This window comes from Engystomops pustulosus, chromosome 7, assembly GCF_040894005.1.
Source record: "Engystomops pustulosus chromosome 7, aEngPut4.maternal, whole genome shotgun sequence".
NCBI lineage: Eukaryota > Metazoa > Chordata > Amphibia > Anura > Leptodactylidae > Engystomops > Engystomops pustulosus.
Genome location: NC_092417.1, coordinates 154,872,142 through 155,119,486, shown reverse-complemented (window position 1 = coordinate 155,119,486; position 247,345 = coordinate 154,872,142). Strand labels below are relative to the sequence as shown.

General features: G+C 43.9%; 7 protein-coding genes and 1 long non-coding RNA gene across 21 annotated transcripts; 3 read left to right on the top strand and 5 right to left on the bottom strand.

Annotated features, from left to right (window-relative positions):
• The first annotated feature begins 33,105 nt into the window (after positions 1 to 33,105).
• LOC140069008 (LRRN4 C-terminal-like protein) lies at positions 33,106 to 35,116 on the top strand. The gene is made up of 2 exons (XM_072114354.1): positions 33,106 to 33,357; positions 34,075 to 35,116. The coding sequence occupies exon 2, from the start codon at positions 34,080 to 34,082 to the stop codon at positions 35,001 to 35,003; it is 924 nt and encodes a 307-aa protein (XP_071970455.1). The 5' UTR covers positions 33,106 to 33,357; positions 34,075 to 34,079; the 3' UTR covers positions 35,004 to 35,116.
• Positions 35,117 to 43,034: 7,918 nt separating this feature from the next.
• Positions 43,035 to 113,728, bottom strand: TRPT1 (tRNA phosphotransferase 1). 5 transcript variants are annotated; one of them, XM_072118430.1, is made up of 9 exons: positions 113,700 to 113,728; positions 108,607 to 108,666; positions 107,127 to 107,208; positions 105,705 to 105,874; positions 105,384 to 105,552; positions 104,427 to 104,483; positions 104,083 to 104,193; positions 55,943 to 56,066; positions 43,035 to 43,156 (listed from the first exon to the last, which is right to left on the bottom strand). In XM_072118430.1, exons 2-8 carry the CDS (start codon positions 108,652 to 108,654, stop codon positions 55,951 to 55,953), a joined length of 753 nt encoding a protein of 250 aa, XP_071974531.1. In that variant the 5' UTR covers positions 108,655 to 108,666; positions 113,700 to 113,728; the 3' UTR covers positions 43,035 to 43,156; positions 55,943 to 55,950. The 5 variants fall into 5 exon arrangements, with proteins under 5 accessions (XP_071974531.1, XP_071974529.1, XP_071974530.1 ...); XM_072118428.1 differs by lacking the exon at positions 113,700 to 113,728 and adding an exon at positions 112,580 to 112,704; XM_072118429.1 differs by lacking the exon at positions 113,700 to 113,728 and adding an exon at positions 112,580 to 112,684 and having other exon boundaries at positions 108,607 to 108,687.
• A 12,224-nt stretch (positions 113,729 to 125,952) lies between these two features.
• On the bottom strand, positions 125,953 to 153,457 carry VEGFB (vascular endothelial growth factor B). Of its 5 annotated transcripts, XM_072118423.1 has the most exons (10): positions 153,190 to 153,224; positions 152,933 to 153,009; positions 152,641 to 152,783; positions 144,083 to 144,122; positions 140,351 to 140,547; positions 138,535 to 138,611; positions 134,513 to 134,548; positions 132,206 to 132,289; positions 127,763 to 127,885; positions 125,953 to 126,183 (listed from the first exon to the last, which is right to left on the bottom strand). In XM_072118423.1, the coding sequence occupies exons 3-10, from the start codon at positions 152,704 to 152,706 to the stop codon at positions 126,162 to 126,164; spliced, it is 645 nt and encodes a 214-aa protein (XP_071974524.1). In that variant the 5' UTR covers positions 152,707 to 152,783; positions 152,933 to 153,009; positions 153,190 to 153,224; the 3' UTR covers positions 125,953 to 126,161. The 5 variants fall into 5 exon arrangements, with proteins under 5 accessions (XP_071974524.1, XP_071974526.1, XP_071974527.1 ...); XM_072118425.1 differs by lacking the exons at positions 152,933 to 153,009; positions 153,190 to 153,224 and adding an exon at positions 153,297 to 153,457; XM_072118426.1 differs by lacking the exon at positions 152,933 to 153,009.
• Positions 153,458 to 173,736: 20,279 nt separating this feature from the next.
• Positions 173,737 to 192,938, bottom strand: DNAJC4 (DnaJ heat shock protein family (Hsp40) member C4). The gene is made up of 7 exons (XM_072118421.1): positions 192,790 to 192,938; positions 185,565 to 185,662; positions 181,115 to 181,208; positions 177,938 to 178,167; positions 177,483 to 177,641; positions 176,494 to 176,580; positions 173,737 to 173,940 (listed from the first exon to the last, which is right to left on the bottom strand). Exons 2-7 carry the CDS (start codon positions 185,645 to 185,647, stop codon positions 173,838 to 173,840), a joined length of 756 nt encoding a protein of 251 aa, XP_071974522.1. The 5' UTR covers positions 185,648 to 185,662; positions 192,790 to 192,938; the 3' UTR covers positions 173,737 to 173,837.
• On the top strand, positions 192,785 to 201,844 carry NUDT22 (nudix hydrolase 22). Of its 4 annotated transcripts, none has more exons than XM_072118418.1 (6): positions 192,785 to 192,924; positions 198,501 to 199,063; positions 200,056 to 200,163; positions 200,492 to 200,589; positions 200,672 to 200,765; positions 201,568 to 201,844. In XM_072118418.1, the coding sequence occupies exons 2-6, from the start codon at positions 198,506 to 198,508 to the stop codon at positions 201,667 to 201,669; spliced, it is 960 nt and encodes a 319-aa protein (XP_071974519.1). In that variant the 5' UTR covers positions 192,785 to 192,924; positions 198,501 to 198,505; the 3' UTR covers positions 201,670 to 201,844. The 4 variants fall into 4 exon arrangements, with proteins under 4 accessions (XP_071974519.1, XP_071974521.1, XP_071974520.1 ...); XM_072118420.1 differs by lacking the exon at positions 192,785 to 192,924 and adding an exon at positions 193,020 to 193,041; XM_072118419.1 differs by lacking the exon at positions 192,785 to 192,924 and adding an exon at positions 193,081 to 193,159.
• Positions 201,845 to 207,468: 5,624 nt separating this feature from the next.
• Positions 207,469 to 211,507, bottom strand: LOC140071111 (uncharacterized). Its single transcript, XR_011849044.1, has 3 exons — positions 211,421 to 211,507; positions 210,906 to 210,961; positions 207,469 to 207,604 (listed from the first exon to the last, which is right to left on the bottom strand). It is a non-coding gene; the product is annotated as an uncharacterized lncRNA (long non-coding RNA).
• Positions 211,508 to 211,766: 259 nt separating this feature from the next.
• FKBP2 (FKBP prolyl isomerase 2) lies at positions 211,767 to 232,221 on the top strand. Of its 3 annotated transcripts, none has more exons than XM_072118414.1 (6): positions 211,767 to 211,915; positions 214,803 to 215,022; positions 219,905 to 220,017; positions 231,144 to 231,190; positions 231,289 to 231,324; positions 232,063 to 232,221. In XM_072118414.1, exons 2-6 carry the CDS (start codon positions 214,855 to 214,857, stop codon positions 232,122 to 232,124), a joined length of 426 nt encoding a protein of 141 aa, XP_071974515.1. In that variant the 5' UTR covers positions 211,767 to 211,915; positions 214,803 to 214,854; the 3' UTR covers positions 232,125 to 232,221. The 3 variants fall into 3 exon arrangements, with proteins under 3 accessions (XP_071974515.1, XP_071974514.1, XP_071974516.1); XM_072118415.1 differs by lacking the exon at positions 211,767 to 211,915 and adding an exon at positions 214,328 to 214,443; XM_072118413.1 differs by lacking the exons at positions 211,767 to 211,915; positions 219,905 to 220,017; positions 231,144 to 231,190; positions 231,289 to 231,324; positions 232,063 to 232,221 and adding an exon at positions 211,938 to 213,976 and having other exon boundaries at positions 214,803 to 214,965.
• A 7,173-nt stretch (positions 232,222 to 239,394) lies between these two features.
• Positions 239,395 to 246,863, bottom strand: PPP1R14B (protein phosphatase 1 regulatory inhibitor subunit 14B). Its single transcript, XM_072118412.1, has 4 exons — positions 246,321 to 246,863; positions 241,593 to 241,676; positions 241,481 to 241,513; positions 239,395 to 239,682 (listed from the first exon to the last, which is right to left on the bottom strand). Exons 1-4 carry the CDS (start codon positions 246,522 to 246,524, stop codon positions 239,614 to 239,616), a joined length of 390 nt encoding a protein of 129 aa, XP_071974513.1. The 5' UTR covers positions 246,525 to 246,863; the 3' UTR covers positions 239,395 to 239,613.
• Positions 246,864 to 247,345: the final 482 nt, after the last annotated feature.

Genomic DNA, 247,345 nt, shown 5'->3' with positions numbered 1-247,345 from the left:
CCCAAAATTTGACCCATTTCTGTGATTTTTTTTCCCTTGCCACTTATGCATGGCTACACACTTTTGCAGCTGTAAGTGGCCTGAGCTCCACCAATACTTAATAGCTATCATGTTGGGGTATCTTCTAATACAGAAATTCTGATTGTCACCAGAATTAAAAGGTCTTAGATGGTGCTGATTAGTGATTCCATTGAGGTCCTCACATGCCTTAGGGTAAAGCCACACCTATCTTAGCTACCATGTGTGGAAGTTTCAGCTATGTGCCGACCATGTGGCCTTATTCTATGGGATTTGAAGACTTCTGTGTATTACCAACTAAAAGGTATGACTTATAGTCAAAATTTACAAGATTTGGCAGGATAAGGACACATTGGTTGACAATTTTTTGTTTGGTAAATGAAGCACTTAAATCAAGGATTGTAAACCAAGCACACTGACATACTGGTGTGCGCCCCCTCTGGCAAGATCTCAGGCCCGGCGTCAGCACCCAGCTGACCCAGGGAAAGTGCCCAGGTTCGCAGCTGATTGCAGGAGGTGGGCGGGGAGGTAGTGGGACGGGCCCGGGGGCAATGTCTAATTCACCATCCACTATCTTTAACTCCCCTGACTGCTGCTGAAGGAACTTAGCAGCCCCGCCCCGCCCACCTAGCCCTGAGCTACTCGGCCCATCGTGCGCTACCCGGCCCGTCCTGCGCTACCCGGCCCGCCTGCTTTACATGCGGCCCAGCCTGCCCGCCTTCCGCCCGAGCACCTCGCATCCAGTCCCGTCTGCCGCCTCATGCTAGACCCGGCCTGCGCCCACCGACCCGACTGCCCTCTCCTACGTGGTCCACTTCACCTGCCACCAAGTCCCGACCGAGTGACATCCAGCTGGGGTGAGTAGAATGGATACATATGTAAATGCATGTATATTTGTGTGTATGTATGCTGTATACCAGTGTGTATGCTGTATATACTTGATGTGTGTGTATATATGCTGTATATCTGTGCGTATGTGTTGTATATACTGGATGTGTGTGTATATATGCTGTATAACTGTGCGAATGTGCTGTATATACTGGATGTGTGTGTATATATGCTGTATATCTGTGCGTATGTGTTGTATATACTGGATGTGTGTGTATATATGCTGTATATCTGTGCATATATGTTGTATATACTGGATGTGTGTGTATATATGCTGTACAGCTGTGCGTATGTGTTTTGGTATTTTAAATTTCTGGTTTTTTTATGTCGCTACATAAGTTCACTGTTAAGGGGCCCACTGAAACCTGGAGCCGGCCCTGCAAGATCTGCTCTTCTTTTAGCGTCTTAAGCCCTATTTTTTTTTTACAAAAAAAGGCTCTTACAATTATGCAAATTAGTCCATTGGAGTTAGTATATCCTGGAGCCCCTCAGACTCATTTGCATAATTTTTAAAGCCCTTTTTTCTTAATAACAAGGGCATAACAAACTAAAAGAGCAGCAGATCCTGTAAGGGGGGACACACACCAGTCTGTCTGTCTGTCTGTCTGTCTGTTTGGTTTCCAATCCTTGATCCATGATAGATGTGGGTGGGGGGAACGTCTCATGCACAACAGCCTGTGAATCTGCAGCACGTAGGGGCTCTGGTAACACGCCCATCGCATTTCTGGTTCATAATTTTAATAGTGGATTTTAGAAGGAAGGAGGAGGAGGCCATGGATAACAAATATAAGAAAATTACCAAAGTCACAGTACATGGGACTATAAGTAAGTGTCTTATGGATTTTGTCTGGTGGTAGATTTATGGACCTGGCATTATAAAAAAAAAAAAGCATTTTTTCTTTATTATTTTTGTGAACCACAACTGTTAAACTGTTTTGGGAGAAAAACATAATTATCAGTCTAGGCCAGCGGTGGCGAACCTATGGCACGCGCCCCATCCTCCCAACCACTGCCAGCTGCGGGCAACCACTGTCCACACCTGGTCATGGCTGTTAGCAGTATCGGAGCTAACAGCCATGACAGAGCAGGGTGCTGACACTTCCTTCGATCACAACAGCGCACAGGACGGTAAGCGTCCCAGCGCTGGCAGCGTAATAATTCAGTGCTTCCACGGGGCATAGTAGATCAGCAGGAGGCTGATTTCCTGCCTGCTCCCGCCCCTCCCCTCCCCTAAGCAACCGGCCCGAAACTCACTGCGCCGCTACCACAAGCCTCCGACGCCCGAACCCCAGCCCGCTATCGCACCCCTAGCCCCCCCCCTGCCCAAACTCCGCCCACTGCATAACCCCATTGCCTCGAACTCCAGATGCTGCATTACCCCCCCCCTCCAGCCCTAACTCTGGCTGCCCACCCTCTGCCCATCTACCCTACTGACCCCCCCCCCCCCCCCGGAACAACAAACACCTGAACTTCTGCCCACCAGCATGGCCGCCACCTTGGACAACCAAAGAGTAAGTAACATATGTATTTCTATGTATGTATTTATGTATATACATATTATATTATATATTTATATGTGCATTTATATATTTATACCTGTGTGAGGGCTTATTTTTTGCGTAACATATTTTACTTCTCATTTATTATTCCATGTCATGTACTGGGAAGCTGTAGATTTGAATACTTTCGCTGTGCGCTCCAAATCATTTGTCTCCTTTATTCTTTGGTTAGGTAAAATCGCAGTGATACCAGACTTGTAGGTTTTATTGTGTTTTAATACTTTTTCAATAATTAAAACAGTGTACGAAAAAGAAAATAGTTTCGCCATCTTGTGAGGCTAATAACTTTAGTGCACGGAGCTGGGGAGGTGTGAGTTTTTGCTTAATGAGCCGTTGTTTTCATTGCTACCATTTTGAGGACTGCGTGACCTTTTGATAACTTTTTATTACTCTTTTATGTGATATAAAATGGTGTAAAAGTGGCGTTTCAGTGTGTATAGGAATGCTGTAACCCGAGCTCAGACAGTCCTGTGTAAATTGATTCTAAACTAAACCGTCAGTTTTCTGGTTAAATTGCCGTACTGGCACTTTGCCATAAGTAATTAGGTTTTGGGTTGCAGTTTGGGCACTCGGTCTCTAAAAGGTTCGCCATCACTGGTCTAGGCTATATGTATTTTTACTTTTTCCCACTTAAAACTATGACATACTCCTGCTGTGTCTTGAATGTTAGAGCTCCTCTGGCAATTTCATGTTTAAAATTGAATATTATTTTATGACAATTATGTCATTTTTTTTACATTTTTTTTAGTGGGAACCAAGTTTTATTGTACTTACAAACGATTGCTGATGATTTATCACTTTTTTCCCCATTTTTACAGGAGCTCTCAAAGGCAGACTTTTCTTGGTATAATGTCATAGTCATATGTAATAGAGGATGCAGTCGGCAGCAATTTCCTTCCTGGGCAACACGACTGCTAGTGACACATGTTGGCGGCTTACTGTGGTGCAATCGGGGAGAATACTAAAGAGTTACATAGAAATATTACCTGACAGGGAACCTGTCAGCAGATATTGACCTAATAAACAACTATTGGTATTTTATGAAGCAGCTTAACACCTTTCAGACCACACCTTTCATGGTGGCATCACCCTGAAAATCCATTTTGAAGTGAGATGTTAAGTTGAGCTCTCTCCACCTCATAATTCCCTCACTATTAAGATTAAGATCACTTGACAGGCTTCAGGAGACCCAGGAGACATTAGACTGCACTGTCTAAAAGAAGATGGGGTGGGGGGGTGGGGGGGTGCTTGCTGTTTGAATGATCTGGGGGATGAGGGGGCGGGGCTAAATGCTTATAGTTGAGGAAATCTAGTAGTCAGGATGGAGGAGGGGGATGGGTTCTCTGAGCCATTTAGTTATGGTCTAGCTTATCCCATAAAATAAGTTATGGTGGGTATAGGCTGTATATAATAATAATAATTCCTTTATTTATATATATTATATATAGGGGATGTTGTATGTAATCAATTCAGGGGATCAGGGGTAACGGAATGCATCTATGCATGTAAAACTCCCCTCCATCAGTTTCTGCTGACAGGTTCCCTTTAAGACAGTGATCCCCAGCCAACGTCTTATGAGCAACATGGACCATGAGCCCCAGGGCTGCCATCAGGTATTTCATGGCTCCGCATTCCTGTCCCAAAAATCTTCAATTAAGCTTTTAAGATCCAAACTGGGTTTAAGAATGTTAAGCCAATGAGCATTAATTATAAAAATGTGGCATGATCTGAAATAACAATAGGTTCATAGACCATTTTAAGAATATCTCCCAAAAATCCCAGACTGGCTAATCCAAAACCTGTCCTTGGCTGGGTATTATGTGATCTACTCAGAGGCCGTAAAATCAGGGGCAGATTAAGACTGCCATGGTCCCGGGCCTGTATGAATATTATTGCCCCTAAAAGTCCAGAAGCCACTTCCTACATCAGGTACTAGGATAATGATTCTTGGGGAATGGAGGATGTGTCCCTACAGCTTTCAACCAGTAGTTTCAGGACCTTTGGAGGACCTTGAAACTCAGTGTACATGTGTATTGAGAGCAGGAACAGATGTAAGACTATTTCATAGGTCAAGGTCCTTCTCAGTGGTTTGGCTGTTTCTGGGCCCCCTAGAAGACTTGGGCCCTGTGCTGCTGCCCGAATCGCCTTTATTATAATCCACAACTGCACAAAACATCCGGATGGACTGTGCAGTCTGGCGCCGTTCTGGGGCCGGTCTAACCACACCCCAAACTGTCCTTATATAATCAATTGTACTCATGTCATACAATTGCTGAGGTCACTAATGATTAACACATAGGGGGTCATTTACTAAGGGCCCGATTCGCGTTTTCCCGACGTGTTACCCGAATATTTCTGTTATGCGCCGATTTTCCCTGTATTTCCCTGGATTTTGGGGCACGCGATCGGATTGTGGCGCATAGGCGCTGGCATGCACGCGACGGAAATCGGGGGCGTGGCCGAATGAAAACCCGATGGATTCGGAAAAACCGCCGCATTTAAAAAAAAAAAAAAGTGTCGCGGGGCTCGTGCTTACCTTCACTAGGAATAGACCGGTGTACTTCAGTGCATTCCGGGGAACTTCAGCGCAGCAGCACCACCTGGTGGACGTCGGAGGAACTGCCTTAATGAATCCCGGCCGGACCCGAATCCACTGCAGAGAATGCGCCGCTGGATCGCGAATGGACCGGGTAAGTAAATCTGCCCCATAGATGCTACACAGCACTAATGTGTCCGCATGTTACTGGCCGCTACACAGTTTGTGCAACGTGCATCCTATGTAGCAGAGAAGAGCACCGGCATGAACAGACACTACAAACCGCACTGCGCAGGCGCAGCCACACAGGAGCCCGCGTTGAAGATAGCATGTAGGTGGAGGGAGAGGCAGCGACAGCTAGTGATTTTATTGTTTTATACCTGGGCACTGCTAAATTTCTTAAATAATATTAATAATTGGGGCGCACTTTGTAAAATATTGAGTATTGAGGAGTTTGTACTCTTTGTGAGGGGCTTACTATTTCTAATTAAAACTACAATAGATTATTATTGGGTGGGCGCTTATTTCTCAAATACTTATTAGAGGGAGCACAACTGTTATTGGGGGCTACTATCTATTATGTTGAATCTCTTTATTTATTGTCAAGAGACAAAAGTGTACAACAAATAGTAAACAATATAAACAATACAAAACAAGAACATAGGAACAGAAAGATACAAATTATGATACTATATATGATAGTATACAAAATTGCAGCATACCGGGAATTTAACATAATTCCTAGATAAGTTGTACAATGAACAGTATGTTAAGGTAAGACAAAACAAAACAAATGGCAAGGTATCAGTATGCAGAACAGAGCCTAGAAAAATATATGCAGGGTAGTCCACCTACTATCTATTATTATTAGGATGACACTTTTTCATGACGCACAAAACAATTTCCCAACGGGATTAATAAAGTTTTATTCTATTCATTAAAGGGAGCCCATTACCAGAACAGTGTTTTAAGGTTCTCCCATGTCCCTGGAGTTAATACCAAGCATATCCAAAAATAGTTTTTAGCTGATTTCTGCCTTTTTTTCTTTTAAACAATAACTTATATTATACTTTATCTGGCTTCCTGCCTGCTCGTGTCTGTGGTCCCTGATGTGTGGTCATCCTTGCCTCCTCCAGTGGCACTTGCATTGCCTTTAGAAATGGTAATGCAAGTGCATGGGGCTGGACCTTATGAACGCATGCACCCTGTGCTTTTTATTGTTTCACCCCTCACTGTGAAGAATTAGTACTAGAGATGAGCGAACATACTCGTCCGAGCTTGATCCTCGTTCGAGCATTAGCGTACTCGAAACTGCTCGTTGCTCGGACGAATACTTCGTCCGCTCGAGAAAATGGCAGCTCCCGCCGTTTTGCTTTTTGGCGGCCAGAAACAGAGCCAATCACAAGCCAGGAGACTCTGCACTCCACCCAGCATGACGTGGTACCCTTACACGTCGATAGCAGTGGTTGGCTGGCCAGATCAGGTGACCCTGGGATAGACTAGCCGCTGCCCGCGCTGCTCGGATCATTCTGTGTCTGGATGCCGCTAGGGAGAGAGCTGCTGCTGGTCAGGGACAGCGTTAGGGTGCTAGTAGATTACTGTTAGGCAGGAGTGATTCAACAAGAACCCAACAGCCCTTCTTAGGGCTACAATAACGTTATACTTTTTTTTTTTTGTTTGCTTGTGGCTGGGCTTGCTGGCACTAGTAGTGCAGCTAGTACCATATTGTGAGGAATTTGCAGGGGGACTTGCTACCGTTGTGTTTAGCTCTTAGTGACACACATATCCACCTCAAACACCAAAGTGGGAAAATTTATTAGGGGTTTGATTTCAATTAGGCACAGTCTGCCAGTTTCTTTTTATTTTACGTTTATTTTTTCATAACTCAGCGTCATCTCATCAGTGTGCTTTCATACTTGGCTAGAAAATAGCCAAAGGAGAATCCAAACGGCTTACTTACGCCTACAATAGCGTTATATATATTTTATTTCTGGTTGATCTGCTGGTGGCTGTCCTTGCTGCAGTGCATATACTAGCCAATTGTGAGCAATTTGTAGTGAGACTTGCGACCGCTGTGTTTAGCGCTTAGTGACGCACATATCCATCACAAAGACCGAAGTGGGATAATTTATTAGGGGTTGGATTTCAATTAGGCACAGTCTGGCAGTTTCTTTTTATTTTACGTTTATTTTTTCATAACTCAGCGTCATCTCATCTGGCATAGTAGTGTGCTTTCATACTTGGCTAGAAAATAGCCATAGGAGAATCCAAACGGCTTACTTAGGCCTACAATAGCGTTATATATTTTATTTCTGGTTGATCTGCTGGTGGCTGTACTTGCTGCAGTGCATCTACTACCATATTGTGAGGAATTTGCAGTGAGACTTGGGACCGTTGTGTTTAGCGCTTAGTGACGCACATATCCATCGCAAAGACCGAAGTGGGACAATTTATTAGGGGTTTGATTTCAATTAGGCACAGTCTGCCATTTACTTTTTATTTTACGTTTATCTTTTGATAACTCAGCGTCATCTCATCTGGCATAGCAGTGTGCTTTCATACTTGGCTAGAAAATAGCCATAGGAGAATCCAAACGGCTTACTTAGGCCTACAATAGCGTTATATATTTTATTTCTGGTTGATCTGCTGGTGGCTGGCCTTGCTGTAGTGCATCTACTACCATATTGTGAGGAATTTGCAGTGAGACTTGCGACCGTTGTGTTTAGCGCTTAGTGACGCACATATCCATCACAAAGACCGAAGTGGGACAATTTATTAGGGGTTTGATTGAAATTAGGCACAGTCTGCCATTTACTTTTTATTTTACGTTTATTTTTTCCTAACTCAGCGTCATCTCATCTGGCATAGCAGTGTGCTTTCATACTTGGCTAGAAAATAGCCATAGCAATAGGATAGCATCGTTTGGTTTTAAAAACTAAAAAACACAAAAAAAAACAAAAAAAAACACAAAAAAAAGTAAAAAAAAATTTTAAGTTATAACTTTCATTTTCAAAATGTTTAACCCGAGGGCTAGGGGTAGAGGACAAGGGCGGGGACGTGGGCGTCCAACTACTGCAGGGGTCAGAGGCCATGGTCCTGGGCGGGGTGAGACACCACCTGCTGATGAGGGAGCAGGGGAACGCCGCAGAGCTACACTCCCTAGGTTCATGTCTGAAGTTACTGGGACTCGTGGTAGAGCACTGTTGAGGCCAGAACAGTGCGAACAGGTGATGTCGTGGATTGCCGACAATGCTTCGAGCAATTTGTCCACCAGTCAGTCTTCCACGCAGTCCACCCATGTCACCGAAATCGGCACTCCTCCAGCTCCTGCACCTCAGCCTCCTCCCCCCCAGTCTGCCCCCTCCCAGGAAAATTTGGCATTTGAACCAGCATACTCTGAGGAACTGTTTTCTGGACCCTTTCCACAGTCACAAACCACTTGTCCGGTTGCTGCTGAGCAATTTTCCGATGCCCAGGTTTTCCACCAGTCGCAGTCTGTGGGTGATGATGACCTTCTTGACGTAGTGGAAGTGTGTAAAGAGGTGTCCGACGATGAGGAGACACGGTTGTCAGACAGTGGTGAAGTTGTTGTCAGGGCAGGAAGTCCGAGGGGGGAGCAGACTGAGGGATCGGAGGATGATGAGGTGACAGACCCAAGCTGGGTTGAGAGGCCGGGTGAACACAGTGCTTCTGAGACGGAGGAGAGTCCTCGACCAGAACAGGTTGGAAGAGGCAGTGGTGGGGCCAGACGGAGAGGCAGGGCCAGAGCTGGTGCATCAGCGCCAAATGTGTCACGTAGTGAAGCTCCCGTGACGAGGTCTCCCGCGGCGAGGGCTAGATTTTCAGAAGTCTGGAGGTTCTTTAAGGAAACACCGGATGACCGACGGACTGTGGTGTGCAACCTTTGCCAAACCAGGATCAGCAGGGGTTCCACCACTACTAGCTTAACTACCACCAGTATGCGCAGGCATATGAATGCTAAACACCCCACTCAGTGGCACCAAGCCCGTTCACCTCCGGCCGTGCACACCACTGCTCCTTCCCCTGTGTCAGCTGATAGTCAGCCCCCTGCCCAGGACCCTGGCACAAAAACCCCATCGTCGCCTCCACGATCCTCCACAGCATCCACCAGCGTTCAGCTCTCCATACCCCAGACGCTGGAGCGGAAAAGAAAATATAGTGCAACCCACCCGCACGCCCAAGCCCTTAATGTCCACATCTCCAGATTGCTTAGCCTGGAGATGCTGCCCTATAGGCTAGTAGAGACCGAGGCCTTTCGCAACCTCATGGCGGCGGCCGCCCCTCGGTATTCGGTCCCCAGCCGCCACTACTTTTCCCGATGTGCCGTCCCAGCCCTGCACCAGCACGTGTCAGACAACATCATCCGTGCCCTGACCAACGCCGTTTCTGACAAGGTCCACCTGACCACGGACACGTGGACGAGTGCTGCCGGGCAGGGCCACTATATATCGCTGACGGCACATTGGGTTAACTTGGTGGAGGCTGGGACCGAGTCTGACCCTGGGGCTGGTCATATACTGCCGACGCCGAGGATTGCGGGGCCTACCTCGGTCCAGGTCTCAAAGGCCTACTATGCCTCCTCCTCCTCCCACCCCTCCTCCACCTCCTCCTCCTCCGAACTACCATCCGTGGGCATGGCGCCATCAGTCGCTAGCTCTAGGCACAGCAGCAGTGCCGTCGCTAAGCGACAGCAGGCGGTGCTCAAACTGCTGAGCCTAGGCGATAAAAGGCACACCGCCCAAGAACTATTACAGGGCATCACGGCGCAGACTGATCTGTGGCTGGCACCGCTGAACCTGAAGCCAGGCATGGTTGTGTGTGACAACGGCCGTAACCTGGTGGCGGCTCTGCAACTCGGCAGACTGACACATGTGCCATGCCTGGCCCATGTGTTAAATCTGATAGTTCAGCGTTTCCTCAAGACATACCCCAATCTGTCAGATTTGCTCACGAAGGTGCGCCGCATCTGTGCGCATTTCAGGAAGTCCAGCACAGATGCTGCCACTCTCAGGGCAGCGCAGCGCCGCCTCCAACTGCCCGCTCACCGACTGTTGTGCGACGTGCCCACGAGGTGGAATTCAACATTAACCATGTTATCCAGAGTTTACCAGCAGCGCAGAGCGATTGTAGACTGCCAGATGTCAACTTCCACCAGAACTGGTAGTCAGGTCAGTCAGCTTCCTCAAGTCTACAATGAGGAGTGGACGTGGATGTCTGATATCTGTCAGGTGCTGAGTAACTTTGAGGAGTCAACACAGATGGTCAGTGGCGATGCCGCCATCATCAGCCTCACCATCCCGCTGCTTGGCCTGTTGAAAAACTCTCTGATCAGCATGAAGTCAGAAGCTTTGCGCTCGTCACAAGAGACGGGGGAAGAAGATTCCCTTGTTGATAGCCAAAGCACCCTCAGGTCTGTTTCTCAGCGCATATCGGAGGAGGTGGAGGAGGATGAGGAGGAGAATGTTGGCGAGACACAAGAGGGGAGCATTGCTCAGACCTTCACTGTTCAGCGTGTATGGCCAGAAGAAGAGGAGTTGGAGGAGTTGGAGGAGGAGGAAATGGACAGTCAGGCCAGTGAGGGGAGTGAATTCTTGCGCGTTGGGACTCTGGCGCATATGGCAGATTTCATGCTAGGCTGCCTATCCCGTGACCCTCGCGTTCAAAGAATTTATTCCAGCACCGATTACTGGGTATTCACTCTCCTGGACCCACGGTACAAGCAAAATCTTTCCACTCTCATCCCTGGAGAGGAAAGGAGTGTGAGAATGCATGAATACCAGCAGGCCCTGGTGCACAAGCTGAAACAGTATTTCCCTTCTGACAGCGCTAGCGGCAGAGTGCGTAGTTCTGCGGGACAAGTAGCGAGGGAGAGTAGGCGAGCAGGCAGCTTGTCCAGCACTGGCAAGGGTACGCTTTACAAGGCTTTTGCCAGCTTTATGTCACCCCAGCAAGACACTGTCACCTGTCCCCGGTCTCGGCAGAGTAGGGCTGATCTTTACAGAAAGATGGTGAGGGAGTACGTAGCTGACCATACCATCGTCCTAAATGATCACACAGCTCCCTACAACTACTGGGTTTCAAAGCTGGACATGTGGCACGAACTGGCGCTGTACGCCTTGGAGGTTCTTGCCTGCCCTGCCGCTAGCGTCTTGTCCGAGCGGGTTTTCAGTGCAGCTGGTGGCATCATCACCGATAAGCGTACACGCCTGTCGACTGACAGCGCTGACAGGCTGACGCTTATTAAGATGAATAAAGCCTGGATTTCTCATCATTTCCAATCTCCACCAGGTGAAGGAAGCTCAACCTGAATAATTTATGCACTCCTCCTCCTCCTCATTTTCCTCCTTCTCCTCCTCTTTGTACACTAAAGCAGAGGAAACTGGCTATTTTTTGACAGGGCCCACTGCCTCTAGCTATAGTACTTTATGCATTTAATTTTTCTGGAGGGCCACCTACCCGGTCCTCTGTTTTAAACAATTTTTGGGAGTGCCACATACAGGCACTCAATCTATTCCATTTTTCTGGAGGGCCACCTACCTGCTCCTCTGGTTTGAAAACTTTTTTGGACTGCCACATACAGGCACTATCCAAATTAAATTGTCTCCATAGCAGCCTCCACACGTTGTCTCCATTGCTACCTCCAAAAGTCGTCCATATAGCTGCCTCCATACATCGTCCCCTTATCAAACGAGGTGTGTCAGGCACAAATTTGGGTTGTTTTCATGGATTCCACATCAAAGTTGTTAACTTTGTCGCCACCCTGCTGTGTTATCCACAAAATATACTGGCAAACTTTTACCATTTAGGGATATTATTTCAGCACTTCTTGCGCATCTGTTTACATTTCCCTCATCCGCCATATCCCAAACTTATAAGAACGCTACTACACTTAACTTGGTGCAGGCTGGGACCGAGTCTGACCCTGGGGCTGGTCATATACTGCCGACGCCGAGGATTGCGGGGCCTACCTCGGTCCAGGTCTCAAAGGCCTACTATACCTCCTCCTCCTCCCACCCCTCCTCCACCTCCTCCTCCTCCGAATTACCATCCGTGGCCATGGCACCATCAGTCGGTAGCTCTAGGCACAGCAGCAGTGCCGTCGCTAAGCGACAGCAGGCGGTGCTCAAACTGCTGAGCCTAGGCGATAAAAGGCACACCGCCCAAGAGCTATTACAGGGCATTCCACATCAAACTTGTTAACTTTGTCGCCACCCTGCTGTGTAATCCCCAAAATATACTGGCAAACTTTTATCATTTACCGATATTATTTCAGCGCTTCTTGCGCATCTGTTTACATTCCCCTCACCCGCCATATCCCAAACTTATAAGAACGCTACTACACTTGATCTTATACAAAAGGTTCTTAGAAGTGCTGTTTGGGGAGTAGCCTAGAGACAGGGGCTTGGATTGGCGAAAGCTCGCCTGGCAGCGGAGCGCCAGCTCCATGCCAAGATCCAACTAACATAGTTTTAACTGCAGCACCTTTAATCTACTACTAGTTCACTGCCTCCATACATGGTCCCCTTATCAAACGAGCTGTGTCAGGCAGAATTTTGGGTTGTTTTCATGGCTTCCACATCAAACTTGTTAACTTTGTCGCCACCCTGCTGTGTAATCCACAAAATATACTGGCAAACTTTTATCATGTACCGATATTATTTGAGCGCTTCTTGCTCACCTCCTTTGGTTCCTCTCTGCCACCCATTGGTTTGAAGCCTGAGTCCATTTAGGGTATGTCGCCATGACACTCTCTAGCCTGCTGCCGCTGCCTCTGCATGCCGTCCCCTATAGTGTCAGGGTCAATTATTGGATGTTTTAGATGCTATCTAGCTTCATTCTGTCACTCTGTCATGGCCATGCTGTTGCCCATAATTTTGGCATAATGGTGCGATTAAGCAGCCTCAGAGGCATCCATGCATGCTGCCCCTGCTGTTTCCTGTCCATTTCCGTGGTGTTTCCATCCTTTTCTGAGGTTTCCAGGTGTTTGGCCAAGCTTCCCTGTGCAGAGCCTTGGTCCCCTTGAAAAATGCTCGAGTCTCCCATTGACTTCAATGGGGCTCGTTATTCGAGACGAGCACTCGAGCATCGGGAAAAGTTTGTCTCGAATAACGAGTACCCGAGCATTTTAGTGCTCGCTCATCTCTAATTAGTACACATGTCGGTTACTGAAGTATGGACAGAGCTCATTGGCTGATCCCTCTCTATGCAAGCCAGGTGTTTGCTGCATATTGCAGCAACCACCCACCTCTAACACCTGCGATCAGTGCTATCACCGATCGTGGGTGTCATATCTTTTGGTTTGGATCACCGCTCCCGTATATGTGCTGTATATTTCTGATAATCTGTTTGCCAGTGGCACAGTGTTTCCCTAGAACGGATATAAATAAAACAAACAAAACAAATAAAATCATAAACTTGTAAGGTATCGCTGTGTCCCAAAATCTCCAATCTATCAAAATATAATAGCGGCTATTCCTGGGGTTGGACTCCATAATGGGAAATAGGGTCTACATGTCCGAAACGCCACCTTCTTGCCATTTTGCAATAGCGAGTCCGGCTGCCTGCGCGTCATGTGACGAGCAGCTCCTGCAGACTACAGTGCATGTTCACCTGGATATGAATAATAACCTTCTGGCTGACAGGGTAGCACTACAGCCTTGCAGCGCTTTGGTCCTGGGTTCAAGTCCCAGGGCCAACATCTGCAAAGAGTTTGTATGTTCTCTCCGTGTTTGCGTGGGTTTCCTTCCTTTCCTTACAATAATAAAACTAATTGTAATTTATTCATTGTGTCAGTGTCTTCCTTACTGTGTGGTGTCCTTCATTATAGACCCCCGGGTCCCTCTGGTGATAAATGACTGCAGTATATTACTTGTATTAGGATCAGGCATGTCACTTCTCCTAGACTTTCTGTAAATCTCCTCATCACATTGATCACCCATACTGTGACTGTGACTCCTGATACATCGACATCATGTATAACACCTTCAGCTCAGTCTCTGTAACTTTTTCAGCGAGTGCCCTGGCTGCTAATTTTTTTTACGTTGATAATATTTTCAACATGTACCTTCATAGTTGGAGATTTTTGATCAACTACAGATTCAATACACTTCGTATTATTTTTACAACTTTCTTCAAACAGCGGGGAGAAAATTTCATTTTTTAATTTACTCCAAAAAAACCCCATAAAAATAATAATAGTACAAATGTTGGAAACTATGATATTCAAAACTCTAAATAAATTGGAGGCATCTAAAAAAACTTTTTAGATAGGGGCTGGTGTGTACAATGCCTATGTCTTAATACATACCTACCTGAAAACTGAAAGTCTGAAGATAAGCTTCTCACAGACATTATAAATACAGGCGGTCCTCTACTTAAGGACACCCGACATACAGACAACCCATAGTTACAGACAGACCCCTCTGACCTCTGGTGAAGCTCTCTGGATGTTACTATAGTCCCAGGCTGTAATAATCAGCTGTAAGGTGTCTGTAATGAACATTAATTGATAATCCTTGGTCCCATTACAGCAAAAAATGTTTAAGCTCCAATTGTCACTGGGGCCAAAAAATTTTTGTCTGGATCTACAATTATTAAATATACAGTTTCGACTTACATACAAATTCAACTTAAGAACAAACCTTCTGACCCTATCTTGTACGTAACCCGGGGACTGCCTGTAAAGGGGTAGTCCGGTCACAGGATAGGGGATAGCTTGCTGATCAGTGGGGGCATAGTGGTCCGTTGCAATGTTGGATTTACATTGCAGCAACTGTGGGGGCTAGAAAGAAAATTCTATGTGCCCCTAAATATGTGAATCAGCCTCTACACAATGGTACGTTAATCACCACATGTGTGGGGGTGATTTTTTTATACAGGCAACTAAAAATAATTGGGCTATAACCTGGAAAAGCATAGAGCCATCGGGGCTTAGGCCTCTTGTTGAATCGGCAGTGAATTTTCATGGAATTCCCTGCACCGCTCCACTTCCCCACAGCCAAGCCCCCTTCACGTGATACGTTAGCATTTGTTATTATTTCAGGGCTTCAACACTACTTTTGTGGCGTAAAAGTCCTGATAAATATCCCCCAAAATGTCGCTGGTGCAAACAGGTCGCAGCGGGTAGTGGTCATAGGGGTCATTCAGATATGTTTTGCAGTAATTTCCTTCCTGTACAATGCCCTTGATGGTGGCACGTAGTCCGGCTGATGATGCAAACCACAATATTATTGCATAAAAGGATAAATTTACGATCTGCTGATAGAAATGCTGCCATATTGCCTCATTATTGTCTGGTGATCCGGCCGTAATGATGTAATGTGCTCAAATTTTATTATGAATAAAATTTAAAGGGATTTTTTCAGCTGACAGGATATGTCATACATAGATGTGGGTCCCATGAACATTTACTCACCTGTTTTGGGAAGTCCCAAAAACTGAAAGGAAAGGTTTGCAGTTTTCTGAAGGTGTTGGTGCCCCCACTCCACTCCAATTCCTGTCCCACATCCCAACACAACAAGAAACTACTAAGCATTCTGACTCTTTTTGGACCCGTGGTGCTACTTTAAGCCTTTAAAAAATATTTTCAGGCAATTTCGATAAAACTGTAAAACATTGTAGTGGATTTATTCCTATTCTCAACAGGAGGCTGCACAGTCCACTTCATGGGGAGTAAAGTGGGACTGTGTTCATGGGGCCCTACTGTTTTGCAATCAAAGGGGAGACCCACAGTAGTCACAGTACCCACAACTCTCTCCCCCAGCCATCAAAAGTGATCAGTGCTGTGTACAGTAAGGGGTCTAGTGGCAGTCACCCCTCCTCTTCTCCATCACGCCAGACGTATGCCGGCCTGGTTACTGCCCAGCGATATCCGTTCAAGTAAATTCCGCCTTAATATGTGTATTCACTTTGTACATTCACATTGAACAGAGCCTGGAAATGTAGAGTCAAAGAGCTTGTATATGTTCTCTTTCTGTTTTATCGCCAGCGTAACAAGATGAGCACGGCACCGGCTTATACATTCCATGCATCCATCCTTAATCATAGCTCTTATCTTTAATGGAGACCAGGTGGCAGCTGAATCATGTAGGTCGCTGTCAGTTTCTCATTTACATGGCAGAGTATTGGCATGTTTTTATCTTAGCTGCTAACTGGACCTACAGCTAGGCATGTACAGTATATTGCTTAATGGTGAATTTTTTATTTCCCAGAGACCGCAATTAGATGAACAGAAAAAGGGCTCATTTACTAAGGGTCCACGGATGCACTTTTGTCGGACTTTCCGTCATTTTCATGTTTTGCACGGCTGTGATAAGTATTTACTAGGGGATTGTGTCACATGCGATCAGATTGTGGCGCAGCTGCGCTGGCTTTCATGCGACAGAAATCGGGGGCATGCTGATGGACGATCCGACGGATTTGAACTGAGCGCGGGATTTAACATTCAAATTGTGTCGCAAGACAACGCACTTACATGCAACAGGAAGAAAAAAAGTGAACTCTGTCAGACCTGAGCAGGGAAGTGACACATGCAGGATATCGGGCACACAATTTTAGTGAATCGCGGTACAGTGCATGATCGTTGGACAATGCACTTTCTGTTAACTCCTCCGGACAGGTAAGTAAATGGGGCACATATACTTACCTCTCCGAGGAGTTCACCCAGAGAGCATTTTTCAGAAAATAATTCACTGTACAGCGATTTGCTAAGATTGTGCGCCCAATATCGCGGATGTGTCGCTTCCCGCTCAGGTCCGCTGGAGTTCACCATCTTCCTGGTGCATGTAAGTTCTTGATCTTGCGACACAATATGAAAGTTAAATCCTGAACTCAGTCCGAATCAGTCGATCGTCCGACGGCACGCCCCCCCCATCTCTGTCGCATGAAAGCCAGCGCAACTGCGCCACAATCCGATCGCGTGCGACAAAATCCCCAGGTATTAACTGGGACTTAGCAAACAATCTTGATTAGTGAAGCGCTATCTCCGAGCGTTGATAGTGGCTCTAGCGTTTCTATCAGAAATGATCCTTTCCATGGCACAATATAAAACTCGCTAGACGTGTTTCAGAGCCTTTTCTCGGCTCTTTCCTCAGTAACGGCATGCCGCTAAAAAGCTAACGCTTGCGGAGATAGCGCTAGATACTAATCAAGATTGTTTGCTAAGTATTGATCAAAGACTTTTCCACTCACCTGGTTGGTGACTGACAGATCCAAGACTTTTCCACTCACCTGGTTGGTGACTGACAGATCTGTAAGGCTGTGACTATGATCGGACAGAGTGCAAGAGCGTTACACATGCGCAAGAGATTTTGGAGGACGCTGAAGTTCACTTCATCGCCATCAAGCCTTCAGTTGCGGTGGTCGACTCAAGGCAGAATTTTTAAACTGTGCAGCTAAACCGTGAGATGTGGATTCTCTACATAGAGTTAAAAGACGACATTCATGCAGTCAACTATATGCTATATAGGACACCATTTATCCGTATGCGTCCCTAGTCTGCTCATATTTTTAAACATCTTACATTCTGCCTTTGTGTTCATCAAAGTGGACTTTTTAATAATCTGCCTCTGTCTCCATTCAAGCAGTCATTTAAGTGGACTTTCTATTTTATTATACTCTACCTCGTTTCTAAGTGTACACATAGGGGGATATTTATCAGGACCTCTGCACACCGCCAGTGGCGCAGAGGCCCTGAAATAATCGCAAATGCTAGCTTATTGCTAGCTTTTACGATTATTTTCCCCAATCCGCCACCTTTACGCCAGTGGGGCGTGAAGGGGCGTGAAGGGGGGGGGGGTGCGGCCGGCCGAGCGAAGGGCGCGGCCGGCCGGGAGTGGGCAGGCGCGGGGCGTTACTGTCTGGCGTAGAATAAATGGCGGAAGCTTCTTGATGTATCGGGCTCCGAATTTGCAGCGGCGGGGCTATCATACTGTTGATAGCGGTATAAGCACTATCAAGGTTTGCTATTCCATGTCCGGATTTTTTACAACATCAACCACGCTTCTCCAATATCATTACAGGATTATTTTGTTCCACAGTCACAAAACTGTTCTTATCTATTTTTATTCTTGATCATTTTTTAAAAACAAACAAACACATTTTATAGGGCAGGTGTGCACTTGGGCCCTTCAGTGCCACCTTGGTCTTTTTTTCTCAAGCCCAGCCTGTGATCAAATATCATATCAAATTATCATTACTTTTAGAATTATTAGTGTACTTCAACTTGTATTCTATAAGTATTTGTTCTATAAATATTTGTTGTTCAATAATAAATTCATTGTATTTGATTATTCATTTTATTTGTACAGTGTGAATTTCTGCTTGGTGCGATTTTCTCTTGTTTGCCATTTTTCTCTAAATACAGGCGGTCCCCTACTTAAGGACACCCGACTTACAGACAACCCATAGTTACAGACGGACCTCTCTGACCTCTGGTGAAGCTCTCTGGATGCTTTACTATAGTCCCAGACTGCAATGATCAGCTGTAAGGTGTCTGTAATGAAGCTTTATTGATAATCCTTGGTCCCAGTACAGCAAAAAAAAATGTTAAACTCCAATTGTCACTGGGGCCAAATTTTTTTTTGTCTGGACCTACAATGATAAAATATACAGTTTCGACTTACATACAAATTCAACTTAAGAACAAACCTCCGGACCCTATCTTGTACGTAACCCAGGGACTGCCTGTACAGATAGGCACCTGTATAAACACCACTAGCACATCCACTGTTTCATCAGCACAACACTGATACCAGGACCGTGCAGTGATATATGTTTTTTTTTTCTTTTAAAAACTATTACATTTGTAGCTGATGTTTTCTTTTGATGTCCCGTGTTTTCTTGCTCGTTTTTGTGATGTCTGAGTTGACTGTGGCCAGAATATGTTTTATGTTTGTGATCTTTTGTAGGTGATTGTGTGTTCATTCGGAAGAATAGATTGCAAATAAGATCTTTTCAAGGCATATACCATGTATGGTCTATTAATAATCTGGTCAGAGGTAAAGGTTGTAATAAAATTATCTGATATTTTCTTCTCTGCACTCTGCGATGAAGAATTCCTTACAAAAAGGGCTTTCACCTAACGTTAGTTACATATCCACATGCCAGTTGATGTATGATAATTGGAGGCCTAACTGCTGGAATCCCAAAGATTCCAAAATTCTCTGTATGAATGGAGTGATTATACACATGTATGAGTCCCCCACTCCTTACATATTATCCTCATAGAAGTGTATGGATCAATGATACTGCATGGGCCTGGGTACTCTATTTACATGGAGGCTTTGGAAACCTTCGGTCTAGTAATCTCATGGGGATTATAGAGTTAAAGGTTTTGTACATAATAAAAAAAACTTTTTTTTTTTCATTTTAGACATACAGTGACACATTTTCACTAAATGTTCCGTGAGGTATTGCAGCTCTGTCTTATTCCCTTTATTAGAGCTGCAGGGTCAGACAATCCATAACCTCCTTGTACAGTTTTCCCTAATACACTTATCCTTTTGCTCTAATACCTTCATCATTTCTATATATGATCATGACACTCACATTTTTACATAATTTCTTTCAATTTAACTATTCCTGGTGTGTTATTTTTTTTGTCAATGAGTGCTGATCACAGTTCCTGAAATATTTCCTTCTGTTTGTATGTTTTATGCGTGACAACAGGAGGAACTCACAATTTTAGAGCAATAACCACAAATTGAGAAATTTTCCATATATTGTAAGAAATCCAAACCATTAATAAACGTTTCAAGATCTAAATAGAGGAAAGAGCTTTCTTACTCAGAACCTGTGTACAAATTAGGGAACGTTGGAGGTGTCACACCATTTTCATTGCGCAGGGATACGTTTTTCCCTAGGTCTCATGTTATGTATATATTACTGTACATTTCTACTGGTAACAACCCCCCTCTAGCCACTAAACTTGACTCTTTTCAGGCAAATATGACTCTTCTCTGCTCATTTTCACATGCCTTAGCAGGAGATTTTTATTTTATATAGTTAAACGACAAGATTTCCTACCCTACCTGAGGCGGCTGCTAGTTCAATGGGCTAAAACCTGGTGACAGGTTCCCTTTAAATGAACTTCTAGAATTCTTCTCTCAATTGAACTTTTCCAGGATTGTGTAAGCACAGGTCATGAACATGGTTGTATAATATAACTGCACATGTTGACAGGCTCCAGATGCTCAATGTATTTACATAGCTATATCTACATACCAGCGAATAGACCTCCTGGACTTATCTTCAGTTCTTCCGCTAAGTTGATCTGGTTCATAAAGTGTTTTATTTGCTTGAAGGAAATCTACCATTTGTTTTCATGCATTATGAAACAAACATACCTTGAGAATGTTGTAGTTACAATGACGCAGAAACTTATCTTGCTTAATCCCTGAACTGAGTGGTTTTGGTGAAAAAACAATTATAAAATTATGATAATGAGGCCCTGTCTCATTAGCCCCCCAAGCAGCTCCCCATCTTATTTTGTCCGATAACTCCTGATATAGTACACAACATTTTATTCATGGACAAACCTTCATGAGCTTTCACAGCTCTCATTCTCAAGGATGGCCTGCTGGAACAGATCTTGAACATAGGGCATATGAGCCTCATTTATTTAAGATGAAGCATTCTGCAGGTTATATGATTGTAGTACAGACTGAGATGTCAAGCTACTTCCCTGATGGAAGCATCATAGGAGAGAAACTACACAAAAGTTCCAAACAATCCAATTAGGGAAAGCAAATTGAAAATCAAAGTCAAACCTGATAAACCAGGGACACTTACACATAGATCCAGGCACCGTGACTGTGCTAATCTTGTATTTATAGCCTTCTTCCTTCTAAAATCAACTTTCATAATTATGGTAATGATCCTGAAAGGCTACTAGGGTGCTTCCCAGAGCCCCTTAATGCTGCAGATACATAAACGCCCTCAGCATTTACCCTCTCTCTCAGATGTATGAGGATTTCATGGGTGAAGGCCCGTCTCAGTATAAAATTGTCTGATGGTTTGGGTGGCCATGGGCCCCCTAGAAGGCTTGGGCCCAGAGCTACCGCCTATATTAAAATCCACTACAGTGGATAACATATATAACAAGATTACCACAGTAATGGTGCCTGGATCTGTGGGTGTCCCTGGTTTATCTTACTGAATTTTGATGGCAGATTTCCTTTGACTCATTTTAGGTTCAATACAATAATAAGAAAAAATCGTCCATTGCCTTTGTGTTTTTTTTATTTTTTTTGCAAAAGTGGTAACACATATTCTGATCTATTTAAATGTTCTATGTAAATATCAACTGAAGCCAAGTTGGGTCGATAATATATCAAAATAACTTTCATCTCCCTCTGACATACCCTTAGGGTGCACTTGGTGCCGACACATCATCGCTAGCACCAGACTGCACTACCGCCATTCATCAGATGAACCCACTGACTCAGAGTTATGTTGACACACCCCACCGAAATCCATGACTGAAATAACAGGAACTTGTATGCCTCACACAATCGTTTCTCCGAACTGTCACTGATATTTCTATTTCCACAAAAATCTTAATTAATTCATAAATTGCCATATATTTTACACTACCAGACTTATAAATATGGTAATACTAATTTATAGAATTCTATGCAACACATATAAAAAATATAGCACTTGATAAATATACAAAAGTATAACTAAACAATCACTAATAATCTTTGCAGAAATCAGTAGTCCAGTCTGTGTATATGTTGTAACTCACAACATACACAAATATATACACATAAACAAAACCAACACCACATAAAAATGATTAAAACAATTTAAAAAGGGTAAAACGTGCCCAAGAAGCAATCAAAAGACTACTAGGGCAACTAATAATGCTCAAATAATCCCCATACACAGACTTGCTCCATATACACTGTCACATAACAGATAATATAAGCATATAACTATAAGATATAAAATATAGTTGATAGGATGGGCATGTAGTTAGATACCAAAATAAAAATATCCAGTTCCCAAATATTAATCTATAGATATCAGATAATGCAGGTAATAAAGATCAACAGAAAATACTAAATATAAAACAATGGATTCATCATTACATCATTGGGCATTTAAAGTCATTTGGCCAGGGTGATGTCATCTAAGGTCCTGTTACATCTTCAAGGTCTACCCCATGTGTGTATCTGATCACATGAAACACAGCAGCCTCCATGGACTTCTACTGCTCCTCATCCTCCATGGAGGCTGCTGTGATTTCATGTGATCAGATACATACATAGGGTAGATGTTACAGATGTAACAGGACTTCTTACATGAAGTAACCCTTGTGACATGACACAAAGTGATGAATACTTAGAAGATTTGGCTATAGAAAAAGGAGGAAAGGGAAAGCGCTCATTAGGGTTACACTGTGTTATTTTTGTGGGTATTTGTAATAAGCGTATATATGCTCACCTGGGGTACTAATGCTTAGCGCATAACTGCTCTGAAGAAATATCAGTGGAGGGTTCCGCTGGCCCGGGCCTGCTCCTCTCCTCAGATCCCTCTATGGGGGTCTGATCGGTTGCAGGTTGCTTGTAGGGAAGGAACGGAGATTCCAGAGTGCTCCTTGTGTCCCGGCCCCTCTAATTGGTCTGTAATAACCACATTTGAATGTATGGTCTAACTCAATTTTATTTGGTATATAATAAAATAGTGTATAAAACAGAGGTATAAAAATCTTATAGCTACGCGTTTCGAGGTCTTTTTGCCTTGACCTTTTTCTCAAGCTAATTCCAAAGATAGTATAGTGTAGCTATAAGAGTTTTAGTAGTGCTCTACTATCTTTGGAATTAGCTTGAGAAAAAGGTCAAGGCAAAAAGACCTCGAAACGCGTAGCTATAAGATTTTTATTATTTTATACCTCTGTTTTATACACTATTTTATTATATACCAAATAAAATAGAGTTAGACCATACATTCAAGTGTGGTTATTACTGACCGATTAGAGGGGCCGGGACATGAGGAGCACTCTGGAATCACCATTCCTTCCCTACAAGCAACCTGAATACTTAGAAGAGGTATGGGACATGGGGAGGGCTGACAAGCAGGACAAACCTTCTCTGATGAAAGGGGATATAACATAAATTTGATTTAATGGGAAACTATTTTTAGCTAAAAGAATGATGTCAGTTAGTTAATGGGACTCTGTGGGAACCTGTCACTGGCTGTATATGTAAAAATGTGGTGACAGGTTCCCTTTAAAGGGAGTACACCAACTAACTAATTAGCATAAAAATTAAACCGGGAATACCTTGGGCATAAAGGACACAAATGATATAGGTTTAATGGAAATAACAGTGAATTTTTCTATAACATTAGGGGGAGGTGGTAGCCTCTTCTTAAGTGTTCCTCCTTATTTAGCCTATGTGGGCCAACGCAGTCACCCAAATTTATGGATGCGACTATGTTCACTTTGATCTGTGTGACAAATAGTTGCTGAATATAAGGGATTATACATGAAATAGCGCCATTATTAGGGATAAAGAATTACTAGGCCCCAGACCTAAGGTACAGACATATTGTAATGGTGTCTGCAGGACCAAGGGCTCCGAGTTTGGGGGGGCCATGTATGAGCAATAATCGGAGGCATTCATGTGACACATCTTGATCTGATTTGGAGATTTGATCACTTGCTCATCTATTCATTGTGTGCTATGCATAGTTGTGTGTCTAGGTCAGTCCTTTCCTGTACGGGTCTCATCTATTAGACTTTCTGACTACTTTTCCTCTTTTTTTTCCTATTTATAACACGGATCTTTCTTCCTGCTCTGGTAATCCCATCTCTGCTCAGACAACAGATTCTTTCTCTTTTCCTTTAACCATCACTTTCCCCCATTCCCTTGTGTTTTCCCACCCACGGATTACATGGTCTCCTTTATGCACCCCCTGCAAATGGGAATATGTAATATTCTGAACTTGTAACCACATTTCCTGCCCCTGGGCCCCCGTATACATGTGCTCAGAGCTCCCTGAACTCAACAGCAGCTGAAACACAGGGGGAATTTTCCATTTCCCTCTCCACCCTATTGCACTATTTATTAATAAATTAAACGAGCATTTGGAGAGAAAGATTTGTTTTTAAATTAATGTAAGAATTTATGGGATTATACAGAAACTGTAATAGTCACTGAGACTTGTATCTCATTTATCTATCTCTCATATCTATCTATCTATCTATCTATCTATCTATCTATCTATCTCATATCTATCTATCTATCTATCTATCTATCTATCTATCTCATATCTATCTATCTATCTATCTCATATCTATCTATCTATCACATATATATCTATCTATCTCATATCTAAGAGAAAAAGAGAGTTCACAGCGGCACTGCTGAATAGATATGGCTGGGTGCACGCACAAACGGGTCGGCTAGGTCCCACAGTATCTATCTATCTATCCAGGGGCGGACTGGGAATTTAAAGTGGCCCTGGAAAAAACTGTAAAAGTGGCCCCATTCTGTGGGCGGGGTCAAAACAAGTAGGCGTGGCCTTGCGATGTGGGTGGAGTTACTAAACTCCATACAAACTGTTAATAGATGGTCTAAATCAACATGTACACTACAGAAAAAGAGACTCATACTTCCTCCTTGTAAAGGAATAACACTTTTATTTTAAAAGCACACAACTTAACCCCTTCGCGCTCCGTGACGGATATATCCGCCATGGAGCTGTGAAGGTTGTATGAAGAAGGCTCACGGGCTGAGCCTTCTTCATACAGAGATGGGCTTTGCTGCATATCGCAGCAAAGACCCATCGCTATCACCCGCGGTCGGTGCTTGCACCGATCACGGGTGTTAACCTTTTCTTTGCCGCCGCAAGTTCAAATCACCCCCCTTTCCCTAGAACTGATATAAAATATAATAAATAGTAAAAATCACAGACACATTAGGTATCGCCGCGTCCCAAAATGCCGATCTATCAAAATATAAAAACGGTTATTGACGGTGGTGACTTCCGGAACGGCAAATGGCGCCCAAATGTCCAAAACGCGACTTTTACACCTTTTTAGATGACATAAAAAATTTAATAAAAAATGATCAAAATGTCGCACAGTCCTCAAAATGGTAGCAATGAGGACGTCGGCTCATTTCGCAAAAAATTACACCTCACACAGCTCCATGCGCCAAAGTATGAAAAAGTTATTCGCGTCAGAAGATGGCAAAATTTTTTTTTCTTTTTTGTACACATTCGTTTAATTTTTGAAAATGTATTAAAACGCAATAAAACCTGTATAAATTTGGTATCATCGCGATCGTACCAAACCAAAGAATAAAGTAGAGGTGTTATTTGGAGCGCAGAGTGAAAGTCGTAAAAACTGAGCCCACAAGAACATGACGCACATGCAGTTTTTTTCAATTTTTCCACATTTGGAATTTTTTTACGGCTTCCCACTACATGGAATGGAATAATAAATAACATCATGGGAAAGTAAAATTTGTTACGCACAAAATAAGCCCTCACACAGGTCTGTACACGGAAAAATGAAAAAGTTATGGATTTTTGAAGATGGAGAGCGAGAAATTAGCGAAAATACCCTGCGTCCTTAAGGGGTATATAACTCCTATAATACTGCCCCCTATGTACAAGAATATAACTACTATAATACTGCCCCCTATGCACAAGAATATAAAAATATAACTCCTATAATCCTGCCCCTTATGCACAAAAATATAACTTCTATAATACTGCCCCCTATGTAGAAGAATATAACTACTACAACACTGCCCCCTATGTACAGGAATATAACTACTATAATACTGCCCCCTCTGTCCGAGAATATAACTACTATAATACTGCCCCCTCTGTACGAGAATATAACTACTATAATACTGCCCCCTATGCACAAGAATATAAAAATATAACTCCTATAATCCTGCTCCTTATGCACAAAAATATAACTTCTATAATACTGCCCCCTATGTACAAGAATATAACTACTACAACACTGCACCCTATGTACAAGACTATAACTACTATAATACTGCCCCCTATGTACAAGAATATAACTACTATAATACTGTCCCCTATGTACAAGAATATAACTACTATAATACTGCCCCCTATGTACAAGAATATAACTACTATAATACTGCCCCCTATGTACAAGACTATAACTACTATAATACTGCCCCCTATGTACAAGAATATAACTACTATAATACTGTCCCCTATGTAGAAGAATAGAACTACTACAACACTGCCCCCTATGTACAGGAATATAGCTACTATTACTAGTAGCCAGCACCCCCCCCCAGTACAATACAACCTGCCAGCCCACAGCCCCAGTATACAGCCCATAGCCCCAGTATACAGCCTGCCAGCCCATAGCCCCAGTATACAGCCCCTGCCCCAGTATACAGTCAGCCAGCCCATATCCCCAGTATACAGCCCCTGCCCCAGTATACAGCCAGCCAGCCCATATCCCCAGTATACAGCCTGCCAGCCCATAGCCCCAGTATACAGCCTGCCAGCCCATAGCCCCAGTATATAGCCTGACAGCCCATAGCCCCAGTATACAGCCTGCCAGCCCATAGCCACAGTATACATCCTGCCAGCCCATAGCCCCAGTATACAGCCTGCCAGCCCATAGCCCCAGTATACAGCCTGCCAGCCCATAGCCCCAGTATACAGCCTGCCAGCCCATAGCCACAGTATACAGCCTGCCAGCCCATAGCCCCAGTATACAGCCTGCCATCCCATAGCCCCAGTATACAGCCTGCCAGTCCATAGCCCCAGTATACAGCCTGCCAGCCCATAGCCCCAGTATACAGCCTGCCAGCCCATAGCCCCAGTATACAGCCAGCCCATAGCCCCAGTATACAGCCTGCCAGCCCATAGCCACAGTATACAGCCTGCCAGCCCATAGCCCCAGTATACAGCCTGCCATCCCATAGCCCCAGTATACAGCCTGCCAGCCCATAGCCCCAGTATACAGCCCCTGCTCCAGTATACAGCCTGCCATCCCATAGCCCCAGTATACAGCCCCTGCTCCAGTATACAGCCTGCCAGCCCATAGCCCCAGTATACAGCCCCTGACCCAGTATACAGCCAGCCCATAGTCCCAGTATACAGCCTGCCAGCACAAAGCTCCAGTATACAGCCTGCCAGCCCATAGCCCCAGTATACTGCCTGCCAGCCCATAGCCCCAGTATACAGGCCCTGCCCAAGTATACAGCCTGCCAGCCCATAGCCCCAGTATACAGCCCCTGCCCCAGTATACAGCCTGCCAGCCCATAGCCCCAGTATATAGCCTGCCAGCCCATAGCCCCAGTATATAGCCCCTGCCCAAGTATACAGCCTGCCAGCCCATAGCCCCAGTATACCGCCCCTGCCCCAGTATACAGCCTGCCAGCACAGTACACAAAAATAAAAACACATGAACTCACCTCTCCGACGCACTGACGCTGCTCCCCTGATTGATCCCAGTCCAGCTGCGGTGACAGCTCCGTACGGGCCGGCGTCGCACAGACCATGACGTCAGCCGCTTGCCGACGTCATGGTCTGTGCGACGCCGGCGCGTACGTTGTTGTCACCGCGGCCGGACTGGGAACAAGCAGGGGAGCAGCGTCAGTGCGTCGGAGAGGTGAGTTCATGTGTTTTTTTTTTTACCACCGGCCCCACCAGTCCCAGACCGGTCCCGGACCAGCCCAAAACTCCCGGTGGGTCTTATGGCCAGCCCGCCCCTGTATCTATCTATCTATCTATCTCATATATATCTCTCATGCCGCTAAAAGTCCAGGCAACAGAACCTCCTTAATATATATGAAGAAAAAGCAGCACTTCACACAAAAAATGGAAAAATGTGGTTCAATCCGTAAATAGTGGCGATGTTTCTGCTCAAAACACATTCGGGCACTTATTATTATTTTTGGCTCTAAGTGGTTTTTTTCCCATACCTGATCTTAGCGGGTTTTTTACACTGTGGTGTTATATTGCGCTGCACAGCGTTTTTGTATTTGTCACAGCCTAGGAAGAACATATTAGTGTCAGAAATGTTAATCCTCATTCATGAAGTGGTTTAGAAGTTAGTAGACTTGCTTTTTGTTGGACTAATTTTTTGTCACAAATTGTGCCAAAAAAGTGCCCCTTTTAACCTACCTAAAAAAAATGAGTGTTGGAAAAGGAGCTAAATTGTGGTGCCGACATAATAAATATGGCACATGGCATTAAAAAAGAAAAACTTGGCTGCCAAAAACTGTCAAACTGGTTAGTAATAAATCCTCCCTATTGGGCCTTTCTCACAGCATATACTGTACACACATACATACAGTACCATATACACTGATGCATAATATACGCACACATACAGCAAATATACAGATACATACGATACCATATACAGACATACAGCATATAAACACACATCCAGCATATACACATCCAATACCCCTGATGCCTGGGCCCCCTGACACTGTGGGGCACATAACAGCTGCTATGGCTTCTACCCCTGTAGTTACGCCCCTGGCTGTAATACAATTGGCTGTATCAGGAACCTACCTGCTAACTGCAAAAGGCATACGTCCATATGAATGCTGCTCAGTTTATCAGTTCTGCTTCTGTTTTAAGTCCAATCAAGGTTCTGTATGTATTTAGGGATCAGGTCCAGTATTTTGGGGCTTTTACCTGGGATCTTTATGTAAATTGTTTATTTAGAAGGTCTGGTTGGGACTGGGGTCTGTATACTAGGGTTAACATATATTTTGGAATCTGGTGAATTCATTTGTGTTACCAAGTTTACAGCCAAATGTTTGCTGCTTTGTCATCTGGATTTCATGCATCTCTTATACAGTCATGGCCAAAAGTTTTGAGAATGATACAAATGTTAATTTTTACAAAGTCTACTGCATCAGGTTTTATAATGGCAATTTGCATATACTCCAGAATGTTATAAAGAGTGATCAGCTTAACAGCAATTAATTGCAAAGTCAATATTTGCCTAGAAAATGAACTTTTCCCCCAAAACACATTTCAACTTCATTGCAGGCCTGCCTTAAAAGGAGCAGCTAACATGGTTTCAGTGATTACTCCAGTAACACAGGTGTGGGTGCTCATGAGGACAGGGCTGGAGATCAATCTGTCATGATTAAGTAAGAATCACACCACTGGACACTTTAAAAGGAGGCTGGTGCTTGGCATCATTGTTTCTCTTCTGTTAACCATGGTTATCTCTAAAGAAACATGTACAGTCCTCATTGCACTGCACAAAACTGGCCTAACAGGGAAGAGTATCGCAGCTAGAAAGATTGCACCTCAGTCAACAATCTATTGCATCATCAAGGAATTCAAGGAGAGAGGTCCCATTGTTACCAAAAAGGCTCCAGGGCGCCCAAGAAGGACCAGCAAGCACCAGGACCGTCTCTTAAAAGTGTTTCAGCTTGGGGATCGGGCTACCAGCAATGCAGAGCTTGCTCAGGAATGGCAGCAGGCAGGTGTGAGTGCATCTGCACGCACTGTGAGACTGCGGAGACTCTTGGAGCAAGGCCTGGTGTCAAGGAGGGCAGCAAAGAAGCCACTTCTCTCCAGAAAAAACATCAGGGACAGACTGATATTCTGCAAAAGGTACAGGGAGTGGACTGCTGAGGACTGGGGTAAAGACATTGGGTACATTTTACCCAATTAAACTATCTTTCTATTGTGGTCTTTGAATTTACTTTGGGATCTAGTCTAATTTATGCAGATACAAGGGACCAAATATGTCTCAGCGGCAAACTGTGCAGGAACCAGGAGATGTTGTAAGGGTGATCTGGGCTGGGTAGAAACGATTAGGGACATTATCAGGAAAGATGTTACCTGTGAGCAGCTGGATTTATACCATATTTTCTTGACTATAAGAATTTTTAAAGGACACCTGTCATCAGGTCTGTGTCACTTGTCCTGTCACTACTACCTGTTGGAGCAGCTCACAAGGATCCCATCCCAGCCTTTATCTAGTCAATTCATACATTAATCATTGCAAAATCATCTCTTCTTTAGTATGTAAATGAGGCTGGTCACATGGTAGAGGCAGTGATGTCACCCCTGTAACCCCTCCCCTCTCCTCCCCCTGTTCATGTTTGTGTGTAATGTATAGTAAAGCATTGCTAGTGTGTGCTGCATCTGCTGACATGCTGCATCCTCCTAATACACAGAGACACAGACATCAGCTACACAAGCACCTGACATGTTCTGCTAGAGCTGTTGTATCTCTCCTATACACACACAGGCTGAAGGGGCGCCAGTACCAGGAAGCACATCATTATACAGCTTCACATCATTATACAGGCTGTCAGTCATGCACTGGGGGTGTGGCCTCCAACACCAGGAAGCACATAATTAATGGACAGCTTGAATATGCTAATGACTCATTGGACATTTCACAGGTCATTTGCATACAGCTTTAGGACCTCATTGCTTAGGTTTACAGACATGTAGAGGGACAATGAAGGGATAGAGGCAATGCTCTCTAATGGCAGTTTATGAAAATATATTTAGTTTAGGGGGGTTATTTTGCATGACGGGTTCTCTTTAAGCAAATAAACATTTAGCTTAAAAGTGCCTGTGTCTTATAGTCCACTATCAAGAAGATTTAGAGGTCACACGCCCCCTGACCGATTCTTTAGCAATCAAGAGGATAATTTCACCTGATCTCTGTACACCTTTCTATTTCCTTTCAAAACGTTTTCTGTGAGACAATGCAGATGTGGAACAATTCAAAGGGGCTCATTTACTAAGGGTCCGGCGGACCTCAGAGCAGCAGCGACACCTGCTGGATATCGGGTGCACGAGCTTAGTGAATCCCGGCAGACCCGAATCCTCGTCGGACAACACGCCACGGGATCGCGACTAGACCGGGTAAGCAAATGAGCCCCAATATGTATCACATTCATCTTTCTGTTAGGAAGAGGATTGTATGAGAAATTTTGGCCTCACCATGTTGTAGAGGAAACATCTACCTTAGGGCTCAGGATATGATGGAAAACATTTCATGACTCGTCACATTGCTGTTATAATACAGTAATGTATAAGAGAAAACCTAAAGAACTCATTGCCCTCATTGGAAATACATGGATAATGTGTAACTACAGATCATGGCAAAACTAATCCCAATGTTTTATTTCTTCTTTATATATTTTTGATGTATTTAGAATATTTAGACACACAATCTAGTGGTCATAAACAATTACTAGCGAAAAAGTGTTAGAAAACCATGAAGCAAGTAGTGGATTGGACTCTGTACTGCATAATTTTTAGGGAAATTTTTTTGTACAGATAATCACAGCGAAATCCTAGTGGCACAATGTTACCTCTGCAGCTGCACCTCTTCCATCCATGAAATTCTCTCTGTATATTAGATTACAGGGAAGAATTAGGGTCATTTTATAGGTCACAATTATTTGTAAATTAATTTTCAGAGATATAAAGCGGGTGGTTGCACCGATACGTTTTTGGAGAACTCAAATACTGTTCCTAAATGAGTTCCCTTTGCCTTCTATCTACCCCCATGACAGAACTCATATGCAACTCATTTGTGTGCATATACAGCCGATATGTATGCAAAGTAGTCCAATACAATGAATTTATTCCATTGCTTTTTATTAAAAAAATTCCTGCTAATAATGAACACAATATGGATTTAAAGGGACACCATCACCAGATTTTACCCCATTAAACTACCAGCCCCCTCATGTCGGATACAAAATGTCCTTTCTAGAATTTCCACTTTTATGTGAAATCTCACCCGTTTACCTAGGAAAAAAATCACCATGTCCAGTCATGGGAAAATTAGCGGAGTAAACTGACTTTATGCCTGAGATGAGTCAAGTTAAGAGGCTATAGGTGGAGTAAAACTTCAGACTCCTCTATCTTCGGTGCTAAAAACATGCTGATGTCATATTAAAGATAAGAATCTCATCTTTCAGATTGCATCAGGCTTGTGGTTCTACTGAACCAGATATACAGGTAGTTGTTGGAAATACTGCCTGGAGATGAAGATCCAGTTAACCTCCATTTCTTTAACTGCCTTTATCTCTAGTTCCCATCTTTATTATGACACTAAAAGCATGAATCTTGATGCTATAGAACTCAAGACAGGGGCGTCTGAAGTTACACTTCCCCTGCAGCCTCTAAAAGTTACTCAGTCCAGGTAAACATAACTCTTCTCAGTTCATTTTCACATTAATTTGGAGGAGATTTTATATAGGGATGAGATTTCACATAGGTAAGGGAATTCTAGAAATTTCATACCCTTCCCAAGGGGGGTAGTAGTTTAATTGGGTAAAATTTAAGTAGTGATTAAGGTGGGGGACATGCTTAATTTATATAAATATATGAATGGTCCATACAAAAAATATGGTGGAAAGTTGTTCCAGGTTAAATGAAATCAAAAGACAAGGGAGCACTGTCTCTGTCTGGAGAAAACAAGGTTTAATCACCAGAGGCGACAGGACTTTTTTACTGCCAATCTGTGGAATAGCCTGCCTCAGGCGCTGGTCACAGCAGGGACAGCAGAGAGCTTCAAGAAGGCCTTTTTACATCCAAATAACATTGATAGTTATGTTATATAGAATTGTTTCCCTTAAACAAATTAAAAAATATTAATAATTGTCTCCCCTACATCCCTTCCTCATTCAATCCCTTCCTTGGTTGAGCTTGATGGACATTTGTCTTTTTTCAACTGTATAAACTATGTAGTGATTTTTTTTTAAAATACACGCCACTCTCTTGCACGCAGCAACAGATTTTTAAATCCTTCCTGTGTGAACATGCCCTTCGCCCAGTACGCAATGTTCAGCTCTTGGATAGGTCTACACACTGGTCATAATGCAAACACTTCACATTTCAGAACGTTATGATTTATCACATAAAGTGGCCTTTTAGGGAAAAATTCCTAGCAACACGCCCTCTATAAACACAGCCCGTGGAGCACATCTGCTACTAGGAACCATGGATTCCCACACTATGTAAAACATCTGGAAAGAATATTTTTAGTAATCCAGCTTCTAACAGTCTCTGCACTACCCATTCACTTGGGTGTCTGTCTCTCCTCCCTTCATTCCTCCCACATACTCAGTCGGTGATTCAGGGGTAGGTTAGGTGACATCACAGTCTCATGTTTTATAAAGAGTCAGAACCCGTATCCTGGAGCTGCAGATCTAAAATTCTTAGGCAACGAGAAAAACGTGGTCTATCTCAAGTCTTATTCTACTATAGCGAGGAATAGAGGAACGTTCGAGGAACTTTAGAGAAGATTGACACATAAAAAAAGCCACAAAGGATATTAGGAAATACTGCAATATATTATCTAAAGATAGCAAGGTAAGATAAACCTCATAAAACACGTTGTAGGGATTGAGTATTATTTAACCCTTGAGATTTGTGCAGGTAGCAGTTCTGATCCACATAGTAATGAATTTTCTGCTAGGATCGAGATAGTCTTAAACAAGGAACAACTTGTTATCCTGTAGGACGTCTAAATTTTAGAAATGTGAAAAACTTTATGTAACCAGCTAGCAATGAAAGCATAGTAAGACTCAACATTCAGCACATGACTATTCAACTATAGTCATTGCAGCTTCATGGGTTTCATAGACTGGGGTTGTCCTACTCAAGTGATGGTTGGTCTCTTGTGTGGAGCACTGTGGTGGGTCTTTAAGGTCTAGGTCTGCCATGCAGGTTCTCCTCGAGGGAAGACGTGATATAATACACTATACGTCATGTTGTGGTCAATGCATAAGATATATTAGTAGTACAAATGAAAAATATCCACAGCATACATGATACTTGGTGACCTCACAGATCATAAGAACATGGGTCAATAGAATAAATGGAGCAGTGGTCAACTCCATAAATAGATGATTTATGAACCTATATTCCTGTTTTATACTATGATGGTTATTCCTTCTAATATAAATATATTTTATAGATTATTTTTCATGTGTAATCTTAAAAAAATCTTCTAATCCACTTTTTTTTCTTATCAATTTTCTTTCCTTCTTCACTTTTCACTCCTGCTTTGATTTCACATCTGTGCAGCCGTCATGTATCAACACACATCTCTACTTTTCCTTCTCTTCCAACTTTGTGTAACGACTACAGGTCTACCTCTTGAAAATAACACATCTTCCCAAGTGGACGGCAATGATACTTTGCCGTGGACTTTGTCCACCACTTCATTACCCTCGGAGATGAACAACGAAGCTTCTGTCCGTCAAGACTACGACTTAAGTCGAAGTCAGAAAACAACACGTGACCGCATTCTGTATATAACAGAACATGTTGACTATGACAATGATTCCTATGAAGGTGAAGATGATGATTATGAGGTCCTCACGGTGCCCCCACATTTTTCTGGTGACGCTTGCCCATATGATCGCTGCAAACACCTCCAGCCGCCTTGTGAGGAGATACAGAAAATGGCAGGGGGGAAGTGTCTTTGTCCTGGCATAAGTGGAAGCTCAGTTCTACCCGATTCACCTCGGTTGAGGCAGGTCGTTCCTCAGAAAGCTGGAATTGAGTTGAGCTGGTGTGCTCCTCTTTCAACAGTGCAGACATATAAAGTCATATATGGTCCACCTGAAGGACCACTGGAGATGGGACCCTTACTCAATCAGTCATACCGCTTCTTCTACATAACAAATCTCCTCCCAGGAACCGCTTATAGGGTGTGTGTAGTAGCCATGAATGACGCAGGAGAAAGCCAAGTAGAGCTAGAAGATGGAGATGAAGAGCTGAATCAAGAAGATCGTGTGGGACCATGTGGCATATTTCACACCTCCCAGGGATCTTCTCTTTATGTGGCAATAGGAGTCGGTTTGGTTCTTTTGGCTTGCATTTTGGGGGGTTCTGCCCTTATTTACTGGTTTTGGTGTAAAAAGAAGGTTAGACGTATTAAAAGGTCAAGACAGGGTGATATTGGGGTAACTAACATGTCATTCAAGGCAGAAAGCATAGAAAACCTTTAAATCTTTTATTGTATGTAGATTGAGGAGGTTGTGTATTGTGCTCTATATTTTCTGTACATATTAATTTATTTATTTATGGTATTTATACAGAATAAAAGTATTTTTTTATAGAAGTCTACAACATGTCTGATCCTGTCATAGTAAACCTTTTTTTTCATTAGTTTAATGTATTTTAATGTATTTTTTATTGCTATCATCTAGGCCACATTTTCAAGTATCAAAGAAATTATGAGTATTGAGTGTATGTAAAAATAATATCAGAATCAGATTACACAGATTTGAATTGTTGTCTGTCACCGTGGAGACACATATTGACATTTTTTAAATTTCATGTCATATGGATTGCAATTAATAAAGACAGTTTTCTAGGCTGGGCTGAACCAATCACATATACATTTTGGCAGGGCCGGAGCGAGCATTGGGCATACCTGGGCAAGAGCCGGGGGCCCCACATAAGGCTGTTCATAAAAAACATGTACATATAAAATGGCCGCAATGTTTATTATTGGGTAACCAAAGATTTACAATAATAAAATAATTAATTTGATAAAAAATGTAATTTTAATAAAACAGAATATTTAAAACCATCAACTAATCAGTATAATTATATAACATAGGCTACATGCACACTGCCGTTGCCCGCCGTACCGTAGCACGGTACTGCTGCTCACCCCCGCCCCTCTCATTAGGGATATATGGCGCACGGCGCCGTATGCCGTGAAAGAAAAGGACATGTCCTATCTTTTCACGGTGTATGGAGCGGTACGATGCCACACATGTGCTGCATGGTACCGCTCCCGTAGGGCACCGTGCGACCATTGCCGTATACGTCGCCCATATATACGTCCCACATACGGCCATCTGAATGTAGCCGTAGTTTCCACAGCAAGAGCTGGGCGACAAAAACCCCCACTAACAAACAATTGGTTTGTTGGGCGGGGCGCTGCTTCAGGAGTCTTCCTAAAAACTGCCACCATGACCCAGTTGACAGAACCTTTTATCTAAAAACAGAACACCTACCAATCAGCTGACTGCCAACAATATTTTACCCAGTTACAGGTATATCATTGATCCAGATGCTCTACCAATAACAGCTGATCAAACCTTTCAGCGAATTAGCTGCCATCGAGAAAGCTTCCTCTGTGTGTTCCAAGTATCCTGACCTCCTGTTGTGACCTCGGACCTGACCCTGACCTTTCTCCTTGGCTGCCTGCCCTGATCTTCTGTACTAGTTTCTGCATCATTGCCGCTTGTCCTCACTACGTGCCTGTCCCGGACTTCAAGTTTGCCTGGTGTTCCTGTACCTCGACCTTGGTCGCCACCACGGGCAAGTGGCACCTGTGGAACGACCTGGTGGCACCACACCACAGCAAGCCCATCCTGCTTTGCGGGAGGCACTGGTGAAGACCGGGTGCCTCTTAGATTCCGGTCCCAGGTGTCGGCTTGTGTCATCATCCGCGGTGGTCCAGAGGGTTCACTGACCCCGAGCCCTGACACCTGCTAAACACAGAATAGGCTCTAGACTCTATTTACAGTTCATCGCCTTCTATTTCCAAAACATTCTGCAGAATCCTGAGCTCAGAGCAAGAGCTGAGAACTTTGCAGAATGTTGCAGAAACTACAGACAAGTGTCCCCCGTGTAATTCTGCACAGTATCACCAGTGTGTCTGAGGGGGATACTGTGCAGAATTACAGGGGTGCAGCAGGGGGATCAGCACTGGGGGATCCCCTCCAGGAGAAGCCACTGCTGAGGAGATCACTGGGTGCTGGGTGTCACATACCTGGGTGCTGCTGTGAGTGTTATCTTCATGCTGGGCTGTGGGAGAAGCAGAGAGGAGCTTGTAGCAGGATCACATGTAACTGCCCCAATCTAACATTGGGGCAAATTTACTTACCCGGCCCATTCGCGATCCAGCGGCGCTTTCTCTGCTCTGGATTCGGGTCCGGCCGGGATTTATGAAGGTAGTTCCTCCGCCGTCCACCAGGTGGCGCTGCTGCGCTGAAAAGCATCTCAACGCGCCGGAATGCACCACCTCGGACCAGGTGAAGGTAAGCGCTCCCCAAGCGACACTTTTTCGGTTTTTAAATGCGGCGTTTTTTCCGAATACGTCGGGTTTTCGTTCGGCCACGCCCCCCGATTTCTGTCGCGCGCATGCCGGCGCCGATGCGCCACAATCCAATCGCGTGCGCCACAATCCCGGGGCAATTCAGGTACAATCGGCGCAAATCGGAAATATTCGGGTAACACGTCGGGAAAACGCGAATCGGGCCCTTAGTAAATGACCCCCATTGTGCCTAAACTGTGCCAAAATGGTGATAATTCTGGCAAAACAGTGCGCCAGAATTTAGGCGCAACTACTACACTTAGAAGCACAAAAGTGATAAATGTGGCCCATTGTTTTCGTGATCTGTGGATAGGGCCTAACTTGCGTTCACGGGAAAAATGTTCATATTGCAATCTTACATAAAACTATCATTTAGAATTTATTTTGTAACCAGAAAAACAGGGGTCATTTCAGGGTCATTATTATTAACATCTTATCCTAAGGATATGTCATCAATATGAGATTACTGAGGGTCCCAAATTAGAACCTCCACTAATCAGCTGTTCACAGTAATGAGACCCGATTTGGCCATTACACTGCGAACAGAGCTCTATCTCCATTCATTGTCCTACTTTCAGCACCAGGAGTTGTCACAAACATCTAGGGAGTCAAGTTTTCAAACTTCACTCATCTGATAAATTTGGGGTAGATTCTATATGGATAAGCTATGTATATAACTATTGTATATAACTTGGAAAACCCCCTGCAATTATGCAAATTTGCTATCCAACATAGCACTATTTTGGCTTTCCCAGTGCACCAATCACAGCCAAGTGGTGTAAGTGGTTGTCCGGAGCTCAGAAAACATGGCTGCTTTCTTCCAAAAACAGCCCCACACTTGACCATGGGTAGTGTGTGGTATTGCAACTAAGCTCCATTCAGCTGACAAAACCAGCAAAAACTATGGTTGGGGGTGGCGCTGTTTCTGGAAGAAAGCAGCATTGTTTGCAACTATTGGAGAACCGGTTTAATGCAGAAGATATTGATCTTCTAACACTGATATTATCGATGGTCTTCATTATCCCTGATTGTGAAATGATCGATCACGTGGAGGATGTTACGTATAAAGCAGATTCTAGTTAATGTACGTTTTATCCTGTGTATTTGACCTCTTTTACATGACTATATTTAGGATCCACGTGACGCAGGTCTTGTATATGGCGGTAATGAATTACTGCGTGGCACAAACCTCATATGGCGACATGCAGAGATTCTGCGTATCCATGTTCCATAAGCTTCCTAACATAGGACATAACTCTCCATTGAGAGTTCGGCTAATAGTAGGTCAGGAAGGGATTTGTTACTTAAATGATTGGGTCACCCCCTTTAAGTTTTATGGATCCTTTCTTTATCTCAGTAGTATTAATTTATTGTAAGATCTATACTAGGCTTTTGGCGTTACCATCCCTAGTGACTTCCTGATACAACCCAATTACAACTAAGAACACCCACATTCTGGAGGGGTGTGCACAATACAATCCACCACATTTCAGGTAGGGGACAACTCAAAATTGCAGGATTCTATGTAAATATGCACCAGCATGAAATTCTCTAGAGAGAACTTAGTTCTGAGACATGTGCTCCATCTAGTGGTAAATAAGTTGGTTAACAGTAGACAAAATACGGTTTATATTAAAAAAACAAAGGTTGAATAAAAAATATGGAAATAATGAAAAATTTGTGATTATGAAACAAAGAAACACCAAAGAAATATTTTTGGGGAAATTTGGTGAGCAGCAGTGTCGTCATGTCATTATACGGCACCTATTCCCGTCAGTCCTGCAGTAGAGATAAGAAAGGGAGGACAAAGGAACACCTGTTGAGGTGAGTACAGGCGGTTAGCCCAGTTAAAGGAAATCTACCACCAGGATGAAGGACTGTAAACCAAGCACACTGACATACTGGTGTGTGCCCCCTCTGGCAGGATCCACTTTTCTTGAAGCTTTTATGCCCTTGTTTTTAACAATAAAAGACTTTAAAAATAAGGGTATAAGAAGTCAAAAGGAAAGCAGACAGACCTCTCTGCCCATTGTAACCTCTGGTGAAGCTCTCTTGATGCTTTGTTTTAGTCCCAGACTGCACTGATCAGCTGTAAGGTGTCTGTAATGAAGCTTTATTGATGATTCTTTTTCCCATGACAGCACAAATTTTTGAAAATCCAATTATCAGTACAAATACATTTTTTTTCTGGAATTAAAATTATAATATATACATGTTCTGACTTACATACAAATTCAACTTAAGTACAAACCCAAGGAACCTATTTTCTGTATAACCCAGGGACTGCTTGTATGTTTTTTTAATGACCATTGTTCAGGGGTACAGAATGGGGGAGGAGCATATCTAAATTATTTGGGTAGAATCATATCAAAATAATCTGGCTGAGCACTATATCAAAATAATGTGGACGATTTTCTGCTGAGCCCCATGGCATGAGTAACTTCTACTACTCATTAGTAATATTTATTTGTTTTACCCTTTTTTATTTTGTGTTTGTTTCTGCATTGTGTTTTACATTCTCTGTAATTATTTTGTATCTTTTTATCTGGCAACTGCTTTTTATTTCTGCATCCATGTATGAAATCTTTAAAACTTAATAAATCTCTACTTGTATTCATAAAGGGATAATGCGTATTGTACTAATGTCAGGGATTCTGTAACGAATTGGTTTATCTGTAATTCTGGGTTATCAAATTGCTTAGGAATTGGTTAGACCCCTAGTGCCTTCTTAGTAAGTAAAGTATAAGATGGGTGCTAGGAGAGTAGAATCAAATAAGCCTTCTTGGATGAATGATCAATTGTGTTTTCAGGGGTAAATATTTTTTCAGGAGAACAGTGTTGTACAGGGTACACTATACTGTTACTGTGGTGTTTTTAGGGGTGCGGTGTGGAGATGTGTTGAAAAGAGCTGAAGACATCTGGTGGAAAATCATTGATATTCCCCCACCGGCCGCAAGTGCTGCAGACAGTTGGTGACATCACCCGGCTGTCTGCTAATCTCCTCCTCTTGCGCAGACGCACTTCTCGGGCCAGCTGCGCAAGGAAGATAGCTCACATGCATGCACGAGATTAGTAGGCAGCCGGGTGACGTCAATGGCTGTCTGTAGTGACAACTTCCTGCTACACAGAGATGGCACCAACCATTTCTGGCTTTTTGTGCTCTTTTTACATGAAGCTAAACAGCTGTAGGGTTTGTATATTTCTCCTAATGATCAACTATTGAAGGCTGCTCTTTAAAGGAAACCTACCACTTGATTTCATGCATTATGAAGCAAACATACCTTGAGAATGCTGTAGCTACACTGATGCAGTATCATATCTTGGTTAATCCTTGAGCTGAGTGGTTTTGCTGAAAAAACAATTATAATATTCAGGACCTTGGGAAAGCTGGATCAGGGTGGCTGCCTAGATAAACACATTAGACACTGAGCTTGTAATTACAAATGGAGGTTAGTCAAGCATGACTAATCAACCCGAGCTGGATCACTCATACCCAGCAGCTGGGGGATGGTGCAGCAATTGATTATTCTGTCTGGCAGGGAGAACAGTGATTGCATCATCCTCTCCTGTAGAGAAAAACTCACGTGCTAGAACAAATGCTGAACCAATCGCTGAAGGAGCCAGAGAAGGGACAGAGCTTCATTATCATAATGTTATATCTGTTTTATCAGCAAAACCACTCAGCACAGATATAATCCTGCATCAGTGTAGCTACAGCATTCTCAAGGTATGTATGCTTCATAATGCATGAAATCAAATGGTAGGTTTCCTTTAACAGTAATTATATACACTCACCGGCCACTTTATTAGGTACACCATGCTAGTAACGGGTTGGACCCCCTTTTGCCTTCAGAACTGCCTCAATTCTTCGTGGCATAGATTCAACAAGGTGCTGGAAGCATTCCTCAGAGATTTTGGTCCATATTGACATGATGGCATCACAAGGTTGCCGCAGATTTGTCGGCTGCACATCCATGATGCGAATCTCCCACATCCCAAAGATGCTCTATTGGATTGAGATCTGGTGACTGTGGAGGCCATTTGAGTCCAGTGAACTCATTGTCATGTTCAAGAAACCAGTGTGAGATGATTCCAGCTTTATGACATGGCGCATTATCCTGCTGAAAGTAGCCATCAGATGTTGGGTACATTGTGGTCATAAAGGGATGGACATGGTCAGCAACAATACTCAGGTAGGCTGTGTTATTGCAACGATGCTCAATTGGTACCAAGGGGCCCAAAGAGTGCCAAGAAAATATTCCCCACACCATGACACCACCACCACCAGCCTGAACCGTTGATACAAGGCAGGATGGATCCATGCTTTCATGTTGTTGACGCCAAATTCTGACCCTACCATCCGAATGTCGCAGCAGAAATCGAGACTCATCAGACCAGGCAACGTTTTTCCAATCTTCTACTGTCCAATTTCGATGAGCTCGTGCAAATTGTAGCCTCAGTTTCCTGTTCTTAGCTGAAAGGAGTGGCACCCGGTGTGGTCTTCTGCTGCTGTAGCCCATCTGCCTCAAAGTTCGATGTACTGTGCGTTCAGAGATGCTCTTCTGCCTACCTTGGTTGTAACGGGTGGCGATTTGAGTCACTGTTGCCTTTCTATCAGCTTGAACCAGTCTGCCCATTCTCCTCTGACCTCTGGCATTAACAAGGCATTTCCGCCCACAGAACTGCCGCTCACTGGATGTTTTTTCTTTTTCGGACCATTCTCTGTAAACCCTAGAGATGGTTGTGCGTGAAAATCCCAGTAGATCATCAGTTTCTTAAATACTCAGACCAGCCCTTCTGGCACCAACAACCATGCCACGTTCAAAGGCATCAGATCACCTTTCTTCCCCATACTGATGCTCGGTTTGAACTGCAGGAGATTGTCTTGACCATGTCTACATGCCTAAATGCACTGAGTTACCGCCATGTGATTGGCTGATTAGAAATTAAGTGTTAACGAGCAGTTGGACAGGTGTACCTAATAAAGTGGCCAGTGAGTGTATATACATTGTTGATGTCATCATCCAAATCTTAACATATTGCTCACTAGCCCTGTACAGGAATAGAATACAGCAACATTTTCCAAAGCGGTCATGTATTTGCTTTTATTACTCAGATAAACTTGGATTATGTATCTAATATGGCAGGTTTATGTTTTTCTTATATGTTTTCTTGTATTTAGTTCAGGCATAATCAAAATTATATAACATTTCGGGAGAAATATACATCCCAACAGCCCAGTGTTAGAGGTCAATATGGCAAATATCTCCACGGCCACCATGTATTTGCCTTTGGTGCTGAGATAAGCCGGGATCATGGCTATCCACACACTGCAGAACACCAGCATGCTGAAGGTGATGTACTTGGCCTCATTGAAACTGTCCGGTAATTTCCGGGCTAAGAAAGCTATAATAAAGCTAACAGCAGCCAGAATCCCCATATAACCCAGGACAGAGTAGAACCAAATATCTGACCCTTCATTACACTGAACTATGATCTTCTCCTTATAAGTGTGTGTGTCCAGCTCCTGGAAGGGAGGAGAGATGGTCACCCAACTCGTACAGATGACAACCTGGACAGAGGAGCAGATGAGGAGCACACAATTAGGGAGTTTTACTCCGGTCCATGGTCTCCACACACTTCCAGGCTTTGTGGCTTTAAACGCGATGCAAACAATTGTGGTCTTGGCCAACAATGAAGAGATGGATATAGAGAGTAATATTCCTGTACAGATCTGACGAAACATACAGGTCCTTTCCACAGGACGACCAAGAAACAAGAAGGCACAGAGGAAGCTCAGCAGGATGGACACCAGGAGAACAAAGCTCAGGTTCTTGTTATTTGCCCTCACAATCGGGGTGTCACGTTTTGAAACAAAAACAATAAGAATCAAAATAGTCAGAATACAAAAGAAAGCTGAAAAACAAAAGAAAACTATGGAAATGATGTCCTTACTGAAAGATAAATATTCCATCTCCTTCAAGACACAAAATGTTCTGTTCTCATTGGACCACGCAACTTCTGGACATTTGAGGCAATTTTTACTATCTGCAAAACAAAGTGTATAGAGAGCCGCACATTACATGTGGTTGCCTGTATTGTATCTTGTAATTGTGATTGACTACTTCTAGGAATACAATTACCCTATATACTCGAGTATAAGCCTAGTTTTTCAGCACAAAAAAATGTGCTGAAACCCAAACTCGGCTTATACTTGAATAAAGAAATATATAGGTTTTACCAGGTTTTTGTAGTAAAATTAGGGGCCTCGGCTTATACTTGGGTTGGCTTATACTCGAGTATATACAGGTATGTTGTATTTAAAAATTGAATTAGAAATAAATGACTAAAGTCAAGTTTCTCCGGGGGCCTCCATCAGAGCAAGAAAATAAGGTTATAAAAATATTCCAATGAGCCAGAAGCGCTCAGGGTCTGCTCAGCCGAGCGCCTCCTGGGTCCTCCGCTATAAAGTGAGTCAATCGATGTGCTTTATTTTTGAATTGGAATATTTTTATAACCTTATTTTCAGGCTCTGACAGAGGCCCAGGAGGAAGGTAAAAAAGGCTCAGTCTTCCCCAGCAGGTAACGCGGATGTCTACTACCAAGAAAATGGTGGTAGATGTCCTTTAACTCCTTCACGCTCCGGACCGTACGTGACGGCGCAGAGGTACAGGGCGGTGTATGAAGAGGGCTCAAAGGCTGAGCCCTCTTCATACACAGAGGGGAGGGTTGTTGCACATTGCAGCAACCCCCCACCGATAATAATCGCGGTTATTAACTCTTCCGATACCGCCGGAAAAGCTGCCGGCAGCATTTAAAAGACATGGGCACGTGGGCATTGGATCTTGGATCTGATCGTTGCTCTTCGTAAGACCCGAGGCTGCCTGGTTTCTGCAGTTTTGTTACAATGAGACAATGAGCCAGTGGCTCATTGGAATGAATACTGTTCAAAAATGCCACATGCTGCAATAAAGTAGTATTGCTGTATATGGTAGGAACAATCAGACCATCTAGGTTTAATGTATCCTTGAGGTTCTAAAAATAGTAAAAAAAAAAAGTTTCCAAAAACTTTTAAAAGTAATTTAAAAAAGTTAAAACCCTAAAAGTTCAAATCACCCCCTTTCCCTAGAACTGATATAAAACGTAATAAACAGTAAAAGTAACAGACACAATGGGAGTCATTTACTAAGGGCCCGATTCGCGTTTTCCCGACGTGTTACCCGTACAGGGCCGCATCTGCCATGAGGCAAGATGAAAATCCTGCGTCAGGCGGCAGATGGCAGCTTCCTGTAGGGGGCGGCATTGCAGAGCCCAGTAACCTCAGGGACCCACAGCCTGCACTTCTGGAGCCAGTGCTGCCGCCTCACAAGAAGAAGTCCTTGCTGGAGAGTAGGGGAGCGTCACCACAGAGGTGACAATGCTAAGAAGTTCAATCTCCTCCCTGCCAAACCCAGAGCAGGAGAAGCTGATACAGTATGTGGGAGTGGGAGTTCCGTGCAGGACAGTGAGAGATCATCCGTTCCTGCCTCACTACATTGTTTGCCTCCTCCCCCGAAGTCCTTACCCTCTTGCTGAACAAGCTGATGACTGTCCCTGGAGACATTATACTAGGTGCTGGAAGGTATGTGAGGACTAGAGGATTAAACTGTCCATAACATGCAGATCCCCAGCATACATATATATCTCCCCCTCCCTGGTCTACTGGCAGACATGTTTTTTCACGGTTTTAAACAGACTGTCTGCCCTAATTCTATATGCACTACACACATGTGCAACATCCCCCACCGGGGCCTAGCCCTTGACGTGAGGCCTGGTGACAGCCGGGGCCCGCGGTACCGGAGTGGCTGGCGGTTGCGGCCTAAGCACGCTATTGTCACGGTGCTTGGTACGGGGGAACCGGAGGGCTGTCCTACAGCCTGGCAGGTCTCCAGCAGGGTGGTGTTGGCAAGAAATGATGAGGGAGAGGCTGCTATAGCGGATCTCCCTGGGGCAAACCCTTAATGTCCCGAGTGTGAGTCTCTGGGTGATGGACAGGGTGCCGGTGATGAAGGCAGCCGTATTAGCAGGGACCAGACAGAGACAGAAGTTGAAGAAAACAACTTACAGTTCTTTATTTGAACCGCAGGAACCGCAGCAAACGTGCCTTTAACAAGTTGGTGGAGTACTGGAGAGGTATTTGGAGGGAGCCACAGGAGGTAGTTCACCAGCCTGGATGTGGAGGGCAGGCTGGGAGGCAGCTGTGTCCTTAGAGGAGGCTTCAGCTCGGTCCTGGATCTCTTCAGGTATCACCCTTGAAGGTAGGATGATACCCCTTTCCTCACTAAACTAACTCTAGTCTTATTCTCCACTTCAGGCAGGGGCTAGGCTCTTCCTGCACTGCTCCGGTGTGCTAGAGTCTCTGAGCTGCTGCTCAGCTAACTACTCTCTGCCTGTGTCCTGCAGACCCAGAGGGCCTGACTAGGACCGGCCTCTTCTCCCTTCTGGGAGAGACTGCTCTCCTAACTCTCTAGAACATTCCTGGCCAGGAGGTTTTGTTACCTCCCTTTGGTCAGGTGGTGGCTGCTCCTCCAATTACCTCTCAGTTCACAGAGACAGGATGTAACACAGATCATTGGATACTGGACTTTTACATCATATACAGATTTAACTTCTGCCTTGCCAGGCAGGATTAACCACTGCAATTTCCCCTTTGTGATGTGGTGACATGTTATGGGGCTTATTCGCAAACCCTACCTCGCCATTGCATCGGCGAGGGTGTTGCATACCCCGGGGGCAATTGAAAGAGCCGCCCTCGGCTCGACTACAGTTGTTTTGGGGGCACAGAGGGGGCTAAAGGCACTTCTAGGAAGTGCAGGCTATGGGAGGTGTAGGGACAAACCGCCCATGGTCCTGGTGACAGGCACCTGGGTTGGTGTCGGACTAAGACAAAGAATATGTAAGAGCTGTATGACAGTTGGTCGCTGACGCCATTAAACCGAACTGTACAGTAGGAAAGGTGTGGTGTCATGTCCTGTAATCCACTCCTTGCACCAAGGCCTGTATATTTGTTATATCAACGCTTCTTCCCTGGCGGCAATTATATATAAGGTGTCTATCTGCATTGCGTTAGCATATGCGACACAAGTACCTCCTGACTGGCATCCTTACCCATGTATGGGTGGCATCCAGGTGCTAGCTCTGTAACACCCCCGGTCCCCTAAAGACCCGCAGTTTACGGACTACCCCCATGTGCAAACCTCAGTTTGAGGGATCAGGTAGCGGTCAGTGTTTTACACAAAAAGACGGTCCGACACAGCCACACTACAACCTGAAAAGCCTATGAAAGGGTTAATGCAGACTACTGGCATATATGACAGTGTGCAAACAGGTGGTAAATTCACATTGGCTTAGGAGCCCAATGGGTACACATCTTAAAACGTTACAAACGTTACAGAGGTGGATAGGCTACTCAGGGTAGCGCGATAGTAAATGTCTCTTTTCCTGCAAAGAAAAGGCATAAAAAGTGCAAGCATAACGTCCATACCTAGAAGGAAGGCATTAAGTGCAATATAGTAGTCAATAGCAATAGCAACTTTTCCCTGGAGTATCTGGCAAAAGTCTCTCAGAAGGTCTCTAGTAACAAAGTCCATCTTCTGGGTACAGCCCTTGAGGTGGGGAAAAGTGCACAGTGATGCAAAGGGTCTCCTCTATGTTTAGAGGGACAGGGTCCTTTTGAAGAAATCTCTGCTGTGGCAGAGGAAGGGTGCTATCATAGCACAGGACAATAATCAGTTCAAGGTATGTCTCTTGACTGAGATAAATAAGGGTAAGAGTCTCAGGAAAGTCTCTGGCTCTTGTGGAATAGGACAGAAATATACAATATGTACAGTACCTGAAGTGGGCTACAGCCCTTCAGGGGTTACTCAGTATCTTCTTCGGTGGTAAGTACTTCGGTGTCAGAAAAGCGTACCTGTCTCCTCCTTCTGTGTGACACCAGCTGATACTCCTGCAGGAGGTACGCAGGAGCTTTACCTTTTGTCTCCCTTTGAGACCTCCGAAGTTCCGGCCTGGAGAAGATAACAATCTCCTCATCGTCGTCCTCTGATTCAGGCACTGGAGTCGGAGTCTCAGCTGGCTCTGATGCTTCAGGGGTTGCAGACAGTGGAGCCGGATCATCCTCCACAGGCAGCAGTATTGGAGACTGCGGTGGGGATGATGGTCTCTGCGAGGTACCTCTTACTGGAGTGGAAACAAAACAGAATTGAGGCACAGTCACAAGTTCCAAGAAACTGGGGGTAGGTGAACACAATGAGGTCTGTAAGTTGGGGGTCGAGGTGAGAGGTGTGGGCATAGGGGCAAAAGGACGAAGACATCTCTTCAGCCGGTTCCTATGTACCCGGAGTAGTGGACGGTCTCCTCTTGAAATCTCGTAGACTTCAGGGGAGAGACTGTCCCTAACTAGGTATGGCTCACGCTCCCAACGCCCATCTAGCTTACTGGTGGGATGGTTGTTGCGCAGCCACACTCGATCTCCTGGGGCAAAAGGCTCAGCACAGGCATTACGATCGAAGTCCCTTTTTTGTTTCTCTCGGGCCTCTTCCAACCGCAGATCCACAACTTCTCTGGCATCCGCCAGGCGCCTCTGGTGTTCGTGAACCCAGTCAGTCTGGGGGAGTAAAGACTGGGAATCAGGGGACTCCATGTCCCAGGTCATATCAGCAGGGAGATGGCCGTGTCTCCCGAACATCAGATAATACGGGGTGTATCCTGTGGAGCAATGAGTGGTATTGTTGTACAGGTACACTAATTCGGGCAACAGTTTTGGCCAGTCAGCCCTTTTTGCAGGGGTCAGAGTCCTCAGCATATTGATTAGAGTCTGGTTCATCTTTTCACAAAGCCCGTTGCCTTGGGGATGATAAGCTGTGGTCCTCAGCTTCTTGCAGCCATATAGAGTGCACAGCTCCTGGAAGACTTGGGACTCAAATGCTGTTCCTTGGTCTGTAAGGATCTGGTCCGGACAGCCATAGGGGAGGATGAAGCTCTTCCACAGGGCCGCTGCGGTAGTCCTTGCAGACAGATCTCTGACAGGTACTGCAACCACAAATTTGGTATAGTGGTCGATGATAGTAAGAGCATAACTGTGACCGGATCTGCTGGGCTCCAACTTCACGTGGTCCAATGCCAGGATCTCCAAGGGCCGTTGGCTCACAATGGGACGTAGAGGGGCCCTTTGATTGTGTCGCTCTCCTCGAGCGATGGCGCAGGCTGGGCATTCTCGACACCAGGCTTCAATGTCGGACTTCATGTTGACCCAGAAGAATCGCCTTCGGAGGGTGGCTTCAGTCTTCTGAGCGCCAAAGTGTCCGGACTGGTCATGGTACATTTCCAGTACTATCTTGGCGTCCCTCCTGGGAATCACAATCTGGTACAGCCGGTCATAAGTGATAGGGTCCAGAGTTCTTCTCTTTAGCAGACCCTGGTGAATGCTCAGAGTCTTTCTCTGGCGCCACAATTGAGACAGTTCTCCATCAGCTCTTCTGCGCCGGATTCTTTCAGGCACTCGCCCACTAGAGAGATAGTCCAGTACTTCTCCTATGGCACGGCTATCAGCCTGAAGACTCATCCAGAGGTCCTTTTCCGCAGGGGGCTCTGACTCTTCTTGAGGAGTAGCTGGCGCTGCCTCTGTCGGTAGGGAGTAAACTCTCTGGGCATCTTGACGCACAAACCGGGCATAGAATGCTGGCATCTCGACATCTTCCCACTGAGCATCCGTGGAGGGTCCCTCCCACTGGTCAGGGAGACGGGACAGAGCGTCGGCGTTGTCATTGGTCTTACCAGCCCGGTACTTGATGGTAAAGCTGAAATTGGCAAGTCTGGAGGCCCACCGTTGTTCCAGTGCTCCAAGACGTGCGGTGTTCAGATGCGCCAAAGGATTATTGTCTGTGAAGACAGTGAAAGATGATGCAGCTAGGTAGTCCTTGAACTTTTCGGTCACAGCCCAGACTAACGCCAGAAACTCCAACTTGAAGGAACTGTAGTTCTGGTCGTTTTGCTCCGGTTCTCGGAGGGAACGGCTGGCGTAGGCTATGACCCTTTCAGTTCCGTTTTGGAGCTGGGATAATACCGCCCCTAGACCTTGCTTGCTGGCATCAGTGTATAGGGTGAAAGGCAGACTGTAGTCTGGATATCCCAACACCGGAGGTTCAGTCAGCCGTTGCTTGAGCATCTGGAAGGCAGCTTCTCGTTCGGCCGTCCACTCAATGGATACCCGGGAACGTTGGCTCTCTTTTGGCAGGCCCATTAGAAGCTCTTGCAGGGGAGCCGCCAGCTGGGCAAACTTCGGGATGAAACGCCTGTAATAACTGGCAAATCCCAGGAAGCTTTTGATGTCCCGTACGGTGGATGGGGTAGGCCAGTCGTAGACAGCTGCAATCTTCTCTGGATCTGGCTCAATTCCATGAGCGCTCACCACATGTCCCAGGTACTTGACGCTAGGTTGTAGCAGGTGGCACTTGGATGGCTTGACCTTCAACCTATGTTGGGTCAGGATTTGGAAGACTTCAGCCAGATGGTGGAGGTGGTCTTCATAAGTCTTGGAGTAGATGATGATGTCGTCCAAATATAGCAGGACGGTCTCGAAGTTGCGATGACCCAAACATCTCTCCATCAGCCGTTGAAATGTGCCTGGGGCGTTGCATAGCCCAAACGGCATGTTGTTGAACTCGAACAAGCCCATTGGGGTGGTGAAAGCCGTCTTCTCTCTGTCTTCTGGTGCCATGGCCACTTGCCAGTAGCCACTGGTCAGGTCCAGGGTAGAGAAGTAGGCAGCTGACCCTAGGGCTGCGAGGGATTCCTCGATTCGAGGCAGAGGATAGGCGTCCTTGTGGGTGATATTGTTGATCTTCCTATAGTCAACACAGAATCGAAGGGTTCCATCCTTCTTCTTCACAAGGACCAGCGGGGCAGCCCATGGGCTGTGACTCTCCCGGATAACGTTGGCTGTCTTCATCTCTTGTACCAGCTTCTTCACCTCTTGGTAGCGGGCTGGAGGTATGGGCCGGTATCGTTCCTTGATAGGAGGATGAGAGCCAGTAGGGATGGTGTGTTGGATCAGAGTAGTCTGCCCAAAATCCAGTGGGTGTTTGCTGAAGGCCTGGTGGTGCTTCATAACGACATCCAGCACACCTTGTACTTGGTCTGCAGGAGTAAAATCGTCGTCTCCAATATTGAGCTCAAGCCACCAGGATTGCTCGGCAGGCTCACCTTCAGCACTTTGCTTCAGTTCCAACTGTTGGGAGGCAGACAGAGAGGTTTCCACCAAGTCTTCAGGATGGACGCTGAAGAGAGTGGCTACGGCTTGGTACTTTCTCAGATCCACTGGGGAGTCTCCCACATTTAGTAGTCGAATGGGTACTTGTCCTCGGGATACCGTGACTAGGCTCCTGGCGGCTAGAATGGGCAGGTCTTCATCAGCTGGTAGAGGTTCTACTATCGCCTGGTAGTCTTGACCTTGGACGCCCATGCAGGCTCGACACCATACTAATGTCTCAGTCCCAGGTTGAAGGCGGACAGGTTGAGGATCCTTGATCCGGGCTCTACAGATTTCTCCATTAGGGCCAGCAAACTTCTGTTGCGCCGCTAGAACCTGCATAGTCTCCTGAATTACCTTCCGGGAACCGTTGGGCACTGTTGGCAGGGAGTCGTGGAGAGCCTTCAGCACTTCAGGGTAGCAGTTGCGGAGGACATTGGTACCCAGTACCAGGGAGAAGTTACCGTTTTCGGGCACACGTGTCACCACTACGCCCTGTCTGGTTAACTCAGTGTCTCCAATGGTTAGTGTGGGCTCCCAGTAGCCGCGGATGGGAACGGGTTTTCCGTTCGTAGCAATAATGTTCAAGTAAGCCTTGGGAGGCTGGACTAAGGATGCTTTTCCCCGGCATTTCTCGAAGGCAGCACTCCGGAGGGTGGTCACTTGAGAGCCGGTATCAATTAAGGCCGGTAGGGTAACTCCGTTGATGGTTACATGAACCATGGGGCGAGTCCCCACGAACCTGGGCATCCAGTTGGCATCTCGGGGACTTACAAGTTCTTCCCTTGGAGGTCGTCCCTTAGCTCCAAGGGTTTGTCGTTTAACTGACGACAATCATTCTCTTCATGCCCATACTTATGGCAGTAGCTGCACCGCTGGCGGGGTTTCTTCTGACTCCAGGTGCTTAACGACTTCGCTTCCTTTGGGCGCTGTTTAGTCGGAGATTCACAAGGAGTAGCTGACCGTACCGGGTTCTCTGGAGGCTTCCTCCTCATAGCGGAGACAGTTACTTCCAACTGGGTCAACCGATCGAGGATTTGATGCAGGGTGTCCGCCAGATTAGGGACCGGGCCGGATATGCCAGTAGCTTCCAGAGCCGCCGGAGTAGGTGATGCTGACTGCGTGGGATGGCAAGCGAGAGCAGATTCTTCCCTTTCCACGGATTCAGGCTCTTGCTGCGGTCCAATAGGTGGTCGGTCTCCTAATATGTCAATGGCAATTTCCTTAAACTCAAGGAAAGAGGCCTGGGCATGTTGAGAAGAGATGATCTTTAGTTGACACCTTTGATTTCTATCAACAAGTCCATTGATAAATTGTTCCCTTAAGGTTTGGTCAGAGGTTTCAGCGTCTTTGGGCTCAAGGCAGGTGATGGCCTTCCATGTCTCCTGTAGGGAGAGGGCAAAGTCTCGGAGGGACTCTTGGGGCTTCTGTCTTTTCCCGAAGAATTTCTGCTTCAACTCGGAGACAGTACACTTGTCAAAGGTGTTACGTAGCCTATCAAGAATCTGGACCACATTCTGACACTGTTCTCGGGGCCAGGACTTGACTTCCCGGAGAGCGGGTCCTTTCAACTGCCCGATGAGGATGCCCACTTTCTGTTCCTCTGTGAATGGGAGCAAGGCGAAGGTGGCTAACAACTTGTCCCTGAATTCAGGGAGAGTATGTGATTCTCCCTCGTAGTAGGGTAACCAGGGGGCCCCCAGATAGTAGGGCATAGTCAGAGGCATCATGGTGGGAGTCCCAGGGACACTAGCTGTAGCAGGGCTGAAGGGACTCTCTGGAGGACTTAACATGCTCCGGTACCCTGAGGAGGGACCAGGGGACGGGACTTGCGCCAGTCCCGTATCTTCGTCCTGGGCGGACATGACTGGCCTAGCTGAGGGAAGCCTGTAGGGTTATACAATGTCCGTTGCTAGGGGCGATGGCTAGAATGGGACGTGGGCACTTTAAGACACAGTCACTATTCCTTGGGAGGTGAGCCAATAACCTAGCGTCGGAAACAATCTCTACCCCCCTTTAACTTCCCCAGCGGTACTCACTCAGGATCAGCCGCGGTGACAGGACAGCTCCGGTACACAAAGGTCTCCGTTCCCGATGTCCGGCAGGCAGCAGGGCTCAGTGATGCTCCGCGGTGTTCTCCGGTCGCAGGACACGTGCGCCGGAACTCCGGATGAGGCGCACACTGCTGGCAGGCTTCAGGCGCGGCCTGCGCCGAAATCCAAGATGGCCGATTAACCCTCTTCGTTGCCGGCCGCACACGCTCCAGCTCCTCCTCCACGGTGCTTCGCGCCACTCGCGCAGGGGGCGGAGCCTACTGACGCCTCTGGGGTTCCCGCCAGTGAAGATTTGGCGGGCTTGAAATACTTGCTGCGCCACACGCCTCTGAGGTAAAATGCTTCAGGCGCAGCAGCGCCGGATGTAGCAGAGCTGACACAGTTCTTGCAGGGATTAACCTCTTAAGTGCTGGAGCGGCGCTCGACAGCACGTGGCAGCAGTATAACACAGTTCAGTCCAGAAACACACAAGTACTTGGGCCTAAACCCGGATGGCAGCACGGTTAGGCAGCACAGTCTTTTTAATAAAGGAAAGTCTTTAATGCCGTAATAAGGCACAGAAGTATCAATCCTGTTCGTGACGCCACTTGCAACATCCCCCACCGGGGCCTAGCCCTTGACGTGAGGCCTGGTGACAGCCGGGGCCCGCGGTACCGGAGTGGCTGGCGGTTGCGGCCTAAGCACGCTATTGTCACGGTGCTTGGTACGGGGGAACCGGAGGGCTGTCCTACAGCCTGGCAGGTCTCCAGCAGGGTGGTGTTGGCAAGAAATGATGAGGGAGAGGCTGCTATAGCGGATCTCCCTGGGGCAAACCCTTAATGTCCCGAGTGTGAGTCTCTGGGTGATGGACAGGGTGCCGGTGATGAAGGCAGCCGTATTAGCAGGGACCAGACGGAGACAGAAGTTGAAGAAAACAACTTACAGTTCTTTATTTGAACCGCAGGAACCGCAGCAAACGTGCCTTTAACAAGTTGGTGGAGTACTGGAGAGGTATTTGGAGGGAGCCACAGGAGGTAGTTCACCAGCCTGGATGTGGAGGGCAGGCTGGGAGGCAGCTGTGTCCTTAGAGGAGGCTTCAGCTCGGTCCTGGATCTCTTCAGGTATCACCCTTGAAGGTAGGATGATACCCCTTTCCTCACTAAACTAACTCTAGTCTTATTCTCCACTTCAGGCAGGGGCTAGGCTCTTCCTGCACTGCTCCGGTGTGCTAGAGTCTCTGAGCTGCTGCTCAGCTAACTACTCTCTGCCTGTGTCCTGCAGACCCAGAGGGCCTGACTAGGACCGGCCTCTTCTCCCTTCTGGGAGAGACTGCTCTCCTAACTCTCTAGAACATTCCTGGCCAGGAGGTTTTGTTACCTCCCTTTGGTCAGGTGGTGGCTGCTCCTCCAATCACATCTCAGCTTACAGAGCACAGGATGTAACACATATCATTGGACAACAGCATCTTGCATCATACAAAATACTTAACCTCTGCCTTGCCAGGCAGGATTCACCACTGCAATACCCCTATGTCCTATCAGGACCATGTAGTGTAATGGTATTACATGCAGGTGGGACGTATTCGCAAACCCTCCCTCGCCATTGCATCGGCGAGGGTGTTGCACATGTACATGCTGAGATGTAGCAGTGGTGAAAGTGTTATGTAGCTGCATTAATTCCATATGCACTATACACATTCACATGCTGAGATGTAGCAGTGCTGAAAGTGTTGTGTAGCTGCATTAAAAGAAATAAATAAAACCCTGGGGCACATTTACTAAGGGCTTTGTGCCAGTTTCCTGTCAGACTTTGAGCTTTCTTTTAGGTGGAAACTTCTTGCACAGGTGCTTAAGAAGTGTCTGTGCCACATTTCTGTTGCACGCAACTCTTTAGTGTCACGGCTGCACTATTCTTCATGCAAAAAACACTTCGTCATTGAAAGGGGCGTTCCAGTGCTCATTCGGACCGTCACATTTATCATGCAAAGTCAGACAGAATTGTGTCGCATGCCTCATATTATAGGTGCACCAAAAAAAGTGGTGCACTCTGTCAGAGCTGTGCAGGGAGCACCAGATTCATGAAGAACGTGCACCAGAAATAGACAGGTAACTGCACATAGTACACCCTGCACTGTTCTAAGTAAATGTGCCTCAGTGTATCAGTGGTCAATATAAACTTCTACACTATAGGGACATAAATGATTGACTGTTTATGTACTTTTTATTTTTCTTGTATATATGGAAGAGCAGTGGTGTTTCTTTGAGCCAGAGATGCAGATATTCAGGGTTATAGTTATGGTTGGCATTGAGATCTTCATATGCAGTTCTCAGTAACAACTATCACTTAAACAGTTAAAAATTTTGCTTCTATAGAACACGTTTCCATAACTTTTTCATGGGCTCCACACAGCTATGGTTTCCATTGGCCAATTATGAGCAGATGCCCGGGCTGTCTATTGTTTTGTCATCTGCACTCATCACTTTTATGTGCCCCAAGACCTGCGCACGTTCATGTGAAGGTCGCCGAAAGGTGTAAAAGGATGATCTTTGCCTTATTTTATCACATATTCACACCTGCCATCCAGAACTTGTCCAAACAGTTGCACAGAACATGTAACATTCACATTAATGAGTAATTTTTTTATTTTACATTGTCCTTACCCTATTTCTACCTATGTTATGGTGGTCTAACTCAAGTTCCTATGAACTATAGGAGGTTCAGTAATCATACTGCTAATATAAAGCACACATATTACACCCATCTAAAAGTTACATTAGTTGTCTCATTAGTTATTCTTAGGGATATATAGTTATTTATTTTGGTTAGGATTTCTTATGATTGGTGTAGATGTTAGCGAGGGGGGGGGGGGCAGCATTTTAATTTTCGCCTCAGGCAGCACAATTGCTAGAATCGGCCCTGTACCCGTATATATCCAATTTGCGCCGATTTTCCCTGTATTTCCCCAGGATTTTGGCGCACACGATCGGATTTTGCCGCATCGGCGCATGGTAGCAATGAAACGTTGGCTCATTTCTCAAAATCTAACACAGCTCTTTTTAGTCCACATTCGTTTAATTTTTGAAAATGTATTAAAACATAATAAAACCTATATAAATTTGCTATCATGGTGATCGTACCGAACCAAAGAAAAAAGCAGAGGTGTTATTTGGAGCGCAGAGTAAAAGTCGTAAAACCCCAGAAGAGCGTGACGCAAATGCATTTTTTTTCCAATTTTTCTGCATTTGAAATTTTTTTCCAGCTTTCCAGTACTTGGCATAAATAACATCATGGAGAAGTAAAATTTGTTACACACAAAAGATGCCCTCACACTGCTCTGCACACGGAAAAATTTATGGATTTTTGAAGGTGGAGAGCAAGAAATGAGCGAAAAAAACATTTTTTCCTGAGAGGACCTTGTTTTGTCGGGATTTTGACTGTTGTTTTATATAATTCTAGCTATTATCAGTGTGTACATTACACACAATACACACTAACTTGTTATACAAAATGTACCTGAGATATTAGAGATTTCTCCTTCTGAACATGGGGCACAGTGATAACAGCACAGGTGGATGCTGGGAGTTGTCACTTTCCTCTGCCCGGGTAAACAGCTTTCTGAGCATTGGGACTTGGGAACCTGCAGAGAGAAGACAAAGTTGTCATTGTCATATTTCACTCCTTCCTGGATGTAGTTGATTACAAATAATTAATGTATTTATCTGTTAATCTGCTCATCTACTCATATACAAATAGTTGTAAACATTCCCTAATTTTACATAATTTTTATTATGTAAACTCCTTATGTAAATCGAAAACTCCTTTTATTTAACTTAGGTTCTCAATGTTCGAAGGAAATATGGAGAATTTCTATTACCTTACATACAGAGATCGCATTAACGCCTCACCAAGCGTCATAGACGCATGATGAGGCGCCATTACTCCCCAGAATAATTGCCAAGCGTAAAAGTACACTTGGCAATTATCCCTGGCTGTAGTGTGTGAGCTGAGCGGTCCGGAGAGCACAGCACTGGGCAGCACGCGGGCCGGCACTGCTCAGCACACACTACAGCGTTGGTAGCCTGTAGAATGGAGCTGCTCCGGCTAGCCGTGATGTCACTGGAGGGGCGGAGCCTCCGGGAAAGGGGCGTGGCTTACTACGCAGTCTGCTCACAGGAAGAAGAGCTGTAATGGCTGCCTGCAAGTAGAACGTACTGTGTGCATACATGTGTAAGGAGGGGAGGGGGCCTGACAGGAGTGGATGTGATAAGGTCACGAAAAGACCTGTATGTTACATGGGAATGCATGTCTTGCAGGTGCTGAGTTGGCATGAGGTGTATTTTACATAGGACTGCATGTCTGACAGGTGCTGAGGTGGCATTAGGTGTATATTACGTAGGACTGCGTGTCTGGCGGGTGCTGAGGTGGCAGGTGTGTGTTTCGTGGGACTGCATGTCTGGTGCTGAGGTGGCATGAGGTATATGTTACGTGGGACTGCGTGTCTGGCGGGTGCTGAGGTGGCAGGTGTATGTTACGTGGGACTGCATGTCTGGTGCTGAGGTGGCATGAGGTATGTTACGTGGGAGTGCGTGTCTGGCGGGTGCTGAGGTGGCATGAGGTATATGTTATGTGGGACTGCGTGGCTGGCGGGTGCTGAGGTGGCATGAGGTATATGTTATGTGGGACTGCGTGGCTGGCGGGTGCTGAGGTGGCATGAGGTTTATGTTACGTAGGACTGCGTGGCTGGCGGGTGCTGAGGTGGCATGAGGTATATGTTATGTGGGACTGCGTGGCTGGCGGGTGCTGAGGTGGCAGGTGTGTGTTACGTGGGACTGCATGTCTGGTGCTGAGGTGGGATGAGGTATATGTTATGTGGGACTGCGTGTCTGGCGAGTGCTGAGGTGGCAGGAGGTGCATGTGAAACAGGACTGCATAAACAGTAAAAACACGTAAAAAATGACAGACGCAAATTCAATTAATAAAAAAACCTTAAAAAAAAACCAAAAAAAACGCCGCAGTGTGGTGGTGGGAGGTCTCGGCGGCCGCAGTGTGGTGGTGGGAGGTCTCGGCGGGCCGCAGTCTGGTGGTGGGAGGTTTCAGTGACTTTGGTTGGGGGGTTGGTGGCGTCAGCTCCAGTCTGGGCAATGCATGATGTAACATCACTATAACTGCCTCAATTTGCTATTTAAACACAGAAGATACTGACACATGATTTTCTTATATAATTAGCGTCTATCAACATTATACAGCTATGCGTTATATACTCATAGTTTCATACTCCTTCCCGGCTAAAAATACTCCTCAAAAATAGTAAGAGGAGTATTATTACCCTTCTATAAATATGTTAGTGCGACCTCTGCTTACATATATAGTATTTATCCTAAATAGTATAATAGTAAATCCTGTATGTATGGCATGTCCTATCTTTTCCCAGGTACGGAGCAGTACTGTGCCGCGCGTTACTCCTATTGCCATCTACCTTATGGCCGTACATATGTCTCCTATGGTCGTGTGAATGCAGCCTTAGTGTTTACCCTAGACTGTGGACTGACTGTTTTCAGTGTCTATACTTCACTACACTAGAGTGTTTAACGGCAGGGATTACATTAGTCTTAATAATGGCTGATGGTAATGGTTAGAGAAGATTGTAGACCGACTAAGGGCAGTGATTACACTAAACTGGAATGACTGGTGGCAGTGATTATACTAGACTATGAACTGACTGGTGGCAGTGATTATACTAGACTATGAACTGACTGATGGCAGTGATTATACTTGACTATGAACTGACTGGTGGCAGTGATTATACTTGACTATGAACTGACTGGTGGTAGTGATTATACTAGACTATGAACTGACTGGGGGCAGTGATTATACTAGACTATGAACTGACTGGGGGCAGTGATTATACTAGACTATGAACTGACTGATGGCAGTGATTATACTTGACTATGAACTGACTGGTGGCAGTGATTATACTTGACTATGAACTGACTGGTGGTAGTGATTATACTAGACTATGAACTGACTGGGGGCAGTGATTATACTAGACTATGAACTGACTGGTGGCAGTGATTATACTAGACTATGAACTGACTGATGGCAGTGATTATACTAGACTGTGGAATGACTGGTGGCATTGATTATACAAGACTATGAACTGACTAATGGTAGTGATTATACTAGACTGTGGACTGACTGGTGGCAGTGATTATACTAGACTGTGGACTGCCTTGGGGCAGTGATTATACTAGACTATGAACTGACTGATGGCAGTGATTATAATAGACTATGAACTGACTGATGGCAGTGATTATACTAGACTATGGACTGGCTGGTGGCAGTGATTATATTAGACTATGAACTGACTGATGGTAGTGATTATACTAGACTATGAAGTGACTGGTGGCAGTGATTATACTAGACTATGGACTGACTGGTGACAGTGATTATACTATACTGTGGACTGACTAGTTGCAGTGATTGTACTAGACTGTGGACTGACTAGTGGCAATCAGTATACTACAGTGTAAACTGCCTGGTGGTAGTGATTATACTAAACTATGAACTGACTGGTGTCAGTGATTATACTAGACTGTGGAATGACTGGTGGCAGTGATTATGCTAGACTGTGGACTGACTGGTGGCAGTGATTATACTAGACTATCAACTGCCTGGTGGCAGTGATTATACTAGACCAGTGATGGCGAACCTTTTAGAGCCTGAGTGCCCAAACTTCAAGTAAAAGCCACTTATTTATTGCAAAGTGCCAGGGCAGCAATTTAAGCAGTAATTTATTTCTCCTTGTTCTTTGACAACTTTTAATTGTTCAGCCTCCTAAAGACACCAATGCATTTAAAAGGAGGAGGGCAAATTCGTCTATCATTGTATGAAGATTCTATAGGAAGATTCTTTGAGTCCTGTCTGGTGAACTTCATGCTGGGGTGATGGCCTGGGTGCCCACACAGAGGGCTCCGAGTGCCGCCTCTGGCACCAGTGCCATAGGTTCGCCACCACTGTACTAGACTGTGGACTGACTGGTGGTAGTGATTATACTAGACTATGAACTGACTGGTGGCGGGGATTATACTAGACTGTGGACTGACTGGTGGTAGTGATTATACTAGACTATGAACTGACTGGTGGCAGGGATTATACTAGACTATGAACTGCCTGGTGGTAGTGATTATACTAGACTATGAACGGACTGGTGGTAGTGATTATACTAGACTATGAACTGCCTGGTGGTAGTGATTATACTAGACTATGAACTGACTGGTGGTAGTGATTATACTAGACTATGAACTGCCTGGTGGTAGTGATTATACTAGACTATGAACTGACTGGTGGTAGTGATTATACTAGACTATGAACTGCCTGGTGGTAGTGATTATATTAGACTATGAACTGACTGGGGGCAGTGATTATACTAGACCAGTGATGGGCAACCTTTTGAGCTTGGTGTGTCAAAATTCGCCAAAAAACCGAGCATAACTCGGGTGGTGTGTCACCTTGACAAAAAACATATTTTTGTGATATTTATAGTTTAAATAACAAATATGTATACTATTTAACTTCTAGGGTACTTTAACCGCTGTCCGCATTTCCTTCATGCCCTCTTGGCATGGAGAAGGTGTGCGGAGCAAAATAATCGCAATGTCTGGCAAGTGGCTGATTGGAGGATTCCTGTGTTTGTCATGTTGAGTATTTTTTTGCACTTTATTAGCAGAGGTGAGTGATTCAAGATGTCGCCTCTTACAAGCAGAACTCCTGTTACTTAAATGTCTGCTGGAAAGAAGGTTTGGGGCAGTGGGCTAGAGCTCCGCTGTACAGGTCCCACATCTAGATAACTAGTGGTAGACACAACTAAATACATAGCAGAAACATGTTGGTGATATTTTATGTTATAATATTGGGGGTCATTTACTAAGGGCCCGATTTGCGTTTTCCCGACGTGTTACCCGAATATTTCTGATTTGCGCCGATTTCCCCTGAATTGACCCGGGATTTTGGCACATGCGATCGTATTGTGGCGCATCGGCGCTGGCATGCACGCGATGGAAATCGGGGGGCGTGGCCGAACGAAAACCCGACGGATTCGGAAAAACCGCTGCATTTAAAAAAAAAAATCTATCGCGGAGCTTGCACTTACCTTCACTCAGCCCGGCTCGGTGAACTCCAGTGCATTCCGATGCTTTTCAGTGCAGCAGCGCCACCTGGTGGACGGCGGAGGAACTACCTTAATAAATCCCGGCTGGACCCGAATCCAGCGCAGAGAACGCGCCGCTGGATCGCGAATGGACCGGGTAAGTAAATCTGCCCCACTGTCTTATTTTCGGGGAAACAGGGTAACATAAAAAATGTAACAAAAAGTGATTAAAATGTTGCACAGTCCTTAAAATGGTAGCAATAAAAATGTTGGCTCATTTCATTAAGATATTAAGGTCTTGGTCCTGTGACTGATTGGACTGGACCATGACAGGCAAACAAAACAAACCAGCAGGGGAGGAATGTGAGTGGAGGTGGCATCTTCATCTCAGCTAGATTAACTGTCTGCAGTCTAGAACAAAGTCAACAGGAGACAGATGGGTGCGGTGGAAACCAATTAAGATAATTGAAGCGAAATAGGACAGTGTTTAGACTAGAGCAGGACAGAATGCAAACTTAGTACAAAATCATAGTCAGCGGCCCATCTTTTGCTGTACTTTATGGGCAGAGGATAGAGCTAAATACGTCATTGGGACGTACGACTTGGGAAGGTTCTAGTGATGATACATTTTCAGGGAGAGGCTGGAGGTCTCCTTGCTAGGGACCCATGTCTCCTCCTCAGCCATTCCAATGAACAACAAGGAATGCCCAGGAGGTTCCTACATTCCACCCTAGACATTAGTCATTTCATACTTGAGAAAGGGGTACTCTTCCCCAAAACGCATAGTGACTTAAAGACCTGTTATCCAATAAAAATTTAGCTTTCACTTCTTAGTGTACCATTCAATTAGACCACAAGCACAAGCATTATTTCAATGAACAAAACACTGGAGGGAGTTCTGTAATTGATGGGAATCCCAAATTTTCAAACTTTAAAGGGCACCTACCACCACGATTCTACCTATAAAGGTAGATCGGGTGGTAGGTGGATGTAAGGGAAGTGAGGATAGCTCTTTTTAGAGCTAATCCTCATGTCCCCGCTAACTTATAATAAACTTTATTCCCTTAATATGTAAATTTACTTATGCGGCTACTGGGGCGTGGAGTAGCCGGCTACGAGGCTACACGGCACGGCTACTCCACGCTCCAGTAGCCACGTTACTCCTCCTACCCTGTTGTGTGCGGCGCGCAGCTCCTCGTAGCTGCTCGCCCTCGTCCGACATGCTGGCGTTCTGCGCATGCCGGGTAAGTAAATCTGCCCCATTATGTTACATATTTTGTCTCTGATGAGAATCATTCTATGACCTCATGCGCACCAACATGTGGGAGACCGATATCCCCCATATCCATCCCCATTGAGGCTTACAGCACCAAGTCACGGTCCGGGCGAGCATACGTTCCTCTGCATTAAGCCTTAGAAAAAATGTATAAAGCTTGAGAATCATCTAAGAACTCACTTCTTTTCTGTTATTTTTCCATATTATGTCTTGTGTTCTGAATAAGGATTGCAGCCCATTCTGAGAGCTCAGGCTGTAACTCCCAACCTGCAGCAGGGTCAACCCTTTATCTTTAGATAAAATAGCGTCATGAACGATGTAACTGGATTCTTTGTCTCCTTTGTCAGTAAAACATTTATGCTTTGATCCAGATTCATCTGTACATATCAATGCTGGCAAATATTTGTGCACCTGCTATAAAAAGATGAAGATATCAAATACCAGTAAATTTCATAGAATTGAATGCTTCAGCTTTTCCTGATATCCTCATAGTGCCTCATGATTTAAACATCATTTTGTGTGAACTGTTTAGAAATGACTTTGTACTTGCTATTGTTTACCTTGTTTTTTCTGTAGCTTCTCTACTTGAAGGCCATGTTGTGACGAAGTAGAGAGCTAACACAAGGACAATTAGTAAAACCATTTATTTCCCCCTAGGCTAGTATTTTTCCAATACTGAAGTTCATTTGGGAAAATGTCTTAAAAGGGGAGGTTCTTGTATATTCAGCTAGCCTATAGCATTGCAGTATTTTATCACCTTTTCATGTCCCTATGCAGATCATTTTAACTGCAGATCATGCAGTTAATTTGGAAATCCCCTTACAACTGCGAAGGGTCATTGGAGCCCTAGATTAAAACCCCTAATGGGGGTTATTTACATTTTTAGGTTTTTGGGGGTTTTTTACTATTTTTTAGACCTTCAAGGGTACTTTAACCCTTTGATGCCTGATTGCTTCTACCATATACTGCAATACTGTAGTGGAGGAGAGGCAGTGTATGTCAGCTTTGCTAGTGATCTCTAGAAGACGCTTAGCGATCAGGCTGAATGACTGGCCTTGGAGTCTAGTATAGAGTCCCGACTGTCATAGTAACCGATTGCCGCATCACAATGACCTCAGAGGGGGTGGTGATCGAATCCATTATGGCGGCACACACGGCAGCTTTGCCAGATATATTTACATAGTTAACATCTGCAATCGGTGCCAGCACCGACCACAGGTGTTACCAGTGGGTGTTTACTGAAATATGCAGCAAACACCTATCAGGTACAGAGAGAACTCAGCCTTTGAGTGAGATTTGGGTTGCAGTTTCGGGCACATGGTCTGTAATCACTATACTGTTTGTACTTTTCTCCATACACTCACCTTGTGTGAAGGTAGATACATCAGATGGTGTGTAGATTGATGTCCATGAGAAATGTACATATCACGTAAGGCAGCAGCCATGGCCCGGACAGCCAGATACATTTGGGATGTGTATCCAGGATATGGAAGAAGAAGAAGAGTATCTATCCGTGCAGCTCTATTACAGTTATAGAAAGATACTTGATACAGTTTTCCAAGATATTCATCTTTTATCCTTTTCCCTGATGGACACTGAAATATGGTAATCCAGAAATCTTCCAGGATCATGTCTTTAGGATTACTTAAGGGATGAACATTACGGATGTAACTTTCCAATTTTGGAGTTTTTCCTGCTTTCAGCTCAATCAATAAACTAAGATTGAAAAGCTGTGGTTGTTCTAGAATATGTGCAATGTGAGTAGAGACAACGGGATTCACGATGAGGGTCCTGTCATGCATCACACGACTAAACTGATGAAACATAAAATTCATCGCTAAAGTAAATGTTCCACAGGTTACAATGATCTGTGCAGAGGATTTCCTTATCGCCTCAATTTTTTTTTTAGTAGCAATCTCACTGGGCAGAACTTCACACTTCAATACAAAAGCCACACAGATACCATGAATGGAAAGAAGGTTTGTCAGCAATCTTGTTTCTCTTTCTCCAGCGTCATCATCAGAGGATATGATTCCAATCCAGGTCCATCCAAAGTAACCCAAAAATTGAGAAATGACTGAATAAGTTACGTAATCATCAGGAACCGTCCGGAAAAAAGATGGGAACAGATTTCTGTTGCTTAGGAATGTGTCTGTAGCTCCGTAACTAATCTGCGTTATTAAAGGAAGATAACACATTTTGAGAACACATTCATTTAGTAATTTTAAATAATTAATTAATATATTGTTAATTATTATTTTCCTTGAAATAAAGGAATATAATATAATTTTTTTTTCAATTTTCTAGAGATGTATTATATAAAATGACAGCACTAGCAGAATAGTGAGTGCAGCTCTGGATTTTACTATTGATCAGTCATGAATATACACAGTGGGAGGAATATATTAAGACTGGCGTTTTGAACAGCGCCCATATGCACCAAGAGCCTTCGGCATCTTAGTATATTCTGGTGCAAACTCCGCTAGTTTGTACCTGTAGACCAGGTCTCAACCAGACCAACAGAGTTTTTCGTTATATTTGCTATAGTAAATCTGTCGGGCCGAGCGCTCCCAGCCTCCACCTGCTCCAATCCTCGCCCTTTCTCTTCACACTTAGTGGCACTCATGTTGGCCCTGAAGTCTGAGCTATTGTGCATGTACAGAGCTCCAAAGGAGCCAGCATTGTGGCAGCAGTCGCAGGAAGCTGGGCAGGTAGTGATGGATCACAGAGGCTACTGGGGCGTGGAGTAGCCTTTGGTCCCATTGCCAGAGAGGTAACTTCACACCCCTAAGCCTCTCTAGAAAATTTTCTAGATAAAGTGAAGTTTAGCTTAGAAAGTATCATAGGATTACGCAGTGGCGTAACTTGAAGCTGATGGGCCCCAGTGCAAAGTCTGTGCCAGGCCCCCGACTATAATGTATGTTTTATAGTACTAGTCTTCTCATATGGGAAAGTGACACCTTATGGGCCCCTCAGCCTCTCGGGCCCGGCTGCGAACACACCCTCAAGTTAGGCCCCTGGGATTACGTAAAAAAAGATTAGGGTTTAGAAAGTGTGGGAGATTTGGCCCAGTAGAGACCGTGGTCGCTGAGATTTGTGATGCAGTTCAAGACAAGGACACCAAAGTGCAGTGCAAAATAGGTCTCGCCTACATTTATTCAGGCATCAAAACATAAACAAAATCCTGCCCTTCTGGGCCCTAGAGAGTTCTCCTAACTCACCATTAACATATAAAGTCACCTGCAAGGTCATCACTTGCTCCAGGCCTGGAAGTCAGGGCTGTGGTGTGCTATCCAGACCTCCTTTCAGAGCCAACTACCTCAGCTCTGCTCAGCAGCTTTATGCAGCCTGATTCGGCTGCTCCCACCACCTGTGTCCAAGGTGCTGAGCAACACAAAACCTGACCTAGCCTAACAGGGAGGTGGAATGGACTGCCCTATTACCAACCTGCGAATCCATCCCAGACAAATCCGTCCCAGGACAGTTTTGAACTACTGCTCCAACAAATAACTTGTTCCATTGTTCGGCAATGGAATTCTCACTGCCTGGTTTAGGCTGGAAAGATGAGGAGCTGCTACAGCAGTGCTCCAAGACAGGCTCTGGTAGGGCTCACAGCTGCAGGCTGGATCTGCAGGCCGTGTGTCTGTACTGCAGGTCTCAGACACATCTACTTCTCACTGGATCTATTCCCCAATGACTCTAGAACATTCCAGACACATTGCTTTTATGCACTTCCCTTGGGAGGTGACAAGTTCCTTCATCCGACCCTAACCTTTGTTACAATTGTCATTAACAAACATATTCATTACAGGCAGAAACAGAACAGCTGCAATACCAATTATAGACATTAGATGGCACACAGAGGTGATCAGGCTCCATGGGACACATAAGATCTAATATGAGCAATATTTTGTGATGAACGCTGCTTTGGGAAGACCATTACATAAGGAATCTATCATCAGATCTACCTTAATAATATCTTATGGTAGGTTTCCTTTAATACAAATATAACCATATGACTAACCTGTGTGTATGGATAGATCCCCAGGAGTTGTACTATAGGTAAAGTGGTGGATGATAAATGATCTCCAATAAAACCCATAACCTTCTTCTGAGCACAGGAATAGTTAGGTACAAGGTGTCCGGGCCCAGATAATACCTGTAATATGCTCCTTATGGCTTTCCTAGGATCTGAACACGAGTCATATATGTGATATCCCAGTGTCATGTTTCGTAGAATAGAAGGATTTTTATTGATTTCATCAACAGCGTAAAAGAAAGTCAGTAGATTCTTGTAATAATAAAAATGTGGACTGTAAAAGAGGGAGAGACATTTATTGTAATCTCACGTATCTAATATCTAATAGTACAATACACTGCAGGCCATATCCAGTCTTGATTTTATTACCAGAAATAGAGATTTTCAATGTGTGGCGGTGTACACCAGTGCAGGGTTAGACAACGCTAGTCTTTCGCTTCTCCAGATTTATTACTATGATGGTAATTCTGGAGTGTATTGTCCAGTTCTAATTTAGACCTTGAGCACTGCTCACCCCCGCCCCTCTCCATAGAGGAACATGGCGCATGGCACCGTATGCCAAGAAAAGATAGGCCGTGTCCTATCTTTTCACGGGGTACGGAATGGTATGGTGCTGCACTTGTGCGGTACCGTACAACTCCCGTAGGGCGCAGTGTGCCCATTGCCGTCTATGGGGGATGTATATACGCTGTATATACGTTGGTTTTATGTAGGTCCCCGTTACGGGGGACGTATATACGGCATAGGACATGTCCTATCTTTTCCCGTGATACGGCGCCGTGCGTTGTATCTTCCTATGGAGAGGGGTGGGGGTGAGCAGCGCTCATTCCCTGCTCCTCTCCGCATCGTGTGAATGTAGCCTAAATCTGTACTTTTTTATAGATGAGGCACTGAATTGCTTATTTAGGGGTTATATACTGTTCTGTAATCTATTCTGACTACATTAGGACTGTGTCAGGTTGCTGAAAAAAAAGCCAAAAATTGCAGAATGTACACTTTTTTTTCTTGTAATAATGTCTGTACTTTTTGTTAAAAATGTTAAATTCAAATAAAATCGTAAATAGTTGAAACCAGAAGTTTTACTTACACTATATTAAAAGGCACATTTGCATTTTTTTCTTACTATCTGACATGAAATCAGAATAAATCTTTCCTGTTTTAGGTAATTTAGGATTACCAAAATTATTTACATTTGACAGAATAATGAGAGCGGAAGAGAGTCAAAAATTTACATACTGTAAGATTTTTAGCAAATGTATGTATCCCTATCTGTGTGTAACAATATGCATGGGGATCCCATCAGGGGATGAATAAAGTTGTATTGTATTGTAAAAGATCTTGTGAAGATTTTGGCTGAAGCAGGTAAGAATGTGTGAAACAAATACAGTACTGACATGGCTGAAAGGTCACTCTACCAGGAAGAAGCCATCAGCCAAACATAAAACTGGCATTCAGTGTATGGTTTATAGTAATAGTCTTCTCATATGGGAAAGTGACACCATAAGGGCCCCCTAAACCTCTTGGGCCCCGGTGCAATCGCACCCTCTGCGCCCCCTCAAGTTACACCCCTGGTGGCATTACTGATCACGGGTGTTACTTGAGGGAAGGGGGTCCGGTGACTTGCAACGTTTAGTATGAACACGAACATTGCGGTTTGGGTCCGTTCATCACTAGTTAGGTGGATGGGCCCTAATTCATAATAACAAATGTGAGAAGCTTGTGGAAGATTGTCCAAAACATTTGACCCAAGTCATAAAAGGGCAATAATACCAAATACTAATGTAAATTTTTTACTTTGCAGAAAGTAACAAAAATGTCTTAAAATTCTCTCTCTCCTTTTTGTGGCATTTGGCAAATCTAAATAATTTTGGTCATTATAATTGACCTAAAATAAGAAAGGTTTATCATGATTTTATGTCAGGACATAGTGAAAAAACATGCATATCTGTCTTTTTATATAATGTATGTAAACAGCAGGCACCCTTCTCAACGGGGGTAAATGTTTATGACGAGGCGGGTTTTGGGGGATGGTTGGGGCACCAATTATGCCCCATTCAATCATTCAGCATCTTATATCACAGCCTGCTGGAACAGAATAATATTTCCAATACAGTAAAATACTATTGTAAAAAAAAAAAAATTAACTAAATTAATTTATATATATTATATATATATATATATATATATATATAAATATGAAATATTTGAATTACCCCTTTATCTATAATTCATACATTAATAAAGTAAAATCATTAACATGGTGTCTGCATCCAAAATTCCAGATCTTTCAAAATATAAAAATGATTATCTCATATAGTAGACCTCTTGTTACATCTGTGTCAGGGTCTTCCGCAGTTCGTAATGTCAGGCTGTGAAGATGCTGAATTCCATCTGGTTCATTTTAGTTGGCAGTCTGACTAGTGCTCTTGTGGTTGGCTGCTGATTGAAACTACTTTCGGCTCTCTGCAAACTTTGCTCTGGACCAGCAAGGGTTAACATGCTCCTACTTTCAGAGTTCTGTCCTTTGTCCCACCTGGAGCATACATCATACTCTGGTAAAAACCCTATGGGGGTCATTTACTAAGGGCCCGATTCGCGTTTTCCCGACGTGTTACTCGAATATTTCCGATTTGCGCCGATTGTACCTGAATCGACCCGGGATTGTGGCGCACGCGATCGGATTGTGGCGCATCGGCGCCGGCATGCGCGCGACGGAAATCGGGGGGCGTGGCCAAACGAAAACCCAACGTATTCGGAAAAACCGCCGCATTTAAAAACCGAAAACGTGTCGCTTGGGGAGCGCTTACCTTAACCTGGTCCGAGGTGGTGCATTCCGGCGCGATGAGATGACTTTCAGTGCAGCAGCGCCACCTGGTGGACGGCGGAAGAACTACCTTCTTAAATCCCGGCCGGACCCGAATCCGGAGCAGAGAACGCGCCGCTGGATCGCGAATGGGCGATGTCACGAACCCGACTCACCGGAGTTCACACACTGGGATAACTACTCTATGGAGTCCCAGAATTTAGCCCTTAAGCTCAGCCCACTCCCACAAAATGGCGTCCTTAAGCTAAATTTACTCCACAGAATCTCAGCCCCAGCCAATCCGCACTGCCACCACCCACGAGTTACTTATGCAAAGAAGGCCGTAGGCACCTCAACCACACAGACAATGCACCCTGATGATAACTCAGCACATGCACTCACTACTTACACTATATTACAATTATAAACTCACACAGAACATGCAATCGCTTACTACATGGACTATGCTAATAATGACCTCTGGTAACGTGATTCCCTTTAGAGACTCAGATTCTTTAAGGCTACAAGCAGAGGCTTATTAAAAAGTTTTAATTTACATAAAAATGCAGTACACTCAAAGAATTAAATTGTCAGATAAAATGAAAAAAGGATTAAAACAATACACATACAATACTTACAAACAGTTATGGAAGTAGAAACAAAAAATTCTTGCTAGTGGAATAGGAAGAAATTCTTTGGCCCGAGGACAGGGCATAAGCATCGATCCAGCCTTCTATTGTCATAGAGTCACTCAGTCTGAACACTACTATGTGGCTGCTTCATTAATTTAAGCCCAGGTGATTTTTTGACCCCCACCCCTGGCTGTGATGTCACTGTGAGGGGGATTTTTCTATCCCCCTCCCATCAGTGAGATACTTTTTGGGTCTGGGTTTTTATCAGAACCCCATAACTTTTGATTGGGAGATGGCACAATTGTGCTATGGCTTCCAACCAAACGGGCATGTTATTCCCATTAACCCCATACCAAACTCGGGGTGTCTTAGCCTAATATCAGGGGTGTTCTGCTATTGACTGCCTTCCATTGCAGCTAATGTTCTGATTTTCGGACCAGGAGTGTGTCTAGACCCCATAACTGTCCTGTGTAACTTGGGACCTATAATTATGAATTATGTCCCAGTTATGGGCAGCTATGATATTCCCCTTTGTCTGAATTTGGAGGGAAAAACATGCAGTCTCTGGCTTCTTTTCATCCCCCACTAACTAGACTACTCTGGCCGAGAGGTGTTAATTTTACCACTTAGAAGACCATGCTTCTCTGATCAAGCATAGACTCCCTGGGGTTTTATAACCACCCTGGCTCCCCTTCCTGGCTGATCTTAAACAAATGGAGCCTAATGATTTATAACAGGCAGAATGAAACAACACAAAGAAAGAATAAAAAAAAAATATATATATCCAACAAACAAACAAACTGTGGAGGAGTAATATTATTATCACACCTCCCTCCAGAGATATGGCATGGGATTTTGATATTCTAATCAATATCCCAAGCCATTGTCCGCCGGCTCTCCCTGCCGTGACAACCCGTCCGCATTCCCATGTTCACTGCCCTTCTTGTGTTGAATGGTAAAGTCATATTGCTGTAGGCCTAGACTCCATCTCAGCAGCTTTCCGTTATCCCCAGATACCCGGTGAAGCCAACTGAGAGGGTTGTGGTCCGTTACCACGGTGAACTTTCGGCCATATAAGTAGGGCTGTAGTTTCTGTAGGGCCCACACAATGGCAAGGCATTCTTTTTCTATGGTGGCATAGGCCACCTCCCTGGGTAAGAGTTTCCTGCTTAGGTATAGGATGGGGTGCTCATCTCCCTCTGGGTTGACCTGGCTGAGTACCGCACCCAAGCCATAGGCGCTGGCGTCAGTCTGGACTACGAACTTGCGGCTGAAATCTGGACTCTGAAAGACTGGAGAGCTAGTCAGAGCCAATTTCAGAGCCGCCATGGACCGCTCACAATCGGCAGTCCAGCTGACTACCTGTGGTAGTTTCTTCTTTGTGATGTCTGTGAGGGGCTTGGCCAGGGTACTGTAGTTAGGGACGAACTTACGGTAGTACCCAGCTGTTCCTAGAAATGACATCACCTGTTTCTTCGTTTTGGGGGTAGGCCAATTTGCAATGGCCTCTACTTTCCCTGGCTCGGGCTTAAGTGTCCCCCCACCTACCAGGTGTCCTAGGTATTGCACCTCAGACATGCCTATCTGACACTTCCCAGGCTTGATGGTGAGACCGGCTTCCCGGAGGCGCTTGAGCACCTGTGACAGGTGTGTCAAGTGCTCCTCTCAAGTCTGGCTAAACACTGCAATATCATCCAGGTATGCCACAGCAAACCCTTCAGACTTACTTAGCAGTTTGTTCACCAAGCGCTGGAATGTGGCAGGGGCATTCTTCATGCCAAAGGGCATGACTTTAAACTCATATAGTCCAAAGGGGGTGATGAAGGCGGACTTTTCCTGCGCCTCCACTGTCATGGGAATCTGCCAATACCCCCTACTTAAATCCATGATGGTGATATACTGGGCGCTGGCGAGTTGATCCAAAAGCTCATCTATGCGGGGCATTGGGTAAGCGTCAAAAACCGTGATGCTGTTCAGCTTCCTGTAGTCCACACAGAAGCGTGTGGTCTTGTCCTTTTTGGGGACAAGCACCACAGGTGATGCCCACGCACTTTGAGACTCTTGGATCACCCCCAGTCCCAGCATTTCCTCCACCTCCCTCTTAATGTCAGCCCTTACTTCTGTAGAAACCCGATATGCACCCTGTCTGACTGGTGGGTGTCCCCCCGTGTCTACGTGATGAGAGGCTAGTGGGGTTTTTCCTGGTTTACCGGTGAAAATGTCAAGGTATGGGTTGAGTGTCTTTCTCAGCTGGGATTTCTGAGATCCAGACAGCTGGGCGCTGACTATTGCATCCTCAATGGACCCTCCCTCCTGTGCGGATGCCACTAAGTCAGGCAAGGCCTCCCTTTCTCCCTCCTCTGGTATACTGCAAACTGGCAGGACGCTCGTATCCCTATCATGATGAGCCTTGATCATGTTCACATGAAAAACCTTGTGCTTCTTGCGAACATGGTCGATCGTGACTACATAGTTCACGTCATTTAGGCGTTGATGAATGGGATACGGGCCTTCCCACGCAGCTTGGAGTTTGTTTTGGGTAGTGGGGATCAGGACCCACACCTTCTGGCCCACCTCATACACTCTCTCCCTGGCGTTCCTGTCATACCACCATTTCTGGTCAGCCTGGGCTTGAGTCAGGTTCTCCTGCACCATCCCTGTCAATGCCTGCAGTCTGTCCCTAAACTTCAGAACATAGTCAACTACAGAGACCTCTGGTGACCCTAATTCTCCCTCCCATGACTCCTTCATGAGATCTAGTGGGCCCCGTACCTTCCTGCCATAGAGAAGCTCAAATGGAGAGAATCCAGTCGATGCCTGTGGTACCTCTCTGTAAGCGAATAGCAGGTGTGGTAGATAACGATCCCAGTCCTTCCCATGGGTATCCGCAAACGTCCGGAGCATCTGTTTGAGGGTCCCATTAAACCGCTCGCAGAGTCCATTGGTCTGCGGGTGATAAGGACTGGCTACCACGTGCTGCACCTGTATTTTCTTACAGAGGCACTGCATAAGGTGAGACATAAACTGGGTCCCCTGATCTGTGAGCATCTCTCTGGGGAACCCTACACGAGAGAATATAGTGAGGAGCGCATCTGCCACCTTGTCAGCCCGGAAGGATGACAATGCCACGGCCTCTGGGTAACGTGTGGCATAATCCACAACCGTCAGGATGAAGCGTTTACCTGAGCTGCTGGTGACATTCACAGGGCCTACAATGTCAACAGCAATTCTCTGGAAAGGCTCCTCAATTATGGGTAAAGGGATGAGGGGTGCTCGCTGTACCTGGCCGGCCTTCCCCACCCTTTGACATACTATACAGGAACGGCAATATTCCGCCACATCATTCCCCATATTGGGCCAAAAGAAATTCAGCTTCAGTCGACTTTTGGTTTTACTTATCCCCAGATGGCCTGCTAGTGGTATCTCGTGGGCAACTCTCAAAAGCTGCTCCCGGAAAGGGCGAGGTACCACCAGTTGCCTATCAAGGGATACATCCTGCTGGGGGTCAGTGTGAAGGCTCTGTCTATATAGCCTACCCTGGTCCCATGTAATACATTCCTTGTCCCCCTCCTCAGGGATCTGACCAGCCCTCTCACGTAGCTTGTGTAGACTCTCATCTGAGTGCAGGGCGTCCAGAAACTGGCGACGCTCTGACTCTGTACTGGTTAATAGTTTAACCCTTTGACTGGTCTCAGCCACTGGTGACAGGCTGTCAGTCTGCTCCTGTTCCTCTGTAACCCGGACAGCAGGAGGTTCAGGACTCAGGCAACGGTGAGCTTCCTGAAGACTCCGACTGCGAGTTACAGCGGACACGGACACACCACACTCCAGTTTTTGGCGCAGAGCTGTGGGTGTTAACATACTACCACTCTTAGCCACATTATTAACACAGTTAAACTCTACATCATTACTATGTTCACATTCATGGTCTATGGCATTAGAAGCTAGGTTAGAAACAGGTAAATGGTTACTACACATTTCAACAATATCACATGATGCATCATCGTCACAGTCTAGAGTAGGCATAGTCCCAACAACATCAGATGTTAACTCACGTGGGGCACCAGGGATGCCTGTGTCCTCATCGGCATCCTGGATTACATATCTAGAGACCAGACGCCCCAGGTCGGTCCCCAGCAACACATTGGTGGGAATTTTATCTGTTACACCCACGTCTGTCATCCCTCTCCCCGCCCCCCAATCCAGGTACACCCGGGCCATGGGCAATGCAGGGGTGAGGCCTCCAACTCCAGCAACTGTAAGAGTCCGTCCTGGGATGAGATCCTCTGGCTTGACAAGTGAGGGGTGCACAAGGGTCATCTCTGCACCAGTGTCCCTCAACCCCATTGTGACATTGTCACCCACAGTAACCTCCTGTAGGTTGTCACCAACCACCCGCTTACTCCCACCCACAAACAAAACAGATGGTGAAGACAATGTTGGTTTGGTCAAAGGGGTGGTCTTCCTCTTCTCTGGGCATGTAATGCTGATGTGCCCCGATCTGTTGCAAACAAAACACCTGCGTTGGTCTCCTGCTGGCTTAAATGATGAAGAAGGGGATGCCCCAGAAGCTTTGTGGGCAACTGTAGAAGAGTTAACAGGGGGCTTACCCCCCTTCCATCCTGCAGCTGCAGGTTTCCGTGCCTCGGGCACTCTGCTGGCAGCAAACACATCTGCCAGCTGGGCAGCCTTTTCCAAGGATTTTGGCTCCCGTTCTCGTATGAACTGTCGCACCTCCGCCGTACAGGTGTGAATAAATTGGTCCATGGCGATCAGGTCATCCATCTCCTCTAGAGTGGTCACACCCCATCCTCTGGACCATTGTTTCACCAGGTTTAGCAGTTTCCTGGCAAACTCGGCATAGCTATCCGTATCTGTCCGCCTGACAGTACGGAAACGCTCCCTGTATACCTCTGGAGTGAGGTTAAAACGCTGTATCAGAGCCCTTTTGATAGCCTCATAATTGTGCTCCACAGAGGCAGGTAAGGCTACAAACGCCTCCAGTGCTTTGCCTTTAAGTCCAGGGGTAAGGTATCGGGCCCATTCAGCAGGCGGCAGTTGAAATTGCCTGCAGACCCTCTCAAATCCTTGCAAAAAGACATCCAGGTCCCCATCATTCTCCAGGACAGGAAAACGATCCAGGCGGGGCCTAAAAGCAACACTGTCCATGGACTCCCTCTGTGCTGATGGTGAAGCTCTTTGCTGTTGTTGGAGCTGTATCTGGGCCATCTGCAGCTCATGCTCCCGCTCTGCTTTGCGCTGCTGGGCTGCTTCTCGGGCTGCCTGTCTCTCCAGTTGTTGCATATACAGCTGCATCCTAAGGCTAGGATCACAGTCACCGATCTGCTGGAGAATTAGAGAAAAAGAAGTGTCCATACCGCTGGCGCCGCCATGCCCAGCCGGTTGCTGCAAGACATCTCCTATCGGTTCCTCTGAGGCTGGAGGTCCCTGGTCCGGTTCCGCAGAAGGATGGGACTGCAAATCAAACTCCACCAGCGTTTGAATTATCTCCGCCTTGTTCTGGCCCGTTGTTATTAGCCCTCTCTCCGCACAGAGAGTCAGCAGATCAGCCTTGGATCTGTTTCTGTATACCTCTGCCATCTAAGCAGTGGTCTCAAGTTAGCTAACAAAAGATAGAAAAGAAAAGAGGGGGAGGGGAACTGTTTTGCACGTATGTATATTGACTGACAAGTTTTGAGTGCACTGAGTCTCTTGCTTGTGGACTGTAGTATTAGGAATACTTCAGCCCTTAAGTGAAAGGGTTAATTGCTTAAACCAAACACTTAAAGCCTTAACAGTGTAATAAAAAATTATACACTATCCCACTGCTATGCCACCAATCTGTCACGAACCCGACTCACCGGAGTTCACACACTGGGATAACTACTCTATGGAGTCCCAGAATTTAGCCCTTAAGCTCCGCCCACTCCCACAAAATGGCGTCCTTACGCTAAATTTACTCCACAGAATCTCAGCCCCAGCCAATCCGCACTGCCACCACCCACGAGTTACTTATGCAAAGAAGGCCGTAGGCACCTCAACCACACAGACAATGCACCCTGATGATAACTCAGCACATGCACTCACTACTTACACGATATTACAATTATAAACTCACACAGAACATGCAATCGCTTACTACATGGACTATGCTAATAATGACCTCTGGTAACGTGATTCCCTTTAGAGACTCAGATTCTTTAAGGCTACAAGCAGAGGCTTATTAAAAAGTTTTAATTTACATAAAAATGCAGTACACTCAAAGAATTAAATTGTCAGATAAAATGAAAAAAGGATTAAAACAATACACATACAATACTTACAAACAGTTATGGAAGTAGAAACAAAAAATTCTTGCTAGTGGAATAGGAAGAAATTCTTTGGCCCGAGGACAGGGCATAAGCATCGATCCAGCCTTCTATTGTCATAGAGTCACTCAGTCTGAACACTACTATGTGGCTGCTTCATTAATTTAAGCCCAGGTGATTTTTTGACCCCCACCCCTGGCTGTGATGTCACTGTGAGGGGGATTTTTCTATCCCCCTCCCATCAGTGAGATACTTTTTGGGTCTGGGTTTTTATCAGAACCCCATAACTTTTGATTGGGAGATGGCACAATTGTGCTATGGCTTCCAACCAAACGGGCATGTTATTCCCATTAACCCCATACCAAACTCGGGGTGTCTTAGCCTAATATCAGGGGTGTTCTGCTATTGACTGCCTTCCATTGCAGCTAATGTTCTGATTTTCGGACCAGGAGTGTGTCTAGACCCCATAACTGTCCTGTGTAACTTGGGACCTATAATTATGAATTATGTCCCAGTTATGGGCAGCTATGATATTCCCCTTTGTCTGAATTTGGAGGGAAAAACATGCAGTCTCTGGCTTCTTTTCATCCCCCACTAACTAGACTACTCTGGCCGAGAGGTGTTAATTTTACCACTTAGAAGACCATGCTTCTCTGATCAAGCATAGACTCCCTGGGGTTTTATAACCACCCTGGCTCCCCTTCCTGGCTGATCTTAAACAAATGGAGCCTAATGATTTATAACAGGCAGAATGAAACAACACAAAGAAAGAATAAAAAAAAAATATATATATCCAACAAACAAACAAACTGTGGAGGAGTAATATTATTATCACAGGCGAGGTAAGTAAATCTGCCCCTATGTGTGCTATTCTCCATTGCTGGTTAAAGGTTTCTTGCTAGCTCAACTGCTTTCTGGTTCTGTGATTTTGTGCCCGATTACCTACCTCTGTTGTGACGCAGATTGTTGACCTCCCCTTTGTGTCAGTTGTTTGTCTGTCTTGGTACATGTCTACACTTTGGCACAGGGAGGGACCATCTTTGTGGTTGTCCCATGTTGCCTTGTATAAGCCAAGGCAAGCAGGCAGAGCATGTTGGGGGGGGGGGGGGGCTGGAGTTTTAGGGTTCACTGTCCCGTCTACAGCGTCCAGTGTACCAATTACAACCTTTAACCACCTCGTAATTTTATAACCCATACAAATTGTCAGCTAGTCCCCAAAAAATTATTAAACACAAATCTACTCATTAAACTATGAAAAGTTACGTAAGTTACGAAAAGTTAAGTAAGTAACTAAGTAAGTGTCAGATAATGGTGATTTTTTTTTGCAAAGTTTTTATAATTTTTTTTTTTAAATGAAGACATAACTAAACTATATAAACTTGGCATCTCATTTTTGAGTGTACTAACCAAAAGAACAAAATGAATGTATCATTTGGACCACACAGCTGGAGTAGGGCACTACGCCAATTTTTTTGCCAAATCCCCAATTATGAATTTTTTTAAGCTTTTTGTTTTTCCTGCAGATAACAATCTCTCTTGAAAAACAAAAAAAAGACATGGCTTTTGAAATTAGGAAGTGAATAATGGAAAAGGATCTCGTCCTTTACGGGTTAACTGCCCAGCAGCAAGGTAATTTGCCACTTCCTGACCAGGACCATGGCTTAAACTTTTTAATTTTTGGGCTATAAACAAGATTTTTGCAGCATATTAGGGGGAAGAAACATGGTATTCTTAATTTAAAACATTTTTACTTTTGAAAATACTAAATGTTAAATAAACATTTACGGTAGGTTTTTTAAATGTAAGCAATTTTCTTTTGTTATAAAGTGTTACCCTAAAAAAGACAGTAGAATAGTGTTTGGCAAATATTGGAGGGGAGAACACAAGCTTAAGATATAATTTTGAATGTATTTATTTTTAATTTATTCCGATAGCTTTTTTTTTCATTTTATGAATAGGTCAGAACCTAACTTTGGAAACTTTATTATTTCATTATTTATTAAAACTTTTCTACTACAACTGGGGTTGGTGTGCAGACAATTACAGATGAAAACTGCACTTCTGCTGTGACATTTGTTACCATTTAGTCTGGTCTGGTTCTAGACAGACTCAGCAGCAGCCTCTTAGTGCGGATATCCTGGTTATCATATATTTTATCACACGATCACTAGGGTCCAGGGGCGTAACTACATTGGTATCAGGCATTGCAGCTTCTAATGGGCCCACAATGCCAGGGGGGGTCTCAGTATCTGATCTGACACTCTAATGAATGGAGGATATGCACTGTTATATACATATTATACTGCACATTGTACAGTATGTATCAGATCATATCTTCCACATTACACAACATGAATTGGCAGCCCGAATAAGAAATGTCGGTGGAGAGGGAGAGGATGGCAGAACGCCAGAAATAGGGATCTCTCATCTCTAATTCCCGCTGTATACGTCCCCTACGTGGTCAAAAGCTATTGGACAGATCTATGTAAGTGTATAAGCTTATATATCAGTGCATAAATGTGTGCGCATAAGTGTGTGAGTATGCAAATATGTATTTCTGAGAGGGTAGGGGGGGGGACCAATACCACTTCTGTCTTCTCTTCAGCAGGGAACTCAACATTTAGCTGCCACATAAAGCCTGCACCCTAAAAATGCAATGGACCATTGCATATAGCATAGGGGTCACAGTTATTAAATTGCTAAGAAACAAAGAATAGATTGTTACATGGGGCTCTAAAAAATTTTAAATTCAAAGCTCTTGAGAACAAGTTTTTAAGCTACATTCAGGCTGAACATATTGGCCTTCTGAATGAAGACAATCATTTTGGGACCTCCTCTTTTGCAGGCAAATGGAGACTTATAGGCCATTGTTGCTTAGTTACAAATTCTATGAATGGAATATGCTAATAATCCTTTATGGATATAAAAAGTCAACATTTTAGAAAGCTGCTTTAATAGAGATACTGACAGTGGTGTTACTTGAAGCTTATGGGTCCCAGTGCAAAGTCTGTGGCAGGCCCCCTGACTATAATGTATGGATTTTAGAACTAGTCTTCTCATATGGGAAAGTGACACCTAACGGGCCCCCTTAGCCTCTTGGGCTCGGTTGCGACCGCACCCTCTGTACCCCCTCAAGTTACGCCCCTGGATATTGGTCCCCATTTCACTGCGTCCATGACCTCTCTCTAAGGTAGTTCCATCATCTAAGCTGATGAAGTACAAAAGACCCGTATAAAAACGAATTACAATAAACACATTGGAGCTTATTTACGAACGGTCTGCGGATCGCATTTCCGTTGGACTGTTCATGGTATCCGGGATTTGCGCCGCTGGAACAGATATTTAGCAGGGATTGTGTCACACGCAATTGGATTTTTGGCACAGCTGCGCCGGGCTTTCAGGTGACAGAAATTGGGGACGTGCCGTCGGATGATCTGACTAATTTGGACTGAGCGCGGGATTTAAGATTAAAATTGTGTCGCAAGCCATACACTTACATGCACCGGGAAGAAAAAGGTGAACTCTGTCGGACCTGAGAGGGGAAGCGACACATGCGCACAATATTAGTGAATCGCAGCACAGTGTATTGTCGTCAGACAATGCACTTTCGCAAACTCCTCCGGACGTGTAAGTACATGTACCCCATTGTTGTGTTAATACTAAATAATAGATAGATTTTTTTCCAAAAAAAATCAGCAATGCTTTTTTTTCTTTCAAATAATATATTCATATTAGTATGTTCTCACTGGATAAGATGCATAAAATCGATTTGGTGTTTCACGAAAATACTTATCTAAATAAATATGAGATATTGGTCAGGACTGGTATTGATATTGGTTGAAGTTTTCGGGAGTATTTCACCCATTGCTAAATCTGAGGAAGCTAATGAGTCACATAAATAGTAGTACTATAACATGTAACACCTCCCTCCAGCGCCCCGGTACCTGCTATCTTATGTTTGGACACATACTAATAACATGTTGAGGAGGTTGGAGGTAACATGAGATCCTTAGCCATAAATTCTTTGGTAATGACAAAGCTATGGACAGTGACGACCCCTCCGATTATAATGTCTCCGTCTTGTACATATTCATAATCTTCAAACATCTTCTGAGCCTCGAGGCTACAGACAGGAGCCGGAGTCTGACTTGTGACTATACAAGGTTTCACACACAGGAATAACACATAGAGCAGAGTTTTAAGTGGAAAAGATTCTGCTGCTGCTGAGGATGATGTGATGAAATATAAAGAAATACATCCTATAATAAGGAATAATCCCGGGGTCTCAGCATCCAGTAACATAGGGAAGGGCTGTGACTTCTGCAATATCTTGATGTGATAATGCAGTCACATTTTATAGAGAACGCTGCTCGCTGTAATACACTGAGTCCTTAATTTACACACAGGTCTCATGTGTGTATGTCAGGAAATGGATTCTTCACTTTACAAAAATAAGCCATGGATTGTAAAAATACAGAAAACAAACTGTTCATTAGCAATGGCATGGACACATAGTAAGAATTTAATGTGGGAACTTTGAGGACCCCAATAATTGGGACACCCTTAAGGCATATTTGAGAGGCTGTATTCCAGTCTTCAATTAAACAGGTCAAGAAAATTACTACCCAGCAGGAATCTGACCTTGCCGCTTGCACGCAGGTAGGCGAGGGGGGGTGGACTAGATCACTAGATGTGGCCAAGACTTTCAACTCCATTGAATGGCCCTTTTTGCTGTCAGTGCTGTGCTGACCAAATTTGAACTTGGCCCAGCCTTTATTAAACGGCCTTTCCTTACAATATATGTAGTTCCCTGTGCCGCTATAGCTCTGAATGGCCAAAATCTTGTTATTTCCTCCAGCGAGGTACCCCTTTATCACCCCTCCTATTTGATTTAGCTATTGAGCCACTGACTGTGTCTTAGATCTGATTCAATATACAGGCGGCTCTGAGCCTCACAGACAGAGGTTCATCTTGCATTATATGCAGACAATCTCCTCTTGTTTATGTCCGAGCCAGAATCTTCACTTTCCAGAGCAATTGAACTCATAGATGTCTTTGGTTCCTACTCCGGTTTATCGAGCAACAAGTTCCATCTTATGTATCTAACTGATTCCACTCCTGATCTCGGCCGAGCGTTGTTACAAGCTTTAGATATCTGGAAGTGGTCCTGACTACATCTACGTTGCTTTATCTGCCAACGTTGATCCTCTACTGACTCTCTTCTAGGAGAAGTTCAAATTATGGTTTTCTCTTCCTTTGTCCGTTCCAGGTACCAGGAATCAACCTGGTCAAAAAGGTTGTCCAGCCGAAGTGACTCTATGTCCTACAACATGTCTTTGTACCAATACCACATACCCCAAGGATCTTGCAGGGATGACGATGCCCAACATTTTTTACTACTACCTCTCAGGTCAGCTAAAATATTTGGGGCAATGTTGTCTCCTACGCCCTTTAATTGCCTGGAATCTCACCTGGACTTACAGTCTCCTTGGCTGGTACTACAGGGAAACTTCTCTTTAAGGGGCAAATTATTGCCCATACATATGACGGCCTGTAGGGTGTGGTGTGTGGTGAGGATGGTGGCTCCAGCTGGGGGGACTGTAGCTTAAACTCCACTGTGGGAAAACTCATCCTTACTAGAGATGAGCGAGTATACTCGTCCGAGTATACTGCTCGGTCGAGTATTAGTATACTCGGACCGGCTCGTTACTCGGACGAGTATCTCGCCGGCTCGAGATCGAGCAGTAAATTAATAAAATAAATTGAATAAAAGTATTTTTATTGTAAAAAAAAAATATTACACATGTTTGCAGATGTTTTACTTGTAAGAACACATTGAAATAACACTATTCTTCACTTTCCAGGTGTTCGCGCGTGTCTCCCGCTAAGTTAGGAGATGTGCAAAGTGAAGAATAGTGTTATTTAAATGTGTTCTGCCCTTAAATGTTCGTGTTTTCACTGTTTTTAATGTTTTAATTCTATTCTTCACATTGCAGGTGTGCGCGTGTATCTCCGAACCTATCGGGAGACACGCGCGCACACCTGCAATGTGAAGAATAGAATTAAAACATTAAAAACAGTGAACACAGGAGCATTTAAGTGCAGAACACATTGAAAGAACACTATTCTTCACATTCCAGATGTTCGTGCACATCTCCTAACTTAGCGGGAGACACGCGCGAACACCTGCAAAGTGAAGAATAGTGTTATTTCAATGTGTTCTTACAAGTAAAACATCTGCAAACATCTGGAATTTTTTTTTTGCACTGTTCTTTTACTGTTCAGTTTTATTAAAAAAATGCTCGGGTCTCCCATTGACTTCAATGGGGCTCGTTATTCGAGACGAGCACTCGAGCATCTGGAAAAGTTCGTCTCGAATAACGAGCACCCGAGCATTTTAGTGCTCGCTCATCTCTAATCCTTACCCCATCTAGCTAAGCTGCAGGATACCCAAATCTGGAGGAATATGGGGGTGCACACTCTAAAAGACTTGTATGTAGATAATGACCTTCTGTCTTTTGAACAGCTCAGGGAATGGAATGATATCCCCCCATAATAGGTTCTATGGCTACCTACAAATACAACATGCCCTCACCTCACAGTTTCCTGAACCTCTTCTTCCCATTTCTGAGTATCCGCTCATTGGCATTCTCAGATCTCAGAGCCCGGCGGGGGTAGGCATCTATGATATATTCTCATCAAATTCGAGTTAAGGCTGAAGCAACTCTGCTCCCAGGCAAGAATTTATACCCACCTTGGATGAGGACATGGTGGCGGATCTTGTTTGCTCACATCTACAGCTGTAAATAATAAAATAATACAGCTTCATGTCATACATCAAAGCTACCTTACACCACTGCAATTATTTAAGATGCATTGTGCCCCCGCTGCCTTTTGGCACATGATATGGGAATGTCCCATGATACAGTCATATTGGTCAGAGGTAGTTGACTCAATGCTTCAGCTAACAGTCCCTCTAGAACCAGAGATGTGCCTTTTTGCATTATTGGATGAGGAAGCATGGTCCACCCTTTTTCTAGCCAGAAAGGCCATAGTCCTTAGATGGATGGACACTAGCCCCCATCACTAACTATGTGGAAGGGCTTAGTTAATAATGTAATTCCATATGAAAGAGTAGTGTATAAGAACAGGAAATGCCTGGAAAAGTTCCAAAAGATATAAGATTTGGGATTGGTGGTGCACATCGGATTTAACTGCCTATGCCTCAAATGACTTATCTGATAGCATCCATGTCCTATCTTAATCTGCTAAACCTTGAATACTGGGCTCCTGAGACCACCAGATAGGTGTGGCGTTGAGGAATGGGCTCCCTTGTTAGGTACTACAATGGATCTTTTGTTTTATTTTCATTTCCAAATTTTGTTTTGTTTTACATTTTATGTAACTCGTAACTATTGTACATCATCTAAAACACTTACCCGTGTGCATGAACACCCCTGAATGTATTGGTCTACCACATTGTCACTGGTACGCTTCCAAATGTTTACTCCTTTATTGCTATTCCGTTTGACGATGCTGATGCAATAAAACGAGTTTAAAAAAAGAATTTTATGTGGAAATGCCTGGACCTTTCCATTAAACCATTAAATTCACTCATGAGAGTCGGAGATGGAATTTTCGCTTTAGGCCTCATTGCCATTCAGGGGCCTATGATCTGATTGCATAATTCGCAGCCCGATCACGGCTCCCATAGACTTCTATGTCTCCTAGTTAAGATGCGGTGGGCACCCAGTCGCGACCTTCCCATGGAGAGAGGAGGGGTGATGAGCACTCAGTGCTTGCCCGGGAATCGGTCCCAGCGAGCACAAGACTGTTTGAATGCAGCCTTAGGCTTTTGGGATATAGGGAGCCAAAAAAATTTCAAAAATAAAAAAAAAATGTAAAAAACCTAAAAGTTCTAATCACCCCCTTCAATAGAACTTATATAAAACGTAATAAACAGTAAAAATCACAGACACAATAGGTATCACTGCATGTCAAAATGCAAATCTATCAAAATATTAAAACAGTTATTGCCGGCGGTCAATCACATAATGGAAAATAGTGGCCAAATGTCTGAAATGCGACTTTTACACCATTTTACATACCCTGTTTCCCCTAAAATAAGACATCCCCTGAAAATAAGACCTAATACAAATTTGTGCAGGCTTAGAAATATAAGCCCCCCTTCCCTGAAAATAAGACCTAGCGGCAGTCATTACGGCAACTCCCCCCGCGCCATACATTAGTATTAGGAAATCTTTTAGATGCTGCAGAAGGTTGTGACATGGGGAAGAATTCATGGAATTAAATCACTGGCTGTTGTGCTGCAAATGTGATACCCGCAGCTACCAGGGATAAGAAGGGTCATTTATGGAAAGTGCTTTTACTAAACATGAGAGATTGGGGCCAATGATTCTAATGGAAATGGAGCCAAAAAAATACAACATGAAATTCAGAGTTTGGAAAGTTATAAGGATGTTAGAGAAGTTGATTTTTTGTTCCAAGATAAATGTAAATTCTTGTTCATGGAAAAATAAAACATTCCCTGAAAATAAGACCTAGTGCTTCATTAGGAGCAAAAATTTATATAAGACACTGGGGGTCATTTACTAATGGCCCGATTTGCGTTTTCCCGATGTGTTACCCGAATATTTCCGATTTGCGCCGATTTTCCCTGTATTGCCCCGGTATTTTGGCGCACGCGATCGGATTCGGAAAAACCGCTGCATTTAAAAAAACTGAAGTGTCGCGGAGCTTGCACTTGCCTTCATCCAGGATAGGCCGGTGTATTTGAGTGCGTTCCGATGCTCTCCAGCGCAGCAGCGCCACCTGGTGGACGTCGGAGGAACTACCTTGATGAATCCCGGCTGGACCCGAATCCACCGCAGAGAACGCGCTGCTGGATCGCGAATGGACCGGGTAAGTAAATCTGCCCCACTGTCTTATTTTCGGGGAAACAGGGTAACCTAAAAAATGTAACAAAAAGTGATTAAAATGTTGCACAGTCCTTAAAATGGTAGCAATAAAAATGTTGGCTCATTTCATTAAGATATTAATGACAGGCAAACAAAACAAACCAGCAGGGGAGGAATGTGAGTGGAGGTGGCATCTTCATCTCAGCTAGATTAACTGTCTGCAGCCTAGAACAAAGTCAACAGGAGACAGATGGGTGCGGTGGAAACCAATTAAGATAATTGAAGCGAAATAGGACAATGTTTAGACTAGAGCAGGACAGAATGCAAACTTAGTACAAAATCATAGTCAGCGGCACATCTTTTGCTGTACTTTATGGGCAGAGTATAGAGCTAAATACGTCATTGGGACGTACGACTTGGGAAGGTTCTGGTGATGATACATTTTCAGGGAGAGGCTGGAGGTCTCCTTGCTAGGGACCCATGTCTCCTCCTCAGCCATTCCAATGAACAACAAGGAATGCCCAGGAGGTTCCTACCTTCCACCCTAGACATTAGTCATTTCATACTTGAGAAAGGGGTACTCTTCCCCAAAACGTGTAGGGACTTAAAGACCTGTTATCCAATAAAAATTTAGCTTTCACTTCTTAGTGTACCATTCAATTAGACCACAAGCACAAGCATTATTTCAATGAACAAAACACTGGAGGGAGTTCTGTAATTGATGGGAATCCCAAATTTTGAAACTTTAAAGGGCACCTACCACCACGATTCTACCTATAAAGGTAGATTGGGTGGTAGGTGGATGTAAGGGAAGTGAGGAGAGCTCTTTTTAGAGCTAATCCTCATGTCCCCGCTAACTTTTAATAAACTTTATTCCCTTAATATGTAAATTTACTTATGCGGCTACTGGGGCGTGGAGTAGCCGGCTACGAGGCTACACGGCACGGCTACTCCACGCTCCAGTAGCCACGTTACTCCTCCTACCCTGTTGTGTGCGGCGCGCAGCTCCTCGTAGCTGCTCGCCCTCGTCCGACATGCTGGCGTTCTGCCCATGCGCAGAACGCAGGTCCGCGGCTGAGCAGCCACAGCTCCGAGACCATGTGTGGTCTGACCAGTGATTTGTATAAGGGCAAAACTATGTTCTCATCATGAGAATCTATCCCTCTCTTGATGCATCCCATAATTTTATTTGCTTTAGCATCAGCTACCTGGCTCTGGTCACTAAAATTAAGTTTACCATTCACCAATACCCCCAATTTTTTTTTTAGCTTCTATCCAAATAATTGACTGTTTACGACATAATTATACTTTTTGTTTCCATGGCCCAAGTGCATAACTTTACATTTATCTACATTAAACCTCATCAGCCATTTCTCCACCCATTCCTCAAGCTTCCACAAATCTAAACTATCGACCTCAGCATTAATTACTTAGTATCATTTACAAGTATTGAAACTTTACTGTGTTAACCCACTACAAGGTCATTAATAAAATATTAAAAAGAAGTGGCCCCAATACTGACCCCTCTGGCACTCCACTGGTAACGTCAACCCAATCTGTGAATGTGCCATTAATGACAATCCTCTGCTTTTTATCATTAAGCCAATTATTTACCCAAATATACAGATTTTCCCCTGGTCCCAGCAGTCTCATTTTATGTCCCAACCTTTTATGCGGCACTGTGTAAAATGCCGTGGAAAAATCCAGATATACAACATCCACAGCATCCCCCAGGTCCAGTCTGGAACTTACCTCCTCATAGAAGCCAATCAGATAGCATCTATAACATACAAATATTTTTCCCACAACAGAAGTTAGACTCACAGGTCTGTAGTTTCCAGGCTCGTTTTTGGATCCTTTTATGTTCAAATATTAAAAATAACGGTCTGTCTATCATGGTACATAGTTCATGAAGAAACCGGGGGTGTATGCCATCTGGGACGGTGATTTGTCTATCTTAGTGGTTGTGAGGCAGAACCGTACGTCTTCCTGGGTAAAACTGCTGACATTCGAAAGATGATTTACATTATTCCTCATCATGTCTTCCACCTTTGAGTTGAGGGGGAGGAGCTTCATTAGTTGTTTCTATCAGTGGGCTGTCACATGCCTTTAATTAAAACATCCTTCTAAATCATGACAAACACACAAAAATCTAAAAACACCAAATAGAGCTGCAATTACTACAAAGATAAAGTCATCCACAAAAAGTGTACAATTGTAAAAATTCTTATTAAACCATGATTTGCTAATTAATACCCAGCGTTGATAACTTTGAGCCACAATTCTGTTAGATGAATACAGCAGGTTCTGTCCCCACTGGGATTTTCCAGTCGATATAAGAAGCTAATAATGGGTTTGGTGAAATTCTCACCTACACGGTATCAGGAGACATCATCTTCCCTACTGGGTAATTAAACAGCTAGAAACAGAGGCATCAAGGGACATAGAAATGAGGAACATTTGGAATAAACTGTGTAGTCACAAGAGAAAAGATCAAAATGGAGACAAATTTATCATTATGCACAAAGAACTGAGAGAAATGAATATCAGAAAAAATATCTTTCTATCCTTCTTATAGCAAATCCTCTCTACATCATGTAATGTTATGGAGTGTATAAATAAATATAGTATATTGGGAAAGATGTTTTAAGTGCTAGCATTCCTTGATGTTGGCTCCACTCCTTGACCCGCCCCAGATATTTTGTGCACAGCAGATATTTGCTTAGACATTAAATAGATAATGGGACAATACCTTACTAAAATCAGGCCTGCCCTATCTATATTTTGTTAAGGAGAAGGGGGGCCCCATGCAGAAATCTGCTATGGGGCCAAGTCATACCTAGTTACGCCGCTTGCAGTATTCCCTGTCATGCCTTCAGTAAACCAACAAAACCTATATTATGGAGCCTAGTGTGATCTTCCATATCCACAAGTTTGTTTTTCAACCCCAAAATTTCCTTTGCGAAATCACACGTGACTTTCTCTACCTTTAACAGTTTTTTCTCTTACTTAGTTTTCCTTAATTTTATCCTTTAACTTATTACGATCTTGGCTAATGATTGAGATTTCAATGTACATGGAATCCTATTTCACAGTAACTTTTTTAATATTGGAATTAAAGTTTTTAACGTCCTCTAAAATCTCACACAATATACTGCCCTCTTCCCCATTTACATCTTATATATCTGATGATTCTTCCAAAACTGAAAAACTATTGTATTTTTATTATCATTTTCAAAGAAATATAACAAAAAAAGTTAACATGCACATACACTCACCGGCCACTTTATTAGGTACACCATGCTAGTAACGGGTTGGACCCCCTTTTGCCTTCAGAACTGCCTCAATTCTTCGTGGCATAGATTCAACAAGGTGCTTGAAGCATTCCTCAGAGATTTTGGTCCATATTGACATGATGGCATCACACAGTTGCCGCAGATTTGTCGGCTGCACATCCATGATGGGAATCTCCCGTTCCACCACATCCCAAAGATGCTCTATTGGATTGAGATCTGGTGACTGTGGAGGCCATTTGAGTACAGTGAACTCATTGTCATGTTCAAGAAACCAGTCTGAGATGATTCCAGCTTTATGACATGGCGCATTATCCTGCTGAAAGTAGCCATCAGATGTTGGATACATTGTGGTCATAAAGGGATGGACATGGTCAGCAACAATACTCAGGTAGGCTGTGGCGTTGCAACGATGCTCAATTGGTACCAAGGGGCCCAAAGAGTGCCAAGAAAATATTCCCCACACCATGACACCACCACCACCAGCCTGAACCGTTGATACAAGGCAGGATGGATCCATGCTTTCATGTTGTTGACGCCAAATTCTGACCCTACCATCCGAATGTCGCAGCAGAAATCGAGACTCATCAGATCAGGCAACGTTTTCCCAATCTTCTACTGTCCAATTTCGATGAGCTTGTGCAAATTGTAGCTTCAGTTTCCTGTTCTTAGCTGAAAGGAGTGGCACCCGGTGTGGTCTTCTGCTGCTGTAGCCCATCTGCCTCAAAGTTCGACGTACTGTGCGTTCAGAGATGCTCTTCTGCCTACCTTGGTTGTAACGGGTGGCGATTTGAGTCACTGTTGCCTTTCCATCAGCTCGAACCAGTCTGCCCATTCTCCTCTGACCTCTGGCATCAACAAGGCATTTCCGCCCACAGAACTGCCGCTCACTGGATGTTTTTTCTTTTTCGGACCATTCTCTGTAAACCCTAGAGATGGTTGTGCGTGAAAATCCCAGTAGATCAGCAGTTTCTGAAATACTCAGACCAGCCCTTCTGGCACCAACAACCATGCCACGTTCAAAGGCACTCAAATCACCTTTCTTCCCCATACTGATGCTCGGTTTGAACTGCAGGAGATTGTCTTGACCATGTCTACATGCCTAAATGCACTGAGTTGCTGCCATGTGATTGGCTGATTAGAAATTAAGTGTTAACGAGCAGTTGGACAGGTGTACCTAATAAAGTGGCCGGTGAGTGTATTTCACATTGAAGTTTTTCAATAATAATACAATCGAAAGACAAGTTTTGTCCCAAAAGATATTAACAGCTTTAATTTACATTTGCATAACGGGGTGCAAAGCCTGACAGTGCAATGTTTTCCTGGCAGTTAACCAATTACCAGAGGGGTTGGGGGGGGCAACAAAAGTCAGTCATACAAACTCACCATGAAAACAATTAACACTCGGGTAGAAACAAAAGGGGTGACCTCATCACTCTCCTCCTCCTGCCCGCTCTTTTATCCATTAGCGATCCCAACGTTCCCAAGTTTTGTCGAACAATGGGATACGATTATTCAAGGAGGCAGTCAGATATTCCATACTGCGAGTTTCCCTTACCCTAGAGAGTAGGTCCATTCGGGAGGGAGGGGCTTGCCTTTTCCAGAATTGCGCTATCAGGCACCTTGCAGCTGTGAGTATGTGTAGGCTCAATTTGGTAGCCGTCTTGGCCATGGGCTGAGGAGAGACGTTCAGCAAGTAATACAGTGGGGAGAGTGGAATGTCCACCGCTACGACCTCCCAGAGGAGAGACTTTACCTCCTGCCAAAAAGGCTGCACCAATGGACACATCCAGAAGATGTGTTGAAGAGTTCCCCCAGTTAAGCCACATCGCCAGCAGGTATCCGGCGTGTCTGGAAATTATTTGTGTGATAAGGATGGGGTATGATACCACTGCAACATCAGCTTGTACTGATTCTCCTTATGTGTAGCACACAAGGAGGTTTTAGCTGCTCTATTCCAAATCAGTTGCCATGCGTCTTGAGATATTGGTCCCCCCACTATGCTCTCCCACTTGGCCATGTATGGGTGTGCGATAGAGTCATCTGAGCTTGGGTGTAATAGCATCATATAGATATCTGATATAAGACCAGAGGTGTGGGTAGCGGTTTTGCAAATGTGCTCAAACGTGGTGGGTGCCGAAACCATCTCAGTACTGCTCAGGGACTGTAAGAAGTGCCTAATTCGAATATAGTGGAAATTGGCCGCATGTGGGAGATGGAATTTATCCTGTAAGGCAGGAAAAGGCAAAATCTTCCTATCTCGGTAGTCTACAATGTCTGCGAATCTAAACAATCCCTTCTCATGCCAGGGTTTAATTTCCTGCCCAACCCCGGCCTGTTGCATAAGGGGGGTGTGTAAGAAAGATTGCATAGGAGAACACTGAGATACCAGTGGGAACCTGGTCACACAGGCTCTCCACAATTTAATTGTGAATGAAATAGGTCCTAATTGGGGGTCAGGCAATGTAGGCGCCTCTTTAGGCCAGAGGTAAGAGTTTGGCTCCTTTTCACCCTACCATAATTTCTCTATCTCCATCCATTTAGAGAATGCCAGCAAGGTGGACCATGCTGGAATGCGTCGCAAATGTGTTGCCCAGTAGTATCTGGTAATATCCGGCACCGATAGTCCACCCTTGGACTTATGAGAGATTAGAACAGACTTGGAGATTCTGTGTCTCTTTTTTGCCCAGATAAAATGTAGAATTGATGCTTGTAGAGACCGCAGGGCACCCAACGGGACTGGCACTGGTAGGGTTTCAAAAAGATAAAGCAGCTTAGGTAAGATAGTCATTTTAACCGCTGCTATCCTGCCAAAAAGAGAGAGGGGGAGACTATTCCAGTTATCAAGCAGAGTCCTTATTTCCCGGAAGCTACCAGGGAAGTTCTGCCCATAGAGTATATTGTAAGAGGGGGTCAAGAGTATCCCCAGATACTTAATAGCATCAGTTTTCCAATTATATCTGAATGTGGCCTTCAGTTGATCTACCAGTGGTTGGGTGAGATTAAGGGGCAAGGCCTCTGTCTTTGAGGTGTTCACTTTATAACCAGAAAGACGGCCGTACTGCTGTAACCGTGCCTGTAGGTTGGGTAGAGAGATTAGGGGTTGAGTTAAAGTGAGCATGATGTCATCTGCAAATAGAGACAATTTGAATTCCTTATCTCTAACCATAATACCATGAATATTAGTGTCTTGTCGGATGATGGAGGCCAAGGGTTCAATGCAAAGTATAAACAGGAGAGGAGAAAGTGGGCAGCCCTGACGTGTACCATTCCTTATGTGCAGAGGTGGGGAGGACGCTTGCGGAAGAATCAATTCCTCTATCTCTTCCGATGTTAATTCTGAGCTAAGTGTCTCAATAGCCTCCGAGGGAATTCCAGGAAGTGAGCAAGAGTTCAAAAAAATCTACTAGCAACATTTGTCTAAGACCCTCATCCAGGGGCAGGGTGTTTGGCAAAGAATACAATTTAGCATAAAATTCTTGGAAACGAGAGGCGATCGCCCTCGGGTCATGCAAAAGGTTCCCCCCGGAATCGCGTATAATATGGGGGATTTGGTGATCTCTCTTCTCCCTCAGTTGTTTCGCCAGGAGAGAATGGTGCTTATTCGCTTGCTCATAATATCGTTGCCTAGTAAACACCAGCAGTTCCTCTACCTCTTGGGTCTGAACCTCTCGCAACTGCTCCCTAACCTCAATTAGCTGTTGGAGTCTCCTCCAAGTCGGTTTAGCTAACAAGGCTGCTTCTAGCTTACCAATCTCTTTTCTCAGCTCCTTCTCCAAATGGATCCTATTCCTTTTCAATCTGGTTCCCTGCTCAATGCAATGACCTCGGAAGACCGCTTTATGAGCTTCCCACATCACAGGAATGGAGGGAATTGAATCCTCATTAAACTGAAAATACTCCCGTAATGCCCCATTTAACTCCTCCTTGATCAAGGGCTTTTTAAGAAGGGATTCATTCAGGCGCCAGTGACATACCCTCGTTGTAGAGGGGCCCTCTCTAAGCTGCAGAAAGACTGGCGCATGGTCCGACCACGATATGTTCCCCACCTCTGCAGTGTGCATCAATCGCAAGAATTGTATATCTCCAAACCAGTAATCTATACGGGTATGGGTGCCATGTGGGGCAGAGTAAAAGGTAAATGAGCGGTCACACGGGTTACCCACTCTCCATAAGTCATACAGAGCAAACCTCCTAATGACTCTACGGAAAGCCGCTGAGATGGTGTTCTGCGATCTAGTGGTGGGGTTGGGGCCAATTGCCAGGCGGTCCATATTTTCTGAAAAAATGACATTGAAGTCCCCTCCTATCAGTAGGGGTGCTGGTGGAAGTTTAGCTAATTTATTCAGGACTTTAGTAATGAAGCGGACCTGGGATGTATTGGGAGCATATATATTGCATAAAAGTACGGGCGAGCCGAACATTTTACCCTGAACAATGATAAAGCGGCCCATGGGGTCCGACGTCACAGTTTCAGGCACTATGGGGCACGAGGTTGAGAACAGAATTGTCACTCCCGCTTTCTTGTTCTCCGTGGACGCCATATAAGAAACCGGATAAAGATGCTTAGCAAAATTAAAATTCCCCGCAGCATCATAATGCGTCTCCTGCAAGCGTGAGTCGTTGCTTGCGAGCTGAATTGAGCCCTTTTACATTTAGCGTCAAGAGCTGGACCATGATGATCTGATTAGCGGATACTCCTGGGCAAAACCTGCAGCGTGCTCCTGTGTGATATGCGCCTGAACCTAGGGGGGGAGGGGATGAGAGGGGCTATATGTAGCTTCTACAGTAAGGCTCCGGTATGGGAGTGGGGAAGAGTGTTGGTGTATGCAGGCCTAAAATGTCAGAAACACTAGGAAAGAAGGATAAGGAATATGACGAGGGGGGGACAAAACTTGCACACCACAAGACAAACAATCAATACGAATAAAGAACAACTAAGAAAGTAACAAGAAAACAAGAATAAATTCCCAAATCTGTAACCAGGGATAGGAGAGACCTCCTGACCCTAGTGCAGGTCTACTCAGCCGGTCTGCCCCTAAAGTAGGGGAGTATAGTCGGCTGATCTGGATTCACCACCTCCTATATAAACCCTAAGCTAGGGTCAGAGAGCAGGATCCAGAGAAGACCCACCTAGTGGGGAAAACGTGGCAATGGAACCTTTGAAAGGAAAAAAAAAAATCTGCAAGTACAGTACTATACGAGATTAAATACTTTGTCACTAACTATCCAGAGATTAACCCTGGTGCCTTTATGCATATTACTGTCTAAAATTACTAAGGAGGGGAAGGGTACCCCGAATATAAGCAAACATAAGCAAACATAAGACCCCCTTCAAACACTTGAGAGCAAAAACTGTAAAGGATATATATCCAGCAGACGTTCTCCTCTAATCATAAGAGTCCTGGGATGGAGCTCTGGTTCGTGGTCTTCGCCTCTTTTGTTGCGGCTGGCTCTTATACTGCGGTTGGTGTATCTGAGGGGGGAGACCTCCCCAATCGTCCAGTCGTGGAGTCGGGATGTTCCAAATGTCACAGAATTCCTGCAGCTCCCCAATCACAGAGAGCGTTGCCGTTATTCCATCTTTGGTGGTTGACAGGGCAAAAGGAAAGTTCCAGCGGTAGGAAATGTCGTTCTCACGTAAAATATCCAGCAACGGTCGTAAAATCCACCTCTTCTGAAGGGTGATCCCAGAGAGATCCTGATAAAGCTGTATGGCATCTCCGTTGAAATCAAAATTCTTATTTTTCCTCGACGCAAACATGAGGCGTTCCTTTAATTCAAAGTCATGCACACAACAGATGACGTCCCGTGGGTTTCCTCCCAGTGCTTTAGGCCTCAATGCTCTATGAGCTCTATCAAGCTTCACCTGTGTTTCCGGCTCCCCTAATAGCGCTGAAAAAAGTGCTTGTAGTGTGGCACGAACATCCTCTTTACCCTCCACCTCCGATAGACCCCTCACCCGAATATTGTTACGTCTTCCTCTGTTGTCAAGGTCTTCCAGGTGCCTGGCCATATCTTGTAGTGTAACAGATTGAGAATGTAAAGTATGTTGCGTATGTGAAATCTGACGCCTTGAGTCTGCCTGCGCAGTTTCCAGATCATCAATTTTCTGCGTCATACACTGAATATCACGCCGTACCTCCGAAATTTCAGATTTGAAAGCCTCTTTGACTTCAGCGATTAAAGATTTAAAGTCCTCTTTAGTAGGCAGATTCTGGAGATGAGCGTGCCAGTACGGTTCTGATGTCGATGGTCTCTTATCTGTCATAGTGTCCATACTATATGGCTCAGGCAATGATGCCCACTCTGGGGAAGGTGCAGCATAACGGGTGAGGGTGGGAGTAGCACCCAGCTCCTCTTCTTGCACTTCCGATCTGGGGATAAACAGGGTTCCCGGAATAAATTCCCTTGGCTGTGACCGTTGGGGGGATTGCAGAGGAAGGCCCCTAGGATGTCGCCCTTGTCCTCCATTATCTCCCTGCCCAGCTTCCATAGGGCCAAGTTCATTCTCCTGGGACTGTACCTGGGGCAAGGTAATGATGTTTGACTGGAGGCGACACTTTATTTTGGCGCTGCTGCGCCACTTTAGTTTGGCGCTGCTGCGCCACAAGGGAGCCACGCTGTCCTTCAGACTGGGGGCTAAGATGGCGGCTCGGCGCGGTCTGTGACGCGCCGACCGAGTCCTTGCAGCCTGCATGTGGAGGCGGCGCGGTGGTGGTCGCCGTGGATCCCCGCTTACCCGCTGCTGGAGTGGGGGCCATGACGGAGGCTTCAGCAAGCCGCGACGATGTGCTTTTCAGGCCGTCAGGCCTCCCGGCTGCACGTGGACCCGCGCTGACCGCAACTGTGGAGCGGAGGAAGAAGCGGGTAAGCGGCGTTTCGCCTGCCCGACCTGCGTCCTGGGGTCCCGAGGACTTCGTTCCCCTTCTGGGGGTCTTTTTGGCTTTGGGGGCCAGGGTAGATCCCCTCCTTTTTAGCAGAGGATTTAGTTTTAATCCTGGGAGATTTCCAAAATGTATCAATCTTAGAAGAAGTATCTCCTTTTGGGGAAATTTATCACCAGAAGGCGTGTTAGTGGAGCCCCCCCCCCCCCCATTATCTATGGGGCTCAATTTTGAGGCCCATTTTCCCTCTTAAAGCAACGTGAAATGAAATAGAATTGACAAAACCTCCATAAAAACCCACCACTTCTGCAACGTCCGTGCCTGAACGTCGCTCTATCCGCAGTTGGCGGAATATATGGTGTTTAGTTGTGTGTGAACTGTGGCTTAAATCTTATGTTTGGATTAACTGAGCCACACCCTGCTCCTTGCATTTCTGTCCTGCCCAGCAAGGGTTACTAGCCTGATGGACAGTTCCGCAGTGTTCTGGGGGCGTGTCCGGGATCGGCTTTATATTCCTGCCCATTCCCACCTTACCTTGCTGGTTATTTTGAGTCTGACCTGTGTATATCTTGCTTGATCTTGACCTGACCTGTGTACACTCACTGGCCACTTTATTAGGTACACCTGTCCAACTGCTCGTTAACACTTAATTTCTAATCAGCCAATCACATGGCGGCAACTCAGTGCATTTAGGCATGTAGACATGGTCAAGACAATCTCCTGCAGTTCAAACCGAGAATCAGTATGGGGAAGAAAGGTGATTTGAGTGCCTTTGAACGTGGCATGGTTGTTGGTGCCAGAAGGGCTGGTCTGAGTATTTCAGAAACAGCTGATCTACTGGGATTTTCACGCACAACCATCTCTAGGGTTTACAGAGAATGGTCCGAAAAAGAAAAAACATCCAGTGAGCGGCAGTTCTGTGGGCGGAAATGCCTTGTTGATGCCAGAGGTCAGAGGACAATGGGCAGACTGGTTCGAGCTGATAGAAAGGCAACAGTGACTCAAATCGCCACCAGTTACAACCAAGGTAGGAAGAAGAGCATCTCTTATTAATGACCTTGTAGTGGGTTTACATAGTCAAGTTTCAATATTTGCAGATGATACTAACCTATGTAAAGTAATAAATACTGAGGTCGATAGTTTAGCATTACAGAGGGATTTGTGGAAGCTTGAGGAGTGGGCAGAGAAATGGTTGATGAGGTTTAATGTAGATAAATGTAAAGTTATGCACTTGGGCCATGGAAACAAAAAGTATAATTATGTTCTAAACGGTCAATTACTTGGTAAAACTGGAGCTGAAAAGGACTTGGGGGTATTGGTGGATGGTAAACTTAATTTTAGTGACCAGAGCCAGGCGGCTGCTGCTAAAGCAAATAAAATTATGGGATGTATCAAGAGAGGAATAGATTCTCATGATAAAGACATAGTTTTGTACAAATCCCTTATACAAATCCCTGGTCAGACCACACATGGAATATTGTGTACAGTTTTGGGCACCAGTGTATAAAAAGGATATAGTAGAGCTGGAACGGGTGCAGAGGAGAGCAACCAGGATTATTAGGGGAATGGGGGGATTAGAATACAGTGACAGATTACAAAATTTGGGATTATTCAGTTTAGAAAAAAGACGACTGAGGGGAGACCTCATTACAATGTACAAATACCTGAACGGACAGTACAAGGATCTCTCCAAAGATCTTTTTATACCTAGGCCTGTGACCAGGACAAGGGGGCATCCTCTGCGCCTAGAGGAGAGGCGATTTTACCATCAACATAGACAAAGGTTCTTTACTGTGAGAGCAGTGAGACTATGGAACGCTCTGCCGCAGGAGGTTGTTATGGGGGACTCTATGTACATGTTCAAGAGAGGCCTGGATGTCTTTCTGGAGAGAAAAAATATCACGGGTTATGGGGATAAAACATTTATTTAATTCTTAAAGGTTGGACTTGATGGACTTGCGTCTTTTTCCAGCCTTATATATACTATGATATACTATACTATACTATGAACGCACAGTACGTCGAACTTTGAGGCAGATGGGCTACAGCAGCAGAAGACCACACCGGGTGCCACTCCTTTCAGCTAAGAACAGGAAACTGAGGCTACAATTTGCACAAGCTCATCGAAATTGGACAGTAGAAGATTGGAAAAACGTTGCCTGGTCTGATGAGTCTCGATTTCTGCTGTGACATTCGGATGGTAGGGTCAGAATTTGGCGTCAACAATATGAAAGCATGGATCCATCCTGCCTTGTATCAACGGTTCAGGCTGGTGGTGGTGGTGTCATGGTGTGGGGAATATTTTCTTGGCACTCTTTGGGCCACTTGGTACCAATTGAGCATCGTTGCAACGCCACAGCCTACCTGAGTATTGTTGCTGACCGTGTCCATCCCTTTATGACCACAATGTACCCTGTAACATCTGATGGCTACTTTCAGCAGGATAATGCGCCATGTCATAAAGCTGGAATCATCTCAGACTGGTTTCTTGAACATGACAATGAGGTCACTGTACTCAAATGGCCTCCACAGTCACCAGATCTCAATCCAATAGAGCATCTTTGGGATGTGGTGGAACGGGAGATTCGCATCATGGATGTGCAGCCGTCAAATCTGCGGCAACTGTGTGATGCCATCATGTCAATATGGACCAAAATCTCTGAGGAATGCTTCCAGCACCTTGTTGTATCTATGCCACCAAGAATTGAGGCAGTTCTGAAGGCAAAAGGGTGTCCAACCCGTTACTAGCATGGTGTACCTAATAAAGTGGCCGGTGAGTGTATATACAGCCGCCAACCCCCCAGTAATACATGTATGTACAGCCGCCAACCCCCAGTTATACATCTATATAATGCCGCCAACCCCCCCAGTAATACATCTATATACAGCCGTCAAACCCCCAGTAATACGTCTACATACAGCCGCCAATCCCCCCAGTATTACATCTATATACAGCCACCTCACCCCCAGTATTACATGTACATACAACCGATACAAGTAATAGAGGGCACGGACGCAATGTACCTCCACCCCATCAGATAGTTCCCAAAAATCAAAAAACACCATAAAGGAGGAAACAAAAATCCAAATGTAGAAAGCATAAATTATTTTTTTTTTACAATTAAAACAAATCCGTTTAAAAAGACAACATACACAGAAAAAGTCCACTGATGGTCAAATTACTAAATATACATGATAAATAAATCACAGTAGGTTTGTATAGAGGTGTAGTCCTCAGAACCAGTCAGGGTATTTGCTTAGGAAAAAGTATTGCATATTACCCAGAGGAATAACAGAGGACAAGGAACAAATACACAGGTATATACAGACCAATAGTGGTGCACACCCAACACGTTTCACCTACGATGATGAACAGTAGATTCATATTTTAAAATAAAATGGTTAACGAGGGTGTGTCTGGGGAGTTGGAATTTCCTCTTAGTATTGGTGCTGTCAAACAGATGGAGCTTATTACTAAGGCCGGGACTTTCTGTTAGTAGCTGGAAAGGCTAACTTGAATATAAAGGATGCTTTATGTGGGAAATAGTGTATTCAGTCGTGTTGTGAGGATAATATATATTAGGAACATGCTCCATTATATTGTAAGTGACTGTGGTATTTTTATGGGCGCAGTGTGGATTTGTACTGCATGGAGCCAAAGTCATTTGACTGTGAATTCAGCAAAGATAAACAATGCCCGGGAGAAATTGTAAAGAAGTCTTCTTTCTGATGGAGCAGAACATCACCTGGCCACGCCAGCTCTGTTCTGAGAGACTGTGACTTCACTGGCTCTATTCAAATTTTACGCTGGGGAAGCAAGCCAACATCGCAAGGAATGTGAAAGTCGCAAGCATGGTATAGTGACTGCACGGATATGTTTAGTTGTGTAGTATATTTACTGCTGGTGTGTATTTTCATTTTTCTACAAAATGTGAATGCAAATTCCTTAGTTATAAATGCATCAATAGTGGTTGACTTTTTAATTAACAATTTGTTTTTCTAATGAGGGTGGCATGGTTTCTTTTTTCACCTCATTCAGGATAGAATCTCCCCTGGTTCCATAATGTTGGGGGGAGGGGGAGCACATTTCTTTTTTCTTCCTAGGGCACTAGAATGCCTTGTCCCAGCACTGGCAGTGGGTCAGTAATGGTGTGCGGTGGCATTTCTTTGTTGGCCGCACAGCCCTCCATGTGCTCGCCAGAAGTAGCCTGACAGCTATTAGGTAACGAGATGAGATCCTCAGACCCCTTGTGAGACCATATGCTGGTGCGGTTGGCCCTGGGTTTCTCCTAATGCTGGAGTGGCTGGAGTGTGTCAGCAGTTCCACGATGAAGACATTGAAGCTATGGACTGGCTCAGACCTGAATCCAATTGAGCACATCTGGGACATCATGTTTCGCTCCATCCACCATCATCATGTTGCACCACAGATTTTCCCTGCCTAGTCCAGGTCCTCAGAAGACCCTCTGCAACCTCATCAGGAGCATGCCAAGGCGTTACAGGCACGTGAAGGCCAAACACATTACTGAACCTCATTTTGACTTGTTTAAAGGACGTTAGATCAAAGTGTGATCAGCCTGCTGTAGTGGATGACTTTAAATCTACACCTCCATTGATTAATACATTTGATTTCCATTGATGATTTCCATTGATGATTTTGTTGTCAGCACATTCAACTTTGTACAGAACAAAGTATTCAATGATAATATTTCATTCAGATCTAGGATGTGTTATTTGAGTGTTCCCTTTATAATAGTCACAGGACTAAAAGCTAAATGCTAGTATTTCTACAATTTACAGGTACATTATCTGATCTATCATTAATGGTAGGTGGCATTTGAATATAGTAATATATACAGTATATATAATTTAATATAGTAGAAACTATCAGTGCGTCCATCTTCTACATTCTGTAGTTACTACACTAGATGTCGCTGTTGTTCAGTATTGAATCACATTCTCTGTTTTATTGCTAGTACCGGTAGTTTCTTTCTCTGTTTTATTGACATACAGGGTAACAACACAAAATTGACATTAATTCCTGTTAATTTGGAATTATCATCCAGAAATAGTCTATCTATAGAGGTTTTAGTTCATTAATGTAAGTCAATTATGAACATAGAGGTGTGACCATAGAGAAAGACCAAAGAAATGGTGCCTAAGTTAAGACCCAAACAATTTAGGCCCAAAAGAGACCGAAATCAGATGTAAAGGATGACGGCCTAGAAAGGAAAAAAAGGCAAAAAGAAATAGATTCTACAAAAGAATCAAAGTAATGGTCTCTGAATGAAGATCAAATAAAACGTGCCACAGACACATAGCAGGCACATTACATGTCAGCATTTTTCAAAATTCATCTCAGGATATGTTGACACAGAAGGAAGGTTACAGGGGTTGTCAACTTTAGGTAGGATATCCCACCTAAAAACAAAATGGGACACACAAAAAAAACATATTTGTCCCATATCTTAGACATATGATTATGAGTTCTCAGTTACAGGTGAGGGTTAATGGTTTGGGGTGCGTCTATTGCCCAAGTTCCTAGCTGGATAGGTACCCATTCCAATGACAGAACACCCCTTATTTTAAGCCTAGCCACCCCAGGTTTGGTATGGGGTGAGAGGTAGCGAGGTACCCTGATGATTGTAAGCAGTGGCATGGGTGTTACATCTTCCAATCAAAAGACATTGGGGGTCATTAACTAAGGGCCCGATTCGCGTTTTCCCGACGTGTTACCCGAATATTTCTGATTTGCGCCGATTTTCCCTGTATTGCCCCGGGATTTTGGCGCGCACGATCGGATTGTGGCGCATCGGCGCAGGCATGCACGCGACGGAAATCGGGGGCGTGGCCGAGCGGAAACCCGACGGATTCGGAAAAACCGCCGCATTTAAAACAATAAATGTGTCGCTTGGGACACACTTACATTCACTTGGTCCGGCTCGGTGAAGTTGAGTGCGGTCAGATGCTTTTCAGCGCAGAAACGCCACCTGGTGGACGGCGGAGGAACTACCTTAGTGAATCCCGGCCGGACCCGAATCCACCGCAGAGAAGGCGCAGCTGGATCGCGAACAGACCGGGTAAGTAAATCTGCCCCATTAAGTTTTAATCGAAAACATCCACAGAAGAAACTTTTCAGGAGGGAAGGGGTAATGTGGACCTCCCCCTCTCAGTGACATCACAGTCAGGGACTGGGGGCCAAAAACCCACAGGGTTTAAATTAGGCACTCCAGGGGAACCGCTTTGTCAGTCTTGGGAACTCCATCATCACGAAGGCTGTACCAAATTGTCTCTGCTGCGTTCCCACAGCTAAAGTATTTCTAACTCCTAGTAAGAGTATTTAGTTTCTTTTATCCCATTTTATTTTCATAACTATGTATGTATGGTATGTATATGTGTAACTTTTTTTTATCTGACAAGTTTATGTTTTTTTAAGTGTATTGTACCTTCAAGTATATTAACCCTTCTTATTATGTCCTGGTGCTAGGGGAGGTGTATGGAGATAGTTCACTTCTGAGCTCTCTTTATAAGGGTTCATTCACACCGGCCGCATAAATGTCCCCATAGACGGCAATGGCGCACGGCAGCGGTACGGTGCCACACGTGTTCTGCGCCGCAGTTTCCTATGTTTCCTCCTCCTCTCAAGCACACGGCGGGCATACCGCGTGTGAATGCACCCTAATACAGATGACACCCACCTGTTACTGCCGCATTTGGTGCTGTCACTGATCACGGCAGTTAACATGTTAAGTGCAGCGGTCGAACTCGACCACGGCACCTAAAATTGCTTCCCATGGGCGTTGCCATCTTGGATTGTTGATCATGCCTCCGGTGACCTCATCGGAGGGTGGCGATCAGTTGTCATGGCAGCCTACAGTCTCATAGAGACTTGCCATACATAATGATCTCCTACAGCCTCCAAATGGCAGGCTATTAGAGATCATCAGTAAAATTGCTATATATAAAAATAAACAGTAAAAATCATAAATATGTTCAGTATCGCCACATCCCAAAATGGACGTTCAATCAAAATATAAAAAAAAGATTATTCCCGGCTGTGAACACCGTAATGGAAAATGCTCAAATCGCCCACTTTTTCGCCATTTCTCCATTCATGAATATTTTAATATTCAAAGTGTGAAAAAGTTATTGGCCTCAAAATTTGGCAAAATGGCAAATTCTTTTTTTGTACAAAAGATTAAAAAATGTTTAAAACCTAATAAAACATTTATACATTTGGTATTCTGTGACCATATAAACCAAAGAATAAAGCAGAAGTGTAATTTGGAACGTACAATGAAAGTCGTAAAAACAGAGCCACTCCACAGGACTAACCCCACGCTGCTGGCAGGGAGCCAGGTAATGTTAAAACAAACTTTTGTAAAGTACAGTACTTAAAATTATTCAGAATGCTGACAAAGGCATTTTTAAAATCAGCATAGCTCAGGCTAATGGCCTATCACAATAGAAGGGATCTTGAGCACCCTTTAGTCCTAATCATTCTGGATCTTCGAGGAGCAGCTCTTTAAGGTGAACCTGTCACCAGGAATTTTTAGCTGCTAACAGGTTCGCTCCTCGAAGATCCAGAATGACTAGGAACGAAAGGGTGCATACGAGTTTCAGTCATTTGAAATAACTAGAGCTAGAATACCAGAACTACTTGGAGAACCCTTAAGATGAACATCATCCACCAAATGCAAGGAATAAGACCTGTTTACATCCGCTATTTTAGGACACCTATACAGCCAGAAGATACCACCTGTGACATATAGATGTAAGATGAACTGACAGGAGGCTGGAACGAATATGTTTATTTAGTACAATAAAGTATAGGAAGTCATCTGTAGACAAGAAGCATTAAAGTTTGTCCAGCATTTTAAAATTTTTGACTAATTTTGACTATTTTTCCAAATAGTCTTCCCTCTGAAATACCTTGCCTGTTTTGCCCTTGTAAGTGTCATTGTGACATAGTGTATATTTACCCAAATGTAGCAATTCACTTGCAACACCAGATCATACACAACAGTGCACCAAGTCCAGTTACAATGCTGGAATACAAATGTACGGTAATTTTTACAGTCCTGCTGCTACTAACAACATACACAGATGTCCAGGGCCAATACCTAACCTAGTCTGCAAATTTTTACGGTCAAATATGTAGATAGACTCTGTTTAAATTCAATAGAGAGCTGAAGTGAGATGGGTGATTGCTACACAGCAGACAGAGCCAAATCAAAAATCCAAATCTTTTTTCTTTAACATGTCCAATAATGAGCTCCATATATAATACTAAATATTTATGAATATAAACTGTACGGATATCACAAAAAAAAAATTATGACATATAAAGTGTTAAAAACTAATTTATTAGGGGAGGAGATTTAGCATTCATTCAAGGTCAAGCAGTTTTCCTGTAAAAAAAAACCCAAAACAAAACAAAAAAACAACAAAGGTTAAGACTGTACGTCAAAAACATTCTTTTCATGTTTGGCCAATACACTTATGTATATGAACTCTCTTAAGGGAAATTAATTAACCCCTTCCCGCCAAGGCCCTTTTTGGTTTTTGCGTTTCATTTTTCACTCCCCACCTTCAAAAAGCTATAGGTTTTTTATTTTTCCATGTAAAGAGCTGTGTGACGGCTTGTTTTCAGCATAACAAATTGCACTTCATAGTGATGGTATTTAATATTCCATGCCGTGTACTGGGAAGCGGGAAAATAATTCCATATGCAGTAAAAACCGCATTTGCATCGTTTTCTTGTGGCGTTGGATTTTACGGATTTCACTGTGCGCCCCAAATGACAGGTCTACTTGTCGGTACAATCACGGGGATAACAAATTTGTATAGGTTTGATATTTTTTCATACATTTACAAGAATTCTTTTTTTTTTTTTTTTAATGACGTTTTGCTATCATTTTAAGGACTGTACGACCTTTTGATCACTTTTATTGAATTTTTAAATATTTTTCAAAATGGCAAAAAAGTGCCATTTTCTAATTTGGGCGCTATTTTCCGTTATGGGTTTAAACGCAGTGAAAAAACGTTATTAAATTTGGATAGATCGGGCATTTTCGAACACGGTGATACCCAATGCGTTTATGATTTTTACTGTAGTTCTAGGGAAAGGGGATGATTTGAATTTTTGAATAAAATCTTTTTCAACTTTTTTTTAATTTTTACTATTTTTATTGTCTACATTAACATACAAGACATGGCTGTAATACAGCAACACTAAAAGGTCATTGTTGCTTCGGGAATTGGGCAAGATCCTACACAGGACCCATTACACTAATATCTCAATTTTTGGTTATTGCCTTAAAATGATAAACGCTGCTCCCGAAGACTTACTGTGAGGTCTGAGCTGCAGAACTTTTAGAAAATATTTCGGTAGGAGGACCCCGTCAGCATTCCCTGGTGTAAGGAGGACACGGTTAGCAGACCAGAAGAATGGGATGTGATCTGGAACATAAAACAGGATGAAATATGTATCTGGGACAAGTGATATATAAAATCCAGACCTTCCTAACCCCCCGCCCTTCCACCACTACATATATTGTAATAGTCTGAAGGCCTAATTTATAGAAATGTTCATTTTCCAGATCATTTACTACAGTAACAATATACGTTCTGTCCGATTGTGAGTGAAATACAGCATTGCTTGTATAAGAGGTAGAGAGAAAGAGCAGACTCACCCGCTACGGCTCTAGGAAGGTCTATAAATATGGCTACTTCGCAGTCCCTTCTCATGCCTGTAGAGACACATATTGACCATGAAGTCCATTTACAACACTGACATCTGACATGCTTACTCTGTGACTGAACCAGTGAGATTTCCCAGACGCCACTTCTATTGTGTCACCGTGTGATGAACGTCTCCTAAAACTCTGCGCCCCTCGTGAGCCTCCTTCCCGAGTACCAGCTGGCTGACCCGTGAGACCGGTCTCAGAGACAAATGACCAGGCCGCCAGGAAGATAATCTACTTTATACAGGAAGGAATAAGATGAACAATAGCTGGAGTTATTGTGTATAACGGTGGTGGCGCCCGTCACTGTTCATTGGTAAGGCAGATCCGAAAAGATAAAAAGGTTTCTGTTTCCCCAGTTTCTATACATGGAGATTTGGGTCACCAGGATTTGATCACCCAAACCCACACTGATGAGCTGTTCTGATGTCCTCCTTGTGCCATGAAGTGGCTGCAACTGCACATAAAGGTCTCATAGAGATGAGAAGACCTGGAACTTTAGGTTCGACGTTCTCCATTCGGCAGTTCCGCAACTAGGCCCGGCTTTGGTCAGGTGGACACTTGGTAAACACCCCTGGCTAACCACAGCCATGCCTAATTGGTAGCCAAGCCTGTTTAGCTGCTCTGAAGCCCCTCAAACAACACGGCTGGGTTAGGCGGAGCTGCTGAACGGAGGACACCGAAACCTAAAGTTTTGAATTCCCTCATCTCTACTCCTACCATTGGATAGTGGCTGTGCCAGAAACTAATAGATTAGCTCCAATTCACCAAAACAGTCACTATAAAGCAGAAGCAGCTTTCTTCACCTTTTAGATTCATACACTGTAGAGGTTCATGTGTCAGGAGGCAACTTCAGGATAGAACATTATAACATATAAGAATATATAGTATAATGACATCACTGACCACTGATTACACCATCTCCTTCTCCTGGAAGCTGAGTGGAAAGGTGAATATGTGTCCTTCTCATACGAGAGAGGCCGGAGCGTTGAATTGATGGCCAATGACGGAGAAACGTCCCATGGATGGCTTGTGGGGGCATCTCTGCCCCTAATGGTGTGAGTTCTACATCCACCTGTAGAAAAAGGAGTTGGATGATTAACAAATTTTTATGCTTTTGACATTTCACCCAAATAATACAATGAATACGATCATGAAAAGGTGATATATGGATTGTAGGATGCTGGTTGTTGATTGCTATCAAGATAAGGGGGTCTAAATATGTACCTGTATTGAGTGTCCTTGGTTAGCTCTGATTTCCAAAGTTCCCTCAGGTTCGGAGGTTCTTAGAGTAAATCTCTGCTTATCATTACATCTGACTACACGTTCAATGTCATCCTGGGAAAAGGAGCAAAACTGTCGCAGCTGGAGGAGGAACGGAACGGGAACAAAGCCATCTAGAGACGGTCCAGGAAGAATGAGAACACAATGGGTTAAAGTATTATCACACTTCCACAGCAAAAACAACTAAAGGTTAACATTGGAACGTCCAAGTCCTTTAACGTGACCTATAAATGATATGAACTGGTTCCGTCTCTTTGATTTAGAATCCCCAGATGGGGCACCAGCTTTTGTGCTTTGGGTGTTTGAGACATTAAAAGTCAACTAACACTCTGTTATGCTAAGACAATCAAAAAATGTATGGAACCTCTTATGAAAGACAATGGTTTAGTTCCATAACATATAGTAATCATTTAAAGGGGTCGTCCATATTTCGGAATTTATCTCCAATCCACAGGATAGGGAATAACTTCCTAATTAGTGTTAGTGAGGGTCCAACTGCTACTGATCCCCACGGTCATGAGAACAGGACCCCCATCAATTAGGAGAATCACTAAAAGTTGGAGCAGCAGGCCGAGCATGGGACCTGCTACTCCATTCAGTTCTATGGGATCAGCTGAGCAATTCTATGAACAACCCCTTTAAAAGGGTTGGCTACTCAAGTTGCCCAAGTGTCTTTACTGCATTTATACTAATCCCTAGATGTTCATCAAATTATCCAGCATGTCTGATACTGACTTTAGTGCTGTCTGTAAACTTTCCGTTCTTTGTTTACATGTCTGAGCCTTGATGAATAGGAGGAGATGTAGCAGGACATTATGACTCATCTTGCAATCTCCCCTTCCCCTCTCCCTGTTAGTGATATAGACTGTGTGAGAGAGGCATAGTAGGTGACTTAGTAGGTGACTCCTTTAGGACAAAGAGAAGGAGTGAGAAACAGCAAGTTCCGTATAGGAAAGGTAAAGGCTGAAGCTATCAATGGAGTCAAAGGTACATGTGCATATGAATGCAGAGACTTGTCTAATAGACAAGCAGCCAACCCCTTTAAGGTTATAGTCCATGCCAAAGGTGAACCTTAAATTTTCTTATCCAGAGAAATTCATCACCAATTCTGTAGTGAATTTGAATGACAGAAATGCAAATTTTGGGGCTGGATTTTGTTGTGGGAGAAGAAATAGATCTACTATGCACCTGTATCATAGTATAATATTTAAAATCTGCAGATCATGTAAATTTCCACAGTCAATGCGCAGTAACAGAGGTTTCAAAACTACTGTGATCCAAAACGGATTTTTATGTCCTGAAATATATTACTGACATTACTCAGTGTATAAACGATATGACATATAACAATGACATCTCATCTACCTGTCCCCATGGGCAATCCCAGTTCCTTGGCCCCATGGCGCAGAGCGTAAGATAAAAGCTTCGATAACCGCACATCAGGATCCTGAGGAAAATAACCAAATATCTATATCAAGTAAGAATGCAACTTACCCTCCCTGCACTTTACACCTGACCGTATATAATACAATCCACACTCCTTTTATGCTGAACTTATATATCGCAGCGCAACCTCTACTTAAACCTGTCACCACTTTTATAGAAATACAGCTAGCAACAGGTTCCCCTAGAGACCTATTAACTAAATACCCCCCTTCTTTAACTAAAAATTCTTTCCCTTACATCCCCATAAAATCAACTTTGTTATCTTACCTGGCATAGATCCAGATTGCAGCAGCCACTTAGAGGGGTGAATCCTGTTCAGCCGTGTCCAGCCACCCCTCCCGCTCTCACTCACTTCTAATCCTTCCCACTAATATTTGCCATATCTACCCTATTTATCTATCTGATCACATGAAATCACAGCAGACTCCATAAAGGATGCAGAGGAGTAGAAGTCCACAGAGGCTGCTGTGATTTCATGTGATCAGATACATACATGGGGTAGATTCTGCAAAGGTTAGTGTGGAAAGGACCTTAGATGACATCAACCTGGTCACATGACATGAAGTGATGAAGTGAGAAGGAGGCAAGGGGAGGAATGGAAGTGAGTGAGGATTGTAGGACGTGTCCTCGGACTCGCTGCTGCAATTGGGATGTATGCCAAGTAAGATAACAAAGTTGATCTATGTTGATGTGAGGGAAACAATTTTTAGCTAAAAGAAGGGTGGTATAAAGTTTTTGGGCTCTATGGGAACCTGTCACTGGCAGGTTGATTGCTAATGGTCAGAGATCACATGACCCTTCATAAATGGCAATTATATGGTCATGAATGTCTGGCTGATGAGGTAAAAGACAGGAGGCTTCACTTTACGTATCAATATTGGTAAATTACTTAACAACCTTATCCCCACACATTACAAAAAACATGAGGTCAAGGTTTAATTTGTAGATTTCCCATTGCTTTGGCCTCATGCACACGAACGTATGACCACGATGGAGAGGGCATACGTCCGCCGCAATGGAGAGGTGGAAGGGTGACCCCTCTAAATTGCAATGAATTGCGCACAGCCCGTAACACGGGGAAAGATAGGACATGTCTTATCTTTTCCCCCGTGTACGGAGAGGTACTGTGCCACACTTGTGAGGATCTATGTATGGTCACAAGCCAAAGGCTGTACATACGCCCCCCCGATGGTCGTGTCCATGGGGCCTTGCTCTTCCGGTCTGCTTTCCTATCAATCTCATGATGCCTCGGACATCTATATACCATGGGCTACATGTTCAAAAGTAGATCAGAAAAAGAGCGGTATAGAAGAATCCACTAAGAATACAGCTTTTATTAGCTGTAAAATGGATTTTATTCGATTTGGAGAAAATGCCATTATAGCGTTTGTGAATTTACCTGGTTTCTCCCTCCTTTCCTCCTGTGACCTGAGTGTGAGGCTTCCATGACTTTCAGCTTCTAGCAACACAGGACAAAAATCTTCAAAATAAAAAGTACATAGTTCTGCACTATCACAAAGTTAAAGGTATTATCCAAGATTAAAAAGACATGCCTTTTGGAAACCGTGCCTCCTTTGCCTATAAATTGGCATGGTGGAGGTCCCCAGTAAGAGGTTCCCACACATTTTAATGGGAGAACTCTCTGAATCTCATCAGTTTTCTTGAATCCTTTTAGGGTACAGTAAATCTGCCCTGGCAGCTGGTATACACTGTATATACCATATATACTCGAGTATAAGCCTAGTTTATGTGCTGAAAACCCAAACTCGGCTTATACTCGAGTAAAAAAAAATATATGTTTTACCTGGCTTTTGTGGTAAGATTAGGGGCCTCGGCTTATACTTGGGTCGGCTTATACTCGAGTATATACAGTATATACTATTGTAATCAAGGATGAAATAATCCTGGTGCCCGATTTTGTTTCCTTTCCTGTCCCCCCTTTTCCCTTTGTTTTGTATTATTTTGTTTTGTTATAAAAATTAATAAAAATTCAAATATGAAAAAAAAGGATGAAATAATCCTATAATGTGGTCCCATAACTGGGCTAAAAAATAAAAAAAAAGAATCTTCTAAATAAAAGTTAAAAAAAATATAAATGCTATTCACTATGTAAATAAATTTAAAAAAAATAGATAACATGATGAGTATTCGGGACAACCCCTACTATAATGATATATACAGCCTACATTCAGCTTGTTTTATAAACTACAACTCGTACCACAAAAAACAAGCTCTCCAACAGTTCAATTGGTGATAAAAAAAGGTTTGGGGGGAGTTTTGACAGTCAGACCATTTGTGATTATATATTTATCTACCATTCGTTAAAACTTGGTATTACTGCAGTACTAGGCAGCCCAAAATTACAGTACATCATAAAATATAACTTGTCAGGCAAAACACAAGCCCTTAGATATCCATATAAAAAAAGCACCACTTCCAGTAACAACAGCATTTTATAATCTTTCCATAAATAATTCTCCCAGCAATCCCTCCTTTTAGACAAAATTTTGATTATACCTTTATGCTAAATAGGTTCCAAGTGTACAAGGGGCGGAGCTGCACCTGCTTGTGCACCCATTGGGGCAGATTTACTTACCTGGTCCTGTCGCGATCCCGCGGTGCGTTGTCCGACGAGGAATCGGGTCTACCGCGATTCATGAAGAGCGTGCGACCGAGTTCCTGCATCTGTCCCTTCTGCTTCGAGGTCCACCGGAGTTCACCTTCTTCTTCCTGGTGCTTGTGAGTGCATGTCTTGCGACACATTTCTAAATGTTAAATCCCGCGCGTTGTCCGAATCCGTCAGGTTGTCCGACGGCCTGTCCCCCCGATTTCTGTCACGTGCAAGCCGGCGCCGATGCACCAAAATCCAATTGCGTGCACCAAAAACCCGGGGCAATTCGGCGTAAAACAGAAATCGCCGAAAATGCGCCTGACGGACCCTTAGTAAATGAGCCCCATTGTCTTCCTTCTGCACTTTATCTCTATGGGAAATGTCAATCATTTAATGAAAGGGGTGGTGTTTAGTAGTGATGGGATATAGGTGCACTAGCAGGCACCGCCCCCCTTTCCAAAAGGGAACAAATATGCTTATTTACATAAAAGTAAAAACACAATTTTCTCTAGAATAATAGGAAACTGGGAAATAGGAAATGTTTCTGGAAAGCTTACACCATTGCAGTTTTACTTGAAAAGTGTTTTGAGAACAACTCCACTTGAAGGCTGCATAGTTAAAGGGGTTAAAAAAGCATATTTTTCTAAGCATGGAAACTTTTATGATGTAGACATAGATGTTATGATGAACAGCAGTGAGTCACATGTAGGCGCAATTTACAAGATTTTGCTTTTCTAAGCACAATTAGACTAAATCTCTCTAATTTGGAAATATTGCACAATTTTTTTATGAGCTCAGTTCAGGACATCAACTGTGATCAACAAGATGGGGAAAAAAGACTAGAAAAAAATGACCAGGAGCCTCATCTGTGCAGAACTTCCAACTATGTCTCACTTTACTGCGCTGAAAAGGACAGGTCAGAGAAAAGTCCTTTTTTCCTGGAATGGGTATTGGATATATCTGTAGGAGATGGGAATATCCCTTTAAAGGAAATCTACCATAAAGATCCATCATGATAAATCCGGCACTGTGACAATCTTCATATATATTTGTTATCCATGGCTTCCTTCAATCTAAAATCAGCTTTTATAATCATAAACTAGATGGTCTCTGGGGGTGTTACCAGAGCCCTTCTGTGCTGTACCTTTACAGACTGTTTCACTGTGCCGGAGCACCACTGCTGCAGTTGAGATTTCATCAGGCGGAGGAAAGGGAAGTGCTCAGGAATAGCGGGAATGGGGGAAACAGTGTAACAGCCCGTGAAGGTGCATCATGGAGAGTCTCTGATAACACCCCTAGAAGCCTGTTAGGCTCATTAGTATAATTTTTAAATTTGATTTTAGAAGGAAGGAGGCCATGGACAAGAAATATAAGGAGATTACCGCAGTGATGGTGCCTGGATCTATTAGTGAGTGTCCCTGGGTTATCATGATGGATTTTTGTTGGTAGATTTCCTTTAAAGGACATGTACTACCTGACATAGTGGTGGGGGGGTAATGGGTGCCGGTTTTCTTATCTTTCTGAAGGTCCTATGGTCCAAGAAATCCACTTTACAAAATAATGCTAATGAGTCGGAGGTGCTCAGGCCTACGTCAGCCAAACACCTCCTGGCTCTGGCTGCTAATAAATTATGCCCCTGTAATTAAAGTTCATATTTTCTCCGTGCGGCAAGCACTGCAGATGCCACCCAGCAAGTATGCGCAGTAACACGGGACTTGAAGACAGCTGGATGAAAATATAAATTTTAATTACAGGGGGTTATAACTACTTATATCAACACTATGTGATGGTATTTTAGGTCATAGTTCAGCACTTTATATCAGCACTATGTGGTGGTATTATTAGGACATAGTAGGGTGTTTATATCAGCACTATGTGGTGGTATTATTAGGACATAGTAGGGTGTTTATATCAGCACTATGTGGTGGTATTATTAGGACATAGTAGGGTGTTTATATCAGCACTATGTGGTGGTATTATTAGGACATAGTAGGGTGTTTATATCAGCACTATGAGGTGGTATTATTTGGTCACAGTACAGCCCTTTATTCAGCACTATGTGGGGGTATTATATGATTACAGTACAGCACATTATTTAGCACTATGTGGGGGTATTGTATGGTCACAATACGGCACTGTATTCAGCACTATGTGGTGGTATTATTAGGACATAGTATGGTGTTTATATCAGCACTATGTGGTGGTATTATATGGTCACAGCATTATGTGGTGGTCATATTAGGATGTTTATATCAGCACTATGAGGCGGTATTATATGGAGACAGTACAGCACATTATTCAGCACTATTAGTACCCTATGCTCCATAATAGCTACACAGCAACTTGTTACTGGAAACAATAGAGGATAGGCAAACAAGGGATTTTTCATGCAGTTTTCACCTCACTGTGTGAACATAACCCTTACTTATGCAATGTTACTATACGTTAGCATATAAGCCTCTCCCTTTTCAAGACACCCATTATGATTTCATGTCTCTGTGTGAGATATCGCGCTAGTTTTATGTGTGAATAGTAACATGCGGCACTTTTCTTGCTGAACGTCTTCCTCTCCAATCGCCACTACAAGCAGCTTCTACAACACATGCGACTGCTGATACCGGGCAGGACTACAACTACCAGCGTGCACTGCGCCCGGACTATTCTCTAAACTAGACCGCCAGAGCATCGCCACTGAACGTGGCACCGTATAATAGCTCGACATGCAAAGACACGGAGGGTACAGGCAGCTTGCAGTCCTTACCCATCCACCTGTCTATTTCCTGGAGACCAGCCTGGTCGGGATGCATGCCGGGAAATGTAGTTTCCACTGAACAGGGTGACGTCTGCCGTCATGTGCAAAAGGAAGGCAGCTGCACATATATGGCGCGATATCATGTGTCTTGAAAGCTATGCATGGGGGCTGCTTTATAATACCTCAGACAAATTTTCGCTTCTTGTGCTGCACCACTGCAGTTCTTGTGCAGGGGTCTTTAAAACACAATTTTTTCCATGATTTGGTAAGAAAAAGGTGTCCTGCAGGTTATCTACAAGAGACGTAATAATATTTTCTATCTTTGTAGTCAGACGACTGCCATCTCTACTAATGCTCCGGAGAAATTGGCCTACTTACCATGCAGCGTCCGCCAGATTCATAAAAATTGGCGCACGGTCTTCACGAAGATGTACGCCATTTTTTTTGTGCACTTTATTCATGCTGCAGAAATGTGGCACAAACTCCGACTCAGCAGTCATTCGCCCTTTTGGGTGCACATTTTTTCTGTCTTGACGGACAAAGCGCTATGGCGACACAAAACTGGCGCAGACACTTTATAAATATATGTGCACACAGTTTGCACGTTCTTTCTAGTGCAAAGTCAGACAAAAAACTGGCGCAAAAGCTTTTGTAAATGTGGCCAATTATTTTCTTAGCGTCAACTCTGATCCCTGGCTACTGGAGAGAGGGTCAATAATAATAGGGGGCTCCAGCCATAGGAACCCCTATGTGTGCAGGATATTGGAGCTCTATCTCATTTAGGCTGATGCCACACATGGCGTTTTGAACCCGTTTTTGAGCAGTCTGTTAAAAAATGCATGTGTTTTTGACAGGTTTTACCAATTATCTTAGTTAAAACTGGCCAAAAACGCAAGGGTTTTTTGACGGACTGCTTAAAAACTGACCAAAAGCGGGTTCAAAACGCCATGTGTGGCATCTCCCTTAGAAAGAAAACTGCAATACTGTTCACCTCCGCTACTGTGTGTAAACGTTCTTCATGTACTGTATATTCCTCCATCAGTTTTATTCTATCTTTGTTATAAGCACCTCCTTCACTTTCTTTAACTTTCGGCCTGTTCCTATATAAACAAAAGAAATGGGGCCTCACCTAAAATGAAAGCACCCTGACAGCTCCAGCGCTGTACACTGCTGGTCATTGCTCCCTGATCATTGACCCCTCTACCTTCAACAAGTGCTTCACTCAGATTAACATTCCCGCAGGACGCCTCCTCCACCATCCTGCTGTCCTCTACACCCCCGTCATATGTCATCAGTGTATGTACAACGTGTAGCCCTGCACATAAGACGGGCCGGAGGCTGGCGCCACACGTAGCGCTTTTGCGTTAATTTAACGCGAAACACCGATGGCTCGTTCCCAAACGCAGGCGTTTCCATAGAAACGCAGATGCGATCGGGCCGAGGCCCGCCCGGGTGGGCGCGACTTTGTTTGCGTTTGCAAGCGCAGACAAAGCGCTACGTTTGGTGCCGGCCTGAGGCATTAACTAAGGCGTTTTTTATCATTGGGTTTTTGCATCCTCTCAAAACGCATACGTTATGCATCTTGGTTTTTCAAATTGGATTCTTGTTAAAGTGTCTTTACTTGATGTTTTTTAAGGTCTGCATTTGTTAGGTACTGTATGTTTTTCATTGCGCTCTTCAAGACCACGGTCACATGTACCGCTAGGCGTCCGTTCATAACGCGACGCTAGCGCACAGGGGGCAGTCCTCAGCCTGAACACATCGGCTTATCAATCGCATGCGTTTCTCTGGAAACCCATGTGCGTTCGGGCCGAGGACCTCCCCCCTGTGCGCTAGCGTCGCGTTATGAACGGAGTACGTGTGACCGCGACCCAAGGTGTTTGCGTTTTTTTTTTAATTAAAGCACATCAATCATTGGGTTTTGAAAACGCAAACTCAACCAAACATTTTACCCCTTAGTGCTCTGCGGCGTACACGCACAGTACTAGTACGTGCTGAGCTGATGCCAGTTCTTGGCCCGTGAGCCCTCTCCATGCACCGGGACCCGATGCGAGCCGTACTAGTACGACACGCGTTGGTAAGGGGTTAACAAGCGACAATCAATAGAAATCTCCCAGTATAGACAAATGGCCTTGACTTCTGTAACCCATGTTTATGAGCTGCTTAAAGGGGTTGTCCACTTTCAGCAAATATTTGGGAAGGAAAGTAAGTATAAGCTTTCTATAGCAGGACAGCAAGCAGAGATTTAGAAACCTATGAGGAATTGATACAAAAAGTATATTTGAAAATTGCATAACTTTTCCTTACAGAAACCAGATCAGTTATTTGCTGAAAGTGGACAACCCCTTTAACTTCCGTGTTATTTTCACACTGATATTCAGCCGCTGTCTCCTTTCGATTTAAAACAGGAGACGTGGAGTTATTAGTGAGAACGGCACGTACCATGATGTGGTTGGCAGACCTAACAATAATGTGACCAAAATAAGCAGCAAACGTTCATGAAACAAATAGAGAAGTCCTCTAAGCCCCAGAGAGGGCCCTGCATTGCACAACCCAGTGTTTGTTCATGTCTGTTTGGTTTTGGTGTGTGTCCGCTCTGTGTAATACTCTGATGCTCTTATGTCCTGAATGTTGTTAGACACTTTTTATAATGTAGAGTTTTACAATACACCACACAAAGGTGCGATGGAGGAGAACACGTAATCGTTGTTTGAGGATCTCATTGGTGACTTAGAATTCTTTGCCCTAGACAAAGGTTTGATATATTATGCAATGACTGTATACATACTTACAGTGGCATACAGGCAACGTATTGCTAAAATAGGTAGGTACATTGTCCTTAAATCTAATAGAGATCTGTTTTATCTTCCAGAAATTGTATATGATATTAAAGGGGTAGAAGACAGGGGCAGGGGTAAGTAAAGAAATAAACTGCTCATTCAAACCTCCTTTTCCCTCCGTTCGGCAAAGATTCCCGATATATCCTTGTCCTCAGAATTGGCTCCTCCCTCCTGAAAGTATATTTGGATCGAACAACGGCAGCAGGCAGTGTTACGGATGTAGCTGTCCGTATTTGTACATTTACATCACTGGGGAAACACCCACAGCATATACTCGGCGGAGTCCGAGTATGGAGGCATTAGGTTGCATCCGACCCCCATAGCTTCTAATGGCCTCCGCTGAGCGTATGCTACTCCTTCCAACAGTATATAGGATGATACAGTGCTGGTCGCTGCACTTTTTCATCAAGTGAATCCTTCTGGATGCAAAATATACTAAGCAGATAAAGGCAAACCTGTTCACTAAACGTGTTTATTGATACGTTTAGTGTATATGCTGAACGTGTGTGTAAAAAGAGGCGTGAACATAGCTTTACCCTGCTACGGGTCTGGGCCTAGTATTGTTCATAGAACATGTGACATCACCAGTAAGGTCACGGATTACCCACAGCGACACTTCCAGCCTGGCCAGGGAATGGATGACCATAACAATGCTGGAGCCGGAGAAGGTAATATACGGTTCCTGATGCTCGTCGTGGGTCCGGCGATCTGCCGGCCTGTGCACACTATGATGCAGCCGCTGGTGACACTGTAGTATGCACTGGCCGGCAGATCGCATGGACACGTCTCTGCCGGCTGTTACCGCGGAAAGAAGACGAGCATCGGGGACGCCGGAAGGTGAGTATGTAAGTTTATTTTTTTATGTGGGCAGACTATATACTAAAGGGGGCTGGCTAGCAGGCTGTATACTTAAGAGGGGTGGCTGGCAAGCTGTATACTTAGGGGGGCTGGCAGGCTGTATACTTAAGGGGGCTGGCTGGCTATATACTACTGGGGGCTGTCTGCTTAATACTACTGGGGGCTGGCTGGCTAAATACTATTGGGGGCTGGCTGGCTAAATGCTATTGGGGGCTGGCAGGCTATATACTACTGGGGCTGGCAGGCTATATACTTCCGGGGGGCTGGCTATATACTACAGGGTGCTGGCTAGCTATATACTACAGGGGGCTGGCAGGCTATATACTACAGGGGACTTGCTGTCTATATACTGGGAGGCTGTGACCAATGCATTTCCCACACTTATACTCGAGTCACTAGGTTTTCCCAGTTTTTGGTGGTAAAATTAGGGGCCTTGGCTTATACTCGGGTCGGCTTATACTCAGTATATATGGTACATGTCTTCTTGTTGCCTCAGGGTAGGTCACAATCTAGGGCACCAGCCTTCCTAGAATCTACCATTGTTAGTTTTTCTTCATGACGGTGAAGATGACGGTGAAGCTTACTTGACTATATGCTATATGATTTCCTATTGTAGTGGAAAATATAGAAAGACAATAAACTAATTGGTCTACCCTGTGGAAAATGGTACTTTCTCTAGCTGCCCATTTGATGACTGAGGCATCATGGGATTGATAGCGGGTCAAGAAAAAACAAAAGTCTAAAAATCAACATAATTCCTGATTACAGCAGATGGTGAACTGAACATATATGAGTGAAATATACATATATAATGGTAGATGTGGAAGCCTAGCCAAGTGTAAGACCAGTTTAACACTGGATTCACTGGTCTGTTACAGAATTTTCAAATACAAACTCTCTAGAATGTCTGACTAACCATCAAGATCCCGATCTACATCCAGATTGCGCAATGTTAAATTGGCAAATTAAAAGACATTTTTGCAGTGACCTTGTGAACAGCAAATTAACATTGAACTGGTTGAACTTGTATAACAAATGATGTTGTGACCCATTGCCAAGTGCTACTGGTATGTGCTTGTCTGGAGTGAGGGACAGGATTTAGTGGAGCAAGAATCTTATTAGTTATAATCACTATGAGAATGTAGAATATAATTAGATTGACTGAGGTTCTGACCTTTTGCTCTAGTGGGCTGGTCCAAACTGTTTCTGAACCAGTCGGTATCATAATAGCTATATATTTCCACGAAACTTTGGAATTACGTTGATTTCTACACTGACTACGGATAAAGTCAAAGTAAATGTTTCCTATTAATGTAGTAATAGTAGTGAAAGGGGGTTTCAGGAATCTGCATAATGCTAGGAGGTGGGGGCTACGGGTTCTATTTCCTATTTCACTCTGTAGCTCCATGTTTTCTGACCTAAAGTTCCCGAGGGTTCACAGAAACCGTTTCAGCCAATGGTAGGGACAACAAAGGTAGTGACGTCCTCTGGCAAATAGAAATAATGTCCCGTAGTCCAAGGAGACTGAGGAACTTTTGGTCAGACACAGGCCCCAAAACTGCAGTAGCCAGAGCGGGGTCCGAATTCTTCTTATTGTTCACAAACGGGGCCCTTAGGGGTTTTCCAGAAAACAAAATCCAATAACAGAAATTAAGAATATTAAGAAAACATTCAGAGTGCAGGGAGAACAAAAGTAAGTGAACCTCTTTATTAACGTTGTGTTTGTATTTAAAGGGTTGTGTCTATTTCAGCAAATAAATGTTATTATTTTTACAATGAAAAGTTAAAACTTATTTTCCAATATACTTTCTGTATCAATTCCTCTTGGTTTTCTAGATCTCTGCTTACTGTTATTCCATAGGAAGCTTAATTGTTTAAATCTGTCCCTGGTTATTTGATGTCACACAGGTGCACAACTTGTTATATCACAGAGAGTAATCAGAGCTGTGTGTTATAATGAGCGGCACATCTGTGTGACATCACATGACATGGTATGTAACGAGACGTGCACCTGTGTGACATCACAAGAACAGGGATATAACAAGGTGTGCTCCAGTGTGACATCACATGACCAGAGTCCTGCCCATATGCGGTGGGTGTCACCTGCTGGTAATTGCTGTGATTGGTGATGTCACATAGTTGGCATAGTTCGCTGCAGTTAACTGTTACCTAGCTGTTACCTAACAGTGCTGCACATGGGCGCCACCATCTTTAAATGCCCATAGGCGCTCTTGTGACATGATCACAGGACGCTGATTGGTTGCAATGACAGCTAGAAGTCTGTTAGAGGCTCCCATAGTTGTCAATCGGCATTCTGTATTACCGTGCAAAACCTGATAAAAACGGGGCTTCCAGGGTTAGGGTCAGATTGGAAATGTGAGTGTTACAGGTGCCCTGCCCTTTAAATAAGGGCACACAAACCAAGGTTAACAGCAAATATGAAGAAATCTTTGTTTTAATTCAAGTGACCATCAAAATATTAAAAAAAAAATATTATATAGACACATGACACATTTACATATACTGTACACTATATATAAAATATAAATCCACTATTGGTTAGTCTTCTTCCTATGTAGTAGTTACTGGATGCTGATATTGCTTCATGGCACAAGTACTGCGTTATCTAAATTCAGGGAAAGATTCAGAGATGTCAATGTACTGTATAGCAATGGCTCTGTCATCACTCAATACGGCTGGTGAGAAAACGAACACAAGTCAAGGTCTACTGCGTCCCCTGCACGGATGACTTCTCGGTAGTAGCAGTGGGCCTCATGAATAGCGGAATAATAATACCAGTAAAATATTGTTTCAACTCCATAAAAAATAGAATCCAGGTCTACGTGGATCGTATTATACTGTGTTTTGTATCCTTTAAAAAGAATTTATTTATGGGGAATCTGTCAGCAACTTTGACGATAAAAATCTGTGGACCGTGTTAGATGTTGGCCTGGAGATATGTGTAACTATACCTTTTGGTGTGTGGTTAGTAGCAGCAGGACTGTGATAAAATGCATTTATACTGCAGGATTGTGGCTGGACTTGGACCACTGTGGTGCACTGTTGTGTGAGATCTTGTCATGGAACACAGCAGCGCCTCTCCCCATACGTAACTGTTGTATTAGCTGAACCAGATCCTGCTAAAGCAGTGACTCATAGCAAAAGAGAGGGACAATGCAGCAGTACAATGAAGAAATCTTGCTTACTAGTGCACCAGAGTGCTCCAAGTCTAGCTACAATCCTTGAACATAAATGCATTTTTCACAGTCCCGCTGCTGCTACTTAACAACTCACACAAATGACACAGCTTTCTAGGGACAGCGCCAGAGTTGTGTATGGGTCACTATTGCTTGCAGATTCCCATTAAAAGTGCTTAATCCCTCTTCTGTATAAAAATGTAAAAACCCAGATGCCTTCCATGGATCCACCACCACTTGTTCACACTGCGGCCTGCGGTGCATTTTTCCCGGTGCAATGCTAACCTCTCATTCTTTTAGGTCATGGCCTCAACCAATCACTGATTGTGACTATGACCCGCAACAGTAAGTGTCCGCAGTAATGAGAAGCCAATCCCCTGGGATCTCGGCACAGCTCTATAAATTAAAATAAAAGTCCTCCTCACCGTCTACCCCCTTTCCCCATTACGGTGCTGTGGCATAGCCAAATACATGGCAAAAATGAAGGGGAGCACTACAGACCTTTCATTTAAGTGATCGGTGTTGTTGCCAAGGGATTGGCCATTACTATTGCTGTCTCAGAAAGCCCCTTTAATTTTTCTTTTACTTTGCTGTTCTGAGACTATTCAACCAGTTACCAGGATACTGATAATTACAGCTAAAAATCTGTACAGTGGACAAGCAGGTCGTCCAACACCTCGTAAACGAAGGAGCCAAAGAATGGCTTGTGCTCCTGTCTTTCTATATTTATTGCCCTCGAAGCTGCAGCCCGCTGTTCAGTATCCATTAGTCTGGCACAGTGGTTCTCAATCTTCATGTAGTGGTGACTCCCGAACATAGCATTAGTTTTGGTTCTACTTCATAACTGTAATTTTGCTACTGTTATGAATAAAAATTGTGTGACCAGCAATTACAGCAGGAATGGCCCCAGTAGCTAGTAGTCACAACAGGAATATCGCAGTAGCCAGTAGTCACAGCAGGGATGCCCCAATAGTCACAGCAGGGATGTCCCCAGTAGCCACAACAGGGATGTCCCCAATAGCCAGCAGTAACAGCAGAGAAGCCCCCAGTAACCGGTAGCCACAAAAGGGATGCCCCCAGAAGTCACAGCAGGGATGCCCCCAGTAGCCACAGCAGGGATGCCCCCAGTAGCCACAGCAGGGATGCCCCCAGTAGCCACAGCAGGGATGCCCCCAATAGCCAGTAGTCACAGCAGGGATGCCCCAATAGTCACGGCATGGATGTCCCCAGTAGTCACAGCAGGGACATCACAATAGTCACAGCAGGGCTGCCCCCAGTAGCCATCAGTAACAGCAGGAATGGCCCCTGTAGCCAGTAGTCACAGCAGGGATGTTCCAATAGTCACAGCTGGGATGCACACCGTAGCCACAGCAAGGATGTCCCCAGTAGCCAGTAGTCACAACAGGGATGTCCCCAATAGCCAGCAGTCACAGCAGAGAAGCCCACAGTAGCCGGTAGCCACAACAGGGATGCCACCAGTAGTCACAGCAGGGATGTCCCCAGTAGGCACATAAGGTATGTCCCCAGTAGGCACATAAGGTATGTCCCCAGTAGCCACGGCAGGAATGCCCCCAGTAGCCACGGCAGGAATGCCCCCAGTAGCCACGGCAGGAATGCCCCCAGTAGCCACGGCAGGAATGCCCCTAGTAGCCACGGCAGGAATGCCCCCAGTAGCCACAGCAGGAATGCCCCCAGTAGCCACATAAGGTATGTCCCCAGTAGCCACAGCAGGAATGTCTCCAGCAGGGTTGCGCACAGCAGCCGGTAGTCACAGTAGAGATGCAACCAGTGTGTCAGTATTCACAGCAGGGATGCCCCAGTAGCTGGCAGTCTGGTGGTTATTACGTGGCCAGAGACTGGGAGATGGCGCACATAGGTGTAATCAAATCCTAAAGACGCATGTACATTTGATTATTAAATAGGTTAGCGGTGCCTCTGTCCCTAAGACCATTGAAAGACAAAAAGTGACCCGATTGTTTGGCTCCCCAAATGGTTACAACCCACACACAGGTTGAGAACTGATTGTGTAAAGTCAACTGATTTACTAGTAGAAACCTCCCTTCATAGTATATTTAGGGTTATAGAATCCTGCACACAGTAACTCTCCAGCGTACCCCAGAAAAATTCACCAATAAACTTTGGTTATTAGTAAAAAATGCACACAAAATACACCAGAGATGGAAAACATAATATATTGATAAATGATGGTAAAAATACTTTTGTATACATTTATATTCTGTACATACATGTGGATATGTTAGCTGTGCCTTCTCACAAAGAATAGGAAGATGGATACAAAGATAAATACATTAATACATGATAAGTGGAAAAATAAATATTGTTTTTATTAGTATCTCTCTTTAAATGGGCCTAAAACTATTAATGACCTATCCACAGGTGGTCAATGAAGGCGTGACATCCCCCTACTCACTCCATTGAAATGAATGAGAGCAACAACTGCAGTACCTGGGAATGACCACTAGTATATGGCTGGAGCTGTCTGCTTCCAGTTCAGGCTGGAATGTGGGGTTTGCAAAGTGTTGCAGTTATATCTGATCACCGATTTATTGATAGGACATCAATAGTTTGAGGCCGTAACCTCTATAACTAACAGTCGTGTACATACTACTCCATGGAATAATGAGAACTAAAAGCAACTTTCCAATAAAACAATAAAAATTTCATAATAAATACATAAAACCTAGTTAAAGGAAATCTACCATTAAAATTACTTGTAGATCCAGGCAAAGTGACTGTGGTAAACTTCTTATATTTGTTATCCATGGTCTCCTTGCTTCAAAAAGAACTTGTTAATTTATGCTAATGAGCCTGAATGGCTCTTGAGGATGTTACCAGAGCCCCTCCATGCCTCAGATTCACAAGGTGCTACAGTGTTCTAGAAGCACTTCCCCCTTCCTACTGTGTGTTGAAAGTTCCTCTTCTGCAGTAAGAGGGAGGGTGGAGTACTGAGGGGGAGGGGGAGACAGTGTAATAGTATGTGAATCTGCAGAATGGGAGGGGGGCTACGGTAATGCTTCCCCCAGAGCCCTTCAGGCTCATAAGCATAATTTTAACAGTTGATTTTAGAAGGAAGGAGACCATGGATAACAAATATAATAAGATTGACACAGTCACAGTGCCTGGATCTATGAGTTATGATTGATTCTGCATTTAGATTCTCTTTAAAATGACTGGTATCCTTTTTTATTTTATCTTATTACTAAAAATATCCTCCAGCTTCGAAGACTACTGTATGCACACTGCGTTATGCTAGTCTACATAGGGGGCGTGGCCTACCCCAGTCTTTGCACCAGAAAATTCTGACGTAAATTAGACCAACTGATGGATGGTGTAAAGTACGTCTCCACGGTCCTAGAGTACTCCAGATTCATCACCCAGCATGATTTACCTGGCACAGAATAAGACTATGGACCCTGCACTGGTCTATTAACCGACACTTTATTAAATCTACCTAATGTCCACAGGATAGGACATAACTTGCTGATCAGTGGGGGTCTCAGTGCTGGGACCCCCACGGATCTCTCCTTGCAATCAACTTGAGAGAACAGCCAGTTGCATGTGCTCCAGCTGCTCTGTTCATCTCTACGGCATGAAGATTGCCAAGAACGAAGCTCGGGTATATCCATCAGCGCCAGAGAGATGTACAGAGCACCCGGCGATGCGTTCCGGCTGCGTTGGTCATCTTGAGCGCAACAGGGGTAACAGGGGTAACAGACCACCGTTCTCAAGATCGGGGAACTCCCAACAATCAGCAAGTTAGGCCCTATCCTTGTTAAGACTGGAGAACCCCTTTAAGAAAACTTCCAAAAATGTATCAAATGTAGTGTAAGGATCCATGTATACGAAGGAATTTTCTTAAAAGGATGTGAATTTTTTTCTTATTAATATTTTGGAGTAACCCTATCCTGCAGTTTCAACTTAGATTTGCAATTAAAGGTAACTCACAACCCTATAATACATACACATTGTTGCCCATATAATTTGCCTGAGGATCACCCGATGCTTGAGTCATGTTGGGGGGAGGTAGGATTGATCACGCTTTTCTCAGTGATTATGTATAATAATGGGAAAGTCAAGGAGCTAAAAATGGGAAAACACTACCTAGGACTCTGTATTAAAAACTAAATCTATTTCATCCTTTAAACTTTCAGCGGAGTAGGGGAGAACCAGGATGATGTATCCAATTGTATGTGCATATAGTAGAATACGTCCTAGGGCTCTATATTGGGAATTTACCCGACGTATCCTTACAATGTTGGGCATTACCACCATGAGAATGCAACCTTTTACTGATTAACAGGGCCGGATTATAGGGATGGCTGTAGGGAATGCACCCCGGGGCCCCACTTGCCTTCTATTATTGGCAGGGTAGAAGTCCACAGGATAAGATATCCATGGATAATCATGGTGTGCACACTCCTCTGGCATCTGATTGACAGATTTTTCCCTATGCACAGTAATAGGGAAAAATCTGTCAATCAGTGGCTGGAAGGAGGAGTGAGAGTGCATATTATCATACTGGACTCCTGGATAAGTGTCCTTGTCACTGTTACATCACGGACATTTGGATTATTCTACAAGTTTTAGGCACTTATAAAGGGGACACAGTCACATTCTCACACTTGTTAATAGATACTGTGAGTATTTGATACCAGGCCGATTTTCCAAGATATCCCATGGAGAGGTCTGTCATTTTTATCGTAGGTCCACTTCAACTTTGAGAGACAAAATGTACAAATAAAATCCAGAAAATCGTATTGGGGAACATTTACTAAGGTCCTTGTGCCAGTTTTCTGTCGGACTTTGCACATTCTTTTACCTTAATGCATTATGAACCAAACATACCTTGAGAATGCTGTAGCTACTCTGATGCAGAAACATATCTTGTTTAATCCCTGATCCGAATGGTTTTGCTGAAAAAACTATTATAAAATTATGATAATGAGGCTCTGCCGCTCCTGTGGCTGCTCCGGCGCTTCTCATCTTACTCTAATTATGCCCTGCTCCAGAGAATACTGTGTTGTCCCTGACAGGCAGTAGTAATCAATCACTGCACCATCCCCCAGCTGCTGTGTATAAGTCATCCAGCTCAGGTTGATTAGTCCTGTCTGGACAGTGCAGGGAGCTCTGTGTAATGTGTTTATGTATGGCAGGCAGTCGGCACCCAGCTTTCCCTAGGTCCTGTATTTTATAATTGTTTTTTAAGCAAAACCACTTAGTTCAACGAGATATGTTTCTGCATCAGTGTAGCTACAGCATTCTCAAGCAGGGCCGGCTCCAGGTTTTAGCGGGCCCCTGGGCGACAGAGCCTTAGTGGGCCCCTCCGTGGGCCGCCCTCCAGTGGCCACACTCCCCCCCCCCTCCCCACACACTGACCACCCCCCCTCCCCTGCGGACACACCGACCACCCCCCCTCCCCTGCGGACACACTGACCCCCCCAACCTCCCCCTGCGGACAAACTGACCCCCTCACCCCCCCCTGCGGACACACTGAACCCCCCCTCCCCCCTGCAGACACACTGAACCCCCCCCCCCCCCTGCTGACACAATGACCCCCCCGCTGACACACTGACCCCCTTCTCCCCCTGTATACACAGTGACCCCATCCCTCCCCCCGCGGAGACACTGACCCCCCCTCGCCCCCTGTATACACACTGACCCCATCCCAACCCCCGCGGACACACTGACCCCCCCCTCCCCCTCTATACACACTGACCCCCTCCCGCGAACACACTGACCCCCCCCTCTCCCCCTGTATACACACTGACCCCATCCCTCCCCCCTCCCCCTGCGGACACACTGAAACCCCCCCTCCGGGAAAGAAGTATTTTACCTGTCCTGGTTCCCCCGGCGCAGCACCTGCAGCTGTCTTCGGCCTGGGCCTCCCGTACGCGCCGGCTCTGAAGCCGGCACACGTGACCCGATGACGTCATCATGTGCGCCGGCTTCAAAGCCGTCGCATACCCTGCGGAGCGCCGCATCTTGGGAACCGGGACAGGTGAGTTTTAGATTCTGCCTCTATGCTGCGCTCCCGACCATAGAGACACTGGTACAATTGATCCGGGGGCCCGAGTGGGCCCCTCCAGTACCCCGGGGCCCCGGCACTTGCCCGGGTTGGCCGGGTGCTGGCGCCGGGCCTGTTCTCAAGGTAGGGCAAGCCACATCCATGAAGAACGGGCACCAGAAATCCTGAATCTGACGCCCCCTACACAATACACAGGCAAACTGCACATGATTCTGTCGGCCAGATGATATGACGTACGATAAAAATTAAAGACCTCTCCATTGTTTGTAGGAGGGAAAACCTGCAGAATCGAATGTGTATTAAATACTTATTTCCCCTATTGTACTTTATCTACATTATTGCAAAATATATAAGAATGGATTTGTTTTACAGACTTGTCAACTGTATAGATGCATTGGCTTTGCTTTTGTGTGCACATCCTGAGGATCTTCTTCAGCAAGTCTTCACCTTTTACACATCCACCAAGCAGGACTCCAGTCTGACTGTACAGATATCATGGAGAGGACTCCCATTACTGGAACCATCATATTCAGCGGCTGATATTCCCAGTTGCAAGCTTGTGTTTACCAGTAAGTGTCAAGCAGTGACCTAGAATCTGGCTCAGCGTGGTAAACCATTGAGGAGGTGATTGTCTGCTCGCCAGGTGAGTGTCAGCTTCTTGGTTTCTCACACCTGCCAAGAGTAAAGAATGTGTAACAATGCCTGTAAATGTTAATTGATCCTACTAGTTTTTAACGTGCACTCATTTTTTCTATTGGCATAACTTCTATTTATGCAGCCGGTTAGGTATTGGCCCCTTTGTGTGTGGTGTTAGTAGCAGCAGGACTGTAAAAAATACTTTTAGATTCCAGAATTGTCGTTGGACTTGGTGCACTCTGGTGTACGGATATCTCTTCATGGAAAACAGCAAAGCTGTTCTGCTCTATGAACTGTATCAGGCTTCTGGTTAGATATTAAAGCAGATTGAAGGTATTATAATACAGAGATCAAAGAACATAGAGGTTTGAGTACACCAAGTCCGGGTGCCATCCTGAAATATAAATGCATTTTTCACAGTCCCGCTGCTACTAAAAACAGGTATGGTTACCCAGATCTCTGGGGACAATTCCTAACACTCTCTGCAGACCATTAACAGAAAAATACAAGACATCTTCTATTTGTCACAGTGCCATGGCACCGCCCGCTTGCTTCTCTATGTAGCGGGTAGGGGAGAGCAGTTCTCATGCTCGTGGACGTATGCTCACCTGGTCATGTGCAAGGAGCCTAAATCAGTTTACACTGAAACAGATACACTGGGGGTCATTTACTTAGGGCCTGAATCGCGTTTTTCCAACGGGTTATCTGAATATTTCTGATTTGCACCGATTTTCCCTGAATTGCCCCAGGATTTTGGCGCGCGCGATTGGATTGTGGCGCATCGGCGCCGGCATGCACGCAACGGAAATCGGGGGGCGTGGCCGTATCAAAACCCAATGGATTCGGAAAACCTGCCGTATTTAAAAAAAAAAATAGTGATGCCTGACACGCGCTTACCTTCACCCACGATAGGACGGTGAACTTCAGTGCACTCCGACGGAATTCAGCGCAGCAATGACACCTAGTGGACATCGGGCGCACTACCTTAGTGAATCGCCGGAAGACCCGAATCCTCCGCAGAGAATGTGCCGCTGGATCGCGAATGGACCGGGTAAGTAAATCTGCCCCAATGTGTCACAGTAGGTTAGACACTGGACATTCTACTGTGATTCTAAGTGTGTGGTCAAATGGGGTGTAGAAACGTAATGCAAACACACGGGGGGCCACGGAGACACGTGATCGGTAACAAGCACCCTGTTGCATGTGAACAATACAAACCAAGGGGTGCTGGTTACCGATTTCATGTGTTTCAATGGAGAGATATAAGCGATTGGGCCTGGGTGCTTGCATTGTGTTTCTAAACGCAATGTAAACGCCCTGCGTGACCGCACTCTGACAATAATGTCATTGGTGACAGGGCTATTAAAGGGTTATCTCCAGTTTTAAAAATTGTTTGTATAGGTAACCAATAACAACGTCTAACACCAAAAGCTCGGACCAGTCGCTTCCACTTCAACCATCAGCATTGAAGACAAGTATACAAGGCTCTTTTTGCCTCCTGTATTTGGAGTGACCCTCCATCCTGGGCCATGATGCTTCAGCACATTCTTGTCATAGTTTCTCCAGGTACCTGTGCAGGGAGCGGCACATGAGAGCTCGGCACTAAGTGTCTTACCTGCAGCGCTCCTTATTCAGTGTTAGTCCTCGCCGGTGACATTTCTCTTCACTGACGTCACAGATACATTCACAGTTTTTAAGATTTAAAGTTCTCCGACGGCCACAGGGTGGACAAGCAGATCTGAGATGAAGAATAAGGGCGGACATCTTTAGTAAATTCTAATCTTCGGTCATAGTACAAAACTGCAAACTGAATAGTTGTATCTAAACCTAATATTGATGACACCACAATACAGGTTGAAGAGATTTGGGATAGGAGCATTTTTTACTATAAGTGACATAATAAAGTATTCTTATGTCCTGTGTGGGAACAGTAGGGTTAAAAAAAATACTCATTAAAGTTTTTTTTTTATTAAAGTAGTAATATTGAAAAAACTTCTACAAAATTAAAATATGTACAGCATCACTTTCTCACCCTTCTTTAGGTTCAGTTAAAGATGCAGAGGGTGCATGTACTTCTGTAAACTACCAGCGCTATCCTCCTTTAGCTCCATTCTGCCTTCAGTGGACACATAGAAACAGTTCTGGTGTTATTTTTAAGAGGAGATTATATTTCTCAGGTGCCACAGAACCTGAGATATCCACGAGAACTTTGTTTTCGAGATGCCTTGGTTCAGATGCCCTTGCCATGACGCCTATACATGTGCAGGTAATGGTCATGGTTTATTTGAGGGTTTCCCTTTAAACATATTAATAAATCGGCTTCAGTTTCCAAGGTTTCTATATCAACAGGACTGGGAGCCATAACAATTACACTTATGTTTTTTGGGGGATTTCAGCTTCTTGAGCTGTTTTTCAGAATTTCTTGAAGACCCATTTAAGATTGTGTTTATCTTTTCAACTTTAAATAAATGCGCCCCATGGGTTTCATGCTAGAGTTTTATACAAGGATTTCATTGTAGAAAATACTCTGAAATCTGCACTAAAATCTGATGGCCACATTGGGGCACATTTACTTACAGCAGTGATGGCGAACCTTTTAGACACCGAGTGCCCAAACTATAAGCAAAACCCACTTATTTATCGAAAAAGTGCCAGCGTGGCAATTTAAGCAGTAACCTCTTGCTCCCTTCTCTGTTGTAGCTTTCAATTGTATCAGTATCCTGAGAACACTAATACAGTAAAAGAAGTAGTGATAAATTCAGGTTTCCCCAAATAGAAAGAATTTTCGGACCTGGAGCCGGTGCTAAAATGATAATCCAGACCTGCCCACACCTTCCCATTCCTCCTGTAGTCTCACGCAGCACTGTCGCTTTAAGATAGCACTTAGCACAACAAGTCCTGGGCTGTCAGGGAATCCATGAACATTCCTTGCATTGTCTTAAGGTTTCTGGCACCCGTGCCATAGGTTCGCCACCACTGACTTACAGGGTCTCCGGAGTTCACAGAAAGGACATTGTCCGTCTATAATGCACTGTGCGGGTATTCACTAAGATTGTGTGCCTGAAATCATGAACGTGTCGCTTCCCCACACAGATCCGACAGAGTTCACCTTCATCTTATTTGTGGTGCATTTTAAACATATGGGGGCAGATTTACTTACCCGGTCCATTCGCGATCCAACGGCGCGTTCTCTGCGGTGGATTCGGGTCCGGCCGGGATTCACTAAGGCAGTTCCTCCGACGTCCACCAGGTGTTGCTGCTGCGCTGAAGTTCCCCAGAATGTACTGATCTTCACCAAGCCGGACCAAGTGAAGGTAAGCGCGTGTCCCACGACACTTTTTTTTTAAAAAAATGAGGCGGTTTTTCCGAATCCGCCGGGTTTTCGCTCGGCCACGCCCCCCCGATTTCCGTTGCGTGCATGCCAGCGCCGAGGCGCCACAATCCGATCGCGTGTGCCAAAATCCCGAGGCAATTCAGGGAAAATCGGCGCAAATCGGAAATATTCGGGTAACACGTCGGGAAAACGCGAATCGGGCCCTTAGTAAATGACCCCCAAGGTATGCAATACAATTTAAAAGTTAAGTATGGCGCTCATTCTAAATCAGTCGGACCGCCCCCTAATTTGTGTTGCATGGAAGCCAGCTGCACCAAAAAAGGATTGCATGCAGATCTATAGATAGATAGATAGATATGAGATAGATAGATAGCTAGATAGATAGATACTGTAGATAGATAATTCCTGTGTAGCATGGAAAAGTCATAAATTATTTATGGATCATCCTAATCCCTTTTTAATAAGTTTTCCGTACCTCTGGTTTCTGCCATAGACTTATAGCCCTATATGTCCTAAAGCCCTAGGAGTTTGCTCTGAAGTTCAGTCTATTGTCTCTTGTAGTCACTCCTGCAGACCATCCATTGTGACTGTCAATGAGATTACTGACAGGGGGTCCAAGGAAATATTCCTACAATTTATTATTACTTTGTTTGAAATTTCTTAGCTCTAGACTTGCAGAAAGACATGTACAGTATATTTTATGGTATATACTACACTTTAAAATATCAATCTATGGTTTTTTACTGAAGTTTTAAAGGGTTGTCCCACTTATCCCTTATCATTGCTTATGATTTGACTGCTGGGCCCCAAAATCTCGACCAGAACAGGGGTCCACATGTCCCCAAGTGCCCCGTGTGAATAAAAAAATGTTGTTCATGCCTTGTCATCGCAAACTTCAACTCTACAGGACTTTAGGTATGGTAGTCATTTTTAATTTACAGGAAATCTACCATTTAATTCAAGCAGGATAAACCAGGGACATTTACTCATAGATCTAGACACTGTAGGGACTGTAGTAATCTTCTTATATTTGTTGCCTCCTTCCTTCTAAAATCAACGTTTGCTAATTATGCTAATGAACCAGACAGGCTTCACAGGCTGTTACACTGTGCAGGAGCACTTCCCCCCCTACCAATGTGTGCTAAAACTTCCTCTGCTGCTGTGAGATTACATCAGGCAGAAGGAGTTGGGAAGTGCTGGGAGTGAAGGGGGAACATCCTGTGAAACTGCTGCACAGAGGGGCCCTGATAAACCCCCCTCCCCCATATCCCTTCTGCCTCATTGGCACAATTTTTTAAAGTTTATTTAAGAAGAATAGCAAATATAAGAAGATTTCCACAGTCACAGTGCTTGGATCTATTAGTTAGTGTTGATGGTTTATCATAATGGATTGTGATGGTTGATATCCTTAAAGGGAACCTCATTTTCACTAAAGACAGGTTGCAGAAGCCCATTACAGCTGTAGTGTAAATCTGCCTTTTCTATGCATATAATATAATTGTGTATAATTCTATACAATATAATTGTGTGTTATAACTTACTATTGCTCCCTGACAAAATCCTGGGGTAGTCACAGGGGCTGGACTTTGGTTTGGATGCATTTCAAAAAACAACATATGGCTTGCCTGTTACCCACTCCTCAGAGCTTGGCCCCCACCTTGGTGCTCCTGTACAGCTCCACCTCCTGCTTCTTCTCAGAGGTCACAGCCAGGTCAACCTGACATCAATGGGGGAGGGACATGCTGTACAGGAGCACAAACATGGAGACAGCCTGCAGCTCAAACAGGTCACATGTTGTTTTGAAATGCATGCAAACCAAAGTCCAGCCCCTGTGACTACCCCTGGATTTTGTCAGGATGCAAGGTAAGTTATAACACACAATTATATTGTAATGCAAATGCTTAGAAAAGGCAGAGAGGCAGATTTGCACTGCAGGTGTCATGGGCTTTTACAATCTGTCTTTAGTGAAAATGAGATCCCTGGTGACAGGTTCCCTTTAAAGGGGTTGTTAGGATAATTTTTTATAAGTGTCCTCGGGAAGGGTAAGAAAAAGCTAAAGAACTAATATATACCTCTCTCCGCTACCAGTACTGTGCGGCTCTTCTCGTCACCGGAGGAGAGAGGTAAGTAATTGTAGGTTATTTTGTTTTGTATTTTTTTACTTCACCTATAATGAGCCAATTCTAAAATGTAAATTCAGTCAAGGACCAAATCTTTTCTATAGAAATTATACAAAAACCTAAAAAGTATAATCTGGAATAGACCCTTCAGATTGACAGGGCGGCACGGTGGCTGAGTGAGTAGCACTTCTGCCTTGCAGCACTGGGGTCCTGGGTTCGAATCCCACCCAGGTCAACATCTGCAAAGAGTTTGTATGTTCTCTCCGTGTTTGCGTGGGTTTCCTCCGGGTACTCCGGTTTCCTCCCACACTTCAAAAACATACTGTTAGGTTGTTTAGATTGTGAGCCCCATGGGGACAGGGACCAATTTGACATGCTTTGTGCAGCGCTGCGTAATCTGTGTGCGCTATATAAATAAAGAATTATTATTATTATTATTATTGTAGACTATTGATGAGTCAGTGTTACTATTCATGAAAGAAAACTAACATGATCCCTTCCAGAATCTTTCCCTTTGATCTCTACCCTTTGACATCTGAGCAGACCTTCCCATGACCCGGCGATTGCTACTGACACGTCACTCACCCTCCTTCCTGATACAAACCTGGCATTTTTAGAGGCTCCTCTTCCCTTTTTGCCTTTCCGCCTCCTTTTCTTTACTTTTTTGTCACCTGATGTAGCAGTGAGCCTGTAAGAGAGTGAGAGGAGAAGATGTAATGGGGACAATATGTTCTCATATGACAATAGAAGGTCTAGGGACAAGTCACAATGTGTACTGAGCTATGAAGGAATGAATCTGTACTAGACTAGTGAAAGAAGAGCGGGTGCAGTGAATAGATGCCATGTCCTGGCAGTACGGTTGTGCGGTGGCACCGGTGACTCAGCAGCTGTTGTTCGGCTTTGGTGAGAGCTGGATTTAGCAGACGGCATGCTGAAGCCACACAGCTCATCCATCAAGGTTTTTCTGACATCAGCAAATAAGCTTTAGTTGACGGAAGGAAAAAGTCAACTCTTGTGGGTTTAACTGAGGTGACGGAACGTGAAATCATGTGAAATGAGCTAAATTGGTTCATATGTGTTCTGCAATTTGTCACAGTGTTCTTTGGATTTCTCTCTGTAGCACTTACTTTTGAATTTGGGGGTCTGGTTTAGTTGGAGATAAATAGAGTTAAGTATTGTAAGTAGGACACATTGGGGCAGATTTACTTACCCGGTCCATTCGCGATCCAGCGGCGCGTTCTCAGCGGAGGATTCGGGTCTTACGGTGATTCACTTAGGTAGTTCCCCCGATGTCCACCAGGTGTCGCTGCTGCGCTGAAGTTCGTCGGAGTGCACTGAAGTTCACCGTCCTACGCTGGGTGCAGTTAAGCTCGTGTCAAGTGACACTTTTTTTTTATATGCAGCGTTTTTTCCAAATCCGTTGGGTTTTTTTATGGTCACGCCCCCCAATTTCCGTCGCGTGCATGCCGGTGCCAATGCGCCACAATCCGATCGCGTGCGCCAAAATCCCGCCGCAATTCAGGGAAAATCGACGCAAATCAGAAATATTTGGATAACCCGTCGGAAAAATCTGATTCGGGCCCTTAGTAAATGACCCCCATTGAGATTCAGATTAATTTAAAGTGAACCTGTCACCAGGAATGCCATCTTTAGCTGGTGACAGGTTCCAGTAGCCGATGCTATGCTCATTTTAAAAATGCCTTTGTCAGCATTCTGAATCATTTCAGTACTTTATAAAAAGTTTATTTTACATTACCTGGATCCCAGGGTTAGTCCCAGGGGAGGGGTAGATGCACCCTGTGTGTAAACCTGTGTCTCCTCATGCATTCTTCATCTCCTCCGCACCATCCCCTTCCCTCCCCTGCTTAATGCACATGTGCTACATGAGTGTTTAGGAGAGGAGACTGACACAGCACACACAGGTTGCAGCTGCCCCGCCCCTGGGACTCACCCCTGCTGCTGGCAGGGAGCAAGGTAATGTGATTTATAAATGGCATTTTTAAAATCAGCATAGCATGGGCTATTGTCACCAGCTAAAAATAACATTTCTGGTGACAATTTTGCTTTAAAGGGGAATCCATCAGCACAATTTACCAACCCAAACTGACTGCTATGTTACGTATGACCACTCATGGCACTCATACCTTTATTAGCTTTTTTATTGTCCAGCTGCTCCTTTCATGTCAAAAATATGGCTGAAGTGCATTAGGTACGGTGCATGCGCAGTAAAGCGGGCGTGGGGGGGATTTTCCTGGCTTCACTTGCCCGTTGCAAGAAGAGAGGGATCTTTAGATGTGAGTCCGATGTGCCGGACCCACATCTAGGTAACTATAAAAGTGACCATTTTCTCCATGTACAGCCCTCACACAGGTCCATAAAGTTGGTGTATGGTCCCAAATCAACCTGACAAGTTCAAGAGGATTTGTAATAGTATATAGTTCCCTTCTCTGGCTCCTGCTTCCAGCATCACAGCGGTCTCTGGGTTTTTGGAACTGATGACTGGACTGGAAGTCACGGGAACAGCTTCGGACAACTGGTTGCATCAACAAGGCATGGTGACACAGAAACACTGAACCCGGCAATTCAAGCCCGGCCCAGTGACGGAGAACCTGAAAACCATTCTAACGCTGGAACCGGAAGTTTAAACGGGATAGGAACACTGGTTACACTGCCCTACAGAGTTTTCCAGGATTCCTGAACTAGAATTTGCCATCCCTGCAAGGATAATATAGCAATGTTATATTCTCTTGTACAATCTTATTTCCTTCTGTTGCCTTTTTATTGCCCACATCTCTTTTACTATGCCCTTGCTATTGTTATAAATAAATCCAAAAAATATGATTATATTATATAAAAGGTACAGACAGAAAAAAGAAGAAGGGGCATAGGTAGGTGGAGCTGGAAGCCATACCTGCTAGCCTTCAGTGTTGCGTTGACTTGGGGTCGTCTGCAATGCAGAAAAACAACAGAATTATTTTACATCTTAAGAATTCACTACAGAAATATCTGCTCTTAAAATGCCTTAAGCAAAAAAAAGCTTATTACTACGGCAATTTATAGAGCATGAAAATCCTATTGCCCTAAAGAATGCTGCACACAGGATAGAATTAGCATCACACAGACAAATAATGAAGCATACAGCAGGGAAATGAGAACAGAATCAGATACTTAGTTATAAAATGCAGTTATTTTTTTTTATATAACCCAAACCAATTCAAGGGTTTTGAAGGGGGTTTGGTGTACGCACCTATTTAAGGTGTCATTTTTTGTGGTACTTGCTGGTGTTTTAATTTATATCAATTTGGGACCTATATGACCATTTGATCATTTTTTATTCAATATTTTTATTCAATATTCAAGGATGAAAAAATGGGGGAAAAGTGATGATTCAGACATTTGGGCGGTATTTTCCGTTACGGTGTTCACGGTCGGGAATAATCTTTTTTATCTTTTGATAGAACAGGCATTTTGGGACGCGGCAGTAACAGGTGGGTGTCAGCTGTATTATACAGCCAACACCAGCTGAGTATGGAGAGAGCTCAGCCCGTGCTGTCTCTACCTACACCCCCTGCAGCACCAGGAGGTTATAATACGTCCTGTTGCATGAAGGGGAGCTATGGGCCTCAAACTATTGTCCTGAGAGCCGCGGTCATTTAAGTCATACTCACCTTAGCAATGACCCACTGCTTCGCGGTTCCTGACATAAATGTGTGACCACTGCAGCCAATAAGTGGCTGTACTGGGTCAACAATTTGGCCACATATTTGCCGACATGGTCATGTGACCACAACAGTTGTAGTCGTGTGCAAGGTCTGTGCAGGGATGCCATCACTGATGCAGGAAGTACAAGTACTAAGCAGGAACCAGGAAGCTTTGCAAGGAATAACTTTCAAAAATAATTTTTTACGCCATTCTGATTGTTTTCAAAAACATTTTTAGGGTAGACAACCTTTTTTTTAATTCTCATTTGACAATGTTGTAAAACTAAAGGCAACTTCGGGGCTTATCTGAAGTTCCTCAAGCAACGGAGTCAAAGATAGTAACTACAATTATTATTGCAATCTAGACCAGCAAACTTATAAAAAACAACATTTGATTGAGATCCAAACTGGCTTTTCTTGTTCACTGAAGAGTATTGACAGGTACGCAACCCAAGCATTGCACAAACTATTCACCACATTGGTATCATGTGTGAACATGCTCGATAAATACTCTGCGTTCCAATGGAACTTTTGTGGAACCCAACCGATTCTGTGCAAGGGAGAGAGAGGTCAATGGTTGTACATACAGAGCAAGGTTGGCCATATCACTTTATTGCCCGTAGATTTGCCTAGGTTAGCAGTACGCCCTCACAAGTAAAGGACATTGGTCATCTGGATGCTGGATCTGGCAATGGGAATCGGGTTGTTTGTTTTTTTCTGTCTGTGTTCTCTTTGGGTACACCTCTTGGGTTATCAGTTCATCTCTCTTAGGTGTTTAGCGCTACCCTGGCCACTTCTGGCCCTCTCCTCTCCTACTCTAGACTCCCTGGGACTTCTTTCCCAGCTGCGTCACCTGCAATGGTTCTTATGTTTCCTGGTGAATCTGTTTATTATATTTTCTAATAAATTTATTTCACATGGAAATCTGCTATGGGATGGGGCAGGCTACCTGGTAGTTGGGAGCCACAACAATGACTAGCTGAAGAGTCTCCATGACTGAAGCACATGCTATAGCTTTTTTTTTCTAATTGTTGACCCCCTCCCTCACCCTCATCCATGTCAGTATTATCCAGGAAGCACCTGCAAAGCCAACACAAGAGTGATGTCAGCACAGTCCCATGTCATACAAATTGTCCCAAATAATGTTCACAGCAGATTTTGTCCACAGCAAGGGCCACATAGTCATAATTTAGTCAATTCTGTGGACAGTCACACTTCATTGCTGGTGTGTGCCCCCTGTGGCAGGACATGCTCTTCTTTTAGCTTCTTATGCCCCTGTTTTGTAGCCTAAAGGTCTTCAAACTACCTGGAGACCCTCAGACTCATTTGAATAATATTTAAAGCCTTTTAAAAAATGGGACATAAGAAGTTAAAAAATGAGCGGATCCTGCAAGAGGGGCTCACACCAGCACATAAGTGTGAGGTTTACAATCTTTGGTTTACAATCTTTGGTGGTAGATTTCCTTTCATACTGGCAGTACCTCAGTTAAATATCAGACACTCACTTAGTATTCCTTTAATTAGTGAAATAATGGAAGAACAGACGCTTGATCTGCCAATCCATTGGTTAGTAAGAACAGGACTCCCAATTTTATTATCGGTGTGGGTGCCCCACAATCAGATTTTATCTCCTATGCTATAAGGATCTAACTTCAGGGTTCATTACTGATGCTAGACCTACCACTTCATCAATTTGTGAAAAAAGACCCCATATTTGCATAATAAGTGGGGTCCCGGCTGTCGTATCCCCAAATTTTTTTCTTCTATGCCTTGAATAGGGGATACCATTATAACTTGGATCAAGATCTTTAAAGAGTAACTGTAAAGGCTCTTAGGATGTGAAACAACTTTGCCTATTATCTTTGTTACCTAAATCCAGCAGTTTCTTTGCTTTACCCCTCAGATTACCTCAATGCTGCATTAGCTGCCTCTTCTCCCTCTGCTAAAAAGCCATGGAATCTGTCCTGTAAACAAACACTGCAAACTTTATGGACTCCTGGGAGGGTCTACTGCTCCCTGCTCACAGAGGAGGTCATGTGACAGAGCTCTCTGTGTATGTAGCAGAGCTGGTTGTGTTCAAGACTGTGCATACAGATGTGTCCTGCACAGAATAGTGAGGTACAAGATCTCCCCTGTTCTCCTCCATCCCAGGCTGTGATTTTACAGAACTTTCTCAGTCTCTCTCCTCTCCTTATACTGCTCCCCTCCCCCACCTTGTAATCAGCAGTATCAGCTCTGTACAGATAAGCTATTAACCCTTACAGCACAAGCTATACACTCTATGTAATTGGTTTACTTATGATTTGTTTCATATATTACATATTCCCTGCTCCTACATGTGATGGAAGCTGCCAGGCTGTCAACATATACATTTTGTATGTGCAGTGTGCAGTCTTCAGTGGATTTACTTGTGGGAAACCTAATGGATTTAATGCTAAATTACTTTGAAAGATAACACAAGGCATTATGGGACATGTGGGCAAGCTAACTGGTCTCATCTTGAGGGCCTAGACTGACAGATATTAGTCTCCTATCACTTCACCTCTGGTGAGAAAGATTTTTGTGAAACACTTTCAGAACAGAAAATCATAACTTTGGAAAGAAAAGGACGAGCAGCACAAATTAGAAATATTTCTGTTTGTTTTTAAAAGGGGAATCACATATAATAATTTGGTAAAATCACTACAGTTTTACAGTTACGCTTTAAAGACCTGATGGCCTAGAGAAGTGGACAGTTGAATGCATAGACATCTAGGAAAATTTTCGGCATGCAGCTAGCAATATGTCTGGCAGAAGAAAGTTTTATAGCATATCTCAGCTGTAAACATAAAGTGGTGTGAACAGAACCTAATACTAGACATTTATATAGATGGATGTTTTGACATTGATGAATATTTCACTTCAGTGCGTCATGGAAGTCATCGCACCCCCTGCCACATACCTCCAGGAAGAAAGAGGGAATTGTCTTGTAAGCAGGTGTTATACAGTCTCCTATTATCTATACATATGGTGAGACTCTCCCATGACAAGTCTTCTGGACAGTCGCCAGCTCTATGCTGCGATATAATGACTAACCTTTTCACATGCTCGTTATGCAAATGAAGTGGACGTAATTTGCATAAATCATGTGGGTTGCAAAAACAGACAAGTACCGATTTTTTTCTAAGCAGCGGTCGGACACTTTACGAGTCACATGAATGAGAAGATAGTTTACTGCATATTGTGCATTTACCTGCATTCGCACTCTGTGTGCTGGATAACGGAGATCTCTGTGTATTCTGGATCCGATTTGGTTTTATGAACCTGAACCTGAGAAAGGCAAAATTGTCATGTTTATGTAAATAAAATTACCCAAGACAGGAGGTAGCATACTTTCTGTCTGGTCCAGTTTTTGGAATATTAATTCTCTCTTGACATAGTGTTTGGGTCTGTAGCTGTAACAGAATAGTTAAGTGGAGCCTGTCACCAGTTTTTACTTCACAATACTACCACCATACCCAGAAATCCCCATAAAAATCATATCTAAATGAGTTTAGAAGAGTCATATATTGCCTGAGATGAGTCACTTTAAAGGGCATCTACCACCAGGATCAAGGACTGTAAACAAAGCACACTTACATGCTGGCATGTGCCCCCACTGGCTGGGTCTGCTCTTAGCTTAGTTTCTTAAGCCCTTGTTTTTCCGAAAAAGGTTTTAAAAAGTATGAAAATAAGCCCGAGGAGCTTCTGGCTCCATTGACATCCATGGAGCCCCTCATGCTAATTTGCATAATTCTTGCATAAAACATTTTTTTGGGTAAAAAGAAGGCTAAAAGAAGAGTAGATTCTGAGAGATGGGGCACACACCTGCATGTAAATGCGCTTGGTTTACAATCCTTCATCCTGGTGGTAGATTTCCTTTTAAGAGTATGAAGTCTAGGGGAATCTTTATGCTCTTCAGCAGCTTAAACCATGATTCTGGTTTCATTTTAAAGATGTAAATCAGATGTATCAACAGTTAAAGACATGGTTGGGAATGTGAGCTGCAGACTTTGATCACGTAGCTCCCAAACTACAAGCCTAATGTGATTTGAAAGATGAAAAACCTGTGTCAATTAATGCCCAAGATAAAGACACTTGAAGTGATGGTTCAGCCTCAAAACATGACTGATGTCAGGCAAAAAGTGACTCATCTGCTTATTTGTATACGACTTTGGAACTGATTTTTTAAAATTTAACATATAAGAGAGAAAGGATATTTGTTACTCTCTCTGAGGGTGCTGGTAGTTAAGTGATGTACGTTCACTATTCTTCCTATTATGGAGTATCCTCTCCTGTTTTGCCAACCGAGTATATCATGAATCTAAATGACTGCTATATAGTTATGTATATACCAAGAAAAGTCAGCTGTTTGTCTGGTGAACCCCAGAAGGAGGACAAAGGGTAATCAGAACAAAGGCAGCAAAGGCCTAAGTTGACCTCATCATAATTTGATCTACAGAAATCATGCGGGACAAAACATGGGCCAAGATAACAATTTGCAAAACTTACATACATTTATGTCTGCATTAAAGCGCTCATTTTAGTGTTATTGACCTACATTAGAGCAGCTGCAGATGACTGTAGGTGGCCTATGGAAATGGACCTGTATGTAGGTCCGATTCCCACAGACTGGACACACTATACATACTTTATATATCCGGACTCCCTGTCTGCCAGACGAAATACAGCAGCTCCTACAGCGCCGGATCTGTTGTTTGGCTGCCAGACAGGGAGTCCTTGCATCATATTTCTGTATGATGCAAGGACTTCTATCCACTGTACTGTTGTATTGAGTCCATGTGATAAGACCATCATACAGGTTCATCTCAATGGGCTGAGCATATTTATCTGTTTATCTGCATGGAATATTTCCGACTATGGTTGTGTGAACTGAATTTACTGCATCATAGTTATCTTTACTTACTCATAATATACTGCAATATATTATCATAAAGCTCTATGATAATATATTCCAATACACAGCCCGTATCTATACATTATTTTGTAGGACTAGATGATATTGTCACCTGCATTTTGATGATTTGCGCCTGTAAGGGGAAGCAGCTTTGCGCTTCGTCCAGGCAGCAGCCGGCGCAGCGCTGGACAGACACACACGGCGGCTTGAAGAGAAAATCCGAAAACTGCGGAAACTCATTGAGCAGATTAAGAAGGACCCATCGGGGCTGGCATTTACTTCTGTTAAATATATCCATCCAGGCCTGGCCTGCAAAACATGCATCACAACAATTGTGTTATTATGTCACAGCCTTAATCCTCCTATAGCCGCAGCAAGTATGGAGGACTAAGGAAGAAAGAGCCGGATACAATGGCCGGCACTACACATGGGTTATTGTTGTGTGTAAGACCATGGGCACAGCAATTAGCACCGCTGATCCCCCATTAGGCAATAACATACATACTTGGCATAGAGCAGAGTGAAAAAAAAAATAGGATTGTGTAAGCCGAAATAGGATTGTGCACCCACAATTGTAGATAAAAGGAAGTCCCCTCAGGTAATAGGCCATCATTGTACCTCTATAAAACTTGGCTATAAAAAGTCATGTTATTTATCTAGTACAGTAAATATTTTAAAAAAATTACATTGCTGTCAACACCCCAAAAAGGAATAAACAAATTGTCAAAAAAAGTTTCATTAATTTCACATATTTTGTCCCTTCTGTTACCAATATCAAAGAAATGGAATGTGCTTGTTTTTTGTGGAGGGAGATGTAGTTTTTTTTAAAAATTAATATATGAATCTACCGGTACATATTCTTATTTCTCATATTGAAAAGATTCAACATAATGACACAGAATATTATATATTGTGGAAGAAGTCATAAAGTAGTGTGTATAAAGTAGTTGTGGTATACAGCTGACACAAGTCTGAAGCAATATACATTTTTGATTTGCTCCAAGATGGTGTCTGCTGCATAACAAAACTAGAAGTACACAGATCCATACATTCCTTTATGATTTTTTCTAAAATATATAATATTTTTTTATTTATATAGCGCCTACAGATTACGCAGCGCTGCACAGAACTTGCCAAATTGGTCCCTGTCCCCAATGGGGCTCACAATCTACCTACCAGTATGTTTTGGAGTCTGGGAGGAAACCCACGCAAATGGAGAGAACATACAAACACTTTGTTGACCTGGGTGGGACTTGAACCCAGGACTCCAGCGCCGCAAGGCAGAAGTGTTACCCACTCAACGACCATGCTCAGTATCATTAAATTGAAAACCATTTAGTATGTGAAATATATAATTTCATATACCAATAAAAACTAAAGCTCCCTCCAAAAAAAAAAGAAAAGCACTCTCCATAAAAGCATAGGGGTGTTAGAAAGGAGAAAAAAAACAATGAAAAATAATTAAAAATATATACATAAAAAGCAATTCAAATAAATAGATAAAATAACAGAAAGAATTATAAAATTGTTACTTTGATAATTGGAAATGTGAAAATGTTAAGATTAACACAATGCAAATGAACCTCAAACAATGGAGGAATTTCATTTTATTCCATTTTATCACACAATGGGGGTCTTTTACTAAGGGCCCGATTCGAGTTTTTGCAACGGGGTAACCGAATATTTCCGTTTTGCGGCGCCGGCATGCACGCGACGGAAATCGGGGCCGTGGCCGTATGAAAACCCGACGGATTCGGAAAAACCGCCGCATTTTTAAAAAAAAGTGTCGCTGGACTCGCGCTTACCTGCACTCGGCCCGGCTTGGTGAAGATCAGTGCATTCCGATGAACTTCAGCGCAGCAGCGACACCTGGTGGACGTCGGAGGAACTACCTTAGTGAATCGCCGGAAGACCCGAATCCACCGCAAAGAACACGCCGCTGGATCGCGAATGGACCGGGTAAGTAAATCTGCCCCAATGTTCCTCTATAAGGTACATTAAAGGGTTTACACTGAAAAACTGAGCATAGTCCCACAAAAAACAAGCTCTTATAAGGTTCTATTGATAGAAAAATGAAACAGGTTGTGGATCTTGGATCTTTTAACCTCTCTGTCAGATGGGAGCCTATGAAACAGATTCTGTTCAAGATCACAAATTCCCTAAAAAATTACAGACTATTTTTAATGGATACGCTAACGAATCCCACAGTTGGGAGTAGTCATGTTATACACATCCATTGGAAGATTGCCAAGAAATATAACAATTCGGTAGAAAACTGCTCATTTAGGGAAGGACAGGAAATGCTGAGCTCATCATTCCGACTGAACGGGAAGAAAAAAAATATAAAAGCACCAATTTTTTTTTTTTTTTTCTACAACCTAACATCTGCAGGCAATAACATTGTATGACGGGGCGCTTCATCATCATTAGCCTGACAGATGGCTGTGCAATTCCCACGAGTGATAACGGCAAGTGTTAAAGTGACAGCCGTGTGCGTTACAGTGACAGATACGTGTGTATTTACTGAGACAGAGAAGTGTAAGCAGGATGAGCAATGATTTCCCTGCCCCCGACTGCACTCCACAAAGTACAGGCTCAAAGATTTTATATATTCAAGTTTTTATATGCAGGAAAATCCCATGGATATTCTCCTCATGTTCCGTAGTCAATATACTGTGGCTTATGGTTGTTTTTCAATTGTATTGCTGTCTACATGGGTTCTATGAGGGAAATTTATCAGTTTGTGAGCAGAACTGTCCGGGTAACCAATCAGAGCTCAGCTCTCTTTTTATGAACAGCTATGGGAAAATGAAAGTTGAGCTCTGATTGGTTCCCATGGCCAACTAGAACAGTTCTGCTCTCAGACTGCATGTTATAGAGCAGGAGGAGCTGAGGAGATTTTACATAGTGTCCTATCTGCAGACAGCCTGTTATAGAGCAGGAGGAGCTGAGAGATTGTACATCATGCCCTGTCTGCAGACAGCATGTTATAGAGCAGGAGAAGCTGAGCAGATTGTTCATAGTGTCCTATCTGCAGGCAGCATGTTATAGAGCAGGAGGACCTAAGCAGATTGTACATAGTGTCCTATCTGCAGACAGCATGTTACAGAGCAGGAGGAGCTGAGCATATTGTACATAGTGTCCTACCTGCATGCAGCATGTTATAAAGCAGGAGGGACTGAGCAGATTGTTCATAGTGTCCTATCTGCAGGCAGCATGTTATAGAGCAGGAGGACCTAAGCAGATTGTGCATAGTGTCCTATCTGCAGGCAGCATTTTATAAAGCAGGAGGAGCTGAGCAGATTGTACATAGTGTCCTATCCATAGCATGTTATAGAGCAGGGATAGGTGAACACTTGTCTACTTTCAGAAAATAATTGATATTGTTTCTGTAAGGAAGAGTTATACAGTTTTCCGATATACCTTCTGTATCTATTCATCCCACTTTTCTAGATCTCTGCTTGCTGTCATCTTATAGAAATCTTCTATGTTTACCTCCAGTTACCTCCAGTCCATGGTCATGTGATGTCACACAGGTACATGGCTTGTTAATTAATACAAAAAGTATAGAACTATTCATTATACAAACACTAACATTCATTCGCTGAGAATGGACAATTCCTCTCAGTTAAAATATCTGTCAGTTCTAAAACATTTTCTCATGTTTTTCTAATTTTTCTTTTGTAATAATACTGGATTTGGGTGGTTAAACTCCCTCCCTGAAGTGTTGTTTTGAGATGGTGGTCCCAGGTGGGACTTAAATGCCCCAATTTGTACCATATAGTATATATGAAAGGTCATTATGTAAACATTAAGGTTTAGGACAAATCCATATAATACACACCTTCTAATTTCTGAGTCTGTGCAGTTTGGGATACTGAAATCTAAAAGAAAAAAACATAAGAAAATAATGTGAAAATGGTTCTAAACAGTGCACTCATCATACATAGTAGTATATAGTGCACTCATACATACGGTAGTAGTATATAGTGCACTCCTCATACATATTAGTATATAGTGCACTCATCATACATAGTAGTATATACTGCACTCATCAAACATACGGTAGTATTATATAGTGCACTCATCATACATAGTAGTATAAAGTGCACTCATCATACATAGTAGTATATAGTGCACTCATCATACATAGTAGTATATAGTGCACTCGTCATACATAGTAGTATATAGTGCACTCATCATACGTATTAGTATATAGTGCACTCAACATACATAGTAGTATATAGTGCACTCATCATACATAGTAGTATATAGTGCACTCATCATACATAGTAGTATATAGTGCACTCATCATACATAGTAGTATATAGTGTACTCATCATACATAGTAGTATATAGTGCACTCATCATACATAGTAGTATATAGTGCACTCATCATACATAGTAGTATATAGTGCACTCATCATACATAGTAGTATAAAGTGCACTCATCATACATAGTAGTATACATACTTACTAATACTCTACTACTACTACTACTCATCAACCATAGTAGTACATTTTGCACTTATCATACATACTACGGGGTGAGATGTGTTGATCTGCCTGATATATACATTTATACTCTTACACAGATCCAACAATCCCAGTAGCCTCTGACCACATGGGGGAAGTAGACGTCAGTAATTAGAGATGAGAGATCCCTAGTTCCGTCGTTCTGTTGTCCCCTTCCTCTGCCCCAAAATTTCTTATCTGATCTGCTGATTAATTCCTTGTACTGTGGAAGATGTGGCTGTTATATACATATTATGCTATAAAATGTTCAGCATAATATGTAAAATGGTGCACATCCTACATTTTTCAGGTCGGATGCCAGGGCCCCCTGACACTGTGGGACCCATAGAATCTCCTATGGCTGTTCCTGCTGGAGTAAGTTGCACCTGAAATTCTGTGTGCCCCATTTATTGAAGGTCCTAGACCATTTTTAGGCAGTTTTCTGGGTTGTCGAAAAGGGGCATGGCTTCACAGGAAATCGCCTGTACACCAAAAAATTCAGTCTGCGTGCTAGAAAATGAAATATTGTGGCGCAGCAAAGTAGACCAACTAATAGAAGGTGCGGAGTACGACTCTCCGGGTTTATACTGCACCAGATTCCTCATCCAGCATCAGACATAGGGGCACATTTACTTACCCGTCCCGTTGACGCCGCCGATCCGGAATGTCCGAGGATTCGGAGCTGCCGCGATTCACTAAGATCCAATTTCCTGCATGTGTCGCTTCCCCCGCTGAGGTCCGCTGGAGTTCACCTTCTTCTTCCCGGTGCATGTGAGTTCTTGATCTTGCGACACAATTTGGTTTTTAAATTCCGCGGTTTGTCCGAATCAGTCGGGTTGTCCGACGTCCACGCCCCCCGATTTGTGTCGCATGCAAGCCGGCACCGATGCACCACAATCTGATCACGTACGCCAAAAACCCAGGGCAATTCAGGGCAAAACGGAAATAAATTGCGAAACCCAACGAAAATGCGGCGTTCGAACCTTTAGTAAATGTGCCCCATAGTGATAAATCTGGCACAGCAGAGACCTGTCTAGTTCTACTCTACACTGGTCTAAAGTTAATCAATTCATATTAGTTAATTAATATATATAATATTTTTCGGACTATATGGCGCACCGGAGTATATGGCGCACCATCAATAAATGCCTGCTAAAACATCTAGGTTCATATATGAGGCGCACCGGATTATAAGGATGAATGACCAGCAGGTGGCAGACCTGTGCACAGGTCAAGGCAGCTGTTGTCTGTAAGTACGGTTCATATATAAGGTACACCGGACTATAAGGCGCACCTTTGATTTTTTGAAAAAATCAAAGGCTTTTAGTGCGCCTTATAGTTCGAAAAATACGGTAAGTTAATTATTATGTCATTACACATAAAACGCAGTGCACAAATCACACATACTACATGTTACTCTCAGCACACATAGTAAGCAGGGCACTTGTCATACACAGTGGTATACAGTGCAGTCATCACCCCAGCCCCATAAATCATTACTCCGTGATACCCTATGCTGGTTCCCTTGATTCTATCAGCACCTCTTCTACCAGCCTGTTCGCTCCCTCTTCACCCTCACCTTCCCCCACAGTCTCTCCGCAGCTTCTGCTACCCTTTCCTCTATAAACAGCTAAGTACTTTTCCCCTATTCCAGATATAATCTGATCACAGTAGCCAGACTGTCTGCAGCAGCGTGCTCTTCTACAAAACATACATGACACGCTATCCACGGGGCCATAGATTTTTGGTGATCGCCGGGGGACATCACTGGGACATATAACAACAAATTTGGAGTCAGATACTAATACGAGTACAAGTGACTTCATGCATGTACTACCAGTGTATTATAACAAGCTATATGGGATGATATATAGTGTAATTATTATAATGATCAGAGTTTTATGACATAATTACAGCTTTACGGTCTTCTATATTGTTTCCTATTTTGGTAATATTTAGGTATCTGGGTCATATCTGCCAACTATGTTACATTTACAATACATAGTCCTAATTCCATGTTCAACCAATCAGAGGTAATGCATGAAACAAGATTTCCACACCATTTAGAGATGGGGATTCTTTACTGTTATAGCAGTGGCACTATGGTGCTCTCTTCCTGGGAATATAGTAATGGAAAGTTATCAATTTATTTTTTCCTAATTTGAGACTAATAGGAAGTACCCACTAATATATTTTGTCTTTTTCTATAGGATTGCAAACCATGCCATGTTTTTCCTCAGTATGACCCCAACAGACATTAAATAAAACCTCATGATGATTTGGGACACTAAACCAGCCAGTGGTAAAGCCAGAATGAGATGACCCATTTTTAGTGAACAAGTGCCAGACCTCTAGCCAAGGCCGGATTATGGGGACGGCTCTAGGGGCACGCATCCCAGGGCCACCACCACTTTACTTAGAAGGGAGCTCCCACCTGCAACAGTTGTTGCAGTTGTTTGTGGGACTGATGTTGTGACTGGGACTAATAGTCAGTACTACTGCCACTGTGTCAGCCAGGCCAGCAGCTAGGCTAAAATGCAAGTAGGAAAAAGTTTACAATATTCATGATAATTAAAAATAGTAATGTATACCACTCTTGAAGGAAATGCCAGCGCTTCAGGAGACTGAAATCCCAAAAATTCTTGCTTTATTATGTTCCATTAAAAACATATTTCACGGCAAAGTACACAAATCTAAGTTGATCGACCTCAGAAGGAATGACCTACGCGTTTCGCTCGTAAGAGCTTATTGGTAGACCATGAATAAGCTCTTACGAGCGAAACGTGCAGGTCTTTCCTTCTGAGGTCGATCAATTTAGATTTGTGTACTTTGCCGTGAAATATGTTTTTAATGGAACATAATAAAGCAAGAATTTTTGGGATTTCAATCTCCTGAAGCGCTGGCATTTCCTTCAAGATTGTTTTGTGCCTGGTGTCCGTGGAACTTTCTTTGAGCCGAGTGCAGGAGGCTAATTGATTGGAAGGTGAGCTGAATGCTGGAATTTACGTCTTCTTTGTATAATGTATACCATTGTCTGAGCACTGCCAGATTTTGCGGCAAGGTGCCTCCACCTACCATAATCCGGACCTGCCTCTGGCGCATGCGCAGTGAAGCTGAGCTTTATTTTCCTGGCTTACGTGAAGCACCACGGCAAACCACGGCTGAGTCTGATAATCTCAAGCTATCTATAACCTTTTTTTTAACCAGAACTGGGGCAGGGATATGAGACACTGAAAGAAGTGGTCCCAATTTAGGAATCCCCAATCCACAGCTGGTACCCACCCTAAATAATGAGAACGGGGTTTCCCAGCAATAAGAAGAAAGGGGATCCTGTTCTCACTAATGGGTGAATTGGCAGGTTGGGCAAGCTCCCTGTCGGTCCATTCAGTTCTATAGGATCGACCGGAGATAGCCGAACAGTGGGGCACATTTACTTACCGGTCCCGTTGATGCCGCTGATCCGGAATGTCCGACGAGGATTCGGATATGCTGCGATTCAATAAGATCGTGCGTCCAATTTCCTTCATGTGTCGCTTCCCCCGCTGAGGTCCACCAGATTTCACCTTCCTCTTCCCCGTGCATGTGAGTGCTGATTTTGCGACACAATTTGGTTTTTAAATTCTGCGGTTTGTCCAAATCAGCTGGGTTGTCCGAAGTCCACGCCCCCCGATTTGTGTCGCATGCAAGCCGGCGGCGATGCGCCAAAAACCTGGGGCAATTCAGGGCAAAACGGAAAAAGTTGAGAAACCCGATGAAAATGCGGCGTTCGGACCCTTAATAAATGTGTCCAACTGTGTTTAACAATCTTCAGACACTCTCATAGAATTAAATTGAGTAACAGGGCTGGGATTCCCACTCTTATAATTGCTGGGGTCCAATTCTCATGGTCGGTGAGGGACCCAGTTGTCCTACCTTCGCCATTTATTAAGTTATCCCTTATCCTGTGGATTGGGAATAACTTCCTAAGTTTGGAAAACCTCTTCAACCACCATTCCATAAGGACATGTTGGTGGTTTTATTTAATAACCCCCCCCCCCCCTCCCACTGACGGGTTCCCTTTAAGTCTAAAGAGTGCCATGCTGTGGCTTTATTATAAATTCTACTATTTGTAGATGTATCATTTACTATGATAGAACATCCAACTAAAAACCAATAAAGAAACTACCGTATAACATGGCACATAGAAACTATCAACTTCCAGAGACCCCTGCATGGCAAAACTGTCATGTTACACACAAATACATTCCTCACAAGACTGTTTTGCCTTTCAGATGGCCAGAAAAAGATAAGAGGATTTGTCCCCAGATTTCACAATATAAACTAATTTCTTTATGTATACAGGCGGTCCCCTACTTAAGGACACCCGACTTACAGACAACCCATAGTTACAGACAGACCCCTCTGACCTCTGGTGAAGCTTTCTGAATGCTTTACTATAGTCCCAGACTGCAATAATCAGCTGTAAAGTGTCTGTAATGAAGTGTTATTGATAATCCTTGGTCCCATTACAGCAAAACCTGTTTAAACTCCAATTGTCACTGGGGCCAAATTTTTTTTTGTCTGGATCTACAATTATAAAATATACAGTTTCGACTTACATACAAATTCAACTTAAGAACAAACCTCCAGACCCTATCTAGTATGTAACCCGGGGACTGCCTGTATTCTTTTTTTATAATAATAATAATAAGGTTAACACCAGCCCCAAAACCTCAGCCATTGGAGGTCTGGTTTCTATATTCAAATCTTCTCTAGGGTCTAACCAAAGCATGGAAGCCCCGAATAGCGGGTAAAAGAGCAGGGGAGTAAATAGCAGATGCTGGACCCCATAGAAGACTACTGAATGGGGCCCCCCTTCCCACTTAAAAATATACATATTTGTTGTAATACTCGCACATGCAAGTTATAATCACACATTTATACAATCATGCACACCATATATACACACATTACAGTACATACACACACCATACACCATATACACACCATACACCATATACACATACAGCATACTGTACAGGCAGTCCCCGGGTTACATACAAGATAGGGACTGTAGGTTTGTTCTTAAGTTGAATTTGTATGTAAGTAGAAACTGTATATTTTATCATTGTAGTTCCCGACAATTTTTTTTTTTTGCCCCAGTGACAATTGGAGTTTCAAATTTTTTTGCTGTAATAGGACCAAGAATTATCAATAAAGCTTCATTGCAGACAATTTTAAGCTGATTATTGCAGTCTGGGACTATTTTAAAGCATCCAGAGAGCTTCACCAGAGGTCACAGTGGGCAGAGGGGTCTGTCTGTAACTATGGGTTGTATGTAAGTCGGGTGTCCTTAAGTAGGGGACCGCCTGTATATACATCACATATGTGTTGTATACATAATATGCTGTACGGTGTGCAGCATATTATGTATATAATGATCCACACCCTTCACTCTCAGTGTGTCAGGTCAGATGACGGGGCACCCTACCACTGGGGGCCCCATAGCAGCTGCTATGGCTGCCACCACTGTAGTTATACCCCTGCATAAGAGGCGTCCATGGGGCGTCTCTTAGACTGTCTGATAATATACCAGACGAAAAAGTCCTACTTGCTGAACTTTTTAATCTGTCATTTTAATGGAGCCTGCAGCACATATGTAAACTGTGAGATGTAAAATTCAATAAGTCGGAGGTTTGGCCAAAGGGGATCATGGATATCATGGATATCGGCTTGGAAATGTGTTATTTTAAGAATTCATGGCACAATTATAGTCTAGTGTATAACAAAAACATCTTGAACCCTTTAAGACTTGGTATCTTGAGTATCTGACGTAACTAGGAGAGGCAGGGCCCCATAGCTGACTTCTGAATGGGACCCCATTTACCCCTTAAAAATATGCATACAGAACATACACAACATATATACATACATACAGCTATAACGCACATACATACGGTACCATATAAACCATACATCATATACACATAACAAATACACACATAGGGGCATATTTACCAGGGCCTCTGCGCCAAGTCAGTTATTATTGCTAGCACTTGCGACTATTTTGCCCTCTCCGCCACCTTCACAGCATATGTGAAAAGCCGTCTCTTTACGCGGCTGGGGTAGAATAAGCGGTGTGCAGGCGTCTGCTCCAATACATCAAGAGGTGGAAGCACTGGCGTATGATAAATATGCCCCATAGAGCATATTCACACTCAATACCCCAGATGCCCTGGCACTGTGGGCCCCATAGCAGCTGCTATGGCTGCTACCTCTGACCTGTATATCATACCCAAACTCACATATTCTCTGTATTAAGAGGTGAACAAGTATTCTGGATATACTAATCAGATCTGAGTCTAGATAAAGATTATACATAATACAGTATCACCATTCTTAATAAATAGAGAGTGGGTTTAGTCTGCATCACTTTCACATTTAGTACATAATAAGTCACGCACAAACATCTTATTACAGTAGAACTGATCAAAGAGAAGTGAGTTTTGCGGCAGAAAAGTTCATCAATTGGAGAGCAGAGTTTTCTTGTATATTAAAAGCATGGATTATTACATAATAATGTGCAGGTTGACTTTTATAACATATGACTGCACGGTATGAGGGTTATCAGATCTGAAAACGCTACAAAACAAGGTAAAACAAGGTAAGCAAATACAAGAGTTCTAATGAACGATGATCAGGTGGCTGAGGTCCGAAAAGCTAGAAAGTAGGGGAAAGTTTTTAATTCTCTGGACAAATCTTTTAGGATGTTTTCCCTTTAACACAATCTATGATTATGACTAATTCTGGGAACCCCCAATTATCAAAAAGTGGTCCCCATATGTGTTGGTACAATTACAGAATAACTTTTCCATATACAGACCTCCAGTCCTACAAAAGTGAATAGGGTGTTGGTGGGGCTTCTACTCTACTGCTTCATTTACATCAAAATCTTAGGGACTCTCCAATGATCACGGTACAGTGGTCCCCCTTATGTGATGCACTGTTCCATATGAAGACCTTGTTCAGTACATCTAATACATTACATCTAATTCTAGTCCTTGTGATCATTAGGGGGTCCTGGACAAGAGTTTATGTGGGGACCCCCAAATGATTACAAGAATAGTGGTCCACATTATGTGGTACACTGTTACATATACAGACCTAAATCAGTCCTATATAAGTGCATTTACTCTTAGTTTTTGCAATTACTAGGGGGTCCTGGACAAGTGTTTTAGTGGGAACCCCCAATTGATCGCAAGAATGGTTGTCCCCATTATGTGATACACTGTTCCGTATAAAGACCTTAATAAAGACCTCCATCAGTCCTATACAAGTGTGTCTACCCTTAGTTCTTGTGATTATTGGGGGTCCTGGACAAGTGTATTAGTGGGTACCCCCAAATGATCAGAAGAAAGGTGGTCCCCATTATATTCCGTAAACAGACCTTAATAAAGACCTCCATCAGTCCTATACAAGTGTGTCTACCCTTAGTTCTTGTGATTATTGGGGGTCCTGGGCAAGTGTTTTAGTGGGTACCCCCAAATGATCAGAAGAAAGGTGGTCCCCATTATATTCCGTAAACAGACCTTAATACAAACCTCCATCAGTCCTATACAAATGCTACTCCTAGTTCTTGTGATTATTGAGAGTCCTGGACTAGTGTTTAGCATGGAATTTCTTTGGGGCATTCTATATAAATAATTCTGATACTTTAGTGTTAGGTCATAACTGTAGACAGTCCCTTGACATACAAGGTAGTGTATCAGATTATATATAAAACAGCCGAGAGCTGTTACACTCCACACACTGATAACGATGAGTTGTACTAAATGACAAACTCAGCTCTGCTACATCTACCTGAATTCAGAACACAGTAATCACTGTAAATCATAAAGTGACACTTACCGGAGCCAGGATACAATGTAATAAGACAGAAAGCCATAGGATAGAGCTGCCCATCACATAGTCCATGATACTGGATGGATAATCCTAAATCTTGCAGGGCGATTGTCTCGGTGGCGTCCCGTCGAGGCAGAGTCATTCACGGTCTGTTCAATAGAGAGGGACAAGGACACAGAGCTATGAGAAAAGCTGGGACATAGTTATTTAAAGGGTCCTGCCACCCCCCCCATGACTATGTAAACTCTCACAAAGCAAACACAACATTCCTTGTCCAGAAGAAAATAGTCCCAATTACCAGGATTTGCATGTGACATAGAAGAATGTGTAGGGATTGCGCCGGTCTCCTCTCATTCTGTATCCTCCCCTTTGTCTCTGTAACATATAGTGAGACCCTGACTCTTCACACAGAAAGGTAGGATAGATAGACAGATAAGCGGAGGGTGGTGAAGAGGAGGTGCTGGAGGGAGGGGAAGATTAGGCACATCCACAGATAAAACAAGAGAGATTTTAGGTGCTGTGGATGAGTAGAGGGAGAGCTGAGCGAGCACCCACACTCAGTCCAGGAATAGACAGCGCAGCAGATTCTGAGTGACTCCTAATATGCACGTATCTCACAATCATTACTGCGGAAGGAGTTAATCACTCAGCTTTTCACTTACCGTATACAATATTCATCACAAGTCAATGTCCACGTATCACGGATTATATGTACAAAAGAATAAGTCAACATAAAAAGTTGCGTAAACTCCTAAATCCTTTGCATTAAATCTATTCTCCTGTCACGGAGCTGAAATCCCCCAGCATCCCTTGCTGGCTCAATCTCTATATAATTAGAACTGTTTTGGGTGATTCGGATTCTGGGTGTTGTCTTTACAACTCAAGTGGACTCGAGTATGTTGGTCAAACCTCTTGACAAGTAAGAACACAAAGGGATACACATAGATACCAAATAAAAGCCTCATTTCCTCCATACAGTGTATTAAAGGGAGTCTCCTTGAAGTTTTGGCCATAAAATGCTGCAGTATTAGGTGTTGGTCCTGGAGATCAGTGTAACCATACACTTGTGTGTGTTATTAGTAGCAGCTGGATTGTGGAGAATTCATTTATATTCCAGGATTGTAGCTGGACTTGGAGGACTCTGGGTCCAGATTGTGTGAGATCTCTTCACTCCACACAGCACAGATCCCCCTTCTGCTGTAGCAGGTTTCTATTTGAGTACTACAGCAGAAGAAGAGCTGAGGGTTGGAGCTGTGCTTTGTTCAGTTAAAGGAAATCTACCATCATGATAAGCCAGGTACATTTACTCATAGATCCAGACACTGCGACTGTGGTAATCTCCTTAGATTTTTTTTATCCATGGCCTCCCTCTGCACTTCCCCCTCCCTCTGCCTCATGTAATCTCACAGCATGGAGGGACTTTGGTACTGCCCCCAGAGCCCTTCTGTCTCATTAACATAATTTTTAACGTTGATTTTAGAAGGAAGGAGGCCATGGATTGCAAATATAGAAAGATTACCACAGTCACGGTGCCTGCATCTATGAGTAATTGTCCCTGGTTTATCATGATGGATTTTGGTGGTTGATTACATTTATTGCGTTATAGACATTTTTTTAAACCTTTCTGTAAAAGGGGTGGAGCATTGTGGGGCCCATAGCGGGTGTGAAAATTGCCACGGCTTCAGGTAACATAAAAACTGCTGTACTCACCCACGGCGTCTTCTCCTCTTCCAGCCCAGAAAAGGAGAAGGTGGAGCATCCAAACCAAAGCCCAACCCCTGGGACTACCCAGGATTTTGTCAGGGTGCAAGAGTAAGTTATAACACAATTATATTGTAATGCAAATGCTTAGAAAAGGCAGAGAGGCATTTTTGCACTGCAGGTGTCATGGGCTTTTACAATCTGTCTTTAGTGAAAATGAGGTCCCTGGTGACAGGTTCCCTTTAAAGGGAGCTCTACAGTAGACATTTCATTAAAGGGGGCACTGCAGTGGCCATTTCCTTAAAGGGAGAGATCTGCTGTGGACATTTCTGTAAAGGGGTGGGGCTCTGCTGTGCACATTTATATAAAGGGGGCTCTGCTGTAGACATTTCTGTAAAGGGGGGTTCTCCTGTGGACATTTCATTAAAGGGGGGCTAGTGTGGGCTGCTGTGGTGTTTTTGGGCCGAGGATATTAGGCCTGGGGGCACAAGATTGGTTTGGATGCTGGTGGGGCCCTAGTCGTGTCAACAACAGAGGGCCCAAGGGATAACTTAATCCGCCACTTTCCTCACCCCCTTGTACACATGCAGACTCAGCTTGGTTAAGTATCCATGTGTTCTGAATAGAGAAAAGGGGAGACACAACTGCTAGCCATCCCTGACAGCTTATCTCCCTAAGAACAAAAGGATTGGAAATATTTAAAGCATCCCTAACATTTTTACACAACTTTGCATAAATCAGAGGCCCAGTGTGTGTACATGAGGAATAACACAGTTTCTGCCCCTTATGTGACTAGTAATGTTTATTTTTGAGTAGGTCTATTCTCTACGCAAGGTGGATGAATGAGTAGCACTTCTGCCTTGCAGCACTGGAGTCCTGGGTTCAAATCCCACCCAGGTCAACATCTGCAAAGAGTTTGTATGTTATCTCCGTGTTTGCGCTGGTTTCCTCCCACACTGCAAAACATACCAATTTGGCTTTTGCTGCGCTGCGTAATCTGTAGGCGCTATATAAATAAAGAATTATTATTATTCTACAGAGAGACCTAGCTGCTGTGACTCACTGCTCCCACTACCTTCTACATAAAACTGCAATCTGATCGCGAATCGGGTTTTTGGCGTACGCAATCGGTTTCTGGCCCCCCCCGATTTCCGTCGCTTTCGCGCGACGGAAATCGGGGGGTGTGGCCGTTGGAAAACCCAACGGATTCGGCAAAACTGTGTTAAAAAATGTGTCGATTGACACGCACTTACCTGCACCAGGAATAGGATTGTGAACTTCAGTGAACTCCGACGGACTTCAGCGCAGCAGTTCCTTAGTGAATCCCGGCAGAACCTGAATCCTCCTCTGAGAACGCGTCGCTGGATCGCGACAGGACCAGGTAAGTAAATCTGCCGCAATGTTTCTTGGAATCCCTTGTACTGTTGAATTGGGCAAAGTTTGTTGAAATCTTAGGGACTAATTAAATCCAAAGGGCCAAAATCTTCCTTTAAGGAAAATTCAGGAGATCTTTTGCATAGTTAAAACAAATAAAAGAAAATAAAGTTTCATGTCACCACATGTCAAGATTATAATAATAATATAATTTCATTATTTAATTTAGGCTTGTTTTTTGAAGGACATTTCATCGGTAAAATTTTGACATTCAAATATTTTATTAACTTTTCCTGATCGAAGGTGGGAGCAAAAATGACATCAACATAAAGTCCAGACAGTGTTATTTTTTTTGTTCTGATACTTCATTTCCCCAAATCACAACTCCCCATGAAATTTAAACCAAAGTTGGAGTAAGTATGACATCACCATCATGTCCAAATATAACCTTGTTCATAGAATACCCAATATACTAACCACCACTAGTTAATACATAAATAATACCGCCATACCAATCACAAATCTTACATCTACATAATCACGTTATACCACCATACAGTGCCCAAAGCCTATGGCATCATTAAGCAATGTGACAATGTGAGGAATGTAGGAATGCAACCAGGTCTGGAAAATAATGGGGGAGGGTAGTCCAGTCATATGTAAATAGTGAATTTTAGTGGTGAACCCCAGACCTGAGGCAAGGATATTGGGAAAGCACAGTCCCAACATACACAGTCCATGCCATTACTTCATCACAATCTGCATAAAAAGTTTAATCCTAAAGTGTAGGACATGGAGTCTGGAGCACTGATCTACCAATGAGTCCATTGTTAACTTAGTGGTAAAGATAAGAACTACAAGTATATCATAGAAGTGATAAAATGTAAAAACCAGGATGACCATACTGAACGCACAGGTACAAACAACTATAAAACATACTAACGCTACATTCACACGGCCATCGGGGAACATATATACGGCCGTCGAATATATACGTCGTATAGACATCCGCCATTGGCCGGCAATGGGCGCACAGAGCCGTACGGAGCGGTATGGAGCAGCAGAGAGCTGCTGTCATCTGGGAACAGGTAAGACCATTTAAGCTGCAGCACCTCAGACTAATTTGCATAATTTAAAAAAACTCATTTTCGGTGTAACTGTACCGTTCAGGATTATAATAAAAAAAACCTCATAGAAGACGAAATGCTAAGGGACATGTGAGAAGTACCATTGTGATCGTAGATGTCTTTTAAAGCTATTGTAACATCTGTGGTGGTGTTATCTTCTGTCCGTAGAGCGCGGCGGAGGATGCTCCGATTATATCTTGCAGTCTTTCTTGAAGTGTGAACATTTAGGCTGGCTGGCTGTTTGGATTGATTTGAACCACACCCATTTATCTCCTGTAGAACTTCTCTGGTTCATTGATAGTTAATCCACTGTTATTGACAGGTTCTCCCTCTACTCACATTTTCCCTTGCTCCCCTGTTTTGTCCAGATCTAAAGTTTTGACCCAATAACTGGGGCCTGGACTCTGATATCACATAAGAGCTCTGACAACCCCTGGAAAAAGGCTGTCTGGTAAAGATGTCTCTCAGTAAATTCCATATTGTCTTGTCATCCTGATCTCTGTTATTCTAACTTTTGGCACCTGTTTTGACTATCCTCTGCTCTTGTGATCTTGTAGTGTGTTTGTCCTCTTGGGTCTGACCGGGCTCTGCTGACTTCTATTATTTGCTTAGATAGTCCTGTCCTGCCTTTTGTTTTGCACTTTGATTCGGAAGGGAACATCTCCTAGTTGTCTCTTTACGCTTAGGGTATTGGAGGCAATCATGTAGGAACAGATGGGAAGTGGATGCAGCATCAGGGCTCACTGTCTCTGAATAGTCTGTTCCCAGAGTTAACATTACAAGTAGATTCACATTTACAATTGAAATAGTTTTTAGAAGTTGTATCTAAATTTTTTAAAAATTGAGCACCTTTTCATATATTATTCTTTTCTTGTGTACAACTCCTGCAGAACTGAAGTCCTTTTCATTGAAGTCCTTTTACCGACTTGACTTTTAAGGATTATCTGTGCTGACATCGTAAGTTTTCTTCTTTGTTGAGGAAGGGTGACAAATATTTTTGTAATTCAGTTACACAATTTACATAAAATATAGAATGAATGGGGCATATTTATCAGGACCTCATCAGTGGTGTAGAAGCCCTGGAATAATCACAAATGCTAGCTTATTGCTAGTACTTGCAATTTTTTGCCCCAATCTGCCACTTACACGCCAGTGGGGCATGAATGGGGGGGGGGCCAGCTGAGCGGAGGGCGTGGCCAGCCGTAGTGAAAAGTCGCAAGCTGCGTTCATTTCTACGCCAGGCCCTGCTGAAGCTTCTTGATGTATCAATGAATCAGCTGTGTCTGGAGTGTTCCTTTCTAATTAACAGCATTAGCAAACCACCATAGCGAGAGGAACACATAAGAACGAGTGTATGTTAGAAAGAATCTGGGATTGAGCAAAGGAAAGTGAGAATAAGTGAAAGATCAGACTACACAGGCTTTGGTTGTAGTCTGTTACTATGGTAACACAGAAGTTGACATAGAAACAAATTTTGAGCAATTTCTAATTAAGTCTTTTTTGCAAAGGTCCCTCCTATTGTTGCAAATGACTGTTTGTTCTCTGTAATGTAGTATTTTATTTGTATATGTCCCCTATCATTTGTAAAGGGCTACAGAATATGATGGCGCTATGTAAATAAATATTATTATTAAGTGGTCAATTCTTTTTTTTTTCTATGCACAATACAAACAAAAAAAAACAATACAAACCCATAAAGGTTATAAAGAAGCAAATCCTAATATTGAAACTATTCCAAAGGAGTGACTACAGGGAATGCAATTTGGCACTGACAACATCTAAATCCCACAGCCAGTTGTCACACGTCTGTCCTATTGAAGCACGGTAGAAGCATATTGTGATTCATATACTAGTCACCAGCACATATTTCTGTAGAAGAGCTATGATCCACAAGTCATGCTGTATTCAAGTAGCAAGATAGGGATCATATGCAGGTCGAGGCTTCATCCACCACAATTGTGCACCTGGATCTTGATGATCTTGGATGTTCTCGACTTGTTTCATGATGAAAACAGTCCTGAAGTTAGGGTGAAGACAAGAGGTAATCATGGACTGTAGCGTAACAAGACTCCATAAAGCCTAAATCTTCATTGCTGTCATCAACTAAAGCTATGTAAAAATAAACTTCACACGTAAAATATCAATATGTACCTGCAGTTAATATAGTCAAATATACCAGCATTAAATATACCACACACATAAATACACACCAGAAATGAATATACTGCATATAGAAATATATATTGTCTTAGGCTTTATTCACATGCCCTTGTGCTCGCCCAGACCGGATCCCGGGCAACCACAGGGGTGGGAGGAGGAGGTGGAAAGGGTGTGCATAGGCAAACGAGCGTCTGAGCCGCATACCTGTAAGAGTATAGGACAAGTCCTTTACTTTACAGCCACGGTGTGGTGATGCACCATGTGCTCATCACCTCATGTCTGGCAACCATAGAGGTCTATGGGGGCAGTCATCTGGTCGTAAATTATAAGACCAGATCACAGCCCCCAGTACGGCCATGTGAATGAGGCCTTACAAGATCTAGAGACCCACAAACTGCAGTCTAAGGCAACTGGTTGCATGGCAGATGCAGGCCCTCTACACCATCAACCGTACTGTTTTGACTCTGTTTAGAAACTGAATTAAAGCGCATGGGTGAGAGACATGACCCGATAACATATCTGCTTTCATGGAAACACATGAGATCAGTAACCAGCATGCAGTGTCTTGTATTGTTTAAATGCAAGACATCGGGTGCTGGTTACCCATTACATGCGTTTCCATAGAAACACATATTAAATCAGGCCCCTGTGCACTTTGATTCCAGGTCTAAGGCTACATTCACACTAACGTGTGCCCGCCGTGCTACATCAGAGCACGGGATAGGATGGAGGTGGGAACTCTGCTCGCCCCGCCCCTCTTCATTGAGACATGTCCTATCTTTTCCCAGGTATGGAACGGTACGGTGTGGCACATGTGCTGCACTTACCGTTCCACATCGTGCCATGCGCCCATTGCCGGCCTATGGGAGACGTATATGTGGCGGCCATATATACATCCCCCAACGGTTGTGTGAATGTAGCCTAAATGGGATCAAATCGCTATGTGTGAACGCACCCTGAGGGTGGGTCACACATTGGGGCAGATTTACTTACCCGGTCCATTCGCGATCCAGCAGTGTGTTCTCTGCGGTGGATTGGGGTCCGGCCAGGATTCACTAAGGTAGTTCCTCCGCCGTCCACCAGGTGGCGCTGCTGCGCTGAAGTTCCCCGAGGCCCGCCGGATAGCACTGAACTTCACCGGCCTATTCCTAGTGTAGGTAAGCGCGAGTCCCGCAAAACTTTTTTTTTTTTTTAAATGCGGCGGTTTTTCCGAATCCGTCAGGTTTTCGTTCGGCCACGCCCCCCATTTCCGTCGCGTGCATGCCAGCGCCGATGCGCCACAATCCGATCGCGTGCGCCAAAATCCCGGGGCAATACAGGGAAAATCAGCGCAAATCAGAAATATTCGGGTAACACGCCGGAAAAACACGAATTGGGCCCTTAGTAAATGACCCCCATTGTAGTTAAAACTGCGTCACCATCACTTTTGAGGTGGATTTAGGTGCTGTATTTGTTAATTTAACAGGTGATAGACATGAACTGAACACTAAAATTTGAGATTGTTTGCAAAATTTACAATCCACATAGACCTCGGACTATAAATGTGGCCAGAGGTTCCTCCATCGGATTCCAAAACAGGTTTTGCTATATACTACTAGCGAGTGTTTTGGTATACATGTAGATCTGGATAACATGTGTTGATGGTCAAGACAGTCCCATCTGACTCCACTTATAGCTGTGAGTTGAGACATCATGTAGCTTAATTGTTATTAGGACTGTCCTGTGATTGTTACTGTAGCCCTGTATACATGTGTGAATGCACTGATGCGCAACAGATGTACGCTGTATATCTACAGTATCACATAATATACGAGGTGATCAAGGCACCACATCCTAATTTATTATTTTATCAAAAAGGGAGATTTGCTTCTTGCTCATCTTCTCTGTGTGTCCCGGGAGATTAGCTATTGGTGCTCTCTTCCTCCTCTTTACAGCTCTGGGACAGGTGGTAAGATAACTGGCTGGAGTATGAGCCTCCCTGACCACAGTATAACATAGGGATTGTGAGAGAAGATCTCACCACCTCCAGCTCTTCGCCTCCTATAATTTGTTGCGCTCCCTCTGTTTCAGACTCCACAGTGCTGTTAGTTATGGCATCTTATGTGTTTATAAGGGTTTATTCATTATTAAAGTAGCACTATATATATATATATATATGTATAGGGGGCACTGTTAAAGTGTACACTTATTGAGGGTGTATAGTATATACTGTATCTAAAATCATTAGTGTAAATGATTATATGTAAGTTTATTCAGTATACTATGTACTGAGCTTGGTTCTGGTGACTTATTTCTGTATGTTGCCTGGTTCTGGTGCTATATTAAGTATGGAGCTTAGTTGTGGTGCTGTATTTATGTGCGAATCCATACATTTATGGATTCTGGTGCTGCATTTATAAGCGGAGTTTGATTCTAGTACTTTATTTGTATGCAGAGGTCAGTTCTGGTGCTGTATTTATGTATGGATTAGGCTTGGTTTTGGTGCTGTATTTATATAAGGAGCTTGGTCCTAGTGCTTTATTTGTATGCAGAGCTCAGTTCTGGTGCTGTATATATGTATGGATAAGGCTCTGGTTCTGGTGCTGCATTTATCAACGGAGCTTGATCCTTTTGCTTTATTTGTATGCAGAGCGAAATTTTGGTGCTGTATTTATGTATGAATTGGGCTTGGTTCTAGTGTTGTATTTATGTTTGGAGGCTACTATACAGGAATGTATTAAGAACAACAGATCCGCTTGAAGCCAAATTATTTCCTTGTACAGTGGGTTCACAACCTGGAAGGTAACCCATGTGACATATTAGCTGGGTGTACATTTTTGGCTATGGTTGAATAACAGAGGTGTAGCCTGAAACTACTACTCTCCAAAATGAATACTTTGGGCTGCTTCAGACATGACAGCCTATGAATGATGCAACGTGTTCCCCCTGCAATAGGCACCCCATGACTTAGATGACTCCGGACAAAGCTGTTAGTAACTCTTTTATTAAACTTCTCATATTTTCTGTCTGTTACTATAGGGAGGTGTGACAATCGACACGAAAAAAAGGACAGACGACAAAGTGGTTAGCAGCTGACAGTATAAGCCGGATGTTTGTGCCCCGGGTCAAGTCAGCACATATAGAATTAATAGCATCTGTCTGACATCTGCGGCCGCACTCACTCTTTGTTAGCGGATGATCCTTTTGTGATTTGAGATTAAAGGAGTCAACACTCTGGGAACATACGTGCAAATCCGTGCTCAGCTTTAATGGTGCACAAAGGATGTATCATTATATACATCCATTATAAGGAGCATAAGGGAGATCTTAAGAAGATAGAAGAGCTACAGAAGAAGTTCTAAGAAGTAAAGCAACAAAACATCTTTGGTGAAAGATTTACTGCGAGGCTGATAGGAACATCTGAGATCGGGGCCTGCATTGTGTGGACTACATGTCAAACTTCTAAGAAGCCGTATGCCGTAATACTGTAAATACGGTAAACTTGGAAGACATTTGTCAGTGAGCGGGTAAGATGCGCACAATATGGTGGTGGGCGAGGATATTACTAATCAGTAATGAAATGTGTACACCAGTTGTTGTAACTTAGGATAATTTAGGAATAGCAATGGAGATGAGTGGACTTGATGTCAACGTTCAGGTTCGGCCACCCGACCCGGATGTAGTGCCGGACTGGTGGCTGAACGGCCAATCCAGCAAATTAAAGTCCCTACCAACTAGCCATTGCTATGTTAGGCCAGGGAGAGTTCCCCTGGCTCAGGGTCGGCTCCAGGTGTCAGTAGGCCCCTGGGCGACAGCGCCTCAGTGGGCCCCATTGTACTGAACTCACATGGCGGCATTAGAAATTCAGTAACTGAAATAGTCTCCTGTCCTAAAATAACAGCCCCTCATGGTTATTTTATAGAAGCCCCCCTCATCCCCTAAGGATTCATTAGATACAGGCTCCTCACCCCCCCATGGATTCCTTATGTACAACTTTATGTGGGCCCCCTCCCCAGCAGCTCTAGGCCCTGGCACTTGCCCAGGTATACCCAGTGCTGGCGCCGGCCCTTCACTGGCCAATCATAGCCATGGCTAGTAGCTAGAGGCATTCAGTTGCCGGATTGGCTGTTCAGCCACCAATTCAGCAATATGTCCAGGTTGGTCCGCTGAACCCGAACACCGACTCAGCAATTAATCCTTAAAAAGGTTTTCCAGTAAGGTAAAATTGTCTTGAAAGAGAGTTTACTGTTGCCGAGTAACATAGTTGAAATAAGACTTGATATAACAAGCCGTGCACCTGTGTGACATCACATGACCAGGGGTCACATGACCAGGGATATAACGAGCCATACTCCTGTGTGACATCACGTGACCAGGGACAGATTTTTAGTAATGAATGAAACTTCCTGTTAAATCCCAGCAAGAAGAGAAAACCGTGGGGAATTGATACAGATAGTATATGGGAAAATAATGTTTCATTACACCAGTGATATCAATTATTTGCTGAAAGTGACAAGAAATCTAAGCACAGGGGATATGGGTTGCAGACTGGGACTGCAGTGCCTAAATCAGAAACATCATTTTTATATATTTGACACGCAATCAATCATCTAAGCAAACTACACAGAATTCTTTCGGGGGGAAAATTGGACTGTGAAAAAAATTGGTCTTTTAATGGTCTTCTGGGGAGATTTCATTGTATGTTCTCTCCATGTTTGCGTGGGTTTCCTCCGGGTCCTCCGGTTTCTTCCCACACTCCAAAAACATAGTGGCAGGTTGTTTAGATTGTGAGCCCCATGGGGACAGGGACTGATTGGCAGAATCTGTGAGCGCTAAATAAATAAAATAATTATTATTGTATAATTCTCTGCCTGTATAGTCATGTTTTAGGATTGCAGTATGGATTTGTATAGATAAATAATCTCTGGCACTTCATGCTGTAGATTAGACCATTTCCTTTATACTGATAATGTAAAAGAGGTTAAAGGGGTCTGCAGCGAGGTGTTAGCTAACAGGTCTGACGTGTAGACGCTGGAATTCACGGAAGTGCCGTCTCCTTCTGGAGAGCTCTCGGTTCTGGCACCTTGCATTGTACCGTGTGATGCACTTTTCCAGATGTCATATGTTTTGTATGTACTGTATATTATTTGGGTTATTGTGAGACTTTATGACTCATCTGGATGTTACACAGGCAGGACATAAAACACTAAAAAAGGTATTTTCTAAATGGCTTTCTCATCGAAAAAAATAGATAAATCATTAAATAATCACATAAAAAAATGTTGAACAATATTAAAATGCTATCATCTTTTAAATATAAAATATAATATTCCCCTTAAATCACATGTATGACACAGAAAAAGAAATGCTGTTAGTAGAAAACTTTTTAATGGGACGGAATTCAAAAAATGGGAATTTCATGATCTTGAAATATTCCACTTTCAATAGGAGAGTGATTGGCATATTTATGTTTTCTGTTGCTTCCATTACAGAAATGCTGTACAGATTGGAGCACAGTCAGCAGAGTCACCTCATTATCACTAGACACTTTCAGTTCTAGATTTCTTTACTTCTTAGCACATGGTTTGATTAGATTATGTATATAGATCAAATTAATCCACCTTTTTGTAGGCTTGGACCTAAGAGAGTTGTGCTTCTTATATTTTGTTAGTGATGTAGTGATGGGTCAGTGTTCTCTATATAGAGCTCATTGTACAGGAAGGAGGGGGAGGAGATAAGCTGTGACATCATCTATTGTCAGTAGTGATGTAATGATGGGTCAGTGTTATCTATATAGAGGTCATTGTACAGGAAGGAGGGGGAGGAGATAAGCTGTGACATCATCTATTGTCAGTAGTGATGTAATGATGGGTCAGTGTTATCTACATAGAGGTCATTGTACAGGAAGGAGGGGGAGGAGATAAGCTGTGACATCATCTATTGTCAGTAGTGATGTAATGATGGTCAGTATTATCTAGTACATTTGATGAAGTTGTTTATTGGTACAATCACTAAAAGGGTTAAAATAGATGTCATATCACAGCAGTTGTCACTGGCATTTTATGGGTACCTCATACATAGAGAGAGAGAGAGAGAGCATGTCTGTGGAATGTGAAACATGTGCTCCATCCTTGGAATGTACTAAGAACCAAATGGTACTTAGCCAGAACTATTTTAAATGACCTCACCATCGATATATACACTTCAGGGTAAAATCGATTGTGAGGACATATACCTGTAATCGCCGCTATTCAATTTGCGTGATTTTGAGTGTTCTAGATCAACAACTTATACTTAAATTGATTACCATTTGTGTGATTATTAACTGCATTGTTATTAATACAGTCCTGTGATGTCCTTATTCCTACCTGAAGGGAATGTGTCACAAAGAAAATTGTGTAATCAGCTTGTATTCTAGCAAATTGTAAAGTGTCCTATCTGCAGGCAGCATGCTATAGAGCGGGAGAAGCCGAGTAGATTGTATATAGTGTCCTATCTGCAGGAAGCATGTTATAGAGCAGAGAGAGTTGAATAGATTGGTACAATCTGCTCCTCCTGCTCTATAACATGCTACCTGCAGATAGGACACTATATACAATATGCTCAGCTCCTCTTGCTCTATAACATGCTGCCTGCAGATAGGACACTATATACAATCTGCTCAGCTTCTCTTGCTCTATAACATGCTACCTGCAGATAGGACACTATATACAATCTGCTCAGCTCCTCCTGCTCTATAACATTCTTCCTGCAGATAGGACACTACCTATAATCTGCTCAGCTCCTCCTGCTCTATAACATGCTACCTGCAGATAGGACACTATATTCAATCTGCTCAGCTCCCCCTGCTCTATAACATGCTGCTTGCAAATTACAATGCATTTTCATGGTGAGAGCTTCCCTTTAATACACTGCATTCCAACAATATCAGAAAAACGTGGAACCACAATTCATTACATTCCACAGGTAAAATCTCGGTAATTGGCTGAGTTACTTTGCAAACACTTCTCACACTTCTTATCTTTTACAGATTTTTAGCTACACAATTTTTATCACCGGTTTTCTGATATCATGGAGAAATTGATTGTGGTAACTCGTATGGATAATATGTGGAACATATTTGCGAACATGTCTGATTGTATTGGGACAAGTGTATCAAAAAATGGGGGAGGAGGGGCGGCTGGAGTGTTCCAATGGGAGGGGCTTAACCTTATTTACTATAGATGAAGGCTATAGCGGCATGCTTCCTTATCTCCCATGATTTTCAGTAGAGGCTGACTGCACGCATATGGAAACATTTCCATAATGTAACCCAACAATAGTGATAAAAAATGGGGCAAATCTTCCGCACGCACTTGGCTGTATTGTGGCTCCATATTATATAGTGGGTTTATTTATTAATCTTCTACATAAATTTTTCACAATTTGCACCAAAGTATTTTTTTTTATAAACTTTTATTATTCATATTTTTTCTTTTATTATAACTTGCCCAGGCCATAAACTGGGTGTAGCACAGAGCTGAGTGGAGGAGGGAGGGGGTTGAGCACTCCTTACCCCTCCCCTACCCATAGAAAGTTGGGCAAGATAGAATCCGGCAAAATATGGGACACAGCGGCCGCCCAGATTGGTCATGGTGTGACATTGTGTGCTCACCGCACCGTGATAGGGTGCTATTGACCTGTATGGGGGCAGTGATCTGGCCAAATTTTGCAGCCAGGTCTTGGCCCCCATTACGCCCATGTGTATGAGGCCTATGGCCTGTGCGCTAATAAATTCCGAAAAGTAATATGCAACATTTTGAGCTCATTTGAGCCCAAAATTCTGGATGATAATGAACGAAAGGAAGCCTGCTGGTGTGGCCAGGGTGGCCACACCCCAGTAGCCTCTGCACATTATTTACATATTACTAAAATAAAGATTTTAAATTAGTTTCGTTTCCAGGATTATTAGATTACAGATTAGGGCAGAGGCAGGCAGCAGGAATCTACCATCACATCTACTTCTGATGGTAGATACCTCATATTAGGTTTCCTTTAAAAAAAAAACCAAAAAACTAAAACTTAAATCAAAAAATGTCCTGCCCCCCTGCACAACAGAACCCCCTGGGCAAAGACCTCCAAGTGCTTAAGGCTGCATTCACACGTGGTAAGCCCGCCGTGCAAGCATACCGCCGTGTGCTGGAGAGGAGGAGGAGGTGACCCCTCCATAAGAAATAACGGCGCACAGCCGGAACGGTGCCACACATGTTCGGCACCGTACCGCCGCCGTGCCGCCATTTGCGGCCGCATGTACGTCCCCGCAGACGACAGTGTGAATGAACCCTTAAGGACATCTACCACCAGGATGAAGGCTTGCAAACCAAACACACTTACATACTGGTGTGTGCTCCCTCTGGCAAGATCTTCTCATCTTTAAGTTTCCTGTGCCCTGAATTTTAAAAAAAGAAGGCTTTTTAATATATGCAAATGAGCCTGAGGGGCTCCGTGCTCAGGATAAGTTTCATAATTTGTAAAACCTTTTTTTCTTAAAAACAATGGCATAAGAAGCTTAAAGAAGAGTGGATCCTGCCAGAGGGGGCACACACCAGTATGTCAGTGTGCTTGGTTTACAATCCTTCATCCTGGTGGTAGATGTCTTTTAAAAGGTGAATATTGCCCTACCGTATAAAACTGTTATAAGTTAAATGTTATAGCCAGTAGCTACAGAAATAATGGATTACCACAGAAAGATGTAATTTTTTGCTCTTGTAGATGTAGAGGTAAGATTCGGGTTTCCTCCACATTGTTTCTTTCCCAGCACACAGCTGTGCACGCGGCGTCCTGTGACGTCATGGAGGAAGCTGATGGAATAAAGGAAGGAAAATGACAAATTGTGTTTTCTCCTTAATTTGTAGCACAACTTGTTTACGTCTTACCCAGGTTTACGTCTATGAGTTGAGGCACCTGCTCCCCGTTACGACACTGGAGGGTCTTTTGCAGCTAATCAAACATCCTGGGAATAACAATATGGCTCAGAAGACTCAGAGACTTTGTTGTCCTTCTTAGTGCTGATCCCGGTCATGTCTTCCCACGTTTGTGCCATACTTGATATTCTGCCATATGTACTCTGATTCTGTAAGTGTGTCACCTCGGCAGAATACAGATGTTACTATCATGTTCCTTTACAAGTACCAGCACATTACATCTGTTGACATATAAAAGCTGGCATGTTCTCCTCCGCACCAGCATATAAAAGGAGTTAAGCCATGCATTATATATGAACTGAATTATCAATGGGGTTCACATATTTACGCCTCGGTCCAAGCCTTCTGTCCACACTGGGAGTGCCGGAGCTTGAGAACACTGTATAGTATGTATATACAGCTGGCTGTACATGATATTGATAGTGCCAAGTTAGACTGGGGACACACGGGACTGAATTGTTGCAGGTTAGACGCAGAGGAAACGCCAGCGACTAACCTACGGTGATTAAGGCTGCATTCAGATGAAGATATGGGGGGCGTATGTACAGCCGCAAGCTTCCGGCCATACATATGTCCCCCTTAGACAGTAATGGCCGCACGGAGCGACACGGTGCCGCACCACTCCGTACACGGGGAAAAGATAGGACATGTCCTATCTTTCCCCGTGTTACGGCCCGTATGCCATGCATTTCTATGGAGAGGGGAAGGGTCTTTTGAAACTCAAAGGAGCATTGTTACATATGTAATATTACATATGTAAAATACAAAAAGCGAGGTTTATACAAGAATTACGGTAGAATAGGACTAAAAAAAAGTCAAAATTAATTAATAGATAAAAAAATTACATATAATTATTAAATAATGGACAATAAATGGGAAAGCATATGGTGGGGAGATAGGGTACAGTACATGTAAATAAGGGGAAATAAGAATACATAGGAGCTATAAGTATAGTAATGGGGGGTTTAGGGATACATAAGAACTGTAAGCTTGATAGAGCTTAATAGTAGAGTAGTATCAGTTTACTAATATATATGTGTGTGTGAACTGATACTAATATATATATAAAATAATATGGCAGGGTAGGGTGAACTGATGTAGAGATGGTACACGGAACATTGAGATAACAAGAGGCAGAGAGCATAATACTATAAAAGGGAAAATATCCAACCGAAATACAGGACTCACCAGGGAGTCTGGCAGCAGGATTTAGGCTTAAACAAACAACAATCTAACAGCTGGAGGCATATACAAATCACAAATGTGTTTAAGAAGAATAGAGACAAGAGGAAGGAAAATTAGAAACTTACCAAACAGACTGGCAGCAGGGGTATGCAATGTGCTGCAGGCAAATTGGTGGAAATGTTTGGCGCCTTTTCAGAGTCTTTTTTTTGTATAGCCATAATTGAAAAAAAGTACAAACTAGAGTACAAGGCTTGATTCCACATATTAGGAGAAGACAGGGAACAAAATCAGGATGCAGAATAGGTTATGGGAAAATAAAAATAAACATATACACTCACCGGCCACTTTATTAGGTACCCCATGCTATTAACGGGTTGGACCCCCTTTTGCCTTCAGAACTGCCTCAATTCTTCATAGATTCAACAAGGTGCTGGAAGCTCCTCAGAGATTTTGGTCCATATTGACATGATGGCATCACACAGTTGCCGCAGATTTGTCGGCTGCACATCCATGATGCGAATCTCCCGTTCCACCACATCCCAAAGATGCTCTATTGGATTGAGATCTGGTGACTGTGGAGGCCATTTGTGTCCAGTGACCTCATTGTCATGTTCAAGAAACCAGTCTGAGATGATTCCAGCTTTATGACATGGCGCATTATCCTGCTGAAAGTAGCCATCAGATGTTACAGGGTACATTGTGGTCATAAAGGGATGGACATGGTCAGCAACAATACTCAGGTAGGCTGTGGCGTTGCACGATGCTCAATTGGTACCAAGGGGCCCAAAGAGTGCCAAGAAAATATTCCCCACACCATGACACCACCACCACCAGCCTGAACCGTTGATACAAGGCAGGATGGATCCATGCTTTCATGTTGTTGACGCCAAATTCTTACCCTACCATCCGAATGTCGCAGCAGAAATCGAGACTCATCAGACCAGGCAACGTTTTTCCAATCTTCTACTGTCCAATTTCGATGAGCTTGTGCAAATTGTTGCTTCAGTTTCCTGTTCTTAGCTGAAAGGAGTGGCACCCGGTGTGGTCTTCTGCTGCTGTAACCCATCTGCCTCAAAGTTCGACGTACTGTGCGTTCAGAGATGCTATTCTGCCTACCTTGGTTGTAACGGGTGGTGATTTGAGTCATTGTTGCCTTTCTATCAGCTTGAACCAGTCTGCCCATTCTCCTCTGACCTCTGGCATCAACAAGGCATTTCCGCCCATAGAACTGCCGCTCACTGGATGTTTTTTCTTTTTCGGACCATTCTCTGTAAACCCTAGGAGATGGTTGTGCGTGAAAATCCCAGCAGATCAGCAGTTTCTGAAATACTCAGACCAGCCCTTCTGGCACCAACAACCATGCCACGTTCAAAGGCATCAAATCACCTTTCTTCCCCATACTGATGCTCGGTTTGAACTGCAGGAGATTGTCTTGACCATGTCTACATGCCTAAATGCACTGAGTTGCCGCCATGTGATTGGCTGATTAGAAATTAAGTGTTAACGAGCAGTTGGACAGGTGTACCTAATAAAGTGGCCGGTGAGTGTATTTTCCAGAGTTTCATTGAGGCCATAGGGGCATAAGCTTTACAGAAGCATTTGGTGGAGATATAATACAAGGCTCCGATACTACTGAAAGTAATGGAAATGTCCCTTTACAAATTAATTAGCAGTATTTGTCTCTATTTAATAATCCCCATGTATGAGACCTACACTGAGCCATAACCTGGGCTGAAGAACACAACTGGGTGGAGAAGGGAGGGGTATAAGCGCTCCTCACCACTCTCCTCTCTGTAGGCAGCTGCACAGCCTATTGAGAGGGCAGGGTCTGCTCAATTTTTTTTGGTGCGGATGGGTGACACTTTGTGCTCATTGCACAGTGAATGGGTGTAATAGACCTCTATGGGGGCCACAATACGATTGTGAGCATGGACCCTGAAATAATCAGTTGCATTACATTGTAATGGCCAGTATACAGTAGATGGAGCCATCGGCTTCAGGCTTATTCCATTTTGTAGGCCCCTACCAATCTGATACAAATATAATATTCTCAGTACCAAATATGAACCCCAACCCGAAAAACTTGTCATGCAAAATGCCTCCCATGCTTTGTGAGGTTAAAAAAGTTCCTAATAAGTTCCTTGATAACCCCAACAACAACCAGTCCTGTACCTGTTTATTTTTATAAAAATCACACACTGCATTATGACGAATAATTGACACGTCATGCCAACTCAGATTTGCCGATTTCCCACTAGCGTTTGGGTGCAGGTATTCAAAGTAATTAATCTTTATTTACAACAGAGTAGCCCTATAAATAGCTGTTAAATCGAGTATTACCAAGTACAAAGTGTCTGTTTACTATACGATTTCCTGATTATTCTCCCCTAGTGAAAACTTAGATGAGATCCCAAGAGAAGCCCATCTCCCAGTGCAAATGCCTGCAGATACAAGTCATGTGTAATAATTGTGATGGGCACAATGACTGCGACAATTAAAAATGACACTGCTTCAGTGAAGCAAATCTAATGTCTCATTATGAAGAAATTGGGTAGGCGCTCCAGGAACTGATGAGTCAGCAACGTGCGAGACAACACAGCGAGAACCTTATGTGCAAAGTTTACACGTCTCCTATGTGTTTAGGAATGTGGAAGAGGTAAAATATGACATTTATGAATATCATATAATCCTCCTTTTAAAACATCTATGTTTTATGCATTTGTATCCCCACAATAAATCTATAGGACAGGCAATAAATGTATAATCACTGAATCCAATCACTGGGACATTGACCTATTACTTAAATTGAGTCCCTAAATCCCATTTGTGAACAAGGAGTGGGCAACACTTGCCTTAATAGAACTGATTGATCAATGTTAGCCAAATCATGGCCGAAGCGTCCCCTTCACCATGTCCCAGGTAATAAATGTGGTTTGTCGACTAGGGGTTCACAACCTTTGTTGGTCTAAGGGGTGCACTGCATAATCTTTAGTTATATAGCGCCATCATATTCTGTAGCGCTTTACAGAACATAGGGGACATATACCAATAAAATAAGACATTACAGACATTATAAACAATCATATAGAACAGAGGAAGTGTGATCTATGAGGATGAAGGGATGACACACGAGGTATAAGGACTTGTAGAATGATCCAGTCATTCTTTATAAGGGAAATAAAAATCCTGCTTCTATAACCAGCCATCAGCCGCCATCTTATATATAAAGTCCAAAGTCAATGTGACTGCAGAGAAGCCTGCAACTTGGTACCCAGTGATTGCCGTATAACAGACAGGAGGAGGATGCGGGTTAGTAAAGTTTCATGCAGTTAGTGAGTGTGATAGACCTGCCTAAAGAGACGGGTTTTAAGAGTACGTCTGAATCGTGGGAGGTCAGCTTCAAGGTGGTCACACTAGTAAAAAGACCTAGATCTAAAAACAACAGTGCAACACAAAATACTATCCCAGAAATGTTAAATACCACAGTACAGCAATAAATCCGAACCCAAGAAACCAAATATTGCATTCAGACAATAACTAATAGTATACAGTAATGGAGACCCCAACATCTGCCTTATAATATGGAGATCCCCAAAGTCCCCTAATATTGTAGACCCCTAATAATCTAGCAGACCCCCATGGCACCATAATAGTACTGAAGACTCGTAGAGATACCTTGTAATAAATGGAAACCCCTAGAAACCTTTGATAATAACAAAGACCCTTTAAAATACTGGAGACCCCAAAGACCCCTGATAATACCAGAGACCCCAAATAATACTACAGAGCCCCAAGAGACCCTAATAATACTTGATACATTTTCCAGGCTACTCTTCTCCTACCTGAATTAGGGTACATTCACATTGCCGTAATGGGGTCCAGCCCCAAGTGGTCCCCATTGATGCCTATGACACCCGGACATAACCTATATGTCCTGGCTGCTCGGTTAATGATGGAGAGGGGAGGGGTGAGCAGCGCACGGCTGTATGTTGGCCTGGGATACAGCTGGGTGAACATGCGTAATTTGAATGTACCCTTACACTGGAGCCTCTTTTACTCCTATATCACAACCTTAGGCTCTGGGGGCCTGGATGTTCACACAACAGATTTATATTACAGATTTTTCATTGGGAAACTCTACAACTTGCCCTATATTCCCACAGATGCCACTGAAAATATAGAGCTTGTCAGTAAAGTACCATAATTTGGGTTTATCTTACGAAGACGACCCCTTTCTGTCTTAGAGGGGAGAGTGTCTCTTGTTCTGGCAGATCTTGTCTATGGATTTTATGCCATGTACTGGATTTCGCCTGTAGAGGGAGCACTGAGCAGGGTGCAGCACAGTAGTATGGAGGGGCATATCTCTATAGCACAGCACTCTTTGGAGTATGCGAATATCTCCTTCTTTAGGCTTCTAGATTAATACTACAGAAGGAAAGGAAGCAGTGGATTCATTGTGGTGATTTCATGTAGTAATAAAGGTTATAAAGCCAAAATCCCTACCCAAATCCTTTTGCAAAGGAGTCAGGCTGCCCACAGACATACAAGAGAGTTTATGTTTTTTTCCAAAATCACTATGAATATTAGTTGATCGCATAGCAGTGACAAGATACTTAATGTTTATAAAGTTTTATTCACAGCATATACACAAAATGATCAGATACATTATAAGGGAAAAACAATGACACTTTGATCACCAGCTCTTAGCTCTCCCTCATTTACTTATCTCCTCTTCTAGGTTTCGTCCATATAATTTCCTGATATTTTCTTCGTGTTTTTGCACTAGAATCTCCTGTTGCATGCTCAATCCATTCGTCCTATATAAAAGACAGACGTGTGCACCGCATGAATACCCATAAGGAGTACAGAGCAAGGTACAGATTCATAAACAATAATTCCTTTATTTATATAACGCACACAGATAATGCAGCGCTGCAGAGAGTTTTCCAAATCAGTCCCTGTCCCCAATTCTGCAGACAGCATGTTATAGAGCAGGAGGAGCTGAGAAGTTTGTACTTGGCCACCAATTGCTGAGTGAGTAGCATTTCTGCCTTACAGCGCTGGGTCCTGGGTTCGAATCCCACCCAGGTCAACATCTGCAAAGAGTTTGTATGTTCTCACCGTGTTTGCGTGGGTTTCCTCCAGTTTCCTCCCACACTCCAAAACATATTGTTAGGTTGTTTAGATTGTGAGCCCCATTGGGGACAGGGACCAATTTCACATGCTTTGTGCAGCACTGCGTAATCTGTGTGCGCTATATAAATAAAGAATCATTATTATTATTGTTATTATTGTGCAAGTTCTCCCACTTAAGAAACATGAGAGGCCTGTAATGGGTAGAACCTGAACTATGAGAGACAAAATCTGAAAACAAATCCAGATAATCTCATTGTCTGATTTTCTAAATAATTTATTTTCAAATTATGGTGGAAAATAAGTATTTGGTCAACAACAAAAGTTTATCTCAGTACTTAGTTATATCCTTTGTTGGTAATGACAGAGGTCAGATGTGTTCTGTAAGTCTTCACAAGGTGGGTGCACACTGTTGCTGGTATGTTGGCCCATCCTCCATGCAGATCTCCACTAGGGCAGTGATGTGTTGGGGCTGTCACTGGGCAACATGAACTTTCAACTCCCTCCAAAGGTTTTCTATGGGGTTGAGATCTGGAGACTGGATAGGCCACTCCAGGACCTTGAAATGCATCTTAAGCAGCCTTTGTTGTTCTGACGCTGTGCTTGGGATCATTGTCCTGCTGAAAGACTCAGTCATGTTTCATCTACATATCCTTGCTGATAGAAGGAGGTTTACACTCAAAGTCTCATGATACATGGCCCCACTCATTCTTTCATGCACACGGATCAGTCGTCCTGGTGCCTTTGCAGAAATCCAGACCCCCATCAGGGTAGATCTGATGTTCTTTGGATGCAACTCAGCATTCACTCTCCTCCAAACACGACAATTTGTGTTTCTACCAAACATTTCTACTTTGGTTTCGTCTGAACGTGTAACTTTCTCCCAACACTCTTCTGGATCATCCAAATGCTCTCTAGCATATTTCAGACAGGCCCGGATATGTACCGGCTTAAGCAGGGGGACACGTCTGGCACTGCAGGATCCCAGTCCCTGGTGTTGTAGTGTGTTACTGAAAGTAGCCTTTGTTACATTGGTCCCAGCTTTCTGCAGGTCAGTCAGTAGGTCCCCGCGTGTGGTGCTGGGATTTTTGCTCTTTGTTCGTGTAATCATTTTGACCCCACGGGGTGAGATCTTGTGTAGGACCTCTGATCAAGGGAGATTATCAGTGGTCCTGTATGTCTTCCATTTTGTAATTATTGCTCACACAGTTTTCCTTCACACCTAGTTGCTGGAGTTTGGAGTAAGACTGTTTTAGGTTGTGGACAGGTGTATTTTATACTGATAGTAAAACAGGAGCCATTACTACAGGTAATAAGCAGAGGACAGAGGAGCCTCTTAAAAAATAAGTTACAGGTCCGTGAGGGCCAGATATCTTGTTTGAAGGTGACCAAATACTTTTTTTACACCATAATTTGAAAATAAATTATTTAAAAATCAGGCAATGTGATTTTCTAGATTTGTTTTCAGATTTTGTCTCTCATAGTTGAGGTTCTACCTGTGATGTCATTTACAGGCCGCTCTGATCTTTTTAAGTGGGAGAATTTGCACATTTGGTGGCTGAATCCAATGACTCTAAAGGCAATAGAGTCACAAGAAAATAACAATGGAATTCAGGTTTCAGAGAGTTATGAGAATATTCCAGAAGATGATGACATGGTTAGATTTGAATTATGATAATTTTTTTTATCAAGAATAATTTGGGATTTTTGTTCATGGACAAAAAAACAAAACAAAAACTAAGACATCCCTGAAAAATAAGCTCTAATCAATTTCTCAGAGCGAAATATAATACCCCGTCTCATTTTTAGAGAAGCACAGTTAGTCCAAATGTGTTATACACTACTTCTTCTCTGTGTGTTCCAAAACAGGCAACGACACAATACATAGTAATCAAAAACGTAACTTATTTTGCAACTAATTGTAGCTCAGAAGTTCTACAAATTAGGCCCCTTCAGACCATATATGTGCGAACGGCATCTAGTATTTGGCCGCCACAGGAGTGCAGTGTACATAGCTCGATACAGTGAGCACACACACGCGTCACCGTACTGTACTGTCTCCATTATTCGTCTGCGTATGGCCAGGCAGCACACCTCCCTATAGAGAGGGGAGGCGTGAGGACTGCTCTAACCTCCACCTCTCCAGCCGAACATATGCTCACAAAAGCGAATATAAATTTAAAGATATTGCTAAGTTAAGTTATAGTAAAAAGTATAAGCTTTCTGCGTGTACTCACCTGGCAGCCTCTTTCCTCTGGTTGTAAAATCGCAATATCTTCATCTGCTCTTCATTCAATTCCTTACGGCGAAGATCTCTAAATGCGCTATGAAAAGACATACAAGATAAGTTTAAGATGTAGTATGGGAATTCCTATCAATTTACTTATGAAAAATAAATGTTTTAGTTATATTTGCCTGAGACGAGTCAAGCTGGAGGCTCTAGGGGGAGTGTCACTGCAGGCCCCCATAACTGCCCCAATTTCTGGAAACTAGAATGGAAACCTGTGCCGGTTGATGATGCAAATGGTATTTTTGCATTAATAGATCTCTCCAATATTTTTGTTTGGCCGAGTATGGGATGACTGTATTCTATTGCTCTTTAAACTCCAGGCCCATGGTTTGAATAGGAAAATTTGGGTGATTATTAAACATTGTAGTGATTGTGTCATTAATGATATAGGATAAATATATGGTGGTGGGGGAGTAGGGAGTCTAGGCTCTTGGACCCCCTGCACAATCAGCAGAATGAGGGATTAGAAGTTTCCCTTATGTGCTCTAGGCTTCTGTAGGACTTCCAGTTGGCTAACCGGATGGCAAAAGCCCAGAAGTCAATGGAGCGCAGAAAAGATGGTTAAATATTATTAATGACACAATCCCTTTAATTTGTAAATCAGATGTAAAAAAAAAAGCATTTAAAAGGTTGGCTCAAGATTTTATGAAATCGTTAATCCCCTGATTACAAGAAAGGTGGTCCGGTTTCCCAGAATGAATGGATAGTAGGTAGCACATGTGTCTGACCTCTCTAGGGCGTTGTCAGAGACAACCAATTTCTGCACTCATCTCTGGCAGCCCCAAAGACATAGGGGTCTGCAGCTCCATTCAAAAAGGTGAATAGGAACATCTTCCTAATAATAATAAGAATGGTATCCCCTATCCTATGAGTAGGGATTAACATAAACTCCATCAAGAACCTTAACAGAAACTTAAAGTGATTAAAGGCATTTACCTATAAAGCTCAAAGTGCACAAAAATACTCAGTCCTGCTACCAAGAAGCAATATAAAACAATCATAGTATTCCTTTGCCCAGTCTCTTCTGCGGAATCTTTCCAGTCTCCTTGAGGAGGAAAGTCGGACCAGTACCGTCCATAGTCTTCTTTTGTAGACCTGAATGGGGTAGAAGAGTAAGAGGAGTCACTACATATAAGAATGATAGCTAATATGGGGAGTTCCATTTGACATGAATGTTAATGACTTCTTTGTGACCTTAATATATACAAGACTGCATTCCTCCCTCTGCCCCTATGCATCAATATCAGCGAAGGAAAGAATTTCCTGATATCAAGGCCTTCTGGAGATAAGAGAGGTAGTATGGGAAGTGGGGAAGTAAGTGCCACATAAGACGATGAAAGGGAAAGTTGGTATAGAAAGACAGAGCTTTATGCACAGTTATATGTGGTTACCTGGTGAATGGTCCCTGCTGTGCTTTATGAGATTTCTTCCAGTTGTGTGCCGTGCCATAAGATGTATAGGGGCTGTGGCCTCCTGAACTCCATTTTTCTCTCTGTATTGCTTCCAAAACGCGGTCATACTCCGCGCGGGACGAGTACTTGCTTAAAACCCTGTAAGCCTCATTCAGACGCACAAACTGGGAGTGCAGCAGAGGGTTCGCGGGGTCACTGTCAGGATGGCACTAAAATAGGAGAAGATCTTATAGCATAGGATCTTGTTGGTATTTTTTTTTTTTTTTTTTAACTTTTTGACCATATTCTATAAAAGGGGTATTTCCACGAAGACAAGATTCTTAAAGGGCACCTACCACCACAAATCTACCTATAAAGGTAGATCGGGTGGTAGGTGAATCAATGGGACGTGAGGATAGCCCTTTTAAGGGCTAATCCTCACGTCCCCGCACTTTTTTGGAAACTTTTATTACCCTAATATGCTAATTTTGTTATGCGGCTACTTGGGCGTGGAGTAGCCGCATCTGAGGTTACACGAGGCGGCTACTCCACGCCCCGGTAGCCACTTTACCCCTCCTACTCACCATGTTCGGCGCGCAGCTGCTCGTAGCTGCGCGCCCTCGTCCGACGATCCTGCCGTCTGCGCATGCGCAGAACAGCAGGCCCGCGCCTGTGCAGCCCCGGCTTCGGAGCAGTGACCGCGCAGGCGCGGGCCTGCTGTTCTGCGCATGCGCAGACGGCAGGATCGTCGGACGAGGGCGCGCAGCTACGAGCAGCTGCGCGCCGAACATGGTGAGTAGGAGGGGTAAAGTGGCTACCGGGGCGTGGAGTAGCCGCCTTAAAAGGGCTATCCTCACGTCCCATTGATTCACCTACCACCCGATCTACCTTTATAGGTAGATTTGTGGTGGTAGGTTTCCTTTAAATATACTCAGGATAGCAAAATAACACATAACAAAAATACAGCATTTCACGGCTATAATTCCAACCTGTCTCTATAAGTCCCTTCAATTTCGGTAGCCCAGGGATCCGACCATAAATCTTCTGACTTTGGTCGGGCAAGGCAGATTCTTCTTATGAATAGCTTCTTCTGTCTGCACACCTATCTCAGCACACAGCATTTCATTGCACTATAGCAGTGGTTCTCAACCTGGGGGTCGAACGATCAAAACACAGGGGTCTCCTAAAACCGTCTAAGCCACGATTTTATTGCATTTTTTGGCACGAATACAATATTCTTGAACATGGTTTGGGGTCACTGCAACATGAGGAACTGTATTGCGGGGTCACAGTATTAGAAAGGTTGAGAACCACTGCACTAGAGGGATCATGAGCATAGCAGAAATTGTTCAGGGTGTCCATTTTTGATTCATTTCCTGTCAGATTTCGCTCTGTGTCTGTTTTTTATCTGTTTTCTGTCAGATGTCGCTCAGTGTGTCGTTTTATGATCCGTTTTCTGTCAGATGTCGCTCAGTGTGTTCTTTTATGATCAGTTTTCTGTCAAATGTCGTTCAGTGTCTCTGAGCGACATCTGACAGAAAACGGATCATAAACAGAGACACTGAGCGACATTTGACAGAAAACTGATCATAAAAGAACACACTGAGCGACATCTGACAGAAAACGGATCATAAACAGTGTGTTCTTTTATGATCAGTTTTCTGTCAAATGTCGCTCAGTGTCTCTGTTTATGATCCGTTTTTTGTCAGAAGTTCGCTCAGTATGTCCTTCTATGATCCGTTTTCTGTTAGATATCGCTAAGTGTCTCCGCTAATTATCCGTTTTCTGTCAGATGTTGTTCAGTGTATCCGTTTATGATCAGTTTTCTGTCAGATTTTGTTCAGTGTGTCCATTTATGATCCATTTTCTTTCACATTTAGTTCAGTGGAAAAAAAATGATGAATGTTGTTAATGTTTTCTATCGAAATGGATCAGTGGGAAAAACCCATTGCATTTGCATGTTTCAGAGCACAATGGGTTATTTATGCGTCCCCACAGACTTGTCTTGGGCGTTTTTCACATGTGTCACTTGCAATGTAGAGCATGATGAGAGTTTCACGTGCATAAAAAAAAAAAATGCATGTATAAAAAAACGCCATTGAATATATAAAACCAGTGTCTGGGGCGTCTCAAACATGCACAGAACTTGTGTTAAAGGGTCCTTAGGTTACATGCACCAGAATGTCGTTTTTCTATGGGTTCAGATCTTCCAATATGTAAAATGTTATACTGAACACATAACATTGTATCCCTCCAAATCCAGATTAGACATCATTTCTGGAACCTGGGGACGTTCTTAGGGAAGTAAACTGATATAATCTTATGGCAAAGGATTCTTAGAGGAAAACAGAATTCTTTCGGAAGGAATGATGGGGGATGTATATAAACTAATGGAAGAAAAAGGTTCTCCTAATTTACTTATCACCTAAGATCACAGGGACATGATAAGGGAGCAGTACCCTTGGCCATTTTATTAACTCATTTACTACCAACATATTCATTGCCCCATCATCAATACTTTACTGCAATGCTGAAAGCACACAATGAAGCAAGAATGTGAAGTTTTAATTACTAAATGGACCTGAATGTTTGACTATAATATTTGCAGTAACTCATTAAGGTGAGACTGTTGCTGACAGTCTCAACAGCTGCATCTTGGAGAAGTGTTGTCCCCATTTTGTATCCTGGGAAACCCTTTTAAAGAAGACCTGTTCCCTCTACTGATATCATAATATCACTATTCTATACCTATAGGAAATGTATAAATAGGTGTATTAGCAGTTCCTGCACAATCGAATACTATTCGGTCAGTGCAATAATAACAATAAATTATAAATATAATAATAATAATTGTTTATTTATATATCGCACAAAGATTCTGCAGCACTGCACATAGCTTGCCAAATCAGTCCCTGTCCCCATGGGGCCAGGGTGCAGATGTTCACCCTGGAACCATATAATATTGTGTAAGGACACCCCTTACTCACCCCATAACTCACTAAAGTGCCGTGGCCCCTCAAAGTAATCGATGAAGTGCTGTGATTGAACCCCCATAGATTCAATACTAGTGGCCTACACAAAGGATAGCCACCAGCCAATACAGTACTATGGATAGATTTTACCAATCTCCTCACAGAGAAGAAAAGGTAGTACAAAGACAATGTCAACGTAACTTACCTTTTTTGATAAAGAAAAAAAGGCATTTTTGATTTCCTCACTTGTGGCCTTTCTTCCAACACCTAGGACTTGATAATGGTCCTTTAAACCTTGCCTAAAACAGTATTTAAGAGTAAAAAAATTAACCATTAAGTGTGTAGAAATAAAATAAAAAAACTTCTTAAAATTCTGTGCTAAGATGCAAAGATATTTGTAACATAAATTATTCATTCACACTTGATCAAGCAAAAATATTTTTTCCAGATTATTACAGGGAGTCGGTGAAATTTAGAATGGCTCCCAAACTAATAATAGCGCTGTTAACGAAGCAGGAACATACCCTTCTAAAAAAAATTCCAATTTACCACCAGCCAGAAAAACTCACTTTTCTGCTTTGTTGCGTAGAATTGTACAGAGTCAGCAGAGTCATCTCCTGATTATTAGAGTCTTATGTCAGATGACACGCTATTGTATCCCTGGGGTCCTAGCAATGCTATAAACCAGGCTGTAAGATGCTACTTCCAGGCTGTATCTCATCTATTCCTGTGCTAGTCTATTCTCACACCCATTCATTGCAGCTGCCGTAAAGTACACAAAATCTGTTGCACCGTCGATATAGACATTGCAAGAAGATTGTGTCAGGAGTCCCTGCTTCTCCTCAAAACAGCATTGCCAAACTTTGGTCATGATTACAGTGGGGAAGCAGCAATTCCTTATACATACATGCATCGAGACCCATCCTCTGCACCGTGGACCGTCAGAGAAATCAGCCCACGTTCCGGATTTCACAAACCTAAGTTTTACCATGGAACATAACCTTTAAAGAAGTCTCCATATATCACTGAGTGTCTTGAATGTCAAACATTCCCCCCCTGAGCATCATTGAAGGCCGCACATTCAGTAAACCAGTTCTCTGCCCTGTGGAAAACACCCCAAAACAGCTGTGTACAGAAAAATTGTCCTGTTCATTACCTTCCTTTCCAGACCATTACATGCAAAAAAAAAAAACAAACCTTGTTCAGCACTGACTATAATACTCACATGGATGAGTTTGGTCATTACCTTCACCCTCCAGTGCACAGTACAGGTTGGTCAGTGCCGACTTACTAAATTACCTGCTGGATGTAAAGATTTATGCAGGATGAGTGCCAAAAAGTTATGCACCTGCCTCCAACTTACAGCTGGGAATGAAGCACTTGTAACACGTAGGCTCTGGGGAAGCACCTATGTAAAATATATATCACCCAGGAAACCTGGAGGAGACCTTGGAAGGAATTCCCAGAATTTATTAAGTGCAGATTCTCCCACATATCTTATACAAAGAGCAGTTGCCTCCCTCTGTACGTTATCTATTGTTGATACCACTTATGTGGCCATAACATCTATGATTGTAGGGTCTGGAGTAACCCATGTATTAATGCTGGGGGAGGCATGAACTAGATGGACACCACTTATCCCCCTTAGGAGATAAATGACTGCTGGGACCACAGGGGTCACAATGATGAGGATCCCAGAGTGTTCAATGTGTTCAGTGTTCTTTGCAATATTTTGCCATTTCCATCCACAACTACATCCCCAGTGATCAGACACTTATATGTTATGCTATATATAGGGCATATGTATTTATCGTAGGCAACCCCTTTAAAAGACATCTACCAGCAGGATGAAAGACTGTATGCAAATGAGCCTGAGGGGCTCCATGCTCCATTAACGCCTATGGAACCTGGAGCCCCTCAGCCTCATTTGCATACAGCCCTTCATCCTGGTGGTAAATGTCCTTTAAGGACTGGATGGGACCTAAACGTTAACATTAGGCATCACAGTTATCTGATGCTTTGCATTGATATCGTATAACGCATAGGTCATGGGTTCAGTTCCGAAACGCTCAACATCTGGAAGATTTTACATCATCAGTGTATATTGCCGGTGGCACTACAGCTTCCTCCTGAAAACAAAGTGGTTTCTTACCAAAATAATTAACCTTAGTATCCCCCTCAATGCGTGAGGTAACGACAAGTAATTGTAAGCTTCAGTCTTTAGGAAGAAAATAAATACAACTATCTATAGAGGCGCAAATGAATGACAGGTTTAGTTTCAGGAAATCTCAGGAAGTTTTCCAGTCCGAAAAATAAGGTGGGGGTGGGTGCTGTCATTCTCAGGTCGCATGGGTCTTTGTTGTGCTCAGTTTTCCTTCTTCTGTACAGACATGACAAATAATGACGCAGAATGGCCACTCAATGGCCTCAATGTTGACCCATCTCTAATACACACTGAAAAATGCAAATTACTACACAGAGTTGCTGTGTTGTTTCAGTGCAGGTCCAAATCCTGTCCCAGTTTGCGGCACGGGTAGTCTTTTCTCCTGTGATCAGCGCGTGAGTGGACATCACACACCAATGATACATGGGCCACAAACAACTGTTCTGCTGAACTTGACTGAAACCCTACTGAATCTGTCTTGGTAGAACAAGATGGACTTCAGCTCACAGATGTATCTATTTGATGGAAGGGAGAGAGAATAGAGACACAGACAGAGGCTACTGAAGCGAATAATAAGTTTTCCATCTCAACCCAAGTGTTTTATTCACACAAATACAGAGTTCGGCTGGATTCACACGACCGGTGCCCGCCGTACCGTAGCACGGCGGGCACACGGCAGCGCGCGGGGAGAAGAGGAGGGGGAGAGCGCTGCCCTCTCCATAGGGATACATGGTGCATGGCGCCGTATGCCCTGAAAAAATAGGACATGTCCCGTTCCGCTCCCGTAGGGCGCCGCGCACCCATTGCCGTCTAAGGGGGACGTATATCGGCCGTATATACGTCCCCCTTGCGGTCGTGTGAATCCAGCCTTAAGACTTAGTCAGACACGCGTTTATCGAGTCCATATGATTGCATATTGACACATTGGTGCTCATCTACTAAGGGTCCGCGGAGCACATTTTAGTAGGGTTTCCCAACGATTTCTGTTCTGCGCTGCAATTAACAGGGGATTTTGGCGCACGCGATCAGATTTTGGCGCATCGGCGCTGGCTTCCACGTGACACAAATCAAGGGGTGGGCCGTCGGATTCGGATAACGCGCGGGATTTAACATTTCGAATTGTGTTGCAAGACACGCACTTACAAGCACCGGGAAGAAGAAGGTGAACTCCGGCGGACCTTGGCAGGGAAGCGACGGATGCAGGAAATCGGGCGCACGAGCTACGTGAATCGAGCCGGACTTAATCTTCGTTGGACCATCCGAATCTGTGATTGCGACAAGTCCGGGTAAGTAAATTTGCCCCATTATCTTCAATTGACTTATTCAGACATTTTATTTTTTTCATGTACCATATATCAGCGTGAAAAAATATGCAGCATACACTGCTTTTTCATGCTTGCCCACTACGATCTTCCACAGAAGTCAATGGGTCCACAAAAAAATGAGCGTACACGTGAGCCATGTATAGTCCGATACTTGAGAGCAAGGTTATTTGCCATCTGTAGGCAATTGTAGGCGACCATCTATTTTTTTTTTCTGTGCGGACATGAATAAAACGGATGGAGATATAATCCCTACAATACAACATTGACTGAAAATGGATGCAGTTTTTTGCCTGAAAAAGCCCTAAACCAATGGAAAACAATGGGTCAGTATTGACATCAGTGAAAATTGCTTATGAATAAGACCTTATAGAGTACAGGGTGAGTCAAATATCCCAGGATTACCTTTTCTTTCATAAACAAAAAAGAAAATTACATATCTGAATTCTCCAGCAAGTAATGGATGAGGGGGGCCTATCTCTTAGCCTATGACCAGGACATGGCCGCCATTTTGGATGAAGGGCAAGTTTTTCCAAAGAGAAGGTGGTCATAAAGCAAATCAGAGTCCAAAATTTACTCCAAAATCAATTACTATAATCATATCTGCCATATCTCTTCTGGTTCAAATGTTATCAACCCAAAGATTCTCTATAGATTCTCATCTGGGTTCATAATGATTGGATTCAGCGCCTTTAGCTCAGTGTTCAGCACCATGGACAACACGTTACATAACTGTACGTCACAGGGAATGTTACCGGTCATTATGGGAACTGTCTGTGTTGATGACTAGAAAGGAACCGACTGGATGTTCAAGTTCGTGTTCAGCTGTCTGACCCAGACATCCTGCTGGATTGGCGATCAAACATCCAATGCATCAAACCGATGCCCTTAACAATTAGCCATGGCTACGGTTGGCCACAAGTGCCCCCCTGGCCAATCATAGCCATGGCTAGTTGCAACAGGTGTTCATTCGCCGGATTGGGTATACGTCCACCCATCAGCCAAAAATTAAAGATGAAGCCTGCCGAGGAAAAAACTGCTGTAAAATAGCAAAATGTCACATATCCAGAGATTATTTTACCTGTCATGACACAACCATTCAGTAATATAAAGTTTGGTGGGGGGTTAGAGCCTCTCTAAAACAGACCACCCTACATGAATCAACCCACCGTGAATATGTCCCGGCACAGCGATGAGCCTGGCGCACACATAGTTGGATTCCATCCTTACACAGGCCCCGCCATAACATCATGGGTCATGTTAATCCCTGCAAATAGAGAAATTTTGCATTTAGAAATACACCTCTTTTACATATCCTTCAAGGCAGATTTAGCATTACCAGTAAGAAAAGCTTTAAAGAAAGAATAATATCCATCAGACATCGTCTTCATACAAAGTTGAGTTGATTCCTAAATAGATGTTACTCCTTTGGCAATTCAGACAAGTAATTGTCTCATAAGGGGTACATGAAAGGGACATTGTCAGCAGCTTTTACCCCCATAAGGTAGAGTATAAAATATAATTTCTAGAATTCCCTCTTTTATGTAAAATCATGCACGTTTTTACCTAGAAAACATCAACCCCTAAGTAATATGTAAATGAGCTTAGAAGAGTCGCTTATTTCAAGAAATTACTCACTTCTAGAGCCTGGAGGGGAGAATCACTTAATAAATGTCCATATTTTATAGTATTATAGTATTATTTTATAGTACTTAAAACCATCTCCTGGTGTCATTATAAAGATGTGAAACTCATCTTTCAGATCATGAGGCTTGTCGTTTTAGGAGCTAAAGAACAACAAAAACCTGCAATTAAAGACATATGACATGTATCTCCAGTTCTGTAGCCCAGAACCACAAGCCTGATGTATTTTGAAAGACGAGATTATTATCTTTAAAAAGACACCAGAACCATGTTTCTAGATACTATGGAACTCCAAAAGTGACTTTTTTCTGCTCATTTTAACATGAATTTGGAGTCATTTTTGAAAAGGTGACATTTCATACCTTACCTGAGGGGACTGGTAGTTTAATGGTGTAAATTCTAGTTAAAGAGTCCTTTAAATGGAGCCGTTGTTTAAAAAACTTCAGGGAGGGGGAAATTCAAGAACAGAAAAAGTGTGTACACATGAAGAATTAGTCTCCTTGACGGAGATTTACTTGAAATCCAAGTGAGAGTTTCTATCCATTATATATAATATATATTATTAGTGTTAGGCAGCATTGTACTATGTGGTCACTAATAGGATTTTTCGTGTAATATTCAGTCAGTATCGGCCTATCGCTCGGCCTCTATATTCGGTTACAGGATGTAATTATCCCTCAGGGCCCATCAGCACTATAGTTCTGATGCAAATACCCGTGTAATTGTCGACAAATGGCCGGGAATTTTTTGGCCTCCACTTCAATGTATGGTAAAATATAGGCCGCCAATTAAATGCACAGCTACTGTGAGGAATCCCATCAGTGCCATTACCCAGTTCTTCAAAATACGACATCAGTGATCAAACACATGGGGAGGGGATCTGTGCGGGGAACCAGGTCTTCTAATGTAAACCTCAAACATGAAGGAAGCCATGAAAAATCACACATTGGCCGCCAATTATTATATTTACATAAGGCTTTAGTATAGAGCCAAATGGGTGCACAATCAACTCCTATATGACATACATTACTGGCCATAAACATTAGATACCCATCAGCTGTTATACTCTTACACCGAGAGCTACCTCTCCCGTATACCAATATCACTATTTCGTATACAGATGGTCCCCTAATTAAGGACACCCTACTTACAGACGACCCATAGTTAAAGACGGACCCCTCTGCCCGCTGTGACCTTTGGTGAAGCTCTCTGGAAGCTGTACTATAGTCCCAGACTGCAATGATCAGTTGTAAGGTGTAATGAAGCTTTATTGATCGTCCTGGGTCCAATGACAGCAAAACATTTTGCCAATTGTCACTGGGGCAAAAAAATTTTTTGTCTGGATCTACCATTATAAAATATACAGTTTCAACTTACATACAAATTCACCTTAAGAACAAACCTACGAACCCTATCTTGTATGGAACCCGGGGACTGCCTGTACTGTCATCACCTGATGATAAGTGGTGGTCCGAACAGAAAATGATGGCTTCTCCTAGTGATGTCCCTACCCTCATCTATATGAGAGACTTTTGACAGTCCCTTAACTACAAAAATTCTTCCATAGTAACTAAAAAAAAAAAAAAAATAAATAAAAGTTGAGGTATTTTTGGAAAACAGAGACAGTTTTTAAGCTTCAGGGTAGACGTCCTTGTCAACATTTTGTACTTTGGATTCTATTTCACCTACTAAAACTTTTGTATTACGAAGAAACGTTAGAGACTCAGGGCGGATTCTCATGTGGCCTTTTTTAAACGCATCCAAAGCGCCAAGTGGGAGGTGGTTTGGCCAAAGTGCATTTGCGTTTTGGCCAAACCCCCTCCCACTTGCATTTTGTATGTGTTTAAAAACGTGACAAAAAAATGTCACGAGGGAGTCCGCCCTCAGGGGACAGGCTTGTATAATGTCCCAGGGGATGATGCCGGTTCCTTTCCTTTTAACCACAACCATACAGAGCATAACATTCCCACTTTTTGTGACATGTGCATGATCTCTAATTTTACATTGGGCTCATGTGACAGATTGGGACGTTTTTAAGATGTCCAAGGAGAGTATAGGAGACCACAAAAAATGGCTGCTGCACAAAACTAAAAGGTCCATCGAGGTAGAGTAAGGGCTTCCTCGAATGGAAATAACGTATATACTCGAGTATAAGCCGAGCCGAGTATAAGCCGAGACCCCTAATTTTACCACCAAAAACTGGGAAAATATATTGACTTGAGTATAAGCCAAGGGTGGGAAATGCATTGGTCACAGACCCACCCCAGTATATAGCCAACCAGCCCCCTATAGTATACAGCCAGTCCAGCCTGCCCCCAGTAGTATACAGCCAGTCCAGCCTGCCCCCAGTAGTATACAGCACTGCCCCCAGTAGTATACAGCACTGCCCCCAGTAGTATACAGCACCCTAGCCTGCCCCGTGTGGTATACAGCCTGCCCCCAGTAGTATACAGCCCAGCCTTCCCCCGGTAGTATACGCCTGCCCCCAGCAGTATACAGCTTGCGCTAGCATTAAAAAAAATAAATAAACGTATATACTCACCCTCCGGTGGCCCCGATGTGCAGCGCTGCTCCCCCGATGTCCGCGCGGCTCGTCTTCAGGCTTCCGCGCCCGTCTTCTTTCTTCTGCCGGGCGCCGCCATTGCTCTCTCACATCGGGGCCACCGGAGGTTGAGTATATACGTTTATTATTTTTTAAGTATTTTTAACTTCCTATATGACTCGTGTATAAGCCGAGGGGACGTTTTTCAGCACATTTTTTGTGCTGAAAAACTCGGCTTATACACGAGTATATACGGTAAGTGATCCATGACACGTCTGTGTGATGGCCATACAAACCAACCACCAGGGGGTGCCCTACCTGCAAAACAGAGAGCAGGTCCGATCCCGGCCTTCAGCTGAGTTGCCATGTTCTGTTTAGAAATGCAATTCAACCGGAACAGGGAGAGTCTTGGCCCGATTGCATATACGTTTCAACGGAAATCTGTGATCAGTAAGGAGCGCCACGTGTTATACCAGTTCCGGTTGGCTCGGGCTTTGAAGCACAAATCAACTGGAAAGTGTGAACGCAGCCACATGTTTGCAGCTAAGGCAGTCTTTCCACCCAACATCAAACCCAACACGGTGACATCACACAGGTCACAAACAATGGGCTGCGGATCCATCGTTTGTGATCCAGGAATGCACATGCTCATGTACAGGTAAAATTAATCCAAGAATTTCACAAGCCGGGATTTTGCGTCCACACAATGGGGCTTATTTACTAAGGATCGAGCTGCTCACTTTCATCGGACTGTGTGTTTTCGGGATTTGCACGGCTATGACAGGTATTTAACAGGTGCCTGTGCTGGGACTGTGTCGCACGCAATTGGATTGTGGGACAGCTGCACTGGCTTTCATGCGACAGAAATTGATGGTCAGGCTGTCGGATGATCCAAATGATTCAGACTGAGTGCGGGATTTAACTTTCAAATTGTGTCCCAAGACAAAGCACTTACATGCACCAGGAAGAAAAAGGTGAACTCTGTCGGACCTGAGCGGGGAAGCGACACATGCAGGATATCGGGCGCACAATCTTAGTGAATTGCGGCACAGTGCATTATCATTGGACAACGCACTTTCGGTGAACTCTGCGGACGGGTAAGTGAATGTGCCCCATTATATTAAAGCACGGAAGTGAAAAAGCGCAAATTTCCTATGTTTTGTAACCAAAAGCACTGCTGTGACTTGTGATGTATGCGTTCACACGTGTTTTGCATTTTGTAAACGCATGCGTTAACTCAACATTAACACATGCGTTAACGCTCTTATTTGCAAACGTTAACAGATACGTATTTAGGCAAATCTCCTCTTCTAAGCTTTTGTCATTCGTTTGAAAACGCATGTGTTACTGCCACGTGTGAACGCACCCTCAGTAGTAAAAAGATACAAGCAGGTCAAAGGTACGATTTGTACAACATATACACAGCAGTCTATGGTGACACAAGACTAAATGCAATGTTACCTTCTCACGTCGCTGACTACTTCAGGGTCAGGCTCAGGGTGAAGACACACATGCCGTTTTTGGCCATTTTTACTAAGTGCGTTTTCAGATTGTTAAAAACGCATGTGTTAAAAAACGCATCCGTTTTTTAAAAACGCATGCGTTTTAGTTTGTTTTTCCGAAATTGCGCAATGAAAAACGCATGCATTTTTAAAAAACGGATGCGTTTTTTAACGATCTGAAAACGCACTTAGTAAAAACGGCCCAAAAACGCCATGTGTGTCTTCACCCTCACACCGCGTATTTGGACCGTTTTAAAGCATGCGCTTTCAGTCCGTTTAAAAACGAATGCATTTTTGAACGTTTACCAAGTGTTTGGCTGGTTATAGTCTGTTTTACAGCTGCCTACACTTCTTGAAATGAGGATAAACAGGTTCAAGGCAGCCAAATTCATGGTAAACATTAAAAAATGCATGCGTTTTAAAAGAACTGAAAGCGCATGCTTCAAAACAGTCCAAAAACAAGACATGTGGCACGTTTTTTGGTCATGCATTTCATCCTGTTAAAAAACTCGTGCAAACCGGAAAAAAAAAGCATGCATGTTTTAACGGACTGAAAACGCATGACTAAAAACGCCAGGTGTGACACCACCCTAAGCCTCATCTGTTCCAGGTACTTGTGACAATATATTGTTAGGGGTTGAGGATCCAAGCACAATAACTTATGTTGGCCCCTTTTTGGGAACAGACCATCAAATAGAGTGCCCATATAAAAATTAGTCTGTTCCCAGGAGACCCACTCTTTTGGGACTTCAATGCACATCTAACCCCCTAAATCATGGAATTGGTGGGATCTGACCATATATCACCAAAAAGGTGGTCCCATTCTGCCCTCCCCCCATTCCTTGAATGCTATGCTCTAACAGTCATTAGGATGGGTACATGTTCTACATTATTAGGGGAAGCAGGACCCCAATTCTTGTGACCTTTGGTCTTTGCAGCACAGAAGTACACCCCTTGCTTACTTATTATTAATATTAGGGTGCTGTCACACGGTGCATTCTTGGACCGTTTGTAAAAGCATGCATTTTTGTATGTCTACCATGCGTTTGCCTGGTTCGAATCCATTTCACAGTGGCTTACGCTTCCAGAAATGAAGAAAAACAGATTCAAACCAGCCAAACGCTCGGTAAACATACAAAAATGCATGCATTTTCAGTGGGGTTTAAAAACGGTCCAAGGACTGTACAAGATCACGTAGTGTGACAGTACCCTTAGGGTGAAGACACACATGGCGTTTTTGGGCCGTTTTTACTAAGTGCGTTTTCAGATCGTTAAAAACGCATGCGTTAAAAAACGCGTCCGTTTTTTTTTAAAACGCATGCGTTTTTTGAAAACGCATGCGTTTTTTGTCCGTTTTTCATTGCGCAATTTCGGAAAACCGGACAAAAACGCATGCGTTTTCAAAAAACGCATGCGTTTTTTAAAAACGGATGCGTTTTTTAACGCATGCGTTTTTAACGATCTGAAAACGCACTTAGTAAAAACGGCCCAAAAACGCCATGTGTGTCTTCACCCTTAGGCTGGCGCCACACAGGGCGCTTTGTCTGCGCACGCAAACGCAGACAAAGTCGCGCCCAACGGGGCGGGCCTCGGCCCGATCGCATCGGCGTTTCTATGGAACCGCCTGCGATCGGGAACGAGCCGCCGGTGTTTCGCGTTAAATTAACGCAAAACACCGGCGGCTCGTTCCCGATCACAGGCGTTTCCATAGAAACGCCGATGCGATCGAGCCGAGGCCCGCCCCGGTGGGCGCGACATTGTCTGCGTTTGCAAGCGCAGACAAAGCGCCCTGTGTGGCGCCGGCCTAAGGCCGTATTCACATGTTGCGCTTGAATTGTGTTTTGAAACACAAATCAAACACAGCGGGAAGGAGCTTTCCCCAATCTAAGCTGCGTTTAGACCTGAACTGTTGCATAACACGTTTGTAAATGCAAAGTGTGAACGTGACCTGAGCGAGTGCATTCATAATGTCTGTTACACTTGCAGCCATTGGGGGACATTTACTATGGTGCTTCCGCCAGTTTTGTGGCGCTCTCACCACATGTTCTGCTCTCAGACCTATTTATTAGCTGTCGGGGACAGAAAAAATGCCTTTTTCCGTCTGCTCCGACTCTTCTCCGAAAAGGGGCGTGGCTTTGGCGGAGTGGAAACTCAGACACAATTACTATGTGTCGCAGCCCTTTTTGGGCGGTGTAAACTGACGGAAAGTAGACCAAAAGAAAACTGGTCTAGCAGGGACTGTTGGACACATTTCTGGTGCTCGGGACAGATTTTGGTCCCAGGGACAGAAAATGGTCTCGGCGCCAGAAATGTCTCTGCACAGCTCTACAATATTAAATGTGTGTCTTCTTACCGAGACCAGGTCGGTAACAAAGCCAATGCAGACACTGTAAGTAAATGTCCCCCATTGTGTCGTGATAAAATAGATACAGGAACATTGGCTTTGCACAGCACCAGTAGTCACCACCATCAGTCATGACTGACAATGAAGTGACCACGTAGCCAAACTGGTAAACAACACAGTAGACGACTGGCTACAGGCCTCTTGTAATTACATACATTGTGTACTATACATAGCCCCCACACCCTGCCACGCTCCCCCCTATAATGACGTAGTACATAACTGTCCCCCCCATTAAAAGCAACACAGACGCGGGGTAAACCATTTGCATGTTGGGGGGTGGTCAACAAGCCAATCCCGCTTACCGTCTTCACAGATGTCACCTTCGCCTGCAGCGCATGCGCGGGACAGACGTGAGTACTGATTGGCTGGGATGTTACTTAGTGGCCGGTAACTCCGTCAAATCACAGCAGAGGAGGCGTGGCCCGTCATAGGAGCAGGTAATGGAGGGGTTCTATGTGCGCGATATATCGTGATATACCGGGAAATGTGCGCAGTCATGATAGATGCATAGCCTGTGTGTCCGAGGAGGGCGCAGTCCATGTAAAGATCTCCATGTACGTGTCTGTGTGACGTGGATGGAGAAGTTTACTTTAGGATCCGCCTCTATCGCGACACGTAGATATTTTCTCGGCCTGATACTATCGCACGATATTGCCATGAATGGTGTTATGTGTGAGTCACGTGACTGATAGAGACGCAGAAGTGTACCTAATGTGTTTATGATTTTTACTGTTTATTTATATTTATATCAGTTCTAGGGAAAGGGGGGTGATTAGAGTTTTTGGGTTTTTTTATTATATTTTTTTTTAAACTTTTTTTTTTTTTTTTTTTTACAATTTTTCTGACTTCCTAGGGTACTTTAACTCTAGGTTGTCTGATCGAACCTATCATATACTGCCACACTACAGTATGGTAGTATTTAGGGATTTTACTCCTCATTCATTACAATGTGTTGATAGCACATTGTAATGAATGGGTTAAGCCGAAGTAGCCTCGAGTCTTCGGAAGACCCGTGGCTACCATGACGTCGGATTGCCGCTCCCCGATGACGTCACTGGGAGCGACGATCCTCAGAAAGATGCCGGCGTCATCTTTTTGAAGCCACCGGTGGGAAAACACATGCGATCATGCCAGCACCAATCGCGGGTGTTATGGAGCCCGTGAGCCATCTCCTTGCACCCGGCATGTGACGTAATACTACGTCACATGTCGGTAAGGGGTTAAACTTCGTTCATACGTGCTGTTTTTAAATGCAATATAACATTTGAGGAGAGGACGTTGTGTTAACCAGAGGGCTGTGACCATTCTGGTGGAGTTGGATCTATGATAAAATGGAACAACTCCACAAACCTATAATAAGGGTGATGCCACACATGGCGTTTTTGGTCCGTTTTTAAGCATGCGTTTTCAGTCCGTTTAAAAACGCATCCTTTTGTGGCTGTTTACCATGCGTTTATCTCTTAAGGTAATTGGGAAAAAAACGGTCAAAAACTGATGCGTTTTTTAAACGGACTGAAAAAACAAGCCAATAAACACCATGGGTGGCATCGCCCTAAATTGTAAAAATGATGACATTTCCCTTTAAGGACTTCTCCCATAAGATTTACTGCTGGTAGACTCCCCTCCCCAGAATGCTCGTTACCTTGTCCAGGGGGTGATGTCTATTTTCTTTAATCCTGGAATGGCCGTATTCTGCTAAAAATCACTTTACAGAAATATGTGAATGAGCCTGAGGCTCCGGCCTGGATTGTGAGACTTGCAGACAAGCGGAGTATAATGAGAGCGGGGGCGTCAATATGAGCACCTTAGGCTCATTTACATATTTTTATAAAGTTGTTTTTAGCGGAATAAGGCCAGGATTAATGAAATCATCCCCTAGGCAAGGTAACGAGCATTTGGGTGAGGGCAGTCTACTATCAGTAAATCCGAGGGTAGATGTCCTCTAAATGTCTGTTCCATTCCTGATCTAAGGAGTTAGGCCGGGGACGGTCCAAGGGCCCACATTGTCCTAGTGCTCAACTATAAAGGGCTGTATCAGTACCAGGGCAGACAAGGGTACTGGAGACCTACCCCCTCCAGGGCAGACAAGGGTACTGGAGACCTACCCCCTCCAGGGCAGACAAGGGTACTGGAGACCTACCCCCTCCAGGGCAGACGAGGGTACTGGAGACCTACCCCCTCCAGGGCAGACGAGGGTACTGGAGACCTACCCCCTCCAGGGCAGACGAGGGTACTGGAGACCTACCCCCTCCAGGGCAGACGAGGGTACTGGAGACCTACCCCCTCCAGGGCAGACGAGGGTACTGGAGACCCACCCCCTCCAGGGTAGATGAGGGTACTGGAGACCCCTCCCCACCCCCCGAGGGCAGACGAGGGTACTGGAGACCCCCAATGATACAGTGGTGGCATCAGGAGGGTCCTTATTGACGCCCTCTAATTGGTGTGAATTTTCACACTCCAGGGAAGGAAGGAGCGGATTTTGCTGACCTAATATTATGTGTCTTATGTAACACAATGTACATAATGTAGGAACCTGACACAAACCAGTCTGTGCGGCTGTGAGTTTACTTAGTGTGGAATGTGAGCGCGGGGTCAGGCGCTTCCATCACTACACGACACGTAGCTGCACCCTATGATGTGTCCTGTACAGTACACAGGGATATGACGTAAGAGGACGCTCCTTACTCTGCCCCGTTACATCATCTCTGTTTGGGATGATTCAGTCCTTTCTAGAAATGTTAAGGGTCCCACCCAGGTCAACATCTGCAAAGAGTTTGTATGTTCTCTCCGTGTTTGTGTGGGTTTCCTCCGGTTTCCTCCCACACTTCAAAAACATACTGTTAGGCTGTTTAGATTGTGAGCCCCATGGGGACAGGGACCAATTTGCCATGCATTGTGCAGCGCTGTGTAGTCTGTGTGCACTATATAAATAAAGAATTATTATCTTCTTACACAAGACGAGCTTGCTAATGAGTAGGACATCCGTGCCCACCAATACAGCACGTGCAAAACTGACACCCAAGGATGTTATCATACACTGCCAGACCCCTAAAATAGCCATACACAAATCCCCTGGTACAGGGCCAGCGCTGGAATATGCAGTCACAGTGTAGTCACTCTGTGTACAGTCTCAGACATTTAGGACCACCACAATGGGTATTACAGTAAAAACTTACATGAGACTGTCTGAAAATGTGCCTGGCTTATCACAGTGGTTTGGGTTGACTGATAAATCTGGAGTATAGACCGCTTGTCTGCGCCAAACATTATAGCCGCACCTCTTTTTTGCTTTCCATTAAGCCACACTTCCTTGTTTCGGAAACCTTGTCCAAAACTACATGCAACATTTTGCACATTATTCCAGCACCAAATACATTAGTCTCTGTATGTATACCCTCTCCACTGTTTAGTGGCTCAGGACAAGCCTGATGCTATCTGAAAGATGAGATTTTTATCTTTAATATGACACCAGCATTATGTTTCTAGATACTATAGAACCGTAGATTGGGGCTTCTAAAATGACAATACCTCTGCAGCCTCTAAACTTGACTCATCTTGGGCAAAATAGGACTCTTCTCTGCTCACTTTTTTTCAGGGCTATGGAGTAGGTCAGGAAAACTTCTGACTCCAACTCCACCAAAATGGTCAGTGACTCTGACTCCACAGCCCTGTTTACCTGGTAACTCTACCAATACCGAGATGAGAGTGGACATTCCTTCCGGCGCCTTATTCCTCTGATCTGTAGTGGAGAAGCTTCACTTCTGAGCATAAAGTGCAGCATCATTCATCTCAACTAAAAGCCCAGTGAGCACTTATATATCTGATGGTAGATCATTGGTGCAGGAGGCTGGGTAGAGGTGAATGCAGCTAAGAAGCTCTCGCTACTCCTGGGTCCTCTCCTGTTGCTTCACTCTGCCCTAATTCCTGCAGAACATCCCCAGGAGCAGGAAAGGACCCAGGAGTGGTTAGTACTTGTCAGCTGTACTGTACTGCTCCCGATGCCGAAATACAACAAGCACGGGACATAGAACAGAGCAACACATGGAGGAGAGAAGGGAGGAAAGAAAAGGATTTTTTTTCCCCTCTGTCTGGGGTCTCCAGTACTATTATTATCTGCTCTCGGGTCTCCACTACTATTATTATCTGCTTTCGGGTCTCCACTACTATTATTATCTGCTCTGGGGTCTCCACTACTATTATTATCTGCTCTGGGGTCTCCACTACTATTATTATCTGCTCTGGGGTCTCCACTACTATTATTATCTGCTCTGGGGTCTCCACTACTATTATTATCTGCTCTGGGGTCTCCACTACTATTATTATCTGCTCTGGGGTCTCCACTACTATTATTATCTGCTCTGGGGTCTCCACTACTATTATTATCTGCTCTGGGGTCTCCACTACTATTATTATCTGCTCTGGGGTCTCCACTACTATTATTATCTGCTCTGGGGTCTCCACTACTATTATTATCTGCTCTGGGGTCTCCACTACTATTATTATCTGCTCTGGGGTCTCCACTACTATTATTATCTGCTCTGGGGTCTCCACTACTATTATTATCTGCTCTGGGGTCTCCACTACTATTATTATCTGCTCTGGGGTCTCCACTACTATTATTATCCGCTCTGGGGTCTCCACTACTATTATTATCCGCTCTGGGGTCTCCACTACTATTATTATCCGCTCTGGGGTCTCCACTACTATTATTATCCGCTCTCGGGTCTCCACTACTATTATTATCCGCTCTCGGGTCTCCACTACTATTATTATCCGCTCTCGGGTCTCCACTACTATTATTATCCGCTCTCGGGTCTCCACTACTATTATTATCCGCTCTCGGGTCTCCACTACTATTATTATCCGCTCTCGGGTCTCCACTACTATTATTATCCGCTCTCGGGTCTTCACTACTATTATTATCCGCTCTCGGGTCTTCACTACTATTATTATCCGCTCTGATCGCCGTTTTTAGTTTCTGAGGTAGTATTTATTGCCATACTGTTATAGTTATCATTTCTGGGGTGGCATTTTGTGCTGTATTGTGGCTGTTGGTGCATCTAGGGTGTTGGTTACTGATGTGGCCCTTTAAAGTTGAGCAGTATGACAATGTGGCCCTTGGAGCTACATTGCTCCAAGACCCCTAGTCTAAATCCTCAGATCAGGCATAGCACAGACTTTCAAAGGAAATGTCATATTTCTTTTATAATTTATTATATATTTGTGGAGTTAGTATATTTCATCACAAAAATTGTCACCAACTCAACAACCCTGGATATTTTATAGGGAAACGGATGAGATTTCACATCAAAAGGGAGTTATAGAAAGGACATTTCATCCCCTACCTGAGGTGGCACACTGAACCCTATTTTTGCACTCAAAATTTTCTCAAAAGAATTCCCCTTTTTTTCATTTCATTCTAACATTGACTCTTAAATCACTTTTTTAGGGTAATTCTTCGCAGCCGATATTTCACATTTTCATACATTTTTACATTTTCTTGCACTTTCTCTCATATTTTCTAGTATTGTAACAGGTGCAGCCTCATTATATTTGTGTTGCTTTATTTGGTGTCAAAACTCTGCAGTGGAAAAGTGAAATTCTTTTATAAACTTATCTAAAAGCAGTTTGGTTAGAGATGGCAGTGTTTATGTGCTGTGTACATGTAGTACAGTAAAAGGATGAGCTATATTTAGGTTTCTGGGATAATGTACATATAGTACAGTGCAAAAAATTATCTATGTACGTAGCAGTGAATGTGACCTGTGACCTGTCACTAGGTACAGACAGCTCGACCCGAATTGCCACATTCCTGGGGTGTACATGACGTGAGTTAGGGGAGGGCGATGGCCCATATAATGGCTGTGGTGCCTGGTGTAGAAGGCCTGACTATAGGAGAGAAGATGAGAGACTGCCCTATGATTGGTAATGTGTGGTACATCGCAGTGTGTTACACCCCGATGCTGTCATTTTGGGGAGTGGAGTGATAATCTGTGTCTCGTTCTCTTTGCAGGACTCATGGATCCTGAGATCTCCATCTTGTACTGCAGTCCTACCCCTCAGGGGATCCCTCAGCGGAAAGTTCACGTCCAGCTGTCACCGCTGTATCAGCGCCGGCGTCTTCCTCCCCCGTTAGAAGAAAAGATTCTTGTGGACTGGGAAGAACGGCGACAAAAGCAGCCGTGGGTGTTCAACGGAGCAAAGTTCAGGCTTCATTCTGTGCTGCCTGAAGGAGACGCCGGAGCGAAAGATGCAACCGAGCAGAATAAAGAGAAAGCGGAGAAGGAAAGCGCAGAGAGGGACGTTACTCCCAGTGAAGGCGGGGGGCTCACTCTACACCTGGCGCTGACGTGTTATAGAGACTTCCTGGGAACCAACTGGTCAGGGGAGGCGCGCGCCCTGCAGGAGAGGGGAGGACAGGAGTATGGGGACACTGAAGCCTACCTGGCACAGCCACTGGGGGTAGGAGCTGCTCTACAGTGTAAAGATGGACGCTTTGTCATGCTGAGAAGAAGTCATAAGGTGGGAGAGGCACCGGGGCTGCTCGATGTACCAGGAGGACACCCTGAACCCAAGGTAAGGGGAACCAAAAGCTGGTCATACACATGGGATCTCTGTGTGTCTAGCCTCATGCATTGTACACAGGAGATTATCTATCTATCTATCATTTCCCCTTATATAGATGGGACATCCCTGTATTTATCTATCCTCATCCCTCATACACCTGAGATATTGTTCTATCTATTCTCTTCCCTTTTACACATGGATTATATGTGTAACCATCTCTCCTGATCCCTTGTATACAATGCAGTATGATACATTAGTATTTTATTGATCCCCTGGGGGAAGGGGGGATTGTTTTGTACATAGTGTCCTGGCAATTGTTACTCACAGTTAGATATAACATTACATTTATGTACATACATACACTATGAGAGGCACGTTCCTTAGTTGTGTGTAGACCGAGTTACAGAACATTGCACTACAGCACAATACAGGTTAAAGTAACTATAATATAACCACATCTCATCACATTACATTACATACAGCATAAAAATACTATTGACAATAACAAATAGACACAGTCTATAGTAGGGGTTACCACAGTAGGTGCTGCTGTTGGCTTGTGTCAGACTGGGCACTGCCCGAGGCTCCACTTTTGGCAGTTACATGAGTTACCTGCGTCCCTATCCCTCATACACATCTATACGTACACATGGGATATCTCTGTACTTATCTATCCTCATCTATAAACATGTATCTGTCTCCTGGTTCCCTCGCACACATGTCTACTACATTCCCTGAGATATCAAAATCGACATATCCATTGGTCCCCCCCCCCCCCCACAACAACAAAAAAAAAAATCAGCTTTGTTGAAACTCATACATGTCACAAATCTGAGTGTTTGGACAATATATGCCTTCTAGGTATGACTTAAGTTCTGGAAGGTAACCTGGCTTTTTGAGGACATTGCTATTAGTCCTACCCTGCATCTTTTAATATGTATCAAATGTAAGTTACTTCTACTTAATTGTCATTTTCCTTCATTTTTTAAATTTTATTTTAGGCTGTTGCTCCTAATATTCCAGAAGAAGAGTTGAGCTTGGAAGTTCTGGAACCAGAATTGGTCATCCGAGAGCTGTTCTCATCTATTCTAGCCGAGATACGGGACGAGGTTAGTGTCTTATACATCCTCCATATATAACCGTGCTGAGCTTAAAGGGTTTGTCTCAAGTATTTGGGCTATCCCTTATCTGCAGGATACCTATCTGATCGGTGAAGCTCCGACTCCTGGGAGCCCCAATGATCAGCTTTGGAGCAAACCCTTTAAGCGAAACCCATTTAGTGGTGCCTTTCATCCTCTATAGACCACAGCTGCAGTATACACAATGGCCAGCAGGTGTCGCTGTGTCACTTGAACTGTTCTATAGTGAAGCTTAGATTGGAATCTAATGAATTCTTATACAATATTCATATTCTATTTGCATTCACTTCTTTTTTAGGTTAACCTACCCCTGTCTACACTCAGTGAACCTCTTCTTCTGGGCATTGCTCGTAACCACACCAGCGCAGGACGACCCAGCGCCGAATTCTACGTCAAGTGAGAACAGTTTTGTCATTGCTAATAAATTCCTCCTGTCTTGAAATATCTCTATGGGACTAACCCCTCTGTGTATTCTCAGGTGCAGTCTGACTTCAGAAGAGGTGAGGGAGCGCTACCTCCAGGGGGGCCCAGAAGCACACGAATCTACAGAAGTTATATTTCTTGAGAAAGAGGTAAGGCGAAGATATTCTTACAGGAGAAACAATAGCCTTACAGTTATAAGACTTAGTCGCCTACAAGGGTCGGTGACAGGACAACAATGAGGTCCTTCTACTGTGGATCCTGCAGAAAAAGGATTTTGATCACTGTATACAAATGACCGGTTAGGAGTCACAGGGGCGGAGAAGAGTCATGCTAGGCTTTCCCCCCTGACTTGACTGATGTCCCAAAGGACAAGTAGATCACCAGATTCCTACTTCAGCTGCTTGCAAAAATTTTTTTTATGTACTTGAACTATGAGACATCTATCAAGCCTAGAGACGGCATCCCAGGAGGACTCTTCTCCTGCCCCGGGGCTCCTTTAAAGATCATCTGTATCAAGATCATTCAAAGTTCTTTTTCTATCTGTTAAATATCCCAAAATATAGAAGGACATTACTGTGATGCCGTCACTGTACTTGCCCTGCTCTGGTTTCCCACATTGTATCTGGCTGGAAGTGTCGGGGGTAACAAGATCCGTTTCATCGAAATCTTGGACCATGAGGTGTTACTGCATCTGACATGACAAGTAACATTTTGTTGTCCAAAGAGGTCATAGGATTGGCTGAAATGGGTCTCATGACCCCAGCTGGGTGCAGATGAAACGCAGTTTATACACTTTGTATTTTTTTCAGACACCTCTCCACAAACCCAAGATGGATTTTCCAGAATTCATGGAAAATTTCTTTAATTCAAAGAAATCTTTACCCATACATATAAAGCTCATGGTTTTGTTTCGGACACATTTGGATAATTCAATGTTCTCTTTTTCTACAGGATTTGATGACAATAGAAAACTCAGAAATGTGGAAAGAGTTGTGTCCCTCAGCGAAAGGATGTGTGAAACTGTACCTCATGGTGCGAGAGCAAAGGTCCTAAAACCAGACCCCGTACACCGATGGCAAGGTCCTGTGTGACGCAGAGATGTCCTGTGTCCCAGATGTCTTCTATGTGTTTTATTCGGAAGACCCTGTAAATATAGACGCACAAATTCAATTTTCTGAAGCTTGTAGCTATTTAATATGTTTTGTAATAAAGTGGTTTTTCAGTATAATGAGGTTACTTTTTAGCATATAATGAGAGATTTCTACCCTTACTTCTATGTTGTAGTGTTCTTTCCACTACACACACTTGTCCTGTAAGATTCCTTACGCCTGCTGGTGGCCTCCTCATGAAGAAACCATGACATTTAGCAATCATGATAGCGTTGAGAGATTGGGGCTTATTTACTAAGGGTCGCGGATCGCACTTTCCTCTGACTTTTTGATGTTTTGGGGGATTGCACGGCTTGGACAGGTATTTAACAGGGGACTGCGCTGGCTTTCATGCGACAGAAATCGGGTGCGCGCCGTCGGACAATCTGATTGATTCGTACTGAGCGCGGGATTTAACTTTCAAATTGTGTCGCAAGACAATGCACTTAAGTGCACCAGGAAGAAGAAGGTGAACTCCGGCGGACCTGAGTGGGAAAGCGACGCATGCAGGATATCGGATGATCTTAGTGAATTGCGGCACAGTGCATTATCGTTGGACAGGTAAGTAAATGTACCTAGTTGTCTTCTACCTTATTAGGCTGTTGATTTTGGTGCTTCTTCCTCTTTGGTTCAAAAGTTGGCCATTTTTTAGCCTAAGAGGGTCATGCCAATTTTTCAAGTTATCACCTATAAAGCTAGTATAGGGGATAACAAGCTCATGACTCATCCAGCTGCTGGGACCCTACAAGAACAATCCTGTCCTCTCCAATGGAAAGAGTGGCAGGACTAGCATATGTGCTGTCGCACTCTTCAATACCATGGGAATTACGGAAATTCCCAAGCACAGTGTTCAGGTATCTCTGGGCTCTCCTAAACAGTGAATGGTAGTGTTGGTGACACCTGAGCGCTGTGCTCTGCAATTTCTGAAACTCCCTTACTGTTGAATGGAGCAGCAGGACATCTGACCATGCTCAACCTGAGAATGGGACCACTGTCCTCTAGATTGCTGGGGTCAGACTCTCAATGATCAACTTTTTTAACATGTTGTAAGTTGGTACAACGTCATTAACGGTAGGTTCACATCTGGTTACATGTCTACATTGTTAGGATATGTGAGGTGGATTTCCTACATATTCCACTGTATACAGATACATCAAGATACGTCGTCCTGTTTCTTCCCACTCACCTGAAAGTGGGAAGAGGAGTGAACATGGGGGACGACCAGTAATCAGCTGCTGGAAATATTCAGGGTGTTTATCCCCCGTGAAGTAACGGTCCTTTTATGAACAGTGACATCACTGGGATCCTCCCACAATGTGAGCGCAGCAGAGGTCGAGGAAGAATGTCATCTGGTTGCATCCATCCCTCATAGATTAGTATGCCCTCTGCTGAGTGTTCACATCACTCTGCAGCAGGAACCATGATGATATAGTCAAACTTGTTTCTTCCACCTAGTGGGACAGACAACTGGCCAGAGCACAGTCACAATGGAGAAGGGGGAGCATCCCCACACCCAGCACATAAAAAAATAAACTAAGTACTCACCATCTGGTTCTTCGCACAGCTCCTCCGCTCCCCGGGATACCTCAGCAGTAGTGCGGGTGTCCCCACCTCATGACATCATAGTGTGTGCACAGGCAAAGCTGTATATTGGGGGGCATGTGCTGGATACCTATATACTGGGTGACAGTGTACTGGATACCTATATACTGGGTGACAGTGTACTGGATACCTATATACTGGGTGACAGTGTACTGGATACCTATATACTGGGTGACAGTGTACTGGATACCTATATACTGGGTGACAGTGTACTGGATACCTATATACTGGGTGACAGTGTACTGGATACCTATATACTGGGTGACAGTGTACTGGATACCTATATACTGGGTGACAGTGTACTGGATACCTATATACTGGGTGACAGTGTACTGGATACCTATATACTGGGTGACAGTGTACTGGATACCTATATACTGGGTGACAGTGTACTGGATACCTATATACTGGGTGACAGTGTACTGGATACCTATATACTGGGTGACAGTGTACTGGATACCTATATACTGGGTGACAGTGTACTGGATACCTATATACTGGGTGACAGTGTACTGGATACCTATATACTGGATACCTATATACTGGATACCTATGTACTGGGTGACAGTGTACTGGATACCTATGTACTGGGTGACAGTGTACTGCATACCTATGTACTGGGTGACAGTGTACTGCATACCTATATACTGGGTGACAGTGTGCTGAATACCTATATACTGGGTGACAGTGTGCTGAATACCTATACACTGGGGGGCAGTGTGCTTGATACCTATATACTGGGGGCAGTGTGCTCAGCTTCCTATATTCTGGGGGTGCAGCTGCTGGATACATTACATTATATACATTATATACTAGGTGCAGTATACTGGATACCTATATACTGGAGAGTATGTGCTGGATACCTATATACTAGGGGCTGTGTGCTCGGCTTCCTATATAACGGGGGGTGCATGTGCTGGATATCTACACAACCATTTATACGCATATATATATATTGTAGGGATTCACTCAAATGGTAGCCTTTAGAGAAGCGCCAGGCAGCAGTCTTTCAGGTGAACAAAACAGGTGTCTTTATTTAGACATAAAAATAACAGGGAAAAGGGCTTGCTCCAGCCAGCAAAACAAAATGCATAGTCCATATGATAAATCTCAGTCCATGTTATCAAGCACAGTTCACATTCACAGACACAGTACCGTACTTCACCCTCCTGGGTTAGGAGCACCTTTTCAGTCCTCAGACTTCCCCACACAGCAAGGCTCAGCTCTGGCTCTGCTATTCCCTGTGTTCCACTCAGCTACACACAGGTAGGGAACCACCCACCCTTCTCCTGACACAGGTGGCTTTACATAGGGCTGCAAGCCCTGGCCTGGAACGTGGGAGCAGCCATCCCACCCAGCACTGTGACTGCTCCAGAAAAAACCCGACCCGGATCAGCTGCATTGCAGCTATGCTAAAATAACAAAAGTGTCAGTGGCCGAACGCCGCTGACACCAGCAATACTGGTTTTTACTTCACCGAGGCCAGGCACCACGGTGACACGTATCTACCATCCACCACAACACCTTGTGCCCTTCTACAATATATACACACATTTATATACACCACTTAAAGTTTTAATCATCCACACACTTTTATATACTCTTATACATACACAGCATATAAGCACCATGTGCACTCATACAGATCTAAGCATATATATCTAAACTTATATAAAGATAGTTACATGCATTTTCACAGATTAGTTGATTGGTGGGGGGGGGGGGGAGGAGGGCTGGTAGCCAGAAGATGAGGTGTACACATTAAAAAAAAAACAATGTTAGAGCTCTAGAGACCGGCAGGCAGGGGGCCTGAGGACGAGGTGCGCTGGCGGGAAGGTCATTGGCAGGAGGACAGGGTGCACCGGAGGGCGGGCCGAGGTAAGCTGCGTCAAGGAGGAACCCTAGCGGCAGGAAGGTGCACACTGCACAATAGGAGGTGGGATGGGCGGGGGGTGGGCAGAGAGTTACGGGCCCCTATGCAGTGCTGGCCCCTTTCAGAGACACAAAATAGTAATTAATTATTATTTCTTTTTTGAGGGGGTGGAGTCATGTTTCATATTATTTACATTATGAACCAAATGATGTTACTTATCTTATCTTCCCCTCCATGTACAGTGACCTCTATATAGATAACACTGACCCATCATTACATCACTACTGACAATACATGATGTCACAGCTTATCTCCTCCTCCCTGTACAATGACCTCTATATAGATAACACTGACCCATCATTACATCACTACTGACAATAGATGATGTCACAGCTTATCTCCTCCCCCTGCCTGTACAATGACCTCTATATAGATAACACTGACCCATAATTACATCACTACTGATAATAGATGATGTCACAGCTTATCTCCTCCTCCTCCCTGTACAATGACCTCTATATAGATAACACTGACCCATCATTACATCACTACTGACAATAGATGATGTCACAGGTTATCTCCTCCCCCTCCCTGTACAATGACCTCTATATAGATAACACTGACCCATAATTACATCACTACTGATAATAGATGATGTCACAGCTTATCTCCTCCCCCTCCCTGTACAATGACCTCTATATAGATAACACTGACCCATAATTACATCACTACTGACAATAGATGATGTCACAGCTTATCTCCTCCCCCTCCCTGTACAATGACCTCTATATAGATAACACTGATCCATCATTACATCACTACTGACAATAGATGATGTCACCGCTTATCTCCTCCCCCTCCCTGTACAATGACCTCTATATAGAAAACACTGACCCATCATTACATCACTACTGACAATAGATGATGTCACAGCTTATCTCCTCCTCCTCCCTGTACAATGACCTCTATAACACTGACCCATCATTACGACTTATCTACAATTCTCCCTTCACTGAGAATGTCAAGAGAACTGCCCCTAGACCTCAATGAGACAACTTTAGTCTTATTTCTTCCCTTTAACTACATAATTATATGGCTTTCCGGCTGGATAACATGTGCTGTGATGATGGAGGGATATGCTGCGGGTCAGATCCACTGACAAATAGATTCAATGTGTCTCATGTTGTAACAGGGTCTTCCAGGCTTCACACATCAAATTGTCAGATTTTACCCTAAACTCGGAAATCTACAGAGAAAAACAAGCAACTTAAAAGAAACACAAAAATGAGAGTGAGAAGGATAGTTGTCCTCACATGATCCTGACAAATAATGAGGCAAGGGTTAATCCTCTCTATCTGTAGACTATGGGAAGAAGGGAGAGAAGAGGAGGAGGGGTAACAAATTTCTGCACAGCAGGGAGCAGCACTCCAGCCAGTTGTCTTACAGCCAAAGGGCAGTGAGGACATAGAAGGCGAAGTGTCCAAGGATGAGCCCCCGGGGACACATAGAGAAGATTTATCTGCATAATTATCAGTTTTAATTATAATTTTAGATCAAACATGTACCGCCGTCATTTTTCTTAAAATATCTCATCTTTAGTGTTTTATTAAGCCGAAACTTTTTGACCTAGATATGAACAGATTTAGTCTGGTCCTAAGATTCACCCCATTGGTAAATTACTCATAGTCACATCTACTGGCAATAATGGAAAATAAATCAGTACAGTGCAAGTACCCAGGTTACTATTCTGATTTTGGAATTCTATCAGCCATTATACAGTAAAGGTCCCCATAGTGTAATAGGATTGTCGGATCCCTGGAGCTAGGGTTCTCCAGTTGGTTTAGTTGCTGCAACCAGTCGTGGATTATAATATTGGCGTAAGCCCAGGGTCCAAGTCTTCTAGGGGACCCATGGCCACCCACCACAAAAGACCTTTACCCATGAAATCCTTGTACATCCGTTCCTGCTCTTAATACACATATACACAAGAGTCATTTCAGGACCATTGAAGGTCCTCCAGAGGTCCTGAAACTGCAAATTGAAAGCAGAAGTAGGGACACGTCCTCCACTCCCTAAGAAGCTGTATCTAGTATCATATGTAGGAAGTGATTCACTTTTATTGTATAAAAGCATTTAAATAGACAGCACCTTTTGCCCTCTATAGTGAGGGCTTCATCAGTTGTTCTGATAGGCCGAAACACACTGTACTTACAATTTATTTACTTTTTTAATGCTTTTATATCATAAAAATGAATCTTTGCTGCCAGAGCCCAAGGAGAGTCCTGCTTTTTCCTTTTCAAATTGGACCTCCGCCATGAGATCCTCTCTTTACAAGCTCTAAGCAGCGTATTTCCACACTGTGCTCCTAAATAAAACATAAAAAGCAAATCAAAGAAAATCAAACTGAATACGGTAACTCATGATTAGAATCTGATTGATTAGAATCATGATTACGTCTGGATTAGAATGATTCCCAAAGTGGACAATCTAATTTCATGTTAACTTTAGTGGAAATGCCTCAAAACAAGGAAACGAGGCTCCTGATGTTCTCCAAAGGGATCTTCTCCCAGACCTGGATTAAAGCATCATTCAACTCCTGGATAGTCTGTGGCGCAACATGACGCTGGTTGATGCAACGAGATATATGTCCCAGATGTGTTCAATTAGATTCACAAGGAACCCTGGGCCACTCCACCGGCATATGGACTCACAACGGGTCTGAGGATCTCATCTGGGTACCTAATGGCAGTCAGACACACAGAGGGCTGTGCGGTGCTCCAAAAAAATGCCTCTCCCATATCATTACCGACCCACTGCCAAACCAGTCATGCTGGAGGATGTTGCAGGGGGTAGAAAGTTTTCCATACTCTGTCGCGTGTCTCACATGAGCTCAGTGTGATCCTGTTCTTATCGATTAAGAGAACACAGCGCAAATGTTGAATCTCCCAATCTTGGTGTTCTCTGGCAAATCCTAATCCCATGGTGTTGAGCAGGAAACCCTTCTAAGGTTGTAGACACAACCTCATGCTACCTCTAGGGGAAAAGAGCAATGACAAAATGCAAAGTGATCAAAACATAATGGTCTGTGGTCACCACCTACAGAACCACTCTTTTATATGGGTTGTTTAGCTATTTGCCTACCTATTACCTGTTCCATTTGCCCAACAGAAGAAGAAACTGATTCACAATCAGTGTTGATATACACTCACCGGCCACTTTATTAGGTACACCATGCTAGTAACGGGTTGGACCCCTTTTGCCTTCAGAACTGCCTCAATTCTTTGTGGCATAGATTCAACAAGGTGCTGGAAGCATTCCTCAGAGATTTTGGTCCATATTGACATGATGGCATCACACAGTTGCCGCAGATTTGTCGGCTGCACATCCATGATGCGAATCTCCTGTTCCACCACATCCCAAAGATGCTCTATTGGATTGAGATCTGGTGACTGTGGAGGCCATTTGAGTACAGTGAACTCATTGTCATGTTCAAGAAACCAGTCTGAGATGATTCCAGCTTTATGACATGGCGCATTATCCTGCTGAAAGTAGCCATCAGATGTTACAGGGTACATTGTGGTCATAAAGGGATGGACATGGTCAGCAACAATACTCAGGTAGGCTGTGGCGTTGCAACGATGCTCAATTGGTACCAAGGGGCCCAAAGAGTGCCAAGAAATTATTCCCCACACCATGACACCACCAGCCTTGATACAAGGCAGGATGGATCCATGCTTTCATGTTGTTGACGCCAAATTCTGACCCTACCATCCGAATGTCACAGCAGAAATCGAGACTCATCAGACCATGCAACGTTTTTCCAATCTTCTACTGTCCAATTTCGATGAGCTTGTGCAAATTGTAGCCTCAGTTTCCTGTTCTTAGCTGAAAGGAGTGGCACCCGGTGTGGTCTTCTGCTGCTGTAGCCCATCTGACTCGAAGTTCGACGTACTGAGCGTTCAGAGATGCTCTTCTGCCTACCTTGGTTGTAACAGGTGGCGATTTGAGTCACTGTTGCCTTTCTATCAGCTCGAACCAGTCTGCCCATTCTCCTCTGACCTCTGGCATCAACAAGGCATTTCCGCCCACAGAACTGCCGCTCACTGGATGTTTTTTATTTTTTGGACCATTCTCTGTAAACCCTAGAGATGGTTGTGCGTGAAAATCCCAGTAGATCAGCAGTTTCTGAAATACTCAGACCAGCCCTTCTGGCACCAACAACTATGCCCCGTTCAAAGGCACTCAAATCACCTTTAATAATAATAATAATTCTTTATTTATATAGCACACACAGATTACGCAGCGCTGCACAAAGCATTTCAAATTGGTCCCTGTCCCCATGGGGCTCACAATCTAAACAACCTACCAGTATGTTTTGGAGTGTGGGAGGAAACCGGAGTACCCGGAGGAAACCCACGCAAACACGGAGAGAACATACAAACGCTTTGCAGATGTTGACCTGGGTGGGATTCGAACCCAAGACTTCAGTGCTGCAAGGCAGAAGTGCTACTCACTCCGCCACCGTGCTTTCTTCCCCATACTGATGCTCGGTTTGAACTGCAGGAGATTGTCTTGACCATGTCTACATGCCTAAATGCACTGAGTTGCTGCCATGTGATTGGCTGATTAGAAATTAAGTGTTAACGAGCAGTTGGACAGGTGTACCTAATAAAGTGGCCTGTGAGTGTATATCTGGACAGGTATATTCACAGACTTGTAACACTGTATTGATTAAGTCTACCCTTAACATTTTTGTGTGGTGTATGACATGTATATAAGATAGAATACACAGTCACTTGTATTATTGCTTATGCAAATGTCATTGACCAAATAAAGCATAAAATGTTATGTTGTAGTACTGGCATGGACAAAGTATCATGTGTCCTGTTTCACAAGTCCCATAGCAGTTAATGTAGTGCAGGATGAAGCACCGTATACACTTCTATAAGACTTCCGGAACAATGCATCCATTCTGTATGGGACAGGGACTTGGGGTCACCAAGTTTGACCCCAATGATCAGACTTTCATCGCTTATCCTGTGGATCTGCTCCTAACATCTTGGTATCAGAGGATCCCCATGAAGAGTCAGAGTCGCAGCCGTTTTGGCCGTAGGAGAGGGACACACAATACTACACAATATTAGGATGATGAATATGGATGTCAAGTGTAAATATACATTTATTTTCTCCGCTATACTAATTTATTTCTTGCAGAGATTGTATTTTCCTTCCGGACAATCTATAGCTGTGAAGTTCTTTAAGTCTCTTTCTCTCTGTGTCCTCACATGACTCCTCCAAGTTATCCTCAATTCACCTCCCATTGATCCGTCTGCAATAACAGCCGACAAAACAAAGCAGCCTCAGCTCTGCGTGTCCTGGCGATGTAAACACAGCGTACTATGGAGAGGACACCGAGTGATGTGTCTGCACTGCTCTGGATGTATATCACATATAGGATGTGTATATATGTATATGACAGTATGTGTATGTATATGACAGTACAGCGATGATACAGATGTATCCTGGACTCCAGGGACAATAACATATGGAGAACGGTCACTATTATACTGGGTGCAAAACCAGTCACCCAGATCTAACCCCCACATCAGTTATGTATGTATCTACCCTACCTATATATACTGTATACATTATATCTACTTACCTACCTCTTTTATATTGTATATCGCCAATATCTTCATCTGTAACTGCCTACACCTCATATCTGTATATATATATATATATATATATATATATATATATATATATATACAAAATTACATCATACCAAGCTCTTTCACGTCCCTCATCTGTATCTCTCTACCGAATTTATATCTATACCTACCTCATATATCCACCTACCTCATATACCTACGTTATATCTATATTTTTTTTATATCAATACTATATATATATATATATACACACATATTCACCCACCTTTTATGCATCTCTCGACCTACGTGTTCCAACCTGCCTCATATATATATATATATATATATAAATATATTCTTATGTATCTTATATATGGTGTATATAAAACCTCTTATTTATACCTACCTACTAACTATACCTATCTGTATGTTACGTACACCTACCTACCCCCTATACCCGCATAATCTCATCACCTTTCCCTATAGCTATGAGTGACATATATACACGCCGGTCCCCCGGGCAGCCATACTTGTCCTCCAGTATATTTTTAGCCTCTATCTCTATGCAGCGCTCCGCTCTCTATCGGTTTGCTATTGTTTTGCTGGGTTTAGCAGTCTAGACACAGGGTCATACCACTTCCGCAGCTTTTTAGGGGGGGACATTTCACTCTAAACCCCAATTATTGCGGTAAAGTCTGACTCCCCCGCAGAAGTGACCCGCCATGTTACCCGCAGTGATATCCCCGCAATCAGCACTTTGTGATGTACTTTCTTCCCGGGATTTTGCCTTCCCTAGGGACAGAGTAGAGATTTCTCCCCCTTCCTCTGCGCACGGGAGCCGCTTATACCGCTATGTCCCGACCTGGCCCCGATCACTTGACAATGGCAGACGGGACTGGCCAATCAGCGCTCGCCGGTGATGTTCTTTTCGCTGTGATTGGGTGAGGCGGCCGCTGACGTACACGGATGCGGAAGAGGGGTTAAGTCGGTGTGAAGCCGCGGCGTGCAGACAGATCAGGGGAGAGGTGAGGGCAGGAGTCCCGGGAAGGGGATGCGGAGGCCGGGGGAAGAGCGGGGTAACGGGGCTCGGGGAAGGGAGAGGAGAAGACACCGGGGAGGCGCCCGGGTCACCTGGGACGTGATAAGGGGCCCCCAGGATCTCATCATGGGGAGGAGAATGGAGGACTGGAGCGGGAGCGAAGGCAATGGGAGCAGGGACGTGCCGGAGGGGATCGGGGCACTGCCCAGGAGCTGTACGGAGGAGGACACGTACTGGGCCAGGGGGCATAGCAAGAGTTTCCCCCAGGAGGTGGCAAGTGGCTCCCAGATCATGGGCACCGGGGCATGGAGGCAACAAGAGGGCATCAGTACCCAGCAGCAATGTGAGGATGCCAGGGGCACCGGAGCATGGAGGCAAGAACAGGGCATTACTACCCAGCAGCAGTGTGAGGATGCCAGGGGCATGGGCACCGGGGCATGGAGGCAAGAACAGGGCATTACTACCCAGCAGCAGTGTGAGGATGCCAGGGGCATGGGCACGGGGGCATGGAGGCAGGAAGAGGGCATCACTGCCCAGCAGCAATGTGAGGATGCTAGGGGCTTGGGCACTGGGGGATGGATACAAGAAGAGGGTGTCAGTAGCCAACAGCAGTGTGAGGATGCCAGGGGCATGGGCACCGGTGCATGGAGGCAAGAGGAGGGCATCAATACCCAGCAGCAGTGTGAGGATGCCAGGGGCATGGGCACTGGTGCTTGGAGGCAAGAAGAGGGTGTCAGCCAGCAGCAGTGTGAGGATGGTGGTATGGGCACTGGTGCATGCAGGAAAGCAGAGGGCATCGGTGTCCAGCAGCAGTGTGAGGATGCCAGGGGCATGGATGGGGTGCATGACAGGGTGGCAGTGGCCACAGGAGGTAATAGAGATGCCCAGGTGCTGCAGAAACGGAAAAAGAAGAGTAAAGAGAAGAAGCGGGGAAAGGCAAATGGAAGCAGTGGCTTCCAGGATCTGTACAGGGGGCAAAGTCTAGAGGAGGAGACCGACACTCGTGAAAACTCCCAGTGTGAGCTGAGCAGTAGCAGCGCAGAGGCCACTGACATGGGAACATCCCAAGGAGACTATAGACAGGAGATCAATGGAAATTCAGGGCCATTGATAGGGAACCAGGGAAGGGGATTCAAAGAGGGTCTAGGGGTAGCAAAGAGCAATAGCGATGAGGTCTCCAAAACAAGTCCACAATCTAACAGGGGTTATAGGGATGTGGTCAGAAGTCCAGGAAACGGGTCCAGTGGTTCTGGCGAGGGACTGGAAATGGAACAGGATAATAATAGGTCTGAGGGAGAATGGAACGGGGAAATGGAGGAGAAGAACTGTAACCCAATCCACCACCAGCATTTACAATTGGTGCCGCAGAACTGTCCATCACTCGCACATCAGGTGGTGTCAGCCGGTCAGTCCACTTTGGACTGTGGGACGGTAAAGGAGACAGGCACATGGTGTTGGTGCCTTCAGCTGTATTTAGGGGATAGGGAAGGTTCTCCACAGGTTGTACCTTCTGAATCCCCGGATGAAGGGCAGTCAAGAGAGTACGGGTACTCTATGAGTAGTACTCTACGTGTAGGGGAGAACCTCAGGGACGGAAGTAGTTGTGAGAATCAAGGGGACATTCCCGAGCCTCTTACCAAAAAGGGAGGGAAAATGGGAGAAACTCCAGAACTGCAGGAATGGGTGAACTGGTGGCAGGGGTGGGCTGGATCTTGTCGGGCAGGATCTGGGCGGCGGAGGGGGTCAGCACAGGCTTGGGGGTGTCGAGGAGAGGCAAGAGAAGGGCAGAAGCAGCAGGATGTGTGGGTGTTGAGGGAATGGACTAGAAGAGAGGGAGAGAAGAGAGGAGAGAATGGGCCAAGGGGATCTGGGAATGAGGTGTGGGTCCTACGAAATCAAGAAGAAGGGAAGCAGGACTCTGCGTGGCCCTTAGGAAGCGAGGATGTGTGGGTTCCCAGAGAACCCCGGAGACATCGGAGTGCATATTTCATGGCGGACAACACAAAGTGGACCCCCCGTAGCGCTAAAAATGGGGTTTCTGATAAAGGTGAACCATGAGCAGGTAGATGGGGTATCGCACCTCATAAAACAGAGGAGACACTAAACTGTTATGTGTGCGTGTTGTGTGCGTCTGTCCTTAAAGGGAAAGGGGGGAGGGTATTTAGGGGGTAACTATTTGTTAATTTGTCACCTTTTGGGTGGGAATAAGACACTTGTAGGGTGCACTTTCTTCACTGGTGCTGCTTTCCTATTTCTTTATAAGGTGCTACAACCTGGTGCTATGAGGTGCTGTATACTGCATGCTGATCATTTTGTATCCTCTCTATGAGGGTCCTCACCCCCCCCCCCCCCTATAGGAAGGGGCACGGTGGGGGGTGGGGGGGGGCTGCGAGGAGTTCTTGCAATGGGGTTAGGGAGGGGTACATTTTTTGATAAAATATGGTGCTGTCGCCTTTTTTTGTGGCAAACATGAAATCTACCTGTAAAACTATGTGACCAGAGCCAGCAACAGAGGTAAGTGTTATTAGCCATATAACATTACCTGCCATTACTCCGAGACCCCCCCGCGTGGTACATCCTCTCATCTACCTCATGTAAGAGAAGACCCCTGTAACCTAGATTATCTGTTGTGTTTTGTGCTCTACCCCTCTATAATGGAGGGCAGTATTACTGACAGTACTATATGACGGTTATATACTATAGTGATCATTGTACACCTAATCATCTACTAGGCTCTTGGTAAAGATGGCCCCTTTATCCATTAAGTCAGATGATGTCTCCTTGTCTACATGTGTTCTGTTCACCATCTGTTTCTGTTTACATGGGGGACCCCCTTTCTCACCTGCTCTTCAACTATTATTTTTTTTTTACAGAAAATCAAATTTTGTGACTGTTAACCATTTGGTACCCCATCTTGCCATCACCATGAACGCTCTGTCACTCACACCTCTGTGGTGCCTACTGCTCTTCTCTCTGCTTCCCCTCACTCTTGCCAAAGAGGGAAGTAAGAAATTACAGATTGGTGTGAAGAAGAGGGTGGAGAACTGCCTTTTTAAATCTCGGAAAGGGGATACCCTTAGCATGCATTACACAGTAAGTATACAGTGTATGTATAGTATTCGGTATAAGAACTGATACAACACAATCCATGCGCCTCTTGCCATAGATGAGATAGAATTTTGTGGCATGGATGCAGCAAGGTTCTGAAAGAATAGCCATTGGCTGTTTTAGATGACCCTGGTTTTTCCATGAGGCACAAACCTGTCGGTGTCCTTTTTCCCTGACCGTCCACAATGCTCCATGAATCATAGTGATATTTGATACAAGAAGTCCATTATTTCCCACTGTAATCCTGATAAGAGTTTGCTGCTGATGTTTAGTGGGGAAGCAGGGACTCCTTGCATAATGTATCTACAATGATCTGTCCAGTCCCCAGCATTGTGGTCTGTCTGTGAATCTGGTCACTGTGTGGTTTGTGTTTCACGGACTGATCAATTTCCATCACTCCTCTGCTTTTGAATGTAGCATGCTCCTCCTGCAGCTCCACTTCTCTGGATAAGGGGATAACTTGAAAACTTGTTACAATATCTTTAAAAGGAAATCTACCATCTGGAATCTACTTACTAAGGTAGATCTGATTGTAGGTTCCCATTAATATCGTAAACCCTAAACTATACTTCCCTAACCCTATAACAATTTGTAACCTAATCTACAGTTTATCTAATATCCAAATTTTCCAGCGAAGGCTACAGGGGTGTGGAGTATCCTCTCTGTGCAGTGGGAGAAAAGGCTACTCCACTCCCCAGTAGCTTCTATCACTCCTTACCTGCGTACAGCCAAGTTGCATCTGGCGCGCTGCCGGAGCTCTGTGCATGCACAGAACTTGAGGCTGCAGTACTGGGTGCACACACGCACATCGTTGCTCGCACCCAGCACTGAAGCCGAAGCCACTAAGCGGAGCTCCGACAACTGGCGGCGCGCTAGATCCAACTTGGTCGTGCACGTTAGGGAGGGATTGCAGAGGCTACTGTGGTATGGAGTAGCCTTTGCTCCCGCTTCCCGAAGAAGCTTCTTCTTCACGCACTAGTAGCTTCTTCAGGAAAATTGGCATATTATATAAACTGTAGATTAGGTTAGAGTTTGTCATAGGGTTAGGGAAGAATAGTTTAAAATTTAGGATATTAATGTTCACCTACCATCCGATTTACCTTAATAAGTAAATTCCCGATGGTATGCTTCCTTACGTTGCCCTTGTGGCCAAGGAATTGGATAACATTTATTTCCCTGCAGGCAATCCGGCACCGCGCCTCCCACAGTGCTCCTAGTTTCTAAGTCAGGAGGCACAGTACCTACAGCCTATCAGCGGCTGTGATGTTTCCTAGAAACTGGACATCAAAGACAATTCCATAGATTGGCTGTAGCAGTGCCTTCCCCTCCGTTCGCCGACTACTTATTTTGGGGCCTGAATGCTTCCTAGATGAGCTGACACATCCACGATTTATACAGATGACCTTTAGAGTGCAGGTTTTTTAATACTACACAATATCTTTTAGTTGATGAAAACAGCAAATGTCTGGACTCCGGGGATAACAGGAGATATTGGTGGATGTCAGGCCCGGGCATGATGAATGTGATAGTATCTAATTGATACTTACAGAAAAGTAATACAAAACATTACTTTTATATATCTTCTGTAAACTGACTGTTGTCTTCTAAGTCATTTCTAATGGGATAATTCATAAATGCCTAATAGATGCAGCTGCTACGTCTGTGAGACCCCCATCTATTGGGTATTTATTATCCTCTGGATACATCACAGGTATCTGAGATGACAATACTGTCCCTTGGGAACTCAATGCTTTCCATCTGCTTGACTCTTTAGCTGCCCCTTCAGAAATATCAATTAGATATCACATTTATGAGTCTCTGGAAAGGAATCCACTCATATCTCCTATTATCCCCCGAGTTGGGGAAACTTGCTGCAAAAAGTTAACGAGTAGTCTTAAAAAAAAAAAAAAAACAACAAAACTTGCACAATTAAAGTCACCTGTATAAATAGTGGATCTGTTATAGAGGACATGGCTCTACATAAGCCTCTTGACAATACATAAACTACAGTATTAATGTCATTTACATAAAATATTGACTTATTTTATGGAAATTATCTGTTGATCATGGTGGGTTCAGGTACAGAAACATCCATTTTTTTGGCTTAAAGGATGAGGGAGAAGTGGCTTTTACCCCCCCTACTCTCGTCAATGAGTAAAGCAGGGGATGTACACAATGTTCTCTCTATACACTTCTATTCCCCCTCTCCAAGGTGAGATGTACAGTAGCCAGATTCTCATCGATCGAAATTTGTGTTTGTCACTATGAAAGTGACAATTTGTAATGGGTTGTCTGAGATTTGATTGTAGAATTTGACTTTTGGCTTTGTCTTTTTTATGTGGAAGAGCTGCAGTACTGGAGCCTGCCTGTAGATATGGGAGGCGCTATTTAATGTGAACTAAGCAGGATCCCTCGTTCTAATCTTGAGCAAGTCTTTAAACCACTAAAAGGGATACTTTCCGTTGAAAAGACAATTCTTTTCACTTTTTTCATTTGGCAGACTCCTTGTCATTTAAAATTGGTAAACCCCTTTAAAGGGAACCTGTCACCAGATGCCCCACTAAACTAGCAGCACCTTCAGGTTGGGTATAAAATGTCCATTCTAGAATTACCTCTTTTATGTGAAATTCTTCCGTTCACCTATGCAAAAAAGGTAGTTATATGAAAATCTTTTCAGACATTCTGTGGTTCTATAGTACCTAGAATCTCATCTTTCAATTCACATCAGGCTTGTGGTTCTACAAACTACAGAACCGGAGACGCAGGCTTTTAAAGATCCAATTGCCACTCTTTTTTTTATCTGTATTTTACAACTATGTATTTAACTGTCCATATTTATGGTTTTGTAACTCACAGATCCATGAGCTTGATATGATCTGAAAGGTGGGATATCCTATCTTAAGTATGACACAAAAACCATGTTTCTAGGGACTATAGAACTAAAGATGGGGGCGTCTGAAGTGACACTACCACTGCAGCCTATAACAGTGTCTCAAATTGGCAAAATGACTCTTTGCTCATTTTCACATGATTTTGGAGGAGATTATTTATAGGTAAACGGACAAGGACATTTCATAGTGACCTGAGGGGGCTGGTCACTTTACCTCATGTTTTGTGTAATGTGTGTGAAAGTAAGGGGGGTAGGATATTAAGTAATTTGTCAATATGCATCATTAATAGTTCTGCTTCGCTTTCTTGATATGTAAAGTGAAGCCTCCTGTCTACTACCTCATCAGCCAGAGATTCCTGACCGTAAAATGGCCGCAGATGGAGGGTCATGTGATCTTATCTGTGCATGTGTAATCGCCCCGGCCAGGACCTTGCTCTTCTATTTGTGAATATTATCATAAGGTCCTGGCATAGCGATTGCTCACAGACAGATAGAGATCACATGACCCTCCATCTGCGGCCATGTTATGGACAGGAATCTCTGGCTGATGAGGTATAAGACAGGAGACTTCACTTTACATATCAAGAAAGCAGAGCAGAACTATTAATAGATGTATATTGGTAAATTACCTCATAGTCTTCATTCCCCCCCCCGCCCCCCTTTACACTTAGGCTACATTCACTCTACCGTATGGGGGACGTATATACGGCTGATATACATCCCCCATAGACGGTAATGGGCGCTCGGCGCCCTATGGGAGCGGTACGGTGCAGCACACGTGCGGCACCGTACCGCTCCGTACCCCGGAAAAAGATAGGACCTGTCCTATCTTTCTCCGTAGTACGGTGCCGTGCACCATAACTTCCTATGGAGAGGGGCGGGGGTAAGCTGCGCTCACCTCCTCCTCCTCTCCCCGTGCACTGCCGTTGCCCGCTACGGTACTGGCGGGCAAAGGGCAGTGTGAATGTAGCCTTAGGCTAAATTCAGACGACCGTGTGCTCGCCGTACCGTACCACGGTGGGCACACATTGAGCCAGGGAGAGAAGGAGGGGATGAGCGCCGCTCATCCCTGCCCCTCTCCATAGATAAACATGGTGCCGCATTCCGGGGAAAGATAGAACATGTCCTTATCTGTTCCCCACGTGCTGCACTGTACCACTCCATGCGCCCATTGCCGCCCATATGGGGGACGTATATAGGATGGCTGTATATATACGATCCCCAATGGCCGTCTGAATGCAGCCTTACACACACATTACACAAAACATGAGGTAAAGTGTGTAACCCCTTCAATGTGGTAAAAACTGGTGCCCGGTTCACTACACTTACTGACCTGTCATGTTATATTACAGTCCTGCATGAAATCCATAAAAGAAGGCCGCACTCCCAATAAAGTGAAAAAAGTGAGAAATGTATTTCACCTCATGTGCACCTCAACGTTTCAGCTTCACTCATTTTCAAGCACAACAATGTGGTGTACGCGCCAGATATATATTGGAACAAACTGAATGAAGCTATTAGCTCCACCTTGGACTTGTAGATTAAGATTTTCCAAAAATGGGACAACCTGGAAAAAAAATGTATTTTTTTTATACCACATATTTTTTTATGTTCAGTTTTACATGGCCAAAGCATGGTGTGAGTCTTATTTTTGACTATATCTTGCGTTTTTTAGTCTATGCTTTATTCAAGGCTCCTTGTAATGAATAGGAAGGCAAGAGAAAACAAATTATGGGTACAAAAATACGTGTATAATGCAGTCTGGGCTTAGAACATGTGACGTACTGAGGGCGGATAGGTCTTTCCTTTGGTGGTAATTGGGCTGCGCGGGCGGATGGGTCTCTGAGGCAATGTCTTATGTCGCAGTCTACTTAACCCTTCCTCATAGGACACATCGTCTTCATTAGACTGAAATGTTATATCTGCAGAATTTGTGCTGACATGTTCAGTCCTGTGATCTGTTTCGCTTTCTTTCAGGGGAAGTTGGAGGATGGCACAGAGTTTGATAGCAGCATATCCAGAAACGAACCATTCACCTTCACCCTGGGCACTGGACAGGTCATCAAGGGCTGGGACCAAGGATTATTAGGGTATGTCCTGGAGATGCATCATGTGAATATCTAGAGCTTTATTTCGATGCATGTACGTGTGGAAGTGGTCACATGATTTTTAGAAACAGCTGGGAGTAGTAGTAGTGACATAGGTAAATCATATGACCACAGCAATTTTGAAGATGCTTGTTCGTTGTATACCAACACCATTGATGAGGAGACCCTGGAAATGGGGGGGCTTCAGTTAGACATACTAGAGTGTGTCCCCTCTGGCAGAGTCTTCTTTTCTTTAAAAACAAGGCTTTAGAAATGATGCAAATTAGCCTCAGCGGCTCCAGACTCCATAGATGTTTACAGAACCTGGAGACCCTCAGGCTTGTTTGCATAATTTTTAAAACCCTATTTTTCTTAAGAGGGGATCCTGCCAGAGGGGGCACACAGCAGCATGTCAGTGTGCTTGGGTTACAACCCTTGATCCTGGTGGTAGATGTCCTTTAAGACAGATGTGGGTCCCAGACCTAGGACCCTCATCTTTATGATGTTTCATAAAGTGCATATGTCATAAGTGGTGAACATGGGTAAACCCCTTTAACAACAATTTTTGAATCGGAGGATAAAAGTCTTTAGGCCATATTCCTGGTGTCTAGAGTTTTACCAATGGGACACTCGCTTAAAGGGTCTCTAATTATTTCACAAATTTAGCAAAAATCAAGAAAACTGTAATATATTTCATCAGAGTAAAAGTTCCTCATTGGCTTCTTCTGCCTTAAACTGCTTTTATAACTATTCATTTCTGCATAACTCAGTTAACAATGTAAACAAACATGGCCGCTGGAGCAGCGCTGGACTCAGCTTCTGGCTGGCCACGCCTACCTGTCCCTATTCACAGCACTGTGTATGCGGGCCAGATGGTTGTCGGGTCTGGCCGGAAGCTGAATCCGGCGGCCATGTTTGTTTACATGGCGCATGGACCGGACCGACAGCAGCGCGGGACACCCGGAGGGCGTCGGAAGGTAAGTACATCTTTATTTTTTTTAAGCAGCCCCCTCTCGGCCACCTTTTTTGTTTTTTTTCATAACTCTCGGACAACCCCTTAAACAATAAAACTCCCTTTAGAATGACAGCAAGCAGAGATATAGAGGTCTAAAATTGTGAGGAATTGATACAGAAAGTATATTGGAAAATTGTATAATTTTTCACCCATTAACGCAGTGCAGAGTCTCTTTAAAAGTTTCCCCCATTCAGTGCGCCGGTATTGGGCTGTATCTTATTGTAGCACATGTCTTTTCTATAAAGACAGAACCACAAGCCTGGTGCCATTTGAAAGATGCCATTCTTTTCTTTGATATGAAACCAAGCATGTTTCTCTGTATGATAGAGCCAAAAATATACTTTCTTTTTGGAGATTTGTCTTTAGGTTTTGTTTTTTTTCACGAAAAAGCAAGAAATCTAGAAAGGATATTTCTTACCCCACCTGAGGGGGGCTTAGAGTTTTTTTTGGGGGGAAATTATGGTGCCAGGTTCTCTTTTAAATGCCCCCAATATATACTTTGCAGAAGGACATCAGGAGTAGTTAACAGCACCTGCAAGTTCTGTATTACATTCTACATTTTCGCCCTATAGTCACAATTATTTTGTTTTCATGTCCTAAATTTTTTTATTTTTTTTCACATTTAATTAATACCACACGGCCATGCAATCTTTTAGTGGGAATTAAGTTATTGTAATTCAAAAGGGAGCGACTATTTGTGTGTGAAGAGACGTATTTGGGGTTAGAGACAAAAAAGACAGGCCGCTTTGTGCAGAAAACGGATCTCCGGTCTTATACTGCAGCCCAATATACTTAGAATTTTTCTGTATCTTGTTTTTGGCCATCATAGCGTCACCACCACTGTGATGATCCATTGCATACCTATCCACAGAAACATAAGTGCTGACATTATGTTGTGCAGATGTGCCTGGCTTTCTTCAGAGATGCTCTTTTCAGCTGCCAGACAGACTCGGCTATTTTCAGACCTTCCTTAGATGTAACCAGAGGCCCCTCACCCACTGCAGCTGTGAAATAAGGGTCTCTTGTTCTAGTTGTGCACAAGCCCTTAAAGGGGTCGTCCAGTTGTTAGAAAACATGGCCACTTATGATTTGTGCTGGTATTGCAGCTTACTTGTATAGAGATGAATGGAACTTGGTTGTAATACCAGATGCTTCCCATAATCGGGGATAAGTTATGACCTATCCACAGGTTTGGGGACAATCCTAATTGCTGGGAGTCCTTGCAGTCTGACCCCTACTAATCTGAGAATGGGGTCCTGTCTCATTAATATGTGGAGAAGCAGGTAGAGCATGTGTCCAAACGCTTCCTTTAATGGCTACGGAAGGCCATGCTTCCTGCCATTTCACCCATGTGATTGGTGGGGGTCCTAGCAGTCAGATCCTCACCAATCAGCTGGTTTGCTGATGGGGATAACTGAAATACTTGCGACAACCCCCTTTAATGTCCCAGATGAGAATAGCCCTATAAAGAGTAATTAAACTCCCCGAAAAAAATTTATTTGTTGGAAGTGTACAGGGGTTATCCCAAATTTTCAAGTTGCCCACTTATTACAAGGTGATCAGTGGTGTGATTCATGGGACCCCATTGATCCTGTTCTTAGTAATGGGTTGAGCATGTTTCCTTCTGCTCCATTCTATAGTATCTGGGTACCGGACATGGCCAATTGCTTTATAGCAATTTCTGACATTCCTGTAATATTGCATGGAGTGCAGAACGCATTCTCCACCCATTAGTGTGAACAGGCCCCCGGCCATCTAGATCGTGGGAGGCCCAGCACTCACTGATTAACTTGGAAAAGGGATAACTTGAAAACTTGGGACAACCCCTTTAAATTGGTAGGGTTCCCAGTGCCGGATCACCCATTCTCAATAGAAGAGATTGTCTGATCACAGTCTATACAGTGAACATTTTAATGATTTTTTTGGGGGGTCTCTGCTCCTGGACCCCTATTGATCAGAGCTTTCTCCATGAAAATTTGGTTAGATTTGATTTTTTTTTTCTCATTATTTGCAGGATTGTGGGATGATAAGCGCAGGATTTTTCACCCTTTTTTATTATTATTATAGCGTTCTTTCACATTAGTTTTGACTGACAACTCTGTAAAAAGTAACAATCGTGACAAAAATATTAAACACGAGCGAGCATAACCCAAAGATAGGAGACGGTGTTTATACATTCCTGCCCAGATAACCCTCATAGCTGTGATAAGCCTCACATACAATCCACACAATGCCCTGCAGGTGCTGTGCCTTCAGGACATGATTCTTCTTCCTCCTTCCTTCTTCCTTCTACCTCCTGTTACTTCCTTCTACCTCCTCCTTATTCCTTCTTCCTTCTACCTCCTGTTACTTCCTTCTACCTCCTCCTTATTCCTTCTTCCTTCTACCTCCTGTTACTTCCTTCTACCTCCTCCTTATTCCTTCTTCCTTCTACCTTCTGTTTATTCATTCTACCTCCTGTTTATTCCTTCTTCCTTCTACCTTCTGTTTATTCATTCTACCTCCTGTTTATTCATTCTACCTTCTGTTTATTCATTCTACCTCCTGTTTATTCCTTCTTCCTTCTTTTTTTTTTTTTTTTTTTTTTTTTTTTTCACTTATATATGTTAGTTGTTCTATGACTGAAAATGAAAGGGGTTTTACTGCCCTAAATGATCAATGACTTATTTGATTACAATTTTAGCCTTTGGATGGAGCCTGAAGCAGACAGCTCCATCTCTAGTGTAGTGGTGGACTGGCTGTACTGCAAGCACCATTCTCACTGACTGAAGTGAATGAGAACGGCGCCTACATTGACGGCAGCTAATCTATGGAGGGAGACGTCTGTTTCTTAGCTGTTTGACATGGGCGATGCATTCACGGAAGCAATCGCCTGTTAAGGACAATCATTGATGGGTGAATATAAATGTATAGCTATAAAACGGCTTTAAATATCATAAATGTGACTTTACCCAAGTTCCATGACCTCACTTCTGCGGTGAATTTGTGTATTATTATTATCGGGAGGGTCCGACTGCTGGGACCTCTACCAGTCATGGGGACGGGGATCCAATCTTACATCTCGCATCGCTCAAGTGGAGCATGAGCTCTGCTGCTGCATTCAATACTAATGGGAATGTTGGAAATTGCTGAGCACAGCGATCTGTTTTCTTCAGTGGGGGTCTGTTGTCAAGTTCAGTTGGGGTCCCAGTACTTGGAACCCCATGATCACCTGCATAGGGAGTATTAATAATACTTGGTACAACATGGCACCCATAGAGCCTCTGTAGTATGAATGGAGTGGGACCACTTCTATCAACAAAGAGATACTGTAACCTTAGAGGCCTGAGCACTACTGCATATTACATGGACATAAAGTTTCTATGATCAGGAAAGTATTTAAAAATTAGGTAATTAGGTTTTTATTTCTTCATATTAAATAAAGGTACATATAGTGTTACCACTCTTCATCATAGCTGTTTGAGTTACAGAAACCATACACTTGAAAACAGGTGGAGACCAATCACATGACAGAGCGGTGCCTCAGAGCGTTATATATATGCCCTTCCTCTGCCGGCTAGGTAGGGAAAAATAGTGTTGGTTCCACCACGATGGACTATACGCCCACCACAGGCCTCATGCCGATCAGTTTTAGCGTGGTGTCTGAAGGGCTTAGCTGCTTCCAAGATCACCATTTCCAGGTGGGTGCAGTCAGCTACCGCAGCCCGCTGTCATACTCCCCTCTTTCCGATCATCACTTAATCGACCCGGATGGTTGGAGCTTCTTGGGCACCTGGCTTCAGCCTGGGCCTCAGTCCAAACATCATGTAAATTCTATCAAACTTATTCTGGCTTCTGCCGATGCCAGCCTGGGGCGTAAGGTTATGCTCTGTGCACAGCTGTGTGTATGGAGTCTTAAGAGACTGGTGTGGGACTATGGTTGGTCCCCACCGGATGTTAAAGGGGTTTTCCCAGGAAACAAGTTAGGACCTATCCATAGGTCCTAACTTGCTGATCGGTGTAGGTCTCAGGAAAGAGGCCCACACAGGTCACAAGAATGGGGGGTCCGAGATACCCCTCTGGAAGCCCTTGTTGCTCCCTGAGATGAGTGGAGCAGTAGGCTGTGCATGTCCGTTCTGCTCCATTCATCTCTATGGAGCTGATGGAGATTGCCAACCGCTGCAATCTCCGTTTGCTCCATAGAGTTGAATGCAGCAGAAGGCAAAGTGTCCGTCTGCTCTGCTCAGCTCTGGGCGCCACAAGGGGTCTGACACAGGTACGTTATCGTAATCTGTGGATAGGGCCTAACTTGTTTTCTGGGAAAACCCCCTTTAAGTGTGTGGTTTGATTAGCAGAAACTGTTATGATGAAGAGTGACAACGGTCAAACGCGTTGGTTGTTATGGGGGAATACTGTACGCTATGAACGCTATGTAATATACAATGTTTTTTAATATAAAGAGATAAAAACCTGATTTTTATGTGCTGGATTGTCGAAACTCTTTTGTTGGAATGATTTCCCTGCTACCAGAAGGCGATGCTCTGCAGTGAAAGGAATAGAGCAGCCACTTCTACAATCACAGGTGTAACACGGATATTAAATGCCTTTGTATTAAATGGCCGCCTGTTCTCTGAAGGCAAAAAGCTTGTACTAATTGCCAGTCCCTGTACACTGGATTGGGGATCTGCTGGGATCCCCAATTGTGCATCTTAAAAAGATGTGGCCTGTAACTGACATCACAGGTAGAACCTCAACTGTGAGAGACAAAATGTGAAAACAAATCCAGAAAACATTTTCTTTCTGATTTCATTTATTTATTTACAAATTATGGTTGAAAATAAGTATTTGGTCAATAACAAAAATTCATCTCAATACTTTGTCATTACCAACAAAGGATATAACTGAGGTCACTGTTGCTGGTATGTTGGCCCATCCTCCATGCAGATCTCCGCTAGGGCAGTAGTGATGTGTTGGGGCTTTCACTAGGCAACACCGACTTTCAACTCCCTCCAAAGGTTTTCTCTGGGGTTGAGATCTGGAGACTGGATAGGCCACTGCAGGACCTTGAAATGAGGGGAGGACAGAGGAGCCATTACTACAGGTAATGAGAGGAGGACAGAGGAGCCATTACTACAGGTAATGAGGGGAGGACAGAGGAGCCATTACTCCAGGTAATGAGGGGAGGACAGAGGAGCCATTACTCCAGGTAATGAGGGGAGGACAGAGGAGCCATTACTACAGGTAATGAGGGGAGGACAGAGGAGCCATTACTACAGGTAATGAGAGGAGGACAGAGGAGCCATTACTACAGGTAATGAGGGGAGGACAGAGGAGCCATTACTACAGGTAATGAGAGGAGGACAGAGGAGCCATTACTCCAGGTAATGAGAGGAGGACAGAGGAGCCATTACTCCAGGTAATGAGAGGAGGACAGAGGAGCCATTACTCCAGGTAATGAGAGGAGGACAGAGGAGCCATTACTCCAGGTAATGAGAGGAGGACAGAGGAGCCATTACTCCAGGTAATGAGAGGAGGACAGAGGAGCCATTACTCCAGGTAATGAGAGGAGGACAGAGGAGCCATTACTCCAGGTAATGAGAGGAGGACAGAGGAGCCATTACTCCAGGTAATGAGAGGAGGACAGAGGAGCCATTACTCCAGGTAATGAGAGGAGGACAGAGGAGCCATTACTCCAGGTAATGAGAGGAGGACAGAGGAGCCATTACTCCAGGTAATGAGAGGAGGACAGAGGAGCCATTACTCCAGGTAATGAGAGGAGGACAGAGGAGCCATTACTCCAGGTAATGAGAGGAGGACAGAGGAGCCATTACTCCAGGTAATGAGAGGAGGACAGAGGAGCCATTACTCCAGGTAATGAGAGGAGGACAGAGGAGCCATTACTCCAGGTAATGAGAGGAGGACAGAGGAGCCATTACTCCAGGTAATGAGAGGAGGACAGAGGAGCCATTACTACAGGTAATGAGAGGAGGACACAGGAGCCATTACTACAGGTAATGAGGGGAGGACAGAGGAGCCATTACTACAGGTAATGAGAGGAGGACACAGGAGCCATTACTACAGGTAATGAGAGGAGGACACAGGAGCCATTACTACAGGTAATGAGAGGAGGACACAGGAGCCATTACTACAGGTAATGAGAGGAGGACAGAGGAGCCATTACTACAGGTAATGAGGGGAGGACAGAGGAGCCATTACTACAGGTAATGAGGGGAGGACAGAGGAGCCATTACTCCAGGTAATGAGAGGAGGACAGAGGAGCCATTACTCCAGGTAATGAGAGGAGGACAGAGGAGCCATTACTACAGGTAATGAGAGGAGGACAGAGGAGCCATTACTACAGGTAATGAGGGGAGGACAGAGGAGCCATTACTACAGGTAATGAGAGAAGGACAGAGGAGCCATTACTATAGGTAATGAGAGGAGGACACAGGAGCCATTACTACAGGTAATGAGGGGAGGACAGAGGAGCCATTACTACAGGTAATGAGAGGAGGACAGAGGAGCCATTACTACAGGTAATGAGGGGAGGACACAGGAGCCATTACTCCAGGGAATGAGAGGAGGACAGAGGAGCCATTACTCCAGGGAATGAGAGGAGGACAGAGGAGCCATTACTCCAGGTAATGAGAGGAGGACAGAGGGGCCATTACTCCAGGTAATGAGAGAAGGACACAGGAGCCAGTACTACAGGTAATGCGAGGAGGACACAGGAGCCATTACTACAGGTAATGAGAGGAGGACACAGGAGCCATTACTACAGGTAATGAGTGGAGGACACAGGAGCCATTACTACAGGTAATGAGAGGAGGACACAGGAGCCATTACTACAGGTAATGAGGGGAGGACACAGGAGCCATTACTACAGGTAATGAGATGAGGACACAGGAGCCATTACTACAGGTAATGAGATGAGGACAGAGGAGCCATTACTACAGGTAATGAGAGGAGGACAGAGGAGCCATTACTACAGGTAATGAGAGGAGGACAGAGGAGCCATTACTACAGGTAATGAGAGGAGGACAGAGGGGCCATTACTACAGGTAATGAGAGGAGAACAGAGGAGCCATTACTACAGGTAATGAGAGGAGGACACAGGAGCCATTACTACAGGTAATGAGAGGAGGACAGAGGGGCCATTACTACAGGTAATGAGAGGAGGACAGAGGAGCCAGTACTACAGGTAATGAGGGGAGGACACAGGAGCCATTACTACAGGTAATGAGATGAGGACACAGGAGCCATTACTACAGGTAATGAGATGAGGACAGAGGAGCCATTACTACAGGTAATGAGAGGAGGACAGAGGAGCCATTACTACAGGTAATGAGAGGAGGACAGAGGAGCCATTACTACAGGTAATGAGAGGAGGACAGAGGAGCCATTACTACAGGTAATGAGAGGAGGACAGAGGAGCCATTACTACAGGTAATGAGAGGAGGACAGAGGAGCCATTACTACAGGTAATGAGAGGAGGACAGAGGGGCCATTACTACAGGTACTTATTTTGCAAATCTATTCTTTAAAAATCAGACAACGATTTTCTGGAATTTTTTATGCATTTTGTCTCTCATAGTTGAAGTTCTACCCATGATGCCCATTACAGGCCTCTCTCATCTTTTTAAGTGGGAGAACTTGCACAATCGGAGGCTGACCAAATACTTATTTCCCACCATAATTTACAAATAATTAAAAAAAAAAAAAAAAATCATTATGGTTTTCTGTGTACGACCCTGTGTGACCTCTGTGTAAGGTATCCGACCTCTGGTGTACAGTGAAGTGTGGGGTAATCTCCATAGGAAGCACAGTCAGTCTATAATAGTCTATAATAATATACATATATATGACAAGCGTCTGACTCTCTGCCTGGTAATCGGGTACATGGCAGGAGGATGGCGGCGGGCGCTGTACAGACAGCAGGTGCGCCTCATTATAGATGACATTAGTCTGTGTTTAATGCTAATGATTGGAGCTGCGCTGCTCGGGAATAATAATTATTATATCTCCGGCTGTTATACAAAGAAGCCAGTGTGAAGCTTCTACTGTGAGTTTTACTCTCTATTATGGGAAAACCTGCAGCAAATACCCACCACATCTAACCTCCAGATACCGGTCTATTGTGCCAGGTTATGGTAGACAAGTGAACGCAAATCTATCCCTTGTGGACATGATCTTTAGAGTATATTCACATGTATGGGTAAAACTGCATCACAATGGTACTAGGCCAAGTATCCGGGTCCTTAAAAGATGTCTTTTAGTTCCGTAAAACTATTTGAAAATCAGAACTAATCGCCATGTCTTCAGTCTGGATATTACCGGGTGCACAAGAGAATGTGCATATATACAATATGTAAAGCTGCCTTCTCTATTTCCACCAGAAGGGGGCGTCCTTGTGGTTCTTAAGGGAGAAATTGCTCTGTCAGCATTGTGTTTTGTGAATATGCCATGTGATACGTGAGGGTGTAGGGTGGCGCAGAGCATCAGTGTGTGTGCCCCTCGCCAGCTCCTACAGAAACCCATTTGCAGAGGATTACATGCGGTTTTGCTGGCTTGGTCACAGGTCGTCTTTTGTTTCTTTAACTCTTAATGTGCGGAGACTGTTCGGGAAGGGGGAGACACGGTTAATAAGTAGTCTCTATTGTGACAGGCGAGATGTAATCTGCATTCATTTGGCTGGCTCGGTGCCCGCGCGCCACGGGAGGTGGGCCGATCCCAAATGCTATTTAATTAGCACCCGTCTCCTCTCCATTTATCCGGCTTCCAATTCTCCACAGCGTCTGGTATAAGCGGGCTAATTGATGGCAGCGCTCCTGATCTCGCTGGCTGGCGAAGGCTCCGATCTGTCACCTGCCCAGGGATGGGACCCGCTCACAGAGGCCCAAGGCTGAGACATAAATTCCCTCTGTAATATGAAGGAGCGGATGATGGATTCCTTATTCTGCTGTCGTTTTGTAGGATTTCGTAAATATCGGGCGCGTCGCCTGCACTTAATCATATCCCTCAGTGCTGACCGTGGCGGAATAGTCTGCAGAGGATCGAGATGTTTGGCTTTATAGGGATTGTTCAGGAAGAATTATTCACTTTGTGTCCCTGTAGTGACCGATGCCCCGGCTCCCGTTCACTTTTAGTGTAGTTATAACTTCTGGATGTAACGGGAACATGGAGACCATTCCAGGTAATAGTGTTGGGACACCCCTACCCACAAATTATTGATGGCTTCAATAGTTCTTGCTTGCCAACCGCATTAAAAGGGGTTTTCATAAATAAAAGGGGTAGTACCAACTCTTTGTTGTTACACAGGATAAGGTCTAAAAATCAGATTATTAACGGTCTGAATCCAGGGATCCCTAGGATCTTGTTTTCACTAATAGCGAAAGAGGAGCTTGTGTTCTGCCGCTCCACTCTGTACCATGAGAGTGGTCAGAAATGGCTGAGCACAGCGCTCTGGTATCTCCAACAATCTATAGACTGTGACGTAGAGGGGGTTGCCTGAGAAAGCAGAGCGCTGTGCACAGCTATTTCTTGTTCTACAACTCTGTTGAATGGAGTAGCAGGGGACACACTCTCATCCTATTGCCCACCCATTAGTGAGTATGAGACCCCTGTGCTCCAGATTGCTGGGGACTCGTTCTCATGATTGGTGAGGTGTGGGGGGGGTACCAGTAGTCGGACCTTTACCCAATCAGCGTGATATTCTCTACATGTAGGATAATGTTTAAATTGTTGGTACTTTCATCCTGTAAATGTCTGCTACATTCTGCTGTACTATACTGTTAAACCCAATAAAAACTGTTTAAAAAAAAAAGTTAAGTTTTATGTGCTCAGACCTATAGTGAGTGAGACCCATGCTCAGTCCCTGGGACCCCATGTGTGCATGAAGCAGAACTTGGCTGCTCTTGACTATATAGGAGGAGATTGGGCAGAGGTGACAATGTACACTGCGACCCATTCTTATAACCAGTGCAGGTCCCACACTACTTTGTAAATGGTAAAATCCTAATTCTAGCTGCTCCTGTGTTGCTCTACATAGAACTAAATGGCGTTAAGTACATAATAACATTTTTGCATTCTATCCGTTACAGATAATCTAAGTATTTGTCTCCTTTTTGTTTTCTAGGATGTGTGAGGGAGAGAAGAGGAAGCTGGTGATTCCTTCAGAATTGGGTAAGGATCACGATGACGGCACAAGGGGGTAGTTTTTTTTTTTTTTTTCTTTTCTTCTTTACAACAAGACTAATAGAATTGTTTTTCATTGATTTTAGGTTATGGAGATAGGGGAGCACCCCCTAAAATTCCAGGTGAGGAGCTTGTCAGGGTCACTCTTGTTGACATTGACCCTATGTTTAAAGGGGATGTCTTTGAACAAGAATACATATTTGTTGCTGTCTGTGCAGCAGAAATCAAAATTAATTTTAAGTGTGATCCCCTTTTTATTAGATTTGTTTGATACTCTAATGAATTAAAGTGGTGTTCCACTGTCGCGATGTAAGAGGTCACCTTACGGAGACTTTGCCGATTAAGGCGACCTTGCAGGCGTGTGGAGATTTACAGTCATTGATGCACGGGGATATATGCAAATATGTTTTCCAGGAAAACTTTATCCCATCCTGGAAATCATATTTGCATATTTCCCGAGGCGTTTTCAGTCTTTCTGGAAAATCACACAGGTCAGAGCTCCAGCTTCCTTGTCACTTCAGTACTCCCGGTATCCACTGTATGCACAAGATTTTTTTGGGGGGGAGGAATCACAGGACCCGCTTCAGCCAGTTGTACCATGTGACCTCACTTCCTGTACATCACAAGTAACATCCTGTAGTATGAGGAGGCCTCACATTAGCTAAAGTGGGTCCCGGAAATCTCCTACAACTTCTCTTGCTGCACAAACTGATATAACTTTATCCCCCACCACCCGGGTTATCGGACAGAAGCAGATTTTTGGCCAGATCCGTCACATTATATATGTACAGGAGACTCCATGTTACACCTTGATGACTTCAGATGATGTACTCTGTTCTGACATTTCTCTTCTGTTTCAGGAGGAGCTACTTTGATCTTCGAGGTGGAACTGCTAAAAATCGAAGGGAGATCAGAATTGTAGATGGGGATATGGGACAAGCTTGTTTCTACAATTTGGGGTCCTGTTTGTGGGGGAGGTGGCGTCTCACACAGCGCTCAATAAACACAAACACAAAATCTCTGCCTCGTTCTTAATATTTCGGAAGGAAAAGGAACATTTAATGTATCTGGTGACACCAGGTGGAGAAAAGTTGGAACTCTCACAGCATGTAGAGCATTTATTGAGGACCTGTCAACAGTTTTGGGACCCTAAACCAAATATAGGACATGTGGTTTAGCTTCCCAAAACATGCTTTGTGAGATCTCAGTGTGGGGGCAATGTAAAAAAAAATAAACATGTATACTTAGATGAGAATCCGATGAGGCACATCGTTCATGCCGCGTGATGTGGGATGAGGCCAGGGTGTCCACAGCTCCTGAATAGGTAAGTATTGATAAGGTTCCCTTTGCCCTGACAGGTTCCCTTTAAGGTTAGTAGCACATATCTGTGGTCAGTGCTTGAATTGAAGACCATGGGCTGGCCAGATATCACTGACAGGACTCGGAGCGTTATACTGATATATGATGTAAGGAGTACACGTTGCCCGCAACTCAACAGCACTGATCTGTAATCATGATTACAGCGGGAAAATGGGGACTCCTTGATCATATATCACTATAAATCCTGTCCATGGCCCATAATTGCGCCCAAAAGGGGAAGGATCCACCAAGAGTCTCCAAACGTTTAAGCAGAAATCTGTTCCTGTGTCTGTCTTTTTCGCTGCCTTTCTTCCTTATTTAAAGGGAACCTGTCACCAGATTTTACCCCACTAAAGGATACGAGGATATGAAATGTCTTTCCTAGAATTCCCTCTTTAATGGGAAAAATTATCCCCAAAGTCAGGCAAATATGACTCTTCTCATCCAATTTCACAATAGATGAGTCAAGTTTAGTGTTTGCAGTAGTGGCATTTCAAAATCCCCCATCTTCTGTTCTTTAGCACCTAGAAACATGCTGCTAGTGTCATATCAAAGATAAGAATCTTATCTTTAAAAATCTGGTTCTGTAGCTCATAAGCTATAAGCCTGATATGATCTGAGAGATGAGATCCTTATATTTAATAGGACACAAAATATATTTCTAGCTACTATGGAACCAAAGATGGGGATTCTGCAATAACGCTACCTATGCAGTCACTAAACTTGACTCATTTCATGTGAAAATGAAGGGTCTTTTTTGCCTGACTTTGGCAAATTTTTATAGGTAAAGAGATTGGGTGAGATTTCACATAAAAGAAGTCATTCTAGAAAGGACATAACGGTCTTCCTAAGGCCTCTTTCACATTTGCGTTGCAGATCACGTCAGAGTCTGATCAGGGTTTGATCAGTGAAAAACTGACATTTTTCATCAGAGTTCAATCAGTTTTCAGTCAGTTTGTTCAGTGTCTGTTTTTTGGTGTTTTCAATGCGTTTTTCACGCGCAGATAACGCATGTGAAAAGGACTCAGGACTGAGGTCTATCTTTTCTATGGCAATTGATGCGTGAAAAACGCATTGGACTTGCATGTGTCTCAGAGTGTAATGCATTTTTGATGCGTCTCCATAGACTTGTATGGTGCGTTTTTCACACGCGTGACTTGCAAAAGTAGAGCATACTGAGATTTAAACGTGCATCAGAAAAAAAGGGAGTGTGTGCATGAAAAAGAAAGCAAGTCTGAATAAACCAATTGATTACAATGGGTCAGTCCTAAGGCTTTCAGATACCATTCTCAGCGTCGGCTCCGAGTTTCAGTAGGCCGCTGGCACCAGAGTCTCAGTGGGCCCCTTTGCAGAAACTAAAACAGTCTCCTGTTCCCTAAAATATTCCCACGTTTATCATACTAAACAGCCCTCTCATGTTTATTTTATATAAAGTTCCCCTCCCCCCCCTATGGATTCATTATGTACAGCCGTATTTGGGCCCCCCAGAAGTCCTGGGCCCTAGCACTTGCTCAGGTATGCCCAATGCTGGTGCCGGCCCTGACTATTCTCTACAGGAGAAAGAAGCAGAAAAAAAAACAGTTGTTTTCCTTAAAGGAACACTTCATTCCCAGCTGATTCATTGAATTATACCTTGTGCAGGGCCTGAAGGAAGGAGCATGATTTAAAGGACACCTGTCATCAGGTCTGTGTCACTAGTCCTGTCACCACTACCTGTTGGAGCAGCTCACAAGGATCCCATCCCAGCCTTTATCTAGTTATTTCATACATTATTCATTGTTAAATCATTTATTATTTATCATGTAAATGAGGCTGGTCACATGGTCAGAGGCAGTGATGTCACCCCTGTTCCCCCTCCCCTCTCCTCCCCCTGCTCATGTCTGTGTGTAATGTATAGTAAAGCATGGCTGGTATCTGTGCTGCATCTGCTGACATGCTGCATCCTCCTAATATACAGGTGAGAGACACAGACATCAGCTACACATGAATCTGACATGTTCTGCTGTAACATGGCTGCTGCCTGGAGCTGCTGTATCTCTCCTAAACACACACACATGCACACACAGGCTGCAGGGGGCGCCAGCACCAGGAAGCACATCATTATACAGCCTCACTCCATTATACAGGCTGTCAGTCAAGCACTGGGGGTGTGGCCACCAGCACCAGGAAGCACATCATTATACAGCCTCACATCATTATACAGGCTGTCAGTCAAGCACTGGGGGTGTGGCTGTGCCTCCCACTCATGAATAGAGTGGACAGCTTGAATATGCTAATGCTTCATTGGACATTTCACAGGTCATTTGCATACAGCTTTAGGACCTCATTGCTTAGGTTTACAGGCATGTAGAGGGACAATGAAGGGATAGAGACAATGCTCTCTAATGGCAGTTTATGAAAATATATTTAGTTTAGGGGGGTTATTTTGCATGACGGGTTCTCTTTAAGGCTCTAGAAATACCACAAAAGAGAGTCCTGCTGCTCCCTTGAGTCCCTGCACCGTGTATTATCCAATGAATTACCGTTGACTGGAGTGTTCCTTTAAAGGAAACCTACCAGTTCAAATGGTCGGTGTAATCTGTAAATACCGAGCACCAGTTCAGGGTGAGCTGGTGCCGGTGATTACTTTCGTTAGTGTTATTAACCGCTGTATCGCGGTTTAAACACTTTTTAAAGTTTATGGCTGTTGCTGCTTCTGCGCTGTGCGCGCAACGTCTCCCGCACTTCCTATTTAGGCGTGCGCACCGAAGCAGCTACAGCTATAAAGTTTAAAAAGTGTTAAAACCGCGATACCGCGGTTATTAACACTAACGAAAGTAATCACCGGCACCAGCTCACCCTGAGCTGGTGCTCGGTATTTACAGCTTACTCCTACCATTTGAACTGCTAGGTTTCCTTTAATGAAGTATGATACAATGTTTACTATTCTCATCTATTAATTTCTTCAGTTTAATAAAAAGCTTCAAAGCTTGGTTGCACTTTAACAATTTTATGTTCTGATTTGTAAACTATGAGATATATTTAACAATGTAACATAGGAAGAATAATCATCAATTTCTAATCTTTTAAAAGGAAGAATGGTGGGGGCCCTGGGTCTCGTGCATCGGGTGCCCTCCCTATGATCCGGTCCTATGTGTATATATAACTATTGGGAGTCACAGTATGAGTGGTCAAAGGGATGACTGGGTAAGGACAAATAAAAACCAGGAGATTCCCAGGAAGTCAATGAAAGGTGACATGTCAGATCCTAATACAAGTAATAGACTGCAGTAATTTATCACCAAAGGGGTCTGGGGGGGGGGGGGGAAGGGGTTGTGTATAAGACCACACAGTTAAGAAAATAAAAAGCTGAGCTCTGATTGGTTTCCATGGACAATAGAACAGTTTTACCTCGGACATTTCTGACAAATCTCCCCTATTGCATGGATTCCAATTAGGTTTTAATTCTTACATTAATTTATTGGAAAATTCCTTCCTTGTCTCTGGAATCTCTATATTTTATACTTCAGCCATATTTTTTGGACATACACAGTCTTGCTGTAGATCTGTCTGTATCTAGCAAACACATATACCATCATGCTGCATACACAGACAGCTCTGCTACATATACCATCATGCTGCATACGCAGACAGCTCTGCTACATATACCATCATGCTGCATACGCAGACAGCTTTGCTACATATACCATCATGCTGCATACACAGACAGCTCTGCTACATATACCATCATGCTGCATCCGCAGACAGCTCTGCTACACATACAATCTTGCTGCATACAGAGACAGCTCTGCTACATATACCATCATGCTGCATCCACAGACAGCTCTGCTACATACAAAATAGTAGATACACACACAAACCTATTACATACACATTATTTATATAATGAGCTGTGTTCCTGTGTAATGTTTGTCCTGATTGTATGTATTGTATTTGTGCAGTACTGCATATATGCACCGAGCTTTATTAAAGGGGTTTTCCCACAAAACAAGGACAGGACCTAAGTTGCTGATTGGTGGGTGTCTCGGTAATGGGACCCCCACAGATCACGAGAACGGGGGGGGGGGGGGGGGTCCAATGTGCCCAAATGAGACCCATTGTCGCTCCCCGAGATGCCCGGACTGGTGACGCATGGTCGGATTGCCCTGTTCATCTTTATGGAATGGACTGAGATTGCTGGCGGCAGCGGATGGGTTAATAGCCACAATCGGTGCAAGCACCGGCCATGGTTATTAGCGGTGGGGGTTTGCTGCAATATTCAACAAACCCCATCTGTGTATGAAGAGGGCTCAGCCAGTAAGCCCTCTTCATACACCACCCGCACCTCTGCGCTGAACATGTACGATGCGGAGCATTAAGGGGTTAATATAACTATAGTTGCTTTAGTTACTTTATATACCGGGCTGGGTTGTACTACTGCACAAGTATATCCTATGGTTATATTATATATACTCACTACAGATCAAAATTGGAGAACAATGTATGATCACTTGATATTTTCAGAAATAATGTAATATCAATTGATGAACATTTGATGTACAGTGCACCATGCCACTAGAACAGCGCTTTACAAAATTACCAAACTATATCACCATAAAACATGATGATCGTTATTAGAGAACAGCAATGACTATAGCACAGAGAAAGAGTAGAACTACGGTAAGTTTCATTGTTTCAGTGCTTTCTGTCTCAAAGATCTGATTTAGCAGTTTTGCTGTGTGACAGGGAGTATTATCCTGCATAAAAATTTATGGCCGATTGAATGATGGATGCAAGATAGCAGCCACGTGTTGTTGAAGGTTCTGATACACACTTGCATCACTTGAACAAGAGGTCCAACTCCTACTGCCTAAAACATTCCCCAAATCTTGACACTTCCTCCACCACCTTAAACTGACTTCTTTACACACTTTGATTCTGAGGGTAAACTGAACCCCAAGAAATGAAATTTGCTTTTATCACTAAAATGAACTGTGGACCACTTCTCCTTTCTACGTTATCCTGTCCTTTCTAGAATATTGCATCTTTACAGCATCACAAACTCTTTCAAGTCTCCCAAGAAGATTAGGAACCCTTGAAAGACAAATGGGAGAGTCTTCTTGGAAGGCTTGAAGGAGTTTGTGATGTTGTAAAGATGCAATATTCTAGAAATCAATCGCAGACTTGGAACAACCAACTACTCGTTCTACAACCGATAGGGTCACCCCTTTGCACTTCACCTGGACAACCTGCTGCCAGAGAGTCTCAGATCACTCTGAAGAGACTTTCTGGCAATAATATTGCCAATTGCTGCATGGCAGCCGCTAGATGTAGGTTATGATGATGTACTAGTCCAACAAAGTTCAGTTCAGGATCTTTAAACAGGCCCCATTTGAGGCAGTGAGCAGGACCAGTACTGAAATCATGATGACTGATGTAGTGGACCCTATACCGGTCTGTCTGCACTCTTGAAGTCATCTGTTGCTACAAGATCCGTATAGAACCATGCACAGTATACACTTTTAGGCCTCGTTTACACACTCGTCTGCTCTCCCCTCTACAAAGGAAATATCTCTGCCCGGCCGTACGTACATGGAAAGATAGAGCATGCTCTATCTCAGTGGTGGCTCTCACAGAGGTCACCAGACAGGACTCAAAGAATCTAACTGCAGTTCCACATAAGATTTATTAATCTCAGTGCTATTTTAATCCTTTAACCGCCAGGGAAGTATCTCATATGTCCTCACATGTTGGCACCACAGTGGCCAAGCATGTATGAGATACGTCCTGGATTGTAGGAGTCATAACTTTGAATCCCTGGCACCTAGAATCTCTTGACAGCTTGGGGCTGAAGGAAAAGCAAATAGGTGTGGAGAGGATCAGATTATCTTTGAAGGTCTTCCTGCTGGCCACACGACTCTTCCTCTGCAGCGGAACCCTGGAGAAAAGCTACTGTGATAGTGATATTTGCCCTTCTGCTTTCAATTGTATCGGTGTCCTCAAGAGGCAGGTATGAAAGGATTGAAAGTTGTGGGAGAAAAGTTCAGCAAATAAATAAATTACTGCTTACATTGGCACTTGGTGATAAACGAGTGGGTTTTGGTCGTAGTCTGGGCACTCGGTCTCTAAAAGGTTCACCATCACTGCTCACCGTGTGCGGCACAATACCACCACCGGGTTATCATAGCCGTCCATCTATGTGGATGTATAACCGGCCATAAACATGTCCTTACAACAAGAGCCAGAACTGTACCCCAATCAAAGCATCAAAGATTCTTTATGAATCGTCTTTGTTCTGAGAAATAAAGGGGCGACGCACCAAGCTTTATTGTTATCGCCTCTCCACAAGACGGAAGATAATTTAGGTGGAGCATGTGTCCTGTTACGCCATCCAATACTAAAAGAGTGTCATAAATCGCAGAGCTCGGCGATCAGGCCTCTCCCATTTAATGTCTATGTGTGTGTGGGAGATACCCAATTGTGTGCTCTGCAGTTTATGACCATGCTATATTGTTGGAGTTGCAGAACTGCTGCTGCTTCACTCGATTAGTGAGAACGAAAACCCCCTTCAACTAATCAGGTTGTTCTTCTCCATCCTGTATATAGGAGATAACAATAATACAACAATAAAAAATTATAAATATATTAAAAAAAAAAAAAAAATTGTTTAAAACCCCCATACTACTTTAGTCACCAGTCCCTTGCTTGTACTGGAGTATCTGTGTCACACTCACGTTTGCAATGCATTTTCTCCAAGTCTCTTGGGGGGCCCCCGTCACCAGGCAGTGGCCTCCAGAGACAGGAGCGATCAGCTTTGTTGTGTAGAAGATGTACTCATACTGCGAACACCGGGCTCTGAACACTTAATTACATTTTATTTAGTTAAAAAAAAGATTTCTACAAAATAGTCATATAAAAAAAAAGTTCCCCTGCACCCCCCCCCCCCTCCAGATATGGACTGTGAACAGCCACATACACCCACAGCGGGTGCAGGAGGAACCTGTGACCCTGCGATACTGCACTTCTACCAGGAGGATAGGGCGGCGCCATCTTGTTTCGTCTCAGTGTGCCAGTCACTTCTTCTGGGGAGTACTCAGCTTCTGCATTCCCTGTATCTTCTCCAGTAATCCAGATATAAAGGCCTGTGTGATCAAGAGCTGCGGTTATCAGGACTGTCAGATACATGGAAAAGTTTCTTTTACATAGGTATTTACATTCTTACATAGGCTCAGTGGAGGCCATTAGGGGACGGATAAAACTCTTCTGCATCCATTCCTGGCCTCCACTGAGCGCACACCCAAGGAGGTCCCCAGTGATATAACTGTATGGACACTCTGAAAACTCTGAACATTAGCCAATCATTGCCCCCTGCTGATATTTACTCCTCCTCCCACTTTCAGGGGTGCAAGGATGAAACAGGACTATGTATCCCACATACTCTGTTCACCTGGTTATCCTTACAATAGAGGGCTACAATGCTCTGTGAGCATAGCTTAAGGCCACTTGTACACATAAATGTGCACATTATGGACTAAAGGTAGGTCATCGGCATGTGAGGTCTGTAAAAGCACCAATGACAGCAGTAAAGACTGCCCACAAATTATAAAGCACGTCCTATTTCTGCCCAATTTTTGTGGCTCGTCAATCGATTCAGGAGTTCATGAAACCAGTAAATCGTCCCCAAATTGATAAACGGTAGTGAAAGTAGATTTATCTGCAGTCAAAGGGGGTCGCTCAATAAACATAACTTATCCACAGAATTGGATAAGTATCCTCGATGACCACCCTAAACACCCGTTTAGGCAGTCGTTAAGGGGTTACAAACCTATATGTAAACAGTATATAATGCATGTACACTAGTGGCAGTAGCCATTTACGGTATATATAATTGGAACCTTATCAGAAATGCCTGAGGTAAATCTCATGGAAACCAATCAGAGCTCAGCTTTCATTTTATAAACTGCTGTGAGAAAATGAAAGCTGAGCTCTGATTGGTTGCCATAGGCAACTAGAACAGTTCTCCTCTCAGACACTTCTGATAAATCTCCCCCATAGTATTATGTATTGTAGACATTATATACTATGTATAGAGGGATTTGTTATACTAAATACAGCTGGTGTAGTAGCGCTGACTATAGAGTATGTATCCAGCAAGCTACAGCAGGGTATATACTATACAGATGCCCAAGTATACAGTATAATGTGCATATATACAGCCAGTGCAGCGACAGTAGCTATTTTTTATGTGGTAGTTTCTGTAGTATACAAATACTGCTGGTATGGCAACTTCTGCTGACAACTTACCTCCTATATAGGGGGTCATCCCAGAAAGTAACTTAAATGGGTTGTCCAGGAGGGTTTTTTTTTTTTTTTTTTTTAAATAGAAGGCTGGGGAGACAGAGTTGTAAAAAAAAAAAAAATAGAGACCTGTCTTGTTTACTCGCAGCGCTGCCCGCCACTGCCGGGTCTCCCCTCGCCCCTCTCAACTACAGCCTTGAGCATGCTACAGCTTGCAACTGTTGCTCTAGCAGGAGCGTGGTTGGGGTTGGAACAGCACCATTAGCCTTTATATGCAAAACACAGACCTGCCAGTGATGGGAGTACAAGTTCTTTTATTTTGTTAGTTATATAGTTATTTTATGAAGCCCCTCCCTGGCCATATATTTAAAAAACAAAATCATAAATAATATAATTTTTTTAAATTAAAATACAGGTTATGTATGTTATTTCCATATTATTCGTCATAGCTTACACTCACTATAGGTGAAAACGTGTTTTTTTTTTTTTGGTTTTTTTTTTTCATTAAAGGGGATATATATATCCCCTTTAATGAAAAAAAAAAAACAAAAAAAAAAAACACGTTTTCACCTATAGTGAGTGTAAGCTATGACGAATAATATGGAAATAACATACATAACCTGTACTGGTGTATACACTCACCTCAGTTGGTTTGTAGCAGTCAGTAAGAAGTTCCTGCAAAAGAATAGAGAGATGTGAAATCCACCTGCTGGACATGTAGGACCTACTGTACGCTACACACTAGACCACTTACCTTCACCCTCTCACCCCGCTGTTCATCAGTTTCCATATCTATTAATTCATCCACATCAATTTCCAGTTCTGGGATTTCTTCTTCCTATAAAAGACAAACAGTCTTAGTAAATCCTCCATAACGTCAGCTTGAGATTCGTGTCCAGAGTCACGCGACAAATCACATGGTCACGGGGGGATATTGCTGACCATAGGGGGTCGGTCACATGACAAAATAAAGGTATCAATAGGACCTCCTGTGTTAGATTGTGATGAATCCTGAGACTTTCTGTACAGCGCAGCAGTGTAAGTCGGCACCACATAATTAGCGCAAATATAATCCTAGAGTAAAAGTAATAACATAGCGATGCCACGTTCAGTACGTGATCTATACTTCCGTGGTGTGGCTATAATGATATGTACAGTTCCGAGCTCTCGTCATACCCCGCTACATGTAGAAGAACAAGGTTTTGAAGTGGTGAGGGCCAACGATGAGTCACGTCCATCAAACTAACCCAGACCCCGGTTACAGCCGCCGCCACCAATAGCTACACGACTGCTTGTGGCCAGAGCAGCTGTGAGTCAGTGATACAGCGGTAGGAGACTATGCTATAAAAAAAATACCTGGAATAACTGTTTTTTATGACCTAGCTCGGATTACCACTTATTCTCTGTTCTTGGAATTTCGCATACGTTTTTTCAGATAAAAGGGAGCAACTGCACCAAAATGTGCCCTGATGAAGAAACACCCCCTTACATGGGGCAGATAATACATCTACGCGTACTCATTAGACCCCCCCCCCCCCCCATTAAAAAAAAAATAAAAATCTGTATTAAAAGAACAAATCAAAAAAAATCTCCATGGGTCCAGTGTTTTTACAAGTAGGAACTACATCTCCTCTCAGACTCACATACAACTTGTCAGTCACTGTCCCAAGAGGTATGATGGTGATCTCACTGGACTCAAACTACATGTCAGGTGTATTCATCAGCAATACTAGTAGCCAAATGATACTAGCAAGTTTACAGCGTGTACTATTCCATAAAAAGCGTAAAACTGGAAGATCACATCTACGGATAGTGAATGGGGTCAAAATGCTTCATCGTAAAATTATTACAAGTATTACAAAAACTTCACATTGTGAAAGATATAAGTTTTAGTGGGTCTCTCGTGTCTCAATAATGGTGGTCACAGTAAAAAGTGATGAAGGAGACTATAGGACATGCACAACCTACTATAGGCCCGTCCCATCCAGACCCTTATGTAAATCCATGACCAAATACATTTCATCAGCTGGAAAATGCATTATTCAGCGCAGTCTGGTTTACAGTGTGAAGTGCGATGCCGGCAATGTGACTACTCAATGCTTGTTAACATATTCACAGCCAGAAAATGTGTCCTGATGAGACTTATACAGCCCAAAAATAACCCCAACACACGTATACACCCCCAGCAATGTATGACTGCAGCATTATCACTGGTAGCAGATACCACGAGAGGACTGACATCACGGAACAGTCCAGATATAGAAACAGGCCCATACATGGTCCAAGTAGAACATATAACTAAACAAGATCCAAACCGGAGGTGATGGATCTACAAAAAGTTGAAGAGTTGAAATCAGGTAGGTTTGTCGATCCCAAACTCAATGGGCCACATTTACTAAGGGTCCGTTGGATGCATTTTCGTCGGGTTTCCCGACTTTTTTCTGTTTTGCCCTGAATTGCCCCAGGTTTTTGGTGCACACGATCGGATTGCGTCGCATCGGCCCCGGCTTGCATGCGACACAAATCAGGGGGCGTGGACGGACAACCCGACTGATTCATACGAATTTTAAAAAAAAAAAACATATTGTGTCGCAAGATCAGCACTCACATGCACCGGGAAGAAGGTGAACTCTACGTACCTCAGCGGGGAAGCTACACATGCAGGAAATTGGACGCACGATCTTAGTGAATCACAGCAGCTCCGAATCCTCGTCGGACAACGCACAGCGCGGATCGCTACGGGACGGGTATGTAAATGTGCCCCAATAAGTTCATTATGGAATTGCTGGGGCGGGGGGAGTTCACACATGTCAAAAGGTGAAACTCAGAGGTCCATGAACGTCAGAGTCTGATCAGGGAACGATCAGGGTTTGGTCAGTAAAAACCAACATTTTTCATCAGAGTTCAATCAGTTTTCAGTCAGTTTGTTCATTGTCTCACTCTTTCACATACATTTTCTATCCATTTTCAATGCGTTTTTCCTGCGTAGAGAACGCCCATAAAAAAGACTCATGACAATTGATCAGTGAAAAACGCATTGTACTTGTATGTGTGCAATGCGTCTACCGTATAATGCGACTCCATAGACTTGTACTGTGCGTTTTTCACGCTTGTGTCTTGCAAAAGTAGAGCATGCTGATATTTTAACATTAAGGAGTGTGACAAAACCCATTGAATACAATGGGTCACATTGCAATGCAATTTCTGCACATCGATCGGTGGGTGCGGCACCAGCCTAAATTGAATGTAAGGGTTAAGTGATCTCTGGACGTCGCCTCTAGAGGATCCTGAATACTGGTGTATACTGTATACGGCCCCACAGGAGGGAATGTTACCATGTATATTACAGTGTATGTAAACATATCCGACGGGATTACTAACTCTTTGGAGTCAGACATGTACACAGACGTCACATGCAGGATCCGCACACTATAACAGGGTATCCCTACCCTAAACATCCAAGAATACGCTGCACTGCGTGTGTAGATCATAGTTTTACCACAGAAACGCATTTAGCCTGGTAATACTACACGCCTTTCACCCGCCGCTAATCTGGCACAGCCCTGATATCAATGGATTGTGGATATTCCTGTGAAAATTAGTTGGAAAAAAAGAACCCTTAGGGTGATCGCACACATGGCATTTTTAACACATTTTGGCCAGTTTTTAAGCAGTCTGTCAAAAAACTCATGCGTCAAGACGTTTTTAAAACCGCATGCGTTTTTGACCAGTTTGAATTAAGATAATTGGTTAACCCTGTCAAAAACACATGCGGTTTTTAACGGACTGCTTAAAAACGGACCAAAAACGCATTCAAAATGCCACGTGTGCCATCGCCCTCACCAGGAAGGTCTCCATATTAGTAATGGAGACTAATATGGAATGTGGAATATATTCTGTCTTACATTTTCCATAGGAGAAATCCCAGACTGAACTCTGAGTGATGCCACATGTCATACTGTACATTCCCACTACTCCACACGGGGGCGCCATAGAGTGGGTAGGAGGCAATGGTTAAAACTAAGGACCCCTGAGGTCAGGAATCTAGAGTATATAATATAAAAGGACAACCCCTTTAAGAGAGGGTCTTCTATAATAGTTAGCTAGACAAGCAGTTCCCTCTCGGGATATAACAATGCAGGAACCCACCATCTCCTGCTGGGCCTAGTGGTAGTGCTGGCAGCGGGTATGACAGCATGGCACATTAATACATGTACATGGCACGGATTTGCTGCATGGCTTTTGTTACAGACCCATCACCTATTTCACAACATACCGTAAAGTGATGTGCTGCAAAATTTGCATTGAAAATCAATTTGACATTTCCTATGTGCAGGGCATAAAGTTTTATGGATATACCGCAGACATAGGGTCACAGCAGCTTATCCTTCAGTGTATGATGTAATCTGTGGGGAAAAAGCACGGATATGGCGATTCCCGTCCTAGCGGCATGAGGTCACTTCCTCTTGGAGGGAATCTCTCTATATAAAAGTCACAGTCACATTAGAGGAATAACTAAACAATACAGATTCCACAGATTATCAGTGTAGAGTGTAATATCAGTGTAGATTATACATCCCCTTTTATTACAAAAACTTTCCGCAAAATGAAAATATTCTTTAAAGTCTCCCCAATTTTACAGATTACAATCTGAACTAAAATACAATTGCGGATTATATATTCCCCTTTGGCAGTGTGATACCAGTGCGGATCATAATCTGGAGTTTTAATACCAGTAAAAATTATATGTCTCTATTTTGCACAATATAATTTCTATTGCGATTCTAGTGCACTTTAATACGTCTCCTTGAAGCAGATATCTGATATCAAATGGGATATCTGATACCAGTGCGGATCATAAAGCTCCAGTTTGCAAATTATAATCTAGAGGGTGATACTAATGCATACTATAATCTGGAGTGTAATACCAGTGCAGATCATATATCCCCTTTATGCAGATTATAATCTGGAGTGTAATACTAGTGCAGATCATATATCCCCTTTATGCAGATTATAATTTGGGGCGTGAGACCAGTGTGGATCACATAGCTCCAGTTTGCAAAGTTACGATCTAGTGCGGCGAGACTAGTGCAGATAGTGATACCAGCTATCTACCATACCATAATCTAACGTGTGATACTATTGTAGATATGCAGATTATAATCTAGTGCGGATTATAATCTGGAGTGTGATACCTGCTTGGATTATATTCTCAAATATTCCATGTTCCTATGACTTTAAGCTGTGATGCCAGCCCTCCTCGCCATCACATGGTGGTGACAGGTGTCAGCAGCTGTCCCTAGGAGTCAGGGTGGCATCAGAGTGTGGTTCCCTTGGTAAAGTAGCTAGATCTGTGCCCATGGCAGAGGGCACGTTAATTAGAGCCTGATGCCCACCCAGTGTGCAGCTCATGTATTGTCCCAGCTCATGTTTGGTGGCGATTGTGTGCCAGGGGGTGAGGGTTGGTTAGTGGTGCCCTCACCTGGCAGTCATACAGCCCCACCAGCTGCTCCAGGATCCACTCCTCCAGCCTCAGCCTCTTCCTCAGCTCCTTGCGGTCATACTTGACTGTCACTCTGCCCTGGTGTCGTCTCTCCGGCTCGGCGGCTGTCTCTCCAGGGGATTGGAAGTAGACCCGGGGGGAAGTGGGATGAGGTCCGGAGCCGGGGCTACTCAAGGCGGCCATGAGACAGCCGGGGATACAAGAGACAGTCCGGGACAGAGAGAGCGCAAGTGACAGTCGGGCGGATAAAGAACACAAAAGTGACAGTCACCGGGAGAAGAGACAGTCACTGAGACTTCCTGCACCGGTCCATCAGTTACAATAAATAAAATAGATACAAAGTGTCTCCGCTCAGGCTGCAGTCTCCTCCATAGCGTGCTGTCTCTCCCCCACGTGGACTCGTCTCCTCCAGCTGTCGTCTCTTTTCCTTCCTGTATGTCTCTCTTTTCTCCTTTGTTTCTGTCCGTCTCTCCCAGTCTCTCCCAGTTCCTCCCTCTCCTCCGCCCCCTCCTCCTGGGCTGTCTCTTCCCCAGGCTGGTGCAGCTGTCCCGGGTGTTCCTTATATCGCAGCTGTCCCTCTTCTTAGGAGACGTCCTGTATCATGTTATCCTCTGTGTAACATGTTATCACACACATGGATGACACATGATAACATGACATATTTGTACGTGCCTCTTCTGTTATATGTTGTGTCTTAAAAGTTTTCTTGTCAGACTTGTACAAGTCTCTGTTCACACCTGCCCCTGTGTCCATCCAGAATCACAGGACGCTTTCTGCGTGTCCAATTTCTTTATGGGGGTTTGTAAGTTATTTTAGCTTTTCATTAGCCCGCGTTCACACCCCGCGTATGAACTGCTCAAGTGCAGTGCTGAGGGGCTTAGCATAAACGCGTCTACACTGAAACGATTGCGATCCGGAACGAGCGACACGTGTTTTACATCGTATACAAAGAAAACGGTTGATATTTTGGGCGTGAAAAAAAAAAAAGTGTGATTACCAGTGTG

Excerpts from the sequence above, each read along its gene's own strand:
- LOC140069008 (XM_072114354.1), top strand. The coding sequence starts at position 34,080 with ATGTATCAACACACATCTCTACTTTTCCTTCTCTTCCAACTTTGTGTA.
- TRPT1 (XM_072118430.1), bottom strand. The coding sequence starts at position 108,654 with ATGGAAGCCTCACACTCAGGTCACAGGAGGAAAGGAGGGAGAAACCAG. Across the intron at positions 104,194-104,426 it reads CCTTCCTAGAGCCGTAGCGG|ATCACATCCCATTCTTCTGG; the intron begins GTGAGTCTGCTC and ends TTTATGTTCCAG. Across the intron at positions 56,067-104,082 it reads TCTGCAGCTCAGACCTCACA|GTTCCCAAGTCCCAATGCTC; the intron begins GTAAGTCTTCGG and ends TTCTCTCTGCAG.
- VEGFB (XM_072118425.1), bottom strand. The coding sequence starts at position 152,706 with ATGGACTATGTGATGGGCAGCTCTATCCTATGGCTTTCTGTCTTATTA. Across the intron at positions 144,123-152,640 it reads TACATTGTATCCTGGCTCCG|ATTTCAGTATCCCAAACTGC; the intron begins GTAAGTGTCACT and ends TTTTTCTTTTAG. Across the intron at positions 132,290-134,512 it reads GCAACACTGAAGGCTAGCAG|GCTCACTGCTACATCAGGTG; the intron begins GTATGGCTTCCA and ends ACTCTCTTACAG.
- DNAJC4 (XM_072118421.1), bottom strand. The coding sequence starts at position 185,647 with ATGATGTTATGGCGGGGCCTGTGTAAGGATGGAATCCAACTATGTGTG. Across the intron at positions 181,209-185,564 it reads TGTGCCGGGACATATTCACG|GCAAGGTTTAAAGGACCATT; the intron begins GTGGGTTGATTC and ends ATACTGTTTTAG. Across the intron at positions 177,642-177,937 it reads CAGCAGGGACCATTCACCAG|GTCTACAAAAGAAGACTATG; the intron begins GTAACCACATAT and ends TACCCCATTCAG.
- NUDT22 (XM_072118417.1), top strand. The coding sequence starts at position 198,391 with ATGAGAGACTGCCCTATGATTG. Across the intron at positions 199,064-200,055 it reads GAGGACACCCTGAACCCAAG|GCTGTTGCTCCTAATATTCC; the intron begins GTAAGGGGAACC and ends ATTTTATTTTAG. Across the intron at positions 200,766-201,567 it reads TTATATTTCTTGAGAAAGAG|GATTTGATGACAATAGAAAA; the intron begins GTAAGGCGAAGA and ends CTTTTTCTACAG.
- FKBP2 (XM_072118413.1), top strand. The coding sequence starts at position 211,942 with ATGCGGAGGCCGGGGGAAGAGCGGGGTAACGGGGCTCGGGGAAGGGAG.
- PPP1R14B (XM_072118412.1), bottom strand. The coding sequence starts at position 246,524 with ATGGCCGCCTTGAGTAGCCCCGGCTCCGGACCTCATCCCACTTCCCCC. Across the intron at positions 241,677-246,320 it reads TGGGGCTGTATGACTGCCAG|GAAGAAGAAATCCCAGAACT; the intron begins GTGAGGGCACCA and ends TGTCTTTTATAG. Across the intron at positions 239,683-241,480 it reads ACTGCTACAAACCAACTGAG|GCCTTTATATCTGGATTACT; the intron begins GTGAGTGTATAC and ends TTGATCACACAG.